The sequence below is a fragment of the Struthio camelus genome, chromosome W (assembly GCF_040807025.1).
Source record: "Struthio camelus isolate bStrCam1 chromosome W, bStrCam1.hap1, whole genome shotgun sequence".
Classification (NCBI taxonomy): Eukaryota; Metazoa; Chordata; class Aves; order Struthioniformes; family Struthionidae; genus Struthio; species Struthio camelus.
The window spans coordinates 24,515,549-24,746,516 of record NC_090981.1 but is presented as its reverse complement, the minus strand read 5'-3'; the positions used below and the strand labels follow the sequence as shown (position 1 = coordinate 24,746,516).

General features: G+C 42.0%; 3 protein-coding genes across 12 annotated transcripts; all 3 read right to left on the bottom strand.

Annotated features, from left to right (window-relative positions):
* Positions 1 to 92,851: 92,851 nt before the first annotated feature.
* LOC138064159 (E3 ubiquitin-protein ligase TRIM36-like) lies at positions 92,852 to 126,408 on the bottom strand. Of its 4 annotated transcripts, none has more exons than XM_068925555.1 (10): positions 116,855 to 116,997; positions 115,314 to 115,548; positions 106,929 to 107,254; positions 102,707 to 102,853; positions 101,686 to 101,781; positions 100,480 to 100,733; positions 99,737 to 99,861; positions 98,894 to 99,187; positions 98,294 to 98,591; positions 92,852 to 96,711 (listed from the first exon to the last, which is right to left on the bottom strand). In XM_068925555.1, the coding sequence occupies exons 1-10, from the start codon at positions 116,879 to 116,881 to the stop codon at positions 96,357 to 96,359; spliced, it is 2,157 nt and encodes a 718-aa protein (XP_068781656.1). In that variant the 5' UTR covers positions 116,882 to 116,997; the 3' UTR covers positions 92,852 to 96,356. The 4 variants fall into 4 exon arrangements, with proteins under 4 accessions (XP_068781656.1, XP_068781653.1, XP_068781654.1 ...); XM_068925552.1 differs by lacking the exon at positions 116,855 to 116,997 and adding an exon at positions 126,259 to 126,408 and having other exon boundaries at positions 92,860 to 96,711; positions 106,929 to 107,272; XM_068925553.1 differs by lacking the exon at positions 116,855 to 116,997 and adding an exon at positions 126,259 to 126,407 and having other exon boundaries at positions 92,860 to 96,711.
* Positions 126,409 to 141,154: 14,746 nt separating this feature from the next.
* On the bottom strand, positions 141,155 to 181,545 carry LOC104150986 (geranylgeranyl transferase type-1 subunit beta). The gene is given in 10 exon segments (XM_068926229.1): positions 141,155 to 141,718; positions 141,721 to 141,852; positions 146,789 to 146,897; positions 147,200 to 147,384; positions 149,716 to 149,761; positions 156,580 to 156,712; positions 159,472 to 159,623; positions 168,144 to 168,211; positions 175,546 to 175,664; positions 181,365 to 181,545. Coding segments are annotated over 10 exon segments (1,125 nt in total). The 5' UTR covers positions 181,499 to 181,545; the 3' UTR covers positions 141,155 to 141,671.
* Positions 181,546 to 181,897: 352 nt separating this feature from the next.
* Positions 181,898 to 215,642, bottom strand: LOC104150987 (coiled-coil domain-containing protein 112). Of its 7 annotated transcripts, none has more exons than XM_009685534.2 (11): positions 215,516 to 215,642; positions 198,167 to 198,242; positions 190,699 to 190,820; positions 188,804 to 188,925; positions 186,952 to 187,041; positions 185,862 to 185,937; positions 184,909 to 185,299; positions 183,642 to 184,058; positions 182,826 to 182,921; positions 182,201 to 182,319; positions 181,898 to 182,122 (listed from the first exon to the last, which is right to left on the bottom strand). In XM_009685534.2, exons 2-11 carry the CDS (start codon positions 198,236 to 198,238, stop codon positions 182,092 to 182,094), a joined length of 1,536 nt encoding a protein of 511 aa, XP_009683829.1. In that variant the 5' UTR covers positions 198,239 to 198,242; positions 215,516 to 215,642; the 3' UTR covers positions 181,898 to 182,091. The 7 variants fall into 7 exon arrangements, with proteins under 7 accessions (XP_009683829.1, XP_068782323.1, XP_068782325.1 ...); XM_068926222.1 differs by lacking the exon at positions 215,516 to 215,642 and adding an exon at positions 203,450 to 203,484; XM_068926224.1 differs by lacking the exon at positions 215,516 to 215,642 and adding an exon at positions 198,551 to 198,805.
* Between the last annotated feature and the right edge of the window lie 15,326 nt (positions 215,643 to 230,968).

The following is a 230,968-nucleotide window of genomic DNA, read 5'->3' as shown; positions in this document are numbered from 1 at the left end:
ATTAGGCAGGTATCAGCACAAGATGAGCAAAGGGGAAAAGATTAAGGGGAAATGCCTGAAAATGAGGATTCAAGAGAAGCAGAAGAATCTTTTGTACTGAGGCCGGTCACACTTCATTTCATGCACAGTCCTGTCCTTGCCATTCAACATGAAACCTCTTTCATAAGTGATTCTGTCCAAAAGCAGTTCTGTGACTCCATGCTCACTGTCTGCCAGTGACTTTGCATTGACTTTGCTCAATTAACAACAAAGAATTGATTTGTGCCTCGCCATCTGTCTCAAATTCGACCTCAGACGTAAAGGTCAGGTTGGGTTCTTTCCCTCTTACACACCAGGATGAGCTGGAAAGGGTCCAGGTTACTACCACACCTACATTTGTACAGCCCATCACCTTCAAATTATGCTCACATGTCTTTGCTCATATGCTCGTGCCTGATTTTGTAAAGGACCGGTTCCACCTGTGATTAACAAAAAGGAATCGATTCCAACTCACTCCCCTTGTGCTGGATCTCCTGGATCCAGCCGCACAGCAAAAAGCTACTGCAAATATAGTGATATGTGGCATCATATTATTTGTTAAATGTTGCTTAGCAATTATGTAGAGAACTAGCATAGCTTTTCTCTTCTCTCTGAAATGAATCTTCAAGTGCCTTGAAAAATAGCATCTTTTTGTAGCTGGTGCATGTGGTATTCTTAGCTGTCTTTTTGCTATGGTTACTGTTTTTTGGACTGTTGAACACCCTTACGACACCAGAATTCAAAAGAACAAAGTAATCTAAAGGTACTTATCTGTTATATGGAAAGAAGCATGTTCTCTGAAGAAACAGAGGGAAAATCAACCAAAATTCTTGACTCTTTCACAAATCGTCATAGAATAAGCCACATACTCTTATGGTTCCTTATCTGTAAACTGCACAAAGTCTTACGATTTTATTTTTGTGTCATAGATTTATAATTATTCATATTTGGAAAGTGCTTTGAGAGCTTCTGTGGGGAAAGTCATTTATCTGAACCCAGCTTATTGGTATTGTTTAAGAATTAATATAACTTTCATTATCTAACCTCTGAGTTTTTTAATGGAGGGAAATTTGTTGGGTTTTGTCTGTTTTTTACTTACAGGAATTCAATGGAAGTTGCTTATGCAAGCACTGATTACATATCGGATAAGGAACTCAGAATTAGCATCAGTGTTGAAATATTGTCATAAGTACAATATAAGGATAATTTTAATTTCAGATTGCAACAAATCAAAGACTGACATTGATTCTGCCTAGAAGAGCTGACAGCATTTCTTTGGCTCTGCCCAATCTGTGAAGCAGAAATGGAACTTTGGCATGTTCTTACGATATGACCCTAAGCTGGCCAGAGCTTTACGACAGACCCACCTGCACCTTTTCCTTAAAACATGCTCACCGTTAAGATCTTTGAAACTCATGTCATGTTTCATTAGAACAAGGGAATTTGGACTAGAGAGAGTTCTACATCTGCCCAGTAGGACAAATTTAAAGGGTTTCTAAACAAATCTCTTCCTTGCCCACTCTGTCCAGGAAAATCTCTTCCTTTCCGTCATTTCCGGTGCCTGCCTTCTTCTCTGCTCCCCATTCTTCTCAGGGAGTTAGGATTGGTTCTTCAGGTTGCCTCCAGACTCTGTCTCTCTCCACGTGCCTTGACCCTGTGTGCCAGAAAGCTGTTCCCAGCAGAAAATATGCAGCTGCCCAGAGAGTTGTTCCACCTGGCCCAGGGTGCAATAGCCAAGAGGGAATATGTACAGTAACTAAAGGAACAACTAAAGCAACGTGTGAGGTAACATATATATTTTGCAATATATGTCTGGCAATTCAGATTTAACATCTAAGATTTGCTGAGTACTTCAAGGTCCATCCTTAGGAGCATAATATTCCAGCACGTTCAAGACTATATCTGATCCTTTGCCGAGTGCTGGTGTGATTTGCATGTTTGTGTATTGCAAACTTTAAATGACATAAATCAAAGCTGACAACCTAAAAACACTACCACTGAAGCACTTAAAATCCATAATGCTCTCATTTCCCATGCCTCAGCACACCCCCTTTCTGGGTTTGATTGAAGGATTGTTCTATAGCTCTCTGATTCTAGTCTGAACAGCCCATGCATTATGGTAGGGCTAACAGGATATGATTAAGGTTGTTAAAAATATAATAGCATGTATTAAGACACACTCATCCAAGCCGATCAAACTATCCATTATCAAATGGGACAGGAAAAATAAATTAGAGGCTTTCAGTGTCCCATTCAGATTTTCTGATTGTTTGGTTTTGCAATGTCATTTGCTATTCCCTGTTACATTTCTTTAGAACTCATTTGGTCTCTGAAACATGAAAGGCAGTCACATCAGTCACATTGAGGAAAAACAGACAACCTAGGCAAAAAATCAGAGTTTGGAAAGAGTAAAATGCTGTCCTTCAACAAGAATGTCCTTGGTCAAAACAATCCCTACTCATTCTGCCAATGCACCAGGGAGCTGAAATGCTGTCCTCTGGAAACGCTTCTTTTTCCGTCGCGCACGTACCATTGGCAGGCCCTCCAGTTACAACTGGATAAACTGTAGTGGGCACTACTACTGTTAAAGATGCATCTTGCCTGGTCTAGGCAGTCCAACCACCCTTCTGTTGCGCACCCTGCTCCCTCGTGTCCTCCTGTGGGCAGGAGCACACAGACTTACTGCCCCTAAGGAAGTATTTGCCTTGAGGAGGGAAACAGGGCAGACTGTCAGAGGTGTTGAGAGTTAAGAAATGTGTGAATTGAACTAAACTGTAAAGGAGGAGACTAGGTCCTGGACATAAATGAAAACGACCTTGAAAAGAGGTGGTGTGCAGAACTGAGGCAGCAAGCATTAAAATAAGCTCATGGATGAGTCAGCTGTGACACTGTATGTTGGCTGAGACACAGTGGATCTCCACAGAAAGCGTGGATCACTGTGAAAAAAGAAACTGTTGGTGGCACGAATTGAAAGTGAACTGCAGCTAAAGACAGGGACATCTGACATTTTGCTAACCCTTTTTATGTTAACACCCTACGGGGTTCAGATCCCACCAAAGATCCTTAAGTGAGAGCTATTCACATCCAGAGGCGTATTCTCAATATGTAAAGCTGAGTCATTGCAGGACCATCACCCTTGAGAATAAAATATCTGAACATTAATGCTTTACTGAAATAAAGCAAACTCTGAATAACTACCATACAATTTTGTGATTTTGCTTCAGCAGTAGGACAGGTTGATCACTGATACATACTGTGCAGTGGGAGAGTCTGTAAGAACGTTTAGTTTGGGTCATGAAGATGGGACTAGAACTGAAGACTGCAGTGCTGGTTCATTATCTAGCATTAGTAGATGGCTGCAATTTGAAGATCTGCTTCTATTTCAGGCATGCTGAAACTGAAGGCACGTCTGCAATCAAAATTCCTTTGAATAGTTTCACTGCATTTCCTTTCCTTGGGTCTATTATTCAAACTAATCCATCTGATTTAGTCTGCATTTAGAGTTTCGGTGCACTTTTTACTTGAGTATGGAAATTTTGTTTTAAGTGCCTTTTATCCTTCTTCGCATGCAAAATTAATATTGCTTTTTATGTTCTTTAATTAATTAGACACTCTTTTGCTCTCTGGGCAAATTTTGTTGTGAGGTGTCTGTGTTTTAAGTAAAGTTAATGGAATCCACGCAGGAATAAATGTCTAAATGTTTCAAACTAATTCCAGACCAGAGCTCTAGCTCTGATACTCTCTAGGGACAGTTTCTGTTCTTGGTCCTGCTGATAATTTTCTAGGTGAACTCTCTGTTGTGCTACCACATCATCGTGTTTCTGCAAAGATTTAACCTACGAGCATTAAGTTTAAGTAACTTTTCTGATTATGTGGAGATAAGTGGCAATCAGATCTACGTGCTGATTTACTACACTATTCCAGTAGAGGAGTGACCTCAGAAAATTTAATGAAGTTGGAAATGTACTGCTTTGATGTACTTTTTGGTGATGGGAGTGGACACACTAACTCTCTGCGATGTTCATGCCCTTAGGAATATGGCAGTAGAGTGAAAAGATGAGTCCTGCTCCTAAGCCTCTAAACAAAGTCCTTTTAACTCTCTTTTAACAATATACCATGGCATCTGTTGGTTCCTAGTTGATACTACTTAAATCTAAAAAAAAGTTTTAAAAATCTTACAAAATATATCAGGTAAGAAAGCCATGCAACTTCAAAAGAGTACTTCCAGAGTCTACAAATATTAATTTTACTTTAACAGTAGGCATGGTTTGTTTTTAGACCAAAACAGAGCATCTGAACGCAAATGGCAACATATTTATAAAACTGCATTGAGATTGGCACTATGGCAGAGAAAGGCATATGAGAACAAATTACTTACAGGTTCATACGTAACAAAACAAACTGGAACAAGAAATTACTGAATTCCCAGTAATTCCATCAGATTCCACAAAAAAAAGAGAGTAGAAATAAAGGAATGCAGGAGTGAGAAGCCTTCGTCTTTCTTTTTTCTATGGACATAGAAGAGGAAGAATCCTTGTCCTCATGGACTGATCTCTCCCTAACTTGCAACCCCATTTCAGAGCCATTGTCGCATTGCCAATACAAGAAGAAACATAACCTCCTGCTTTTATTCACCACTACTGCAGATGATTTATTGTATGGAAAAGCTAGGCTCACAGACAGCATGGTGATGAAAAGCTACAGTTTATGGCTATGCTGTTGTCCTAGATTTCCTGAATCCATCTTTCTGCAGAGATGGATTTGCCCCAAAGAGAATAAATGAAGACAGAAAAGCAGCTTTTCCTCAAACTTTCCATACATTATCAGAAAATGTAATGTCAGTCTAATACAAAACAGTCAGGAGTATAAAAGTTTCAAACTATGTTTATATGCATGTAGAAGCTCTGTGCTGTTTGTCACATTTAGATACAACTCTCCTTTTTTCAGCTTCTCAAACCTTGCCATTAAAACACCTCATAAATTAAATCTACCAGTATTTTCAGGTGTGCAGTTGCTGGGTAGCTGCTGTTGCTCTTAGTAAAGGGATATGAATTAGAGTTGGTTAGAAGTTATGAACAACTGTTTAATCTAGAAGATAAGACTGAATACAAGCAGAGTCTTCAAATGTGGCCGGCAAGTGCCTGCTTCTGTATCAGGCAGTATACACTTTGGCAGGGAACCAGGGAGACACGTGCCACTGTGCAGATTTTGCTCTCCAACAGTATCAGAGTCAAATGTTAGTGAGTACAGCTGTGTACTTTGTTATTACCTGATGTGAACTTAGCTCTTAAAAAACTGGTAATCATTGTAAAAGCCAGAATTTGGAAAGCGTGAACATCAGAGCTCCGTAGTCAGCCTGATTTGAAAAGCTAGCAATGACTGAAGGCAGTTGCCAGCAACAGGCAAATCACTCCCATTCATTCCCCTCTCTCATGCCATTTGCACTCTGATACCATATCCTGCTTCTAGATACGCTGGTACACAGCCACATGCAGAAATATATGCAACATGCTTTACAAAAGCCATACATGTGTGTATTAAGCATACAAGCACATATGTTGTGCACAGCAAAAGGAGATATGAGAGGTAAAAAGTAAAGCAGCTGATGTTTAGAAGAGGAAACGTACCAAAAAAGGATAAACAGGGAGCTTAATGACGTCACTGCCTATTTCTTTCACCATTTGTTCTGGCTATAAAGTCAGGCAAGCTTAATTCAAAGTTCACATGATTTGCTTTGAAACAAATAAGCACTTAGAAAACACATACAAAGAACTGATTAATGAACCTTTTCTACTAGTGCATGCTGTTTCTGTAGGGAAAGTAAAAGAAAACAACCCAACGCTGTGCCACCAAACCTTATGCACACATTATTGCCTAAAAGTTTCTCTGTATTAAAAGAAAAAAGAGGAAAATTTTTCAGCTTCTCCAGAAAAAACCTGCTGTGCTAAGTGTTCTGTTTCAAACCTCCCAGAAACCTTTTGCCAGAAAGGCGGACAGTTGACTCAGGGTTTTGCTAGGCATTACGGTGAGAAACTATTTAATACCGGCTGTTTCTGAGTCGTGATTTTGTTGCTAATTTCATTGTCTTGATCAAGGAGAAGCTGACTTTTTACTTAAGATAAGGATCCTCTAAACAACTGGTAGCTCTTCCATTGGCATGGGGAGAGCAGAGCAAGGCGCTCAGAGCAAACCAGGCAAAGGCAGAACAGGACGGGACACGGTGGCACTTCCTTGTGATTTATTAGTGCAGAAAATACTTCACGGATAAAAACACTGCAAGTTCTGAGCATTGCTGACCAAGTATCAAACCATGAAGGCCAGCATGCACAGCAGCTGAGGTTATTTTTGTGTATGCTTATATAGTCTTGAAATTCAGATAATTTGGGGCTATCAAGTTGTGCATTAGTTAAGCTGTGTAACTGCATGGCTTGATTTTCACTACCAGCGCCTCTCTGCTTTTTGTTGGTCAACCTCAGACTTTCTTACTAGTTCTTCTATCATCTTCTTCAGACTACAGGCAATTTTTTTCTATGACAGAGCAAATAAAATGGTCCCCAGCACAAGAGGACCTCCATGTCCACCTGGGAACTAATGCCAGGCAAACATTAAAAAAAATTAATAACTGATGGCAGAATTTGCAGCAGATTCAATCAGGATACTAATAAAATTGGTCAGAGAGACTGAAACTGACAGACAGAACAGTGAAAAATCTTATTATTTTAATGTGCTTATATCTAATTGCATCATTAAAATTATATCCAGAAGAGCTGGGACACTGCCATATCTGACCTTGGTAATACATTTGCTACAAAGCAGCAGCTCCCCTTTCCAGTGTCAACACGAGGCAGTCTGCAGGCCTGACAGCACCTCCCTCTGCAGGGCTTGCACGCGGTGCCAGGTTTCAAAAGTGCTTCTACAGCCTGAATTCTGAAATGTATTCTTATCTATACCTTCCTCCCTACAGGTGTAACAGAAAATTACTAGATGGCATTTTGAAGTGAGGGCATCCTTTTGGCATTGATTCAAAATGCGAGGGGGAAAAGGCACAGTCGCTTAGAATATGCTATTAATACTGGTGAAACATTTTCTTTCAATCTGCTTTGGTTTTCTCAGCTTTAGTTAAAAAGCCGTGCTTTAGAATGATACGGTAGGTATGCAGAAGGGGCAAGATAAATGTGATCAACGACAGTTTACACACTCTGTGCCTACCCCAAAAAGCAGCGAAGAGATTTTTTTCGGTCCAGTCACACTTTTGCAAATCCGAAATGCCCATACAGTTCCACACCTAATCTACAAATACATTTGCCAATGCCATGTGCTCCAAACGTATAATCATATTTAGAAGTCGCCACTTGATACTGGTGTATTTCTTTACCCTAAAGATAACTGGCTGGTTAGTTATGATTCCCTCGCTGCTCAAAAAAGTCCAAATATTTATTTATAAGGAGCTTGGTAACTTCCTTCATGAGCTTGTATGACCTGGTTGCCTAAAATAGGAGGGTGAATGGACTTGGTAATGCAGGAAATCTTTCCCAGTTCTATGTCTCTAAGTGTTTAAGCTCTCCGGCCTTCGTAAAACTTTCAGAAACGCTTAAATTTATATGCCCTTTGCGGCTTTGCCGTATAAGAGCTTTAAGGGTTGCGTAATGGGTTGTTTGCCAAGTGACATCCCAGCCGTAAATATATAAATGGTGCGAAGACTACTTCAAGACTGATAAATTTATCCGAAGAACATCTTGAGACGAGTAGGAAAAATTAGCGTTATTCTCATTTTACTGATGTTTACGGGGTAGTACGGGCTGTAAGCAAAGCAGGGAGTAGGCTGCTTGGGTAAGGAGGAGGCAGAGCAGCCTGGGCTCCGCTTCTTCCTGTGGGTACACTAGAGACTGCTCCCAGCACTGCTCAGAGTGTTCACGTTGCTCCAGCAGTTCCCACTTCTTTCCTACTCTCAAAACTCATCCTGAGCAAGAAGCACTAGAAATTCAGTTTTTAGATTTGCTAGTGAAAATTAAAAGAGCAAAAGAGCACTCTGGCAAAGAGCACGTGTCACCGGCCTGCCCTGGCCTGCCTCCTTAGGCCTCGGGGGCCGCTGGCCTTGAGAAGAGGGAGCGCTTGCAGAGCCCTCCCTCCATGAAAACAGATGTATTAACCTCTTGGCTTGCAAAGTTGCAAACACAAGAAAAACACCTCGCGGCTCAGCACACCAGGGCAGCCCTGAGGCGATGTGACAGTTTTTCAGTGTAGGAAACAAGGATGTAATTAATAACAGACAACCGAATGCAGGTCATTTCTAGTAGCCCAGCTCTCTCTGCTGTGTCTCGCTAGAGGCTGGTTTCCGATGCTCTCTGTGGAGCATCACCCCAGTGCTTCAGCCCCGACTGCTTGCCCTTGCGTTTATTTAACAGGAGAGCAAGTCTGAGGAGTTCAGAGGAGTTACTGCTGATACGTGCTACCGACAAATGAGGGTGGCAGGAGGTTCTACCTATAAACGTATGTTTTTACATCCATTGGGCCTTGAGTACAATCTACATGGAAACATGAAGGGGCGCGCTTGCTCACTCTCAGAAGCGTTTGTGAAGCACACGTTGTGCAGCAGCGCTATAATGGGAAGACAAGACCCGACTCTTTCATCATGAATCATGCCCCCTCAAAAATCATACTGTATTTCTATTAATTAAATTAGTTCCCTGTGTGACAGAGATACAAGTATGTCTTGGAAAAAACTGAGGAGGAAAGAAAGAAAATTCTGAGTTCTAGTCAACGCATAAATCTTTTAAAATGCTTGCTGTGTTTTATTAATACTTAGTTGACTGTTCAGATGAAGTCCATTTGAAAAAATAATTTCATCCTTCTAATGGAAAACAATGGAAAACTCATCAATAATGTATTAAGTAATTCCAGATCTACAAAATTAATTGCATAAACATTTGTTTCTAGAAACAAATTTGGTTTATGAAGTACTGTACTTTACAGGGGATGTTCACATAATAAGAGCCTGGCAAATGACGAGAATAATAAGAAAGGAGGCGAATAAAGATAGTCGGGAGGAGATGTTGGCATGACAGAGTACTACTGGGTTGGAGAGGAATAGGTGTGATAAGGTGGAGTAACAGACAACGCTGGCGAGAACTTATTCCAATAGGAAAACGATATGGGTTATGGAGATTTAGCCTGACAGAAATGGATAGAAGCTGTGGAAATAGAAGCCAGTCAGAAAAGAGAATCAGTTATTTAGCAAAGATGGGAAGCTCAATCAGAGACAGCTTAAGTGGAAAGAGCCAAGAGCTGTTCTCACCCTCCAAAATGAGTACATTTTACAATAGACAACGTTTTTGCGATTTTTTAAATATAATTGTGTGCATAATTACATACATCTGTACTTGAAAACCAGATGTAGATGACAGAACTCTTTATGTTATACCTTTTTAACAAGCAGCCTCTTGCAAGCTTCTTAGATCACGCAGCTGCTCAAAACACCTTCTAACTGAGATTTTTTACAGCACCACTGCAGCCCCAAATATTTGCTTTCATTAAGCAAACAAACAAGCAAAAGAGAAGGAGAAAATCCGATCCTTTTCCAGGAGAACCCACAGAATTTCACTTGTGCAAAACTGAGAGTCTCATGTTCTCGATCTTTGGCTGTTATGAGGATCACTTCATTCCAGTGAGAAATCATTCAGTGATGATTTTACCGCTGTACTCTGTAGAAGGCTACCAGGCTCAGTGGTATGTACAGTTAAGTATCCATTTCAGTAGAGCAGAAGGCAGAGGAGCGACATGCATTCCCAAGTTTAAAGCCAGAACTGCCCTTTTGCACAGGATTAGGAAAAAATATACTTCTCTCATCCAAAAGTCTCAACAGCACATCAAGCTCCCAAATTTAAACATTCTCCAAAATACCATAAGCTCAAACTGGCAACTCAGAAGCCAAAAGTTCTGTTTTCCTTTCAGGCAGCTTCTTCAAAGCAATTAAAAAATTAACGGAAAGATGTGCTGCAAAACGAAAATGGAATATTTTGGAATTAGATAAATACGAATGATAATAATACCAGAGAGCTTGCCCTGAGCGTGCTGTTTATTCTCCAGATATACCTCTCTTGTTTCCTATTGTGCCAAAGAATTACCTTATCATTGCATAGGTTCAACCAGTAAACTACAAGGACTGAATACGTTGTGTTCATTTGAATGCAAAGCCTTCTCCAATATCCCTGCATCTTTCAGCAAGCTGCATGCTGCCCAGTAGGTTTCAGGTGTCCAAATGAATCTGTATAAACATCCCATCCCACATAAAGAATGGTGCGTATGTACAGGCTTTGCAGCCATTTCTAGACAGTAGGGTGGTTTCTGCAGTTGTTGTGAAAACTTCACTCTTCAGGGTCCGTTTTGGAATATTTTCCCCTTGTGATCCTTAGAGCTCATTTTGTGAGCTTACCACTTAGGCGTCTTCATAATGTGAAATTTACAGGAGACAGCAGAAATTATGAAAACTGCTCTATCCCCTTGAATCACAGCAATTTTGAATATTATCCATTTGAGATGAATACAACTCACTGGTCCATGCATATTATGTGTCTCCTGCTATAGCTGGCTCACAAAGGGTGCAAAACTGTTACTGTTGACCTCTATTTGAGCGGCTAAGATATACTTCAGTTCCCCAGGCCCCTTTGTTCAACCTCTAGTATCCAGCAAGGTGATGGTGGTCACAGCGAGCTGGGCGGATGACAGTGGATAGAACAAGCCCAGGGATACAAGCCTTGTGGGCTCAACGCAATCTACTGATCTTCACCCATTGGTAACTACTTGTTGCTGTGGATTCTGCATTCCTCTTCATTCACAGAGGTACAGTTTTGTCTGGAGCCAAAGGCTATTTAACATTAGCAACTCACACTGATAACTCTGGATGGCTTCGGTTCAATCTTGGTGCCCATCAAGATAACACAGCAGAAATACTAAAACGCTCAGTTACTCAGTGATATCAGTTCTTCATCTCTTAGCAGTTAAAAGGAGAGCCTGAAGACTTACATTTGACATGCAGAGTCAAACCAACATCTGCTTAGACGTTCAAGTAGGTACAGAATAGTAGAAGATCTCAGGCATATCATGACAGACTCCCTGTTTGAGCTCTAAATTGTTTTCTACATTAGGCAGCATGACACAGTGGGTAAGATCTCTTTACAAGAATAGTTCATAACAAGGGAATGAGGCATGGATGAAATACTGGTAGCTTCCTAAAACGGGCAGAGAGCCGTGACAGCAGGCAGGCACATATTTCTAATGCAGCATAAGAGATAAAAACTATTATAACTAGCTGTAAGTTTACTGTAGCCCCACTCCAGTGGACGTTCTTCCCCTTCCCAGTTACTCATCAACTGCCATACATGCAACACAGAGCTAAAGTAAAACCCACTCATAATCTGAGATAATACAGGCAATGAGTAGTGCTCCACTTCCTTTACACTAAGTAAAATCATTCAAATTTCTGCTATGAAAGAGAGAGGTATAGTTACTTGTTATTCAGGGGCAAGAGACTTAATTCTTCTCCCTACTTCTCCAGTTTCAGGCCAGCACAGAAACAATGAAGTCAGTGGAACTCCACTAGCTTAAAACTGGTACGAGGCAGGGGAAGGCTGAATGCAATCGACTGATCATAGCAGCTCAGCCCCATGGAAATGATAATTCCCGGTTGCTCTGGCATCACTCAGAGGAGAATGAGGCTGGATTTCTTGCATTAAAGATACCATTCCCATCTGCAACTGTCTATTCCCATTAAACATCATATAACAATATGACCACTATCTATTCATATTTAACTGAGCGCTGATGAATTCACAAGCGTCTCTACTGCAGCTACATTCAGTTTTGAGCTTGAATATTACACATGCAAAAAGCTTTGAATCTGCACCAAACATGCACTCCCTACTTCAACTTTGGATCTGGATACTCAGTTTTCAGGTCAGGTACCTAACTAGGATACGCAAAGTCTACATCTAGGTGCAAAAATTTGCACTGAAGGAGGTTAACGCCAATTTAAACTTCTAAGCAATGTGAGGAACATAAGAAGTAGGTGTTTGAGTATGTGCATCTAATATAGGAGCAGCTGATGTAAAGAATTCATATAGTGCAAGCAACAGTTACTGTATACATTGCATGAAAGCTAAGACTACACCTCTTTGTCCTCAAAAACACAGGCCTATCACACCTGGCTTAAAACTTTTTTACGTGGTCTTGGAAGGTCTTTTATATACTCCCTGGAGACAGCCACTAAAAGGCAGGGTTGCACTCGTTAAATTATCCTCTTCTATTCTATCCTGTCCTAATTCCCTGCCCTCATCACCTTTGCAACTGAAAGTCTTCCAAGAGCACCCTAAGCAATATGACTAACATCTGCCATGCATGGTTCATTATTTTACCTTCTCCCACCGCACAGAAGAGAAAATACACAGGATTATTAAAACAGAAAGAAAGCATTTCAGGGGTAATGCACATAAATGTTAGGAATCTACCTCTTGCTCCTGCAAAGGATAAAGGAAGGAAACATAATTGTTTCCCTTTGTGCTTGTCAAAGGCTAAGCACTAATGCAAGTTGAGTAGTCATACAAAGCAACAAATAATCATGTAACTGCAAAAACAATAATAATAGGATGTTATCTTTAAAATGCTTTTCACAAAGAGCCTCAGCACATTACTAATATAAAAAAAAAAAAAACCAGAAATAATGTACTCAGCAGCACCATAAGGTAAAGCAAAAACATTCATTATAAAGGACCGATTTACAAAGATGAGCTTTCAGACTCCCTCTGCATACTGACATGATTTCAGAGCGTTTCACTTGGCAGACAGGAGTTCCGTGGACAGGAGCCATAAAAGGAGAGAGCTGAACAGCTCTTCTGCCGAGGACAAACCCTTGTTCTCGGGACTCAGGGCAACTAGCTTATTGAAGAGCACAGCATGTATCTGTGGATGAGAATGGCGGGGGAGTAATCTGTAGGTATTTATTCACCAGTAATGAGATTTAAAAGAGAGATGAAAATAAACTTCTATTAGAAAGGCCAAAAAAAAAAACCCCTAATTTTAGAAAGCATTTCATCAAAAAACAAGCATTGCATTTTGTAATGATTGCAGCCATGGTCTGGTATAGAAAAGGAATGCTCTTATTGGAGAAATGCCAAATTTTAGCTCCAAAAGAAGCCTCAATCTAAATTTGAACTGAGACATGGGAAAAATACTTCTCCCATTTATTTGAAGCCAACTTTTCAAGAAGAGACTGCACATCATTCTTACAGTGCACACATTCCTACCTAACCTTAGTGCTTTTGCCTGCAATTTGCAGCAGTTCAGATAAGCAAGTGATGCCGATTCTTCCCAAACTTAGAGAAAACCATTTACAACTAAAATCAACAGTTCCCCCATTTCAAAAGGGGAGCTTTCCAGACACTTAGTGCTTTGAAAGTAGGAGACACTTCCCTTTCTTTCCCTCCCTCTCCAAATCACAGCAATAACAGACTTCCCTTAGCTTCTTTAGAGGCTTCCTCAGAGAAAACAAACTTGCCCAGCTTTGCTCTTGTCACATTGAAACATTTCTGGCTTGAAAGCAAAGAAGGTGTCACTCTGGATATCGCACAAAGAAATCAGAGCCTAACTTACCAATGCAGCTCATTTCAGAAATCATAGGTTTCTCTTAAAAAGGGAAACTATTCCCCATGCCATAGAAATTCAGAGAGGTGCCTTTTGCAGAATTTGCCAGCCAGAGAAGGATTCTGAGTAAACGGAATGATAAACTATATGACCTTATGATACTATGTATTTTTTGCTTAAGGAGACAGTAATCCTTGTTCTTACTCAGCCTCCTCCAAAGCCCGCTGAAGTTAAATAGAATATTTCTATGTACTTTTGGGTCACGTGAATAACTCCTCTGACAAATTCGTAATTGAAACTGCCACAGAAAGGATTAGTAGAAAATAAAAGATTAGCTGCTGTAAAAATCATCTTCACAAATTCTTTTCACTTCTAGGCTTCATCAATACTACTAATAAAAGTATTGTTAACATATATTAGACAACATATTAAAGTCTAAATGTAGATAACACTTCTGTAGTTTTACCACACAAATGGGAAGAGTGGAATCCTAAAAAAGTGTGGTTTATTAATAAATATGGTTTATGTAGATGTTGATGTATTTCTCTGCTCTACTTAAGAGCTTCCTAAAGATCTTTCTTTCTCTCCTAAATACGTCCATGTTTTAATAATTTAGACTCCTGGAAGCTTCAGGGGCTTTGTTTTCCCCTGCTTCTGACTCTATACGATAATAGGCGTCTCAATTGCTAAAATGAGTTCAAATTTTCTCCTCTTTGATTCTGCTGGACTTCTCAGAACTTTCCAAGAGGCATCGTCAAAGACTTGGCTTGAGAACGCGTTGCCAAAACTCTACCAAAGCCGTTTTTGCACCCAAGTGACAATGCAAGCTTTGGAATAAGCAGTTATTTACTAAAGAGAAAGCAATAAAGTTTTCAAATGTCTGATCTGAAAACAAAAACAAAAAAACAAACACTCAGTTCTGCCTTCCCCATCTTTCAGTCATTTCTTTCTTCTGATATCATTACTTCACCAGTTCTTCTGTCACCACTTAGCCTGATGTTACATAAATCATTAATGTCTGAAGGAAAGGAAAAACAATCTTTTAACAGAACACTTTCAAGCCTTCAGTTTACATTATAGGGAAGCACTAAAAGGATATGAGCCCATTTATCCCTTTTGCTGACATTTTCATAAAAGGAAAATATTATGAACTATTTACTGGCACATGAGGTAGCTGTTTGAGATAAAAATGCAGTACTCCATAATAAAACTTATTTACAAAAATACTAAGTATCTGCAAAGATTGTTTTCACATCAGGTTTTCAGCAGTCGTCTTCTACTGAGCTACAGCTAGGTTCATATTAACAATTGCTAGCCTGCCAAAATCTTTGCAAAAACCTAGCGATGTCCTGAGGTAACCAAACACTGAGTAGGCCAGGCAGATTAACTTCTTGCAAGAAATTCCATCCATCAGCCTTGACATCTAAACTAGGGCAGACAAAAAGCTTCCTATACTTGAGACATAAGAGCTAGAGAGGAAGTAAAAGTGTGAAATGCCACTGCCAAAATGGTAACAGTTAAAATTCCTCTGCTAATTGCCATCCCTCTGTATGAATAAACCCACTTACACATGATATAAACAAGTGAGAGAGTAGTGATATCAAGGAACTCGAACAAAAGACGCGTTAGCTAGGAAGGACGGCACACGTCATTCACGCAGATAAAAGTTACAAGCACAGGCAGACGAATCAAGCAAGAGTTGGTCTAATCCAGATGTATTATTTTTTACATAACTAAGTTTTAAGAAGTATGGGTATGGAAGACAACTAATAAAAAAAACTTTATATATCTGTTGCAAAGATCCATAGCAATTACAATATTTTAAGCTCTAACGGCAATTTGAATCAAAAGGTCATGTTTAGAGGATGAAAACCTAGAGATTTTGGTGATACCAGTGTCCTGCTTGCCATAGATTCTGCCATGTGAATTATATAGTGGGTATTTACTACTTCTTAGCTGCCATTTGACTAGCTGTAGCCATAGTCTTCTCTTCATTAGCCACCTAAGATATTCTGCTGGAGGAAGGCTCATATCTAGGCGTGCTCCACTCAGTGTCCTGGGGTCTGGGGAGAAAGTCTGCTCTACTTCAGAGCAGAGAATATAAAGCAAATCTGAAGTAACGGTTAGCTCCATTTTGGACACCTTCTGGCAGTGCCTTTAAGGCAGCGGCTTCCCTTTCTTGGTGTCCACTCCCTATGTTCTGCGTGGGAAGACATCTCCCCAGGCCATTGCCTAACTCAGGGACTGACACCTCTTGTTCCATTTACAGCAGTTCATGCGCTGCTTTCCTGCTTATGGCAGGATAAGATTGTTAGTAAGAAGACTGGTTCCCATTACTGGAGTAATAAGTAAGCACGAATACATGAGGATGAGTGCAAACTCCCTCCACTTCAAAGAAGGTAGAATGTGGAACATGAAAACAGATAGTTACCAGGACTGCGCGTGCGTATTGGACGGCTCTTCCTGCAAACTGAGCCACATACCCGCCTGCCTGCCTCAGTGCAGCTTACAGAACTGTTGTATAGCAGCAAACACCACTACTTCTATCAGGATTAAACCAGCTATTCATTCCTGATAACTGCATATTTAACAGCCGTGGCACAGTACTTGTATTTATTAACACTTCAGGAGCAGAGAATTCAAACCAGTTTACTTCCTTCCCTTCTGCCTGGTCTCGAGAAGTGAAGCCCTCTGTTGGGCTGCTGCCCAAGGACTCCTTAGTTAATTGAATATAATTATTCTGCATCCTACTTTCAAATGCTAATGCAGTTTCGGCTCTCCTTGTAATACAATACAGCTGAAAGCCCCAACTGTTGTCTGGTACATGTAATTCTTTCCTCTTCAGTACATTCGCTTCCATAATAATGCAGCAGTTTGCTGGTTGTTGTTGATCTTTAAGTATAATGCACAATGACGAGCTAAATTAGTAATGAAAGGTAGTTAAAGGTGTTTCCTTAAAACACGGATCACTCTCCACTGAAAGACAAATTTCACGAGCATTCAGCACTGCTCTTTCTGTCATTACTCATTAATAAATTAACAAGGCGGTCATTTAACATGTTCATCTTCACCTGAGATTGACAAGCTGTAGAAAGCAGGGAGGTAGAGGAGGATGCTTTTTCACTGAAGCAGAGACCTCAAATATCAATAAACATCTGTCAAGCCTAAGTGAACTCCTAATCAGCTTGGAACATCTAGGTAGCCAGCTAGTGTTGCACTGCCTCCCCAGGGCTCTTCTGTGTCCTTTTAAAAGGGGCAGGGTTTGAGGGTGGGGTTCGTGTCGCTTTTTTTTTTTTTTTTTAATTATTATTATTAATTTTTAGCCAGGCTGAAAGGATGTTGTTTCAAATTAAATCCAAGATAATTAGTTTATGTTTAGGGTATGTATAGCATTATCTTTCAAAGCACCATAACTAATAGGTTTGGTCAGAAAACTTCCTTTTTTTTTTTTTTTTTAATCCTGTGTAAAATTGAGCTTTCAGCAGAGAAATTACACTGAATTGGGATAACCAAAATTTCACTGTTTTTGTGAAGCAATTTTTAAACAGCACTGCTAGGTTTCTTGAAAGGCTTCACTTAAATAGCAGTCCTTTCAAAATACATTTGGAAATGGAAAAGTCATTTTTCCACACTGTTCAACTTATAGATGTTCTTCAAAATCTTTCAAACATTTCTGGTAAAATAGATATGATTTTGAAAAAAGAGTAAAATAGTATTTCAAGGCAAAAATCATTTCAATTAAAGCATTCAGTTTACTTCTGCCAATTAATCACAGATATTAGCAAGTGCTCCTCCAGATATTGCATTGTGAATTACACAGGGGAAGATTTCTATTCTAAAATGCACATGCAGGTAAACCCTGACACTTTAACGGAAACTGAACAGTTACTGACAAACCTAATTCAAGCATTTGGGGAATACCGGGGAAATACTTTTGCCAACTTAAAAATGCTACAGCACATTAGAGCCTCTGTTTTCTGTATTTCAGTAATTTCAAACATCCAAGCTCCTTGTGGGTGTTATTGTAAACATTACTAAAACATTTCGGCACTGGGTGGATAGAACTCAGATAATATGTTTAAGTATGCAAATACTTTAAGTATAAGCATGTGCCAAAGGGTTTTTCTGGATCAGGGCCTAAAAATAGCAAAGATTATATGGCCAGATTGCTCTGGCAAATCTAGTTGTGGTACTTCAGCTCTGAACTCTAGCTCACAGACCAGCATATTAGCTTAGATCAGACTCGCTTTCTGGGTAGTGAATTAAGACAGCAGAACGTAAACTCCAGGGCTGTAGCACGGCCACTTCTCCCAGTCTGCCTGCTCTCCAGCAGGGGAAATATCCTCCAGAAAAAAAGGCCGTGACCAAGAGCCAGCAAAAAGGGGAAGCCTCTTAACTTGCTGCAGCTGTTTGCTCAGTTGTCACAGGAGAATGTAGGTGGGGTAGCCACAAGAACTGACCTACACCTCTCAATGACACATAATCTAAAATTTATTTACTCAGCAGGATGGGCATAGTGGGTGGACAACAATTTCTATTCTAAGATTTCTCTCCTATGGCAAACACCCTGCACACTCACGCCAGTCAAGGCTCCTGCCCCTCCGGTCCAGTTCAGGCTGGCCAGGGATCCAGGGAGTGGGATACTCGCTGCCACTGCTCGATGCAATGGGTCCTGGCTGGCCACCTGGCCCCTACAGGCACTGTTTTCACCTCACTCAGCCTTTGGTTCAGTGTTGGATGCCCAGGGAGGTGTTTCCCACCACCAGGGTCTACTGTCCTAGCTATTCATTATTTTTTATATTAGATTTATGGCATGAGCTGCCACTAGCCTTGCCAATGACATAGCCTCAGGCCAATCTCTTTGACTTTCTCCTGTCACCAGGGTTTCTTTCACCCTCTGGTCTCCCTCCTCAATGTGCTGCAAGAAATTAGCAACAGTTACCTAACAAGGTTCATCTATTCCTTATTTTCCAGCTCATGTAAGATTATTTTAGTCAGCTAGAGCTGTACAGAAGTAAAGGTCTCACTTATGTGAGCACTGCTTTGAACCATGGCAGACGGTTCCGTGGATGTTTACCAGAAATCTGAGGTAAGGACAGATGAATGTGTTCTTATAGGATAACTGCAAAGACAATGGATTAATGAAATACCTGCAATATTGCTGGGACAATACTCAGTTCTTCCGCTTTTCACTTGCGCAAAGAGAAGTGCTGAGGCTTCATCTAGACTTCTAGGCTCATTATTGTTTTGATAGTCTCAAATTAAAAGGGTGAAAACACAGCTTTCACCACCAATTTTACCCAGTGTGCCTCTATACCTCACTTTAATAGCAAATGAAAAATATGATCCTAGCATATCCTTACATAGCTTATGTCATAAAATAGAAGCTGTGGCTTCTACATGAATGATCAACGGACACGCAGTGCAAATGGTTATAACTGTAGCGTGAGAAGAATATCTTGTAACCTTCTATCCTCATTTTATCTGAGCAGTTTTCTTTCATGAGCATCATTGCAGGTCTGGGGTCTTAACCAAACTCTTACCACTTATACTACACCACATAGGCATGTGGCCTGTCTTCTAACCTTATTTCTAGAGAGGACAGTATCAGCCAAGATCATAAGATGCCTGGGATGATTTTTGTCTCTTCCAGTCAGTACAAAGATGTCTTTTGCTACTTCACTTGATCATTACTCAAAAGCGTTAATTTCTTCCCCATAGCCTAACCGCATAGGCTGCACGGTCTCAAAGCCATACTGACTAGAGAGAACTCTAGAAGTCAGGAAACCCAAATCCCTTTGTCTTTATTCAAAAGCCAGAAGTTTCCGCCGCATCTTGCTTTGTCTTTGCAAAGTAGATACATTCAGCATCACAGAAAAGCGCAACAGCAGAAATTCTATCCACATCAAAATTAATACCATTTTACTTGATGAGCTTCTTCCTCATGAACTGGAAAAAAGAGATACAGCTGAGAACACTACTGACTTACTTAGGACTGTTCTTCTTCTTTTAGCAATTTCTTTTTCCAAATAGATAACTGTTCAAGCAGGGGTTGCTTGAGACCATTCACCAGGGATTCCTTATGCCCTGGATGAGTTTGCTAAGATTTAGTTTATAAAATCTCTTTATATATGCACTTACAGCTGCTTTCCCCACCTCCCCATCCCATTTTCTTTTGCTGTAATTGTTTTCATTTCTATCCCTTTTCCACCTTTAACAAGGTCAGTAAGTTCTCTGCAGCTGTTTTTATGTATTTTTTTTTCTCTTATTGATCCAAAATTAGGGGAAATGGAGGCAAGAAACAAAGTTGGGGTACAATAATGGTTACTATTTACTAGTAGTTAGCAGCTACCAGGAGATGCTATCAAAAAAGACTGTCATTGCCCTGCACATATGAAAGTAGAATGTCACAAGATGCTTTAAAAGACAAATATTCACTTGTTAATTAACAACAGTAATAAATAAAATTATTAATCCCCCTAATTTTGTTGGATACCAAGCATAAACATTTTGGTATTAACTTCAGTGAGTGTGTAAAAGAATTCCTCAGGATGGGTCTGTAAGTTGAAAGCACAGATAAACAGTAGCGTAATTACTGACCATTTTCCCTGTGGAAGCAGGTGATTTGCTCCTGAGAACTTGTTTTCGTTACACTGCTAACACTCTGACAAATTATCCAAGATAGGTCTCTCACACACACACACACACATATATATATCTATATATATATATAGATATATATATGCATCAGGTAGGTGACAGGACTTGAATTATAGTTTGAACAAAGGGCTTCGATAAATGAGCTGTACAATTCTTACTGCAGCGGCTGAAGGCACCTCCAAAGACATAGTCCCTACATCTCCACCAAAATTAACTTTCCTTTAAAAGAGACTGCAATAGAAATTTAATCTAAGACAGCAGGCTGAGAACTAAAGGTCCTAGACTCATGTTCCCTTCAGCCATATTAATGTAAGTCTGGTAACTATCAAGCAGAGAATTGTGCATGCAGCTCTGAAGGTAACATCTCAACCGCCACAGTATCATTTGCACTTCTCACTTGTCAAAGACCTTTGTCCAAACTATAATTCAGATTTTGTTCCTATCCAGGAGCCTTTGTGCCCATACACTTTTGCAGCTTAACTTAAATGATGCTTTAATATGGAGCTAGATGGCAGTTGGCTGAAAGCGGTTTTAAACTGAGGTGCTGCTGACACCTGAACTGGTAAACAAAGAAGGATAAAACAGCTTGAGTTACACCAGCTCTTCAGCTGCTAATGTAATCACTCTGCAAAGAAAGTCACCTTCTGCAGCTCTAGTGTTGTTCTTCAGCACGGCCACTGTTGTTATTCTTTCACTGGAAAGAGGCCAGCTTGAGGGGAATAATTCAGAGATGCAAATTTATGCTTACTTTTGCAATGAAGACAAGCCTCAATTCATATAACCACTGCAGAGTGTCTGCTGTATTTTCCATTTTTGTCAGGTGTAGGTTGAAAAGGTAAAAGCAGCACATAAGTCTTGTGCTGAAAGTTTATGATCACGTTCATGTTTATACAAATGTGGGCCTGGAAGGGACCTTCTAAATCCATCATCTGCTTCAAGACGGGAACAAACACGCCTTCGCTACTAAAGATGATGATTTCAATCACTGTTCTGGAAAAAGTTGCAATGATGGGGATCCTACAGCCTTCCTAAGTAGCATTTTCAGTGCTTCACTATGCTGTTAGCAAAAAAGATCTGATATCGAACCTCATTCTTCCTTCTTCCTATTAAGGCTGTTAGGCTGTTTTGTCTTACCCTAACGTCTTTCTTTAATCTTCTCTCTTCCAGCCTGGACAAGCTTTATTCTTTCACTTTTCTGGTTTTTGCTATTCTGCTCTAGGTGCAGACTGGTCTATCTGTTCTTGAAACGCACACTGTACTCAAGATGCAGCCTCCCCAGCAATGAGTAGAACAGCTCATACTTGCAATTGCAACATGGACTCTGCTCATCTCCCTGCTTGGAGCATGCTCAATGCAGAAGAAATCACTGCGATTTTATCAGCTAAAAAGCATCAAAATGGCCTCCTGAGCTTGCACTGATAGTAATTTTTTTCCAAAGATTTGAAATTTGACGAAACGTAGAGACAGCAAAAATACACCTCTAACACAAAGAGCAAGTCCTCGCCCAACAGAAAGCTGCAATGCCCAACATACAGGAAGATTCAACTACTGGGTCCTAAAATTTCCTCTCCCATTCCAAAAATGGAACCATCTGGATTACAGTTCTCTGAGGTCAACCTTCTCTTCAAGTAGGCAGCTTGAGTCTGAATCCTGACACAGAAGGTATCAGTCCAAACTGAAAATTTTGAAACTTTGTAGATTTGAAGGAACTTAAAACAGGCAATGGGAAAGCAATAGGCAACCTTGCTACAACCCATGCAAAGTCAGGTTTGTTTGCTTCTAAATAAACCTTTTTTAAAAAAAAAAAAAAAATCTTTTCTCCCAGCAGCTACACAGAAAAAGAAAAGAACCTGTCAAGAAAACCAACAATGAGACATAGAAAAAAATGAACATTGAATATAATTTTACTCTAATTAAAGGGTTTCCTCTGAATTTCTAAGAGGCAGCAGAAGCCTGAGCCAGCAATTGAGTCTTAGTAATTAAATCTCCCTTTCTTTCTCTCATATTTTATTATAGCAAAGAATACTTATGCCAATCTTCCTCACAAAATATAATGCACTTGGAAATAGTTGGATGAATGTCTGTCAGTAATGATAGATCTAGAATTCCAAATCACTGATCTGAACATGTACTGAAAAATAAAGAGCTTAAGCTGAAGGAAAAAAAGAGTCATCACACTGTTGGTGCCAAGAGAGCGCACAAAAGTGAACAACCAAATTGAGACACACAGTAATGCACTTAAGAAAACCGTTATATCTGATCAAAATAATTAGGGAGTAGATCATCTCAGTAGAAGGCTTTGCAAAAGACATCAAATAGGAGATATGCTGGTCTCAAGACTTCTAGGAAATGCTGTTGAGAACTCTGGAGAATGACTCATGCAGCAGGAACTGACAAAAGCATTAGTGTTTGTATTTTAAGGTTTCAATTGTAAGGCAGCTACACACATACTTTTAAAACAAAATAACATTTACATGGTAACAATAACAAAACACTGCAATCTCACCCACAGTGGTTTTTTCAATCTTTAAAAGGTAAAATATTTCAAAAAAGTATTCTGAGCTTCCTACAACTGCTAACATTCTTTTGTCTTCATAAAAATGAACTCGTCTGTTTTTTTTTTTTTTCTTTAAAGGAGCTGTATTCCAAAAGTTACCGGTGTTAAAAATCGGCTTGGAATTTCTTGAAAGACATCTGCTATTTCATCCTGGGCCTGAAGCTTCAGGAACTGAGTGAAGAACCTAACAAGGGGCTGTTCCTTTCTTAGCAAGGGCTTAACAGTCGCTGTTTATTGGGGCCTCTCGGCCCAATATGTTTAGCTGCAATTCACTAATAAGAGTAAAAAAATAAAAATAAAGGCTATGAAATCGAAGAAATGTTCTTAAACACAGATGCTAAACACATCTTGTAGCAAGACACGTCGGTGACAAATGCTCATGCCTTCATGTAACAGGGTGTAAACATCTTTTAGAGGTGAATTAAGTGGTTGATTGGTTGTGAAAACTACTATAAATGAGCACACATTGTACCATGCAGCCTGTAGAATTCGCTGATCGCTATTTGGACAAGTTAAACTTGGGAAGCTGGAACAATGACTTACAGCCTGCGTCACAGGAAATTAAATAGTGGTATATTCGCTAATTTGTTGCGAACTGAAGAGCTCAAGACATCCTAATCGAGAGAAAAACCAGTCTAGCGCTCTACGCGTTCCCCGTGGGGTGTACGGAGCCACTTTGGCAAAGCCTGCCACCCTCTCCCCTATCGCATTTTAGTTTTTGTTTTTCCAGACAATTGTATCCTGCCAATGACGTGCTTAACTTAGCAGGGAGGAGTCATTAAAGAGACCTTCCTGGAAAACTGCAAGCCAGGAAATACATATTATTTTTCTTTGGATTTCTTTTTGCAAGCAGTGCATGATGGCAAGAATTTATACGCCACAGAAAAACGTATGCACTGCAGTAGAAAAACATGAGGGTTGTAGCCCTTCAGTCTTTCCTGGTGTTTTTTTCTTTGTTTGTTTTTGGTTTGTTTGTTTTGGGGGGGTTTTTTTGGACAGTATTGGCTGGGGTTAGGGAACAGCCACTTCTCATAACAAAGCTCACAGCGGGTAAAATGAGGAGGCTCATTGCAAAGCGGCTGAAACCCCTAAAATCTGCCATATCCCATCAGACAACTTTCTTTAAGACTTGGTAAAGTAAGGAAACTGCATCTGAAAACTGTAGCTGATGGTATGGAAAAGAACTAAAAAAAAAAAACGAATTGCTGAAGGTTAATTCTTTTCCTGACAATTCAGTGATGTGAAATGCTGAAAGTTGTCTTAATAGGGATTTATTGTATCCGTGACTAATATTATCATGGAATTGTCTGGAATGATAAATTAATTTGCCAACATCAGCCAGTCTGGAGAAGAATTACATTCAGCCTTTCAGGAAGTTTGTCATGTTCTGGCCTTTCCTTTCACACATTAGCCCTTGCAATACTTCTGACAAGGCCATGGGGAGGAGGATTTGGGCTATTTTAATTCTGTAACGTGTGCTGCTCTCTTTCTGACCGGAATTTTTATTATTGTTTTGAAGTTTTCTTGAGCAGAAAGAAAAAGTATAAATCCCTACAGAACAAAGAAAACCAGGCTGTCGTGAATCTGACTTCATTCAGATCTCAGCCCATAACTCTAGACCTTTACTCTCGGCATACATTTCTCAAGGCAGCTCCTGTTCTTCATTTCCTACTTTTTAATAACATAAACATCATATAAATGCGTGAGACTAGTATTTGTGTATTTCGAGATTGTTTTTTAGTTAAAGAAAAACCTCCTTAATGTGCTAGGCAAGTAGGCTTTTTCTTATACGTTGATTGAATATTTGCTGGAAAATATTCAAGCTATTGTGTTTTGGTAAATGTTCATAACAGCAGAATAAGGCTGAACTCTAGAAAAACAATTTCTGAACTACTGAGTAGATAGCGCTTAGTTTAAATGCACTTGCACTGGAAGCCTCTGTCTCAGAAAGCTTTGAGTCCGGACGGCATAGTTATGTAAGACTTCAGTCAGGAACGTATGCATGTTAGGACTGTCCCACCTATCTGCCATATCTACACCGTAAATATTTTTTTGCCTCTTGCTCATTCACGATAGTCTCTGAATATATTCTAATGCCAAAAGGATTAATAAAAACAACAAGTGGATTCCAATGCTTTTTGCAAAAAACAGCCAACATTCTGGGGTTTTTTGAACTAGTCTTAGTAAGAAACACAAAAAAAAAAAAACAAAACATGTTCAAAAATCACCATGACTATTGCCTTGCATAAACACTTGTATAACAAGCCATTCCTGTACGGCAGCATCTCAGAATAAACATCATTTTCAGAAGCCAGCAAGCTCCTGAATGACAGTCAAATATCAGCTGTTCAACCACCCTAAGACTACAGGATTTGGTATGCACTACCCTATGGGTTAGTTAAACTCCAGAAGAATGGCGATAAGAAATGAAAACATCATCACTAGTGTCACTGGCCTGTTGATTGCGAAGTACTAGCATTCCCACACTGAGGTCCTTCAGTTTCTTCATTGCTTTCAAACAATAAAATCCCAGCTTGGAGATAATATTCTACCTATTACTTCCTGATTAATCAGTCCTGCATTTCAGACATTTGTATTTCATACCTGCCCTCTACCGTTCTAAGCGTCAAGCTGACCCCAAGCTTCCCTGTATACGAGATTTTGCATTTGAACCTTGAAGAGGGTGCCAAGAGCTCTCAGCCATGTTAGGTCCACTTTCACTGCAGAGAGGAGCACTCAAGGCAAGGAGAAGGTGCCTGATCCTGACCCCATGTGCACATTCTGGTTCTGTCACTTGAGCAGGGGCATATCCCCCGAAAGCAAAGACTAAACAGACCATTGAATAGACCAAGGACCCAATATAAGGGTCTTGCTTCACCTGTTGCACCTAAGATCATGCATACAGCTGTAATGACAAAACATGAACGCAATGAAATAAAATACTTGAACGCAAGCCCCCACTTTGCGGTGGCCTCACAGCTCAGAGGCTTGCCGGAGCCCAGGTGTTGAGCACTACATCCACAGTACGCAGAGCGAACTGCTCGTAACCATGCAGAAAAGTGTGCCCTGCTGGACTCACCGGGGTGGGGGGGGGGAATCAATCTGGGGAAAAGGAACCCCGATGGCAAGCATACCGTGAGCCAAACAGTGGAAACTAAATACTGCCACCTCGTGACAAGATGGGGGAAGCGTCAGGATGGGGGGACAAGGCAAAGTGTCTCCAAGCAAGCACGCTGCACCCCACCTCAGCGAGCTCCTTGGGAGAGCACCAGTCTCCAGCACCCAGGGCTTTCAAAACCCAAGTGCGTAACTGGCTTTTATTCTTTTCCTGGATGTTAGATTAGGCTGCGTAGGGATCCCTCCACCTCCCACCTGCTTCCCAGTATAAAGCGACAAATGCTTCACACAGCTCAGGAGGTCTAGCCCGTTGGTTTAGCAGGAGGCAGGAAGGCATTTTCTTGAAAAGCCCTGAAAAGCAGAAATTGAAAAGAGGTCTTTGCCTTCTTTACACCCTCCCCTAGAGGGGAGCAAAGTGCTGGTAAGCTTCTCTGCACTTCTGTTGTGGCAGTAGAGCTCAACCTGCGAGGCACAAGAAAGGCCAAGTCCCTACCAGTAAGTAGTGGGAAGCAGCCTGCAGGACACTGGGCAAGGCTGGCATACATGCAGGAGTGTCACCTGGGAGCGGGGTTGTGCCCTGCAAGCTTTGGGAAGAGAGACAGGAACCATGATGAACCCAAGAATCCTTCTCATCCGTAGTCCTTAATTAAACCAAGAGATTTTGCTGTCTGTCAGGTACAGGTTATATGGTAGGACAAAGGATACAATTCGTGTCTGGAAAACATATGACTGAACCAAGTTTACAATACTGCTTTTGAATACAGCCATTGTAGTGTGTGCATCCATGTGTGTGTGTGTGTGCGCACGCACGCCATTTATCTTTTTGCTTATCAGATTTGTGGTAGGAATTAGTCACTCTCCTAGGGTTATCAGTAAGAGGGGCAACAGCCTGTATTCAGCACATCACATTCTGTAAAGACTTTGGAGTTTACGTTTGTTTAGTGGCAAGAGTCACTGGTGATGTCTCCGGTCCTAATGCTGGTCCTGCAGGTTTCCTATAGGCCAAAATTATGACGGGATTGTGAACTCACCTGCACATTGCATACTCCCAAATGCTTTACATTGCTTATGGTAAAGAAAAACCAAGCAAACAGGCTCGTATGTTCCCTTCCTATAACTTTCAGGCCCTTTAAAAAAGTCATAGTCAAACTGTAAAAAAGAAAAAAAAAAATCTGAAACGATAAAAAATTCCACAGGATAGTTGAACAAACATCTTTCCCAGTTGCAGTACCATGGAGGTCAGGAAGAAGGGGCCAGATCTTTCCCTTGCTATCAGCAAACACCTATATTCAAGTTTGCAAAACCTCCCTCTCAGAAACTAAAGGCTTTATTCGTCCATATATTACATTCAGATTATTTTCATAGGCTTCAAATTGAGACATCACACATAGGAAATCTACAGAAACCCATCTCCTCTTTCTACATTTAAAGAAAAGAGTGGTGTACTGTAGCATAAGCATTATACAAAATGGACTGTTCAGCAGAAGTTGGTCTTCTGTGAAAAAATAGCATTCGAGCTTTATTCCGTAACCCATTACTTTCTCATTTCACTGCCAATCACAGCATGGCTGAGTTGGAAAGTAATCAGAGATATAAAACAACAATAATGATGAAAGTTAGTGGAAACTCTGCACCTATTATGACTCCACGTGAGGCAGAAAACCTGGAAACAAAGAGATGCCCTATCCCAAGTTACCAGCTGGTTCTCACAAAGAACATGAGCATGTGAAGATTACAACAACTGGATCACAGTAATGATACCAGAGTCAACTATTAGCCCATAAGAAGTATTCTGGATAACTCTGAGATGTTTAATGTTATAATCTGAAATTTCTTCTTGATATGACAGAGAAATATATAAACCAAAAAATTCTCCCAACTTCTTAAAAGGCACTATCTATTCTTTTAATTAATTCCCTTGATCCTTTTAAAATAATCTATGCCTTTTATTGCCCTATTTTTTGAATGCTCATTTGATTCATTTGAAAACCCTGGAGGACAGAACACTAGGCATAGCCCTCCCAAAGATAATACAAAATACTGCATAGGTCATCAAAATTGCTAGCCATCTATCTAAAACAATTCTTGAGAGAAGTGTTAATGGGTCCCAGGATGGAGGTTATCTGAGTAGATACATCTTATGCCTTTGTACATTGCTTTTATTAATTTTATAGCTCAAGCCAATATCTCTGAGAGGAAATTCCCTTTTCTCATTAAGCCTGTATTTCACACAAATTAAACAGCAGTGAAGTAATTTGAAATGGGAGTTTTTTAAAAAAAGATTTTTTTCTTTAAAAAAAAGCAGAATCTGATTCTAAGTGCTTTAAAAGAATAAGCAGCTTCTTCCAAGATCTGTTCAGTCAAGTCTACTGTACAACTAAATAGTATTTTAAATGGTGTATGCTGGCATTAGGGATTTCCAATTCCCTCTTTTCACTTCTCTCACTTCTGAAGAATATTTAATGCCCTAGGGTACCCTTTGGAACTGTTGCTTTTCCAAATCAGCACCAAGAAGTGATAAAAGCAGCAAAATATACTTGGTAAAGAAAGGTAATTCAACTTTCTCCAGGAAAAAGAGTCTTCATGGCTGATAAAGTTTCTGCTTTACGGTTTACCCCCATGTACAATCATGAATTGGCAGACCTCTTAACACTGGATGCCTTACTTATCCCTAAGTAAACTCTGAAACACACTAAATGGTGTGTGGACCAATAGAAGGAGGACAAGATTAAAAAGGACTTTGATAAAGCCTGCCTTTACATCTTTCATTCCTGGCACATGCAAACCTCTTGGTGGATTGATTATATCACCACTGAGTAGGGGAAAAACAAAAACAAAAAAAAAGGAAAAAAGCAAAAAAAGCTTGTTTCTTGATGGATTTTTAAATACTATGTTAGCTGTATAATTCTGCAGCACAAAAGACTTAACTTTAGTCTCCTCTATCTATTCAGTGAAAGACAACTTGACCATAAGAAGAAAAATATTTCGATTTCCACAGCACCAAAACACTGTTTCAGTCATTTTGGTTTGCATTTTTCACATATATCACTTCTGATCTCAGAGATAAATTTGCCTGAAGTTTTAGTTTCAAAGTGTATCTATCTTTTTGACTAAAAAGTTGGTTTAAAATTAACAGTGATCTATGAGATGGTTTTACTTCCATACTCTGGGAACAACCTCTTTCTATTTTCCCTTTCCTGCCAGTTTACAGTCACTTAAATTGGACTACTGACACACACTGACAAGTTGTGAATTGTCTGGGGGAGTCCCCATATCAGTGGCAACAAACAGATCGCACACGGCAGGGGAGCTCTTATCTAAACACCACTCTGGGAGTTTGGGACCGCGCTCCCTCACAGATCTGCCACAAACAAGGTTTTCCGAGGACGACCTTTTGTTCTGAATGTGCATTTTACATCTATATGCGCAAAGCCCATTTGCTCAGGGAAGGAATAAGCACAAGACTTTGCACTGGATCCTTAAATCTAATCCTGGCTGTGCCACCAACTCAGGGTGCAGGGTACAGTACACAAGTAATTTTTGTCACTCTCAGATACCCTACTTTCTAAGTAGGTATACCAGTACCTCGGAAGGAATGCTGTGAGATAAAGAGGCCCCACTTAGCAAGGTAATTATGGTCCATATCTGTATTTCCATAATGCTTCGATCAGGGGCCAATGCCCAATGGTACTGGGCATTACACAGAAATTTTTAATACAGGACAGCCTTTTCCCAGCATTGCCTTATAGATTATTATTGTAGATAGGTAACACAGGAGCAGAATAAAGATTTTTTTAGCTCACCTTAGTAGTACATTTCCACACTTTTCAGCATTTGTCTCATTTTAATACTGAGCCTCAAATTCAGACTTGCAGGTTTGTCAAAGGTTAGTTTCACTTTTCCTTTTTTCAAATGTTATTTTAACGCACTGTTAATTCTAGGTCTTCAACAGCTATTGCTTCATGCAGACTTCTCTCTACTACCCTTTTGACTGACAAATACATAGAACTGTCATATAGCTCTTTTTCTCTTATTCCACCAAGACCAAGAGCACTTGCTTTCCACTTGTCCCTTGATTCCCATGCATGGGCCAGACTATATACAGACTATATAGGCACACTATATACAGCCTTCTAAAACTGTGAACAGACTTTTAGAGTCTCTGGTTGGATGAGGTACTCGCTTGACCTTTTAAAGAGAGGCCTTTGACTATTTGTCTGTTATTGCATTGTGCATTGTCTTTTTTTCTGGTGTAGGCAAAAATGTGCCTACAGTGCATGGGCATCCAAATGCTAATGCTGGTGCACGCCTCCTGTGATTCTGTGTTGCTATAGTTGGTCTTTGCTTACAGCTTAATCCTTCAAGTCGGGTGATTAAACAAGAATTTCAACTTTTGCTTTTTGAACTAGATTTCTAATCCTTCTGGTTGCAGAGAACAAACTCCACCTTCTTACTCTTACAAGTTGTTAATCACAATGAAAAGAAAGAAGCTGCAGCCAGCATATAGGGGAATATATATATATTTTTTAAGTCTTGGGCTGTTCTGCAGACTAATATACACTTTTCAACAGCTGTGTTAGTAATACTGAAATCTATGGACCATTGCATGATATTTACTCTCCACAGTTAACATTCAGGAGTGCACTAGACAGAGACTAGGACAAAACATGGGAAATATTACCCTAGGAGTGTTTCTGCCATGAAAGCTCCTGCCAAGAAGGAACGCCTCATAGCTTCAGGTGGAATTTCTTATTCCTTCAGAAGAGCAGCCTTTAATTTTGTGACCAAGACATCCTATGAAACCTTCTTCAGTTAACAGCCATCCTTATTCATCTGCTTCCGAAGGACACCTTTGATGAGCAGTTTGTAAACAACATAATAGTCCTTTTATTTCACAGATACTTTCATACCCTTCTTATGCTGCTTCTTATCAGCATTTTTTTTTTTTCAAACACTGCATAAGTGAACTTGCTTGTCTCACAGCCTACTTCTCCTTTCCCCATCTTTCCTTTAGCACTTAGGCTTTGAAATCACACCTCACTTGGTAACACATACAAAGGGCAGGCTGACGTGTCTGCAGCAGCTGTACCTCCAGCCAGAAGCACCAGTTGTTCATCTAATCTTAGGCATATTGTACTAATGATTGGCTTCATTATTGTTCTGCCTGGGATGAGTGGTAGTTTCTCAATAGATCTGATTGTGAATGAATGGGGGGTTTGCGAAACAGCAGTTACTCGGTCGGAGAGCCCGGCATTCTTGCTGACAGGAAGAGCTGGGTAGCAAGGGCAGAAAAGGAGGCAGTCGTCATTCGTACATTCCTGCCACAAAGCCCACAGTTCAGCCTCTTGGTTTTATAAAAAAAAAAAAAATAAGAGTTCAATTAAGTTATTAGCTACCTCCAGCCCAGACTGGATGGAAAGAAATGGACTTGCTTTGAGAGGTGGCATGGATTGAGGGCAGCACTGTTTGCTGGTCACCCATCTCCAAGTTGCAAGATACGCATTCAAGAACAGTAGGAGGCCTTCCTCAGAGACCTCTCCTAATAACTTTTTTCCATTTATGTATTATTCCATATAGCTGTGGTAGGAGGCTCTTTGTAAGTTGATTACAACAGAGAGAAAGGCTTTTTTTTCTTTTCTTTTTTGCAATCACAAGGTTGCTTGGTTATATTCCACCTACTTGGAATAATGGCACAAAAAGAGTCAATCAGTTGTGCTGCAGCAAACTGTGAGGACTCTTCAGTAATTACATGGCATGATCTAGTAATAGCAGACCCACCGTTTGAAAAGAAAGTGGAGTCAATCAGCTTGAACTCTACTTTCATTTTCAGACCTAGGTTGTTACAGGTCAAAAACATGGAAACTATGGGCAAGTACTCCTTGTTCAGTAATGCCTTCCCTCTGAAGCTGCTCATACAACATAGATTAGGCTATCTCTACTCATAGCTGGGAAGCAGCAGAGACAAGGCACTTACATGATTTAGCAAGGACATACAGAAGACACGTCAGGCATGTACCTGCGCTCTAGAGTAACTAACTCACTGTTCTCTCAGGAAGAGCTGCAGTCCTGGTGGATATGACTTGTGGTTTGATAAATCTCCGTTTTTACAATTGCTGTTTCAAACTCTGTTGACGCAGAACAGCTAGATTTATTAGCTCACGTGTCACCCTGAGAGGAGATGTCAGGGGACTGACTCAATGGTATGAGCTAGTATGGCTGGCCCCACTGACATGTCTCGTTTCTTACTTCTGATCTTTTCTGGTACAGATAGATGGTGACTGAGCAGCAAAATAAAGACAACAGCTGCTTTTTGTTAGTGCTGAATTAAAGGCTACTTTCAAAGAAGCAGTGCTCGTAGTAACAGCTCTGAGATGAGCAGATTCAGTATAACGACCTCCCCACTATAGTCTCAGGGTCTGGATGCAGACATTTGGTATCAGTTTTCAAGCAGAATATCAAAGAAAAGGAGTCAGCGAGAACAGGCTTAGGACCACAATGGCTTACAAATGAAGGTGATGCTCAGCATTTTACTGAAGAGAGATTCAAAACTATTCACAACAGAATCAATTTTAGTTTTAGGCTGCGGGTGACAACAGAACATTTCTTTTTACCCAAAAACTGCTTCTGCTAGCCACGTTCAGCAGATTTCATTGTGAGGCCACTGAAACAATTCTGTGATGCCTAGTATAGCTTTCAATAAAATCTCCCCATTAAGGAATAAGATTTTAAAATAATCACTTATGGACATGTTGCAAGAAACTCTCTCATTTGTAAATGAATGCAAGTATAACCAATGCACAGTCAAAGTTTTGTGGTAGAACTGTTCCTGCTCCTCTCCATAACATGATCATCGTTACACATGACCAACTAAACCCATCAATTTCCGTAAGTCTATCAAAGAATAAAGGGGGTTCTCTCATTTCTCAATCTTAAATCAAACACACATTAATAAAAGCCACAGAAGTCCTAAAGCAATGATGATTCCTTCCTTAATCAGTAGGAGTGTTTATGCTCAGGTTACTTAACTGACACCTGAATTTCTGTGATTATCATGGTGAAAAATACCAAACTTCCTGCCTTCTGCATTGCAATTCTTAGTTCAGGAGTTACGGTGTGAAAAATCTCAGAAGATGAAAACGGCTTTAAAGCAGAAGGAAAATAAAATTAATGGGCATGTATTTGAAGTCTCAGTAGATGTAGGACTAAGGTCTTAGCAGATAATAAGCTAGGATACCCAAAATTAAAGGTCCTTTAAATTCTCCACAAGAGCAGTATCACAGGAGACAGCACACACAAAAGCAACTCGCCTCATCAGCATGCAAAAACAAACAAAAAAAAGCTGCTCAAGGAAATCAGAATTAGCAGTAGTCACTGACACAGCGACATTTTGGCAATCCCAGCTACTCCTCTACTAAGAAACTCTTCAGTTATCACAACTTACAATGTAAACATTGACTCATCATTGGTGACTGAAGCAAGCAAAGGTAGTTGGGTAACTATTCTTCATCCATCTGAGGAATGGAAAAAAGACCTAAAATAAACCCAGCTGGCAAGTGTCAGAACTGTTCTTCTGTAATTTCCTCAAACAGGCATGTGTTTTTTGCAAGTTAAGATTCATTTTTCTAGAATATTTTGAAGGCTGAAACTCTATTTAATGCAAGCAGCGAGTTATGCATAAGAAACTTGCATACTGTGTTATTTTGAATTCCTTGAAGCACTGCATTTCAATGTTACTTCAATGCTTTTCAGAGAAAGTCTGTGATACATACAGAAGCGATTACCCTGCATTTTTGTAACAGTAAGACTGAAATCAAGAAATGTGAATCCCAGCACTACACACAGTTTCTAGTGTGTTTTCATTCATGTGTGAACTTTGCCCTGGCATACACACCTTGCCCTTTCTTATATTGCCTCCAAGTTATTCCTCTTGATTTGGCAGTACAGAAACTTCTAATATATATCGCAACGTCAACTTCTGTGAATAACTTGTGATTCTGTGAATAACAGCAACTGAGCAGAGACTACAAATTAAAGTGAAATGCAAATCCAGTCTCTACACTGCAGTTGTTTTTCTCTTACTGCACTGCTTTCCTTGAAATGTGCATAAACATTCTTTCTTGTATGCTACTGCAGCATTAATATCTTAAGCTGCTGTATTCTGGAGGAATCAGAAGACTGATATTCTAAGTATATCACTTGAAGATTAGCCAAGTTCATCAATAACCCCTTGCTTCATTAAAACCGTTTCTCAAATGGGAGTGAGAGGGCAGACTTTCAAAGTTGTTTATGTGCAATTATAAAATTGATTATTGACCTTAATGGAGTTACTCTGGATATCTACTGCTATAAATCCAAACAGAACCTGAAGCACAATGTGAATCCACCAGGAACGCTCCTCTTTCGGCAGTGATGGCATAATTCAGAAGGGCTCCGTTGCTGCAGCAGCAGGGGAAAGAACTAAGATGTGGGGACCCCTCCTCCTACTTTGCCCCATTCCTTTGCATTGCTCAGCACTTCTCCTTGCCATAGCACCAGCGCTCAGTCTCCCACATCCCCTAGGAGCAGCCAAATGCACCCGTTCCACATCTCTTGGGCTGCAGGGGCCAGAACCTGTGGGAGAGGGGCTAGGCTGGCTGCTGCTGCCAAACTTAGTGGGTTGGCTACTGCTGGGAGGGCATCTTGCGCTTCAGAGGGCTCTTCTGACCCTGTCCCTAGAAATACATACCTTTATGTCCCTAATGACATACGTTACTAATGAAGTTCTATATAGGAACAAATTAGTTTGTTTTTTTTTTTTATAGGATTAATTGCAATATTGTTATCCTTTCATTATTTTGTCTGAGAAAGTAAGTTGCCTCTTAAGCTTCATGTGGTCTACTACACAAAGGAAAATCCTTCAACTTTTAAAATAAATACATTTTAGTTATTTTTATACATGTGTATATATACACATAAATATCAAAGAAAACTAAACCTAAATGAAAGCAGAAAGTCAGTGTGGAGGGTTCTTTCCTGAGGCTATCAAAAGGTAGCCTCAGGCATTGGACAGGATGCCAGAATAACGAGCTCTACCAGTGAAACCCACAGATACTTTTCCCTTATCTCTACTGTGGTTCTTTGACAAATATTCTGACCTTGCTCTACAACCGTTTCTCATTACTGATGCTTACAACCTGGCCAGGTTAACATGCACATTTCGGTCTTTTCTCATGACTATTTCATAAGAAAGATGTTATTCCTAACAATGGAATTTCCACAAACATTGGAGACAAAATACTCATCACCTATAGTAAAATGAAGAGAAAACTTTTAAGCCAAAAATAAACATCAGAAGCTGATAAGTCTTGTATTTAGATGAATTGCACCTTAGAGAGTCATTTATGTATGTATAAAGAGGTGGTAAATTTTGTTATCCTGAAGGATGGAATATCAAGTCCTATTTGCCCTTGTACAACAGGGCACCTGAGGAGGAAAAAAAAAAAAAGGAAGGAGAGAGAGAAAGGGGGGGGGAAAGAAAATCCATGGAGAATCACCACCTTTGTTTTTCCTCTTCATTCCTTCCCTTTCCTTGACTCTACCTTCTAAGGCTTTTCAGTCTAGGCTGTCTAGGGCTGAATCTGCAGTTAGACTTTTTTGTTATTTTAGTTGTCATCCTCCGAATGAAAATGAAGAACTTTTATTGGCCTAACATAGGCAGGTTCCAAATCAAGTATGGGCTTTGCTCATAGGCCATGTTTGTGTAAGGTATTTCATTGGCATCGAAAGAAGAAAATAAAGATGACTTGCATAGTCAGGCTGGTCAGAGTTGCAAAACTTTTCCTGCACCGTACATTGATCGTATATGAAGAAGGGAGCGCTGGGAGAGGGTTAGTGCTCAAGATGGTAGAAGAAAAGACAATAGTCCCACCAGGGCAATGGGAGGGGGAAAGAAACTTGACAGGATTAGGACACCTGTCTAGTACTTCAGATCATCACACTTCTCCTAGATATATTGACTAATTTTATTACGGATTTTGCTCCTTTCTCTTCCCCTTTGATAGCACAAAGGCAGGTGTTCATTAATTGCATAGCCTGTGTCACTGCTGTTCTGAGATCAGCCGTGTGCTCATTTTAAATGAAACAATGAGATGAAAACTTCAAGCCCTAAAATCTATTAAAAAAGACAAAGCTTGATCCCTACCAGTGCTAAGCATGGGAATGGAAAACGCTCAGTGACTCTAAGGAAGTTCTTAGGCACTCTGTAGACCAAACTGCTAGGGAACCAGTTATGGACAATTTTTACCTTTCCTATATAAAGGAAATAAGCAAGGGATAGATAATTAAATATTTGCTTTTCCAGCATTATCCAAAATTTCAATAGCTCAAGCATGCTCCTTCTTAGTTAATTGAAGTTTAAGGGCACAGTGAACTTTAACTTGCCTTCAGAGAGTTTTAGGTCAGAACAGGTAGCCACGTGGAAGTTTGACTACCAGAAGCAAAATTGACACTGAACAACTTTCTCCTTTGAGAGGTTTCTTGGAACAAGTAGTTGAGAAACACCGAACAATTCAAACGCTCCCCAAGGGTACCATGTCAAAGTCACCTGAAAAGTGCCAGGCCTCCTTCTGAACGTTTTCCTGATCTATTAATAAAATCATGTATTTAAAATAAGTGGTACTTCACTGTTTCCCAGACCAAATACCAAAGAAACATTTTAAAGGATGTTTTTTAATTCATTCATCAACAGAACACTCTCATGTAAAAAAAAGTCTTTACTAGTTTCTCACTTTCTTTCATAGAGTTTGTTTTTCAAGCCTCTTCCCTTCTCTCTGGCTATGCTTTAGATTTCTTTGGAATTTATTAGCGGGGAATAGACACTTCTCATTTACATTTTAGATGTTTTCCTCAATTTTCCAATTGTTTTTCAATACAATCTCATTGAAAACCATAATTATTAGCTACTGGATACTGAAACAAGTACTGTTGCTAACTGCAGTTAGCAAGAACTACCAGGATCATAAAGATCACTTACTGTTCCCGAATACTTTCTTGTTTATTTTCTAAATCTTGCTAGCATTTCATTTCCCACAGCAGAAGTGAACCTTAAATTTCACAACAGTCAGATTCATCTGCCATTTGCACAATACCAGTGTTGCGTTTTAAATATAATTCCAGATTACTTAATCTTTCAATGCCACACAAATACTATCAGCTGAAGAGAGTGACAGAAACATTACCATTGTAATATTGTGAATTACATGACTGAGATAGAAACTCTGCGTCCGTAGCAGCATTTGCGTCATGTTTTCTCTGCCTCTGTCATAAGCAGATTCTAAGCCTAAACCATATACCGTGGCTCTAGATGAACTTCTATTTTACATTAATGCAAAAGGGTACAAGAAAACAGATAAAAAGACGACTCCAAAACAGAGCATGTAGCACAAGCCTTCTTGAGAGTGTGTGCAATCCAAATCCAAAACGGTAAGCTCCTATAAGGAAGGGATTTCAGTGCACTGCCACAAGCTACAGCAGATAATAATAAATAAAGCTGCCTAATAGTGTCAGTTGGTCTCAGAAGGCATACCAGAACACAGACCTCTGACCAAGCAACAGAGACCAGACATATCATGAAAGTGTCATACTTAATTCCTAGCAGAGGATGCCTAGGAGGGAGACTGTTTATCCTATGATTCTCAGATGCAATGACTGTTATTTAAGGATAGCATTTGTACAGGAAAACAGAACGAGCCCATCTTGCTCGGTTCTAGCCAGGATAGCTACAGAATAGCTACAGCTAGGTCCTTCTAAACCTCTAACGCCGTAAGGAAATAACTCACGTGAAAACAGTTTGAATAAAATTAAAAATTGTATCTTCTACAACATTGCTGAGCAGATTATTAAACACAGCTAGCAAATGAGTATAGGCCATAATTCTCAGTGCTGAGTGCTTCTTAGTTTACAGTGAGTTTTCTAAATAAAAGTAGCCTTATCTCTAGGAGCACTGAATTCCTGAAGCTTAATAAGCATGTATCTGGAAAATACACATATGAATTTGTAGTAAAAATGGGAAACATGAAAACACAAATGCATTGTCTTGGTCATAGCTTATGTCCACAATTTGTTTTTTAGACTGAAAGAAATTTTGTCAGGTTTTCCCATGGATACTTCAGTGGGAACAGAATATATCTATTTAAAACTTAAATAAAAGAAAAAAATTAGTAGCTCTTTCTGAACTGATGCACTAAATTCTTAAGCAACTTTCTCTGAGGTCACAGAACAAAAGAGGTGAAGACATGAATATAACACTATTCCTCACAGTGGACTGCAAGCACTTGGGGGCTAGTAGCTTTATTCTTTGTTTTTCAGAGATAGACCTCTTATGTGAAAGTGCTACAGATGTGGTTCCATCTTCATTATAGTTCAAATGAAATTTAACCGTATGCCATTGTTCATGCATGTCTATTTATAGTCACACACATTAAAAAAAAAAATCCAAGAAAGTCAAATACTTGAAATCAATAATATATTATCAGCTATGCCCCCTTTCTTAACAATGACAGATTCTTCTGTATTGTTTTAAGCACCACCAGCCTAATGGCAACATGCTTCTGGCACCAAACTAGAGTCCTTTCTTATCTGCAGTGCGAATCTTTATTGCTTATTCTCCTGTAGTTCTGCATGCAGACGTCTTACTGAAATCAGTGAGTTCCATGGATGGAACTAGCACGAATATAAAACAGAAACCTATTGGCACAATGCAGGAAGACTATGCAGTTTAAGCGTGTTAACAGTGGTAGACTTCCAACAAGCACATCAGGAGTGCACCCGTGTAAGCAGTGCCATTCATCACATTGAAAAGCTACTACTCCTTGCTCATTCAGGGCACTTTGTATCATTTTGCCTTTTTGTTTAGGCTACGTGCTAAACGAGCCCAGAATTTTATCTTCCTCTATGCTTCATACATGGTAGATGCTGGCACTTCAGAAAAAAATATAAAAAAATTCAAATCTCACTCAGTTTGCTGTTCCTTTATGCTATTTCTAAAGCACCAGCATCTACCATGTATAAAGCACAGATGAAAACAAAATTCCTAACTCACACAGTCAAAGATTGCTTGCAGTTTGTGATAGACCGTACTAACACAAACATGGACTCTTGAACTGAACAAGAACCACTGCTATGTTACTTGATGTTACAGAAGTTATGCTCTAAAACCCTAGCCACATAAAATAGACACTCTTTTAACCCGCAATTCAAGCGATGCGCAAAAATACAGGTCTCCCTATCCAAAAGCAGCTCCTTTCTTTAAATACTGAGCGAATGTGGAGAGCTTGAGAAAGGTACCATACCGAGTCTTGAAAACCAAAGTCAGGAGAGGAGTTACAGCATGGACAACAACAGTAACAGATGCCTAACTTGCCATTCCTGTAGGCCTGCGTCAGAAGTTACACGAGGCTCAGTTTCCATAGGCACTTAATCAATCCTTGTTCTGAAAGTCGGAGAAGTTAGCAAGGGTCCCAGTGCACTAGTAGTTTTGCTTACAAGAAGGATGCTAATACTGTAGGCTGAGGAAATCTACTGGTGGTGCTATGTAGGCTTCTATAAACTGGAATGTGTGACAGGAAAACCCGCTATACATTAACAATAAATTTGTTGTCAGAGCACTGTAAGCAAAGGCAATGTTATGATTCTGTACTCTGCGTAATCCAGCTTTAAATGTCAGCAGCTTCCTCCTTTGCTACAAATTGGCAGGGCAGAAAGTTAATTCAGATGGGTTTGGCAGAGTAAGGATTCCCAAGGAAAAGCAGAAAAGGCAAGGAAAAAAAAAAACCTTTTGCACTGGTTCTGAAAGCTGAAAACACATTTGCTGTCTGTGCAAGAAAAAAAAAAATAACCCATGCTGCACCCATTTAACCTACATTTAAATCTAAATTAAAAACAATGATCTGAAACAGAGATATGCCTTAAATAGATCATCCATAATGTTCCCAAATGACCTAGTAATAAAGCCGCAGTAAAAAGAAAGTGGAGTTCAAATCCAGATCAGAACCATTTGCTCCCTATAGTGCCTTGAGGAAGGAATGAGCTGGAAACAGTTGCATGCCCAGATTCAACCAAGTGTCACCTCCTTGGGAGCTTCCAGCAGCCAGAAATCTTACTGAATAACAAATGCGGCTCTTGATCAAATGGTGCTCCCTTCCAGTGCTCAAACACAGAGGCTGAAGGGCACTCGCCACGAGAGGAGTTGAGAGAGGAAGTCCTCCGAGCTTGGAAAGAATTCTGAATGGAGACACACAACATTCAGAACTAGTTCCAGGCCTAAAAGCACACAATTTTTGAACACCAGAGTGAGATAAAAGTCTCTTTAAGACCCTTTAAAGATAGGGACTGTTTGAAAATTTTGGATCTCAAATTAAAAAGATTCTGCTGAATACCTCTGTTAGATTCTAACACGTCACTGGCTGTTCTATCTTTTGCCTGCTTTAATATCTATATTCCCGAATGTTGCTTTCGAATCTTAGTCTGCATACAAATTCTTTTTTTCCCCCCCCCCTCTAAAAGCTGCTGCAAGAAGTTAGTTCCTTTGTAAATAATTTATGCTGCCCCTAACGCTTTTTTGTCCTAGAAAAGTTTTGTGCATATTTACTATCTAGTTCCTTGTAACTATAACCTCAAAGAGTTGCAAAAGAACTACAAAAACATAGAAAGCTTCTATTTAGAAACATTTCTGCAAACAGTGTATATGTATGAGGTATTTTCCGCTCTATAGCCATGTTTTTATTACTAGAAAAGAACATCACTTTTCTGATAGCAATGTGCTACCAACCCCACGGGTGAAAATCACAATAATCCCATCTCTGATGTTGCAGTCCGTGCTCCAAACAATGATCCAGGCAATATAAAAACATACAGTATAAACAGGAGTAGACAATCCCCAAAGTCACAAATATTCCCTCCCCCCGGTCCCCATAATAGTTTTAGCCATGGGAAATCAAACAAATTTGTCCTATTGATGGTGAAAGTAAGATCTAGGAACGAATAGTCTTCTAAATCAAATATTTAGTTTTCTGGAGCTGTCAGGCCTCCAAATAAGCTAAGTAAACCTGATAAAGTATCTCTCAGTTGCTGTAAGATTAGGTAGCGAATGGCTTATAGGTAGCACACATCTGCATTTGATCTTGTTGCTTGAATTAACAGCCGTAGTCACCTCTACTTCCTTTCCGTTCCAGACATTTTAATGATTGAGCTTTACAGAGCTCTATTTCTCGTGTGGCAGCAACGACACGACAACTGTTCCTTTTGCATCCGCAGTCCCAAGGTGCTAATGCCTTTTCAGATGTGCACGTCGAAGGGTCAAGTGACATTCTTGCCACTCAGATAATAATGAAAACGACCAATTATAGGGAAATTTTAACAGCGTGGATGGGATAACTGAAATTTATAGTATGTATGAGAAATCCAGATTCAAAGTGTTGAAATTTTTAATTTTCAAAGCATTCTGCTATTAATAATTGCAAGAGGTGTGACCTGTACAGCAAATTTTGGTTTTAAACATTTTCAAGGGAAACATGCACCAGCTCCTGACAGTGGTTGGGAACATCATAAAAATTCGTGATACTCGGACTTTGGATCCAGATCTTGGGTCAGTTTTCCCATGTGCATATCCAGTTCTTCTCTGCAGCTTTGGTTTAGGGCCATTTCTAATACATCATAATTTAGTAAAGTTGAAGTTAACTTCAAGTAAACTTTGTTTAGCAACCTGCACTAGAAACCAAATGAATCACTTAAATACATTTGTAGGTATGTGATAGCACCAATAGCGATACGCACAGCTTCCCTCTTTAATTTACCAGCTTTCTTTTTTCTTGACTCTTCCCTCTTGCCCAATACTATAAAAACAGAAGCAGCAACAAAATTAAAGGTAAGACGCTTCTGTAAAGCAAGTAGGACAAATTCTACTCAAGCATTCCTATAAAATCTTGGGTTAAATGAGGCTGAATTAATTCTTCAGGATTCACATCAGAATAAATAGCGAGGCATAGAGACCAAAACGTATTAGTTAAATAAGACATTCTTAACTGACTCATTCTCAGAGCATAACATCTACAAGAGAACACTGAACTGCCAGTTAAAATTAGCTATCTATGGGCTATATGCCATCCTGATGTCAGGTATTCCTATGTAGGTATACAGTTAGTCAATAAGCTCCAGTATACCTGTATCCAGCAGAGGTGAATGTGGCCCCAAAGCCTGTTTATTTTCATATTCCACTTCTAACAGCAATCATAACTGAAGCACATGGCATATCTAGGATTAATGGATCTGCTAAGGTTAACGGTCATCAGCTGTGACTCAAGTCTCCTGCTCTACCTTGCAGGTCATTTACCTCAAGGAAATATCCCTCATTTCAATTATTACTGCTCAAACAACTGTACCACAGATATAAAATTGATCTATATTCACAGGAATGCCCTCATGAGCTTAGAGCAGTGCTGTCTATGAACAAAGGTGTTGCCACTAGTCCATCAAAAAGCAAACAAACAAAAAAATCTGAACTCTAGTTCCAAACTATTTACAGAAACTGAAGGATTTTACTCATTTTCCTCAAGGTCCTTTCAGCTGCTACCTGCACTTCTAACAGCCAGTGTTTCCTCAGCCTTGCACTTTGCCCACTCTCTGTTTGTGGAGAGTTTGTTTTCCTCTCTCTCCAGTGAGCTTTGTTATGATCCAGGGCAAGAGAAAGTATTCTTAAATGTATAAATGTCTGCCAGCATTGAAGGTTTTTTGTTTTGTTTTTTAATTTAGTTTTATTTTCCCTGCCATTTCAGGACTCAATATTACCTGCTCATTCTGTCCCTTTGACATCTCTTCTGCCCTTTTCAAAATGTTTTCCATCCCTATTCCTTAGTCATACAGTGCTAAGTGTTGAAAACTATTCTTCATTCCTACCACAAATGAGTTTTCCCTAGATACTGAGTGACTACTACTTTTTGTAGTTCTCTTTTATCCTCACCCAAGGCAGATCTAAAGCAGGGAGGAAATCAGAATAGTGATATTTTATACTAATTTTGCAAGAAAGTATAAATGGCTACCAAAGATGTATGGCAGTAAGAATTCAGATCCTAGTAGGAAATAAGCAAAAACATCAGGATTTGGTCTAAAGTATCCTTTTATGTGATGTTATTGAGGGTCACATGACAGAGTTTCGAAACTTTGCTCTTTTTTTTCTCTTTTCTTTTTTAGGGGAGTAAATAATTAGAGATAGCAGTTGAGGATACACAGTGGTTAAGTAAAATTATTTCAAAAGCCAAGTCCAGCTGGAATCAAATAGAGAATTCTCTTCATTCTTACAACTACAAAAGGGTGGGTTTTTTTGTTTTTGTTTTTTTGCAAACTATACAGAACATAAGAGAGATTGCGCTGGATCAGGTAAAAAGTCTTTTTAATTCAGTGTCTTGCCTTACAGTAGGCACTAGCATATGCTTAGGCAAAGAGTGTAAGAAACAGCTACAGAGCTATCCCAACCCTGGGATAGTCTCCTATCTTCTGGCAACCTACAACTTCCGAACTGGCTGAGCCCAAGGCTGCGTGTGGAACATTTCCCTCGTAGCCACGGGCTACCACTGCTCACAGCTGCCTCTTTTAACATATTCTGCTGCCGGTAGCCCCCGCCACAACCTGCAGGGAATGAGTACTGTAAAGAGTCATCTACACAGAGAATGAGATTTCTTTCATTCAACTTTATTTGCTAAAATTGATGCGTCTAGGCTATTTATCTAAGCACTCTCTGTGGTCACCGAGCAGAAACAGGTGCTTCCAGGTAGTAATTTATACCATCTGTTTTCACTACCATTATTTCGATGGAGGAAATAAATAAATAAATAAAGATCACACATTAGAAGTAGCTACTTCTCTCCACGGACTTTGAGGGTTTACTAGACAACAAGACTCCCAACTTTTAGACAGCTGAATAGGTGAAATGACTTCCATGTGAATGGTGTCCATGGATCACCGTATGCTGACTACTTTTCCTGGCTGCCTTCATCAGCAGAGCAGTACAAGCACTTGGAAGCGGGGAAGAATTTGGACCTGTTTGTATAGGTCATGAATACTTTTTAAGGCACATTATCTTCTGTGTTATACAATGGAACAGAAGATATTTGGAATATTGAATGGAATGGAGATGATCTACTCTTTGGATGCACCCAGAGACACTGAAAGCAGCAGAATGGCAGCCCGGTGTCATACCAAATCCAGGGCAACAACTTGAAGAGTTTAGGAATTGCTACTTTAGCCTATTAATGGGGGCCTTAAAAAAACACACATACACACACACACACAACAAAAAAAAGTTCACAAAAAGAAAAACTGAGAACAGAGAGGAAGTGGCCACAAGGCACCCTTCTGCCAGTTCCTCAACAGCAAAGGGATGATTCAGGTTAACAAGGAGTAGATGATTTATTTCTCTAAATATATTTCATGCCTTCCTTGAAATACATGTGTGCACACAAACAGAATATATTCCACAGGAAAAGCAAGACTGATTTGTGTGTTACTTTATGGCCTAATCCTAGAACAACTGCAGTCAGTTGCAAAACGAGTATTTACTCCCAGATCTGTACAGGGTCCCTCTCCCACTGAGAAACTCTCAATACCAGTGAAACAGTACACATGCAAACCTGCCAAATCTCTTCAGTGCAATGGGAATTAGGCCTCTCTAACACATCTCTTAGCAAGTACCTACGTTCAGTGTCCCCAGCATGCTAGGTGATACGCTCTCTAACTACAGGGAGCACAAACATTACTGATGCTCCCCTTCACCTAACCTTCCAGTGCAGTCCAATACTTAGCAGGCAGGAAAGTTAAGGGTTCTGTGTATGCTCCAAAAAAAATTGCAGAGACATCCAACTGCGCTGTACACTATGTGACCAAAAATACACAGGGTTGAGATTTAAGTCAGAACTTGCAGATTACTAAAAACATCCTGGTGGGCATTGGCCACTGGTCACGCTAAGTCAAGGCTATAACCTAAGATGGAAATTTTGATATGACAGTGCATCATTTGTAGATCTAGTATAAAAAGCTCCGATTCAGACAGATTTTGCAGTTTCTTACTTCTTCAAATATATGTACATTCCAAAGCCTAAACACAATTTTGTTCTAATTGCAAGTTAAGGAAGAAAAAAATACAAAGCCTTGGTTTGACATCTCTCTACCATCAGTGATTAATACAGACTAAAAAAAAACTGAACAATGAAATGTTTGCTTTTGAAAAACATACTAATATCTACAGAAGACTTTTTCAACGCAGTGCCACACAAAATAGCCCAGGAATCCCACAGCACTCAAAACTCCAAATTATATATGCCTGAAGCCTAGACAAGAATAAAGCATATTACAGTAGGCACACACACAAAGACACATGCACACACACATATGCTATCTTTGAAAGCCAAAGGCTTTACATTTTGTAGTCAGAGTGGATGAAACAGAGGTAGAGTTTGTGGTCCCTTACTGCATAGGGAAAATCCTCTACACTTCTGTAAGTCTTTGTTAAGCTTTCATGATGGTATGAAATAAATGGCTGATTACTAAGAATGCCCGAACTGTTGATTTTTCCTATAGCTAGGGCCTGTACCTCACGTCACAAAAAACACATTCAGTCTTGTAATACATATAACATGAACAACAAATACTGCAAGAATATGCTTAAAAACATGCCAGAAACAGAAGATCACCCACATATAACATTTGTGCAAACCACTAATAGCAAAAGCATTATAAAGATAAGTGTCAGACTGAAAACGTTTGGGAACGCTTAAAGGATCTATAATCACTGGAGAGAATTTGTCTGCTTACACTCGTCATCTTGTAACCTGATAAAGAAAGGACTGGTTTTATCTGGAAGCAGCAGGCAGCATGAGAACATAAAAAAGTAACCGGACAGATTTTTAGAGCAGGCACTCATCTATCTCAGGAGTGATGCACTTCATCAAAAGGCACTTTGTAAGTTCTGAGTGTATCTTCTAATAGTTGAAAACTAAACCCCTTTGCAGAGGCCAGCACAAGCAATTCTGGCTTAAGGACTCACGTGAACATGAAGTGGTATACACCTCTACAAAAGAAACGCTATTTACTTGATCCATTATTGATTATTGAGTGCCCAGAGGCTCAACCCAAGATGGAAATCCATTATGATGCCTTGGAGTCAAGTATAAACACTGTTAACCCAAAAAGCAATTCTGAGTTGCCAGTGTATTTTCTGAAGCAAAAGAAACTGAGGGATTGGGGGGGCGGGGGGGAAGAGTCTTTTGTGACAATATTCGGTAGTTCAAGGTGAAGCACTAATGAAGAAATACTGTGAGGGTTCGCACTTGATTGCGGGCAGGCTGCTCTAATCATTTCGGTATCATTATCAGTGTAGGAACATTATCTACACTAACTGCTGCCTTTGTAAGCAGTAAATAGGTTATGTGCTGCTCTTCCCTCCCCCAGCACTCACTTCAGCAGTTGTTCTGCAAATGTTCCCAGTTTGTGTTCGTAAACCTCGAAAGGGGGTTTCTGATACAAATCAGTTTTCATAGCTCCATTTTTATGAGACGCACAATTTATGGAGTAATTTGCATGCCATCTTATTCTCGACAGCCAAAAAGCTTTAAAGTGTGATTATGACGAACACCCCCACAGCATGCGAACAGACCGCAGGATAGAAACGCCTATGTGCCCAGTCCTCAACTGGCTGCTCACAGGTCTGAATTACTGTTCTTACATGGAGTCAGCATTACAATTAATGGGAGCTTATGGAGAGAGAATTGCAATGAATTTTAAAGCAAGCCTCTTCCCCTCCCCCTGCCTTTTTTAACATTTCCCTCTGTTTTGCTATGTGTGAACCTATTCTACATCTATCCACAGTCTTTTTCACGACATCTGTATAGCACCATGGAGATAAAATGTTTAGCTATTAGTCACAGCACAAGCTATATTGTCGGCATTGTAATTGCCTGCAAAAATCTCGGTTGAAAAGTTACATTATGCAAACACCACACCGTTCTTGTTTTTCTCAAATGACATCTTTCAGAAGTCCTTGTACACCACTTTTACAGTAACTTCACAGACTTTATGACTCATTTATATCAAAACCTTGCATAGCGAAAGCTCAGTTTCTACCTATAGAAGTGCTTGGTTTCATCCTCACCGCTGCTTTCTAGCGCACCTCTCAAGCCAACTGCCTGGTCCCGGCAAGTGTTTCGCGATGTAGAAAATGTCATCTACCAGAAACATGATTAGAAAGATTCTTGTGGAGTAACTTGTAACAACAAATGAAAACTCAACGTCTTGCACTCTAAAGCAAGCAGTCTGCTTATTAGATCCCTCCAGTGACACGTCCCCACATTGGTTTTCCCAGCTGTCAATGTTGCCAACAACAACAAGTAACATGATCAATGATCAGAAAGTGATGTTTGAAAAAGTCAGACTGCTCAAAACTTGAGACACAGCATTCCTTTAAACACTTACTGATTCAGGGCCTAACTTAGTGTTTTACTGGAAGCAGGTTACCTGTGGTAAAAAGGATTACCAGTTAATCTGGGAACTTCTATGCTACATTTTCCATCAGTTGGTTTTATGAGTGCTGTGGGATGCATCCTCAGGGAAGAGGTTCAAGAAATGCTCCCATAATATAATGTCAGGGAGACTTCGTTAAGCTTTACACTCAAAACTTCACAAATCACTATTTGGATACCTGGATATACTTAGCTCACATCGTGTGCTTCTGTATACAAGAATTAGCGATGTAAAATAAGTTCTCTTCTGCTTCTTGTGAGATATTCTCTACTATTGCTACACAGAGGAATGCCCATAGATAGAATAATTGCCTATTTTTCTTGGCCTTAGTGGGATTTCACAGCACATAAGATGGACAGAAGTACTAAAGAACCTGACCTCGCTAAGTGGCATTCTCCCAAGAGCTAATCTTAATTCTACCACATTGGAAAAACAAGCTGTGATATCATATGGAAAATAAACTGAAAGTCATTGCAAAGTTGCCACCAGCTAGGAGTCTCACAAATGCACGATGTTAACACAAATTACTTTTGGAAAGTAGACTCAGCAGTCTTAGTACCAACTACGGTGTTAAGAAGGTTGAAGAGTACAAAGTAGATGATAGCTTTGTGTTTACAGAACTGCTATTTCAGAGGTAACCTCATTATACCACTGGATCAGATTCAAGTAAATACATAAACATTGCATGTGGAGGCATATCAAAATGACTATAGCCCATCAGCCTTTAGGAAAAGGGGAGAGTAAATGTTGAAGTGCACGTGATCGGAACAAGAAACAAATTCTCCTGAAGGCTGCTTTAGTTTAACTTATCTGAGAGACATGATTACCATATAATTTATATTTACATACTACCCTTTATACAGCAAGTCAGGAAGAAGTGATGGACTTGAATATTTCTTTCAAATATATTCTCCTTTGCAGGCCTGCTTTTCAAACCATGAGAAATATCATACGGTGCAAATGTACCTCTAATACTGAAATTAAGAAGTGAAATAGAGGATGGCATCAGGAATCCAAATGGCTAAGTAGATACACAAATACATGCTTTCTAATCATAGCCACAAGTACCTACATTTTCAGACACTCAGCCCATTCAAATCAGTCTCCCTCTTCCTCCCCCCAAACACACCCACCCACCCACCCCAGAATTCATCTTTAAATCAGCCCCTGGCTTTGCTGTAATCCATACACACACTGGAACGCTCTGTAAATTTTACTTTCACACTTCCATCTTCAGGCTATAGCTGCATTCCTATTGGCATGCCTTTCACACCTTATACCACAGATAAAATAGGAAGAGAATTCTGTGCCTGAGTAGACTATATTTACTAACAGAAAGCAACACATACAGTCTCTCTACGTGCATGCTGGTAGCATTCCCATCGTTTCAGAAGCATTGAAAAAACTACCCAAGAGCTCATAGCTATATTTAAAGAAATAATGCCATGTATTTATGACTTTCAGTAAGCTAAGCTACTCTTCCACACCAGGAAGGGCAATAACACTCTATTTCTTTTACTGGATTTCTCTCCACTTCCAAATCCAATTCAAAATTGTGCTTGTGGTTGTCAAGACATTATGACCTTAAAAACAGATGCTACTGTTTCTTGACGCAGCTCCTCCAATCTCCTCTTTCTCATTTTCTCTGTCCTGTCAAGCCCTTTGCTCTTTACCTTTTTCTTCCTATTGATCTCTTGCACTTGGGAACCAGATAGCCAAACAGAGAAAAATGTCTTTCCACTTGTAAACTGAGTGCAACTGACATGAGAATAACTAGAAGGCAATAAAACACAGGATCTCACAATAACAGTTTTTACAGCACTATTCTCCCCAAGATAAGTGTTCTTGACAATGCAATTTGATAACACCAGTTAGGGCTAGGAGTTCCCACCTGAATTTGATCCACTGGATGGAGCACAGAATAAATACACTAAGGACAGAACAGAGCCACTGACTTCATAATTAACAAACCATTATTAATAAGGACAAGTATTTGTTAGGATGAACAACAGAGATCCAAGTTACCTTAAAAATGACCCAAGAGAGTAAATCTTGCTGTTGTTGAAGCTGGAGGCAAACCAAGCCAGGAGGCGAGCCAGGCAGAGGCTGCAGCTGAAACAATTGACTCTGCTGAAGAAAAAAGTTGAGGCAGCATGTGAGGGAGAGCCAAAATGCTTTTTCAAAAGACCATAAATATTATACTCAGTACTGGCTTTCACATTTTTAAGGGAAGGCACACATAACATTAGCCATTACTATCATATCCCACAATACTTATGACTTCTAACATCTGCAACTATTCATCATTAGAAACATCTGCTAGGTATTTCAACTAAGAAGGTTTCTATTGATCTTGTTTCTAATTATGGCTTCCTCACAGGCCAGCTGACTTAGATGAGTGCATCAATAACTTGACCTCTAGAGGAAGTAATTTGGAAATTGCTTATGAGTTGTTCCATGAATAATATTCAAAAATGCTTTCAATTAGCCATTTGAAGTCCCTGGAGCTATTGACTGCTATGTAACGTTGCTTAAAATTATACATGGATGTTTTCTAGCTGAAGAACACCCCATGCAGAAGCTCCATGGAAGATAATTTGAAATCCCCAGTATATGTATCTGGTGAAATTAATCAGGAAGTACGGTCATGTAATTTCATATATTTTTGATGGTGCCTATCTTTTAAGGGTAGTATGAAGGCCAGATAAGATTTAGGAGACACCTGATATTTGCAATGTATCAGACAAACTTATTAAGTACCCAAAATTGTTATTAATTTGAACTGGGAGTTCCAGATAAGTAGTAGAATTCAGGACTTGTCCATTGGTTTCAGCTGAATAGCATTCATTTTTTGTGGGTCTTGCAAGGGCTATCATTTGCCAAAGTAAAAATCAATAATTGTGAGGAAAAGGACTGAAATGATATAACTGAGATAGATGGACCTTCTCAATTGCCATTAATAAGCTCCTGTAAAAAAAAAAAAAACTGACTGTAGAACATCTGGGTATTTAATACTCGATCTGAAACTAGGAACAATCAAATAACTATGGACAAAGATTTCAGATCTGGTAGGATATGTGATTTCCAGTAAAAACTATAAAGACTTTTGACTAATGTACAAGAACATTCAGACTTCAAGCCATTTAAGCATAAAAGGACTACACTGCACTTACTAAAGATACATTTAACAGACTCAAGAGAAACTAGGTTCTGCTAATGAGAACTACATGCTTATATCACTTTTTGCCTGGTGTTTTCTTTTAACTTGCCACCTGATCGTTGAATCTCTTCAAGAGGGGGAAAGAACTGGTGTTCATAATTGTGTACAAACAGGAGAGGAGAAGAATGACTAATATATTAGATGCATTGCCCAGGTAACTTTTAAAGACTGCCTTCTTTATCAAGTTTGTACTTAAAACTTCTGAAAAATTTTAAGTCTTACCTTAAGTAATTATATTGTGAGAAGGATGGTAGTCAGATCCAGGCCTAAATATTTTGAAAAGCCAGGCCTTACTGTTAACTTTATTTGGCCATCTACAAACACAGCAGCACAAAAATACAATATGCTTTTGAAACTTTTGGCCAAGTCTTCAGGCAGCATGTATAATCAGGTGAGCTTCTTTGTGTCTGGACACCAAATGTCTATCAGCATGTAGATGCCTACATCCTTCCTGAATACAAATGCAAACAACCCGTAAAGATAATTTTAGTGTATAAATTATTAGTGTCTAAGTTGTTTCCAATTGTGATTCATAATTAGTTTCTAATTAAAATCAAAATGCATAGCATATCTGTACCAATTAGGTATCCATACGTTTATCTACTTCAGAGATAATATGCATATTGCCTAATGCTGCAGACTTGCAATATGCTTCAAAACGGTTTTTTATTAAAACACATAGCAATGAATACAGTGGAATAATGTAAACAATACCACTATTTTGAACATTCGTGACAATCTTCTTCCTTCACTGTAAATGCAGCTCAAATTGAAATACTATATAAAAAGCATATATTGCACTTCAATAGACCAAATGTCCTGACGGTGACCACTAAAGGTTAGGGGAAAAAAACAGGCACAGTCAATCACTCAGTGAGACTTCTCCCAGCGCACTCGCACAGTTTCTCCCAGTCTTTACCTTTGGGACTTGGCCAAATCTCTCATTTCTTGAACCTATCTAGGACATTCGCACCTACACTGTCCTTCAACACTAAATTCCATAGCTGAAGCGCTCTTTTTACAAAAGGTACTTCTTCAGTTTGCTTAAACCAAATACCTCATAACTTCATCTGATGACTCACAGTTCTTGTACTAGGAGAAAAAACCAGTAATTGTTCCCTTTTGAGATCTCCCACCCCTTTCGTGATCTACCAACCTCTATCGTAGTTCCCTCACAACAACCTTTTCTAGGTTAGGTACTTAGTGCAGACAATCTGTCTTGCTGCAGAAGCCTGTACATCCTTCTCTATTGCTCTTTTTGTATCTTTTTTTTAATCCTAATATATCCTTTTGGAGATCTAGAGAGGAGGCAGTGGAATAGGGCAGATCTGCATATAGTATCCAAAATATAACATGCACCAGGTACTTGCACAGTAGCATAGTTTTATGGTTTGTTCTCTATTTCCTATCTAATAATGTTTACCATTAAATTTGTTCATTGATGGCTACTCAGCTGGCTTTTGCACAGAGCTTCCTGTGGTAACTTTTTTCTGAATGATAAAATCTTTCCAAGTCAGTATTAACTTGTTTAGCCATGTCTTTCACAAAATTTCATGCAGGATAATATCAATGATCTTCCACAAATGGTAAAACTTAGTTGAAAAGGTTCTACAAAAATCTTAGCATAAGCACTAGCAGATTTTACCTTGCATCCATTCCACTTTTGAAGTGTACAATGTACCAATGGCTTGCTGTGATTACAAGGCGGTCTGCACGCTCACTGCAAATTGCAGGGCTGGAGTTTTAGACAACAGATCAAAGGCAAAGGCTCCAGTTCTTTTAACATAGGCAAATTCAAAGAAATAGCATTTGCTATTTAAATATTCATCTTAATCCTTCTCCCCTACACACATACATGCTTATAAATTAAGTAACATATGGCTGGAAGAACAAAGATACCTATGTTTGGTCAGAATTTAAAACATTTATTAATCATTTATAAAGACTCTAACACTCTAAATGCTCTGTCATGTCATGATCCTGGTAGTGGCATTACATGTCCCTGTAGTCCATCAGCAAGTAGTTCCATATGCTTTGAAAAGAATGAATTTTAATCTCCTGTGATGTATGGCTCATAGAGGATTTGTTTGGGTGTTTAAAGGACAGGCCTCAGCCGAAACTCTTCCTATTATCGGGAAAATTCTTGCTGAAACTTCTCCCCACCTATATTTCTTTGGATGTACTCAGATGCAGGCTCCAAAATACCCTTTTCTTTCTGCTAAGGTAGCTGTGTGGTCTTTTCCTCTACCCAGTCTTCATGAAATATTTTTGAGATTTGTATTCCCTTGATGAATGTGGTTGAAATTCATCAAGAGATTATAAAATAATTAAAACACTTGGACACCATGTCCCAAACAAGTTGACTTTCATGAAATGTTTTCTCTGGCAGCAATGGCGGTTTCCTTCTCAGCTAGCTGGCTTACAGTTGTTTTTATCTCTTTCTGTATACTGTGGTATTTGAACTGGGACACAATAAGATTTTTATGAGCAGTACGTTGCTAACTGACTCTTTACAAGAGCTGCAATAGAAATGATTTTCCCAGCCCAGCAGAAATACCAAACTTTTTAACATATAACCTAAGGGGGCAATCCTCATCCCAGTAAACTGTATCATCTGCCTCCATGTACTGGGTAGGGCTCTACTGTGGGATCATGCACACTAAGACTGAATGCTCCAGCTAGCTGAATACCACTCAGATGAAGATACTTGAACATTATTCCACAGTTGAAGGTTGAGGTGCAGAACAGCTGTTGCGAGAAAGAAACCTTGGACCAGTCCAGGCACTGAGCTGTTCACCATTGTGCTCTGTCAGAGAATTGAGGAGAACGGGCAGTTGTCGCAATACAGCCCTCAAGGACCTGGAGCCTCCCTAGAAGTACCAAAAAGTGTCCCCCGGGCAAAGAAAGACAGTGACAGAGGCGGGTTTGTAAGCAACGCCTCCCACGGCTGACCCAGCGCGTTTCCCTAGGAGGGCAACGGAGGCAGCCGGGAGGGTGCCTGTGGCCTCGCTCCTCTTACAGCAGCCACCCAGCAGCCAAAATACACCGCGCAGCAGAACACCTGCTGCAGATGCAGCCACCTGCAGGCCTACCTTCCAGTAACACAGGCAAAACAAAACCATACAGCTGTATGTCTCAAGAGCTATTATAGCATTGTAACACTTGGAGGGGGGATTGTTTGGGCATTTGTTCTTTGTATGCTCTCCTTTCTCACCAAATATTTCCTAAATTGTGATTAGGGTTTCACGTCCTCCTCTGTTACAAGAACAGTGACAATTTTGAGTCAGAACAATTTTCTGCTGAGAAATGTGTGTACAAGACAACTGAAACAAATTGTTTTCAAACTGTTCAAACAAATATATCCTAAAATCAAAACATCTTATGTTTTAAAGCAACGGTTCATTTTGAATTTTTAATTCAGAAGAGAAATATCCAGAAGTACTACAGTGGAATGAAACAAAGAACAGAATACAACTATTTTTTTAATCTTTTTCTGGTGGCTAAACAAAATGTGTCATGTGAGTCAACTCAACTTTAATTGACTTTTTCTGCTCCTTCTGGATGAAAAGAGGGAGGTAGGAATAAATATTACTTTGGCCATTCTTATAATTTCCTTTTTCTCATTTATTAAATATGAATACCACAATCTCTTGCCCTCTGTGATCTGCATCTACCCGTTTGTTTCCAAATGCAGCATCACGGTAACATATCAACTTACTTCATGCAGCATAAGGCTGCGTCTAAGCCATTTTGGTACAGACAAACCAAGGACGGTCTTGAACTTGCAAGTCTAAGTGTTGCCAGTGATCCTGAACTTGGTATGGGCTACCTGCCCACTATCTGCCTGAGAAACCAGGTAAGGCTTTTGGTCTGTTTCAAGCTCCATGATCTCATATACCGCTGAGAGTAACCAAGCTATCTGAAAATGGGCTGACCCCTGTGGCCATCAACCTAGATGTTTTGTTACTGATAGCAAGTTCTGAAGATGCTTTTTTTTTTTTTTTGCTAAGTCTGATAGCAGTTCTTAGCTGCAGGCATTTGAAAGAGAACTTTGTTAAGTGGTTTTTTAAAAATCGCCTTCAGTCTACAAAAATGCAACTTTCTCTGTACCTTAAAAGTCACTATCCTCTTTCCAGTTTGTCATCTTTCTAGCTTTAAAAGCCTTATTTTCCTGTTGATTTTAATGAGGCCTTCTTTCTTCCTTTTAAAACAATGGTTGCACCACTAGAACTCTAATCAGCCTGTGGAGCACCTGTGTTATATCTTGCAACAGACAGACACGAGAAAGACACTCCAGCCCATCAGGAACATTATAGTTATTTTTCTACATTGCAAGAAACCCAGGTTGTTTCAGGTATTTCAGCTTTTGCTTGTGTCTAGCGTATCAACTGCTTGTCCCAGTTAAGTATTATCAACATCATCTCTGTTGGCTTTAGGAGCGATGCTGTTTTACTTTGCACTGAGTACTGGCCTTGGGCTTTGCAAATTGTTTATGGTATTTTACCTAATATTTGTGAAATATGAACAAAATTTCAACCTCAGGGTCACTGATTGCTTCCTGATATTATACATTTCTCCCATTCAACCTATTCTGCTTGCAAGCTTTTGCTAAAACTACTTCTTTTTCAAAACCTATTGCACATACTGCTTTTGAAAAAAAAAATGCCAGTACATTTTCCCCTGTTTTTTTATGTCCTTTATGGCTGGTAAACAGTCCTTGTGTCTGCTGCACACATACTCTACTTTTGCAGCTTTTCATTAGTTCTGCATGTGTCTTACTGTTTTTGCTAAAGTTCAGGTAGGCTTGGATATTCACCTTTAATCTCCGTTTGTAACCTGCCACAAGATTTAGATTTCTTTTTGTAAAGTGTATTAGCCTGCCATTTACAACACACTCACGTATCATTAAGGACCTCAAGAAATATGGTGTGTTTAACAGAAGATTATTTTTGCATAAGCTAGTTTGTGCTCACTGAACTGGAAGAAAAATGCTAGGATTTAATGGCATCTCCAAGTCAGCTGCTACATATACAGATTTTAGCAACATTTACCCCTGGCTTATCTTATTTTTCCATTTTCATCCAGACTTGCTACAATTTTGGAGTTTTCCTATCTTCCTGTTGTGATGTGAAAACAACCCAGTTGCTAACATCCCCCCCTTTATGTCCATTAGCTTGAGCAGAGAGCTGGGGTGATGCTACAGCTAATGCTTTGCTCCCTGCTCTTTGTTTCGTAATATGTTTAGTTTCCAGTTTTACATACCTCAGGAGGCAACTCACTTCTGACGCCAAATTCTGCGTCTGTGCCTAAGGAGATAGAGCCAAGACAGTGTAATATTCAGACCTACTCTTCTACACATACTGTTCTGTGTCATCAAACACTTCTTGTACGCAGCATTCTCCAAGTCCCTATGCATAATCATGAAGTAGTGTCCTGTTGTGAAACCGCTTATCGTAACAGCAGCAGGCACAGCACTAACTGAACTGCATGTGATGGGCAACCTCATTGCGGGCTACAGATGATTAAAAAAAATAAGAATGCAGACACTGTACTGGGCATGGTCACAAGTTTGTCTGCACAAGGGTTTGAATACCCGTGTCTGACATCATTAACTATACAACTAAGTAATAATCAAAGTGTGAAAACGTGACTTCATGGAAGAAAAAAAAAAATAGTGAGGCTGAAGCAAATCTTTCTCTTTGGTTCCATACCTCATCGTTTAATCATAAGCTCATTTGACTAATGCTTACAACAGGATGGGGAGACACAGGAGGAAAAGAGATGAGAAATCTTATTGTCAGTGTTGTAATAGTTGACATTAAACTCCTGAAGGAGCAGGAAACTTAATCTAATTAAAATGCAGTGGGTAATACGCAATAATGTGTCACCTTTCATGCAGCTCTTCTCTTTCATCCAGTACGATGATATGCATTTGAATAGTACCAAAAGAATTTTTTTTTAATATGTATAATTTTTTTTTGCTTTGATAGTAATATTTTCTACTTTTTGCTGATACCGTCAGTAAAAGCAGTTTTTGCTAGGTACAGGTAATTCCTTTTCACAACATTGATTCCTCCCCATCGCCAATATAATTAAGATGCTTCATTCTATTCTCACCAATATAAAAAGGCAGTTTCCGAGCACATGTCTATTGATAAGGCATTTTCATCTGTTAATACTACAGTCAAAACATACCCTTTTAAAACGTAATATCTAGGCAGACTGCTGCTTTCCCTGCGTACTTTTTTTCCTCCTCTTTCTGATGAATAACCTGGACTGCACCTTCTGCTCAGCCCTTCATAGGCTCAGCCAGTTGGAATCCTTATCACTTCTCCAAATTCTGGTCACAAAGGTTACAGCTCAAAGAGCAAGGAGAAGAGATTGGGCTTAGCAACAATGAACTCAGTCTTCTAAATGTAATCCGCAGGAAAGAGGGGGAGGCAAAATAAAGAGAATAAATGCAATGACTGTTCCGTGTCCCACCCAAACCATCCATTGCCTAAAGATTTCCACAGCTCCTAAAGGACAAGAGAAAAGGACAAAAGCAATCACGAAACGTGCTTAAAAATAAAAACGGAGGATGTGAGACACCATCAGGGGATCGGTGTACACCCGCTTAGGCACATGCATGTGACAGGGATATATGTATTTATCAGGAGTGCCCAGAGATTCCAAGGGGCTCGTGGTTAGCGCTTGCTTAGCGGCAGAGCTGGACAAACTGCAAAGAAAAAATCACACCATTCCTAAGCAAGCGTATCTACAAATAGACTGGGCATAAAAGGCTGACTAGAAGAGCCTGCTCCTGCTGAGCTAACAACCCAATGACAAGATGAGACAAAAAGACAGCAGTTATTAGGAAATCGTAAATTACTTTGCTATTTCAACTGCTATTTAAAACAACAGTAACATTGTCATTTTAGACCTCAATGTAAACTTCAGCAGTTCTAGCATGTTACAGTAGCAGATACTAGATCTGAGACAAATTCTCTACCCTTTCCCCAGTGAGGAGTAAACCTCTGGGTAGTGCTTAGTGTCCTTCACTTAACTGAAGTCAAGTCAAATTGAGGATGTTCTGCACCTTGCCAGGATCCAGTGATTTCTCATATTCATAATCCCAAACTTTTTCCATTATCTCAATGACTAGGTGATATTCTTGGTTAGATTAATCATTCTCTTCCCACTCCCCAACCATTGCAAATGTGATTTCTCTTTAGTTGCATTTTAAATTAGAAAACCTAAATGGCTTCCAGCTATGGCTGAATACAAAGTTAAATAGATGGGTCGTGCTCTATTTCCTCTGGATGAGTCACCTAAATTGTTAAAACAGCAGAGTTACATACACAAGTAAGAATAATAATGTCCTTGTTGGTGATAATTCAATGAAACAAGCCGATTAGTCACTAGGGAATGACTGGAGTGTTGTATATTTCATTCTTTCTTAGTCAAATTTATTTTTATTTGATGGGTGTCTCCCCCTTCATTTCATCAACCTGGTCATAACAGAAATCAAAACTAGAGGATATTTTAGATTACAGAGTAGATTTTGAAGAATCCAAAATCGTAGGTACCAGGTGGGTATCTGCATATATTATAGGCCCAGAGAAGTTTGTAGTTTAGCTTTATAAAGCACCCAGTCAATCCCTTTGAGCATTTGTACGGGACTATCTAGCAGGATAGATCTAGAAAGTCTAAATGCCTAAGAAATCACCAACTCAGGTTGTAGAAAGACATAGACTCGATGCAGACTACTAATCTCAGCCTGCCACTGGTGACTTGGCTAGATGCCTTTTGCCTCTAATACCTACTCAGGTGACAACGTTATCCTGGCTTTGCTCTTTGGGGTTCTTCCTTCTAACTTGTCTCCTCTGTGCATGTGGGTGGGTGGGTGCACATGCGTGTGTCTCTGCTAACTTCTTAACTGAGCGGCTGATTTCAATCCAGTCTGTCCAAACAGGTCTGACAAACGTTTCTTTTGGTGGCAACATCAGGCTACACAACTTCCGCCACCTCGTTCTCCTGTACTGCCCCTAATTGTACCAATGCAATTGTCTGCACGGCTGTGCAGTGAAACAGACTTTCTTACTGGGCTATCTGGAATATGTACTGGTTCTCTGAGCTGGTTTGCTGTCTCATGCTAACCTTGCTAACAGATGAACCAGCACAACTAGGTAGGAATGAGAAATGAGGAACTGCAGAAAAGAATAAAATCTGTATTTGCAGGATTCTCCCATCTGATTTTTTTTTTTTGAAGCTGAAGAAAGCTTACCAGTACATGCAATGTACTAAATGAACCCTCAAACTGCAATATATAATTCACTCCAAACCAGTAAGGGCTTGGCACAATACAGGAGCTGCAGCTTCAGTGAACGGTAGGTGATATACAACCACCACTGCTGCTGAATGTGGTACCTAAGGGGAAAAAAAAAGGGAATTCCTGCTTTTCAGTGTACTAGTGCTCAAACTATCAGATTACTGCCCGATAGACGCTTTCATTTCCCTTTCCAAAAAGGATAAGAAATACAGTGTGCAGACACTGAACAAATTGCTGCATAGCAGCTGTTCCACGTAGCTGTGTGCATACTTCTGTACTGTGGTAGGCACTAGGTAATTTCAGAAAGGTTACCCCACAGTGATAAAGGGAAAGAACTGCCTTGTTTTTATCATAAAGTAAGAGCGAATCTGTATCTGTTTGACATGCTGTAAGTTCACACCCTATTTTTCCCACCATAATTTGTAAAGCTCTCTGTAAGTTCGGGCACGGGAACATGAATTAAGGTTTTATTTTTCCCTTCTTAATATGAGGCAGAAATATTTCCAGAGTCAAGAGAGATCTTGATTTCTGGTAAACTCTTCAGCATGACTCTAATTACATTCAGCTTTAGTATTAGCTCACAAAGGAACACTGCACTTTGATTTAGCAAAAATGAATGCTGGTGGATGGCCAGAATTTGAATTTTGTAAAATATCATTAGTTATCCTCAGAAGTGCTGTCTCTGTGCTATTCTGAGGTCTGAATATTCAGATCAATTAGGAGATCTCAATTTGCTAAAAGACCATGCAGCTGGAGAGTGAGACTTCCTCGTCATTGCCAAAAGATAGAGTAGAGCATGGCCCATTACATAATAACACGAGATTTTAATGGGATCCAGAGTTCAGTGATAAAATTTTCTAAAATGAATGCTATCAGCTCAGCTAGTGAGGAACAGAGCAACTGATGGCAACTTTCAGATACTATCTAGGCTGTCTTTAGTTTGTTGGCATTAGACTTATCGATTCTAGGCATTTTGATTGGAAGCAGTGATGTGCGCACAACTGACAACAGCTTGTGTACGTTAAGTTTGCATTATGGTTTCTGTCTATAGCATCCAGTTCAGCTTTGACCTTGCTCAGGAGAAGGACAGCTGGAATTTTCCAGTAGTTTCTGCGCACAAGCCCAAGTTCACTGTGTAAATGGAAAATTACAATCATAGCAGGGGAGATGAGTCAGCCATTCCTCATGACTCCCAAGTATTCCTCAGAGAGCAGACCCCAAAGTGGTTTGTAATAGGAGATACAGATCATCAGGTTTTCCCAGAACTCTATGCATTTGAATCAATCATACTATGGGATAGGATTGCCAGTGTCTATAGGGTCAGGAAACAGACGGTCACTGTACAATACCCAGTTCTTGCTATAGTTACTCACAGAGTACCCAGCAAGAATAGTCACTAGAGTGGATAGCTGAAGAGTTAGGGGCAGAGGCATCATGGTCTGTTTGTGTATTTTTTTCTCTCAGGGAAATAGCAAGCATACATGTGTGCCTAGCATGGTACTAACATGGAGATCATCTCAGAGCAAGGAGATCACCCAAGGCAATTTCTGATCTACAGTCACCAGTCTCTCAGAGATAATAAGCAAACTTGCCAAGCCTGCAATCACGTAGATGTTCAGCCAATTTATGAGAGAGGTGAAGGTCTTAAAGGCCTGAAATCACAGGTCTGGGGTTCTCCGGAGCCTGCCAAAAGCACATTTCCCCACCACTCAGCACTTGCGGGAGCAACACAAGTGTCACTTACAGGTGCTAGGGTAACCAGGCCGCAATTTCACTCTCAAAAGGGAAATTGTAACGAAGAAAACTTGTTTCAGCACAAAGCTGTAGTGGCAGAATGTTACTTCATATCTGACACTGATTACTAGTTATTATTCATGTTTTAAAATCTCTGTGCCCTTACCTGCAATGAGATGAGAAGTGTCTTCAGGTATCACCTCTATTCCTGTCATCAAAACCATACTACAGAGATACTACAGAGCTTTGGCAAGGGCGAAGCAGACTCTGTAAAGGCCGGCTGGCAGATCCAGTAGGGTCATGCCTTTATGTTGTTCTTTCTTGGTTTACAGAAAATTCTCCAAAATCATCCCTTGGCAGTTGCAAAATGTGATTATGTTGTAAATACTCCTGTTAAGAACATAAAATAATCAGTCTTCTGCATGAATCCTAATCACATTGGGTTCTTAATAAAGCAGGGTATTCAGCACAATATATAGCTATGCACAATGTTTCCTATACATTGTTATGACAAGATAGGCTTGTCACTGTTGTTAGGCTTTCAAATTATGTTCTAAAAATAGCCACAAAGTTGTCAGATATCAGTTTCTATTTAACAACAATGCAGTTTTATACTCTTCAGTACTTTTAAGACTCACTGGTTTTTATCATTTTAGATTTTATTTACTAGCACATAGTTGGATTAAATTATAGCATGGTTCATTAAAATAAATGGTATTTGCATCTGCACTTATTCTACAGTTTTCTCTTTCAAGTTGCCAGAACTGTGCCCAGACATTTCACTGATAACACTTCGAAGATACATTTTAAAAATAATTTGATTCATCCTTTTTGAATTTAAAACAAAACAGAAACACACCTAAACCAACCAACCATCGTCCTTAAGTAACTGCTTGACCTTCAAAGTCACCTTTTCAACTTCTCAAAGTTTGTCTTTCCTCTCCTCTCCCCAAACACGCATCACCTCTCTTCCTTTTTCCTTCTCCTCCAATAAATAATTCAGGGAATATCAGTATACACACATCTAATCATATTTCCGTCTAACAGATATTAAGCTTTTACCACACAGCAGGTGAGTTCTCAAAACACAGAAACGCAAATAAAGTAGGTGTGATTGCAATACCAACCATTAACAAATACCACAACACCTTCCAGAATATTTTAAAACACTGCTAACAAGTAAGTGACATGCAGGCTGTAACGATATAAGCTCCCCATTTTTCTCCAAATGTACCGGGTCAGAATTGTGGGTTGATTGTAGTGGGTCAGAATTACCCCTCCCAGGTTGAATTTCTTTAGAAAAAGCGACAAAATGAAACAAGGCAAAACCCAGCCCAAGTACCATCCTAGGCCTGCCTGCTCAGAAGTCAAAGCTGCTCCCACATCCTTTTCCTCTGGACAGTGTAATGAGTTACCTGGAACAATAACCGAAAATACTGTTCACGGTTTCTTTCCAAGTAGAGTTTTCAGTCAAATTCTGCCAGTACATTTACCTTTCAATCAAAAATCTCTTCTCTCTCCTACATGCAGGCAAAGACAGCCAGGAATCCTAAGAAGTGTTGTTGGTATCAGACCAGGACAACTCAGCAGTTAAGATTTAATCGGACCAGAAATCAGGACGTTTAACAGATGAGATACACTTTCTGAAGTGCACAGATCAGTAGCTAAGCAATAATTTCTGAATAAGTCCAGACTACGGAGGTGTGACACACATGAAAAAAAACAGTTCCATAATCTAAGGTATTATTTGTAGTGCTATCTCTTTTTTTCTTCTACAATAAGCATCTTGCTTCGATACTTACAAGAAAGGAATTTGAGATCAGAATTCCTGGCATCTAGAAGTCTCAATGCGGTTTATAAACATCAGGCTAGATTGATCCCTCTTCTCTCTACTGTGCATAGAGAGAGAATGATGAAAAAAATTAATATTTTGCAGAATACTTTTGTCTTCGGGAATTTTGAGTTACATTTCTAACTTTAAAAATATGCATTGAGTCAGTTTCCTGCAATGCAAGTCTGACCGTTCAAATTGGTTCTCCTGTCTTGCTTTTATTATCTTGCACTTGTTGCCTAGTAAAGCCACCTAGACAATAATCTAATAACACTAGCCCCGATTTCACAAGTTCCGCAATAAGCAATTTGCTTAAGTTAATGTATGGACATCTGGTCAAAGGAATGCTGTGTATTTTTTTCATGTAGCTTCTTTTAAGTATGTTGACTACCCAGTTCTTTCTCCATTTTACCAAATTATAAAAATGCAAATAAAACAAAACAGGAAAGACTGGCTTTCTCAGACCTCCAAGAAAGACCAAAATGTGTCAGAAATGGTATTCAGTGAGATGGTACGTCACACCGAATACTTTTGAATGCATGCATGAATCTGAAGTAAAATTTATTTTTTTGTTTTGACTCTTTGTTTTGTTTTGCAGTCTTTTATTGCTGCATCATCTTGTATCACCTGCAGTGGATACTCCTGCTTATTATTCTCCATAGCAAGAGCAATAACTACAGTGCATAAGCAAAAATGCACTTTTGCATTAAAAGTAAGTTCCTTGTATTTAAGTCCCTTGAACTAGAAGAAAAACAAATGCAGATATCCAGCTATCATTGTTAACAAGGTATTTCTAGTATTCTACTCTGTGCATAGCAAAGTCTCCACACCGTAGCCTGTCCTGAAATATTACTGGTATAATTCCTTTAATTAGGTCCTTTTTATTTGTTGAACTACTGTGTACATAACCATGCTCCCAGAATGGACTCTTTTTAAAGAAATTGTTTCTCTGAAAATGATTTCTCTAATTTTTTTTTTTTTTTAATGCTACCAAAGATTCGGGACAAATAAGATAGCCCTTTGGCTTAGAGCTAAATCAAGGATGAAACTGCCTCAGAATATACATCACTGCTGAATGGAAGATTAAGTAATTAATTGTTATTTACAGTTTGTCTTCCTGCCTTAGCCAGCAAGCAGTGCTTGAAAATGAGCAAGGAGTTGCTCGTGAAGTGTTGTTCACCTGGCTGCTTATTATTGTCCCTGTCTCGTTACAGGGTGAGCCATTGAAATGCCTGTCGCCGATGGCGCTGAACAGCTCCTAATAAGCCCGAAGAAAAAGACCCAGAACCACAGTTGCAGGAATGGTGGTGACATATAGGAATCACAGAAAGTAACGGAGAGCCTCAATTAATCAAGGTTCAAGAAGAGCGAGAGACCACCAGGACCAGGAACCCCATAGTCCCTTACAATCAAAAGACCTGGAGTATTTACCTAGCTTACACATAAAGGACATTTACCGTAACAATTGTTGCCACCTGCCCCACACCATCTGGTTTCCTCTGGGGACTACATTCAAGTCATCTATGCGGAGCTGAGCGATGCAGCAGGGCTTCTGCATGAAAGAGATGCTTGCGCATCTCCTCAGTTCCTACTTCAGCCGTTGGCCGCTTCATGTTTTGCAGGCTGGGTTACATTAGCACAGCTACATCTTCACTGTCCCTGCTGTCCAAGCTGAACAAGGTACTGATTCTTCAAATAAGACTTTTTTATTTTAATGCCAGAGTACTGCTGTCTACACTGCTTAATGGTGTGTTTGTGCAAAACACCTCTTTGGAGCAAGATATCACACCAGAAGGCAGAGAACCTCAGCCTTATTCACAGCTGCCCAGCTATTACCCTGTCAAAAACCTGTGCATCTCTAGCCCTGTCGATCAGCAGGTAAATTGCAATAAGCTTCTGATTCAGAATCTGTTAATACTTGACTAATGCGGAGGGTAATAGCTGTCCTGACAAAATTCCACATCCATTTAAGAATTTTAATTTCCAAACACTGTTCTCTTAAAAAAGTAACCATTAGAGCAGCAACAAAATACAGCGGCTCCCCACCAGCTATTCTATTCAGCTCTAACAAAGCTCAATCAAAGCTCTCCAGGCTCTTAGTTGACCGAGTAAGGCAGTATTCTCCGCGTAACTGCTGCAGAAGCCTGCTGATAACAACACAGAGCACATGTAGAGCTAATAACCAGCGAAGGTCTCCAGCCATTTCAGGAGAAACTATTGTGCCTGCTTTGTATTACATTCCTTCTCAGTAGTGCTTTGAAGAAATGATTACTTAAGCATTATAAAATGCTGTTCTATATGCAACGTACCTACCACCAGGGATACAAAAAAAGAACAAGAGAAAAGAGAACGATCAGGGAGATTATGTGGGAGAAACTGCAACCAAAGAAGGAAAATATATTACTCTGAACTTCTGAGCACCAGTGTAAAGAGTTAGACGCTAACTTCTCTTACATGGCTAGGAACTGGAGGTCATCCCCACACACAGGCCTCTAGAAAATTAATTCCCTCTGGAATCATGATAAAATGTCATGTTTGACTCTTGATTTTGATGCCTTGATCATTTGATCATCTGGTGTTTGCAGCTTTAATAGTACTTCGTCATGTGCTTCAACGACTGTATGGCGTGCTTCCTTCTCACTGCACGGTTTCCCTCAAGGCTTTTTGACTTCCTGGAGGAGACAGATGTTTGCTCACTGAAGGATTACACTTTTTTTTCTTTTTTCTTTTTTGCAAGGGGTCCACATTTGAAACACTTCATTAACAATTTGATAACTAGCAAAATGGCTTTAGTTCTTTCGAAGGCACACTGAGGGATCCTGGCTGGCCCCACAAACAGGAGGATGGAGCTTTGTGTTGCCGTGAAAAGCACTATACTCGCCCCATGCGGGAACATGTCACGCCATGGCCAGGTGAGGGCAAACGGCGGTCTGCGCCTGAGGGGAGCTGCGGGGCACGCTGCCGGGGAGGGGCACGGGCCGCTGTGGTGCCTGGGGCACACAAGGGTCTCCCTCCACCAGCCTTTCACGGACTCGGGCTTTCCCCAGCCACCCCGCTCCAGGCCCCACAAAACACCACACACAGGCCAAGACCTGAAGCGACTAAAGCCTTAAAAACTCACATTCATCTTCCCCCGTAGCCCTGACGGCTCCCCTCAGGCGGGGGGAAGCACCCTGAGGGGCCCCCTCCCGCGCAGCCCAGGGGCCGGACACTCGAGAGGTTTCTGAGGAGTACAGAAAACAACCTTTACCTGTTTTCAAGTCCTCCTCGGGCTCTGAAAGAAAGTATAGCTCAAACATACTGACAAATGAATTCATTCATAAAGCCTCGCTATAGAAAAGGTAATTTATGAGTACTTTGATTTCGTTAGCAGAAAGCTAATAGTAGTGTCAGCTTATCTTTCAAACCGAATTCAATCTTCTAGGGAATCCTAAATGAATGTGCGCAATTGCCAAGCGTTATCACTTTCCACTGGGGAAAGCACAACCCTCCTCCTAGCCGCTTCGACACCGAAGAGCAAACAGCGTGCGGGGCAGCGTGGTCTCGGCCCAGCCCCAAAGAGCCCCAGTCGGGCCTTCTCCATGGGTGCTCCAGGGCCCAGGGGGGTAATGAGCTCGGGGCCTCCCAGCGCTGCCAAACACAAATAAGGAGGTAAGGTGCCCTCTCCCCTGCACTTGCAGGAAAACAGCCCGGGAAGAGCGACTGTGCCCTTCTAGGGGACAGGGACATGCCTGATTTGTTATGTTAAACAAGTGACATAACTCTGTGTACCTCCCTCAGAGGAAGTAAAGGAGAAAATGTTCATCAGCATTCAAGGACTTCAGGGTGAAGGTGCTACATAGCAGCAAAACAGTGCACTACTGCAGCTTTGTAAGGCCCATATGTTAGTAAGGCACAGGAAGAAAATGTCTACAAAAAAACCTCAGCTGTTACCTTTGACACTTCTGTCAAGTAAGGGTTACTCTCAGATCTTGTGTAACGTAGCTGTTTGAATATCAACGCACATCTGCTTTTTAATCCTTGTACTTTTTAGCAATCACCCGCCACATAATTGAGTACAGCATCTCTTACCCCAGCGAGCCCGCTGCTCCCTTTCATCTGCCAGGGAGGGAAGGCGCCCGCTGGCACCAGGGGAAAGCGGTGACAGGTCACCGAGCCGCGGTGCTCACTGTCACAGCGTGCTGCATTGCTGCAAACTGTTAATAACCTAAATGCGCCGTGCTCTCCACCCCTCAGACCCCCCTGATTCCAGCAGTCAACAGGGGGATCTGCGCTGCCCAGCGAATTCACTTATCGCAAGTACATTACCCCCGTGAAAGGGCTCCCGCTATCTCAGCTCCTCAGTCAGTGACTCCCGCAGTCCTCTTTGCTTTTTTCTGAAACGCTAGGTGATAAAAAACAACCTGCTCAAGGTTACACAGCAAGGCGGTGACAGAGTCAGGGAAATAAATCACGTTTTCTCAGTTGTCAGCCCTGCTTCCTCCTGCCCTTCTTGGTATTCTCCAGCTTTCTCTCAGATTTCAGTAAGTCTCCTCATGATGGACCTGTAGGTTCACGATTACTGGAAAGGGCAGAGAAGAGCAAGCGGGAGGTAAATGCAATGCAAAAGAGAGGGGTATCTGCAGCACACGCCCACCAAAACTGTGCAACTGCAGCAATGCAAATGACATTATGGACTTGTATTCTTGACCTATGCACTTTCACAGCTGCTCCGCAGAAACCCAGCCTGGGGATAGAAAGGGGAAAGGCGAGACTGAGTTGACATGAGAGTCCAGCAGAGGCACAGCAAAGCAGAAGTCACTGTGCATGGACCAGAAACACAGGCATCAGCACACGTTGCCCTGATCTCTTGCAAATCCCTCAGGGTCCAGCTAGATCCCAAAGCACTAATGGGCTGAAAGGATGAGAGGCCCATCTGCTTGTACAGGGTGGATAAAAAACAATCCCACACACTTCTGAAAGGAATACAGAGAACAGGCTTCACCTAAATTCCAAAGTTTTACCAGTGACATAGGTCAGAGTTCTAGCCATAAATTTCTCATATATGCGCTTTTATAGTGAACTAAGACTAGATTTTTTATATTTTTACTGATATTTTATACCTTATTTTGCAACATAAATTAACCCAGTTTTAAGAGGTAATAAATACCATGCCTTCTTATACCTGCCTGAGACTGAATACATTCAGGCATACATGCATTGTTAATACAATACCTGCATACACCCTGCTATGACAGTAGCTTCCTAGATTCACATCATCTTTTATTCACCTATAGTGGTGCAGAGAAGACTGAAGTGATCTGTAAACCCAAAAATGTGCTCTATTACAAAGATCATTAACAGCCAGAGGATCTCTCCGAAAAATGTTTTCCACCTGACTCCAAAATAGCCCAATGACACTTTAGCAATAACATTATGTTATAGATAGCATATATACACATAAGAATACTTTTTCTTACTTTCTCTATATAAATAATATACATACAGTGTATATTACTGTATTACATATAAAATAGCTCAACAGTATTTTCACTATGCTCGCTCATTTCTATCCTAACTGAACACTAAAAAATACATCTTAGCAACATACCTCACCCTGCCTGTAATTTCAAAGCTAAGGGTCATGTCCCCATTTCAGCAGCCTGGCCTTTGGCAACTCAGCTCCAATTAACTTACTAGCACTAATAGCAGATTGGCAGTCAAGCGCGGCACACTTCAAAAAAAACACCCTACGTACCATGGCCGCTCTCCAGGTTAGCGACAAAAATGGTTTAATCAGTTTCAGCAATATAGGTTTAAAAGTTATTCCCTTCCAGGTGAGAATTTATCATCTTAGCAGTGGTCTATTACAAACTTCTTGGCCACTTTGTAAACAATATAAATAAAACTAGACTAAATTTGACAAGATAAAAGGAACTTCTCAGGTCAATATTGTGTCTAAGATATTTAGCCCTCTGTCATATAGCATCTCTTCTACAGATGGTTATAAATATGTATGCATAGATGGATCATTACATACAAGAGTCTAACATTCCAAACAATTAATAATAGTTCAGCTCTGAATTTTTCATTTGTAAGAAATATATTTCTTGGCTTCCTCATAGCATATATGGCTATATTTAGATTTGCTGTGGAGTGAGGTCTTTAAATTAGGTGTTTTTACCTTGGTCGACAGTTCCCTTTGACTTAGCGGTACACTGTTTAATATTCAAGGGATTCTTCAATTGTATACAATACATGTCATATTGCTACTGTGACATACGATGAATTTTAAACCTAGCTGACTCAAGGAACTGAAGTGGCAACCTTCATCATTCAAACAGTCTCTGCATATGTCTCTACAGCTTGAACTAAAGAAATAACTCTGTCAATGGACAGAGTCATATTCAAGACACATCACACACTCTGTCCAATAAATTAGATAAGTGGGTTTATAGGGAATCTAAACTAGTGAGTAAGAGCTTATGCTATATTACTTTCAAATTTGTTCACTTTTTACGGTGAGTATTGCCATGCAATTACAAATACTAATGAGAAGTGATCAGAGACAATCCACTCTGCATCCTACCTAGTTTAGCCTCCAGTTCCTTTGACCTTCTGTCAAATCATCTTCCTTTCTGGTTCTCAAAAGAATCCTTTGGCAACATAGTAGGTCTAAAGGAGCAGCCAGAAAATGGTGACATTCTTCTATAAAAACTCTACAATAGATGTAAACAAATTCAGAAACAGATATATGGCTACAAAGAATGAGTGCTATTATGCAAACAGAAGCACACTCAAACCATGGAAGGTTGGAGCACAAAGGTAAGGGAGATGGAAGACGTAACTCCTCATTAGCCCTGCTTAGTAAGGCATGCAACACACTCTGCCAAGTAGCTACACAACTAGATACATACGACAAGTGCGCTTAGCCACTAACTTGAAGTGCATGTTTTTATTTTATAGCGAGATATGGAAAGAACGGGGCCTTGAGAATCCCTTTCTCAGCAACACACTCGTAGTGCTATAGAAATAAGATGAAAAACAAGCGAATATAAAAGGGCCTCCCTTTGTTGCAAAACAATAAAGGGAGAAAGTAGGGATGAGAAAAAAAAAAAAAGAAGAGGAGAAATGTGAAATCCATGGCATTGGAGAACAACAGATATCATAAAGCTTGCTCGGGGTTTAAAGGAATTTCCTGGTTGCACAGTGCTGCTGACAGTATCGGATTACAGGCAGTAAAAGGAAAGTCTTGGAGCCTGAGGCAATAGTTTATTGCCATTAGCCTTGCACTCTCTCCCAGTATTTTTTAATCTTTACACATCAGCTAAAAATATAGCAGCTGTTCTGCAGCTGAATATAGCCACACTCACCAGCACTAGCTGAATAACCTAGTTTTCATAATCCTTGTCCAACTCAAAAGGTAAGGAGAACTTGCACTGCGGAATCACCGCTACTGGACTTCCAGCTTCGACTCTATGCCTAAGTAATGGTTCAAAAACAGCTTTAAAAAAAAAAAAAAGGCCTTGATTTTAACTGTCATTTATGCTCTTTCATTTCCAGAAGTTTACTACTCCCAACTTGATTTTGACCTAAGTGAAGCAAGACATCTAATCATCATTTTCTAAACCATTTTCTAAAATATTTTCTAGATGTTACCTACACCCAACCTTGCATAATGACAGTATTTCAGACCACAGCTCAAAGAGGTGTGACCACCAAACAGCTGTCTAACAAGAGGCAACTTCCACCACCGAGACACAACATGCATTTTCTTCTTAGATCTCTCTCCTGTCATTCCCTTGCCTAGCTCACCACCTCTGGTGGTTTTCAAAACACTCTGTGGTTTGATCCTATTAAGTGAGAAAAAAAAAAACCTAAAAAAGCAGTTTCATTTGCTTAACTCTTTAAGGGATCGGCGTAATGGAAAGGATTATCCTATGCATCAGCTTGAATAAATAAATGGACTAAAGTGCCCTCTTGTGTTTATCTAAATCTAAAGGAGGCTTAAGAAAATACTCTGTATATCAGCTATCAAAATACGAAAGAGCACAGAGACAGCCGGAAAATATTTTCAGGACCCTGGCTTCTGTGCTACTATTGTATTTCACAGTGCTAAAAAATATGCTAAAATAGCTCTAGGCTTTGTTAACCACTTGTCCTGTATTATATTGCCTCAGCATGGCTACATTTATGTCCCAGTTGCAGTACAAGTCAAGAACACATTAGGAGAACAGAATTATAAGACTAAACATGCATTAAAACAGACCAGAAATCAAAAGCTTTGCTTTGGTCCATTTTCTGAAGTAGCGACTTTGAAAATAGCGATAAAACAAGACTGTATGTCAAAAAAAACCTTTAAGGGGTAGAAAATATTTACTCTTGAGCCAGAAGCCTTGCCAATTGAATAGGATTACTCATGAGAGTAAGGATTGCTCTTGCAAACTTAGACTGACAGGTCAGGTCCTGAAATGTTTCTGTGGTTGGCTGTGTTTTCTCAGGATGATATTGCAGCAAGTTATATGTTAATGTCGATTTTTAGTTCCTGCTCTGGCTGTTCATTTTAAGGGGCAAATAACATGAATGATAACAATAGGTTTATTTATGAGAGAAGAAAATACTCAAACATCAAATTTAGTTTGGAAAAATGAGTTACAGCTTGCATAAAGTAAACATTCCAACCTTTATGTATCTTTCACTGGGGATACGCCTGACATGGCCAGCTTGACGAGAGGAGAAAAATCAAGCCTGCAAAGCCTCCGCAGTAAATTCAGAGCACCGTAACAGGAATGGGCCCTCACGCAGCACCCACCAACCGCCCTTGGCTGGCAGGGATGTCAGACTGTGCTTTTGCCAGGCTGTTCTTGCTTGCAGCACAGCCTCCCTGCTCAACTAGTCCTGTGTTGCTCTGTCCCCACGTTTTGGCTAGACAGCTCCCTGAGGATATCTGCTCTGACAGCTCACAGCTGAACCGGAGCAGTTGTTTGGGGAAGAAATGGAGGGTTTAGTATTTGAGCAATTTTTGCCTTGAAGACAAATGGGACTTTCCCAGCAAAGTGGTTGACATAGAAATAGGGAGATTTAAATGTTCATTTTGAGGTTGTGTTCTGAGCTACTGAGATGAATACAGCACTTCACACCTCTCACTGCAATTGTCCCAGTTCTCTGGAAGGGCAGAAAGTTTACTTCCAGTTCATGGCTTCTCTCCAGATTTTTATTTTCTTTATAGTAAAAAAGGCTCTTTTATTGAAACAAAAGGTAGAGTTCTGCCCCAAGGGACCTATTCGATGCCCATCAAATTATAAATTAGATGGCACTCTGGTACAAACACAAATCTTGTCTGCCTGTAGCAGGCATGGGGGTGGGTTGGTTTAGTTTTTCGTATGTTAGTTTTTTGGCATCCACTAACATTCAGAGCCTGCTATGTGTGCAGAATTGGGCTGTTTGTGAAGCCTTGCTGTTTTCTTTCCCTGGGTTCTGGTATCATTTATTATTAGTATGTTTTAGACACAGTCTAAGAAAGACTCTTGCTTACCCGAGCCCGCTCTCCAGAGACACTGAGCCATCACAGACATACACTGACTCAAGAACTATTTGGCCTTTTCCAAAGTTTGGCAATTTGTTAGGCCGTTGCATCTGCAGGAGGACTCTGGTCTCTGCAGCAACCTACAAGGGCGGTTCTCAAAAATCCCTATTCCCCACCTCTCACGTTGCCATGACAGGAGGTTTTCCGAAAACTCAGATTTTCACAGCCACTCTCTGCCTGCTCCCTTTCTCTTTCCTCCTCTAACTTACAAGCCAAGTTCTGGCAAGCTGATGCATGTTTCGCAACCACCAGGTAGAAACTCAGGAACCCCAGAGTGGGTTTCACTGATCATCTGCCCAATTCCACCCTACGGTCTCAGACAGGAGCCATGAGTAATAGCTGACCAAACTAACAAAACTGGGGGAAGACTTAAACCCAGACCTAGAGGGCCCCCCAGACCAAGCAAGGAGTTACAGGTGAAAACTGTTTACTGTCTTTGATGACAGAAATCCCCTTCTATAAAATGGAGTCTGAATTAACAGATGCAGCTATCCGTTTATTATTATTTAAAACTACAGTCATGATTAATAGCAGGAAATGGCTGCCTCTGCTATTACATAGTTATTTTTCATTAACGAGCTTGTTATAGCCTCTTATATTTTGGCATCTTTTCCATTCTGTTTCTTAAATTTTGTTGCCATTTCTTTCAGCTGCTCATAAGTTGTGTTTGTCCCATAGATGTAAAGCTGTATGGTTATCAGGATGGAACTTCAGAAAGCATGAAAGAGCAATACCCACCAGGTAGTCGACTGGCACCACCTTTTTTCTTCACCTGGAGTTAGGATTAAAATATAATTTCTTTTTACTTGCTTTCCCCTCACTAAAGACTTGATCCAAAGCTGCCTAAGTTCAGCAGAGCTCTTCCCAGCAGCTTGCTTTCTCTAGGCTGTCAGTCAGGAATCTGTTTGAGATACAGATGTAGATCAGTGCCTACTGCAGGATCTTCTAACATCTTTGGAGAAAGGAAGTATGCCTCTGAACTAAGAGCTGAACTGAACTGTCCAGGACAGCAGAACAGCCAGCCTTGACAAATGGGCAAGAGCACACCCAAAGCAAGAGAACAGAGGAGAAGCCATTCACTGCCACTCTTCAAGGTGGAGAATGATCCGTCTTTGATATCTCGGGTGGCCTCTTCTCTCTGCTAACAACCGCTGGAAGTGAATCAATAGACAATATTACAACAACAATAGACAACTCACACGTGACGCTCAGATACTAAATACGGTTTGAGTTATAAAATTATCACCATGAAAGTGGGCACTATCCTGAACACAGTGAATGCAGACACATCTTGCAGCATTAAGTAGTAAAAATAACACGATGGTCTTAAAAGTACATCATTTCATCTTCTTTACGGTAAACTGCCAGTAAAGTTTATGATGGTATGATCAGGCAGAATTTTCTAAATCTAAGTTTCTTTGTATTTAAAGACATTACTAGACAGCTTGCACACCTATTCAATACAGATAAGAAAGCCAGACTACAATTTATTAAACACTTGGCTATCTATTGCTTTCTTGCTACAATATCAGATTATAGGAGGCAAAAAGAAGGAAAGATTTAGAGACGCCCAACAGATCAGAGATCCTGGGCAGGGTGTGTGGGAGGGGGATTCATAGAAACTAATTTTGCTGTGGAGGCAATACTAGTGAAATTCTCATAGGCCCCGAGCCCATTGTCTAGTTCTATTCACACAAGTTTTCAAGCACATTTGCAATCAGTAAAACTTTGTGCTTAAATCTCACCGCCTTCGAAACCCTAGTGAAGCCTTATTTCAACTCAGTATCTCTGCAGGAACCTCGCTGGAATACAGCGCTTTTCATACCCTAAACAAATGTTGCGAGTTGCACTTCCAAAGGGATTATCCTTTCATCTGGGCCAATTTTGTGTATGTTTGTACTCCTCTGTCTGTGTTGAACACTGGCCTTGCATAGCTGACAGAATAGCTGACTGGGTTCACGTATCTTTGTTTTTATTCTATACTAAAGCAGTAGGTATAGTCAAACTAGTGATTAAAAAAAGGCCTTGAGGTTTAGGGCATGAGAAAAGTTACATTATTTATTTCCCTTTTGTCATGTCTGGCTTTGAACAGTGTATTACAGGGACACTGAGACAAATGAATCTAGTCAGCCATGTTATGAAACAGTAAGTGCAAAGTTTACTGAAGTCAGAGGCAAGTCAAGAATTCTGTTTGGTCCCAGGAGATGACGCGTCTGCTTTGATAACAGTTTTCCATTCAATGCCCAACACAGATACCACAGATAGGCAAACCCTTGAAATTCGCTTTTCTTTGTTTGGCATTCTCGTAACCAAAATCAAATTGGTGTTAATGAGCGCAGCCCCAGATAAGTCAACAGAGCTAAATAAATCAGTAAAAGCCAGGAATCTAGCATAGCATATATTTTAATATGAGCCTAGATATTTGGGTTGAGAATCAGAGAATACAAGTACTTCTGCAATTGGTGGTAGGTGCTTCCTGCCAGAGGTGTTATTGGTCCATAAGTACAGTGAAGCCAAAGTAGAACTATAAAATGACATTTAGTATGTCCTGCCAGACGCCCAAGAATTAGGGCCAATCTATATATATATGTCTTTGCGAAAGACATGAGCCATAACTGAAAGCCTCCCAAATGACAGACCATTTATCTTAGCCCTTGATAAGGGCATAGTTTTCCTCGTTTTGATTTTTCAGCTTTCGCATTATGATTTTGTTTAATATGACTATGGAGTACCAGGTACATTACTCCAGAAGAGTACTTTTACATCATGAACACAAACCAGAGACTAAGCTCCTAAATGTCCCTTTGCAGGGCCATTGGTCAAACCTCCAAATGTTCTTGTAATGCTTTTCTAACCCCACACGTTTTCACCGTCCATTTCAATGCATATACATGTACATTTGGTTTACCCTAAGCTACCAGAACAACTTATATAAGTAACTGTAGCCACACGAGGTGGCAGAAGAACGCGGCAGTTCCACAAAATTAATGGCTTCTAAGCAAAAGAGTATGTCTGTGCTGCAGACAGAGCGGTGATTGCTGTACTCCAAAAGCATGCCTGGCTAGCTGGGGTCCTGGGAGGACGTATCAGCAACTTAAAAGGCAAGGCTGCCCCATCAGCTGCAAGCCTGAGAGATGGGCAGCCACAAGTAAAAGCCACCAAACCAGACACAGCACCTCAAATCTCCTCAAAAGCCTAACGCAGAGGATGGCTACGGCTCTTGGACGAATACTGTGGACTGGCACCTATCCAAAAAAGGGAGCCCAAGAAAACCACAATACTTTTATCAGCCGAACCTGTGATCTCAGGCAATTAAATTAAGTACATTTGACAAGACCTATTTTCCTTAAGCCATATTGACTGACATTAATTACATTTCCATCGTTTAATCGTGCTATCTTTTGGGCACAAATCAATGAAAGATTGACCTAAAATCATTTCACTTCCCTTTTTAAAAATACTGGCATGACTTTCACCCCGTCCTAGTCTCCTGGAATGTACCCAGCTGTAAATTTACAAGAAATTGTAGACATGGCCTGGAGATACCTACTTCAAACATGAGCATTTTTCAGCCATCTTGGTACCCTTGTTGGAATGAACAGCATGGAAGAGCATTTCCTTACCTTAATGCATTGGGATGTCTCTTAACTATGAATGTAAACACATTTCCTGTATGATATCCTGTGTAAAATGAAGTCTTTGTCTGTGTGCTAAGGACAAAGAGGTGCATCAAAGAGCCGAGGAGGCCCTTGGGAGCAGCTGGGATACCAGAGTGCGGACGTAACTTCATAAGCACAGTGCATTCCCATGGTGGCCGCCACCCTCATCCCTCCCACACACGGGGGCATTGGGCTGCTCTAGCTGCACCACTGGAGATGATCTCTCCCTAATCCCCCCCATCCTGCTCACATACCCCCTCCTTTTGGCAACGGAGTCCTCAAAATCTCGGCGCATATTTGGGTGCGGTAGGCCCTATCCTGAAAAGTTTGCAAGAGGTACTTCTGCAAGATTCCTCAATCTTGTCACTTGTCCCTGCAAAGAAGGCCCTGGACGTTGGAAAAACAGCACTGATCTACAGAGGAGGAAGAGGATTTGCCCCTTGAGATGTACTGCAGATAAGGGGGAATGCAAGACCCTTAAGTAAAATAAGCAAGCTCCCCTCCGATATAATTTGTCCCAACTCTTGGTTATACATTGCTTACGTTATACTTCTCTCCCGAATCAATACCTGACTCTTAGCATTCTGTAACTTCACCAGGCCAGTCTTTCTTGGATTTACCCCTCTCCATACATCTTCCTTCTGACTGAAGTGGTCCTAAGTGAATTTCTGATTTCTTATTACTTAATTTTCCTTTCAGGCTGCTGGGTTTTGACTCCTCTTTATTCAGGACAGCATCTCATTGCTTTCAAAACAGCCCTCTTCATTATGAATATTACAGTGATCAGGTCCCTCAAAACCCTCCTTTCTCCAGGGGTAATAATAATAATATAACTTTCCTAATTTATTATAAAAGAGCATGGGGAGGGGGAAATAGAATGGAATAGTAATCAGTCTCCATAAAATAAATTAGTCCTTATAAAAATAATGCATGACCAACTGGTACAAGATTTGAAAATCCTAGTCATTACATGACAATGACCAAAAGTAACTGGCATAAATACCCTCAGGTAGAGCATAGCCAGTGTGGTTCCTTATGCAATGATTCCTCGTGTGACAGCCTTACTTTTAACTCCCAGGGTAATCCAGCAAACAGGGTGTGTTAGTGACATCTACAGAGGGAGTGCTCACAAGTCAGCCTTGCTTACTGAACACGAAAGTGAGAATGCACAAAGTCATGTAGCATTTCTATGAAGACGTGCCAAGGAATAAATGAATCCAGGCACGGAGACTGCAAAACCCTCATGTGATATGGCCTACCGCACCCTGCAAGACTGAAGGGAGAACAGTGAGGTGCATCTTGGTCCCGTTAAAGTCAGAGGTGAAGTTCTCTGTGAGGCCTGTAAGGCCCAGACTTTATGTTCGTCTTGCCAGTAGCTATATGATAACAGCAAATAAAACATGCTTTTCACGGTAAAGTCACGGACCACTCGACAGGGCTTGCCTGCTCAGCACCTTCTCCTCCACGCACCAGTGTCATAGCCAATGGCAGCCATTGCAAGAGACGGCTAGTATAAGAGGTTTCTTACTTTTTTGTTCTCAATCTTTATTTAAAGGCATGAACACTATTAACAATTTCTTCTGCACTAAACATCTACTTAAAGATCATGACACAGGCAGCCTTTCATATTGGGAAGGTTCTTGTTTAAGACGACCTGCAATGTGCTTTTACCTTTTTCTTTTTAGTTTACCTACTCAGAAGCTATCACCTCTGTCCAGGCTGGAGAGTCAAAAGCAAACGCAGTGAAAGAGTGGCCAAGTATGCAGCACAGCAGGGCTGGGCATTGGAAGTGCACAAACACTCTTCTGACTTGAAAAAGATTATTTTCACCTTCCATCCAGCTAAAAGGGTCTTCCTAACAACACAGGGAGGGCTGAAAGGTAAGACAGTAGTGATTGGTTCTGTCTACTTGTTCGATTGCTGCGACCCTCCTGTGGGAGGTCTTCTCTTTGCTTTCTTAATATGCATTCCTATGTTTTTAATCAGCTAGAGAATAAATATTTTATTCTGTTATTGTGAGGACTACCAGGAGAATGAATTTCACACATCCAAGCTGTGCCAGGAAGCAAACTAGGGAGCAAAACTACTGAATTTGATCAGGTTAAGTATTCAGACACATACCCTTATTGTAAGCTCTCCTGGTCAGTTGTACTGTGCCCAGATTATTTGAGGGAAATGACGTTTGCTGAGAATGAATTGAGATAAAGCCTGAATTAGGAAATAGGAAACACGAGCACAGAATTTTGCTTTCAATAGACCTAGGAGTAAGAATAGGATCTCATTTATTTCTGAACTTAAAAAGGAGACTCAGAGTACTGCCAAATTTAGAAAGAATATCAACATCCGAACTGTAGATCTGTCACGCAGAGGTACCCTCATTAGCAAAACAGGGCTACGTTCACTATTGATGTAAGGGGACGCAGCTCTTCAGATCTCAGGGTAGTAATTCGCATTTAATCAGCAAAGTAAAATGGTATTCTCAGCTTCACAGGGAAATAGTCAGCTCACAAAATCCCCGTTCCTGCCAGTACCTTTTCTGCGTGTGTTAATTTTCTGAGAGAAATGAAGGTTAAGAAAACTCTCCCCCTGAGCTCTTTTCCTGGCATCTTTCCTTAAACAAGCAAGGAATCACAGCTCAGTGCACTGAGGGCTCTGGCTTCCTCTAACTGGAGAGCTGACCTGCATGCCTTGGCATCACCCCCTTGGCTACTCTCTAGGTGGGTGGGCTAGCACTGGAGCGGGTAAGCCCCGAGTTCGCTGGGATTTGTTGACTCTCTCGACAGCAACTGAGTGCGCTTCCCACTCTCACTACAGCACTCTCCCCTTCTATATGAGGATTTCTCTCACACTTGCAAAAAAAAAAAAGGCAGAAAAAAAAAACAACACACACCACACCCCCCCCACACAGGTAAATTGGCCACTCCATCACCAGTTGGATTTACATTGGCCATTACGTCTGCAGGTATCAAATCTTAGGCTCAACAAGCATATTCTGAAACGTGTAGAAAGCCAGATCAGCCTTAAGGCTGAGGGACCGTAGCTTTGCCGTGCACGAGACCCAAGTATGCGGAGCACTACAGCATAAGGATAGATACTAGCAACAAGGAAGGGAGAGTTTGTCACCTTCACTGCCACAGGATCCTATCATGGAAAGATACCACGGGACCCTCTGTGGTGGGGGAAACAGAGGCACAAGTGTGAACTTGAAAGTACAATGTGTTCCCTCATCCATTACACACAAGGCATTAGTTACGGTCAGGGTGGCTAACAGAGTTTACAACACGCTCATTATCCAAGCTTAATCTACAGCACAATGAGGAAAGCATTCTAGCCTCCAGAGTAGTCCTTTAACGACCATGACAAATTATCAGAGCTCGTTAAATCCTTAAAAGGCATCTCAGCAAAGCAAATACCACCATCCCATGCATCTTTCTCTATCCAAAAAAATATTCACGTCGCTAAAAAGGTCCCAGCACAAAGCTTGTCGAGTTCTTCAGCAAAGCATAATTGGCTGAGAAGCAGTGACTGAGCAGCACTGCAGCAACCCATTTCTGCGCAGAAGCTAACAGGTGCTTGGTATGCATAGGCATTGGATCATGGGACCACAGTTAAGTACTTGGGTAGTCTGAAATCCAGATTTTTGGAGCTGTGAATATACTCATTAAGAGACTGACCGATATCAACTTGTAGTGTATTTGCCCTTCAGGAAAAAGAACTTCTTCATAAAATCTTCCTCCATGAAAGCAGTACAACAGTGGCAGAGAAACTGAGTTTAGGACACTTCATTGCAATTCAAAACAGAGAACATGTCAAAACACAAAAATTAAAAAAACAAACCCACATACACTTTTTTTTCTTTTTACCAGCTACCTCCAAAAAAGAAGTGGCTACGATAACATCCTGAAGCAGAGAAAAAAACGTAATGTTTATAAAGGCTCCTTTGCCCATCTGTCTGGAGTTAGAGAGGATTTTCCAGCATTTACCTGACTGATAGCAAATAACCCTAATTGTTAGAAGAAGCAATTTGTAAACTAAGCACCATTGCAAGGGTATCTTTATAAACAGGAAGAAATAGATCTCCCAGAACACTATTTAAGCGATACCCACTACTCTCACACAAAAGCATATACCCAGTGAAACACCTGCAGCTATGTATAAGCTCTGCAACTGTGTAGACAAAGTTGGGATGTGGCAAATATTTGGTGTTTCCTGCTGTAATTTGGCTCTAAGGTCCTACTTATGATTCACGCACATGAGAGTTTGGCTCTCAGCGCTGTCCAGACAAATAAATCCCACATTTCTATGCAAAGCCCTGAACTGAGATGCCACAGGTCAAGCTTATTAAGACAATATAAAGCATTTAGCGATTTTTGTTGCTTATCCCACACACATGTACCATAGATGAACCTAACCTTCCCCTCTTACAAAGGGTAAAAAATCTCCACCGTGAGTAGGACTTTGTAGTACAGTGTTTACAAGGACCCCCCCCGGGGCTCTTTTCCACAGCTCTCGCTCCTGTGTGCTCTGGAGGTCCCACCAGCCACAGTCACCCTCCTGCAGCCGGCCAGCAACCATGCAGCCACCTGCAACCGCAGCACGAGATCGCTGCTCCCTTGAGCCAGCTGCCTCTGGCTCACCCTGACGTACATGGCCAGGCAGGACTGCTTGGGACTGAGCCTGCAGCAGTTCAATTACATTCTCACCACCTCAGTCAGAACTGTTCGTGCCATACGTTTGGACATCCAATAAGTATTCAGCCATCTGTGGAAGAAATCATCTGCTGCACCCTCAATGAGAAGCAGCCACAGACTGTAACAAAACTCTCCACTATTTGACGAGTTAGCATCAGCAGTTCAAAAGAGTAAGCAACACAGTGCTAAAAAGAGACTTTTAAAACACACCTACAGAAACAACTTGGGGAGGAAAATCAATTCCCATTCTCTTATGGGACATATAAATACGTATTTTTAATAAGATGCTGGGCATCCAGCCTGCTACAGGAGACTGATCTGGAGGTCACTAGCGCTCAGGTTCCCAAAGGCTATTTAGCATGGCTATCTGAAAATTGCTTATCTCATTAAATAACAGCATAATAATAGGATCCCACAAACTTGGCAACATTGCCTTTGGTCAAGGCCAACCAGCAGGCATTGGGGTTGAAATAAATCACGTAAGAAAAAAAAGAAAGGGAAAGCAGAGGTCACTGCGGTATTTGGATGGATACGGCGTATCTAGCACATAATTGCACATTACATTTTCTTAATGTGGCTTCATTGCCAAAGCTCTCCCTTTCCTATCCCCCATTGCTCATTCTCACCCCTGCCCTATCAGTCACCATCCCTTCAAAAAATAGGCTGGAGGTGGGAGGAACGGGCAGCTGGCGACAGCCTGTTGAGAAACTTCTTAAACCAGCTCTGCTGCTGAGAAAACGTAGTATGCAATCACATCGTTATTTTTTACGGCAAACGTGACTTAGCAGCCTTGACCCAAAACAGATCCCTTCTTCACTTAATCAAGTCACAGTACTGACGGCATGGTCCTTAAATAAAACACAGATGCGCTAGAGAAATGAGCAGGCATGTGTCAGACAGGAAGAGACGGCTGCAATGATTACTGTACTAACTATAGGGTAGACTTGTGATGCTCCTAAGTGGCGCTGAGGAAGCAATCCACAGAAAAAGCGCCAAGACAAGAAAAGCAGGTAAAGCACATGGGGAAACACAGAGTCAGCGAGCTGGATCACACAGAAGTGTGAGCCATGCAGGACCCAGTGACATTGCAATAGGTGAACCTGTCAAGTCCCTGCTTCTCCTGCAGCTCTCTTCAAGCGAGTGGTTTATAAGGCCAGGGATATAAAGTCTTAAAGGCTGAGAAGCTGGCCGGTTAATCTCAGGGGAAGTAACAGTCATCTGGTCAGCTTTTTGAAGAATGTTAGTTTAATAACTTTCATGTGTCTGACTAGAAGGCCTCTGGTGTGTTCTCAGAGATACAGTTTCCCTCTTAAATACTGCATGTTCTTTACTGCTTAAGAAAAAAGTATCTTCTGAAATTCAGAGACAGGAGCTCATCAAGAGTGTGGGCACAGAAACATCAACATCCAGGCCAATTATTCTGATACTTGACCCTTTATTCTGAAGCAATTATTTAGTGAGCTGATCATGGAACATTTTTCATCTCCTATGTGTTACTAAAAAGAAAGTAGAAAATTCATAGATATTCTTGCTGGTATACCTCCCTGCTGGCAGCACCCTGAGCTTTCCAAAAACAAACAGCCGTATTACTTAGTGGGAGATTCACATTGCCAAGAAATTGCTTCAGATAGCTACCAACCCACCTAGGCAACAAATTTAGAAGCTGTCCTCCTCTCAGTTGAAGAGCGTGCATTGTAAATGGGTGTTGTGCCCTCTTTCCACCTTTCTTTCCATTAGCAGGCCTAAAAAATTGTAGCGTGACGTTCTCCAAGTTCTTCAGCTTTACAATTACTTATTATCTCAGTCACACAGCGAATACAAATTGGAAGCACTCGGCACCAGAACGAGCTGCATGTTCTCCTAGAAACACAATGAGTGTATGCCAAGAGCAGCCTCCAGCTGAGACAACCGGCGCACGCTCCCGGCATGCTCAGCCAGAGAAAGGCTCTGCTTGGACTCACCTGGTGCAGCGGCTGCCCGTGGACCACACTGTTCCCGCCGCGCGAGGCAAGCGCAGCAGGGAAGCAGGGCTGCACGCGAGCGCTGCTGGAGCAGCCGGTGCGGCGAACAGGATGCTGCGTCCCTGCTGCAGACGTGGGAGGGAGGCAGAAGGGAAGGAAGTTGCTCCCAGTTCAACTTGCTGTACTTTTAAGTGAAAAACCCCAGGATTTCAGGAGCCCTGCTGAGAACCGGGTGGGCTGACGGCCTGGCACCAGCCCCCACAGCCCCAGCTGGGGAGGAGGCAGTCCCATTGCGCAGTGCAGTGCCCTGTTTAGGTGGCCCCCTGCTTCTGGTGGCAGAAATGCTTTGGGCGCTTCTAAACAGAGTGGGACTGTAGGTGGCCAGCATGCTTGGTAGACGCGTTAACCAAATTCAGGCAAAAACCAGCTTCGCTGTCAGCAGGCCTGCTCTCAGCGCTGCCGAGGGAACACACACGGTCTCCCTCCGTTACACCTGCCCGCGCTACCCAGGTGCTATGTGCCTGCCTGCTGGGTAGCCTTAAAAAATCTCTCTTACTTTACAGGAGCTAGAGCCGAGGAGCATTTTCACCACAGCAGCACCTCCATCCTGCAGCCTGTTCGCCCGCTTTGAACCGAAGGACGGTCTGAGCGCCCCAGCGCGGCCGGGCCCTGCCCAGCGCGGAGCCGCCGCTGCCCTGGGCCGGCGGCCACGGGCTCCCGCAGAGCGGCTGCTCGCCCGCCGCCGCCACGTCTGAGCGCCCCCCGCTGCCCCCGGGATCCCCTCCGGGGCTCCCGTCCCGGCTCTCCCCCGCCGCGGGCGGGCAGGCAGGGCCAAGCGGGCCGAGGCGCGGCGCGGCGCTGCCATCTCCTGGCGGCGCCCGGGCAGAGCCGCGCGGGGCCAACAACGGCCGCGCCGCGGGAGGCCAACGGCCGCGCGCCGAGGAGCCAACGGCCGCGCGCCGAGGAGCCAACGGCCGCGCCGCGGGAGGCCAACGGCCGCGCGCCGAGGAGCCAACGGCCGCGCGCCGAGGAGCCAACGGCCGCGCCGCGGGAGGCCAACGGCCGCGCGGGCGGGCGGAGGGGGCCTCGGAGGGCTTTATCTATCTAACCGCCTGGCTGAACAACAAGGAGTCGAAGCTCTTCACGACGGGAACGGAAAACACGTGCTCACGAGAGCGCGGTCCTGCGCCCCAAGGCTCGAGGGGCGGCCAGGCGAGGCGCCGGCGGGGCCCTTCGGCCGCGACCCTCGCACCAGTGCTTTGAAGCGCGGGCACTGGGCACGGCAGGGCCCCGGTTCTGGCCTCCCCCAGCTCAAGGCGTCTCGGGCCCCGTTCATACCGGCTGGGTGCAGGCGCCGCCTCTCAAAGCCGAGGGGGAGCTTCGCCTTCCTAAAGGCCCCGCTCAGCCCGAGTGAAGCACCAGGCGCGCCGAGGTTGCAAAATACTTCGTGCTTCAAGGAAAAAGGGGTTTTAATGATTCGCACTTCAGGCGTTTTGAGACCCAACACCCTTCAGAACTAACTCTTCACGTATTTGTAGCCGTCAGGCTGCTAAGAAGGGTAGTTACTCTTCTGTCACTGACATCTAGAAGTGCCCTGCCTTTACAGTAGCTAATTTATATTTGCTTGCATCGAAACACGCTATTACAGAGCACTGCTTCTAGCCATGCACCACAGATTAATACACCTCTGCCACCTGCAAAGTCACTTCCTGCAACTCAGGAAGTGACTTTGAACAGCACAGCACCTTGATTACGGCTGCATGCTTTAAATTTAAGCAGGCATCCCGCTTTCAGCCTTTTCTGATCCCAGCCCCATGCCGATCGCGGCACCCCAAGGAAGAACGCACGTTCCTTATCCTTTTACATGATCTAGCCAACTTTTTCTTTATGGCGTTACCGTCTATAACGACATATAACAGAAAGGAGACAAATCTAAACTTAGGTTGTTTGTTGGTATAGACAGCCTTTCCCTGTTTTTTCCACAGGAGATTTTCAAGACGGTAGAGTGGGAGCAGACCCCAGGGACGCCACGCTGGGCTGGACACGCTGGGCAGCAGAGCAGCCCCAGCCCGGCGGGGGCTCCCCGAGGTGACACTGGCCCTGCGGGTGCCGCTGCCTCTCCCTGCCTTTCACACCAGGGATCGCCGCCTGGCCCAACTAAACCTTCCCCTAATAATTCGCCTCAGGCCCCCACCGTAGACACACGGGAAGGGTACCAGGTCCAGCCCCATCCACCACACGCAGCGGGCGTCTGTCACCAGTACCCCCACTCACCACCTCTGCCAGCCTTCAGACTGGCTGCAAAACCCAGCCCCAGCAAAGGGCTGCAACATCTGTGTTGTGTGTGTGACGCGCCGGAACATCACCAACCACCCAGAAACCGGCTCTGGGGCTTTAGTTTTAGGTGGTTCATGCTTCCAGCAGGTCTCCTGTAGCAGACTTTGTTGCTTACTTCTGTTAAAAATAAATGAACGCAAAGACAGTAACCTACGGCTTCTGAAGCTTACAGCTTTCCAGTATTCAGTGAGTGATTAAATTATGCCCTTTGAAAATGTAATGGCTTTGAGGAATAAGGGAATGAATATCTTCCTTCGCTAGAAATTCTGTTTCAGAAGGGTTTTCTGATTCTAATCTCTCCATCTCCATTTTGAGGATCTAACTGCTCTGTACCCACAGCAGTTCACTGGAGGTGTTGTGATTGCCAGATGCATGGTTTAATGACAGCAACTCAGTGGAACTAAGCTCATGACTTAATTATATTAATTTTCAGACCTGAAAAAAAACGTAGCTGCTTCTTCCAGCTATCCCAGCTGTGTGAACCAGTGCCTGCCAATTTTCAAATTAGGGCCTCTAACTGGAGGTCTGCAGGCAGCACAATGCTACAGAAACCTTGCTTTTCAGCTAAGGAAATACTTATTTCAAACTGAATCTGAATGCACAGGTAAAACCAGGATATTATGCTAATTGCCCAGAGCAATGATCTCAGAGGATAACAATCTAGCCATAAGCTTGAAACCCACCTGAACTCACTGTGTGTCAAAGGGTTATGTGATGAGAAGTAAAAGATACAGGTGTGAGAGGAGGGAGACATCAGACATTTTTGGAACATGAAGGCAAGCATTTCTTTGCAAGAATCTTGCTAGTTTTCATTTTAATATGCTAGGGATGGTGGCTGTTGTTAAGCTGAGATCTTTACCGTTCCACAACATCCATATGAGCAGAAACCTGAGTGCATCCAGTGGGAAGTTCACGTGGAATTGAAGGGAATATATTGTTCTTGGCTTCTTTCAGGGGTCTGTTCCTGAATTTATGAAGTTACTGAAACTCCATGATGAGGACTTGATGCTAATGCAAACAGTGTGAGTTTAAATTACTCTCTCAGACTTGGCTTGGTTCCATTTGCTTGGCTCTGTCTTTGAAGACCTTATTGTGTGGAAGATGTTTTGCAAGAGCAAGTAATCAGTGGATGTTTTGTCAGTAGAGTACACTTTCTTAAATATAGGAAAACTGAGCTTTTCTGGAAGGGATTAGCTATGGTTCGAAATGAGAAAGATTATCTGAAATTTTCTAATTCAGGCTCAAGATGTTCTATTTCTCTTCTTTTGGTTCCAGCAGTGGGGTTTAATAATTAAGTGCCCAAACCTAGGCTGCTTTGAGGACAATGATGTGATTTGGCAACCTGATGGTGTTAATGCACCCCATCCTAGAAAAGGAAGATTGGACCGATGAGTTTGCTCTGGCGACTGGTGGGCAGGTGAGGTTGTTATAGATTACCACATTTGGAGCCTGCATGGGTTTGCTTCTACGGGGAGGCTTTATATCTGGGGCTAGTTCACTACTACTTTCTGCATCACATCATGGGTTGGTACAGAAACACACCGACTACAAAATGTGTATTAGAGAAAGTGCAGTTTGTTAATGATAATTTTGCCAGATGGTAACTATACAAGAATCAGATGAGAGCTTGTTAATGAAGATGTAGAGAAGGACTTTCTTTCCTCTTCTGCAGATAGTTTACTATCCTGCAATATTGTTGCTTTATCACTTTGACAAGGAGAAAGCCCAGATATTAAATAAAACAACCTAACATTAATTGTCTGTAAATACTTCTGCCAATATTTGTGACAATATATTCTGCAATATTATATAGGCATTGAGACCAAACCTTCTATAGGAGTGGGAAGAGCAGAGGGGTACAAATGTTCTGGCCAGTAACTCAAATGTGGAAGAGGGAAATGAAAAATGGCAGGCTCCGGTATGACGTCGTAACGCTCACTAATTTTTCTGGAAAACTTCTGCCTTTTTTCTTTTCCAATTTGTTGACTTAGAGCTGTTCTCATCTGACTTTCTATTTGCTTCAGCTAGCCTTGGAACAAAGCCCACCTTGTAACTTCAACCAATCTGGGATGGACATGATTTGGCTTATTCACTCATGATATAAACATGTGTGAATGAAACCTAAGCCTGCTTTGCAAACTGGATAAATCCAGACCATGACAACCTCAATTTCTCGATTCATTTAGAAGTTCTTAATAGCTACAGGAAAGATCTTCATGCCAAAGCATATGTAATCCTTTCTGCAGCAGTCTTTCACAATAGAGATGCATTGGTTTTATTTTTAAATAGCGAGAACTTTATTACTACTTATGTCTTTTTATCATCCTCACTGTCCCTAGTGTCACGACAGCAACAAATCAAACAGCAGTGAAGAACATTCTTACTAAATCGGAGTTTGTCTTGTGAAAACTGAAAGAACTTCCAGCAGATTTCTCAACAATCTGGATAGAGGTTGGCCTTGCCAACCCAAATTTTCCATTGCAGACATGTTGTAAATGTGAGCAGTGCTGACCTCAACACTGAAACGCAGGATACTCATCCACTCTGAGCCTCACTGGAGTGCAAGCTTTCGACTTAATTTCCAACAAGTAGGTCTCTGCAGACTTACTTGTTGAACTCTATTTCAACAGGCTAAGTATTGCTTTGAGTAAAACAAGCTGACAAGAAGAATGTGTTTTTTTTCCTGGCCCTTTGCTTCTCAAAGCCTGTGACTGTCACTCTCTAGCTTTCATTTGCATTTTACATGCCATATGAAAGGGAGCGGCAGCCACAGGAGCAGTGGCTGTGCCATCATGTTTGCATTTCAAAGGAGAGGAATCATTTCCCAGATTTACTTCAAAGCAGTCGGCCCATGTGCCTTTGCATTCATGTGTGTTCTGTGGAGGACTGCAATGCTACCGGCAGTGTCTGAAAATACATTAAAGCCTGGGTTGGTCCTGTGTCAAAGAGCACCTCACACACTCTTAAATCTTGTGCCTCTCCCTTGAGAAGTAAACGGGCATTTGCGAAACTGCGGAGCCTATAAAGCGAAGCACGCACTGACTATACATGAGCTACCCAAAGCAGGCTCAGCTTGTCTCTCAGGAAGAGCTGCTAACGACTGCTCTGAAACCCCATTGCCCATCTTTCCAAACTATTTCAGTGTCTGCTTCTCAGCCGATACACTTTGATCACGCATTCTTAAAAACATTTCACCGTTTCCTCCTCGCTGCCTTGCTCTGTGAGCCAATCCCGCAAACACGTGCAACTCGCCCCATCGGTGGGCATATGGGGCGAGCGCCGGAAGGGACAGGTCCCTGCAGGGGAACCCGTGGGGCTGGTTGAGAGGGGACATGTGGCTGCAGCAGGGCTGCCCAAGCCAGACTGGGCTCAAACTAAGTTCAAGTATTCTCTGTAGCTATAAATAATGACAGGCAAGATGTCAACATTGTAAACAAGTAACTATTTAGTATTTTTTCCTTACTATACGTAATCCTTTTAGGAATGATCTGCAAGGGCATGTTCTGTGTACTGCTTCTCTAAAAAAAACTCTTTCTCTTTGCATTAACGTTAGAAATCTAGGTACTGGCTAGGTAGGAAAACTTGAAGAGAAGGAAAAAAAATAAAGGCGGAGACACTGGAAAGTCAATACAAATTAACCTTTCAACCCTGACTGCTCACCGCTCTGAACGAAGCCTAATTGCACGGAGGTGACGTGAAAGCAGCTGCCCCCTCCTCGTCCTCTCTCCCCGTGGGCCCAGCAGCATGGGCACGTCATCGGATCTGACCACCAAGCTCCAAACCCACCACCTGGGACCAGGCAGAAACGCTCCCATGGCCCTGAGGAGACCCTCCTCGAGGCCAGGTGTCCTGTCGTACTGGCTGCTCCCATGGCACGTACAGACAAAACCGTAAAAAAAAAAAACCTACTGGAAGATAAATTCATGTTTAAAGACTCTTGGAAATGTTTACACTGCAAATCCACATGATTTATGTTATTGCCCTTTGATTACAGTATTAATTAACCAAGCTAAGCGCTGTGACTGCCAGGCGCTAGCTGGCGCACAGGGAATTGGACGGGGCTGTGGGTGATGGCAACCATGCAGCGAGGAGCCTGGGAAAAGGCAGCAGCAGCCAGGGAGCGTTCCTGGCCTGCAGCGCTGAGCTCTCACGCTCACTGGTGACACCGGCAACATCTCGCTGGCTTTAATGGCATTGGGCGGTGAAACTGGATTAACTTCATTCATGTAATGCACTGCAGTGCACTTCCTCCCATGAAGTCCCTATCCCTTTGACTTGCTGCCCTTCGGGCACGGAGACACCTGCCTTTGCGCCTGCACACGAACAAACGGGAGGAGCAGAAGCCAAAGCGGGCTCGCTTTTCCATCCACAGGAGGACGGGCTTTGAAAACAGAAGCCGCCTTTTTCCTAACAACAACAACAACAACCACAAAATATAAACCATACAAAATTTAAAATCTGTGAACTAGCAAGTGAGTCATTCAGTGAGTATTCAGAAGAGAACTAGAGTTTGTGGAGAGAGATGCTTACTGGTACATGCCTTACTCAGTAGTGCCTTGAAAATGCCATTCTAGAAATCTTACATGTTGGGAGGAAACAAAGTATGCAGAAATGAAACTAAAATAGTAGCAACATGGTACTATAAATATTTTTTGCCATAACAAGGCCTAGTCTTATCTTTCCTCAACCTTATTTTTCTGTCTTAATAGTTTTCTGAAATGGACTCTTCTCTTTTCGCCTGCATGGCAGGAAGTCTGTGCAAGGAAAAAGATTTAATAAAGCCTGGAGCAAGAATGAATTCACACGTGCATGAATGCTCTGAAATATCAGAGGGTGCCTGATGCATACAATCTTTCTACAGAGGAAGATTCCTTTCTACAGATTCCTTCTACAGAAGGAAAGAAGAGACAAACCCAGCTAAAGTCCAGACAGGCTGCACAAAACAGGCTGCTTTTTCTAGTTGGATCCCTGTCCGTAAACAGGAGCATCTGTCTGTTAGGAAGGAGAGAAGCTTTCCTCCGTGCAGGGAGCTGCTGCCAGACACCAGGCTCCACCCAGAGGTGTCCTGCCTGTGACCACTGAACATCTCCACTACGAAAAGAGCAGCAAGAAGTACTAGGCCACTTTTCAGAAGAGCAAAACAAGCTGCGAGTGCCACGCTGACTCAGGGGAGCTAAAAGGTTTAAAGCTGCTGACAGGGGGGAAGCATAACGTCAGCGTTTTCAGGAAGGAGTCAAGAGCGTCTGCCTGCATCGGGGGTCCTACAGGACAAGTTGCAGCAGTCAGCATTCCTGGCTCTACCATCTTCTTTTAAGTCCAGAGAAACAACAAAATCATCCTGCCAAGGTGCCCGGTCACATCTCAGCTCCAGGTCCTTGTGCATCTTCTGCAAATAGCCCCTTCACGGAACGCATGCCCAGGTGCATATGAAAAGGCCTCTCTTCTATCATTTTTTATATTCTAAACAACTAGATGCAGTGAATACACTTGGTCCAGCAATATGCAAAACCATGAATAAGAAGGCCCTAAGAACAACTACTGCTATTAATTGAATGACTCATAGTTTTCTGATCTTCCTAATGATTTCTTTATAAGAAGCCAAATAACTTTGCAGCAAAAAGAGGCATATGCACATACACCCACATATACATGTATACATCTGTATATAGATAGGTTCAGTGATGAATGAAGTGCTGTTGGTTTTCCAGAGTCAAGTGGCTAGTTCCAACCCTTTGCAGTTTTCTTATGAAACAACTTCTTAAATGAATTCCTAATTTTGAATCTGCGTTTATTGCTTAACTTGGTTTTGAAGAAGTATTTAGGAGACAACTTCTTGAAGGAACTGTTTTCATTCCACTAGCTCAGGTATAGAACTAGTTCTATACTAGGAACAAGTACGACAACCCATTCAAATTGCATTAATTTGAACTCTACTCTTAAAGTTATACTGTAGGTCTTTAAAAAAGGTGTGTGTGTGGGGGGGGGAGATAGATAATAGATACCTGTATAACAATTCAGACAACAGTTTTTCCTAGGAGATGGCCATCAAAACAAAGGCATCTGCATGTTCCTTCATCTGCATGTTCCTTTTCCGGGAGGACTGCACTGAACCCCCTGCTTTAGCCTGCCACGTCACAGTGGCTTACCAACTCCAGAAACAGCTATTTCTGGACAACGCGTCAAGTTGCGCTGCGGTTATGTGTTTTTAGCAGCATCGGTGGGAACCTCCTCTGAATGCCCCCACCCAGCTTGACCACCTCATGCAAGAACAATCAGGCAAGGTCTCTGGAGAAAATAACCTTTTTGTCTCTTCTCAGAAACTTACTGTTACAGGATGAAAGGTTTCTATCTACTCAGGGCAGTTTCTCTCTGTCCCCTTGCTTAAGGGTTAAGGATAGCTTCTCCCCCTGCTCCCTTATCAGTTATGTTGTATGGAGGAGCAGAGGATACTGCTGCTGTAGTTGTTTCCAGGTCTGAGAGAAAAGAGCAGAAAATTCAATAGCTACAGCAAAGCAGAGCTGATGTGGGTGTTATAGAGTAGGAGAATGAGGGAGGCAGAATTAAATCAACTGGTAGGAAAAAGATTTGGGAGAAAAAAAATATTAAAAAAAAAACAAAAAAACCCAAATTATTTGAGCCCTCTACTCCTCCCTTATAAATGTCTTATGGGAAGAGGCAAGAGAAATAAAAGGGTTAAGAACAAGGACTAAGCCTGTCAAGCCAGGCAGGATAGCTAAAACAAATGGATCCTTTCATGCTAAGTTGGATTTGCCCAGTGCAATGTTTATAGTTGGGCAATAAATACACAAAAAGCCTTATTATTTTGCCAAGGAGCTAGAAATACCCTGCCAGCCAAGTCAAAGCCACTTCTTTCTAATTTGAGACTCCAGTGCAAACTGAAGTTCTCTCATACAGATGTACAGTTATATGGAGTGATGGGGTTTTTCTGAACCTTAAAATAAGCTTTCAGCAAATTGTTACTGAGCAGGAGGTAAGCCAAAGCCCATGCACCATCTGAATCCAGCCCTCATGGTAAACGTTTCAGGAAGTGCCAGAAAACTGCATTCATCTGCTGATGTGGCTCAAAGAATATTCTTTACCCTGAGTTTTTTTCCCCCCCAACTGCTTCCTCAGACACTCTTCTGTCGTGTCTTCACAGAGCTGGTTTTACTCAAGTTAAGCAATAAACAAACCTGTCATTTATAGCGTTGAAAAACATGCTTGAGGCTTGAGCTTAAATCGGAAAGTTGAGAAAATTCAGCAAACACCGTACTTAGTTTTGATACTCCTACCTGCAAGAGATGTCAGCCATTCTCTCATAAGAATGAAAGAAGTTACGTCTATATATATTATTTTTTTGACTAAGGTACAGCTTTGAGGCTCTTAAATCGCATTAGCACTGTTCACAGGACACTTCTGAATACAGTCTCCAGCACTCCCAGGTACCCACGCAGCATGTCTGAAAGGAGGAACCCACCAGAGGCTGGAACTTGCAAAGCAGTTAACTGCCCAAAACATCAACCCTGAAGTCTCAGAGACGCAGATATAAGCCCTGGTACCAGCTTTCACAGTTACAGTTCAAGTCAGACAAGGGCTTGGGTCCATCTGACCTAAGTCAGGGCACTTGGCTGAGCCAAGCACTACCAGTTTCCTTCATAAGGAAGGGGAAGGCTCCTCTGAAAATGCCCAAGAGCCCACCTCCTTCCAGATACACATTTCCCTCTGCAGACAGGGGCAGGAGCCTTGGGCAGCCAAGTTCCTAACAGTGGCATCTTTAAGTAAGTGCCTGCTGTGGCAACCAGCCCAAACTACACTCCTTGTTCAGTGGAAAACTAGAGGTACTTACCTAGAGCACCCCTCAGTGGGTACATGGGCAGACTTGAGAGCCAAAGCCTTTTGCACGGAAGAACAGTGCTTTCTCCTCCCAATTCACCTGTTGTCATCTACTCTTAAGAAATATCATTTCAACAGGGGTGCTTTAGAGCTGGGATGTAATAACATGAAAAACCAAACTACTGGATTTTCAGCTTTTATTTAAAAAAAAAAAGTGACATCACATTTACATTTCAGAATATTTTTAAACAAGGCCTTCTTGTTAAAGCTTTAGATATTTAAGAAAAAGGGTCTACATGATTCACACCTGCATGGAGCTTTGCAGATCACACAGTAATCACCAAACAGCTATATTGCACAAGGATCCACACAATACCACACCATTCTTAGCTTAGTCTACATTGTAAAGTGCTGTTTTGTAGGAAGAAACTTGGTTTGGAAAAAAAAAAATATCTGGATAGGCAAGTACCGTTGAACTGCATTTTGAAGAGATGACACTTTTCCATTGTAGTGAAAAAAAAGCCTTTGCTTCTGACAATACGTTTTGTATTTAATAAATTGGAGTAAGCACCATATAGTACTGTAATGAATGTGTCCAAAGTATTCAAGTAACACCAAATGCCAAATCAATTTTTAAACTCAGAGTGAGATAAATACAGACATATCAAAACCTAGATTAATGTTCTCGTCAAAGGATGAGCTTTTACAGTAGCATCAGTCTCTGTCCAGTAGAGTAAGTAATTGCATAGCTAAGCACATCTTAAATGAATGTGAGGTAAGGCGAGAGTAGAAAAAAAATAAAGAATTCTTCATCCCTCACCTCTGTTCTCAAACCAGATTTAAAAAAAAAAAAAAAAAAAAAAAAAGAGTGAGTCTGAGGGACTCTTAGTATTTAAGACAAAGTGTTTACTTTACAAAGATTTCATTAAACAAACAGTAATCAACTGCTACATCCTAGGGATACCAATTCAGATGTTTCCAAAGAATCTCAGTGCAGAATTGTGGAATGCTAACCGTGACATAAAATGTGCCATTTAGACCAGTTTCTGAAACAGAAGAGTCAGAAGTGACATGTATGATACTCATCCGTAGAAAAAGATTTGTCTGGTCTGTTGTTCCCAGATAAGTCCAACCCTCTAAAATCGATAGGTTTAAGCTTATACTAGATTTGGTAGATATATGGACAAACGGTGATGAGAGAAGACACAGCTACTGAAGAGAGAATCCTGCCTCCTGGGTCTATTTGACTTTACTGAGCTCACACACAAAAGGATGAGTGATCTAGTCAATATAGTGGACTAGAATTTGAAAGTTTTCTGTGGTGGATTGAACTATTCATGGGTTAATAAACAACAAAGAAACAAAAATGGAAGAAACAGTAACTTTTAAAAATGGAAGGAGATTTGCTGGGTCTCACTACAATTTAAGTTATTCGAGATATTCCTCAGTGATCTAGGAAAGGAAGCAAACCAAAAAGGATATTTGTGCTACCTACAAAATTACTCAGCAGCAATCAAGTTTAGAAATGACTGTGAAGAGCTGCAGAAGGCCCTCAGGACTTAAGTCCCTAGAAAAACTGGCAGTTGAAAGTCAACATTAATAAATACAAGATAACGGAGTGGGGAAACCCTACATGTGCATAGCTTGTGTAGAACTCATCATTAGGATCATGCAGAAGAACCTCTGAAAACACTAGCTTGATATTCACTATCAAAAAAGACAATCACAGTTTTAGGACCGTGGTAAAAAACAAAACCCAGCACCTTGTCAGCCTTCACAGTAGCAGAGTGTGTCCGTACGGAGCGCTGCTCTACTTGGTCTTGAAAAGTGAGAGAAGACAACAAGAGGGGCAATAGGATGCTCATGAGCACAGAACAGTTTCCGCGCCATGAGTGACTAGGTAGGCAGGAAATGTGGATATAAAAAAAGGAAAAATGAGGAGGGTGTAATGGGAAGGAAAGACTATGATAAAGATCTATTATACAAAGAAATAACGTAAAGGACGACTAGTGACAGACGATTTGCCATTTCTCCTGCAGGAGAAGTCCCAGGAAATACCCACTGTTTAAAAACTGCTGCCTAAGTCTATCAAAGTATTTCTTAGACAAGCACACAATTAAGCTGTGGAACTTACTGCCCCACAGTATTAGTAAGGCAAGAGCATTAGTGGCAAGACAAACACGAGAGGTTGCCTTTGCTGAGCCTATCTAGCCCCAAGAGGGCTATCACACTCCCCTTGGGGCAAGTGACTCTTCTGCCGATTACCAGAGGCTGGGAGTGCGCGGCAGGAGAACAACCCCTCCACATTGCCCTGTTCTTATCTTCCAACAGTGGCCGCTGGATGGAGGCTTAGGAGAGAGGACCCTGGGAGAGGCAGACTCTAATCTGATCAGCATGACAGTTCATACAGCAAAGCATAGCTAAGGTTTTGCATTATGACCTACATTCATTTAAGTGTATTGTGATTTTCAGGTCCCATTTCTACAACTGTATACATGCACTTAGTAAGCATACTTCATACACATTCATCAAGATGGGCCACTATACCCCAAAATCAGAAAGCACCAAGTATGTATTAGAAACGTCCTTCACTTTAGATCCGTATTTTTCACAATGCAAGCTAACAGTGCAAGTACTCAAATGGATTTTTAGACAGATTCCTTCCAGACAGATGCAAACACTACTACCCGATACAGTTTTGAACATGAGAGGAACAGAAATTTGAACAGAGACACCCTTTAAGGCAAAACGTGGGTCTCAAAACTTAATCAGTGCATTTTTAACATTCTTACTAAAAACGAGCCTTTATTAGATACAAAGTTAACTTATAAAACATGTATTAACAGAAATACCTGAATTTAAAAGTTCGCATTTCATTACTTACGTTAATAACTCATTTGCTTTTGCCCACATACCAGGTACTATTACTCATACATGCAAGAAATTCAGACTTCACACTCAGAAGTCTGATGTTTAAGGTCAAATTGCACTTTATTTACTTTACGTAGCCTACACTAAAAACCTGGAAGAGCAAAGAAACTTACCATTATGCCACCAACTATACACCAGGTGTCAGAATTAGAGTTTTAGCTTACAGTCACACTAAAGGTACATGAAATACGATCAGTTTTTAGTTTAACCCTCTCCTTCCAAATACAACCTAAACATTCAGCTGCAGTTTTGCTTTCTCACTGCTTTGTACTTGTGCAAGCGTTACTTAGCACTGCAAGGCCCACCCTAGTGGTGCTCAGGGGTTAGTCAGAAAGCATTTGACCGCTCAAATGCATTCAGGCAGATTTCTTAAAGGAGAATGGCAATCACACACTGTCGCTTCGACTCCAATAATGCAAAACCAACTATGTAAGGATTTAAATTACTTAAAAGGCAGATTTCCACCCCGAGGAGTAGTTTTGGTTGCTAGTCAAACTTCTTCCCAACTGCCTCCCCCTAGGAAGGAAGTCTGCGGAGAACAGCATCGCACAGATCACAAGAAAGGCAGGAGAGTTGCTGGAAGAACGTTTCCCGCTTGTAGAAGCAACTGGGCCGTTTGTTTAAAAAAACATGACCCAAAGGCTTGTGTGCAGCACTTAAATATGATGTAATTAATTAGGACTGAACGCTAAGGCAGAACACCTCTGCTCTCATTTTCCATCTCAAAACAGCAATGGGAAAAGATCACTAGTATTATATGTCATCTTGGTACTCCAAGTAGTTTGCTGCGATGGCTTCCTCAAGATGAATTCCTGAGCCACCCATTAAAGCAAATGCCGGATACATTATTCCAGAGCAGTCCACCTGGCGCTCATAAAGGCATTTCATATGATCTGCATCGTAGAATCCAACCTTGCCTTTGTCATAGTCAAGGCAGACCCCTATACACGATGGCATGGGAAGGATTCTGCTCGCTGAATCTTTGGGGGCGGCAGGTGCCTTGGGGATAAAGAAACTTTTCATGCCTAAAGTGACCAGTGTAAAAGGCTGGGATGATTCAAAGCAGGTATCTTCACTCCCACTGTCATGACCACTGTCTTGTTCGTATCTAGAATAGAAAAACAACCATTTGCTTTTATCAAATCTAAAGCATTACCAGCAATTTAAACAAGAGAAAATATTTTTGTAAGAAAGACAGGTAATACCCCACAAGCACTCAGAAAACCTCGTGCAGAAAGAATATACCTAAGCCAGACAGAAAGATGCATTTAGTAGTTGGGGAATGCTCACTTGGAACACTTCAAACAGAGTTCATGCAGGTGAACGCTAATGAGGATGCAACCAGAGACAGTTTTACAAAGGAGCTCAAACTGCAGATTTATCTAAAAACATACTTGTGAAAGGTAATCTGTAAGGAACATTATAGGAAATAAGTTAACATGCATAGTAGTTTAGCAAATATGACTAGTCACTACAGGCAGGATATGTTTTACTTGAACATATTTACATAATATGAAACAAGTAAATATGTTTAACGTTCTTGTTGTACTATGAGTTTTCCGTATCACTGCTGTGTTGTGTTGTCTTTTAAATTCACAACACAGCATATTACGTTCCAAGTTTAAAAAATAATTTGGACTCTTTGGGGAGGTTTCCCTGAACTCCTGTTCCTAGTTGGTGACTGGGGGAAGTCCGTAGCCAGATCTGTTCTGTCTGCAATGTTTTCCCTACTTTTTTACCAAACGAAGGCAGATCAAAGAAGCATACAAAGCCATCATTCTTCTATGCATACAATTCCTAGGTGGGGTTTGGGTTTTTTTTTTTTTTTTTTTAAAAAAGATGTGTGTCAGTTAAGGGTTTCTAGATATTTGCGTGAATAAGAAAACAAGGATAAGGAAGTCAGGATTTAATTTCTCGCCTTACGAAAAGGCTCTGTCTGACCTTAAGCAACTCAAAACATTGGCATTTTTACAGTTTTAGTACGTCTTATAGGAGGAAGCCAATGCATCTGTTAGATTCCTGAAAAAGCTGCAAATCCCCAGGGTATACTTCCTCAGCCTGCAGTTCCTAGACACATCCAAGTTTACTAGAACTGTAATTGAGAGCTGGAAATCTTTTTGCTGCATTGTCCATTGTACTTTGGTTTGTGCCTAGTATCACCCCAGTACAGTCCACAAGAGTATAGCCTCAGATAAGCCAGTGACTTGGAGTCTACTGTGAAGAAAGCTACCACGAAGATAATAGAGTGAAAACACTGAACCTCAGAAGGGCAGGCAAACCTAGCACACTCAGGGAATTAAGGCAGGGTCTACCTACTGATGATTAAACAGTGCCTCAGTCTTGCAGCTATGGATTTTTTTTTTCCTTCTTGCTTTAATTTAATTTAATATCTTGACAAATATAGGAACATGATTTCTTTCTCCAGAAAAAAGATAAGACTCCAAGTAACTAAAGAGCAGCTGTCTACTAATGTTTGGGAAAACAAACCAACAAACCCAGCCACCCCCAAAACCAAACTCCCTCCCTCCCCAAAACAAAAACAACCCTGCATGCACCAGACCCTTCCATCTACTTTCCACTGATTAGGGTGCATATTGTTTACTGATTTAGACCAGACTTCCTCTTAATTTATTTTTTAAAAAGCCATCTGCTTATGTAGAACATGTATTACGCAAGAATCCATAATTTACCTTGGGCTGGTCACATCACGGGGATTATGGAGCCATTCCTGTATCTTGGCGCTAGACGCAACTCCCACTTTCACCAGGTACGAATGGGCTTCCACATGAAAAGCCCAGAAATGCTTCCCTTTGGCAATCCCAGTGTCGCCAATGATATAATCCAGGGTTGTATAACAGCCAACCTGTATGCGTTCAGCTCCTAGCAGCAGAGGAAATCCAGCCCTGCTTTCCACGGAGTTTCTTCTTGGGTTCAGCAGGAGATGTTCACTGTTGTACCCACATTTATCATCAAAAAGAAAACTAAAAACTGAAAAATAGTATCCCAAAAATTTACCATTAGTTAACAATTTGGCCTTCTGTGCTTATAAACTACATTTTAAACACACACTGGCATTTGAAATTCTCACTTTTGAAAGCTGCCAGGAATGTCACACAAGCTAACATAGTCTCAGTATACTAAGGAACCTGCTTGTTAACAATACTTGTATACATTTATGCAAATGGATACCAGGAAAAAAGAAGTCTGAGAGCTTCTAGAAATCGCCTACAATTTCTCATAACATCTATAGATACAAATTCAGCACTTTCTGGACATAAATGAAACGGTACCTGGAGCTGGAGGTGTATGCAAGATAACTTCTCTGCTCCAAGGGCTACAGATGGACCCTTTGTATCCTCGGACTCTGAAGGCATAGCTGCTGTTGTTATCAAGATCTGATATTATTTTGCTCTTGCTGCAAACTTCGATCTCCTGCCACGTTGCACTCTCCTCATCTTTATTAAGCTTACGATACTCAAGGACATATATATCAGCTGAGTCTGCTTTCCCAGGATATTCCCAACTGATCACAGCTTTGTTGTACATTTTACTCTGCTCTTCATTGATTTCTGGTACCTCTAGACCTGGAATGCCAGAAATTAAGGAGAAAGAAAAAAAACCCTAAGTTTAGATATATGTTGTTTTAGAATTAACCATATAAGCCATTTGTACAATGGATACTGCGATGAATTTAAAAAAAAAAGTCTGCCTCATGCAGTGAGGATGGTTCTGTTCACGTGCCAAAATAAATCCTTTATTTTCTGCGTTTACTTTGAAAGTTGTCAGTATTACTTATTTTTGCTGGCAAGCCACAAACCATACAAAACCCAGTCCTTTTCAGTCACGGAAAGACAAGCTTCTAGCAATACCAGGCAGGTATTACTCAACTGCAATATTTTGGAAGGCAACATAAACTGGCACTGAAGATGATGGCATCTTAGCTTATTTATCAAAGCTGAAGCTAGCGTTGCTGATAGGTAACGCCTTGTGTATCACTGAGAAAGAGGAAACAACGCGAGTCAAAAGGCGCATGACAGAGTTATCTAACTGCAGCCCTGCATGATTCTTGCCTCTTTTTAGAGAGAGCCTTACAGGCCCCGAATCAAGAAAGACCTGCTGCTCTCGCACCTTACCATTGGAATAGAAGGACAAGTCACCAAGAACCTCTTCTTGCTTGGCTACATCCACCACAAAGTCTTGAAAAGAAGTTTCCGCTGCTGGCCTGAAGCTCTTCAAGGACTCAGTAGCTTTTTGGATTCTGAAAGCACAAGGATGAGGGAAGAGAGAAGAGGTAATTCATATGTACGCATTTCTTAAAATAAAAATGTTAGGTTTTACTTTAAAAGAAAAGTCTTATTTTCAGGTAGTTACTGAAATTTCCCAGGAATTTCTGTCTCACCAGACAGAGCTTAACCACAGAATTTAAATGCCTTTTGTACATCAATGTAAAGATAACGAACAGATAACAGTTCAGATGGCAGCATCTGAACTATTTGGGGCATTACGTTCAAAGAACAAAACAGACGTGAAGTGCTAATGGAGAACAACTATTAAGATCAAAGAGTTTAAAGCCAGAACAGAACTACAGATTAACTTGCAAATTCCTGATGCAATCTCTGAGCAAAGAAATGCATCAGTGAGCTGAATGGACTGCCCTTATACTGCAGTTCTGCTAAGCAAGGCTAGATGTTGTAGGAGAGAATCCCTTCTGTGTGCCATTTCTTAGCATGCACTGGAACATAGTAATTTCTACAAAACCCCACCTGGACCACCTATGAACCTCTGCAAATACAAGGTACTGCATGGAGAACTTTGCTATCAGAAGAGTACGCTTGAACAGGCATCCCGCACCTAAAATGGAACAGACTTAAAATACCTGACATGAAGTTGTTTTGCTGTTTGAACAAAACAAGACTGATCAGTTTCTTTGAGCACTTCTTGAGCATAACCCACAAGGCCATTATTTTCCAGAAGACCTTGATATTCCTCTATTTGGGTTTGTAGTTTTTCCAGCCTTAAGTTCTTAGATGCTTCAATTGCCCTGAGAGCTACTGATCTCTTCTCTTGCAGAACATCGAATAGTTTGTCAAAATTCTGAGATGCTTCTTCTTTAGCTCTCTCACCATTGCACTAGGAGGGAAGAAAATACATTTGAGAGAGATTCCACGGCCCTGGGGCATGAGTACAGAAGCATATTTAAGGTTTTTCAAAACATCATAGCGCTCTAGTCATCTGTTTGGCAGACAAGACTAATATTTTCAGTTTTTAACACCACAGTAAAGCTCATATGAGCAACACTGCACCCCAGCTAGTAAGCACTTACTACTTGAACAAATGAAGATTAAGAAAATATTCCTCTGATTACTTCTTGAATTATGCAGGACATTCCTCTGTCTAAACAGCTCATGTAGAATCACTTATAAAAGCAAGTCAACCTCTGAAGTCTTCATGTCTCCAAGAGCCGGGCGCTCTTCTAGCTTCCCTAATTATCCTGAATCAGGAGTCAAATCCATTTTCCCACATATGCCCTCAGAACAGCAGGCCCATCTCTGACTATGCCCTGCATCAGGAACCACAAAGCATAGGTATGGTCTGTATCAAGATATGGACAGGGCTAAGAGCTCCCACCATTTCTGTGCACAGAGTTTTTCAGCTTGGTGTGAATATGCTCCCCTGCTCTGGGCGTTCTACAGGGAGTTTTTGTGCTCGATTCTGATTTTATTGCAACAGCATCTCCAATTAAACAGAGGGTATAAATTGTGCAGTGCCATTAACACCCAGAGCTTTAACTCTAATCCGCTTCTCTTTGGTTAAGATATCACATAAGCCTTATTTCAATTACATTTACAGTAGCACCCAAAACTTCCCTTTCTGGACAGACTGCTTATGTTGCCCAAGTTTCCCTCACCATCAGGATTACGCCGTACAGGAGACAAGTGCGATTCAATACTAACACAAGCTACAGAAATTATTTTATTGACTAACTGACAAAAAGGATTTGAAACGCTTTACTGAGAACAGTGCAAGTCCCTGTTGCATGCCTTCAAGGACCATCCCCAAGCAATAAGCAAGTCATGCTTACCTCTGTTTCCTTCATCAGGAGACCCAGCTGAGAGATTTGACCTTTTACCTGGCTCTCCTTACTGATGAGGTATTCTATATCTTTTGAAAGCTTCTCCTGTTAAAATACAATAGCAAGCTGGCAGAACACCGATATCCCACTCAAACCAGTGCAGGTAAGTTGTCCGGCTAGGGCTCGGTTTGTCTAGTTATAAGACTGAAAAGCAGCTACTGGTTATGAAAGCCAACGCTGCAGAGACCTGTTGTTCAGTGATGGACGATGACTGTGCCAAGCAATCAGGCCCCTGTTTTGAGCAGGGCTAGGAGCAGAGGCTTCTAACGCCAACACGGAACAGCCTAAGTTGGCCCTCTCTTCCCCAGCCACAGGAACCATCCTCTCTTAGACTGAGCAACACGAGGCTTACGGCCATTACCGAAACTTCGGAAAACGCTTCCTCAGTTATTATTGACTCCTTCGCAATAAGACTTAGTAGCAAAATAAGTGGTTTGGAGCACTAATATTCTGAGTGCCTCTGCACTTCCCTACCTGCAAAAGGGTCAGCAGCAGTACAGGAATAGCCTGGTAAACAACAGGTGAGGAGGCCAAGGAGCACAAGGGAAGCAGGGTTGGGTTTTTTTGGTGGGGAAGAGAAGAGCGAGAAAAGGAAGAAGAGGAAGTAGCAGCAATCATTCTCTAATAAACAAAGCAATGCTTGCAAGTCTTCCCTATTCTACTATGCTTAGGGAATTAACAGACACAGGACTTCAGAAACATATAAAGTCCCAAAAGTTATTTCAGATTCAATTTTATCTGGAGTGGTTTTAAGGTGGTTCAAATGTCATGGAATATACAGTTGCTCAGACATATGCCAAATCACACTAATACACACATTACCAGATGTTGCACAAGAGCACACCTCATGACTAGTTCAGTGTCCTCTAAATACACATTCTGGCTTTCTGCCAGAGAGAGTTTGCCCTTACACCAGAAGCTCAGTACTCTTCCCCTTCTTAAGGCCAGATCAAACAATATTTACTTTTACCTTAAGGGTTTTGTAGGCCGTGCTCATGGTTGTTACTCTATGGTTTGCATGAGATCCACCCAGTTTACAAAGATGACAAACAGGCCTTCTGCAAATTTCACAGTACATGTTTACCCTCTCCATTTCATGTTCTGGGCACATCAAAATCTGAAAAGACAGCAGAGAGAATGCAGGTGTATTTCCAAAAACTGAGGTGCTCAACAAACCATTAAAACAAACAAACAAACAATCCCACAGCAGTATCCAGGTCCCTCACTGGATTTTTATATTCCGTTTATCCGCCATCATTATATATTTCTGTGCAAGCAATATTCAAGGGATGAACATACACGGTTTCAGCGAGGTTTACATTGAGTAAAACTGTAGCAACGTCCACGTACACACCGCATGGCGCGCACGCTGCTACTGACCTTGCTGATCCCCGAGTTTGTTTGCATACCCCACGCTATCACAGTTAACTAGCTCCCTGGCACTGCTGCTCAGAGTTGTAAATGCAATACAGCAACACACCCCACCCTGTTAAACCAGCTGAAAGGGCTATGAACTACTTCCGAAAGCCAGGGTTGGCTTAATCCAGTAACGATCTAAACCTAAACTAGACTCAAATCAGCCACTTAGCCCATTGCTCTTGGAGCAGCAAATAAAACACAGCCTCCAACATCAGTCACAGTCAAATTAAAGAGAAGGAGCCTAATTCTTTTTTTTTTTTTGTCTGACTCCAATTACAAGTTGTTCATATCGAGTGCTATTTTCAATATCAGATTAAATGGGTTTTTTGGAAAAATCTGCTGTTCACTAAAAAAAAAAAAAAATCACCTTTCAGAATTGAACAAGAGGGAATAATTGCTCAAAGAGAAAAATGCAGTTCAGCTCCAAGCTCAGATAACAGATAAACGCATCTCAAAAGAAAAAAAAAAAAAAAATCCATTGCCCCCATTCCGCCTCATTCCACCCCATTCCAGAATACTGAAAGGCAGTGTTTGGGACCATCTACTCTACGCTATCACAGAAGAGCTCTTGAAAAAGGTTTTCAGCTGCAAGCCAAGGAGAAGAACGAGCAGCAGTACCATACAGGTCAAAACAGTCAAGCCGTTTTACCAAAAAAAAAAAAAGACAGGAAAGAACAGAAAACCAGAAATTTGCTAGTAGCATAAACATGGACACACCAAGCTAAAAACGCAGGCCTTCCCTAAAACCAGCTCTCAGCCCCTAAGTGTTCCCTTAGGCTTCAATGAACAGGGTAAACAGATGAGTCTCACAAGCACCTTGGTACAGCTGGCTATCATTAGGCAGAACACAATAAACTATTCTGCTGCCATTGCCTACTGGATTATGGAAAGGAAGCTTTCCTGAAAGTCAGCCGTGCAAGTAGACACCTCCAAAAAACTGCAGTCGCTGTTAGTCCAGGGAAGTCATAATTCCACAGCACTGTCTAGCCACCTCAGTAGAAGCCATACATTTTTATTCACCTCCTCATGTGAACACGAATGACAAACTGCAGGCTAGAGACAGAAGAGGTCAGCAGATTATCTTGTCCAGTCCTCTCATATTCAGGAACAATCGGTCCAGTATGCGCCTCTCCCATCCCCAGCACACATGCCACAAAGTGCTCTCCAGTCTGGTTTTCAATTAATCAAAGTGGTGACTGGGAACATTGTGTAGGAGACTAACAAATACTCCAAGCATTCAATTCAGGTCTTAACAGAGCAGTGTAATGAAATATGCACTTTTTTCCTCATGTTAAGCTGAAACACTCCTCAAAAAGATCTCTATAAGACCACAGTAAAGCTCAGTTTGCTGTAGTTGGGAAGCTTTTATAAAAAGCAGTATCTGTAGCTGATGTATCTCTACTATGACTTTGCTGTTGTTGAAACAATACCTCTGTCTTCACATATAACTTTAAAAAGCCAGAGGTCCCATTAGCACTTGGTATAGCAAGGTTAGGATGATCAAAACTACTTTTCCCTATTTCACTCTGCTTCAACAGAATTTAACTACTGACTTTTGTATGTACCACATGTTGGTAAACTACAGGAAGATTAAGTTTAGATTTAAGAGCACACAAAGATTTGGTATTTTGAAATAGGCACTATAGAAAAGTTTGTAGGGAGCTGTAGAGCATTTCAGATCAACAGCCGTGGGTAGAAGAGAGCATACACACTTTTAACACATTTTTATCCAATAAAGTGGCATTTTACACAGACAGATAGCTGTGTGCTAGCACATTTTAAAGTACTTCAAGCACGTGCTTGTTATTAACTGCAATGAACACGACAGACCCAGAAAGAACTCCACTAAGTGGATTACTGGATGCTTATTATATACTGGCTTACTAACTCTCGAGTCTCAAGTTTTTCCAGCCTCACCTACAAGAGAACATCAGTCAAGCGCTTCTCGCACATAGCATAACTTTAATTTAATTTTAGTTATCTTAGCTTGAACACTTTATTAGAGGATACAAACATGAACCTAATTTTTCAAGCCTGAATTAGCAGTTGTGCCAGAGTTGAGCCTGCTTACTTGAGGGGAGAGAGTCTAGGATTAAAACCAAGAGGAGGCCCAAGTGGGAGCCTTCTCCAGAACTGAGCTCATTTCAAGTCAGCTCTGCAGAAATTTTAGCATTGATTGAAGACTTCAGTAGTCCTTACTTTTGAGAGATGTGATTTTTTTATTCATGAACAACACGAGCAGATTTTAACTCCAGAGCCCAGGTAAATCTTTACATCTATGTTCTAGTCTTCTGGGGGAGAAGGATCCATACAAAGTTTCCTGTAAAGTCAAGCCCACACCTATAAAATGCCTGAATTATTTCTAGTTCTAGAAGAGCTGAGGTCTAGTCAGCTGCACAAGAGGGTCCACTTTTGTATCAGCTTAAACGTCTGTTTTGGCTTACAACAAAGTTGGTTCATAGAGAAGCTGAAGAAGAGCGTAGTATTGTAAAACACTCACCATAAGAGGAGGCAACATGGAGCAAGAAGTTTCATAAACCCAAATCAAAACTCCCTGAACACCAGTACTTTGGGTATTTGTAGGACCTTCAATGGCACGGAGGTTGTTGGGCCAGTGCGTGCTCGGCTCTCCCCAATCCAGCGCTTATCTGCTGTGGGGCCAGACAAGAGCTCTCCTTGGGAGGAAGCCTGCGTACAGCTGACATACTTGCTTGCAGCAAACAGACTCTGGCTTCATGCTTAAAACCTTTGCTCATGCCTCACACTATATCCCCTCTAATAACAGACCTAAGCAGTGTGCTAGAAAAAGCTTCAGAGGACTGCTTCGTTACTGGGAGTACTTTGAATTGAGCTTGCTGCGTCCCCCTGCACCGGAACCACTCCCTGCACGGGACCAAGAGCTAGTATTACAGTAAGTAAGGCCAGTCCCCTCCAGAGAGCTCTAGCCCCAAGCCTTGCTGTCACAAACAAGTCCATGAAAATCAGCCCAAGGCTCTCTCCTCCTCACAGGCCACAGGGCATGCAGCAAACGCAGGGACATTAAGGCCTGCTGTGGTCTTTTGTTAGAGATGGCAGCTGTGACAATTGCCCCTCTCCCGTAACTTCAACTCAATAGAGCACAACCATGTTCTGCATCAGCTTAGCAGGAGAAACAAAGTTAACTAGTTTGCAGTCATTCTGTTTTCCCTGAATGCAGAAGCAGCATGAAAAGTAGGAAACTAGCCATTATGTTTTCTTCTTCTGCTACAGCTAAAAAAAATAAAATAAAATAATGGGGTGTAGCAACAGTGGAGCCTTGAACTCCACCTCCTGCTACTGGCAGATGCACAGAAGGAGAAAAGAAAAACGATGTTCGGCTCTCCATCAAGCTCAGGCAAAAAACATCTGAACCTGCATAAAGCTGGGGAGAGGAAGGTGTTTTCTCCGTTTACCACACACACATAGGTCCTGCTTTATCTGAGCTCTAGCGAAAAGCACTACAATTCTGGTTGTTCAAGATCGTTAAATCTTACAAAAGGACAACAAGCCACAAATAACACAATCCATCCCTCAAAGTAAAAAAATCCCTTTTTCTAGCGTCTCCTTCAGATACGTTTTCTCTGGACTTTTCAGCTCCAACTAACCTCAGCATCAACAAGAACAAAAGCTGTTCGCTCAATAAATAATAGCACAAGTCAGAAAAGCAACAACGACCCTAAAAAGCAACTACCACTGCACAGATGTGTCTGCAAGCTATATCCAAATGCTGCACTATTATTAAGATATACACTTACCTTGGGTCTGAAGTTGGTGGTTGGTCCTACGTACTCATGCTGAGCTTTTACAGTTCCCCAAGGATGGTATACTTTGAAACATTCATTGCAATAGCTGGCACTGCAGTCCATGCAGCTCTTTGTGGATTCTTGAGCTGGAGGTTTGCAGAAATCGCACATAATAGCTGTGGCTGCCCTGGCTGCCTGCCTATATCTTTCCACAATGGTTTCCAAAGTAAGGTTTCGAAATAAGCCGCTGATGCCACGTTCTCCAAGATCAATATCATGCCGACAGCCAGGACAAGGAAACATAGTCGTTCTAGGAGTCAGTGAATTGCGTTTTCTGCCTGTATAGACAGCAAATCCTGGTTTAGTAGGAGCATAAACAGAAGAGTTTTAGACGCTTTAGGGACACAGGAATTTATGAACCAATCCCGAACTATTTTAGCACATCATCCAAACCAATACAATACTAACTCATATGCATTCTGCCAAGCCAAAGAGAACAGATTTGCTGTTACAAGGCACTGTAACGTTTGAGTACAGAGACATTACAAACTACTCTAAGACTTAATTCCACGTTAAGATGAATTTAACTGTTCCAATTCTATCATCTGCTTCCTTCCTGCAGTTTTGTTTCTTGCAACAACGCTGTGCCAACAACGCTACTCTTCTTCTTCCAAGCAGGCCCTGCATTACCAGGCATTGGTAAAAAAAAAAAAAAAAAAAAAAAAATTGCTCTTCTGTTCTGAAGATCTCACCATCTCTGCGCAAGGTGTGGAAGAGCATGGCCTAAACTTATGGCGAGTCACTTGGGACCAGTTACTTTAACTAGTCTGAGGGTTTACACAGGAACAAACTGTTTTCTTTCAGAAGCCTAAAACACTCCTATGACAATTACATAGCACGTACAGCTTCAAAAAGCACTCCCTTAAGAGAACATTCTGGAGATCCTGGCCTAGTTTTGGATGCATTCAAGTTGCAGCCATTTTTAAACACTAAACATGTACTTTCCAGAAATCGTTTAGTATTAGGCTGCCTGGCTGCCCAGATACACAGTCATGGCTTGGTACCATGTTCAAGCGAAGGAGGCTTATTCTCAGAGTGAGAATAAATAGTTATTCCCCGATGAATATAGCCAATTTTGAGGTCCTAGAAGTTTGCTTTGGCTGACACAAACTTATCTTGCTTTTCCCAAGAGGAGTCATAAAAACAGCCAGCATGAGAACTAGGTATTACCGCTATGAAATGCCAACCAAATCAGTTAGTCAAAACATGCTGCAGCTGACTTGGCCTTGATAAAGAACTGCTAACTAAACCTGTACACAAATCAAAGGGAACCTCAACACTGAGATGAGTGAATTTGAGAGATTCCCTTACCCTGAGGCAGGGAACAAGGGATCTGCCTGATTAAACAGAGCAGGCCTATCGCTTTTTGTTTTACAAGGGCATTGCAGAGAGGTTACGTTCCCACCAAACAGCTACATGAAACTTTCTCCTCCTCTCCAAAATAAGCCTCTCCAAGGCTCAAGTAAAGCTGCAAGCTTCAAAAGCCCTTGGGACTTGTTCTGAAATGGCTGCTGTAGACCCAAAAGCTCTTTGCTGCTCAACGTCCTCAAAGCTACGGAAGAGGGAGTGCATCCCCCATCTCATTCATGAACTCAAGGGGAACAACAAAGAGGGGTCATTCCGGTAATTCTGAAGCAGTCTAAGCCAGCATTTATGCCTAATATGTATCCTCTCAGTTCCCCACGCAAAGAAACAAAAAAGCATCCTCCAACCGGAGCACAGTTTCAAAATCCCTTTGAGATGAGTGCATGCCACTACAACTAATGAATCTGTAAACGGAGGTGTGACTTAAGAGTGCATACAACCAAATTCTTACCGTGCTGAAATGGGTTCTTAATTTTAACAACAGGAAATTGGTTCTTATCTGTATTTAGTGAGCTCCTCTCCAAAAAAAAAAAAAAAAATGAAGCATCAACATTTCTGAAGCGTCCTTGGACATTAGCCAGAAAGACACTTGCCTCATGCTTTTCTTCTATGGTTGCTACAACCAACCCTTTAAAGCCTCCCTTCCTATCATGCACTTCTCAGCCTCTTTAAAAACACTCCCATAAGGAACTCATTCCTTTACAAATCTTTGAAACGTGCCCCATGATAGTTATGCATGATTGTCAGAAAAAAAAGCCTGGCTAAAAAAGCCAGAACCAGAGCAGGAATAAGTATGTACAAGCTGATAGTCTGAAATTCAGCTGGTCTTTCACCTTTCTGCAGGTCCTGAGCAGAACAATTAGATCATATTTACAGAATGCAGTAGTAGTAGCCCAAGTCAAAAGTATATAACTCTCTGGCTAAGGGAAGCAGAGATTTTTTTATTTTTTGGGTACTTACTTGAAGTCAATTAATAACCCAAACTGCACATCCTGTAATACCTGTAACTTGGCATATACAGCAACACACACATGCAATGCACAGGAACAGCAGTGAAACACAAACCTTATTTAAAATGTATGCTCCAAGCTAGCACTCTGCACAGAATGGAGAGACCTTCTGCACAGGCTTCTACAATGGCCTGAGCGGAAGGATGATTTTGCATGCAGTATCATGCAGTCAGTAGCTATAAGAAGGGGATGGGGAATACTTACATCTCCTATAACTAGGAAAATAATGATACAGTGTTGTATGTACGAAACTGCCTACAAGCAGTTCACTATAGCAGAAAGCAAGCAGTGACAAAGCAAGATAACGAGGAAAAATATGGTGCAGTGGTCAAGTTTAAAAATACAGTCTGAAATTCTTATCCAGTAGCATGCTTTTGAAGTCTGGCCCAAGAGGCTCAAATGTGGAATTGGTGTTTGTTTAACTCAAAGATGAGTTTAGCTGCAATCGAATTGAGGCCTTTCATTCTGCCAGTCATGGAATAAAACAAGACTGTAGTGATGAGCCATGCTCTACATATACTGGTGACACTTTGCTTACAGAACTCAATCCAACACCCAGAAGTCCTGCATGTCTTAAGATGTCTCATCCCTTTTCACCAAATAGTACTCTAAGAGCTTAGTTTTTTCTGTTTCAAAACCCGGAAGCGTACTTCCTAAGCGTCTCAGCATCCTCTGCCAATTTAAGACTTAAAGCATGGAAACATTCTCTTTTTGCCTAGTGAGAATGTTAAAATACTAATATGCAGTAAGAATTAAGTCTGCTTATTGTTTATCGGATTTATAAGCTCATATTTTGAAAAGCAAACACTGCGTTGAAATGAGAGATGACTTTTGAGCACTGTCTTTTCTATTCTTGTCTGGCTTTCAATTTGCTGAAATTGAATTTTGCACATACGCAAAAGACAAAAAAGCATTTCAAGTAGCAAAAAATTTGGATTCTGCAAGACATATTAAATGTTCAGAGAAACTCAGATCCTCCCCAGATTCTGTTTTATACCTTGCCAATCCAGTTTCCAACAAACAAGTATATATTTAGTGAAACACTAGGAATTATCACAAAAATTTTTCCATTGTGGGTCGTAAACAGAACACTCCCCTTTCAGTGAAAACCCAGATCGGTAACTGGAGAACATACTACTGATTATCATTGACTCAGTAAAAATAGATATCTAAGTTTGTCTACGAAATTAAAAAAAAAAAAAAAACCACACAATATTATTGTTTTCTCACTGCGACTCCAAATCCACAAATATTAGGATACATACAGGTTCTAAAGACTGTAGCCAAAGAGCACTCCTAAGTCGTACGCATCTTATAAATACCCTATTTAAACACCCTTTTCCCACAGGGAGATACTAACACTTAAAATGTGGAAAAGTCACCCAACCTACAGCTGTGGGTTTGCAAAGGGATAAGACATCTTAAAGATAAAATTGTGTTTTCCATGTAAACAGTATCACCAGCATTCCGTGATTATGGAAGACATGAATGCTAATTTTGTGAAAGTTTAAAAAAAACCCAAAAGTTTTTAAAAGTCAACTGGATTCTGATGCATTAAAAAAAAAAAAAAAGAAAGAAAAAGAAAAGTAAGTGTATACTGCCACTCCCAAACTCATTTAATGCCTGTGAACAGATCTTTAGGAAGAAAGAAAAAAAAAAAAAAAAAGGGGAGACAAATTTATAGTTAAAAAATAATTTTCAGCTACTTCAAAAATCTACCCCAAGTCATGGGTGTTTTCTGTGACCAGAGCAGATAAAAACAGCTTTAAGTGTCCAATACTTTGTTTGTTTATGATACTTCTGTTCTCCAACTGAGGCAATTTGACTTCCACTTCCTATTAGTTGCTTTGTTCTTCATGGGGAGTGTGAAATTCAGATTTGTGGTGAGTTCAGCTCATTCCTTTCTTGAAGGATACAGTGATTTTATGGACTGCTCATGTGCCTGCCAATATTATGCCAACAGGAAGGTTTGGTTTTCCCATTTTTGACAGAGCATCACACCTACAAAGAAACATTTCTGGTAACATCTGAGCACCAGCCCAAAACAGTGGCAGAGATGCTCATGCTAGCATCTCTGCCAGTGTTTCCGGAATTAAATCTATTTAAAACAAAGACACATTGGTTATCCTTCAACTTGACAGTGTCACTCAGCATGCTAACCATGAGAAAAAAGTGTCACTTTTAAGTATTTAGTTTTCCCTCCCACATGCATGTGCCATACTAAATTGCCAGATCCAGACCTACCCGGTCAGATCGGCAAGGTGTGAATTTCAGTCCTTCTCTTTTTACTCAGATATAATTAAGGGGGCGCAGATCCAATGAAGAACTGGTATGACCTTCCACTTAAAAGTGATATTGCTGACTATGACCTCTAAGTGTTACGAAGATCAATATAACAACTACATTTCACTAGTAGTAAGACAGCAGTTTTACTGAAACTTGATTATGTAACTCTTGAAAATTAAAAAGCGAGAGGGTTGGGTTTTTTTGTTTTAAAGGGAAGAGATAGCTGGTCTATTTGCACCTTTTAAAGTATGTTTAGTCATGCACACACACATTTAAAAAAAAAAAACCCTTTACTTAATTCTAGTCCAGTTGACCTTTAAGTCAATCGTAGAACAGAATGAAAAGCTTTCCTAATAGAAGTCTTCTGCACCTTTGCTCACTGCAAAAGCCGTTTTGTGGACTTGACCACTGACAAAAAAAACTATATGCTAACCAACGATATTTAACTCGAGATCTAAACACTATACTATCTAGAGCCATATAAGAAGTGAAGCATTTCTACCTCTCCACCCAAAAGACCTCCTCTGCGAGGCTGCGAACAATGAACAGAAAGCTGTTTTTAGAGATTGAAAAATGAGATATACCATTGGTTTACAATGGCTCAGATGAAGAGCGTCAATTGTTTTCTTTCCTGTGGCTGTTAAACTATTTTAAGGCTGAAAGGAAAGGTTGTTTAATTTCCTAACACATGACAATTGCAATATTAAAGTAGAGTGAAGAAGGGAGAAAGAACAGATGGAAGAAAAAAAATATTTATATATACATATACATCTTTAAATTTACTCCATTTCTGCGACATCCATCAACGCTGCACAAGTCAACATAACCACAACACATGCTTTTTTCTAATTACACTAACATTACAGAAGATCAATTAGCAATAAGAAATGCCCTTTATTTTTATTTTATATACAACAGTTTAATTTTTTTAACCAAAAAGTAATTTAGTTTTGCATACAAAACTGGATTTTTCTTAAACCAACACCTTAGATTTAACAAGAGCATGCACTCCATTTTAACTGCAAAATAAAAGTGTTCTACCAGTTCCAGCCTTTCCACATTAAGATAAACTCTATTTGAAAATGCAAGTTGTGTGTGCACAATAATCACAAAATGTAGACCAGTTCTTTCTGGCTTCTCAAGAATTTAAAGGCCAAAATCATGTAAAATAGCTGGTATCTTCAATAGACAGTGAGGATTCCTTAAGAAAGAAAAAAAATTAAAAAAAAATGAAGACGGTGTTATATGTATTTTCAAATATGAAAATAATGCCCCACAGCAACATGCCCTATACAAACCTGCCAGAAATTCTACTGTTTCACGTGCAACCCAACCTCAGATGTTTTTCTTTAATATTTTATTACAAATCCCACTCAGGATATATAATAAATTTATATACATTGTGTAAAGTCTATTCACAAAAGGAATTAGCAAGAGGATGCACAGTACAGTTACTTGGGATGCCAGACAAGAATTGTACAAATGTCAGTTGCAATTCAGTTGAATATTGATGGTACCAAATTTTTGAGAGCAAATCTACCTCACATAGCAATAGAGCTACAATGCCTTTAACACTGTAAGCAAAGGCAGCACAAGCTGTATGTCTAACTCTGTTCTTTAAAGCTCCCATTTCCATATGCTTTTCATTTGGCAAACCTGAACCGTTTGAGACGATCATTTTTCCTACAAAGTGCATCTGCCCGATGCTCTTTAGGGGGATGGGAGGGGAAAGCCCAATATTTCCACATCTCTACATTCCGTTGCTACCCATCAAACAGGTCTAACAAAGCCTTCGTCTCCCTCTACTAATAGGTCAGATGAGGAGATAGCACACATCACTTCCTATCAGTTTGCTGGGACGGTGGAGGACTACTATAGATTTAAAAACTACAACCCGTGCAGTAAACTGAGTGCATAAATCACGAGGGGGAGGAGTCCCCAGAATGAATCTTTGTTGTCTTGTCCTTACTGACATAACAAAGCAGTAACACTAAATCTTGTGAAAAGGGCATCCAACAAGTCTGGTAGAGCTGCAAGCTAAGCTCTTCAAATCCTAATTCTCAAGTCTCCGAAACTACCTGCTCCTCCGCCATGCGCTGGCGCAGGAGACATTATAGCGTTTGCTTTCTCCTAGTAATTAAAAGTCAGTCTCTCAACAGAGCCTCTGCCTCATTCAGCACACGTGGCACTATGGCAGCAAGCAGAGACTGTGCAGTGTTAGATCTTTATTTGTAGTGGCTGATGGAAAGCAAGCAGGAAGACAGGTTTTGGCAGGAGAGAAAGGATTATCTCCTTGCTTAAGCTGCTGAGCGCAGCATGGGGAGGTCGTTCCCCATGCACAGCCTGTCTGATACACCCACATTTCATAAGCCACAGCTTCACAGGGAGGTCACCCATGGTGTATTCATCACTTCCCAGGTGCTGGGGGTTTGATGCTCACTTTGCAAAAATATAAAGTGGACAGTTGCAACTGAAATCAGTGAGAGCTTTAGTCAATACACATGAAGGCATATCAGCACGTTATGCTTACTGGGTATAACAGGTAAACAGTCTTCTATTTGGGGGAATTCAGTTACCATGGGGCGCTCTCTTCATTCTAAGCTTGTGCAAAACTGGAGTTAGCAAAGGGCTTAGACAAAAAGTGAACTGTAGGTAGAGCTAAATAGCGACCGCGGGGCTGTCCATCCCCTACCCGAATAGGGCTGTAATGAAAATAACCGGCCACTCAGCTGAGGATTCCCTCACACCATGTAACCATCAATCAGCTAAACTAAGGCAAAGATAACATTTACTTATTTGCAAAAATATCAGTACTAAAGCTAAGAGACGTTTAAGAGAAGATGGTGAAATAAAACATTTGAATTTCGAAAAACGGGGAGGATGAGCATTAGGAACACGTGAAATGTAAGATTTAGGGTTTGTCTTGCACATGAACACGCTTCCAGAAAATTCTGAAAGCCAAGATGTGAGGTTTCTTTTAAGTATAGCATGCGTGAAATACTTTCCATATATCTGCATAAAAGTTGATCAACTTATCTGTGGATTAGACAGATAACTGAGCAGAATCAAACTAAGAATCTTTACAGCGTGATATCACAAAGAGCATTAAGAGCCATAAAGCTAAGTACTCTTTAAAGCTTTAAGCAGACCATGCTGAAAGAGACTGTTTGCTACAGTCATCCATCACAGTTCTTCAACCATGCAGTGATCATCCTCTATGGAAAGAATTTAATGTAAAGAAACGGACAGGCCAACACTATTATTTGGAAAGTTTGCAAAGACTCGGGAGTCAAAACTATAGAATTTAGGCTGGCAAAAATCTGAGAGAACGACTTAACAGTATTATGACAGACAATAAAATTGTCAATTTTGACATCTTGATGCTCAGCAGTCATTGAAATACAGAAATAAATAAAAACAAGGGCTAGGAACATTTACATGATGCCACAAAGACTAACTTTACTCTACACGAAATGGAGTGCATTGTCCTTACAATAAAAATATTCTCATTGTTCTTAGCACAGAATGAACAAGACTCGCACTATTCCCAAAGTTATCCATTTAACTACTGATGTCAGGAGTACCAAGAAGACACTCTACCAACACAGATACCCTTCAGTTCAAGTCAGCCTAACGTATATGAAATCAGGAAAACATGCAAAGCTCTGATACGTACCTGATCTACTAATCCTGTCAATTCTATCCATGCTAGGAGAATGGATTCGAATTCGAGGGCTACTCTGATTAGAGGATTCAGAGCCTCCATCGGTGAAAGAGTCTTCGAGCGTGAAGAGAATCTCTTTTACACATTTGTGACAAATACTGTGCTGACAAGGAAGGATCAGTGGATGGGTAAATAATTCCTTGCATGCTGGGCAGATGAGCTCTCTTTCGATATTCTTTATGGTAACCTTCACAACAGAAAGCGGGGGGGAAAGCAAGTGTAAGTGCAGAAAATACAAGCCAGTAGGACATACTGCATTACTGTACGTACATATGTCACTGAACCCCAGCTCTGTAGAACAACTGCTCTACACAGTTTTAGCTGTTTTGGGGCGCAGCTCTGATAAACACCGCACACCAACCCAAATCACCGTTTAGGAAAGCACTGGCAACGGTCATTTCAACTGAAACTATGCAAACCCAGTTCATCTTCAGGTCATGCCTGCATTGCAGGGGAAGAAAAAAGAGGAGGGGTGCAGTCTTAACTCAGGGTAAAAATCCTAGTGAAGCGAGAGCAGCCATAGTTGCTGAGGAGAAGACTCTATAGGTTTAACTCAGTTTGCTTGCTTGCTTTTAAAATAAGCAAGCAAACAAACCAAAAAACCCCCCAAGAGTCAGACTGGTAAGACATCAGGCTTTCCCGCAGCCAGCGTAAATCACATGTAAGCACACGGAAACTGCCTTGACTTCATTAGGTTAACAGTTCCAATCAAGAATGCCTTTTTTTTTTTTTGTTGCACACAAAGAGCAGCCCTTGGATCCACACGCAGCACTCCGACAATTTAACGTGCCTGGGGCCATCTGGCACCGGGCTCAGATGCTACAAAACCCGCCGAGAAAGCCAACGGCAAGTTTAAAAAACAAAAAAAAAAAACCTCCGCGAGGGCCAAGCTGCAGGCGCGCACGCACGAGTCTCTCCGTGACCGCCCCCCCCCGTCCCGTCCGGACCGGGCCGCTCCGTGCGCCACGAAACCAGACAGGCCGCCCCCCCCCCCCCACCCCAGCCGCAGCGGACGCGGCGCTCCCAGTGCCGGCGAAGCCCCTTTTTGAGACGCGCGGGCTGACGGCCCCACAACCCCCCGAAGGAAACGGGGGGGGGGAGAGGATCCCCTCAAAACGTCAAGCAGAATAAACCCAACCCCGCCGGCCCGCTCCGCCGCCCCCCCCCCCGGGGGCTGCAGCGAGCGCACCCGGGCCGCACACAAAGGCGCAGCGCCGCGCACCGCCCGGCCGGGCCGCCGCCTGAGCCCCTCGCACCACACGCGGATTTGGGCAGCCCGGCCGCGCCCCCCCCCCACCCCCGCGGCGTGACTGACGGCGCGGACCGGCCACGGTGGCCCCCAGCCGCCGCCACGGGGCTCTGCCCCTCCGCGGAGCCGAGGCGCCCGCCCGCCCGCCCGCTCACGCACGCAGCGGGCAGGGGCCGCCGCCGCCCCCAGCACCGGGGGACGGTTCCCCCAGGCGCCCCCGGCCCCGCCGCCCCCCGGCACTCACAGAAGGCTCCAGCCGGTCGCCCTCCATCCTGGCGCCGCCTGCGCCCGCGGGCTCCGCTGCAGCGGCCGGGGCGGAGCGCAGAGGAGAGCGACCAGCTGCCGGCGCTGCCCCGCGGCGGCTGCTCGCCTAGTGCCGCCCGCGCCGGGCGGGGCCGCCCAGCGCACAATGGCGGGCGGGCGCCGCGCACCTAGCGGCCTCGGCGAGCCGCGGGGGGCGGCCACACCCACCGCCCGCGCCCGCGCCGCCAGGGGGCAGCGCCGCGCCGCCCGCCCGCCGAGCTGCGCCGCTCGGAGCTGTCCAGCGGCGCCGCCGCCGCCGCCGCTCCCCGGCCGGGCTGCGGCGCCCCGCCCCGCCCCGCCCCGCCCCGCGCGGACCCGCCCCCAACCGTCTGCTAACCGCCGGCGCGGCCCTGCCGCCCGCGGGGGGGCCGGCCGGGTGCTGCGGCGTGTACAGTGTGTTCGCCAGTGAGGGGGCTGCGGGACTCACGGAAAGCAGGAAGGAGCGACGGCTGCCGGCTAGCAGTTCTCAGGAGTTGTATGTTTGAAGGGAGAAATACGGGTTTTTTGTTTTTTGTTTTTTTTTCCTCTGCCCCCCCAAGTGACGCGACACACAGCAGAAACGTCGCTCATCCAAGCCGAGGGACCTCGGCATGGCGTGCTTAGTACGAAACAGGCCGCGCGCAGGAGAGGGAAGCGCAGCACGCGAAGCTGTCCTTTCCTCCCAGTGCGAGGAAATGAAATACCGAGAGGTTTTATTGCCAGTTCACCCGGGTACAGGCATTCATTGGCATCTAGGGCAGCTGGGGCAACACACTGCCGCTCTCCTCTTCAACGCGAAACGCCCTATTTCTCCCCACCGCCACCTGCTGCCCCCCGCGGCAGCGCCGGCTGGTCCTCCAGGCCCACCGGCCCCAGAAACCCGCGGCCTTGCCCCTTCGCTGCCCGCTGCGCCTGCCCTGCCAGGGCTTCTTCGCCGGACTGCCTCCGCGCGGCCCTGAGCATTACCCAAGGCCCTCCCAACGCCGGAGGAGTAACCCAAAACGCTCCCTTTCCTAGCACTTCGGCTCAAGTTCCTGTTCCTTACTCTTCTCTGCGGAAGTAGTTTCTGCTGTCCCATTCAACATCCTTTCATTAGCGCCTCTAATAACAACAATGTCACGCAGACGTATGCCTGTCCCTAAAGAGAACAGCACCATGATATCCAGGACATGGGAAAGCAAGCTGGACAGTGGCTATTTTAAGGACATAGCAGAAATGCACCAGGCGAGCCCTGCTGGCTTTCGTGGCAGCTAGACGGGCAGAAAACCAACGATTATTATCAGTGTTTGTGTTTGCTTTTGAAAAGGTGAGGCAACTATCCTTTTCACCAACAGCCAGAGCAAACAGAAAATACATTAAATCTCTCACTTCTTCAGATGTTGGGGCAGCTGCAGAAACAATGCTGTCTGAAGTTATGTAGTATTAGCCTAAGAGAGAAAAATCACTTTTAAGTTAGGGAATTCAAGGTTAAGACATACAGTGTCCTTATATTACACAATGGAAGGAGGTTTAGTTAATTAAAACAGATGGAGTAGGGACTATGTGAATGTTGGAAGTGCTTGCTGTCAGTTTGTCAAACCCTGAATTTGACCTATTTTGGCATAGTCTATTTAAAAGAATGACAGTGGGATAATAAATTCCTTTCCCTCCTCAAAATTACATTTCATGTGAGTCAATAAAATAAACATATATGAAAAGTCTAATTTGGTTTTTAGTCATTATTTAAATTTGAGCTTCAGTGGCCTGGCTGTGAAATTTGAATGGAAAATTACACTTGGAAGTTATGAAGACAGAGGTGATGGTTTTGCATGTCTAGCACTGCAAAGAGAAATATATATTAGAAGAGCTTTTAAGAGTACATGTAAAGTTTTTATTTCATATTTACTTTAGAAACCACCCTCTTAAAGAGTAGTAGGCTTGAAATTATTCTGATAATGACACTAATGCAGAGTATGTATATTCAAACTGAATCATGTCACTTGACCAGGCTCACACACTGCCCTGCAGCAATAAAAGCACACAAGGGAGGAAGAACAGGTTGATAAGGACATGTTTAGTTGTCAGCCTTCCAGCTACACATTGAGTAATGCTTTGGATGCTTCTGAATAACTACATTATCCATTAACCTCCTTTATTACCCCCAAGTTTCCTGCTTTTTAGGGCTCATTTTAAAGGGCGTACTTCTTAGTAAGCGTGATCCAGCCTTCGCTACATTAGCACACTACCCCTCGCTGATCCTGGATGTGATTGATTTGGGGCCCCATGAACTATCTGCTGCAGGCAAGCACAAAGCCTGTTTGTCTCTGCTACTGTCTTTGAAACAATATGAAGAGCTTTGTCTTAGGCAGCACAGCTAGGAAAACGATGCCTTGCTTCACGCCAGAGGTGTAGTTGCCAGCAAAGGCCAATGTAGTCAGCGTGGCCAAACCTGGAGCACACGCGTCCTTCCCATCCTCCCGCAGCCTGCCGTTGCATCATAGTGCCAGCCACTGTCATTGTCAGGGCTTGCGAGCGACTGCTTGCTCAATCCCCTGATAGATCATTAAGGTATTAACTTGTTTGCATGTCTGTTTGCCCTGGCTTCAGGTACTTTGGAGTAGGATTTTAATTACCATCTCTTCCACCACGTTAAGATGTGACATGGATGAAAAGGTCTTTGAAGGCCTCTAAAGGGAAAAACTCCCCCTTTTGTGCTCACACCTTTTTACGAGCCTTTTGATCCTGCCCCAGCCCAGGCCTACGGCATTCGCAGTGCCAAGCTCTGCGTTAGCTTTAAACTGCTGAGAGGAAGAAAAGAACAGTTAGGAATCGCTGATACATTAAATGACTAAGAGCGCAACGCACTATCAGTAGACACTCCTGTTGGTAGCCTCTGCAGAAAGGGTTAGTAAGCACAGCGTGGCCACCGAGGTCAGACCTACCCATCTGCTTTGTTCTCAGCTACATACGTGCATCAGTTGGAAACCTGTTCTGTGGAGAATAACTAGGGATTCCTTCTACATCAGGAATTACCTGGAAAGCGTCAAGAGAGTTCAACTCATCCTGCATAATTTGCTTGGGTCCCCTCAGCAGGTGAGGTGGCCTGAGGGAGCTGGAGGAGTGCCTTGCATTCCTAAGATTAGCAGCACAGGAGAGAAACTGAAGGACAATTTTGTTATCCTTATTTTCCCTCCTACCTGGGCTTAAATGTGCTTGTTAATTTAATCGGTAGTACACAGCAGTCAGCCAAGCACTGATTTGCATTAACTATCAGTACGATTTGAAGAACGAGGAGGCGCTGGTTTTCAGTAGGCGACAGAAAGCCTACACTGTTCTGTGCTATTTGTACTGTCATTGGGATCCTAAGCAACACAAGCCTGTCGCTGCCCCGAAGAGGCAACACCTCTCCTGCCTCCAGGAGCTGCGCTCGAGGCCACATTCAAATCCAGAACCAAGTCATTGAAGAGAGTTTTATTTCTACTGCTTTTCTAGCCAAGGCGCAAGTGTGCACCAGTCCCCTGCTGGGTCTGCATTTCTCTGATTGAAGCGCACGCTGCGTTAGACTGGACTTGCATCAGAGCAGAGCCAATGGGTACGTGGCATAAATACACGTGACGTTCAGGTTGAAGTGTGAGATTTGTCCTCAGCTAACGTGGCAGTACAGGCAGAGTCTTGGGGGCCAAGCTACCCGACAGACACTTTTTTCCCCTGGGCAATAAGAAGTATTTTCAGCCAGAATGCATGCAGTGGGGTTGCAGCCTACCTCCAGCTCTCTGTAAATTGTCAGTGGTGCGATTTGCTTCTCTGCTTAGAGTTTAAAAGTTGAACCTTTAGGGTCATTATTTTTCCCAGGCTTTTCTCTGTCACACAGATTGAGATACATGTTTCGCTCAGCAATCAGGCTGGAACTTATGGCGCCTGAGAGAAATGAGCTTCTTTTGGCTTAGGAGTACAGGCTCATCTTTGTCTTCTCGATAGTTACCCTTCAGCTGTGTCACTCTGAAGAGCGAGCAAGGGCCTATAGCCCTTTGGTGTTTCAAAATACAGAGAAAATGATGCTGACTTGAGTTTTTTTGGTCATAAAATAAAAAATAATCAAACCCTAATCTGAGGACTTTATCTGCATTCAAACTTCTGTTAAGGTTGAAGTGTGGAAGGGAATCATCATTTTAAAGAGTGCTTGCTTTATCTTTCATGTACAGCCACTGTTGCAGCTTTTCTCCATCCCGCTGGTGCCACATTTTATCTGCTGAGGACTCTCAGTAACTGTGTGAGACTGTAATGCTTAATTATTTTGCATATTTTCCAAGACAAGAACTACAGTTCTTGCGAGTTACACTGAACACTTATGAATATTCAGTTTATTTGATGACAGCAAACTATAGAGCACTGATACATACCGCTAGTCCAATCACCTGAAATGACAGCTTTAACATGCCTTCTTCCCAAATGCCAAAGAAATAACATCTCTCTTCTAACTTGTAGGACCTGCAAGTCCTTTACTCTGTGTTTTCTCTGGTAGCAAGACATTTGCTGAATCCAAATCACTCTTTGATTCTGGTTGTTTATCTACTTTGCGGGAGCAGAGATGCGCTACAGGACCATAACCTTTGCTGGTCCGACGGGCTTCCTAACAAAGCTCATAGCCTTAGACTGAACAAATTAGGGAGGTCACATTATTCACTGCTAGACAGAGAGTGCTGAACCAATAAGGACTATGCTCACCAAACTGCCAGAATATTAGGATTGTGTTCAGTTTCGGGAAGGATTTGTAGCTAGCACACCTCAAAGCAGAAGTCAGTTCCGTGTATCTTTACTTTTTCACTTACTGCCATGTCTACAGTATTCTACTTCACATCAGTGACAAGCTGGAGAGCAGCAGTCTCAGGAGATCCAAAGAGCAGCTACAGACAACAGCCCAGACAGAAGACATTGCTGTTTCCTTCCATCCTTTATATTCACGTGCCAAGCAAATGGAAGAATTATCATGGAAAAGCTTCCCCAAAATATATGAAATTCAGACCAAAATACTCTCCAGCTCTGAACTGAGAGAATCCTAACTGTAAACAAATATTACCGTTTTAAAGAAACAAAACATAATAGTTGTTTTTCAAAAGCATTTGAAACGTGAGAGGTTTACGTTAAAGAAAAAGCAAATTTAAAGGAAGCTCACCCACAGACTCAATTTCTGACACCACGTAAGATACGGCACGAAACATCTCAACAATACACACGTACCACCCAGCGTATTGCTCTTCTGTTCCCATTGCCTTCTCTCCTTTACTTCTGATTGTAGCTATCCCTGTCCCTAAGAGCAAAGCTGGTAGCTCTCCCTTGCCATATCACATCGCTTGCTGTTGTAGGCTCTTCAGAAAATCCATCACTGAAATGATGAGGGCATGTCTACGCTGTAGAAACACACTTTGTCACACAGGCTGACTAACCCAGCTAAGTAACTCAGATTAAAAGCAGCGAAGACAGGCAAGTTGGATTTTAATTCTTAGCTGCGAGATTTCAAATTCAGACTTCTCTGCAATGTCTACCTTAAGCTGTTAACCCAAATCAAACACCAAGTTACCTTCATGTGCTCTTTTAACCCAAGTCTTTTAACCCAAGTCACCTTTTTGCACAAACACCCCTCACAATACTGACATAATCTAACACACTTCTGGACACTCTATAAACAGTAGTAGACTGCTGTTAAAAGAAAGGACTAGTCTCCTCAAAGGGACTAAATACCCAAACAAGCTTTTTCCCCACACATAGGCAAGAAATATCTAAAGCTTTATCTTCTGGAAGTCAAGGAGCGGAACTTCAATTCCAGTGAGTCAGGCAGCTCAGAACAACCCACTGACCTCCGCAGCCCCTCGTAAACCTGATTGTATTTCCTCTTTTCAGTTCCTCCTGTGACTTTGTTTTTACATCACTATGTAGACTCAACCCTCATCTTCCCCCAAAGAAATAAAAAAATGCCATTATAAGATAATTGTACATCGGTCACTGTATAAAAACAGACAGAAGACAGGGACAGAAAATTGGTGTTTAGTTATCTGCACAGTCTGGATGGAGAGCTTAACAGAATTTCATATGCTTTTAACAATTATTTTGAAAAGTTGGCATGTTCTCCTATGAGGTTTGGGGCTTGTTTTTAAAAAGTATCCATTTCTCAAAATGCTCTTCCTGGAGCACTGTTTTCAAAGCTGTTCTTTATGAATCACAAGCTCTCAGCTTCTGCAAACCATGCTGAGCAGGAATAGATGATAAAATAAATGAGTGAGGAAATAACGGAACAGACTAGAGATTTTATCAAAAAATGGAGTATGCTAAGACCCTCGTTTCAACTAAACCAAGGGCTAGTGCACACAGCATCAGTGATGCTAGCCTGTCTCTGAAATTCATATTGTTTCATATTGGTTTATTGATTTTAATCCTTCTACAGAAAAATGCCCCAAAACGTTTCTACTACATGGAGAAATGTCTATTACACCCTCAAACACAAATATTTACTTATAGCATATAAAATTCATTAAAGTTGTTATTATAATGGAAGTAGATGCATTTCGATGAGGAAAACACAAGTCTATAAAAACAGAACCTAATTTTGAATGGAGTGAGGCACAACAATTGTGGGGGCGTTTGTGCGTTCGACTGTTGCAAAAGGAAATTCATGGACAGTGAAGAGGAGGCAGGGAAAAAAAGCCCCAAGCCATTTCTGGAACGTAATGTGATTTTGAGGCAGTTGAATGTCCTTCCTTGCTAAGATTTGAATTGAGACTTGAGAGTCCTGAAAGAAGGTCATACAATCTCTTTATGCCTCAGCGCCTCCACTAGAAAATGCAGTTAACAGTTAATCTATCTCACAAGGATATTTTGAAGCGCTCAGATGCTACTGTGATGATTGTGACAGGTGCCTTGGAAGCCTAGAATATCTCAAAGACTATTGTATTGAGCCATAACAGATGTTGCGGACATATGGATTACACAAGGACTATCGTATTGGGGCTATAAGTGTTACATGCATCTTTGTGTTCCAGGTACAATGTGTAAGTTGCGAGTGTGAAACAGAATCACAGGGGAATAATATCACACAGAAATATTAATGAAAGCACTAATAAAGATAACAAGTCTGTGGAGCCACATGCCCCGGGGGAAAGCGATACATAAAGATTTGCCCTGGTTTGAGAGGCTGGACACAGAGGGGAAGCTATGTGGGGAAAACAGCATGACCCCTTTCTTATAAAAGGCTGCTCGGAGTCTAAAAGCTGATAAATCAGCTATATCATACCTGTTCGGATCCTGTATAGCAGATAGGTGAGTATGTGAGCATAAGGTATTGTTACTGCATTCTGTTTCTCTAGTAAGAGTTCACTGTAGCGAGATGTTTTCCAGTTAATTCAGAGTATGTTAATGCTCTCAGGCTTTGTTGAAACAGCTTTATCGATTTAAGAGCACGGGAAAGGGAAAATGAGGTTAATGAGACCTCTAAGCAGTAATACCCTGCCCCTAAGCAAATACAGTTTACCAAGCAGGATAGTCCTTTTGCTGGCGTGGTTTATGCCACTTGAGAAAGAAGCTTAATTATCCCATCAGAATTAGTCGTCTGCTAGTCCAAGCTGCTCCTCCTGTAGTGGGCATTGCCAGTACGAGTGGATAGTCTTGGCTGAGTAGACTAGGTCCCTCCTACTGTCTCTGAGAAAGCAGAACCTCAGGTGGTGAATTAAACTCAAAGCTCCTGGGTAACATCAATTAATTACAAAGGGGCTGCAACCTAAAACCCTACTCTGAAGGGAAAGAAATGCAAAAGGAAAAGTAGAGAGTGAGAGGTCTCAAGAGCTGGCCCTTGAAGAGTCTCAAATAGAGGGACAACCTCTGCAAAACAGTCTGCTAAGCGCGCAGCACAGCTACTGCTCCTATTTTCTTCAGGTTCACCAAGTGTCTCTTGAGATGGGACTTGGCAACTGTGATGCTCTGTGTATAAAGAACAGCACTGTTTGCAATACATATGCATATTTCACTCAAAAGTGCTAACTCAGTTGTCTACTGAAGCATATGCTCTTGCGGGGGGGAAGTCTAATTCAAGTTACCAGCACAGACTGTTTGACTGTGAGAGACAGCACAGAAGTATCATCATCCTCCTCCAAGGGGAAATCACAGGCAGAAGGGGATCCTTGCCTGAAAGCCTTTATGACTATGTGTACTGCGTAAAGCGGCTGTGACCGAAACAAGACTTGGCCATCCGAATTGTCCTTTGGAGACGCAGGCGCGACTCCTCCCCAGCAAGGAGAGGCAGAAAATCACCCAGGAAAGACATCTCTCACCCTGCTCCACATGTTCATTCAGGCCACTTAGGAGAGGGAATGGGAAGCAACGGTGGGTGAACTGGAACTGCAATTTGAAGGCAGCCTCTGGAAATGACTCTGCCTTCAGAGCAGGAACAGCGTCTTCCAAATAAGCCCTTTATTTACTGCCCTTATTTTTAAATAAAAAAAGGCCATGCAGTTCAGCTTTTTAAAAATCCATCACAGTAAAGTCTTTGGTGCGGGGAGAAAAACTCCACGTTTCTGACACATATCAGCAGCTCACAATATACGAGAAGTTGGGTTTTTCCCCCCGTTTTAAGAAACGCACACACTAGTGTTTCCCACCGAATATTTGCAAACTCTGAGTCATTTCCTGCGGGTGACACTTTTCACTGCAGCGCTGCCCACAGCCACACCAACTACGGATAACAGAAAAAGCACCGAGCAACGCGTTGGCATGGATACTGCCTACATGAGCGCACCATATCCACCAAGCGTCGTTTACAGGACAGAAAGCTGCCAAAATGCCACGCGTCTAACTGCTTCAGTCCGGGTAACGCTCCACGCTCGTTGTTTCACTTTGCCACCTGACGGCCTCGCGAGCGTGCCGCAAACCTTACGCCAGCCTCCAAGAGGAGGCATCAGTCCTAGGGATGAGTTAAGTTGGCCATAAAAATAATAATAAGACAGAGGGAAGGCCGAAGAGCGCAAAACAGAGGGCGGGAGGCGCCGTGCCCCGCTGCAGGGACCGACCCTCTCTCCTCCAGACGCGTCTGGCACAGCCCCGCACCCCTGACAAGCCGCGGGCTCCCAGCTCGCTCGGGGGCCCCTCCCCGGGCTCCCAGCGCCGCTTTTCGGCTCTCTCCGCCAGCCACAACCCAGGGCCCCGGCGCCCGCGGCCGGCCTAACGGCCGTCAACGGCCGCCCGGCGCGCGCCCCTCCCGTCAACGGCCGCACCGCGCGCCGCCCGCAGCCGTTTGCCCGCGCCGGGGGGGGAGAGGAGGGGGCACCCAGCCCCCCCCGCCCCGCGCCCGGCCCGGCCCGACCCCGGCCGCCAGGGGGCGGCGCGGCGAGGGACGGCGCCCACCTTGCCTCGCTCCAGCAGGTCCGTGATGTAGGCGAAGCGGCTGCCGTCGGCTGCCGCCGCCGCCGCCATGGCGGGCAGGGCGGGAGCAGCGGTGGCGCCGGCCGTGTGGCGGCGGGCAGGGCGGGCGGCGAAGGCGGCCGCGCCGTGAAAATTTCATGAGGGGCGGCGGGCTCGGGAGGCGCGGCCCCGCCGTGCGCGGCCCCCTCCGCCCGCCCTGCCGCCCTCCCCCCCCCCCCCCCCCGCGGGCGCGGAGCGGGTAACGGGTCCGTCGGACGCGGGTCACGGCGGGGGGTGGTTCTTGCCTTTGCCCGGCTGGCGGAGGCCGGCAGCCCGCGGGCCGGAGAGGCTCGGCCTCAGCGCGGGGCGGCCATCGGAGCGCGCCTGCAGAGAGCCGGCGATACCGTGCTGCCTCCTTGGGTGCTGCTGGTGCTGGGTGAAAGCTAGCAGGCTGCCCGTGCTCACGCTCGGGTCAATTCTTAAGTATCACTGTATCGGTGTACCCCCAATCTTCATTGGACCCTGTGGCATGGCCACGAGTTGCATTTAAGTGAACGTTGTGCATCTAACACAAGAAGTGCTTTTGAAAACCCTTTGGGGCTGACCCTGCAGCGGGAGCTGCCGAAGTAGGCTGTACCCAGGGTAGACGTGCCTCTTTTCAAAAAGAGGGACTTGAAAGCACAGTTCAAAACGGGACGTATGCAGAGGTACAGTATAATGCATTTGTCCAAAGGCACCATGTTCTTCCTAAATGCCAAGCTTTTGTTTAGATGAAAGAGTGCGTAGGCACATCTATAAAGAATAGGCGCATCTACTGATGCAACGTACCTCATTGGGAGGATGAGCTGTGTGGTTGCGTTTGCAGCTGGCTAACAGCATATTTGTAGGGTAACTCAAACAGGAAGAAAACTTCTGTCATCTGTTTTGCTGCATCCCAGAACTTGATACTGCCACTCAAGTTGAGATGGAGGCAATGTGCCTGCACATAGCTGAGGCAGGAAAACGTATCCTGGCAATTTAAGTACTCCAGGCCGGGCGAGAAGCTGCTCGAGGCGGGCAAGCTGCAGGGCCTGCCGCAGGGCTCACAGCTGGTACGACAGCCAGCTGCAGGCAGAAACACTGCAAAACCACCCAAGGGCTGTGGGCTGGCGCCCACAGGACAGCTGGGGAACGATGCCTCCAACCCCGCAGGCAGCACGCTCCTGCTCCACGCCGCCTGGCTCACTCCAAGCAGCTGCAGTAGCCTGCTTCTGGCAGAGGCACAAAAGATCACTTCAGCCAGCGTTTGGCTCATTTCTTCCTCCTGTGGTCCTAGAATCCTAGAACCACCCCCAAACCCTTAGCATCCCGCTGTCCCAAGATTCAGAGAGAAGGGCTAATAAGTAGCTAGTCCCCTAGTCTCATCTCCTCTCCCCCTTTGCTCATGCCAGAACTAAAATGTGGAAAGGGGCAAGGCACTCTTACACTTCAGATACCAGGTAGCCCCATGCCGCACCTCACTCTGTGTGTTACAAAACACCCTTTGGTGTGTTTTTACCAGTATAATGTATCTCTTCAGAGGCTGTATTTCCTAAGCTTACTGATACTGTAGTAATGTTATCCCAGATTCTTTCTACAGGTTACTCACTGAAACAATATACCTTTTCTTTCTCAGGAAATGAGACACAGGAATAGCTACCAGGCTTTTCTGTTACTAGATACCATAGAATTTTTTATATATATATATATATCTCAGGTGACTCATTAACCCAATAGCTTGTTATTGGGCTATAGACACACTTTCAGCATGTGTCAGTGTTCCACGTATTGCTTTTGTGCAAGTAGCTTAGGTATAAACAATGGGGAGAGGGGCACAGGGGACAATCAACTGTCATCACCCACACAGTTAAGACGTCCTTGATACATAATTTAACATGATGTGAGATATTTTGCCTCTCTGATCTAATTCCAGCTCAGTAAACGGCACTCACGTGGGAAATTTTCACTGTTGTAATTTCTCTGCTAAATATTGACTGCAGGCAGAAAGCAGAGCTCGCTCAGCTTGGGACAGCAGACTGTCTAAAATAAAGTGTCCCACATCTCCCAAGCTGGTCATGTAATCCTTTTTGAGGACTCCACATTAGTCCTGAGCTAAGCAACTGAGGCACTCCTATATCAAGGAAGATTATACCACAATATCAGTGTGAATCTCCACTGCCAGAGCCAAGCAGCAAACGTACCTTTGACCTTAACGTTCAATAATGACAGGCCATTTGAAAAGCTAAGGAATTTACAGCCCTTTCTGGTCCCTGAAAGAGAAGACAACAGCTCCGCATGCAGCAGTTTACACACTAAAAACCTTTCAGCTTGAGGTATGTCTGCACCTGAATCTCACTGCAGGTTTGTTATGTTCATGTTAAAAGGCCCACACCAACAATCTTCCAAACCATAGGCGACAAGAGTCTGCCACGGTACACGCACTATAGGACTATTCTGAAGTGGTTGCCCTTTTGCCTTGTGCTCTTTGGCCATGAATCACATTGTTATTTTGAATTAAGTGCTCTGAACTTCCGGCTGCTGTCTCATGAGTTTTTGCTCCTCTGGTGTGTTTTGTTTTGCTTCTTTCTGCTATACAGGGGGCTTCTGACCAGCCTGGGGTGAAATTCTGGGGCTTGGGATTGAAAGGGAAGGTTTCTCCTTCCTTGTTATCTCATTTTTGTCACATCCATCAACGCCACAATCAACAGCTCACAAGAAAGTGCTTGTGGTTCTCATTACAACATGCCATATATGTAAAGAGATGTATATTCAGCTCATATGATGAAGTCAGCCAGGGCAAGATGGATACTGGAGGAGATAGGAGAAAGATGGTTCTCTTGTGCTCTTTTCTTGGAGCAGTTTTATTTCAGAGTTAGCTTTACTACCACTGATATTCCTCCAGGTGTGGGTGGCTGTCAGAGACGGGTAAAAAGGAGGATGTCACAGCCCACTTTGGCACTGGTTTTACAGCTTCAGCAATGGCATACCTGTATGACAGCTCTGTTTGGGATGACCACGAGCCCTGCATGACAGCCCACTCCACCATCAGCCCTGCAGAAAAGAGTATTTCTGCAGAGTACTGCAAGACTTGACAGAGCCTCGTGGCTGCTTCAGTAACATTAACACGGGCTGTCTACAGATCCAGAATAGTTAGGACTATTCAGGACTACTCTCTGCAAGAGATATCTATTCCTTTAGCCGTTCTGGGGGATCCAGTTTACCTTCCCTTGGATGGCAGAAAGTTTGTGCCAGGCGTTATCTCGAGTAGCAGCAGAATGACAGTGGAATGTGCCTTTGGAAGGCTGCAGACAGATGGAAACACTTTACGTTGCAGCTGGTGGCCGAGGAACTTTCACCCCTCTTAGTAACTGTCCGCTGTGTTTTACAAAACCTTTGCAAGGTAGGCTGTATGTCAGAAATAGCTGACAACTCCTCACCTGTTCCACATAAATAGCCAATATGTATTTGCTTTTCATGATTTTTCTGCCTTTGTTTCATCTCTGAGGTTGGTTCTCTGCTATGGAACCTGCCTGAAACGGCATTCAAAATTTTGGTTGGCATCAAATTACCAACCTCAAAACACATCATTTAATATTGAAATTAAATAGTAGAACGACTCAATTTGCTTTCTATCACTTCGTCTTGAAGCAGGTCTCCAAACAAGCAAGTATCCCAGGCCAGATTATCAGATGATCTAAACTGGTATGTGGAAGGGTACAGCAGTGGAAAATCTGGCCCTGTATTGAAATCCTGAAGTGTTGTAGGACACAGTGCTCTGTCTTGGCACATTGACATGGAAATTCAACTGTAAAGAAAATTTGTATTTCCTGACCTGTGAAATATGTTGATTCTTCAAGGACAGTAGTCACAGCTCTAGATTTGCTGCTTGATTTCCTTCTCTAACTCAGTTTTTGCTTCTGAAATAAAGCTGAGTAGTGAAGCCTGATGCTATTTTCTTTCTACTCTCCTAGGAGCCTAAGATATTTTCTTGTTTTCATTATGGAGTGAACTCACTCAAGCACACACCCTTTATCCCAGTCTAGTATCTTGCCCAGGGGTCTTCCCCCACCATACACGTGTACACCATGCTTAAAATTGTTGGCCATCATTGCATGAGGAAGTCTACTTGAAGATGTTTGAAAACAGTTACAAGTGGCAATATAGAAAGGGCTAATAAAATTAATTCAGTACTGAGGAGAGGGGGAGGGCTTCCATTTCACAGTATTCAGAGGGAAATGGATCTGTATAGACGTACTTCCATCTCACAGGACTCAAATGTTATTGACAATTTCAATGCCAGAGCAACAGAAATGGCAAGAAATACCTATGTTATAGGTGGCAGAAAACTATGCCAATATTCAGTGTGACCTACCTCAGTGTTAAATTGTACATTTGAACAAACCGTGGGAAATCGTGGGGAAAAAAAAATCCTTATGCATATCCAAGCACGCATACCTCTGATAAGAACTGTGACCTGCATTTATTCTCATAGCAGCATTCAAAAGTCTACATCCCAACTCAAGCAATATTAAAGAGAGTTGGTGTAAATAGTTCATGAATTTTACCTAAACAGCTTCCTTCCATAGGGAAGGATGTTGATGGGAACTATCACCAGCTGAAAAAATTGCCATGAAACAGGTGTGCCCTTCTGACGGCTGGAAAGCCTTTACAAGCAGAATAAACGTGACATGTCCAAACTGTATTTCAAAGCTCACAGTAGCTGCATGCAGACCTAAACCTCTCCCTGCAACAAAACCGATCCCCAGTTGTTCTTTTAGGCATGACAGTGGGATGTTACGTTTTTCCATCCCCATCCGTGGCGCTCTGGGGAGGAAGAAGGAAGACAACGAGCTGGCATCTCTTAGTGAGCAATCAGCGCACAGACAGGGAGCTGCCTACTTTCACATCTCTTCCAACTGCAGCTGAGGTTCCACCACAGATCCTTAGGGCAGACCACCCATCTTCTGTCCCTTCTCTCTGACACTCCTGGTAATAAATCCTACCCTGGGTTCAGACTTAGTTTGTGATTCCCTGGAATCCCCGGATCTGCCTCTGTGATGCAGCTGCCTGTTCACACCCTCACTTTGTGTCGGCGAATTTGATTTTACATCCTCGGTGTCTCTAGCCTTCCTGAGTAATCCAGGGATCCTCAGCACACTGAGGATGTGCTCTGGCAAAGACAAATGTAGTAAAATAAAAAGGTGAATTTCAAATCCACTGTCATTTTGTTCAATTTCGTTCACAAAGGGCAGCTGTGACTCGAGTTCGGACCTCTTTGACGCCAGAGGTATCTACCTCTAGGCTTTTTGCCTTTCTCCACTTAAACCTCTCCATCCAAGAACAGTAAACATCCCCATGCGTGATCTGTAAGGCACCAACACACTAAAGAAAGTACAGAGTGAAGGCTCTGACTGTGCCATATAGAAACATATCTTTCTGTATGATTTCCTCTTAGACTGTCCCATATGACACTGGTAAAGTATCACATGCCCCGGGGAACAAGTTCATTTAAGAAATATGGGTCAATTATGTAGACTACTATTAATATTTAATATATTGAGTATGTTATGATATATTTATAAGGACTCAGTCAAAGTCTGTAATGATGCATACCATGAATACGTAATGTAGTGGCCATTTTATGCTACAAATACAGTTAATCCAATTTGACAATATAAAGAGAGTTTCAGGAATCTGGAGTTTAAAAAATATTAATTGAGTAAAACATGGCAGACTGATTCGATTAATTTACTGATTCTATTAATTTACTTGAAAGAATTTGTGTAACAAAGAAATAGGAGACGTGGAAATTAGGGAAGATGAATGCTACTGAGATCTGCATGCAACTGCAGTGATATATATTTTAGTGATTTATGTGTTCAAGTTACAGAAGAGGCAGGTCTGTAACAGCGAAGGCTCTGAAGAAGAATGGATAGGCCTGAAAGCTTTTCAGACTCAGCTGGCCTTTAAAGAGTATTACATCTTTCTACAAAGTTTGTTTAATTTAGGTGTTCAAGGTTTAAGTGCAGCAGCTGGGCTCCTACACTTGTCTTTAAGCTTAACTACACCAGGATTAGGTTTGAGTTAACTTTCGTTTTTCAAAATGGTATGCGCTGTATTTATTCAACTACATTCTTGGTATGTATTTACCAGGCAGTTAATAGAGTCTTTAATCCCCATTGAAAGTGGATTAAGTTCACTGTGGATTGAATTTGCATGGCACAATGTCTGTGTAGACCCCATTGTACTTGCCATTGTACATTGTCAGACAACTACCATCCTTCCCTCCTGTGCACCACACCAAAATTAGCATTTCTGTTTACCTGTGGTCTTCCACCAGTCTGCAGCTCCCCAGACCAGATCCTACAACCCAACTTTAACACCATCATCCAGCTGGGATCAGTACTTACACAAATGTCATCCTGCTGGAGAAGCATCCCATAGCAGCGTACCACAGTCAACAGAGCAGCAGTACAGCATGTCTGGGCAGGCAACCCGAGGGGACTCTTGCATCTCTTTTCCCCCCTCTGAGGACTGACAAAGGTGCTGGTGACCCCCGCAGAGATCCACTGGGATAAACAAAAGTTGGCAACAGGTATATAAAGGGATGTGTAGGACTGAACAAAAGGCAAAAAACATCACTCATGGAAAGTTATCTAAAGTCACAACAAAGCACATTGCTCCTAGTAGGATTAACAAAAAGCCAAGGGCAAAATACAGCCTACTAGCTGTTTGCACTGTGAGGAGCCCAGGGGGACAATTCCCCAGTTCCAGGTGTGGGATGGATGCTGAGGCTGGCCAGGGGTCAGAGGAGGGAGAGAGATCTGTTTGGGGCCAAGCCACCCAAAGGGGTGGTTCCACCTGGTTCCCCCATGTGTGTCGCAACGCAGTGCAAGTGGAGTGCCACAACGCGCACAGCCAGCCATCGGCCGTACTGCAAGAGAGCAGTCCCACGAATGCTTGGCAACTGTTGGGGACGTCGTCCCTGCCCTGCATGCACCACAGCACAGAGCGAGGTTGGACACACCGTGCCGCAGGGACCTGGTCGCTGTAGAAGGGTAGTTATCGAACGAGTGAAAGGCAGAAGCACAGCCCCTGATGATACGACTCTTGGCCCTAACACTGGCAGACAAGCACTTAAACACCATTCCCTAGTTTCCAGGCTTCGCTAATCAGAAATCTGCCTGGTTTTCAGTGTAACTTTCTTTTTATTCCTTTGACTTCTACATGTCTCTTGACAGCTTCAGCAGTTCTCCCTGGCGTGCTTTCAAGGGCCTCCTTGACGCACCAGCCTAACTGAGTGGAACATATTTCTCTCCAATACAGCTATAACTCACGAACTTCACGGAGTCACGCTTGCTTTGCCCGGCTGTGAAGGAGAGTAAAGTCAAATGCATGTTGCTCTGCCAAGGTTGGCTCCTTCCAGAGTCCTCCCAAAACTACCTGCCAACCAAGGATTTCCAACTGGTTAAAGTCAAGACAAACCCTTCTTTCACTAGCTAGAAATATGGCATTATTTATTACCTTTTTTCTTTTTTCTCTGCCATCCTACCTTTTACCTACTCTTTTCAGGTAGAGCTGGGGTGAGTGAAATAAATTATGTTTGCAAAAAGGACATTTTGGTCTGGTTTGCTTTTATTTATGTTTTACATGATTAAACTGTCATCAAGAATAATCAGCTCCTGAGTGACATCAGTAAATTGGCAAAAACGTCTAGCCTAGAGCTGTTTCAGCCTCTTAGTGGGCTCTTTGCACCCCTGAAGTGTCTGAATCTTCCTTCCCCAGTGCTTGTAGCGTAAGACCTTTACCAGTGACTGACGTCAGAACATTTATTTTTGAAAGGAACTAAAATCACCCTTCCTTTACCTTCCTGTTTGCTCCAAATCTGGCTGGCCTCGAAAAGCAGCACAAAGCTCAGCTTGTTCTGACGGCAAAGCTAGCCCATGGGTAGCTGGAGGAGGCTGGCTAAACGGAAGACGACGAGAGGGACACCCAGTCCAGACTGGCTATCAGATCAACAGCTGCTGCAGAATTTAGTTTCCTTTTTTAGAAGGGAGATCATGGGAACTGTTGCTCTTCATAGCTTGCAGAGTCTTCAGCTCAAAAAACAGCCCTCCCTGGAGACCATACACTACATGCATCTCAAATGTCAGTCTGTGTACTTGTTTGGGTTTCTGCCACAGTCAAAAGCAGACTGCTTCCCTTTGCCTTGTGTAGGAAACCCTGAAACCTCCCTGCGCTGGGGTTTCTTGACTATGACTCGAAGTCATGGGAGGTAAGAAAGCCTGCAATAGTCCAGAAGGCTTACAGCTAGGTTATTAGAGGTACAGAACTAGGGTCACCCAGGAACAGGAGGAGAAATGACTAAGAGCCCAGCTCCCAAGATGCGCAGGCCCCTGCAAGGCACGCAGCAGGTCTGATGCCTGTGTGGATGCCGGGCTCCTGGGCCACCGAGCACCAGAGCGTAATCGGCAGAGGCTACTGCGATGGGTGGAGGCAGCTTTCCCACTGCTAGCTGCTGTTCCCCTTCATCCCAGAAGCCTGAATACCCCCTCACTGGGGAAGGGTGTCCATCTTGGGCAAACAGGATGCAACACGCGCCACTGCGGTTCCTTCCGAATTAGGGTTAATAATATCTATGAGACGCCTGGGGCAGCAGAGGGGAGGGGGACACCACGCGGCCTATGGCTAGAGAAGCTCACCTGATTAGTAAGGTGTCCACCTTTTCTTCAGATATCTACCATCACAGTATTCGCTCTTAACCAGTAACTCCTGTTTCTGCAGAAGGAAGGTGTTTGAGGCTGGAATTTATTTGCACTGAAAGCAAATGTTAAGGCACAGAGCCATCAGGAAACTTTGGTAACTGTAGCAGTTTCATGGGCTGCTGAGGAACTTATCTATAGCAACTGGGAAGCAACAGAGGGCACACATTCTTTCTGGCCATATACAGAGAGTTATATATAGTGTTATATACATATATATATATAGAAAAGCCCTGTGGCTGCATCGGAAAGCCTCATCCAGACACAGCCCCAGCAGAATCCTGTCCTTGGCCTCACCAGAGCGCTGCATATTTGAGAGGCTATTTCAGAAGGATGCTGGGCAGCCCGCACAGCCTGGGGACAGCTGATCTGTACAATATGAACATACAGACCGGAGTGCAAATACGCCCCATCCTTCTAAGACTTCTGACTTGTTCTCAAGTGTCTTTGTACTATTTATAGACGCAACACCCAGTTCTCATCTATGTACCTTGCAGTTCAGGATGATGTTAAATAGTCTAACCAGTTAAAAACAGTCCTCAGTGGAAAGAATTTACAGGCCGAGGCAAACAAAAACTGATGTTGAGGTAGGATAAAAGAACTGTAGAAAACAGGCCAGCAGGGTCCTTAAGAGATCAGTGAGCCCCCACCCCGAGGCAGGAAAAGCTGTCCCTACGTCATTCCCGACTGGTTAGTCTAACCTGATCTGAAAGAACGCCACCGCTGAAAGCTCCACAGCCTCCTCGGGCAGCAGGTTTATATAGATGCCTTTCAGTGCAATGCTTCTCCACAATGAGTCTGAAATTCAAGGGGATTTTAATGGTATTATAAGCAATACAAAGGCTAGGTCCAAGCTTAAAATGTAATTTCAGCAAATGGGCCTATTTTTGTAAGACATGGTTATAATTTAAAGAAAGTTGCTAAATGAAGGCTCCTTAGACAGTATAACATCAAATAAATATAGCACTGTGCTTAGAAAAACCTTTAAATTATCTAAAAGTAGCATGCAATTTCCATAGGATTCCAGCATATTTAGCTTTCTAGACAGTATAAGTACCACTCTTTTAGGACTGGTGAAGAAAAACAAAAAGCTGTGCATTGGCTTCTCTTCTGTAATTTTCATGTCAAATTGTCTTTTAGCGGATTCTCCATAAAATGACAAGGTGGAATCCTTTCTCCCCTAGGGTGAGGCAGAGCCTCTGTAGCACACGTGCTGTAGCAAACGGGACATGGGGAGGGAGATCTGGATGAAAGCTGTGATGGCTCTTGCAAAAACGGCTTCCTTAACGCCTCCTGGCTATCTCACAGGAGTGCTTCAGCTCAGGACTGCTAGAACGCAATGTGTTTTTAACCAGTGTACAGGGAAGCCTCAGGTCCTTGTGCAAGAGCCTGCTTATCATCACTTTCACAGGTTACTGTGGAGGCCATCTTCACCCACATACACAACTAAAACTGTCACAACACAGGCTTCCATATGCACATTTTCCTCCTTTTACTTGTAAATTTAACATAAACAACCCTATCTGGCAAGTTGAAAGCTCTCCTCTCACCACAGACGTTTTCCCTCCCCGGGCACATTTTGCAATTCTCAGAAAGAGAAGTTGCAAATTGTTGTCTCCACACAGATTTTCTTTTCCTTGATGAGCTTCCCCTTTTCATTCGAGACAGAACTTGTTCATTCCTCAAGATCCTGTTCAATCTCCAGTGGTAATGACCACTCACTTTTGATCAGCCTTGCCTGCAGGTAGAGAGTCTGTACTTACAGATGTATATTTTAAAGGATGCTCTTGCACTGTGGTGATCAAACAAGGCATTTCACCAGCGTCTCAAAAGCAAAGCAGTAGTATGAGATTTTGCGACCTTTGGTGGGTACAGCTTGGAGGTTTTCAGGTTCTGTGCCCTGAGAATATGCTCTGTGGGTAGCTCTTCACCCAGAACATGAGATTGGCTTGCAAAAGCACAAGAGTGTTGCCTGCTTCCCAAAGCAACAGTTCCTTGAATTTTATTAAATTGGGAAGTTAATCAAGCAAATAAAGACCAGGCAGATCACAGCTTTAAAATGGTGGGCTGAAAGTATAATTCTAGGATATAGTGTAACCACTCGATCAAGTGATTTAATAATTATGTAGTACAGAGAGAATTACACCCTCCTCTCAGTCATCCAATGCTTGTCTAAAGTCAGGAGAACTGATTAGGTGGCACCTACTTGCAAAAGCAAAGCAAGAAATTTTCAGAACCACCACAGTAGGTTACCTAGCAGCAACCTAAATAGACCAAGATTCTCATTCAAGTGATGAATTTCAGAGTTACTTCATATTTTAATTGCAGCAATAAGATCTGCTTACCTGGGGGTCTCCCCTCTTTCTCTTGTCCCAACAGCACGTCTTCTGCCTCAGGAAGGGCACCAACAGCAGTTCCTCCAAAATGTGAGAAGATGAGCTCTCCGCAAAAGCACTTGACTTTGGAAATCCTTGCTTCTTCCCCTCCACACAAGGTAATCCCAAGAAGAACGGCTAAGGACTCGCTGCAAAGACAAAATGTATTTTTCCGGGAACACTATTGTTTCTAAAGGATGTTTCATTTTTGATACTAGCTGGCATTAAGAACAACTTATTTGACAAAGCTGCTTCTGCTCCTCTTAGGTTGTCTTTTAATTTGTTACAGGGAATTAGCACTTGGAGCAAGACGGACCTTTATTATGTGTTTCAATATACATAATATTTAGATGTTTCTCCAACATCAAATTTACTTGTTAGTCTGGTCTATTACAGCTGATGATTGTCCCATTTAGAACAAAATTTCGCAAGATGAAGAGTCCATATACAAATACGAACATATTTAGCAACAGCCTTCCAAAATGGTGTTATCACATCTGGCAGTAGCTATGAACAAATCCAGAGAGTAAAGCTGCTGTGAAAGCCTTAATGATGATATTTGAAACCTCAATCCTCACATCCTATTGAAAGGATGCATTTAACTTCCTTAGTCTAAAGAGGCTGGTTCAAAGCTGCTTTTCTGGAATAGGAAGCAGAATGAGAGCCATGGTTTGTGAGCCTTTCACATAAGATGAGGGCACCCAGCTGGCATACGTTTGTCAGCCAAAGCCAACATCAGCAAGGTTGAAGTGCTGCTGGGGATTAAATAAGGTGTTAATTTTATAAATGCAATCGTAACAAGCAGGAAGAATTAGAGAGCAGGGCTGTTGTCTGGCACTGCTGCTGAAATATCAAAAGGCTGTGGTCGTGGCTGTTCTGCATGCTGCAAGCCCTCATTGCCAAGACATTTTACGTCCTCAAGCACACGGTAAAGCTATTTCGTTTGTTAATTCCTTATTGAGGGCTCAACCTCTATCAAAAGCTCTGGTTAACACAAAATTATTACAGGTGGACAGTAATCTCATGGTTTGCTTTTCGTAGCTATGTTTAAACTTTATAGATTTTAGCTGGATTTGAACATCCTAGTTTTTAAAAGTATTTTAGCTTCGGGACTCCATTTCTCTTTCTATCTGTGAAATTTTTATCTATCAATTTATGATTTATCATTTTTCTAGTCAGAAGACATGACGACCACAAAAATAGGAGGGGCAATGCAGTCCAGCGTTAACCACACAGTAAGTCAGAATCTAAACGGCTGCTGCACAGGAACAGTCAATGGTAATATTTGTTAGCTCATGCGTGCAGAGTTGGTTATTAGCACAAAGACGGATACCGGTCAACTTAAAAAAGATTAAAGATTTCAGATCAATCAAATCAATTAGATTCGCAATGAGGGGTGAAGGCATAAGCATTTTGCTAACTTCAGAAAAAGCTTTAGGAGTTAATGGGAAACAAATATGCCTCCTACAACCTTTAGAAAAGGGTAAGTGCGCTATCAACATTCAGTCCCCAGAAGATGCTGTCAAGTTATTAGCTGAAAAGAAAAAGTTGGAGAACAAATACGGGGTCAAGGGATCTGAAACAGAAGATCTGTCTTAACAAGCCAAGGTAGTTTATAGAAAACAAAGCAAAAATATTAGCTGCTTTTCTAAGCAAAACACTGTTTCATTACTTGCCGCAAGAAATGAACTGATTTTTTGCAGAATGTGATTTTTTACTATTGCCCTATTGCTTCTGCTCCTTTATCCTGGTATCACTTACAGATGAGATCCTGCTCACAGATGGGGAAACACAGGAGCTATAGTTTTGGATTATGCAACTAACTAGGCATTTTTCTCAAGATAATCAAATACATCATTCCTCAGGAAGGCAGGTAAGAAAGTACCTGTTATTTTGGCTATTTCCCAGCAGAGACTTTGAACAGCTTGCTTTGAGCAGAATGTAGCTCTTCTGAAATGCATGGCTACTACATGCTAAAAGCCTAGTAAGGCAGTTCTCCAGCAAGGTAGAGAGGCCTTGGGTAGGGAAAGATAGCTCCCACTTGCATCTCATCTTCACTGTAACTCCACCATGTTCCAAAACTATATCCGCTCTACCATGGGTCAACTTGTGCCCACCATCCTATGTCAAGGACAACCATACACTGTGCTATTTTGTGCCACTTCTACCCTAAGCTGTTTTTTTGATCGATTCTCAACTAGGTAGACCTTGTTTCCATTGCCTGCGAGTCTCATATTCAAGGAAACTACCTCTGCTGTTGCTGACAGATGTTCTGTTGAGCCTCTCCAGGTGTGGACCCCCAAAAGAACTGCTGCACTGCATAGATGTTCAGGGTACAACCCCCAGCCTGACAGGCTCTCTCTTTCAGGGAATTCTACCACCCCTTTTTATTTGCAGCTGAATTTCAGGTCATTTCCTCAGGATGGCGGGAAGAAAAACAATTCCAAAACTTGATCTTTTTCACTTCATTTTCTCATGCTTCTTGAGCCAGGAACTCCCCCTTTGCTCTTGTCACCTCAGCTATACACATGCTCTAGAAAACTCAAATCCTTTCCCGTACTTTTCCTGAACTTCCCGGTACTGGGGGAACTCTTCCTCCATATTCCCTTCCCTATTTTTCTCATCTTCACCTTTCATAACTCCCAGTCCTAATATTATTTTCTTACTCTGCACCAGTCCTACCTCAAAAGCATCTCACTTCCTCTCCCCAATACTAGCCTTAAAGACCTCTTGCTTCCACCACTTCAGACTTCCTACTCTTACAGTACTTTCAGCTGCATAGCCTCTCTTCCTGCAAGGAAAGAGTCTGGGATTTGGGACATCTCTAGCTTAGAGCAAGCGTCTTTCTTCCAAGTGCTGCTCCGTGTTCCTTCCCTGCTCTTCTGAGCAGCGCACTTGGTGATGTTTCAATGCTATGGAAATTCTTCTGCTTTTAGGAAAAAAACACTTTCTGGGATTGTTCTGGTAGCCTGAAGCTGCACGTTGAATCTCTCTAACATTATGTGGTAGGGGGATGACAACTTCACCCTTTTTACTTCCACTGTATTGCAAGATCAGAACCACAGTCATTCCTTCAGCTCTTCTTGCTGAGTGAAAGTGTCTGTCTGTAGCGTCTCCTGCGGGCTCTGCCGAGGCAAGTGGTACGCGTGATCTGGCTTGAGAGAACATTGGTGATTGCTATTCCGAAGTCCATTAGAAAAAAGAACGTACCTTAATGAAGTGCAGGTAGAAAGATATCCTGCTACCTACTCTATGCCTTAGATGGACAAACTAATCTGCCACAAAAACAACAGCTGCAAAATTAATTGTTTTGATTCCGAGCAGCATTTCGGGCATCCAGAGTAGGACCCGACTAAATAAGCCGAGAACGTTCACTGTATCTCTCTGACAGGAAACCACTGCCACTTATTTTAAAGGCCCAATGTTCTGTTCGTTATACAGAATGATTAAGAAACTTAAAATTATTTCATACTAAAAGGGAAAAATATCAAAAAAAATCGAAGCGCAGTGGCACATTGTTAATGTACTGCAAAGGCTTGACTTCAGAAACAGGTTCTAATGCTACTCTTTCACAGGACTGTGCTGAATATCTCAACATCAATAGCCTGCACTCTCATTAATAAACCATGAAAAGAATATTTCTGATCAAAACACTGGCTAATGATCCACTGCACTGGTATAGAGGCTAATAAGCAGAATTAGGAAATCCATTTAGTAAGGCCACACAACTTTAACAGTACAGTATATTGAATAAAATAATTTTATTTTTTCTTAAACAAAGTTTGTGGAATCTGGAAGTAGACAACAAAAGGTAATTTTTAACTGAGACTTAATATGGGAGATTCTCTACCCAAAAATGTGTCAAACATCAAGGTCATAAAGAACTCCAAGGTCCTGTGCTATACTGCATGTTACGTAAACAGTTTTTGAAAATACTTTCCCATTATATATTTTGACACTGTATGCAGAAATTTAAAAAAATAAAATAAAAATGATGTTTAATTGCCTCAAGGGATTTCTCAGAAGTAAAGCCATTTGAAGAGCCATTTACAGTCTGTGGTGACAAACTTCTGCACAACCCAAATATTTCCTTTTTCCCCAAGGCAAAATACCTGGCTGAAGGCAATTGCCTATCAAAGTGATGCCAGCAACACAGATCTGATTGTATGACTCCAGCACTTAAAAGAGCACATTGGTTATACATGGCTTTTAACCTTGGGCTACAATTATGCTACCAGAACTAAATTCAAGTCTAAATCAGTCATGTAGAGATGTGTGTGTCATCTGGACACTGTTTAGAGTCCTTGTTTTCCAGATCTGATGAAGGTGGTGAAGGCGCTCAGAGGTTCTTGTGCTTACATTCAGGGCAGGATGAACTTTGCAAATACCAGTTTCTCCCATTAACGACAAGCCACAGATCCCAAAGTAGGCGTGTAAAGCGTCTGAAAGCAAGAGAGAAAAGGAAAAATAAAAATTATGTTTCTGTCAGGCTGTAACAGCCAACTGCTCCTGGATTCCAAGACCCCTAAACAATTACAGTCAAGGAAAACAAAAAGGTGCTATGTTTTAAACATAGGATTTGAAGCAAGAAAATAACTTCTGCCCAAACCTTCCAGCATGAAACGATAGTCTGCAATCTGTAAGACAGAGCTTGTTTTATTTTATAAAAATTCTTGCCTACTACATAACTTCATCTGAGCGCTCAGGCCACATAGCAAAAGACTTTGAGGAGCTGGAAATATACTTCCTTCAACAGAAGTAACTTGTTTTTTCAAATATGAAGGAATTTTTTTTGCAGATGAAAGGTCAGGTGGATAGCTGACTATTGGAACACCAACCTTAGCACTGGTAGCTGCCAAACGGGAAAGGTTAGAAGTATGAAAGAAATCATTACGTTCCCTAACCTCCCTTTTTCCAGAGAGAAAAACCCTAGGGATACGAGTTCGTGAGGTGACTCGATCAGCTGTAACAGACCACTGCCACCAAAAAGAGATGCTCTTCTTCCCCCATCCCACACTGCTCCTGCTGCCGACCTTATACCAGCACTAGAGCTCGCTGAACACACTCCGTAACCTAAAGCAGTTCAAAAAACATGGAAGAAAACTAACCCAAGCAGGAAAAGTTTGACAGTTTTCCAACTTTTTAGTGAATTAAATTGGTTTGCAGATGGGTTCTAAATATCCTAAAGCAGGTGCAAAAAAGGGGAAGGACCACGCAGCTGCACTAAAGGAAGCTGGGAGGAAGAGGAATGAGCCTGGCCCCTCTGCACAACTGCAAGCCACTAGATTGGGTTATCCGCCCATGAAATCAGTGTCTAAAGATGGAAAGAGGATGTGACCTTATTGCGTCCCTTACAAATTCTGAACGCTTGATAACCTTTGGATGGTATCACTAATTTTGCATCTGACTAAAATGGTATTACAAGAAGGTATCTGGCTAGAGTCTCTAGCCAAATATCCTCCCTGAAAGAAGGCTTTTGCTTATCAGCATTAACTAGCAGATAAAAGGACGCTCACGAGTACAGGTAGGAACTGCATCTAATCAGGGAAGGAGAGCTCAACTTCAGAAAATACAGTGTATTAACCCCTATGGAAAGCTGCACTGATATTCACAAAAATCCACATAGAAACCTAATTGCCATGAAGTTCTACAGCTGTGTAAATCCACACCAACTTAATACGCAGCCGAGTTCTAGCCAAACACACCAATGCAGCCTGTGTACTCTGCTATTTCAAGATATAAAAGACACAAGGCTTTTCAGGGCTGAAAAACACACTTTCCAATGTTTTGTTTCATGAGCAACACATAAATATAGAAGACAGTATGAACCTTGCAACTACTCAGCAGCTGTCTTAAAAGCATGCACAAAAATGCGAGGTGCATACATCTGCTAGAGCACATCTCCATTTAGAGTGTTTTAGTAACTGCACACACTCATTTTCATCCTCTCACTCTCTTGTTTTATCAGGTTAAATCTTTTAATCTTTCTTTTGCATCATTTTCAATTTACACACACTCCCAGTTCTCTTATACTGCATATTATTTTAAAGGTATCAAGTGAAATACATCAGAGTCGTAGCATGATCTGCTGAGCACACAGCAGTACATTTAGTAGTTTAAAACAAGTTTATCTAAATCTTACTGTGATTTATGTTCAGGTTTAGGGAAAAAAATGAATGACTTCGGTATATGTTCTAACAAAAAAATCCCAGATCTGCAGCATACTTGGGGTTTTAATATTTGTAATAAGTAGCTTCAACATACGATGGCAGATCTAACAGCTTAACACGACAGGTCTGGAAATTACAAATGTTGCTTTTTATCTGCCTCATACTGATATTGTTAAATGCGTGCATCAGTCACTCGTAAGTGAAGAATAAAACAAAAAGTAGGTTTTTTGCTCTGCTTTGGAATAGGAATTTCCCTAATGAGTCTGTGTCCATGCCCCCTTTATAAAACAGCAGTAAGACTACTGCCATAATATTGAGAAGATTTGTCAGATTTAAAGAATGCGTGATATAAAAAGCCCAAAAGATGATGCAAGAAAACACTACTGTGAGGGTGCCTGAACATTGGCACAGGCTGCCCAGAGAGGCTGCGGAGTTTCCATCCTCGGAGGTACTCAAAACCCGACTGGACGTGGTTCTGGGTAACCTGCTCCAGCTGAGCCTGCTTGAGCAGGAGGTTTCACCAGGCGACCTCCTGAGGTCCCTGCCAACCCCAACTATTCTGTGATTCTGTGAAAAGGTAACAGAAGTGTGACTGGATTTTCCTTAGGAAACTTCTGACAGCCTTTCCCACACTTGACAACCCTATGTGGATGGTAGAGACTATTAGAAACAAAACAATAATCTCCCGATTCACTTTGTTATGCTTATGATTTCAGAGAATTAGTAGCATTTAAAAGACTCCTGACTTTTCAGATTGATTTTCAAAGGCAAGAAACAATTTGCTAAGCTCCCTGCTCAACAAGCACCTTAGTCCAAACGCTGACTATTTTAAACCATGAAAAGGTTTTAAATAATGCTATTGGCCTCCAGAACCAACAGTGTACTAACGTCTGTTAGCATGGGAACGTCAGGACTACAAAATAGCATCTCCTTGAATCATCAGTTGCGAAAGTTACCTGCAACTTTGGCAGGCTATGTACTATTTAGATTACCACAAGTAGCTTTTTGGTTTCTGCAATTTCTCCTACTTTTCTTCCTAAAAACAGTGTTTCACAGCAAAGACAGGTTGGGCTTCCACATTTAAACAGAGGTGGGTTTTTTTGCATAAAGTAGGAGCTACAGAAGCTCAAGTTCTGAATCTATTCTAGAAAGTAGCTATGAAAAATAGCATATTCTTACTTTGTAAACTTTCCCTGGCATATTCTGTCACATCCGAGTTTTGCAACAAACCCAGAAACCACTGTCCTCAGCTTTACAAGAGCTAAGCACTTCAAGGAGAATGAATCATTTCTGTCATTATTCAGCCTCAACAGAACTACTAACTCATCTGCAAGATGACCCATACCAGTCTCGTTACCTTCATATTTTTGCATATACACTGAAGTTGAGAGTACTACGTACATTTTACCACCAGCAGGCTTTTGAAAACAGTGGAGCTCCACAGACACTTCATGTTAGTAAAGCGCTATTATTGTGGGAGAGACATAACGTTCAGGAAGACAGCTTGGCTTTCACATACTAGACTAATCTTGTAGGCAGCTCAGCTGTGCATACGACATTGAAATAACAGATCCATAAAAACAATGTTTATGATGCTACATTTACAGTCTTCAGATTAGAATCGCATTCACTTTTTTACTGTTTTTCTTAAAAACGTGAACACAGACTGCTGTTACCATCTGCCTGAGGAAAGAATGCTGCAAAAAACATCACCTATCACAAAAGTACAAACTGATTTTTTTTCGTAAAAAACCTATGACACAAAGTCAACAGCACCAAAAGAAACACCAAATTAAGTTTTTCCCAGCAGATAAGCAATCTGTGAAGACACGTATTCTATGAACTGCCAGAGCTAGGAAGAATTTGGCATACCTGCAAAACTTCTGTACATTCACAGAACGACAATCTAGTAAGGCCTTAGCGCTCTAGTTCAATCTTCCTGTTCCATTTCTGTGGCCAGACAGGTTCAAAAGTATAAGCTATTTTAAGCTACTCTCAGAAGAAAGCTTAAGAGACAGTAAAAGCTTGCTTTGTAGGAAATAGCTGTGTTTAGGCAGGAACGCTCTACAAATCAAAGCAGAGTTTTGTAGCAAAGCAAATAGTCCTGCCTTGCTCAAATCTTATCCCAAACAATCACAGCTATGTTAAAGGACAGGCCAAGGAACTTTTCACCTGACTAGGGTTTTAAACACACTGCTTTCCTTCCTAACCTAAGTAAATATTTCATCAAGATAAACATAAATATTTCTTCTCAGGGATACATAGATGGGTCTACATAACGTAGAGCAAATATAGCTAGTCTTCAGAAATCCTAAGCTGATTTTCAAGTATCAGTTTTCAAGAGGGGCGGGGGTAGGGAGAAAAGCATATCACAAGCACCATATCATCAGTGTGGGTCCACTTTGATAAATGCTTTATTTTTTTCCAGAGGGAAATTCTAAGCTCAGCTTTCTTCCCAACGAAATGATGCCAGGCTGAAACATCTCTGTGCAGAATCTGAACAGTCTCCTCCTTTATTATGACTACATTTTTATCTTGTTTGGGGAGTTTACAGACTGTTTATCTTCTCTGTACAAAATGCTACTGAGCAATACTATTGGCATGAGGTTTGTTTTCACATTTTTACAACATCTCCTTTGAACTCTAGCATCTTTGCAAATTAACAGTATCCACTTCCAAAATACAACCAATAATTAATACAACTTTCAGACATAATCTGTATAATTTCTATGTGTAACTACAATCTGTAAAACATAATATGTAGCTATCTATATTTTGAGTTGGCTATTTTTAACTACATCAGTGACTTCTGAATATGCTCAAAGGATTCTTTTCTTAAGGAAATAAATGTTCTGAAATATTTGTCTCAGACCCTTTCCAAAAATACCCACTGCACAGCATGCTCTTTAACGAAAACAGCTAAACACGTACGGAAAAGCTTGTCCAGCTCCAAGCACACAGTGATACTCTTACACAGCGATACATCAGAGCAGCGGCACACTTGCTCTGATGCTGAACAAGGAAAAGCTATACCTGCTTCTTTCCCTCTAGATCATGAAAACGTCAGTCAAAATATATTTTAAGGATTTTTTTTTTTTCCATTACTTGAAGGTGACTAGGGAAAAAACCTCTTACATCTCTCAGAAGTTTGGCTGCTGGAATACATTTCTAGCTTAGAACACACCCATAATTTGAGAAGGAGATTTACCTGGATGGCTATCTGGCCATTTGGCGAATCCACCAACAAGGCGATCTTGAGTTGACAAGATGTAATTTCGGTTTTTCTCAAAATTTGTATATTGGAATATGTTCAAGAGCTAAAAAGAAAGTAAAGTGTTACAGTAATATACTAAACTTTAGTATACTTATTTTATACAAAAATATAGTGCATATTTATGTATATAAATGGTGCACTGGTAAACTTCCAGTAATCTGGTAAACTTCCCTATCCTGCATTTTTGCAAGATGAGAGACATTCATAGTGGCCTGTGCATATTCAGGTATTTGCACTAAATATGTAACTGTGCCAAGCAAAGAACAAACAAGATGGTTATCCTGCCTCGATGGCTAAGAAACCAAAACAAGTCAGTAACTATCCTATGGCTTTTCCATACGTTACCTTCAAAGTTGCTCCCACCCAGAAGGAATAGCAGGTGTCTACAGGTTTGTTGGGTCGCCCATGGTAGCCATTCTGTTGTCTCATTATACACCACCTTCTTATTCTGTTCAGTTCTTTTTCTGAAAAAACTTCTTCCAATTTACCCATCAAACACAGTGATGCAATACCACAAAACGTAGAGCCACCTATGAGGAAAGAGTTATTTAAGACAGCCAGATTTTCACTGCAGCCTGCATGATCCCAAACAGAGTTTTAACTAGGGTAATAACGATTAAAATCAATAGATTTCTAAAGGAACACAAAAATGTTCATTTCAAGTCTAAAATCCAAACAAATAAAATGCTTTTCAGCTCAGCACATATATCAAAGGAAAAAAAAAAAACCCAAAGAACCCCCTTTTTGCACAAAGAAGCCTGAATTCACTTCCGTAAAGCTGGAGGGCACCTCAGTGCTGCCTCGTTTACATTACACAGCAGTTCAGGAAAGAGTAAATGGTAATGCAACAGAAGACATTTCTTCATATGTAACTCACACAAGAGAACTAATGGGAAGCCAGCGCTCAGACTGAAGCAGAGATGCCAAAGGCGGTCTCAGACACAACCCCCAGAGAAGAAAAATATACAGAAGAGCTTTTAGTTAAAATATGATATATCTTTCCCCATAAATCACTGGAGGTCATAAAGTTAAAGGAAGGAAATTCACAAGGAAAATTCTGCCTACCCCGGCTTGGTTTTAGAGACTGTTTATTACACTAATCTGCATAGCTTTTAGTTTTCTTCCTATTACTAACTGTGCCCTGAAAATCCCTCTGGTTTCAGTTGATGGGACGCTCTCATTCCAACCAATTTTTTTCCTCCCGTATCATGAGCCAATACTTCTTTTAGGACAATTAGTACTGCTATGTAACTGGACAGATCAATTGCTGCAGCTAAACTGTTTTTATCTTAACAAGCAAATTTTGTCTTCCAGTTGGTTTAGTGACTCCTACAATGCACTAAAGCCACTGCAGAAACAAAGGCTGGGAACAGCTTACAGGAAATAGATATCAATAATTCCCTTTGACAGAAACTCAGAGCTGAAGACATTGGATCTGGACAACAGATTCCTAAAGTAAAGGTGTAACTAAGACACCTAAAGATTTGTTCCAATAACTACTTGTTGGCAGCTGCCAACACCTTCTTTAACACCCACGATAACATGTGCCTTAACAGGTTCTTAACTTGAAGCCTGACACCAAAAAATTGGTGTTCAACTCTCCCTCCTCCTTATTTGCAGCATTACAACGAACACAACCATTAATCATCTTCCTGAAATGACTCTACCGTAAAGACAACTGCTATTTGATGCTTTAGTAGGTGTCTGATGAACAGAAACCAAGTCAGAACAAAATTAAGACACGGTCAATTCTATGAAAACAAATGTGGGATTCCCACAGTTGTAACAAACACACAAATTACACTTTCTAAGGATTTTTTGTTGTTGTTGTCAAGGAAACCACAAGGTGAATTTTGGAATTGGAGGAGAAACTCATGTAGTCTGTGTATCATGGCCATCACTTTTTAAAACTCAAAGCTCATTCTATTACCTATAACTGCAAAATTACAGTCCAGGAAAGAACAAGGTGTTGATTCAAGACCTGGGGCCCAAGATCCACTGTTAGTCTAATCCGGCATTAGAAGACCCCGTGAACTCTAACGTTACTTTTCATTCTGATGAAGAAAGGCAGGAAGAATTCTGAAGCAGTGACATTTGTTATCTCTAGCATTCTAGAGTACTTAGTTAACTACATTTTTAAATATGTAAGAGAATAATTTAAGTTTTTCAACTTTGCCCATCCTGCAGGAAAAACATATATGGAATAATATAAAAGTTCAGTATTAACAATAAAGCTAGCAGACATTTGATAGATTTAGTATCGATCATACAGATGTTAATAGTCATTTCTCAGTAAGGAAAAGTCCAACTACTTCATTGCAGAGAAAAATACTTTGCTGGAAAATCAGTCTCTTGGGAATTCCCACCTTCAGGGTTTACCTCTGTTTGCAAAAATTAACTGCAGCTTCAAGATTTGAGCCCCAAATGAATGCTGTAACCTAACAGAGGAAATGTTTCTCGGTTTTACTGGTAGCTGCTGAAACTGGAAATTATCAAGTGCATTGCACAAGATCTCTTGCAGATAAATCCACAGAGCTGCAATGGTACGTGCACAGAAAGGTTGCTCTGTTAGCAAGAGACGAGGTCTACAGCCAACAGCTTTCAGAAAAACATTTATGAGGTAAGAATAATGGAGTTGATGTATTCTTAAGAGCCTATCTGGTCTGATACTAAACTTGAACTAAGGCAAGAAGATGGATCACGTTCTGAGGCATGTTTTGCATTTGCTCCTCTTCATCCTACTTCCATAAAACCAGAACAGAAGGGAAAACGTGACATACCCTGCATTTCTTACAGCAGTTCTCACTTAATTCCAGTCTTAAAATGTTCTACACCCATTTATTTTTTTTAAACGCTCTTACCATGAGATTCCAGTCCAGCTCCTTGTGCCAGGCCATTATCGTAAGACTGAAGAAAAAAACCACAAACCAGTTACTTTAGAGCTAAATCACTTCTGTAGACATTACAATTTCTCAGTTAACTAGCAAAATTGTCATCAGACGATACCACCACTTCAATCTGGTTCAATTGTGAACCTATGCCTCAAAAAGCTCTTGGCACAAAATGACCGGTGAGCGAATCAGCATTATTTCAATATAGGCAGTTTTTATGACTTTTTCTTTAACTAAATAGCACGGAGTTCATTTTATCTGTGATGTATGTTAAAAGTCTGAAATTAGGTAAACATTTCTTTGCCAAAGGGAAAGCATGCAATGCAGGTAACCATTAAAACAAAAATGGAAATGTTGGGCCTTTCTGAAAAGGGAAAATGGATATATATTTCCAAACAAAACTGCAAAATCTGTCTCTAATCCAAAAGCTGGGTAATGTACGAGACAGCAAAATGTAAGGTACTACTGTCTGCACAATGCTGAAGCACAAGAAATGCTTTAGCGTGGAGAAAGAACATTAGGCTTTTAAAAACTGAAGACCGGTAGGAGGGGAAAAAATTGCTTTGTGAAGTGAAAGAAAAAGGAGCAGCTTCACTCTCACAAAGAAAGCATCCAAAATATTTCAGTACAGGTCTGCTGTAAGCAATCTAAGAGTAGGTGATATTGTAAACGTAGGAATAACAATCTCTTCTCTACAAATTCATTAAATCATTTTGCATGATAAGAAACAAGAGAACAGAGTAAATTATTCATAAAATGGAAACTGTTTAATTCAGAAGTGTTCACAGAATGCATAATAATCAATAGAATTCATTATTACTGGACAAATACCAAACCATTTAGTAGGAACAAACATAAAACACTGAATTATTTTTAACTTCCAAAGTTAAATTACACAGATCACCTTCACCTTCTATATTCTAGTTCAATTACTGACTAGTGAATGTTCTGATTAAACAGTCCGAAAGCAATTTTCATTTTTCACCAACTATTGACTATGAATTTCTCATGTTTTTTTCAAAGAATTTAATAGTGGCTAACAGATACAGGATACCTTGACAGAGCACTGATCACTCCCATACTCCTAACTACAGCATGGCTGCCGGAGCTAGCATGCCTTTAGCAATGACATGAGGAGGATTTTGCAGATTTTTACAAAAGACGGATGTTGGGGAAAAAGAGGGAAGAGAAGCAGACAGTGGTTAAGCACATGAAAACCGTATCCCTCAGTTCTCGAGTTGTTGCTACAAGATGAAGTATCTAAAAAGACTGAATGTCTGATATACAAACTTCAAGCAGCAGCTTGATCTTTAAAAGTCTGAAAACGGTCAATTTTAAATAATCACTATGGACATCTGAATGTTCAAACGCAGAGTGCAAAGCTCCTTTAAACTCCTGGCAGTGCATTTGGAGAACACAATGCAAATGTGCTGCCACACTCCTCAGGCTCATTAATTGCTAAGCAAGGGCAAGCTGATTAGCAAAGCTATGCTAGCAAAGCTAATTAACTCTACAAACAGTAATTGTAAGAGGAAGTGGTTTGCTTTACATATAGCAAAGTAATTAGTTATGGAGAAAGGCTGTTTAAGTGTGCACCCCAGACAGTTTACTACATTAGGATTTACAATTAGCTTGAAATTTTAATAGACAATCGTTGACCTTTGGCTGACTGGTGCCTATTTATTCACAGGCAGCAGCTGCTCTTTGGGGACATGTGTGCATTAAAGAACTAGGGATATAGTTTTGGTTCTTTGTCCTTTTGAAAAGGCCCAGGAAACTCTATGCAAAAGAAGCTCTAGGTTATTGCAGCACGAAAGCTGCGTAATTAAATGCTGTCCTCAGGAAACGGGTAAAACCAGTTGGACACAATCTTCCCTTCACACTCCAAACCCTCACTCGGGAAGTTTCACAACCACCTTCATCATCCCCAGACTCACATACCTATATATGCAGAAGACATGGTACTATACTAAAAGAATCAGATGTCTTAAAAATTATTGCAATCTCTACCTAAAAACAAATCTGAGGTAAACCAAGAAACGCTGGCCAAAAAAAGGACTGGGAGTCTCTGTTTGCTGAGGTCGTTCTAAATTTCAGCATTTTAGTGTCTGTTATTTTTTAATTAGTAACATATCTGAGTTCTGAATATGCAAAACCAAATTAGACCAAGGTTTATGCCGATAAAAATTGTGTGATTGGGACCTGACAATTCTACTGACCAAAAAAAACTAACCCAAAATTATTTTGCCACCAGTATTGTTAAATTATTTGTTACTTTTTGGTCACTGGATAAGAGAAAGCCATTCATTTTGTTCTGCATGAAGATGCAATTCTTTTTAATACAGTTAATTCCATGCAACTATTTCATGTTCCAACCTTCCACTGTTCTTTATGTGCCGAACTACACCAGAATCTTCACTACTTCAGTTTCAGCAAAATTAAACCTGTCAGAATTCTGATCCAGCAGCACTAAAGAGAATAAGTAACAAAGAATAAGCTAAAAATCCAGAAGCCTATTACAGAGATCACTGTGACTAACCAGTCCTGTTACTCTCCATTCAAATTATCTGCACTTCACATGCACATTGGTTTGCATAGCTGAGAAAAGTTTGTGAACTGTGGCTTGTACGGAGTGAGTGAGAGTGAGTTTCATCTATCCGCAAATGATGACATAAGACAGTAAAACAAAACCACACCTTTATGTGACAGTAGCTTACGACTGAGCAATCTGTTTCGTTTACAATTAATGGATGCATCAAAACAAAAACATTGCAGCAAAATAGGAATAAGCATTTGCAAGGAAATCTGTAACAATATTCACTGTGTAATTACACAAGCAAAAACAAATGAAATAAGATTTTTGTAGAGTGCCAAAAGCAAGCTAAAATACACACCTTTTATATTTCAAAATAAATTTTAGTTGAGCTTAATACAAGCACTCAGGCTAACATTTGTGGATCCTCCGCTTCATTAAACAGAGCCAACACGTGCATTACATTTGTTCGGGACACACATTGCAGTACTTGGTTCATACGACAGACAACTGAATTGGAACGCAATTTGAAGGCAGTCGTAGTGGGGGAAAGAGACAAATGAGAGGAAGGAAGCACAGCCACAGTGAAACAATTTTCACATAGGGCTACCGTACACCTGAGATTTCCTTGTACACACCTTCGACTCAGTGATTTTGCCCAGGCGGTATTCAAAGATCGCCATGTGTTCGCCCAAAAGTGCCAGATGCCTTGCAACACAGGTAGCACACGGAAGCACTGCTCTTGCCAAGCAGCTGCACATCCAGAAAACCCAGAGAAAACCACTGCACATGGGCAAACCAGCTCTGCAGCGCATGCATGGTAAGCCAACACTTTCAAAAAGCATGAGCCCTACTGAGCAGCGTATAGTTGATCTACCCCCTAATTTACAGTAAACCTGGACAGAAATATAGTAACTCTTGTTACACATTAGCTCATCCTAAGGAGCCTGCTGCCTGCAGCACGTTGCCTAACAAAATTCTTTGGGCTGCCCTCTCAGCTGGGCGGAAGCAGACCTAGCCTTAATGATAAGCTAGTGCTTTCCAGACTTAAGACCACGCCTAGACCACAATTTGACTTCATTAGTTAACTAAAGCATTAATCTGGGCCTTTCCATGAGGTCTCTTCTGTTCAGGCTTCAATTGGTTCTTGTTATTATTATTTTTGATAGAGTAAAAATAATAATTTATAAACAATAATATTATTTTTGTAAATGGGGTCAGCTTTCCCAGTAGGAACACAGCCATTGGAAATTGCAGGTACTAAGGCTCCGCAAGCAGACTATAAATTCAGTTCAGGTTTGCAGTAGACAGTAGATCTCCAGTGCAATTTCAAAGCTCCAAACTTCCAAAAAATCTCTACTTGCCTGCTCTGTAAGTGTCCTCAATATGATATTTTCTAGTTTTTGTCTTAGAAAGAAACACTCGTTCCCTGCTCACTTAATCTTTTCGGCGCCACTTGCTACTTTCGAGAACTCTCATTTCCACTTCCAGAATGAAGAGTTCTGTTATATTAAACGCTCCTTTTACACAAACCCTTTCGTACGTCTGACCACCCAACTCAACTTTCTTTGCACACGTCCTGGTTTTATTGTATCCTTTGGGACCTGAACTGCACTAGGGTGTACAAAAGGCAAATTCACCATTGATGCGATGTACAGAATACCACAGCGAGGGTTTTACTCTTTGGTTTTGCTCTCTGTTCTTCTTCTTTAATAGTGTGTCTCTGTTAAGCTAGCTGATTAAGGGCTAATCTTGGTAAACAAAGGCCCAGCGAGGATCAGAGGAGCAACGCCAGAGGAAGAACCCTCCTGACCTAATCAGTGAAAAAGGAGCGCCCTGACGCGGCTGCTCCTTCAGACCATCGAAGGAGATGGGCTAAAGCATCATCCCTGGCAGGAAACCCACCAGGAGGAGTCAGCCGGAAACTCCCTCCCTGGAAACCCACGCTAGCTCACGGCGGTTATTGCCTACCGGGGTACAGGACTGCTTAGGGGATGCAGGGGAAGAGAATTTCTGGATGGTATAAAACTTCTTACGGGATGTTTTAAGCAGAATGTGAGCATGTGCAAAACTTACTATGAGATGGATAAGGAAAAGACCAAAGGCAGGAAAGGGAGGATTCAAAGCGGATTGGGGAAGAACAAGCATGGGAAAATTGAAGGAAAAGGGGTTAAAGGAGCTGGTTGAGTGTGAACAGACTCCCGGTCAATATGTTTGTCTAACAACTGACTATACTGTCATAAATAACTCAAAATTACTAGCAAACTACACTAGCTGCCCTCTCCAGTAAACTGGATAGCTGTGTCCATAAAAGGACAATCCTTCTTACCTTCCAGTAGTTCAGGTTTGGTTTTGTTTTCAAAGCTTTTGATGAGGTATCCTGTCAAACTGCTCTTAAAATCCAAGCATTTATCTGTTTTTCACTTGGGTGCACACATCTTTTTACGTCTATAGTGTAAATGCCATATATTAAGGGAAATTATATGAACTTGTTCAGTTACCACATATCATCTTCTCAACTGTGTTGTGTCTTGCAAGACAGGAGAAAGACGGAGCCACGTTTTAACTTAGTTCACCGATGTTAGCTATATTCCTAGACTACGCAAATACTGTTTAGCTAACTCTGCGTGGGTAGGGCATTCTACTGAATATAGTTTAGAACTACACAACATATAAACAGACCACATCCTACAGAAGCTTAAGACTGAGAGCGCTCGTACCAAAGGGCAGAGTAGAAACACTTGAACTAACGTTAAACAAGATAGCTCAGGCATTAAAAGCAAGCTGTGACAGTGTGCATACAATTTTGTTCATACTCTTGACTCCAATACACAGGCTAATGTCATCAATGGACAGCGTATGAATCAGAGTGACTGTAAACCTTATGAAAAAGGATATTTGAAGAAAAATATATCCCTAACAAGTCTTTCGGTGGTCTACCAGAAAGATCCTTGCCATATACATTAACAAATGCTTAAAGATCTAACTCTACCCCCCTAAAAAATAAAGAAAGAATAAAAACCAATTCAGACAAGGCCTGATTAACTTAAATCATTTTTTTACTTGCTGATCTAAATCATAACTGAAGCACGAGATTAACTCTTTTTTTTTTTTTTTTTTTTTTTTTAAGATTTGTTTCTCACTTAAAATTTACCATTCTACTATTGGTAATAACTATAACAACTTACAGACTTACAAAAGAAGTGGTGTGTCTCAAACTTGGCTTTTTTTTTTTTTATTTTGTGGACCAGAAGAGTTAACTATGTACATCTACTCACACTGTGGAATTCTAGTTTCCAAATGATTAGTAAATCATTTGTACTAATCTTTGAAAATAAAATTCATTTAATTAACAAAAGTAGCATTTTAAAAGTACATTTATTTATTAACTAAAATACCAAAAGTGTGCTGGATGTACAGATCAAGAAGTACTGCATCATTTTCATATTTAAACCAACTCACAAAGTAACTTGGATGAACTCACTGTACACACCGTATTAATGAATTTCAGCACTTGCATATTTTTTTCATTGCCAAATATCTTTAAGTTTCACCTTGTGTCCTTTAAGTTTTATAAATCACATCTGATATTATTTGCAGTCTAACACCAGTTCTTCATCTTCTCTGAATCTGCAACCTCTCATCCTAAGAATAAACTGGTTCAGGTTAAGGTGTGTGCTCTCTTTATGCCTACTACCCAAATTGAAACGGAAAAATAACCGAAAATCCTTTTGCTCCATCAAAAAATGAAGACAGCATGCACATAAAAAAAAGTTGCATATACTAACATTTTGCTTTATTGGAAATATCTAATAAATGATTAATGATGTGCATGACTGGAACACTTATTAAGCTTGAACTGATCTCAGTAATTAATTTTTCCTTTGATTCTGTATATCATTTAAAAAGCAGCACTGCAGCTAATTGAAGTTTGAGGATTTGTTAATGCAATGTTTTATCTATGCATTTTTTAATTTATAAGAACTTCAGGCCTCTGTTTATAATATTGCTTTCAATTTTAAATTGAGTTTTAAAGAAAAAAGATCAGATTTAATTTAAGTTTCAGTGAAGATACACACAACAAATGCTACAATTACATTGCTAGTACACACACTGCAGTGTGAAAATATAAATGGAAAAAGGAACATACCTTTTCATATTCAACCCACTAAAACAGGAATAGGAAACAAACAAAATACTACAACTAAAATTTCACTTTGGATGGATTTATAGTCATAGTGAGGAAAAAGAACAATTACCTTTCCAATGTGTTAAGAAATAACTCTCTGAGAATAACTCACCATACTTCTTCTAATGTAGTCTATTGCTTTTTTCATATCCATGCCTGACCAGTTATCGAGCATGTAGCAGATGCAGGAAGCACAGTACACGAATCTCATATCATTCTCACTTCCTTCCAGCACAGCACAGAAACTGAAAGACAAGTATTCCTCATTATACATCGTATGGCCTCTTACATTAGAAAATACGAGAAACATTTTAGGAATTGCGTTATTTTTCTTTTCAAAATTATTCTAGTTACAGTATTCAGAGAAACGACACTACAAATGTAACCCAAACCTGAAAAAAATTTTGCTTGGCTTGGTTAGAATCATATGTTCTGAAAAGAAAATCAACAGAACTATTAACACCTAGTGGTTTGGGTAATCTTATTTCTGGCAATGTCACGACCCTGGACTTTTATTTTTCCAAAGATACTGATGCATATGTTCTTTCACTTATCTTACACGTTGATGTATGAATTACCATATCCATCTATTACTCTTGGCAGAATTCTTTGCTGCTCTAGAAATCTTCGTAACTCACACTGCTCTTCTGACTAACTTCAGGATCAGATGCCCATATATGTATCAAGGTAACTGTTATTATTACTATTTCTAATTTAAAAAGGGAAAATTACTTGCAATCCAGTTTTTGGTTTCTAAGAGTTAAATTCCTTCCAAACTCTGAGGACATTTTAAAACTGTTATATAGAGGTTGGATACAATCCCATCTTCTTTAAGAGACCTTAGAAAGAAGAGTGATACTTTGATTTGCTTCCTGGCAAGCCTCCATTTGGTTCAAACAGCTAGTCAGAATATTTTTTAAAAATCAAGTATTGGCAAGAAGCTAGCACAACAGAATATTTTGAGGAGGCCTCCTGTCAGATCCCTACTCCAAAAAAAAAAATATACATATACACATAAACTCAAAGGACTTCTGACTTGAAAGGCCATCTTTCAAGAGCCACTGTGACATTCCCCCTTTGACTGTGGCATCCAAGTACACACTCCACATCTTCTTGCCTACAAAGAGCCTCCGATATTTACTGGGAGATCATTTCATCTCTGCTAACCCCCTACGGCTGCCAGGTCCAGCTCTGGTCCAGCTCAAGTGGAAACCCACTCCATTATTCTTTGGATATGGCAAAGGACGTTCAGGAGAACCAGGACAGTTCTCAAGATGTGCCAGTGGTGTGGTTTACAACTGTACTCCGTCCTTAGGTGACAATTGCCGTGTATGGTATTCAGACACTTCAGACCACAGTAAGCCAAGGTAAAGCAAGAATGCACACATACACATTCATTCATAACTTTTAAAGAGACAATATAATTACATTTTTTTTAGTTAATAGAAGACATAGGTGAAGGAATAAAAACTAAGCATAGTATACTTCTACTGCGGTTACGCGAGGAAAGTTTCTCTTTCCCTTATTCAGCTCACTGGCTATTCCCATCCAGACAAGATGTTAGGTCAGGTTCTGGCCTCTTGCATTCTTCCCCTTGGATGCAGTAAAAGCTCTGTCCATAGGTATGAAAATGTCTGTAATACTAGGAGTTGACTCCCACTCAAGTAACAGTTCTACCTCAGAGAGGTGCAAAGCATCTTCCTTTCCCTCTGGCAGCTAGCTGGCACTCTTCAGCATCTTACACTTAACCCTGTACTTTAATCAGTCTGTACATTAAAACCATATACGATACAAACATGCAGAACAGGTTAACTGCATGTAGTTTATCATTGCAAACAGGCATCATGGCAAGCAATCACTTCAAGACGCTAGTGGGTTTGGCACAACTCATCCCCACTCCTTCCTCTTGGATATACTGTGACAATAAAAACGGCTCAGCACGCAACAGCAATGCATCTAGCAGCAGTACAGACACCCCTGTATCTTTGAAGACGCTTGTGAACTAAGGCAAATCAACAAATATTCATATGTATATTTGTATACGTACGTTAGAACTTGGCCCGTTAAGGTCATTCTGAAGCTATATCTAAGCAGAAACTGTACAACGTTCTAGTCACAATTTCCATTTAGAACACACTAGATTTTTTTTTAATGTAACATTGCATTTTGAAAGGTATATTGCACAAAAAAGGTTTTCATTGGAAGACTTCTAGGTGATAAAAAGCCTTTTGATTAGAAAAAACAAAAAAAAGCTTTCACAGCTAGTAAACGGAGACAGAAATTTCACTATGAAGTGAAATAGAATTCCCTCAGAAATAAGGTTTATGTAATTACGCATTTCTTAAAGTACTCTTTCAAAAATGATATTTAGTAAAATCTCACTACACAGGCAGATCACGTGACCCATCAGAAGTGACATTAACTACCAGCTCCAGCCTACAAAAAAACCCAACAGAAGCAGATGAAGAGGGAAATGAGGTATTTTTTTAAAAAACGCATGCAAAAAGGATGAATCACACAATGAAGTTTAATATTATTGCCCTTCTACTATAAGTAGCATATAGGCTAATTCATCCTGCTATATTTATGTTCTGAGTGTCTCCAAACTAAATAAAGCTCACCCTCCCACAAAGCAGAGCAAACGTCATCTTAATAGCGCTCCAGGGCCTTGCAAGACCAGAGAACATGAACAGAGAAAGTCTCACTTATTTGAAAGACACAATCCAAAAAAAAACCTATCCCCAAGACATAAGCCAAACTATTAACTTTCTATTAGTATGTATCTACAGCTGTGAGCAAACAATCATTGCCCAATATGGAAACGAATCTGGACACTGTTTGGTACCTGTGAAGTGGCACATGTTCTATCACTGATCTCCACAACATTTTCCACTAGAAAGTATTACACCACTACTTTCACAAAAACATGTGCGCTATGTTTCATTCCATGCTTTGGTTTTCCATTAACCTTCCGCAGGGTTGGAAAATATAAAATATAATTTACCTTCCATCCTCCAGCTGGAGAGCTCTCAGTCCTTCCAATAAGGCATCTTTATTTACTCGACTTAAATCATCTCCAAGAATAACCAGACATGACAGACCTGTGTAAGTCATTGCTATATGGCCACTATCATAGGGATGAGATATACCAGGACCCTAAAAAAAAAAAAAAGGAAGAAATAAATTTTTGGAACATCATACAACCTTATATCACAGTCAGATATTCTTTTTTTTTTTTTTTGGTTAAGTTTTAAGAGTTAAGCAAAGTTCCTTTCCCTTCAGGAATTCGGTTAAACTGAAGGCACCTCACTAAACCTCTCAATGAAACTCAGTTACTGCACACCTCTGGCCCCCTTGCGATCAGCCAGCCGGTCAGTAGGAAGCTTTGGAACAAGACTGTGCCAACACTGATGCTTATGCAAGAGTTAACCCAAAAAAACCCAACAAAATAAAAATCAGACGTGCTCAACTGTATCTAAGTTTATCCTGACACACTACTGGGCTTTAGTTTCCTGGCAGCGGGCGAGCTTTCCGTTAAATAGCCAAACCTCTAGAGGTTGCTTCTGCAAAGATTTGAGAACCTAATTACTAATAATCTCTCTCATGCTTTTTCTACTTGTAGGTAATCTCTCAGTCAGTTGAAGGGAAAGCAAATTAACCCCTCATCCGCTTTCATCTCTATTATAAAAGAATAATCAGGGTTTTATTTACGTAAAAAACAAAGTCAACTGGGAAGCTAAAATGAGAGTTAAATGCTGACTAGTTGCATGATACAAATCATGACATGGGGAAGTGACTGATGTGAGCCGAATGCTTTTTTTTCTTGTGGTATAAATACATCCTGGACATTACCACTGTACGACAACACAAACCACACGTAACACGATAAATTTGGATGCTTCGCATGCATCAGTTTGGAACAACTGAAAGGTTGTTGTTGGGTGTTTTTTTTTTTTTTTTTTTGGATAGAAGAGCTACTTCTGTGCTGAGCAGCAGAGACAAATGAGTTTCTAAAACACATTTTACTAAGATTATGTCAACTGCCATTTTTACTTTGCAATTTATTAAAAAAAAAAAGACCACATGCAATAAACAGTATAAAAACAAGTTAAATGAGATTATGTTATGCGTCCATGGTATTTTTCAGGCCAAATCATGCTCGTTTCCCACGCCAGAGCGCTTTATTTCAAATAAGCGGCTAGGAGAGAAGTACCTATCACCCACTAAGCAGCAAGAAATTGTTCCCCCACTAAGGAATCAAACACAGATGGGGAAAGGGGGCAACAGCAAGGTGAAAGCAGCTGCGATGGTACTGGAAAAGCTCCAGCTACGCAACAGAAGGGGAGCAGGGGAGTGCTGAGCGCTGCACCCACCCCGCTCCCTCAGTTCCCACCATGGCCCTGCCCTGTCCCGGGGTCTCTGCTGAGAAGTGGGGTGCAGATCTCAAGGGGCTGCGGTCTGCTCCCGCGCCGGCCCGGGAGCTGTCGGCGCTGCCGTGAGCTGTGTCTCCCTGCTCCGCGGGCCCCAGCCCCGCTGCCCCCGGGGCAGCCGGGGATGGGGGGCTGCTGGGCGCACGGCTGCCGCCGTTGGGAAACACGTTTCTCTGACTTGGCTGGATGGCAGGCTCTGATCCCAGAAGGAATGACTTGGCCTGTCATACCGCTTTCGGCATTTTAATCTATGAGAACCAAACATCTTCTGTTCGGAATACCTTCCCCTTAATAAAGTTTATTATAAGCAGCTTAACCCTCGTGATGCATCAAACATATTTGAAACATACAATTCAGCTCCCAAAATCCATACGTGTCGGGTGATACAAACTTGCTCTGTCACAGAAAAATATTCAGTTTATTGATCTACTTTTAAACCAAACAAGTCTCTCTTCTGAAAACCCACATTTGAGCAAATTCTGGCCCTAGAAGGATTCTCAATATCCCAGCTCAGCAGCTAAAACTTCTTGCATATTTGGTCAAATGAAATACAAGATACACACTAGCAGATGAAAAACATCTGCAAAGGTTCTTTGATACTTAGTACCCGCTGCCTACCAAACGCCCCAGCAGGTCAGTCAGCAGCTCGGGAGGAAACTTAAGTTTCCCAACATCTGTACGATCCAGGTTAAACTGCACCGAGAGGACCGCCTGCGTTCACAGCCTACTTCAAAGCTCCTGCATCAGGGGAGCAGGGAAAGCGCAGGAGATGCTGCCACTCCTTTCACACAGACGCATGGAAAACGCCGGAGCCTGCAAATCAATGTTAATTGCGTAGCACCGCTCTGTTTACACGCTCACACAGCTATTTTTAAGTCCCTCTCCAAATAAATATTAACACCAGGAATAATGGAACAGTAACAGCTAGAGTGAAACAGTTCAACTTTAATTTTGAAAATATTACTTCCCGAGGAAGATTATCTTTACTAAGCAAATCAGATTCACTCTAAGGATATGCAGACTTGACTTTTTAAGACCGTTCGCTATAGAAATTTTATGCAAATGTTCATAACTATTTCAAACATGCTTGGATATTCAGGAAATTTTCTAAAGCATCTGTAATTCTCAAAGAAGGCCCCTTTAAGTGGCAATTTTCCCCGCAGTTTCAACACAAGTAGCTCAGAATTTCTGCTCCGTGCGATTTTCTTAAATTGTGCTTTCTATATACACACACTAATTCATACTGCCTGTTAAGTTTTGGAAGCCTACAAATACATTCAAATAACTGGATCTTTATTTTTAGTGAACACAGGTATTTCTATTACACTCTCACTTGCTGCAATAAATACAGTTTGCATAGAAATGCATTATAAGCACGTATACTGCATGCTCATAATACAAAACAATCCCCTCTCCCCTGAAAAAAACCCCAACAGTATCAATCACTACAATGTCTAGACAATGTACACATCTCATCTTTTCCATGCAAATATTTCAACGTGTAGAGGTAACATAATGCTCTTCCAAACACAGGGTTTCAGCAACCCCAGGGGTGTATAACACTCTGCGAGGAGGGTGGTTTCAGCCAAGAGCACAAACTACACCTTTACGGTGCATATAATACAAACGGAAGTGCGCGTTGGCTGTACATACTATCACGAAGCTCACAGCTAAATGCGTTCTGCAATCTTCTGCCTCCATCTTTGAATACCACACAAATACTTTGGTACAAGTAACGCAGAAAGGACGACGAGGATGCATACTTAAACAGTAATTCTCAAACAGGTCATTACATAGCTGAGAATAGCTGCTAGTAAGCTCACACAACTATCTCTACCACTAACAGCTTTCCTTTATCCAGGTATTATCATGTAACAAGCAATTCAATTCTTTATATGGAAAATGGGTATACTGGTAGATATTTTGATATGTAATTACTAAAAAAGCCTGTGGAAGTGACAGAGGGTCAATACGATGGTATGCATCTGAAGTCTTGAGAGCATTCATTTTAGAGCCCCAAACCCCGGCGTATATGGCCAGCATTTAAACAACAATTAAACTAAACACAGAGGATTCAGAATCAAGATCACATAAACAGAAACGATTGCGTGATGTACTCGCAAAGGCCAAGATGAAGTTTTGGGGAGCTGAGGGCCTCACAGATCTTGTGCACCATACATGCATGTTTTTTATATAAAACAAATATAGTTAATATATTTATTCCAGAAGAATAATACATTCTGTCCCTTAACCATAACTGTTAAATTTTAAGGATGCTAGGACGCACTTATCTCTTAGTCTTCTCTAGGCTCCAAGGAACTATTTCAAGGTTGTCACGATACTCCTCATCACACTTTTTGTATGTACCTACACACACCAATATACATTTCACACACTTATTCAACAAAAACATCTGAGCCTGAATAATAGGGTTTCTTTGGGGGGACATCAATCAGAAGAACGGGACATTCGAGATGAAACAAAATTTACATTTCTTGCATATAAAGAGGTAAAAATTAAACAAGAACTCAAGAATTGCAGAAACTGGCCTTGTGACAATTTGATGCCAAAAAGTAAGACTCAAAATGGCTTTTTCAATAGGAAAACATAACAAGTTTCAAAGCTTTTGTAAGATAACTGCTAATACTTCTAAAATTTGTGTGGATGGGAGGAAGCCTCTTGTGATAAAGTAACCCTAACCAACGGCTCCACTGCATATATGTGCACTCTGGTATTGCGCTAGATAATGCTTTTTAATATTTAAAATGCTTTTCAAAATTAGCTAGCAACACTCTGCTCATTTTATCAAAATACAGAAAAAATGCTTATGTACATTTGAAGGACTACTTTTTGCCTTTTTTTTTTTTTTTTAAAAACGAACCATTAAATTTCAAACCTATATAGACAAAGATGAACCGTCCTCAGACGCTCCAACTGCGCTCTCTGGCACAGGCCTTGGAGTTCTTGCAAAAAAACAACCAACCAAAGAAAAAAACTAACAAAAAAGCAAACAGAAACAAAACCCAACCAAACAAAAAGCCTCCTTCAAGAATGTCTAGAAACGTGTGATATTCAAACTGCCAAACTCTACTTTTGTACCTTTGATACTACAGAGGCCAGTGTTTAAGGTAAAAATAATCTTAGGTACTGAAATGCAATCTTTTTCTCCCCAGAAAATGATGCTTTCTAGTACATGGGCACTTTTTTTCCCCCCTGAATGGAGATCAAATGAAAGACAAACACTTGAGCTGCAAGACTCTTTGTCTTTTAAGTTGCTTGACTTATGCTGAATATCAAGGGTGTTTAAACATTACCTCTGCTTATTAGAAACAACTGCTGCTAAATTGCCTCTGCTATATAGGACAAAGCCATCCAGACACTGTGCAAAAGCCTGCTCAGAATTTATCAAAGACAGACACCATGTCAAGGCAACTGATTTTTAATGGGCACCTTCAGGACTGGTCCAAAAAAAGTTTCTTCTCAAGTTCTGTACTACGAATAAAGCCTACTTTTAGTTAAATTGCACTATTTCTGCTTCACAGACACTGCAGACCAAAGGCACAGCAGCACCAACTAACCAAACTATCAGGCCAGGCATAAAAAAAGCCATTGCTACTGTCCTCTCCGGGCGCTTCATGGGCCAAGGGCACAAAATGAAGTTATTTTAAGGACAGCAGCAGTTACTTCTCAAAAACTGGCAGCGAGAAGGGCGCTAAACTACAGACGGATGGTTAAACGCTTAGATTACCCATTCACAAGAAGTGAACGTAACCCGCGAGGGTTACGGCTACGTTAACGAGCGACGCAGCGCAACGGGCAGGGGCTCAGGAGCGGAGCAGGAGGTGCTGCGGCATCAGGCCCCGCTCTGCGCGCGCACCAGCACGGCTGCAGGCTGCTGCCCGGCCTGACGGCCCGGTACCGGGTGGGTGAGTGGGTGCGTGCAGGGTGCACCCGCTGCTTTAGCTCCCTCCAAAGGGACCCAGTTTGCATGGTGCACTCTGCGGGTCAGGCACGTTAAGGAGATGCACGTAAGAAGTGCTCTCCTGATCTGAACTAAAACACTGATGCCTGCACAGCCTGAGAAACCCAGCTACGGGGATACGGCCAGGTCCGGTTCATCTCTTGAGATAATTACTGTTTTTAGGAACGAGATTAACTTGGCTCTCAGCAGTGGTGTAAACCAGTCCTGTTTCATGAGAGATAGCATGATGGTCTCTATGATCTGAGCCTTCTTTGAAAGAATTAACTCTAAGCAGCCAAGATCTTTCAAAACGCTAAAAGTGCTACTAAACACACCGCTACACGGAGTCAGACTTTCAAAAATTTGTTTTCTCAGCTGGCATCAGTGTTACAAGCATGAGTTATTTCAGCCTTGAGAGAATATAAGGTTGTACTGGGAACACAAAACAGATTTTTTATTTTTTTATCCAAGTCAAAACATATGTTACTTTCCGAAAAAGTGCTAGGTGCTGGCTTTCAGTCTAGCCCCTAAAACTGATTTGTAACAGTTTAAATAGATAAAAAAAGAGCTAGGCCTGTCTGGAACTGTAAGGAGACTGTCAACCCCTAATTTCAAAAGACCGTTTAAGCTCCGGTAACACTAAACCTGAGAGACCACAGAATCTACAGTCATTTCAGGAAATAATACTTCTCTAATTTGAAACGAATCATGTTTAAATGCACTGATAAAAATGGCATTCTTAGCTGTCGTTTACAATTAAGACTGTTAAGACTGCGGGGTGAGCGGTCAAGGTGATATGTCTTTGCTACGTTTTTGCTACCACCCCAAAGAGCTGCATAGACACTATCATCAAACATTAAAAGGTAACAGTTATAAAAACAAGAGAACAAATGAGATATCCTGGTCACATTTAAGAGAGTCGGGAGGGTCTAACATATCCTTTGCCTTTTTTCTATTATTTTCAAATATCCCTAGTGACAGAAGAGATTTGGCTAGCTCCAATATGGCACTTTCTCACGGTCCAAAAATGAAAAGACTGTAGTGGCATGGAATAAGTAACTGCCAACACAAATCCAAAAAGCTTACAGGCATTTTTTTTATTATTTTTAAAGACACACATTTAACTGACTACTTTTAAATGATGAATAAAGAAAAACAACAAGGCCTTAAACATAACCCAAAGTCGTCACAGCAAATTGGCAAGTTCTTCTTTCTTTGAGTCATTTCAGAACATTTTAAGGACATAACTCCGGAAATATTTAAACCTTTGTGTATCAATAATTCCAAGTAGATCCGATTTCTTTAACGTATACCTCATAAAAAGTATTCTGATGCTTGTATAAAAAGCATATCAATCTGCAAATAGTTTTGTAGATATAACAACCTTGCAATTAATTTCCATAGATGATATGAGTCTACCCCGTTATTGCTTCTACAGATTGGCTAACAGGTTATGAGACACTGATGGGTTGCAATACATTTCGTGTACTACTGAAACTTGAACATTAAAACACCGGGAAGTGCTGTCAAGCTACAATGACACTCTGCAATTCTTCTGGACCTTTCATCATCAAAGGCTTCTACAAGATCTCAAAACTATATGCAAAACTCGTTTTTCAAGCTTTATGCACTGGGGAGGACTTGGTCAAGTTTCCAAAAAGCGTATACTGATTTAACGTACTACATTGCAAAGTACTGACCCAGACCTTTGAGGAAACATGGCTGACATTTTTATTGCCTTGCTTTGGTAAGATTGCGTGTTTATTTATCTTATAATGCAGTTATATCACAGTAATAGCACTAAACCCTCAACTTCTTTAGGTGATTGTTATCAAAAGGAAGCTTTCTTCCAAGTAAAATCAGTGTTTAAGTTTTTTTTTTTTTTTTTTACAACTATACTGAAATCATAGTTTGCTAGTTGGCATTTAAGCTTTATTTTTAATAAAGTATCCCAATAAGCCACCCGTAGCGAACCCAAATTGTTTCAGGTTCTGTTTTTAGCAGACATTTTCCTTCTTTCCTTCAAGCTCAGTGGGTGGTAGGATTGCCACTGAGGTTAATTCCAATTAAAAGAGATGATGAATTCATCTTACTGCTACAACTGGAGCTCACTGTAGACACCATCTGTAACGTAAAACGGGATAAATACCAAAGCAAACCAAGAGGCAGATTACCTTGCCTGTCACATGTTGCTGTAGCACCTGCTATAGAGACGAACAAAATCCTCTTCAAAATTATTTTCCCCCTGCTATAAAGCATAACCTGTGAACATTACTGCTACGAATACTTGGTTGACTTGCTATGCCAAAAGGGCCATCAAGTGGTTATTACTCTAGTGCAGATTAACATTCCCACAAGATACTCAAAAACCTAAGGCTAAGTAAATAAAAATGAGGTCAAAACAGGCTGCTGTACTCTCCTCATACACAAGCTAGTTCAAGGCTTTTTGCACTCAACTACAGTCATAGCCATATCAGATGTCCATCCTCGCTTCCAGTTTCCTCTCCCAATATTAATAAATTAATATCTAAAATCCTCTTGCTATCTCTCCTCTAGAAGTCACATACTTGGGGAGAGATGTTTCATCCACTCTTTAGTAGCGGGACAATCAGCACTTTCACTCTCAAACACAGCACAGAATTTCTGTATCTTTTTCACAATCCTGCATGCACACTGGCCCCTATTTCTATCTTCCAACCATATCAGACCTGCTGTATTTCTAGTAGCCTTTGCTCACCTCATTTCTCCCCAGTATTAAGGGCATCCTCTTTTCCTATACAGATTTAATTCTCCTGAACCTCAGCTCCATGACTGAAAAGCATCCTCTCAATGCTTTACACCACAAAGTGGGATAAGCAGAGCCCTGCCTATGTGTCAGCGGATCCCAGACAAAAATCAAACATCCCACGTTTCATAACATGAAGAAGAATACTGAAGAACAGCATGCCCTCCACCATCTGATGCAGAGCAATTACGCCCTTCTCTTCCAGGTCCACAGGCAATTCTTGAGCTAGAGAAGTTTCCCTCCCCAGTTACAGATCAGAGCAGGGGAGGGTGCACTGAGACAAGCCACAATTTGTATGTCGTTCTCTTCACTGCCCTCTGTAAACACAAGCAGCACCATTTTAAGAGCATCACCCATATTACGAAAGCTCTTCAAATGTTTCAGTATATCAACAGAAAAAAACCCCTACCTCCCACATTTTCCTCAGTTCTGCAGTTAATATTATACAAAAGACAGAAATTACTGCCTAACTGAAATTTTTTTCACCACACTTAACTAACCTTGGATGGGTTGAACGGCATCCCTAAATACGAAGAGCCTCTGAATCCACAGCGATTCAAGTTTGATCCTGGAGAAGGAAGAAAAATAAAAAGTTAGCTAATTGGCTTTGCCAAAACATTCATTATAAACTGCAATTCCCTAGCCAAGATCAAGGCCTGTTAGTTGAACACCACTCACAGTACAGCCAGAGTTTGCACATACGTTGTTTCAGTATGCTCCCTAACCCAGATTGTCATTATTCTGAAGAGGAAAAAACAAGCAAACTGGAGCCTGGTGTAATGACAAAGCAACAGATTATTTTACTTGATGGAAATATGTTGTTCATACCAGCATAGAACTTTCTTCTCTGCTCTAAAGAAAGAAAGAAAGAAAGAAAAAAAGAAAGAAAGATTGATTGACTATTCCCCTGGAAATGTGCCCAGAGTTAACAGATTTACTCCCTCTCTAGATTTCTGCCTAGTAATACCATCTGTTCCTAGGCAGAATTGTTTTAAGATACTTTGCAACATGTACAAGGACAAACAAACTATCCGCAGTTTTAAGTCAGTACTGATTTAATGTGATACTATCAGAACTAAATAGTTAAAATAACATGACAATTTTAAGGGAGCCATTCCCCTCTCTCACTTAACACACAGGCACAAGAACATGTTATCAATCAGACATTTCTTCCAGTGATTCAGATGTGATTTTTGCAATGTGTCACAGTATCTGAGCATGTATTAGAGAAACGTGTACCACGTTCAGTCTGTCAGTATAAGTTTCCAGGGATCTGCACCGCACTGCACAGGCTCAACTGCTCCCCAGGCTCCCAAGGTAAAAGGGCTCTAAGTCACTCATTCTCCTCCTCCTCCACTCCCTCCCTTGCTTTTTTTTTTTTTTTTTTTTTTTTGGGGGGGGGGGGGGGGGGTCATCTTCAGCCTTGAATCTAAAAAGCCTCACGGAGATTAGGAAAACCTGCACCAGGTTAACTGAACAACAACAGTTATAATACTGACAGCCCTAAAAAATATCACTATACAATGTGGTACATCAGTCCTGGTGTAATTAACCAACACAGTAACTTCTAGTTTAACATACATTCTGCATATATGCAACATCTAATTTAGATCCTTGCATCAGTCTAAATACTTCAATGCTGGTAAAGTGTTCCAGTTTTTCTAACAGACAAGTCTTTGGATCTAATCTCCATGGAGCGAACTATCATTTAACATTATAAAATAAAAATAAAAACAAAAAACACACACACCTGCAATCCCCACTTCTCCACCTTTTATCCTAAAAAATTTTTTAAGGAACCGACAGGTGTAATGCAGGTCAGTTCAGCATATACTGGTATAGAAGTTGGTATCCTCTAGCAACAAAGAGGAAATAGAAAGAGTATCTGGATTTATAGATTGAAAAAATATATATAACTGTTATATTTGGTTGTAACCTACATCATCTCAGCAAAGAAAGCTTGCCTGCTCGTTCCTGGAATCAAAGATCCTACTTTTCGTGTCGCTACAGATTCTGGAAAGCACAATAAAGATTAGGCTTAAGTGGATCCTGAAGGACCCTGCGAAAAAAAGCTTCATAAATCGAAATACGGTATAACATTAATGAACCAGTGAAGAAAAAGGAGAATTAGAATTCCTGTTTCTTAAATACCAATTTTCCTAACTGGCATTGTAAAGAAAGCACCGTTTTCAGAAAAAATTAATCAGTGCCAGACATGCTTACGTAAGCCACAAGATACACTTCAAAAGGGCACAAACGTGGACATCCTTCACCCAGAAAACAGACATAAGTCTACCAGTACATAGCTACCAGTGTATAATCTCCAAAGAGAAGCAAAATTTCTTGTCCTCCACATAAAAGAACGTTGTTGTTAATGCTTGGGCATTAAGAGATGTTAAGAGATGTAAGAGATGTTTCCTAGAGTTTCAGGATTACAAGTGAATCGCTAACTTGATAGTTGCGATTCTTGACTTTAAAAACAGAATGTGGAACTGATAAAGGAAGCGCTAAGCGGGAAGTGAAAACAGCTCTTTTCTAGCCATATGACACTGGCACACTGACGCCATGTCTCCTTTCTTTTCTCTTTTTTTTTTCTCTTTTTTTTTTTTTTTTTTTTTTAAAGTTTCCTGTAAGTGCAAGTCCAACTCTAAAGGGGCAATACTTATTTAATCAAAAAGTCCTGTCTTTCAGTTTATGCATATCATCTCACTTGCTCTGAAGTTAGTTTTACTATTTTATTGCAGGCTCCTTGGGCTTCTTATCTCTTGTAATAGCTTAGCAATGCTAATCAAACTCTTGCCTACTTTGCTGAGTTGCAAACAGCCAGTAAGGATCTGATATATCATTAAAAGTTAAGCAAATTTATCCCAGAAACATACCCTAATTAAAAGTATATTAATCAGAATTAATGTCCCGTGTAAAAAATTGCTGAAGTGACGACTTCAGCACCTGCATAGTCAGTTGACGCATCGAGTATAAATGCAGTTATGAAATGGTACCACCTAGTGTTCACTCTCAGTTAAGTACGCTTAACACCGCTTTCTGAACGAGCTTAAAAAATTGCAGTAAGAAATAAGAGTTTTATCAATCACTGTGAGACTGTTAAAAGCAGAACAAAGAACATGTGGAAAAACCTGTCATATCTGACAACGGAACTAAATAAATTCGACCTGCTTCCCAACGCAAGAGACTCCACATTTACACCAAAAGCTGAGACTTTACCTTGAAGAAAGCCGTACTACGTATGTGTAGGCCAGACAGTCCTTAGGCTTTATAACAGAGCTCTAACTGAGGACCACAGGAGGTTTATCTGAGGATCGTTTTGTTACAGAAAGGATATTTTTGTTATGTGACTTTTATGATTAGCCTTTGACGGGAAGAGCGGTAACTTTTAACCTCTGCTTCCTCCCCTTCAGGGTACCTATGCATTCCTCTGGCTTCTAGGCTTTTCTTATTTTGCTAAGCGCAGGAGCAATTTTATATACCCCATTAAAAGGTAAAGCTATGACTTTTTCATGTATTTTAACCATAGGCTGGCATAGGTAGCATGCACAGATAAACATGAGCAATTCTTGCTGAAATAAGGCTAAAAAATAATTATTCTTATAAACCAAAGCACAAAGAACGCGCACTAAAGCACCATTACCAACCTAAATTCAAACTCTGACAGAACAAAGTTGTAGGTCCCTGGTGCAGAACAGTGGTTTTCAGGCGGCTATGCACAGACCCTGGGGGTTCAGATCAGAAAACGAAAGATGTCTCTGCTTTACTTGGGGTACAGTTTCTCAGTACAGCAGAGCCAGTGAAACATCCAGCTGTTTAAAGTATGGGATCCGGCTCCCTCTCCCTCACTGGGCTCTGGCACTTGTACTCCTAGCCAAGTCAGCTCACCAAGGCAACAGAAAGCTAACCTTTCTGATAGATAAATAAATACATGCTTTTCTGCCAGTTAAACAAGCTAAACCAGCTCACAGCAGGGTCACAAAAGTGGCAGTGCTGCTGCAGGGGAGGACAGCAGATGAATATGACCAAAGAACCAGCCTCCTCTCTCTGTCTATAACTAGATTATGAATTCAGATCTCTGGACTGAAGTAATCTTTCAAAAGTGCTGAACTGGTTTTAAATGTGACTTGCAAGGAACAACTGGGATACATCTCTCTCGCATTGCTAAGAGCTGCACTTTAAGATAGTTAAAGTAAATTTGAAATTCTGTCTAGGAGCTGCTTTACGACAGGGCAAACAGTACAGTAATGACATGATAAGAACGAGAAGAACAAACAGTGAGTTGAGACAGGACCTTTCATCAGTTCTTTTCTAATTTCATATTTGAAAAAAAAATGTATCCTTAGTTCAAAGCTGTCTTTTCTGATAAGACTTGTAAAAGAGCACAGCCGCTTCCCACCCCAATGAAAGAAAAAAGAGCCCTTTTCAAGATTTCAATGTCCTTCTAAAAGGAAACACAGTGAGGTCTTACTACAAGGAACACACAAACAAAATAATCAAATTGCATGCTATTAGCCATGCAACTAAGCAGAGCATTTACCGAACAGAAAGGAAAAGCAGCAGTGGTCAAAAGCTACGGAAGCTAACTGTTCTGTAAGAGTCATAGAAGAGAGTCCTTTCAAATAAGCAGAAGACACCAACGAGACCAAGCATCCAGTGAAGACTTAGGTTTGATGGTGAGCATCAGCTGACATGTGTGACAGGGCTATTTTCTCCCTCTAAATACAACCAGTATCGAGTCAGGCTCTAAAACACTTGAGCTGACATCACTTATAGGATAATTCTAAAGGATATTACTTCTTTTGAATCTCATGTTTCGTGGTTAAAATAAAAACCACAGAAGAATTCAGTCTATCCTGATGGACCTCAATTTTTAGCTTCCTTTCGTGTGTTTCATTTAGGATCACAAACTATATTTTTGCTTTCTTACTCAGCTAGATCATGATCTCACCATTTTGCTTTCATGAACTTTAGTTTCACATAAAAATGTCAAAGGCTACAAACCTTTCAATTGCAGGCTACCTTAGCACATCCCATACTGGTACATATAAACTTACTACTTGCTACTACCACAGTATATTTTGAGAGTGTAACTAACAAGTTATTCTAAACATCAAATTCTGAATTTTCTTCCATGTTCTACAATACCCTGCTATAATAGTTATTGGCAAAAGTAAACAGAAATTAAGTTTGTAGAGTATCCATTGTTCTCTCTCCTATCCATCGAAAGCCCACTATAAGGTAGCAGTAGTTCTCCAAATAATTTGGACTTGTCACCTGAAAAAAGTGCCCTTAGTAAAATCAAATGAAGTACTACTGATAGAGAAGCTTTGGAGAGAGAAACATGAACAACAGAGGAATTTTTCCTCTGCTACTCCCCCCATTAGAATTCCAGGAATTCTTTTTTCTCTCCTTTTAGGAATTCAGCCAGTGACTCAAAAAAAAAAAACACCCCCAAACAATCCAAGATGCTCTAAAAATATACTCCAATCTAAAATGTAAGTCCATTGGTTTTTAACACTAGAGCCAAAAGCGATGAAGATTTGTATTAAGTGCAATGTTGTTACTTAAAGCAAGATTATTGGACCAGCAATCCAGAAACTACACCACAGTGTCATAATTTAAATACTTAAAGATCAATTTTCCCCAGAAAGAGAAAGATATCAGCATGCATGTCAAAGAAACTGCAACAGATTATTACTTTAAAGCGAAGTAAAATCAGGTTTTTTTCCCTAAGAAAGATTCTGATGCATCAAGCTACCAAATATTCCCTTTAACTAGGAATGTACAATCATCTTGAAACCAAAAGCCTCAGCGCTGCTGTCTACCACAGTTTAGCTACTTCTTCGGACATGCCAAAAGATAGAGTCAGAGCTCTACTGGTGGCAGGCTGTCAACAAACATCACACATACTAAGATTACAAAACAGTCAGGACATTTTATTGAAACCAGACATTACAAAAGGTTGTGCACTCCCTTCTGAATATTTAGTCATCCAGCATCCAATTTGTTGCTGTTAGTATCATTTACATTTTAATCATCTATTGTCCACCAGATGAAGTAAAAATGGAAAAAAAATCCTAAAATTTTAGAGGTCAAGGGTCAAGCTGAAGAGTGGCGTTATTACCAAAAGGAATAGAGCTTAACAAAAAAAAAAAAAAAAGAGGAGTTCTTATGAGATGATATCAAAATACAGGACTGGAAGGATGGTTGGTCTGCTGGTGAAAAGAGAGATCTATTATTTATAAGCACAGAACGCACTGCCACAGTGAGGCACCCCCCACCCCAGACTATTCTCCTGGAACTGTACGATGGGATGAGATCGGGGCGGGGGGGAGGAAGAGCTCGTCCTCGCTGCGCCCCAGATCTTTAGCCTCCACATCTGCAAGCTGAGACTGATGTTGTCCTCCCTAGAAGGGCCTTAACAATGAGACTATCCCATATGTTGGCTGGGGGGGGGGGGGGGGGAACGGGACAACAAAAATCTTACAGCGTTTTATCAAAAGACAAACAAAGAAAAATGCCTGTTCTAATCCCTCTTCTCATGAAGTTGACTGTTCTATCAGAATACACTCCTGAACACAGGGACAGAGATCAAAAAGCACGCAACTCCTAAAAACAAAGAATGTGTACATAGAAAGTTTTCTTAATGTTAAGGGAGAGGAACTTCTCATAAGTAAAAGAGCTGCAGGAGCAACTATATGATCTAAACCCATTAATTTTCTGCAATCAGTCCTGAAATACAGCACAAGCAAAACAAGATCTATTAGAGCTAATGCCTTGTGTAGATCTGACAGTCTGTAAGTTGCCAGAGTAAGAAATGGGTTCTTTTTATTACTATAAAAATCAAGCATCAGCAATCTTGACTTCTACACATTCACTTCATAAAAATGCTTTTATTTCCTAATAAGGGAAGAGACCTAATTTGTGGTATATGATTAGACGTTATAAGGCAATACATGATTTTATTTCTACAACCATCCAACATTAAAAGCACTTCACACTTTCCTGATTTTATAGACAGGCACCTACAATTACCTCTTCTCTAAAGACCAGCCTGCAGCTATCCCACACCAGCACTTAACGTGCCAGTACCTCATGTCATAGAGCTGCCTTACCGGCGTCCCCCTCCCTTCCACTCCTGCTGCTGCTGCTATTAGCTGCTCACCTGAGCCGCCACAGAAAAATGTCAGTACCAACTAGCCCACAGAAATGGCGCTTCTCTTGGCTTCTGTTAAGCAGCCTGGAGAGGGCCACTTCTTTTGAGCTCCCTCCCTAATCTGGATCTATAATACACATCCCAATCCCAAGACAGCTGGGACAGAGCAACAGTATTACTCCCTTCTAAGAACATTAGGCAAATTTAACCAACACAGATCCAAAGAATACATTTTTCATTATTAAGTGGGAACTGTGCTTATCCCTTTTGCTTCTTCATCTTATCCCTCCTTTTCTCAAAAGCTGTTCCATATAGCCACACCTGTGCTCACAGCTCCTGGCATGGCTGTAACTGGTAGTAGTCAATATAATCATTAATAGACTCATAATGCCTATGTGGCATATGCATTTCTTTTTAGAAACAGGCAAAAAATTTCTCTGAGAAAGTTTTCGAAGGTGGAACTTCAGCAGTATGTTGTATTGTCTTATCCTCAAAGTCATTTCACAGCTTCAACTTGAATACATAAAAAAGCAAAACTAATTGCTATTTCTTTAGAGTGCTCTATTTCTAGGAATTACTAGACATTGCTATCTGAAATTACCACCACAGCATCTCAGGATGGTCAAATTTTTATTTTGCAAAAATCAAACAAACAAAACCAAGAGCCATACACTATTCCCCAGGTGAAAAGCAGAAGTAAAGATGTTAATATCAATAAAAAAAACTAAAAACTCACTCACTGTCTTCTGTGGGAAGGACCTGCAGGGAATAAATCCATTCTATTATATCATCTTTGTTCACCACATCTAAGGAATCCAACATATCCAGACCAGAGAGCGCGAAAAATGCAATTGTCAACCTAAAAGAAAAAGATAAGACTTACACTTCCCACCATAAATATCATGGGGAGATTAACAAATGGTTGCAGAAACATAAATTTCTATGAATTCTCAGCCTGTAGAATGGAGCAACACATCGAGTCTAACTCAGAAAACATTACATTTATCTACTGGACAAAATTACGTTCTTTATATTTTAAACATTTCTCTGCCTCAACAAGACTCTTCATATAAGCCATGTCTTCTTTCATATGGTAATGAGGTGCCAATTCAGACATTAATCTAAGGGTCTGCTTATCTGAAAAAGATGCTACAAGGTAAACCGCGTTATTAACTTACTAACTTATAAATTAGCTCTCTGTAATGAATTCTTACATGAAGAACCTTATAACTATGCAGTAAGTGCAAAGTAACCCTGGCCTTAAGTAAACTGCCTCTCGTTGTGTCCCAACACAATTTCAGATGCTTAAAAGTTAGGTGCCAAATAGCAAGGCTTCCTTTGTAACCAATGAATGCAGAAATAAATGCACAGGATGAATTACCACACAGAGGTACTTATTTCTTGTCCTTGAATACAAAGGAGCCTAGATGACTACCTTAATTAAACATCTAAAATTAAGCAAGTCAAACCCAAGTATCCAGCACAGGAAGTGAAGTCAGGAGTAGCTAGCATGCTGCAGTTCTTTCCTGCCCAAAGCTCCTCTCCTTCCCTAAACTTGTGTTACTGTAACTATTTATAAGGCTCCACTGCAAACCAGCCCTCTTAGCTGGGCAGTTTTGTTTTTAACTCAAATCATTGCAATGATTTGGTTTATAGTACAGCCCCTCAAATAGTTGCAACAGTTGCACTGAGAAAGCACCAACACAACAAGCACCGAGATAGGAACTGGAGATAGCTTGCTATCAGAGAAAACGTTCATGCAGTGATATGTTGGAAGTTCGGCAAATTAAAATTAGCTGGGTGTACATTTCGGCACCCACAGTTGTATCTGCCTACCCTCCTGAAAATTCTTGCTCTTGTTTCACCAACTGATAAGCTGATTGTGAAACAGCTGCTGAATAGACAGAAACTACAGCTTAGTATGCTGAGGAAACCTAAAAGTCAATGCCAGCTTTCCTTATGAGATTAAGTTATAGTTTACAGTTACCTCACAGGCTGCTGAGCTGCCCTAAGCATCGGGAGTAGGGACCTCTGAAGACGACCAAGACAGAAACCTCTGTGACCATCTAATTTCTGCCCGTGGTTCTGTGCCAGAGCGGTAAACACCAGGGCCACAGAAAACGGTGATGCAAGTCAGCCCAAAATACGGCTTAAAAGTATGCTGCGGCAAACGATGGTACAGCAGCCAAATGATGGTGCAGCAAACACTCACCACAAATACAATGTCACACCCCACAATGCATGGCATTCCTATGAGCATGTTGACCTGTTGTTACAGTAATCACGTGGCCTGACATTCACAAGCCATAAGACGACAACTTCTGCTTCACAACTGATATCACCTAGGATTACATACCACAAGCAATGACCACAATTCATCTGAAGAACGATAACTTATTAAGCTGAGTTATTTGATTTTATGCTATCTTTTACCTAGATCCTGGGTTTTTGCATTTTTCTTTTGGACAGTTCTCGCAAACAAAAGATTTTAGCTTATAATCTTCTTGGATGTTGAACACTATCAATCCCTCTTCAAAAAAAAAAACACTGTATGCAACTATAAGGTCCTTGCCAAAAACATCAAACACAGAATAGCATGCATCTCCGTTAGTGCAAGTACTCCTGGCCAAAAAAGGGTAAACTTATTTCGTAATCATTGAATGCTAAGATGTATTTCTTTATTATTATTAAAAGTTTTTTGCTACAGAGAGTCAAAAAACGTACACTGCACACAAAAGTTATTTCTACATGGAACAAAAATATCATTTAGGTCAACCACCTGCTGCAAAATCATCTTTAAACGAAAGCTTAGCACTTCAAGGCTTGTGCCAGCTTTCGCCACTGATCAGATCCGTGTAACCCAAAATCAGATTCTGGACAATAACTCATTACTTTTTTAAGATTTCATGAGGAACAAAGGTTAAAAAATAGTTCAATCACAGGGTTTTTTTTAACCCTGCATATATTTCCAATTTTCACAAACACAAAGTTTGACAAACTTTGACTACTAATATTTGAAGACATTTTCACACTATGTTACCCAGCCAAGCGACTGCCAAAGAGGCACAAACACAATGCCAACTTCAGCACTAGGAACTGCTGCACACCGAGCCCCAAAATATTAGACTGCATATATAAAAGACAAAACAACATGCCTGACCTACACTCAAAAATACTCACATACATCAGATAAATGAATGCAGAAAGCGGCTTTATGCATAGCTGGGCTTCAGTTTACCTAATCAGAATTGATTCTTTGTGTTAATAGGAGCATTTGGGAACTGACCGAACTGCCAGAATTCACATGTGATGGGCAAGAATAGCCTGCATCCCTGAACACAGTACCTTCCTGATACAGCACCTAGATACTGCATTTTACTTCTTAAGCTATCCTGCCTCAATGAGCATTAACGGAATAAAAGACAACCGTTACCAGTACCTTACCTGACACATTGCATGAAATTAAAAAGCTCTATATAGTACAATTCACCTATAGAGTACCCCTTTTTGACACAGTCCCCAAGTCTGGCATCGCTGTCTCTGCACCTTTTCTTCATGCCTTTTACCACTTCAGTTAATTTAGAAAGTCACTCATCAAAGTCTGAAGATGAAGTTTGTTTTGTTACTTAACCTACGGACAACTTAGTAACAGATAATCTGCATTTTCAGTTCCCCACAAAGACAAGCAAATAAAAACATTTCTGGTGACCGATTCCAAGGCCTTGGTCTTCAGGCAAGGGCACAGACTACACTTTCTCAGAAGAATTCCAAAACCTTTTAAGTGACTGATTTGAGAATCTGGATAAGCATGATACAAAGAGCATTATGAAATTCCACAACTTCGCATTCTCCCACCAAACCTCACGGTACTGACTGTGTACAAGACTTTATTGACCACATCACTGAAAAACTACTGTCACTGATGTTGCATGCAGTAGCCAAAGATTAAATTAATTACAAGGTCCTTGGACCAGTAATTTCAGTAAAGAACATGCAATCAAATTTCTTCAGGTTTGTACCAACTCCCTTAGTGCTTGATAAATCACAGCCTAAGTTAGAGCAGACCAACACTGTACCAAAAGAAAATCTCATCCTCTACCACCTTGTGACAACAAATGCAGTTGTTCCCACTGCAGTGTGGTGAATCAAAGCTAACCTCGCTGACTTCCTTTTTTTTTTTTTTTTTCTTAAAAAAAGAAAAAGCTTCTCTATTTAATTTAGTTGAGTTCCCTAATCTGGTTCACCATGCAACCACACAAATGCAGGAACAAGGGAGGTAAGAACAAAAGGATGACAGCACTTCATTGTGCAGCAATTCAACTCAGGAGGTTCACTAAACTTGGTGACCTTGAACTTGTCAAAAAGGCTGCTTAGTACTCTCAAGGTCAAACACTTTTGTGGTGTAATCACCTCCTAAGAATTTATTAACAGAGCAGTATATACACCCACAGAACACTGATCTAAAAATCAGTATATTAAAACTGAAGAGTATCTGCATGAGCAAAAATTTCACAACTTAAATAAAAATTGTGGTCATCTAAATTCAGCATGTATTTTTTGTGAGCTGAAGGTTTAAACTTCGAGCTGAAGTTTAAACTGCTTGATGAGCCAGAAATTGGAGAATCCTGAAATAGTTTCAGACAGTTCCAATTTTCAGAAAATTTAAGATTTTTTCAGGGTTGCACAAGCATTATACAAAATGTACTGGGCACTGGCTATTTAGTGTAGCGGCTATTACGACCACATGCGAAACTTAAACTCAGCCAGGCCATTAGTTGCCTAAAAGAGATCCAAAAACAATTAGCATTACACTATTAAGCATACCGCTAATAAGACTGGGGACAATGCCACGCAAACTACAGCCTCTATTTTAGCTCAGCAGCAAACTGGGACAGCTTGGCACTGTAAATCACAGAATAGAAACATCTAAGCTGGCAGAGGCCTTTGGAGATCACCTGGTCTCCCCTTTTGTTGAAAGCAGGGCCATAGATATGATTAGCCAGGGCCCTGTTGAACCGAGTCTTTAATTTTTTCAGAGAAGGACGCTCCACCACTTCTCTGGGTAACTTATTCCAGCGTTTTAACTGCTCTTACAGTGAAGAACGCTCTTCTTATACATAGACTGAATCTCCCCTGAAGCAACTTGTGCCTGTTGCCTCTTACACCATCTCCTTTGTGAAGAGAGCACCTCCACCTTTTCTGGTAACCCGTTTTTAGGTAATGGAAGACTGTGATTAGATCCTCCCTGAGTCTTCTGTTCCCTTTAGCTTTTCTTCAGACATCAGTTTTTCCAAACCTTTTTATCATCTTAGTGGCTCTTCTCTGCCAGACCCTCCAATTTTTCAGTGTCTCTGTTGAACAGGGGGACGAAAACTCAACCCAGTATTCCAAGTATGCCAAAACAAACGCTTAAATGGAGTGGGATAATCCCATCCCTTGATCTGCTGTCTATACTTTTACTGATGCAGCCCAGGACGTGCTTTGCCTTCATTGCTGTAAGTCCTGTCAATGTTAAGCTTGGATAATCAAATTAATTTTTACTTATAATCAGGCCTGGTGTGTTGGTCTGGAGATCAGAGAGGATCTGTGTTACTCACCACCTAAACAAATATAAATGCAGTGAAAAAACAGGATTGGAAAAGCTCTCCTGAAAAGAGTTTCAGCCGCGTATTGAAAAATAATGAAAGCACACTTAAAAAAAAAAAAAAAAGATGATTAAAGTCTTTGTGCTTTTTCCACAGTATGACTGACTTCCAAGGGATTACAAAAAGTTTTTTAAATTTTGATGATTTTATTACTTGAATAACATACTGAATCCTTCACACGTCTGCAAGTTTTTCCTCAAACGCAACTTTACAAACAATCAAAACATTGACCATCTTGTGCATCAGAACTAACTTATTACCTTACGGGAAGACATCAAGAATCTAAAATAAATATATCCTGGGGCCATTACATGGCCGATGCGCCCACCCACCCCCAACTTTAAAGTAAGGAACATATTTCACTATACCAATTAATACACTTTAATACTTGTACTAGCTAATGAAGATTTAAATGATTTCGGTTACACAACCAAGTCCTCTGTGTGCTGACTTTGAGCTACAGAACATTTAAGCCACTTAGTTTACAATCGGCTTTCCAGGTGGATTAAAAGGGTGAAGCACGAGGCTGAAAATAGATTAGAAGGATCAACAAGTGTTCTCTCCCGGATAGCGGGGAGTTTTACTGAGCACAGCCTACACCTCTCCGTTAGCTTGCATTTGCTGAGAACGACCCGCTGGCAGAAACGCTTCTCCAGCCACAGCGTCCACTGCCGCCGCCGCAGCGCCCGCCTGTCGGGGCGGCCTCACCAGTGCCGCCCCTGGGGGAAGCTGGCCTGGGGGGGGGGGGAATCCCCACGGGGGGACCCCGCGGCAGGGGAGACCCCGCAGGCTCTCCGGGGGTGGCGCGGGCGACAGCAGGCGAGGGCCTGCGCCCCCGCCCCGCCCGCCGGGCGGCCCGCCCAGCAGCCCCCTCCTCCCGCCGGGGGGGGGTCCGCGGGAGCCCGGCCCGCTACCTGCTGGTCTCCAGGGACGAGTAGCGCTCGGGCAGGACCTGGAGGCAGCGCTGGAAGAAGCGCACATGCCGCTCCCGCAGGAAGTCCAGCCGCTCCGCCTCCCCCGAGCCCAGCGCCGACGGCTCCGCCGCCATCTTGCCGCCGCCCGCGCCCGGCGCGCACGGTGCGCGTCACTGGCGGGCAGCCCCGCGGCGCGCTGACGTGTGCGCGGCGGGGGCGGGGCGCGGGGCGCCCCCCGCTCCGCCCAGCCGAGCGAGCCGGCGAGGTACGGCGGCCGCCTGCGGCCCCACTGCGGCGGCGCAGCAAAGGCGGCCACGCCGCTCCCCCCCACCCCCAAAGTACATTTCGGGGGGGGGGGGGGGGGTCGGGGGCAAGTTACGTGCAGGACTCCGGGCACGTTTGTACTCGAGAGGAACGGCGAGCCAGGAAAATCAGGGTGCTGTTCACTGCTTTGCGTGCGCTCCTACACCGCTCCGAAATTTGAGAAGGATTATTAAAAAAAAAATTAAAAAAAGAGCTGATCATAATGAAGAGCTTTTAATGCAAAGTGAATACATGCCATGATGAAAACGCTAGGGACTGAAAACAGCTCAAGTTCAACACTCACAAAATACAAACGTAGCATTCCACTGCATCGAGCAGTTTTTGTGGAAAAATCCTGAAGACCTTTGGCCGCTTCGCATACAAGGAAACCATCATCCTGTAAAAACGATACGCAGATGCTCATCTATAACCCTTGTCTCCAGGCTGGGATAGCTCTGAAATAAACAAACAAATAGCTCATAAGTTTATTTTTGTTTCTTACAGTGATACACATTCAGCGTTCTTCTCCTTACCTATGAGGAATATGCAAAAGTGGTTGTGAACCCGTTGGTCCGATCTCTTTTGTGTGTTCCTCCCAGCCTTTGGTAGGCCTGTACAACCTGGATGGGTCTCTGGCTGCATGAATTTCAACCTTGCAGTGAAAGAAAGAAAAAAAAAAAAAAATCTGGTGTTTTTCATCAGTCACAGAATGACCTATGTGTACTCATATCTTTATCATGTAGCTAGACGCAAAGAAAACATAAGACAAACCCATCTAGCGAGAAGGAGACTTTCACCCACACTGCCACAGGAAACATATGAGAAGCTTTTACTTCATGGAATATTAAGGTATTTTAGTAAATTAAAAGGTTAGACTCCACAAACCCAGACAATGTCCCTAAAACATTTCTGGAAGCTAACCTATTTAGTCCACTAATGTTAGCAAGCCATTTTTAAAAAACAACTTGCAGCTTCTTTGCATGGCTGAAGGCTTTACCCGTAATAAGCACTGCTCAGAGATAAGGAAATTGTGAGTCTGAGGCGTATGCAATAGTTGTAAGCAATTTTTTTTCTTGCTTTGCTCTAACTAATTATTTTTACTCATCTAAATATTCAATAACCGAAAAAAGTTATAAAATAATGTTATTAGAACGCTACCTTCTCTCTTAACTTTGCCAGTCTCTTTTCTTTTTCTCGTTTTTCCTCTTCTTTAGCTTGCTTTTCAAGAATTTTTAGTTCAAGTTTACGTAGATCCTGAAAAATATATTAAGATGAAAAGCAAACTTATTTTGGAAAATAAAACAAATTATATCAAAATACGTACACAGCCTTTTCACAGAATTAGAATTTACCCTTTGTTTTGTAAATCTTTTTTGATAGTGCAGAACTAAGTTACACTAGATGGCCACTTGCTACATTTTGTTCTCCGCAGTTACATAGCAATGAAAAAAATGCATGTCAGTAGTTTAACCACTGTTCATAGAACTGAAAGTTAACAGGAATGCTGACAATAATATTGATTCTCCAGTAATGAAATTTACAGTGAGCTGGGATCCAACTTGGACTTACAACTACAAGAACCTGCAATACTTTCACTCTATTCCTTTTATTACTTACATATCCGCATACAACAATCAGGTCTCTTAATGTCTTCTTTAGCATGGAGAACAATTTGTACTCTTTGAATGCCATGTCCTAAGGTGTTTTTCCCAAACTGTGGTCACACTCAAGCAGGCAAAAACATCTCTACATTTAGAGAACTTAGACCTCATGGGAAAGTAAGATTTGTATCTAGAATAAAGTTTCAAACTGTTTCCTGGACATAAACAAACATTATTATTCATGGTGAGTCTAAAACGGATTTAAACGAATAAAACTAGGGTATTAAGCATTTAAAACTGTTATCAGATTATATTATAGGAGGAAGTCGGCAAATTTAAACACAAATACATAAACGGAAAGGCTATTACTCACCCGCTCTTGAAACCTAGTAATTTCTTCTGCAGCAATTTTCTTCCTCTCCTCCCTTTCAGCTTCCTCCCTTTTCTCCTTCTCAAGCTTTTCAAATTCCTCCTTTTCTTTCTTTAACAAGGTATACCGTTCCAACAGCAACTTCACATGGCGTTGGCGCTGGCGTTCCTTCTGTTGCTTTTTCTCCTTCTCTTCTTCTAGTTTTAGTTGTGATGCTTGTTCCATTGCAAAAGCTAGTGCTTTCTGTTTTTTCCATGCTTCAATTGCTGCTTGTTGTCTTTTCCTTTCTTGTTCTGCTTTTTGCCTCTGAGCTTCTTCACGCTGATAACACTCCTTCCTAAGTATTTTTTCTGATTTCTCTTTTTCCTTCAGGATTCCTTCTTTTTCTTGATGCTGCTTTTTTTTCCACTTTTCAATTGACTGCATGAAAATACCAGGAAAAAAAAAGGTCTCCTTAAAAATCTTACACGTTCATGTTGATTCAGTCTGTCACAAGTAACAGATAGTAAATGAAAACGTACGCTCCAAGAATACGAGCTGAAGACAGGAATTCAAGGTCTACTTAGGCAACTTTCTAAGGCAAAATAGCACCTATGTCTGCTTTCTTGCAGGCAGGTTTAAGGCTCACTATCTAAAACCATTTAAGTTATAGCATTCATGTTACTTTAGAATAATTGTGAATGTTGGCGTGAAATGCTTTTCTCAGTGCAAACATATTTCAGGTCATTTTTTCCCTTCAAATTAACAACTTCATATACTATTTTCTTAACAATTCACTGTTTATGTCAGCGTATCTTTTATTATGCAGGAGGTCCAGGGCTCAAAGCTCTCTGAAAAGTTCATAGTTCTTCAAGGAATCAGTTCTCTAAGCCAGTATTGGATAGGTATATTGCTTACAGAGTATAGCTTGACACCCACGGTTGGGAAAAAGGGACGTAACAAGAACTGTAACTTGAGGTGGGACTGCTCGCTGCTTTAAGGTTGGCACCTAACTTGTCGGACAACTGCTATCAAAAACATTTATAATACACTCCAGCAATACACAGGCCACTTCAGCATGTTGTTAGCTCCACATTTATTGATCACTCTTTAAAGACAAACATTTACTGGCGAGGTAAGGATGCTAAAGACTTCAGTGGTATCATCAACAGTTAAGAGAAATTTACCTAGCGCTACCACCCGAGAGACAAACTCAAAAATAAGCAGCCCATGCATTTTTAAAATAACTACTTTTTCTTAAAGTTACAAAAGCCCTAAGAGGTCATCTTACCTCTTTTTTTCTTTCTTGTAAAACTAGAAATTCTCGATACCATTTATCATGCTGTTCAACATCTTCCTTTGTTCTTCCAGAGAGATACTCAAGGGCTTCATCCATGTAAGGTGCCCTTCCTTTGTGCTTTGTCCATGCTTTCAGAAAATGTTGATGATCATAATCATCCCAGCCTCCTTGCCGCCCTCCTGTTCGCTGAAGAAACCTTTCAAACTCTACTACTTCTTCAGGCAGATGATTTTGCAGTGTTTTATCAACTGAGACCTTACCGGATGGCAATCTCAAAACCTTTTCTGTTGCTGAGTTACCTAATGCCCACAGTTCCACCTTCTTCTCAAAGATACTGAGTTCATTAGTGGCAGTTTTTTCCTCCTTCAAAAGTTGTTCATACCTAAAAAGAGAACAAACACTGGAATGTAACAAAAGAAATCCACTATTCATTGTTCGCTGAAAATATATTTTGCACTTGTTCAATTCCACACAAAAGCTATTCTTAAAAGATTATGAACTGAAATGGTGTAACAGATGACAGCCTAGTTGTAATGATCCCATAGTAAAGCACTACACAATCAGGATTAAGTTACTCTTTTAATGGAAACACACATTTACAGCACACAAACAACTAATTCAATCCCCTCCTGACATCAGTAGGGGGAAAGGGAAATAACCGACCCCTTACAAAAAGGACCATTCTCTAAAAAGCCTTTTCACAGGCAAATGATTGTTAGATTGGATCAGTGTAGCAACTATGTAAACAACCTCTCACAAAGGCTGTTTATCAAGATTCTAATCCTGATAGCTTGAGTTTTCATTTACGAACTGCAGGAACTACTAGCAAAAGAGAAAAACAAGAGAAGAGTTTACATGTTATAACATGAATGCAAAGTTTTCACTGTGTAACTACTTCAAGTCACGTTAAAGCACTTTTTCAGCCAAAGCAGGTGTAAACATACATTTGTCTCTGTTCCTCTTTAAAAGCATTGATTGCATTTTCAACTTCTTCCATCATTTCCCTGAGCTTGTCAACAACTGAAAAAGAAGAAAAAAGAGCATAATACACTAAGAAGTTTAAAGTCTTTACCAGTAATTCAGCACTATCCAGAAATAGACACTTAAAGAGAATTCTAGGAAGTGTGTACAAAGTCTGCATTAGCATCTCAAACAAATTCTTAAAAGGAAGACTCCCCTCTATGCAGAAGGTGCAATTTCACAGTGATTTAGCTAATGGGATGCCCCCCACCATAAATGTTTATTTCAATTAAACAAGTGACTCATTCTGGGCAAGCTTCAACTGATTCACCAAATAAACAAGCCTCATCCTAAAGTAAAGGGTTTCCGCCTTTGTTTTTTGCAACAATGCAATTACAGCGACTTAAGAAGCCCGCTCAAATCTTTGGTTTACACCAGGTATAAGACAATGTGTTATTTACAATATAAGCACTGAATAAATGAAATTAGATGTGTTGCATGTAACATTGTAAAGCCCTCAGCTAGTAGAACTGCAGTGTGAGCTCCACACAGACCAGCGGGGCGCTGCAAGAGAATGATTCTTTCAGCGCTCGTTTCCCAAGACGTTAGATGTTTGAAGACATCTAACTGAACAAGCTGTTTAAGCATTTTCCACAGAATACTTCAACTTGCACTTCAAGCCATCTAGACGGCTAGAAATAAATCCCCCGTAGACCCTGCTCTGTCACCTCTTATCAGATGACAAGGGAGTTACTCGACACTGCATTGAAATACTGATTTTATTTTACACAGGAGAAAGACTGGCATTTAGAAAATACTCCACTCTCAACAGCCTGAAGAAACAAATCCACACCAGCTCCAAGACAGAATAAGCTGCTCTCCTACCACAGAGAAGTGCAAGAGCCTTCATCCTTTCTTACACTCCTCCCTTCTTACATCTCCCTTCCCAGATTCCTGGAAAAGCAGGTAGATTGGAGAAGCAGAATTCTGGGTGTGCAGAAGACGCACAGGCACAGTTACCCAAGAAAACTGTCTGTAAAGGAAAACGTTCTTAAATCTGCCAACAAGACTTACACTCTGGTGTAGGCTTCACGTCTTTTAATTGTCGCTGAAGTCTCTTCACATTATTATGTATTTTTGATAGCTTCTGTAGGATTTTAGTTTCTGTTAAAGAAAATAACAGGCTAACTGATAATTCTAAACATCTCTTTGTGCATTAAATTCAACACAGGAACAAGAACAATCAAGTGTCTAAATTAAATTGGGGATTTCACCTAAGCAGGATTACAAATTCTGTTTGATCTTATGAAACTGCTGCAATATGAAGTATTTTAATGTGACTTGTATCTCCCAGCACAGGGTCAACAGAGATTTAAACTGCAGTAGCTCGTACCTCTAAGGAGGTCAACAGGAGAGTCATATCCAGGTTAAATCAGTTTTCTAAAACCAGGTAACTGGAGTTTTGAGAACAGTACTGACTATGCAGAAGACAGCTCCTCCAGAATTTTGAGGGGACTCTGACTCTCCCTCAAAACACTCAACAGTGGAGAGAAAAAACTTGGGTGAGAGCACGTGAATTTACTATTTCAGCTACATTTGCGTATTTGCTGTGTTCATTAAAGCAGAATCCACGTCTTCTGGAGCTCCAAGGAACTGCATGCACTTGTTTGCTTTGTCGCTACTTGTCTCCTCAAGAGCCCATAAATACAAAAGTGATGAGGATGAAGTCCTGGATAAAGCTAAGCTATTGAGGAGTCTGGGGTCTGCATCTCCTTTCCTAAAAGGGTTGGTTTCGAGGAATGGATAATAGAGAGCCTAGAGCTAAACGTAACAGAACGCAGCTAAGACCTGACCCCACTAGCTCCTGCTGAGACCACAGAAACACTAAGAGCACATAAATCACGCTCAGAGACCTGAACATAGCAGCATAGTAAATAATAAGCTTGAAGGTTCTAGCACACACCCTCAAAGATCCTGCTCTAACACACTTTCACATCTTACATCCAGTGACTTATACCTCTCATCTTTGTCCTCTCTATCATTTCGTAACAGTGTCTCCATCCCTACTTCCATACTCCCTCTTTATGCCTGGAAAGTTTTCTGAACTTCTTAGCTTATTCATCCCTCAGAAATATTTACACGTCATAAGGCTTGCAAGATGTAGAGGATATGACAGGTATCGTCAATTAAAACAAACAAATAAAAACACATTAAAACACATACACATTTATAAGGTCATTATTTTTAGTTGTTTCTCCAGCTCTTTCCCATTCTTCAACTTGTTTTATTTTCTGTATCAGAAGGCACAGCACGATTTATATGAACGCTCTTGAAAGAATTAAGGGACTGTGACTAGGGGGTCACTTTTTTACCTTAAGGATTTAATTAGTCCTGCAGTGGAACAGATACGGTAGGAGACCACGCATACTAGCTCAAAGTACTGTTTAGACTATGAATGTCCATTTTCCAAGAAGCTGAGAAAACGTGACCACAACACTTCAGTGTTTAAAAGCCTATCTATAGTCAGTAATCAGTGTAGGAAAAAAATTATTTTGTGAGAAGGATATATTTATTGTACCTTAGCTAGACTACATTAGATTTTACTATTCACATATGAAATTGCTTCTAAGTTTCCAAAATAATAACTTTCCACTAAAGTTTTTATAAAGGTGCTATCTGCTATATTCAAGACTAAAAGAAAATAGTTAATAACACAGAAGGCCCAAGATACTTACATGTCTTAATTTTGCAAGTGAATTGTGGAATTCTTCTTTACAAGCAGCACCTATACTGAAATTCCGTACTTGTATCAGAATTTACCTCCCAGCTGTATTAACCCCTCTCTCTACTATCCATTAATAAACCAGTTAAGCAAACAACCGTAACGGGGAAAAAAAAACCCACAAAGTGAATAAAAAACACTTACTTTCAGTTTTCCTGTTGACAGTCATTTTATGTTCCAGTTCTTCCAGTACGCTGTATTCTACCCGGAAATCACTCTTCCTGTTGTAAAGATGCCCATTTTTGTCTTTTTCTATAGTTGCAAGCCTGGAAAAAAAAGTTGCAACGTTGAGTGAGATGCAAATACTTAGCAAAGCCCCCACATCTCTCCAGGTTAGCATGCAGTTGATGCTGTGTCAGCAGGACCCTCTTAGATGCTATATAAGTCATTGGTTTGTTCCTATAGTTGTTTCCAATGAAAATCTGCCTGCAGTTGGAAGACTAAACACCATAGTAACCCAAGCACCTTCAACAAGGGAAAGGAACTAACAAGTAAATTATCTCCCTGACCGGCAGTGGTTCACACACTGAAACAGCCCGAAATCTGATCTGTACGCTTACTTTCAGGGAACCTTACAACAATTTTCACTGGAAAGCACAGCAAAAGAGACAGGCTGTATTAATGCAGTTGCATATATAGATGGAGCTCCAGCACAGACAAACAAGTAATATGGCCAGCGTTACGTTCCCAGTTCTACTTCAACAGAGGAGTCAAATGCAAGTTTGTCAGTATTAATTTAAGATACTGCAATTGCTACCTTTGCTACTGGCAATCCTTTATTTATAATACAGAGATCTATAGATGACTTTTGCTTCTTTACTAAGGTCAGAAGCTTTAAAATTTGACTCAGAGTAAAGATTTGCTTTGCCTCACACAAGACAGTCTAATAGGGTTTGACCTACAGAAGAGCAGGGGGAAAAGGGCTGTAGATGCTGCACTTTCGAGCATATCTGTGTAATCCAGTGCCACCCTGTTAGAGATTATGGCAGTAGGATACTGGTACAGAGAGATCAGGTGGGATTTCCAGCGTTAAACAGCATCACTGACAACCTAAGAAACCCTTCACAGCAACAGCATGGGTTCTGTAGTAGGACTATAGCTAGTTTAATGTTCAGACAACTACATGATGCAGGGATGCCTTCATACCCCAACTTTAAATATTTTGCTGTCCTATGGAATTCCTTGCCCAGAACTGAATACCAAATCTTTTCCCTCAGTACCCTAGAAGCCTCAAGAACACAACAATTGTCGTGGTTAAACTTTTACCTGTATCCAGACTGCCTAGTTTAAAGCTATTTAGGATTCTCTACATGACCCAGCAGTCGCATTTGAGCCATAACCCAGGCTCCACAATAACCAAGTAGGAGCTGACTGAGTCAGTGTAAAACGCTGCTGTGAGAGTTAAGTGTCCCAGTTCATTCAGGATTCATAGCTACAAACCTTCTCTTGAGCCTAGTGGCTAAGTCTACTCTTTCTCACCTCTGCAAGAAGAAGCTCCTCTGTCCTTTGAATCAATAGCTTAGTTATGACAGCACTTGTTCAAGATGCGGGGGAACACATTCAAATCATTTCTGTGCCTGAGCTGACTTGAACCTAAACTGCCCAAGGCAATGGCCTAGATATTCTAGGTGAAATGCTCTCAGTCTTCTCCGTGAAAGTTGTTGTAATACTACTGCAGTTTCTCTTCTGTTGGTCTAAATCTTAAGGGCTTAAGGTCCTTAGAAGGGTAAGCACAGCTGAGCAGGAAAACTGAAAACTCAGTTACACCACAAGCACCTTCACTTTTGTGCATCTACTTGAGCAACAGCATAGTAAAGAACAAGACCGACCAACTCTAGATGCTGGTAGTTCGAACAACAGGCCATTTTAGAATTCATAAGCCTATTCTGAACTAGTATCATGGCCCCAGTAATCCATCTGAACTCCAGAAAATCTTAACATAGTCTAAAAGTTTCATTACAGTGCATTCTTACCTTGAACCTTGAGTTATCTTTAGAACAGCACGAAAAATATACGTATAAGGAAGTGTTCCAACTTACTGGGTTTTTAGTTTTTCTGCTGTTCTTGTAAATTCAACCTTCTTAGCTTGTTCAGCTTTCACCTTCCAATTCTGAAACTGAAATTGTCGACCAGCACCCACAGTACTGCAACAGCTCTCAGTCTGCACATAACAAAGTAAAATATTATAAAAAAATAAATAAATCTTGTGTTTGTAAATACTCATTGGTTATTTTTAAGCAGTCAACAACACAGCGCAGAGATAACTAGCAACAGTGTCACTTCAGTGCATAGTGGCAGAATTCAAATATCTTTAAGTATAAAGGTAGAAAACGTGTATAAAAACAGGTACAAAACTTGACTGATGAGACGGTGACCTGATAACTGTGTATACAACACGTTCTTCAACAAAGAACTGGAAAAACGCAGCATCAAGTTGCTTTAACGGAGATTGCTCATCACAGTATAACACTGCATCAGGCCCAAGTGCCTTGCCTCTGACAGCAACTAGTATCTAAAGATTATGCGGAAACTAAGTTCCTCACTGTAGGCACGTAATCTACATGAGGCAATTACCCCCTATTTCACCTTGTCCAAGGAAGGGCCCAGCTTAACTCCTGAAATCCGAAGCTTAAAATCCCTTCCATGTTGTTTGCTACGGTTATCCACAGCAACTGGCTCCTAACGCAACCAACCAGTCCTGGGATTACGATCGAGTAAGAACTGCAGAGCTGCGCAGTCCGATTTACGAAGCCAGTACTTCGAGATCCAACGTGGCAAACCGGTACCGCTTCACTTTTCCCCGCAGGCTCCTTTTGCCCGTTGATCCCTTTATCTTGTACGAGACAAACTCTGCCGTGAAGCGCCGCTTTATTAGCTTGCGTTTGCCCAGCGCCTACCGGACTGGGCTGACTTGGCGCTCCGTCACCCCTCCAGCGCAAACATCATCACAGCCAGATAACGCCGAGGGACGAAGAGATGGAAAAGGGCGCAACCCCAGCAAGGGAAGAGGATAAGGGACACCGGCTTAGGAGACTTGAGCGCGCACGCGGGAGGGGAGGACTCACTCACGACCCAGCACCAGCTCTTCCTCTACAAGCACCCAACTCCCTCCACCGCCATGTGCTTTACCCGGGCTGAGAGCTCTTCCAGGAGGATCCTCTCCCCCCGCTAGCCTGCTCGGAGCTCTCTGCCCCGCTCTGGGCGGCAACGGCAGGCTGCAGCTACAACGAACCCCCTGAACGCCGGGCGGATGCCCCAAAGCGGGGCGACCGAGCAGCCCGCACCGCCGCCCCCTCACCCCGCCCGCCTGCCGCGGGCCGGCTCCCCCGCCTCGCCTCGCCTCACCCCGCCGGGCCCACAGAGAGGGGCTGCTGCTGCCGCCGCGGCGCCACCCCCCGCAGACACCCCGCTCCCCCTGCCCGCCGCACCGCGCCGGGCCTTTACCTGTTGCTGCCCGGCGGCCGCCGCCGCGGCAACGGCCGTTGCCAGGGCAGCCATGTTGGCCGCCGCCGCCAACGGCCGCCGCCCCGCCCCGCCCCGCCCGCCGCGTTCAGCCCTGCCGGGTGGTGCTTCTTTTTGGGGGGGGGGGAGTGTCGGGGGGTGATATTGGGTTTTTCTAGCTCAGTCCTGTGGCCCTGAGGGTGCCCCACAGTATTATTTACAGCAGACCTGCCGTTCCTATCCAGGAACGTTCCCCCTGAGGAGCGCAAGGGATCGGTCCTCAGGCGAACGCAGCCCATGCCGCTCTTCCGCGGCGTAGCTGCCCTGCGAAATCCCGGTGGGCTGTAAACCGGCTCCTGCAAAACGAGATTTGTTCTTGCAGACGTGGTGGGGGGGGGGGTCCCACCTGCGGGCCGCGGGCCGTCGGTAGCGTTTTCCCTGGCTCTTGCTCACGCCAGGGCGGCGGGGGCGTTCAGCCTCTCGAGGCCTCCACCTGCTCCGCTGTCACCAGTCGTCCCCCGGGGACGCGTGAGAAAGAGGCGTTTTGTGCTCGCTTACGCGTGCGAGGGCACCAAGAGGTGCTCTAGGCCGTCCCCCTGGGGTGCCTCGGTCCCTGTGGCCGGGTGAAACGGGTATCTTAAGCTTCCTCTTGGAGGTCTCATTTACCGTCAGAAACATCGAACCATTACATCCCTGTCTCCTGCTCCACGAGAGTCATTAGTTTACAAGCTGGATCCAACGCCCAATGGGATCGATGAAAAGACCCCAATTATCTCAAACAGAATTTGGTTCAGAAGCCATCTGTTCTGTACGGCTCCAGAACGGGTCGTCTCCTCGGTGCGAGTTTGGCCAATGTTTCCAGCGCTTTGTGGAAAGCAACATAACACTATGGAGGATTAACTGGTTCAGCAACCATCCTGCTAGCTCGTTAGGGAGTAGCACTCCACTGAAACATTTCAAGAGATCTCGAGTGGCAGGATATCTTCTTAGCTCAAAGCCTTTCATGATTTGAAGGGGAATCTAAGCTGGGAAAAGTGTCCTGGAACAGGGTCCTGAAATCCTGGAATTTCAAAAGAAACAAAGTGGGGTCTGTCTGCACAGGATCCTGTGTTGTCTAAAGCAAATGGTGGCTATGTATGTTAGACATTTAACCACCCTGCGTTCCTGGACGTGAAAGGTGCATTTCAGGGTGCCCATAATGTTGAAAATCTCGTAGACGTTTACTCAAGGTGATGAACTTTGGAAGAGGATAGCAGCCTAGACAGGCCCTACACTCTTCTCTGAAATAGATGCTATTTAATTCTCCCTGAGTTTGCGTGAAGACCCAAAGCCACAGACAGAGTGTCAAAAGCCACATGCTGGTGTCCCATCAGAGCAACTTGCTGATCATCCAGCGGACAGAGCTGGCTTGAGCTATAGGTTATTTAGAAATCTTGTATATGCTGAACCATAAAATGTAAGTAACAGCAAGTGATGCTTGTTGTAGGGTGCCACTATATCCTACTTTTCCATCAGTGGCTGGTTTTAACTGCGGGGAAACAGTTGTAATTTGACTGTAACTGATTGGCCATCTTGGGTATATGACTAAACTGTTTTTTTCCCTCTGTCTCTCTCAACTCATGGGGCATGTTTGCTCTTGGCTAAGGTCCTGTTTATGTCTGGATTTGAGGTTTTGTATTGATTACTTCCTTCAGGAAGACCAGAGCGTGTCCTTATTATTTTGACAGAAGAAGAAAGAATTTCTCATTTTTCGGTACATTTTTGGAACTCTCAAGATCTTGTTTTTCACTCACATATACCAATCAAACTTTTAATGAGTTGCCAATTAACATTTCTGCAGAATAGAAATAATCTATTCATGTAGTGGCTTTGCTAGCTAAAGAGATTTCATGAACTGGTGTTTTCCCAGCTGCAAAACACAAAAACATTCACAGATGCTAACCAAATGGCCTATGCTGAAGACATTTTATTGCCTAATTGATGTTTTTAAGAGCACTTTCCTGCTATATTTTTCCTTTTTATTTTTTGTGACTGCGCTTACATTTGATTTCTTTGTATCTGCTGAATAGAAATTAACAAGTATAGGGGAACATTTCAAAACCTGAAAATAGTCATCAGCATAAATTAAGGAGAATTGTTCTCACAGATTGCTACCTGCAATGGCTTGAAAAAGTATTCTTTCCACACCAGCGTTTCCTAATCTTCTTTATCTTTGTCCTGCAATACTCTGATGTAAGAGAAAAAGTGTATCCTCTAGAACTTTTTTGTATTTGCTTTTCTTTGCGACTACCAACCCTTTCAAGGTTTCTGTTTCTACAATAAGCAAACTCATAATTGCTCAGGGACCGTGCTACATTAAGCGTTTGTTTTCAGCAAGCGGTTTTGTCAAGATGGCTCCACTCGTAATAACGTAATTCAGATACTGTTTGCTCAGTAGTTCACCAATTTCTGGGTGCTGAATTCTTACATTATTGTTTGCTGCGCATATTACCCACGAGTTCCTCAGAATCCTGAAGACTTTGTAGGAGATGTACTAGAAATCATGTTCAGAGCGATTTCAGGTGTCTGAGCTTGGCTAGCTCTGGCTCTAAGCACTGGAGGGGGCCAGTCATCAAGCTGTGAAGCTGGCATGAAGGTGAACCCTGGCTTTTGACCGAGCTGGGACCTTACTTCCTTCCTCTAATGCATCAGGACTCGTCTAAGCCAGAATATGTCACAACGCTTGGTGGCCTCTGTGTACCGTTTGTAAACTGGTAATCTAGATCAGAGGAAACCAGCTAGCTAATTGCATGGGGCTAAATCCTGCCCTCTTCCTCATTCCTTATTTCTCAGCTCAGTTTGGGGATGGAGGTGCTCTAGCAAGTCCCTGAGTTCTGTGATAGTTTTGCCTGAGCAAACATGTCAAGATTTTGCCTTCAGTGGCATAAATATAAAGCTATGTTTTCTGAGAAGGTGAAAACTAGTTTCATTTGTTGCCCTTCATTTCACTTAGCAGGAATAATACACGAAAGGTACGGTACAATTTCACAGTCTTTCTTAACTCTGAGTGGATTGCAGGACCTGAGATGGAGAAGAGGATTTGCCTGGTGGAAGATATTTAGGCCAAAACGTTCAGATGCGGAGCGCTTCTGTTTTGTGGCTCCTAGCATGACATGCCTTGCCTGCAATTTCTCGAGTGGTTAACTACTTGTTTCTCTTGCTTCCATCTGGAAAAGCTGAATGTGCTCAGCACTTAGGAAGAACTCTCAGTTGGCCTTACACATGCCAGAGGGATCAGCTCTGGGCACGGCAACTGCAGGTTTCAATGAATCGAAAACAAGCTGTGCACTGTCTCTTGCCTCCTGCAAATCTTACCTATGCACAGTTCAACTGGATAGCAAGAGCTGGTTAAGAGGTGTTTAGAACAATCAGGAACTGGTCAGGTGGGACACGTAAAATGGGGTAAAAATCTAGTAAACAAAGAATAGAATATAAAATGGCTTTAAAGCTGGACAATCTTTCTAGTAAGCATACAACAGTTAAACAGTACTGAAAACCATAGCTTCCTATCAGCAGGTAATGCCTTATGTTCAGCCTAGAACAAGACTCATGACATTATGAGCCTGTTTGGTTAGTCTGTCCAGTCTAGAGTTTCTGTCACAGATGCAACTGCAGAGGAGATTGAAGCACAAGTGGAAACAGGGCTTCCGTAGCTGCCAGTGTTTTAAGGCAGTTATTTGGATCTTCTGTATAGACAGGAATGGAAAAACAGCTCCCTTCCCTTAGTATACACAGTCTTATAATACTTCCCATCTCAGCAGAAAAGACCACATCCTGAGATATTTTACACAGTCCTTCTTGGAGCAAAATCCTATTGAAACATGGGTAAGTAGTTCAGAATCTGGCCATACAGCATCCTGTTTACACTAAGTGTTTACATTGCTCTGACTGCTGTGGATGGCAATGGCACATCTACTCCTGCATGCAAAAACGTCTGCAATAAGAATGAGCACACTGAATTGTAAGGGGAAGGCATTTGGCATTAACTTAGGATTTCAGGGAACTGGGCTCAGTTCCTTTCTTTGCCACACTTTTCCCGTGTGAACTTGAGCAGACGCTGTAGTTCTGAGTAAAAAAGCCATCATAGCCCTGGCTAGCTTACCAGGAGGGGGTTCAAAGAATAACCACTTTAAAAGGCAGAGATATCTTGGTCTGGATTTGATCTGAGAAAGGCTGGAATCAATTCTATCATACACAGCCACCATTTCACCTTCAGTTATCTCTTCTCTTGGTGACAGCTTTGGTATCACTAATTCTGTCAGGCTGTTCAGCTAACGGTGTCCTTAGGCCTGAGAGTATATGAGATGACTTTTAGCTTTGCTTGTTGCAGCACAAGAATGGCTGCTTGAACACCACGGTGGTGAGGAACGGCACAGAAGTACACCGAGAGAAAAAAAAACTAATGCTGTTAAAATGAAAGAAATTGGGGATACATACAACAAAAAATCTCAAGCGACCAAACAAAAATTGTTAACCTGGAAGATGCAATGTTAGCAATCAAAGCATTGATCACGGCCACCTTTCTTTATGGAAGAGGCCTCATCCGTCACAGTACTTGTTCAGCAATACCACCCGTTTTCCTGAAAAAATCATAATAAAGAAAAAGGATTGCACAGTAACATTATATTCCTATCCATGACAGCCCTAAGGAAACCGCCTATTTTACCAGACGGGATCAGCATCCTCTCACTGGATGTGGATCCTTTGAAAAGGGACTTCCCTGAGCAGATGTTTCTCTCCAGGTGAACTCAGAGCACGTTTTTTTGTTGGTGCATCATCTCTGGGTCCTAGACAAGAATGTTTTAGGGTAGTTGTAAAGCAGTAAGCCGAAAATAGAGTCCGTATTAGAGAAGCAAACTGGAAGTAATTTAACAGAGAAAGAGAACATTACACACCAGGAAGAATCAAAGTCTTTAGCTCTATGGGAACAACTATCCACAGGTGAAAGCATTCATAAAATTGTCTCGGTATCCTGGACTATAAAAGCACCTGGTTGCTGCTAACATGAGCTTCTGTCATATTTTTCTTTCTAAAACCAGGGTCTCCATTGCAGCACAGTGCAGTAGCATAGCCTCTGACCCACAGGTCAGAATAAATCCACTCAAGGTATCAGCCAGACTATGAAAAAAACGTAAACAGGTGCAAAAAAAGCTATTACACGGATGAAATGTGCTTACTTGGAGGTGCTCTGATAATGCACTCCAGGAGAGGATAAGCAGAGTAGTGCGGTAATGCACCTGATGAGTACAACAGCAGTAAGTGCGGTAATGCAGCTGTGGCCGAGGCTGGCTCGGTTCTGCATTGTAAGAGCAAGCTGCTATCAGGTAGAGTGAGCGGTAGAGTGCAGGGAAGGAGTCTTGCATTTCATCTCTTTAGCTTTTGTCCACCAGATGTCATCTGAGAAGCACCTGATAGCTACTAACAGCATGGCCTTTCCTTATATTTTCTTTTTTCCAGAAAACAGCGACCAGCTTTTACTGTGTACGTGTCACATAATTAAAGATTTTGATTAATGAGACTGAAAAATTCTGACTGGTAAGGAAGTTTGGCAGGAGGCAGTGTGAAGACTTCCTGGTATAAAATCCACATAGCTTCTACGCCCTGCCTGTAGCTCCCTTCCCCTTACCACCACTATCAAAACATGCACGCTCACATTCAGACATTTGTTAGTCAGTTGGATGTATTTACAAAGCAACTGCTGCCTTGGTATGCAGTACCGGTCTGAACCACTGCGTGACAGCCCCAAAGCTTTTAAACTGTTCTGGAGGCTCCTTGTTGCATTGCTAGGGCGGCGTACGCACTTGTAGCAGTAACTGCAGTGTACTTTTGGCAGAAGAACCAGTTGCACGCTGCTTTTTGTATAGAAAACTGCAGGCTTTCCCACCGTATGATACTAGGAAAAAACACCCAAAGTGCTTCTAGAATAATGATGTAATATGTCTAGCAGGCATTTTCATGTCCTCATGAAAATGAGGAAGGACTGCGGTCAGCAGCTGAAAGAAAAAAGCGAAGCGGATTTTGTCTTACTCTTTCGGTTTGCTTGTCATGCTGATCCTGGTGGCCCCTGAGTACTCGGCAGGAGACTTTAACCAGGCCCATGAGTCTGAGAACAAAAAGAAGTACTTGTTACCTAGGATTTCTGAAGCTCAGCGAGCACGTTTCTTTCACAGAATTTAAATGTACCAGTTCCACGTGATGGATCCTAGTCCAAAAGACATTTTGCACAGATTAAGACTGTTAGTCCCTCCCTCAAAGAGCTGAATCAGGACACTGTCTTACTCCAATACCCACCGCAGACCAGCCTGTACCGAGCCCTTCAGCCTTCTGTATCCCTCTTCACGGGACCATCTGATCTGGCCCCATCCCAGCACCGTCAGCTCCTCTTCATCCCGTGGGGGCAGAAGCACTCACCACTTTTCCCTGCCAGACCTGTCCCAGAGTGCCGGCAGCCTGGTGGCCAAAACACACAAAAGTATGTTGCTCTGTAGCTTCAGCTTAATTTTACTGTCCCTCAGTATCTTGTCCAGTGCCTAACTCGTCCCAGAAGCCAAAGAGGTCTAGACTGTCACTAGCTACACTTTAGGTAGAAGGGACTTTGCTCGGGGATTTGTGCGATGGCAAGCAACAGTAGCTTGGCTTTTCATGTTTCGTTTGGTGTAGAAGGCCTCTTCAAAGAAATTTAAACCACAAGATATACAAAGAGGGCTGGAGATAGCACATTAGTTTTAGTGAGTGTTTCTAGGAAAACGTAGATGGTACTGGAAATAAATCTGTCTTCGTGTTGTCCTCAGAAATATCTGCTCATCTAAACTGCCCTTTCTTTTCCTTTCTGTGAAGAACAAACTATATCTTTCAAGAAAATAAACCTTTATGTGGACTCAGTCTGTAATCTAGATTTCACACTACAAGTGAAGAGGAAGGTCAAAAGGGAAATGAAAAACTGAACAAATACGCTTGACAAATCCAAGGGTCCCAAATGAGCGAGAGCTCTTCATTTTAGTGTCCTTGACTCTCTCCTGATTTATAACCATGTAAATGACAACAGAGTCTCACCCCTTAATCTTTCATCCTATTCCCTCCTTTTTCCCTCTAATTCTTTCCTTCCTTTTCCCATTCTCTAGAATTTCCTTGTGTATTTTCACATCATCTCCCAATTCCTGGCTCTTCTGTAATTCTCTCCTCATTCCTCTCCCTCTCCTGTTATAAAAGGAAGAAGAAAACGTGTGCTAGCAACTGCACTTGAAACAAACAGAAAGGGATAGCAGGCATGCCAATAAAACACAGACGTTTTCTAATGTGTTACTTAAGCCTGAAAGGTTTTCTAAAAATCCTTCTGAGTGTGATGAAGGCGATAGTTCCAAATCCTGTGCACGAAAATGTTACATTATAGAAATATCTTCCGTCTTAGATCTGGCAAGCAGAGGACAGAAATATGCTTAGGCAGAATTACAGACAGTTTTAAGCTTGGCCAAACCTCAACACAGCAATAAATTGGATGCTCTCCCTGGTACACATTTGTATATTCAATCAACAACCTTAGCAGCTGCTTGTATTTGAAACTGGCACACTGCATAGGTCACACTACTGACAGCATCAGTCATGCTGGGCCTTCAGGACCTCACTCAGCAGCTGTCTCTGCCACTTCATGTCTATCGTGACTTCTTAGTTTATCAGCTCCTGTGCTACTCATCTGTAACTAGCTATTAATGCAGTCAAATGCGATGCATTTTCTTATGCATCGCTTCCCATCTGATGGTCTTTTCTGTAGCTTTGGTGAAAAGGTGAGCTGCTTGGGTTCTTCCTCCTTCCGCCACATAAAGGCCAAGAGACTACCAGCTCAAGCCATTGTCAGCAGCACTCCAAAAAAGCCCAGATAAGTCAGAGGCGGATAAATGAGAATGCATTAGAAACATAATGAAGGTCTTTCTAGTCCTGCAGAGAGAGCCTCCGAAGGTCAGGATGAAAATGTCTGGCTGGCAAAAGCTGACCTATGCCAGGAGAGAGTGCAAGGATATTTGTGCAGAAAAGCAAAATCACCCTCTGCAAATAAAGAGATTCACTTGTTCTGTCAGAAACATATGGCCTGACATTGCCACAATTGAAAGCGTTCAAGATTCAATCTGAACTGATTTCATAACGGGCAGAATTTTTATAATGTCTTTTATTTGTGTTCCCTACAGCTTGCTATGGTGACTGTAACAATTAAGTGATTACATTAGTGGAGACTAGAATTAAAAAGTTGCATTTTCAAATGTTCTACTTCCACAATTTTTATTGGCAGTTAAAGTTAATCCTCATGCTTTTAGGCAGCTAACCGAGCATGTTTGTGACCCGGGACAGTAACTGCACAAACCAGTACAGCAACACACATATGCCAATCACAGTCACAATTTTTGCCTTGATAGTTCTGGGTATGTGGCTGAAAGATGGAAGAAACTCACTGCCAGTCTTTGCAAGTGCAAACCAGAAAACTGCAAGAGAAACCAGTCTTTGCAACTGAAAAAGACAAAGTATAAACAAAAACTCCATTTACAGCAAAAAAATAAAGAAGGAGCCACATTGTCCACATTTAAATTTAAAAATAAACTGGAAATGCAATTACTTGAACAGCAATTACTATCTTCAGGGCCAGTATAAAACTACTCCAGTTTCACAGATTATTCCAGATTTCAGTAACACCAGGTTAAACGTTGGAGCTTTCATGGCTACCATCCCAATGACAGCAAGCAGTTGGCTAGCAGATTTTATTCACATTCAGTGAGTATTCTTTGATCAGCACTCGTTTATCAAAGAGAAACACTTTCCAGGGCATATTAAACATTACCTCTAATTTTAGACCTGGCCTCAGAAATAGTTTACCGTAAAGCATAACACTACCTATGCAAGAACATACCTGTCCGTACCAATATTAGGTTAAATAAGTGCTTGGCCAAAAGATGCGGTAGATTTTTGTGGGTGCAAGATAGGATCTTGATGCCGTTTTAGAGGAGAGGATATTGTTGAGACCCTCAACACATAATCGTGTTTCCCCTGATCACAAGGTTAGATGATGCTGGGATAAGCTCTCCTGGTTTCTGTACTGGCTGAACACTTACCCTAGTAAGTCAGTAGAAATGTTACTATGTGAACAAGTTGACACACACATCATTTCTGTCTAACTTAATGCCTTTTGCTTAGGTTTTGGACAGGTTTTTCAAGCTTGTAACACTGCCTCCAGACTTTAGGACTTTTTGTGGTCAGGCCTCAACTGCAAGTACTACCGAAGCCGCCTTCACAAGCAGTAAGAGAGGAAACAGAGCTCAGGAGGCTGTAAAGCTCTTCATTTACAGTCCTGTCTTGATTTTTCATTTGCCTGGATTTTAAAACAATACTTAGAGCCAGAAGTGCCCCAGTGAGAAAACTATGCAAGCAGAAACAGATGAGAGAGCAAGACCAGGTCAGACTTCCCAGTTACATAGGCAGGGACTCATTTGGTAGCCTGCATAGCATTCCTACAAAACCATGCCTGTAGCAATACATTTTGGCCCTCCAAGACACCGGTCTTTTTTGACACCAGTCTTTTTGGTTCCCAGTACAGCTCTATGAAACAGAGGCTGAGAAATTTTGTGTATACATGATTTGCAGATCTGTTTGAAGGCAATAATTACTTGTATACATGCCAAAAAAGGAGCATAAAGTGATGGGGGTTTTTTTGGATTGCTATTTCTGAATAACTACCTACCTTAGGAGGACCAGCACGGTCAGAATTGATTGCAGTAAATAGAAAATAGAAAAGCTTTGGAGGGAGAAGTGAAAGTGAATCCAAAAAACATTAGTAGTACTCTTGTATTGGAAAACTTCAACGGCAGGCAAGAGTTGTGCTGACGGGTTGAAAAGGCCGTAGTCAGTAAGTAGTCTGGGTTCAAATTGAGATCGGTAATTAGATTATGTTCTTCATACTTTTTTGTTATTTTCTGTTTGTGTTTTCATTTTTCTTGGGATATCAGAAATATGTCCCTTTCAGAGTAGAAAATGAATGCAGGCCAACAGAGCACTTCTGATTAGTCCCTGCGTGTTGGCAGAACAGCAAAATATCAAGCTGTTATTTTCAGTGGAAATGAATGGCGTATCAAGATGTATGAAACAGTCACTTACATATAAGTGCATATTTTTTGACATGCATAATGGGATCTCAGATACGCGAGGCACTGGAGGCAGCTGGAGCAGAACAGCTCGCTGTGGAGGCAGGCCGACGCAGCGGACTCGGCACGGCGACGGGGGTTTGGGGCACGTCGCTCCTGCCTCCAGCACAGCCGCTGGTTTGCTGGGGGGCCTGAGGCAAGTCACAAACACGCTGCCCTTCCCTACAGAGGGAACATGCCCTTCTCCGTGCAGCACTCGGAGGGTCCGGGCGGACAGCGCTGCGTCATCGCTAAGCGCTGTAGGAATGACAGTGTTGATGATTTCATATCAACATTCGGTTAACCATTCACTTTGCAACACGAAAGATCAAATAAATATGGTCACATCTGTATTTCTACTACTGTTAACCAAACCTGTAAAATGCGTGATTTAGAAAAGACCATAGTGCAACCATATGTGCATTCTGTGTATAGTATCCCGTCCTTGGCAGCTAACACGGACCGCAAGCCTGTAGACCGCAGCAGCCACTAGTTAGATAACCTGCAGAAACAAGTTCGGCTGAAAACAACATTGTGGGGCACAACAGAGAAAGTGAGGTATTCTGACTGTCCCCCCACAAATAAGCTCTTGCCCCAGGGTGAGCTGTACTTTCTGCCAACTGATAAGGAAACGCAGGAAGCCGTAACGTGAGTTTTTCCCTTGTGAAGCGAGTAAGTCAGGGTAACGCTGCTGATTACACCTGTGAGAGGAAGCAGTCTGCCATACATGCTTACGGAAAATCAGAGAGGTGAGAAAGATGGGAGGCTTGGCCATATGTTACAGAGCTCTCTGGCAGGTGGGAGAAAAATATGTAGAGCAATATACTATCTAGTTTCAGAATAATGCAAGCAGGTGGAACCGGTAGTAGCTGAACTGCAAGATAATGCATCAGCAGACAGCACAGGATAATTAGATGTTTTTAGCTGTGTACAAGTATTGAACAAAAGCTAAAGGTCAGGACCAGATTACAAATGGTTTAAATGCTCGTGAGAGCAGTACGCTCGCAAAGGCAGCTGCCAAACCGAAGGGTGACACTGCAGGCTGTTCTGTAGCACTGCCGCTAATAACACCCACAGGTTTCCGCTCTCTTTGTGTATTTCCCATGGGTTGTAATCACAGGCAGCCTCCGCTTTGCACCTACATACTTACAGGACACTTCCAAACTCCATCAAAATTGGTAATCCCCAGAGAGGAGGGAGCAAAAAAGATTGCTTAAAGCCACCTTTGCCCCTGCTCCTCTCCGACGGCGTGGTCACTTCAGTGCCCATAGCAGAAGGCATCCATAGCGGGCTGGGGACGCCAAGGCTTTTCGCCTGTCAAAAGGCATGGGTCTGTAAAGCACTGAACACACACTGCCAGTGCCCTGTAAATAAACAAATGACGATTATTACTCAAACAAAACAGAATACAGATTGGCACCCTTTGCAGGTATGTAGCTGAGTCTCTGCTGAGAGTGGTATGAAAGCAGTGAGTGAGTACACAATAGTCCATTCGGTAACGTGTTCTACACTGGCGCATGATAAAGCTGGAAAACATCCCTCCAGCTCAACACGCTCCTTGGAAACTGTTGTGCTGTGCAACCGCACCATTAAACAAGCTGTTATACGCTCTGACAGAGCTTCCCAGGCAATTTCCGCATATCGAAGCTAAGTTCATCTTTTTTTCAGTGTTATTTTTTCTGTTTTATTGGAGCACCCTGGTAGGACAGATATGTTCCCTCTTCTCCTTCGTTTCCTTCCTGGTATTTGTTAAGAACTATTCCCATTAATTGTGGTTTTCCTAGGAAGAGCATGCCTGGGTCCTGGCCATTTCTGCAAGCCAGAATCACAGGACCATTTACTAGGGAATGCCACCCTGCTCAGAACCTGCTGTATCCTGCGGTGCTGAGGATAATTAATATTTATGACGGATTCTAGGAGCTGTCCGATCACTGCTGTGCATAAAAGGAATTGTCCTCTTGAATTGTCCTCTTTTTCTGCCACAGTTTCTCTATTAATTCTTTTTCTGTTTGGTTGTTTGCTGTTGTTTTTCTGTGACAGAGATACGTCGAGCACGCGAGCGTATCGTTTCCTAGGACCCAAGGATTACTCAAGTGGCAAATGAGCATGTGATTAGGCATGATTAGGCACACTGACTCTCTTGACAACGCTGGTGTAAGATGATCTGAAAAGTTCGCCCACTTGGAGAACTCTTTACTGCAGAGAGATGCATGTTTTTTTCCATGATCTTTGCATGGCTCAAGTGGTTCAAAAGGCACAGAGCAGGGCAGAAAGTCCCATTATTTTATCTTTATGGCAGATTTTGTGCTGGAAGCACACATCTATTTAAGCATCTGCACATGAACACTAGCATTTCAGTACCTCCTCCAATACCAAAATAGGTCTTCTAACGCTTTGCATTTGTGCCCGTGGCATTAGATCTTGCTATGCATTAAGGTCACTTGGTGACTTCTCCCAAAGCCAGCTAAAAGGGCAAGGAAGGATATTCCCTATGCACAGATGCCTCAGGGGGGCAGAGAGCTGACGTCGGGTCCACATTCCCCGGCTGCCGACTCAGGGCACAAGGCTGTGGGAGAAGCTTGTCTGAAAGTCTAAGAGACCCACAACCCCCAAAATGGCTGAGTTTCTTGGGGATCTGGCTTGATGAGCAGCTTTCATGGGGAGCATGGTTTACCTGCAGCATCGCATCTGGGGTTCTCCTTTCCATCCTGGCCTCAGTCTCTGTTGGTGGTCAACAAATATGATGTGAGTGTCTAACTGCCCGGTTATTCCTCACATCCTATCACGTTTGCACTAACACATATTCCTGGAAGAGTAATGGGGCAGACACAGTGCTGTGTCCACAGCTGTGATGCTACAACAGAAGGCTGAGCCTTTCAAATCTGGCTCTAAGTCTCCTCTCACAAATGAGTCTCAGGAACAGGCAAGTGAGGGGTAACCAGCAAAATGTATTTTAACCTTTTCATTTCATACAGCTTTCACACAGCTTTGCTTTTATCAAATTAGAATTTACTTGAGTGAATGAGCAGCGGATGCTGCCAGTGCCCTACTGCTACTGCTGGGCCACCTGTGTGAAACAGGAGCTGCTTGATGGCTGTAGAGACCTCTGTTCAGACTGAGGCTGCCCTGCCTGCCATATCGTGTCACAGGCAGGCTCTCAGAACTAAATTCGAGTCCGAGAGCCAAGTCCTATAGCCGTGAACATGCAGAGACAACCTGACATGGTTGAGTAGTTCCCCCATGCAGTAAATATTTGCTGGCTCAGATTCCAAGGGGTTGAGGAATACGTTACACAATCTCTGTCCCAGGACTGATTTCTAGCCTCACGACATATTCTGCTGGGAACCTACTAGATACATCTGTATGTTCTGGTTTTTGACAGTCTTGAAAATAAGCTTAGCTATCATTCTTTATCTATCAGCTCTGTCTTATCTCACTTCATTGTCATATCCATATCCAGATGCTTTCCTTATATTGCTGTCTCTAATATTCTGGAGTAATGCAAGTAAGCCATGGTCTGCCCTTCCTTCCTTCTTATGCATCTAGTCTGCTACTGAACTTTGCAAGCCCTCTTGGAAAAACACAGTTTTACTTGTAAGTCTTTTTTTGTAGATCAGGAATATGAATTAGAAGTTCAAACACAGAGTTTGTCTTCTTTCAGATTAAGTTTTACTTTCCCCAGGAAGGAAAGATTGAAATCCTCTCTACAGAGATCCCATAGGAGCAATGGGAGAAAACAAAGCCATCTGCTTGGGTCATGATCAGCAATTAGAGGAAAGAACAGCAGTACAGAGGCTTGCAGATCTCCTCAGTGCAACTCCCGCGACTTACTACACAGGAATTATTATTAACCTGAAACACAAACGTCAAGCTCTTCCAAATGCTTTTCATTCATATCACAAACGTTATGAAAGTTTCAGTCATAGTGCGTTTGTTATCTGATACAGATCACAATCAGATCGTATTTCTCAATAAACATTTCTTCTAAGTTAGCCTTCAACTGACCAGAAACAGGTTGCATAAAAGATGGTGTCTCCAAATAAACGTGTTATACAATTGTACCGAGTGGCCCGATCCTAGACCTATGTTGTAGCTGCTTTACATGACACTCACAGCCTGGAGTGGTCTAAGCCTTCATCCTTGTGCAGGGAAAGCTTTCTGCAAGAAGCGCCTGAGATACCAGCTTCTATCAGAGCTCATGAAAACACATCAAACCTACCTGTTTTCTCTCATCAAATGCTGTTTTCACTCACAGTCCAGTACTGAGGGCACTTTCGTTCTGACCATCCGCACACGTGTCCCCCTGCCACCGCGTCTTCCCTGGGGAGTCACAGCACGGGGCGTTCCTGGGCGGGTGAGACCCAGGCCCACCCTCATGCCCTGAGCTCGCCACACTCACGGTGAACCCCAGAGCGCCGACACACTGGTAAACTGCCCTTTTTTGGATAGCATTTGCACCAAACCCTCAGGATTTTTCCAGAGTTTTCGAGTGTGCCGCTTCCCACAGTATCTATGCATGCACCTCTGCAGTGGAAGCAACATCTTTCTTCACAAATCTGTGTGCTTTATACCCAGTGCATTTCCACGGGTTACAGGAGCACAAAGGAGAACACAAGAAAAGGGAACGGCGCTGAAAAGATAAAGACAGATTATTTTAAAGAACTGGCCTGGTACTGAAAGTAAGACAAATAATTAAATTCAGATACCTTTTATTACTGTGATTTAAGAGCTATGGGGAAATAAAATTTTGGACTTTCCTTTGAAGAGAAGCATTCACTGTTTACTTGCAAATTAGAGGCATCACCCACTGAGTCTCAGGTATGCCATGCTCAGAGTGTGTGAGGATACTGGTAGAAGCAACTTATTTTTCTTAAAATAATAATTTAGATCCTTATCAGGCTCAGAAATATAGGTTTATTGTAATGGGTTTTGGGATATTATCATACCCAAAGCTCCTGAGAGGCTATGTTAATCTGGGGCTGAATCATATCTGTCATTACTGCCCAACCCGGCACCATGGAGGGTACAACCAACTTAGACTTTTCTGTTCCGAAACCAAATGTTCCCCATTTGTACTAAAATAGATTTTCTCTTGATTATCAGGATTAGTAATAGCAATACTGTTGTATTTCCCTGCATTTACACCCACACTAGCAGTGGATGTCGTTGAAAAGTTGGTCTAAAGCAGCTGGTCTAAACAATTTTCATTTGAAATGTCTGAGCAGAAGCTAGCTGTCTAAAAGCCAGGGATGGATCATTTACAGTATTGCAGATTTTATGCATTGCTTGCAGAACTGCTTGAGAACACTGTGCACTCTCAAAATATTAATGACATAGCCATATCCCAGCTACTCTAAATAAACCAGACAGTGAACACGTTTGGTGCATGTGGAATTAGGGGGCTTAACTGCTGTTGCCTTCATCATTGCCTAGATTTTTAACAGACTGCAGCGTAGCAGTATTCATGTTTCGAATAAGATACAAGCCAACATAAAGATCAATATAAAAAAATGAAGCTGCAAAAAAAATCTTAGCTCTCTTCTGGAAAACAGAAGCAAGGAATTATCTCGTATTGATACATAAGTTAATCAAATGATCTAACTTTGATGGGACACCTGGCTTGCATTCTCACCTTAGGAAAATATTATACACGCTGCAGAAATGAACAGGCCCCTAAATCTCTCTGAAATCAGCAAGAGTTTGGCTCCTGAATACTTTTTAAAATCTGACTGTCCACAGGTAAGTATATAACGCTTAGATTAGTATTGATGTGGATCAGGAGGAAGAAAATTAAATTCTGCTGTCCAAGGCGGCTTCTTCATTAGTCTTCAAAGCACTATCATTTTCTTAACTTAAGTCAATATATTAAATGTCTTCCAGAAACTTTCAGTGAAGAAAAATGTTAGCGCACTTAATTGCTCTTCCAGGATATCTAAACAAAATTGATATGATGCTGTATTATCTGCTCTAAAATACATCAAACATTGCAATGTTTGAACAGCATCTCAAATTATCTAAATAAACGCACTTGACCTCTGTCTACTGTGTTGGTTTTTGTTTGTTTTTACTGCTGCAGTTTAAAAATACACTAAAATAAATCTAAATATGCATTAAAACATTAAATACATTAAACTAGTCAATGACAGAAGTTATCAAGCCAGCAGGACAGTAATATTAGACTCACGTGAGGTATGGAGATACATACTCACACCCTGACCTCCAATTGGGCAAACCCTTCAGAGGGCACAAATGAGCTTCCGAGAGGGAAAATAAAAAAGCGAAATGCTATCGATAAAACACTCTCAAAGCTCGCAGGGAAACGACCACCACGCACAGGAGCGTCTGCTGTCGCCCGGCAGCTCACACAGGGACAAAATCAGAAATTCTCCCTGGCAGCTGCTCAGGGGCTAAGGCATCAGGCCTGGGGCAGTGACGGCCCAGAGACACTCACCTCCCACCCACGCCGGGACCAAAATCATTGTCAAAACTGACGGATGCACTGCAAATATGCTAAGCACACAAGCTTGAGAGATATCTCCTTACAGGCCTATATATCTAACATGTTCATAGAAAAGGACCCTGTTGTTGTCCTCTATGTTGTGTAAGTTGTGCTGTGAACGACATCTATTAGTTTAGCTCATTGATCTCTTGAATAGGAAAAGATTTAGCTTTTATTTTACCATCTGGAGCCCTGTAAGTTCTGTTCTAGAAAGTATTTTTCTCCATATGCTTAAACTTGTCATTGGCCTCAGCATACTTCCAATACTTCACTTTGTGAGTACAAAATAATAAAAATAGTCAAATGTGTAGTTATAATAGGAATTCTTTAAACTGGACCTCATTCAAATCATCCTTAATTGTTCAGAGACTTTTGCTTCTTAGGTGTCCTCAGATTTCTTGGACTGGACAAGTCAGGAGTTTCAGCAACATGTTTTTCCTCTTGCTTCATCTTTAGATAAAGAATGCAAGTCCTTTACCAAAGGGTCAATTAATCTGCAAAAATGACAGTTTTCCCAAGGGAAACTGGAGCTCTGAAAGTTTAAAGAGAGCAAATCTTCCTAGAATAAACCCATTGCACTTTGAAGAATGTTTCTTTCACCAGTGCTTCTGTGGGAAAAGACTGTGGAAAAAAAATATTTCTCTCTGTGACTGCATTCCAAATGGCACCGAATTTTTCACTCTTGCTTTCTTCGAGGACTTAACTAACTTGCCAACAAATGACTTGCTGCACTGCCACGGGAACAAAAGACCTGCTGCATTTCAAACAACTGCAATGGAAGCAAGGAGAAGTCTTGTTTCTCTTGTTCCTACATAACTTTCAGCATTTCCAAAGGAACTATGAAAGCCCGAAGCTGCAACAACTTCTACATTTTTTCAAAGAGCTGGAAGAAAAGGAAAAGAACAAGAACAATTGCATTTCTGAAAAGAAACAGCAGGGCAATGTGGATTTCTGTATCCAGGGGAACTTCTGGCACAGAGGCTGCCCACTGATACAGGGAACAGCCCGAGCTGTCTCTCCAAGCTTAGAGCTTGGACAGCAGAGCAAGATAGTTTAAGGTAAAACCTAACTTTCTTAAGTAAAATAAAAATTATTTAGGGCAAATAGAAGAGGGCACTTGTTTAATATGGATTATTTTCATGTATTCAGAATTCATTATAGTTTGTGGCAGGTGTTTTGTGATTTACTTCAGCTCAATTTCGCAGCTGACCTAGGAGACTGTAAATGTGTCGAGCGTCTTCCTCTAGGCTGACCAAAGAGCCGATATCTCACTTTTAACTTTTGGGTACCCGTTCCATTGCTAGTCGCCCAGCGTGCGCACAGTGGGCTAATTCTGAGTTAATCAACACCTTTCTTCGGCTGGTGCGCTCCTGGTGACTTGCACACAGTTGGTCCGGATATCCGCAGCTAGCAACCACACAGTTAAAAACGGCGAGGAAGGACTGTGCACCCCTGCGCGCGCTAGCACCCAGCCCGGGGGTACCCTCCGCGGTGCAGCTGCAGCGGGATGGCGCTCAGTCAAGCACGAGTCTGCCAGAAATCCCGCATAAGGTCTGCGCTGCTGCGGCCTGAGGTGTTACACTGCTGGTTTCCCTCCAGTTAGTTTAGAGCTAGTTTAACGTTAGCTGAGGAATGGAGAGGCAGCAGCCACAAAGCAGGCTGAAGTTTGTATAGACAGACACTGTATCATTGAGACCAAAAAAAAGGCAAGGGCTATTCATTTGCTGCCTCAAATGTCGTGGCGCATGAGAACATTTCAGGAGGGCCCAATCCAACACCCTCTGGACTCAGTGATGGTCATTTCATGGCTTCACTGCAAGCAGAATGGGTCCTTAAACACAAGCAGTAGCAGGAAAGTGTTTGAGAAACTTCATTTTGACAATTAATAACAATCCCTTCCTTTTCACAGCAAGCTTCCCTTTATGCTGTTGTGATTTCAGCGGCGAGTGAAGATACCTGTGATTTTGCATCTCCTATGTGGGCTGTGTAGATAAATTCACGCGACTGTTCCCTTGTCCGCATTGGAATTATGTGCATGAGCTTTAGGTATGCTTATGCAAAGATTAAGCCTGAGCAAAGCTAGCATTTGTAAAGCCATTTAGAAATGAAAGATATTTGCAAATGCAAGTGCATATTGTTATGGTAATTTCTTTCCTGATTTTGCATTTTACTGTTCACACGAGAGGATTTCATTTTCTTCTTCACAAAAAAAGCGTGCAGATATCCCATTTCTTAGGCTAAGAGAAGACAACATAGAAATAAATAAGTTTTCCTTCAGATACCTGAACCTAAATGCAAAACAACATACGGTTCTGTCCGTCTGTTCCTAAAGGGAATACATTTTATAATGAATCTGAAAATACCTGCCAAGTAATTTGCAATTGCTAAGAGAATAACTGTGTCGGGACTTTAGCCTGGCGACATTTCTAAGGGTTTAATGCTGAGATCCTTTTAGAAAGACCTTTGCATGGTGTACTTTTCAAGTCACATAGAGCCAAGCCTAGTGTGCTACAGACACTATCCCTCACCGGTCAGGGCTGCCTGCGCAGCTCCCGACTGCGGGGACGCGGCTCGTGGATAACCAAGAGCCATCAACTCATGACTTGAAAAAGATGCACCAGTTGTGTTTCCCCACACCTTTAATAATCTTTCCGGTGTTAAATACTGGAATTGTATGCCGGGGAAAAAAGTCACAGAGGAAGAAAGCAGTCATCAGTTCGGGAACTTCACGGCAGTAAAGCCATAAATCCTGGCTGCCTGTACACGCTGCCCCAGGGGTTTCGCTGCGTGGCCAGCAGAGCTCTGGCAGCGCACGGCCTGCTTCTGGGCGCCCCATGGACAGTCCCCGCAAGAACAAGGTGTAGGTACTGCACTGCGGTCTGATGCATGCACTTTCTGAAGAGGCTCCCAGCTCCATAAAGAAAATTTTAGGGGTCTACTCATCATGGCTTTTATCCATCACGAGATGAAGTTAGCTGGTATAGCAAAAAGAGGGAACGAAAAACTGAATTTCCAGTGAAAGAAACATTCTCAGTGAATAGGGAAGCCACGAAGACTGTGCACAAAGAAAATGCCACAGGAAAAAAAATCTGAAGTATGTATTTAGCTGTAGATATATGTTTTCCTGAATTTCCATCCAGAAGAGGACTTCTAAAACCGAGCAGAAATTGTTAAATATGGCTTGGGCCACATCGGAAGGTTGAAGGTCTTGTCTAGCCAAAAAAAAAAAACAAACCCCTTTAGGAGACTCACAGGAAGAGTTTGCAGTAACTCCTGTACCAGCAAACTATTGGCTTTCACCGTAAAAGAAGTATGTGTGGATGTGCTAAAACAGGCTGATTACCTCCTATTTTATTTAATCAGACCAGCCAGGCAAAACCAGCACGGGGTGAATGTGTGTATGCATATTTGCATTATACATTATATCAATGTCAGTTCCTTTTTCCTAGGGAGCCAGATTCATATCGATCTTTTCCAACATCTGGTATTTATATGGCATTACTATTATTGTGTGGTATTACTATTATTATTATTGTGGTATTACAATTATCAATGTGGTATTATTGCTATTAATGTGGTTTTATTATTATGTGTGGTTATTATTACTATTATTATTATTATTATTATGTGGTATTATTCCAACAGCTGGTATTTAGTAAACCGTAGAAGCATTTATGGTTTAATATTGGCACACATACGGCTAATCCTTCCCAGAAATCGGCTCCAGAATAAGCTGCCTGCAGACCTGCTTCTCCTAAGTTTCCTCCTCAGAAGCCAAAAGGAGGCCACCATTTGGTCTGGATGAAGGTGATTCTGACCTGCTTCCAGTTTCATTTCTATCACGTATGCATTCCTGATTTACACCTATGTAAGGCAGGAGAGAATCAAGTCCTGGGCCTGCAAGGTGGAAAAACCAAGTACCATTAGCTTGGAAAACTCAGCTTTGCTGCAAGCGAGCTTCACACACGTTATAAACACGTATTTATCAGGAGGAACGTGCATCGACAAGCACCATTGCCCAACGCACCTTGCTTTGATCGTATCACATCGTTTGCGAAGCTTATCTGGTGAATGAAGCAAGCCGTTGACATAAGCGTTGCCCGAGCAGAAAATGAACTTTGATCAAATATCAGGGAACACGAGCAGGTTGCTGGGCTAGCTCACATCAGCTCTAAGTAAAAGAAATGATTGAGCTTTTATTTTTTGGGGGGAGCCTGGCACAGCTCATGTCAAACTGAAACTCAGAGGAGAGACGATATTTGCTTTTTTTTTTTTTTAACTGCAAAGCATTATCAACATATACAAAACATCAAGAAGAAACTAGAGACCCCAGAAATGCAAACTACAGCAACTGAGCAATCTAGGTTATGCTTCTGCTGTATCTGCAGCTTCAGCAGACATGATTGTGGGAAACAAAGCAGCCGTGTGAGTGAAACAGGCTGTATGGGCTTTTTTCTTTTAAGCGGTCAAATGTTACTGTTCAGTATGAATTTGAATCAACAATGGCGCTATCTTACTGCATTAGCTTCCATTTGGCTTAGCTTGCTGACTGACTCTTCAGCTATTCTCCCTTGAAAATGGAAAATGAATGCATTCCTGGAAGTCAATACATGACTGGGCAACCCATTACAACAAGTTATTTTTTAGTTTAGCTTGAACGTGAGCGTTTGCTTGCTTTATTCTATCTCAAGAGATTTAAAAATCACCGGAAGAGAGGCTGAGACCCATCCAAGACAGCTCCAGGGTCAGGGCAATGGCCAGCCGGTCCCCTGAGAGGTTAGAGAGGAACGCCAGCTCCTTGCGCACCAAGGCACTCAGGAGTTGGGCTGCTGGTGAGCTGGGTCGCACACCAGAGCCGGGATGGAGAGCCGGCTTACAGAGAGACCAGCGCTCTACAAAGCTTTACATTTTTCATGCCAGGTTTCTTATAGCGCATGAGTCTTTTTTTCAGAGATTTTACCATGCAGTGATGAAAAAACTGAGGTCTTCATTTTCCCCCGTCAACACCTTTGTCAGGTGATGTGTCTATTAACCTTGGTACTCCATTATAGACTCCGACTTGCTTTATATGACAGGCTGTTCACAAAATGGAGACGTGTCTTAAACGTTCAAAGTGGAAAGTTTAAGGGAAAATATAAAAGATACATAAGAAACCTTCCTTGTTCCTCAGGGGACACCCAGGAAATAAACAGGACACTGAGCTGGTAAGAGACCTCACATTACCACCATGTGAGTTATCTGGCAAGTCCTCCACCTTCGACAATCCAGATTATTGCGTTTCGCCTCTCTGTAGAGCCCCCTCTAAGCTGACAGAAAGACTGTTTGTTACTGCCTTTGACTGTAGCATCAGTCCTCATAAACAGAGTATCTATATATTTCTTTCATTTAATTTAACCTCAGCTTTGTGCAAATGGTCACCGCGATGACTCGTAAGGTTTGTTCTGAGACTGGCTCATTAGACTCTGGAGAAAATATCACAACAGCTTTTCCAGGGAGTGCAAAATGAGGTTCCCCCAATACTGTACTAATGGACCTAACCCGCAGGCATGGCTAGGCTTTATGCTTCTCTGTGTGTATATATCTGCCTGCCTCTGAACCAAGCTTATTTATGTAAAGACTGCAAGTGCAAATGAAAATGCCATCGTTCTACATGACCCATGCCAAGCAGTCAAGAAATGTATTGAGTTTCTGGCTGGCATAAAACCAAGGCCTCAGTGCTTTGCACAAAGAGTCCCCAGCTCAAGAGCAGCACACACAGTATGACAGAAAGTCACGGCAGAATCTGGCATCAACAAGCTCTTGCATGGTTTGGAGTATTAATTATAAGAAGCCCGTAAAATACTGCAGACACGGATGCGTCTACCGTTGTATTACCAATTAGTAGTGTCAGCAGTATAAATAATTAACGTTTAAAGACAAAGGTAAAAATGACTAGTGTAGCAACGATAAACAGAGCAAAGAGGTGCCCCAAAGTGTCAGAAGGTAACAGAGTGGGAAACATACGCTATGAAACATCTACAATGCTTGAAAACACCATATGTTGCTTTGCCAAGAACGCTAGCTGTGCCACTTAACTGTGCTGAGCGCTAGTCATGAAGCAAGCCACTCTCCTGGGAGAGAGCTGGCATTAATGATCCTCCCTTCAGACAGGCTTGCCAATGCAGGAGCCCTCTCTACCTGCAAGCCTGCACCTCGTGTAATGCAGCAGGGACCCTCACCCTTGTAAGGGCTTTTGCTGTGATATAAATGACAAAAATAAGGTTTGCAAGCCCAGCTATGAAAATGAGAATTTCATAGGATATTACAACCCTACGAGCCGTTCCAAGGCGTGATACCTTTCAATAAAAACAGTCGTCATCTAGTGCTGGTGGCAGTCCTGCTCGGAGTGGGAGGCTGGCCCCAGAGGTCCTTCCGCCCCTCTTTCTACTCCACAAACCAGAGCGCTTGTGGGAACCTGGCTAGGAAGTTTTGCAAGGGCCTTTCGCTCCCATGGTTTGATTCATGCTGGTCTCTGCCCCCTTTAGGCAAGTATTACCATTGTAAAGGGACTGACAGGTTGCACCCTCAGGATTATTCCCTGGTGTTACTGAAACCCTCATGTAGCTTAAGGGACTTGTAGGTACCACCAATAAAAAAAGAGGCCCTAGTAGAATCTCAGTGAAAACATTAACAGCAAGCACCAGCCATCGCTGGTGTAGAAAAGGAGATAGCGTATACCTCAGCACTTCAGTGAAATCCTGCGTCACTGGTAGCCCATGCTCAGGAATGCCATTTCGCCTCCAGCGTTCGGGCCGTGGCCGTGGCGTTCCTCAACACGCGCGCGTTCCCCTCTCGCCAAAGGGAGCTGGAAATGCAAAGAGACGGAGAGAAAACGTTATGATGCTGAACAGGCAACTGGAAGAGAAAATAAAAGCACCGAGAACAGCGCAAAAATGTACTGCCTTGCGTGGGTCTGAAAGTAAATAATGACTTTCTGCTATATCCTGCCTACAATTCTCTTTGCATCTTCTGTCAGACAAGGTTTAAATTCCTAATCCATCCCATCTAATTTAGAGACTGAAGTGAGGTGGTTCGATTAGGAGTCATGCCTCTCCCTTTTGGCAAAGGGAAAAGGAGAGGGCTCACTGGAGGCGAGGTGCATCTTGTGAACCCATCAACGCAGTGCTCAGCAAGGGTCAGAAAAGCAGAGAAAGATCCGAGCTGTTTGGAAAAGGGTCAGCGACAAAACAGGGACCACCATTTTGCCACCGTATATGTATCTAGGATGTAGCCACATCTTGAACACGGTGGGCATTTGGGCTGGAACAGCTCAGAAAAGAAGTATGAAAAGTGGGAAGTTATAGGGAAGAATGATAAGATTTTTAAAGCTAGAGAACGGCTTCCCTATGATAAAGATTAACATAATTTAGGACACTTCAGTCCGGAAAGGTGCGGACCCAGGGTCTGCAAAATCTTGAATGGCCCAAGAGAGGTGAATACGGCCCAATTATTCACAGTCACTTCTGTTAGAAAAACTCAGGCAGGTTGACTGAAATGACCCTAGGCAGCTTCCTAAGAAGCAGAGGGAGGTGGCTTTTCACAAAATGCACAATGAACCTGTAGCACTCCTCACCCCAAGACATTATGAATGATAAAAGATCTTTGGGTTCAAAAAATAACTCAACAATTTCACAGGAAAAAATCCATCTATGTTTATTAAACGCAAAACACCACGCAAAGACGGAAGAATCTGCTGAATTTTTTAAAAGTTCTGTTCAAACCAGCTTTCTTGCTATCATTGTCAAAGAACTTGTAATTAGTCAGTACTCTGTCCACACTGGGAAAATATTCCGGACCATTAATGACAATATTCATGGCAAAAGACTTAGAAAATACAGGACAAATATTCAGCAACTCCATAATTGCATGTGTGAATGGAAAGAGCGGATTTATTTGTGAAGCAGTTAACGAGCCAGCAAAATTAGTAAGTCAATCTGCACACCCAACTGCAGCTTTTAGGACAGAGCTCCTGGTTTTTATCACGCAATTATGATTGTGCAAGGGCTTTAGAAAACTGGTTAGTGAATGTACTGGACTGGTCTCTAGTCCAAACCACGCGCATGATCTAATTCATTACATTTGGAGCTGTCAGTCAGGTGGATGCCAAAAGCAAAGATACCTGCAGTTACAGAACCGGGAAGGAAAGGGAATCTGCCCACGCAAGACTTTACTGCTTAGAAAAGTAGGAGAGAGCACAACTAAGAGACCTAGGTAGATCATGAACTATCTGCTCTACCTGTCCACTCTGATCTGATCCTGTCTAGCACGTTTCTGCTTGAGGGTACACCTGGAGTCTTGCTCATCTCTTACCAATTTCTGAGGATTTTTCATTTATATTCCAGGATCTATAATGGAATAGAAAACGTGTGCGCAGCTGAATCAGGATATAAAATCTCCAGTATCCAAGGAAACAGAGAACATGGACAATTCCTCTTGTAAAACGCAAAGCCAAATTATCCGTATCCTTTTACTTGTCCGAGGGACTTGCTTCCTCACTCAAAGAAGCCAGTCTAAGGATACAAAAAAAGGCATCAATAGCCAAAATGGAATCCACGCTGCAAGATTTAGATCCTGATTTCTAGCACCCTAGCTCTTAACAGGGTTTTCACCTGCAGGTGTAATTTTGGCCTATTAAAATCACAAAGATGAATCACAGAGCAATAGTTTGTCCCCAAATGCCTGGATCATCTCTCAGAAAGAGATATTGATTGCAAACAGCTTGAGACTGGACATATTTTAGTGCTGGTTGTTAGTTCAAGCCTGCCAGTAATAAAAAAGGAAATTGTAATTAGGTGGTTAGGCAAAAAATGAGAAGTACTGGAGTGAAAATACTAAAATAGCTTCCAGTAATCTCAAAAGGACCACAAAAGGACAAAGTCCCCTTATGTTTTCACCACAGAAACAAACGTACACCATTTACCTGCTGCCACCCAAAAATGAGAACTGTCAAAATGCTGAAAAAAGTGTTTTTATCTGGAACTTTCCATACCAGCAGAGCACTCGTGTTATGCATAAAAATAGGAAGAAACTTTCAGGCAAACAGTACGGATAGCTGGCTCTCTTGATCTGTTTTGTGCAGTGAAGCAAAGCCTGTGTTATGCGTTTTGTTCTGTTGCTTGTTCCTTATGTATAAAGCCAGCATCATTATCCAGAGTTGCTATTTCAATAAATATCCAAGCATAGACAAACCCTTAGGCATAATGGAAAAGGGCCAAAATGGGGCCCAGAATCTGCCCGATTGTCTCTAGAGCTTATTTTTAGAATAAGGAAAATAAGAAAACAAGAACAAATGTAAAATCTGTATGATAATCAGTGCATGAGAGAGAAGTATTTCTTGTTTTAAAGCGCTGTGCTTTGACGTTAGCCCGCAGCACACGCTCGCACACGAGCTCTGCTGCGTGCCTGGGACTGACCAGACACTTCAGATTTGCCCTAGATAGTTTGATTTTCAGGTCCAGGGGGCAGAATATAGTCTACTAAGAGTCCAGGTTGCCCAAGTAGAGTACGGCGTTTTGCAGCGTTACCCGTCGGGCTGGAAGTGGACAGGGCTGGGTCTGCCCAGCCTTGGGTCTACACAGTGCTGGCAAGTTGAAATAGACACCCATGCATATGCACGTACACGCAAACAGTCCTCTTAGGTAGACAGCAAAGACAAGTCCAAAAACATCTAAATAGAAATGCAGTATCTCTATAGACATAAAAATTGCATCGACTTCAGTGGGAGGAGGCTTGGGACCATTTAATGCCGGTGTGGGGCAGCGCACCTCTGGGTGGCCTCTGTGCGGGCTCTGAGAAGTCTCGCAGACCCCTAGGAGATCTGCAGCCCCAAAGACAAACTGTAAGGGGTGATGGGGTGACGGTCGCAAAGGGTGACAGGGGACAGTCTGATCATTCGCTTGCAAAATAAGGCGGTGGGGTAGACCTCGCCTTGAGGAAAATCTGAGCCTGTGTTTGCTACTGAGGCTTGAGAATTAGAAAGGAAATACAAGAAACCTTTGTAATTCTAGTGACTTAAAGTGAATCCCATCACTCTTGGGAGGAGGAGATGTCTATCTGATGATTTCTGATGATTTGGGGTAGGTCCTGTTTTATTTGGAAAAGACCAAAAGAGAGCTCCACACTGCACAGCTATGACCCCCTTGGTCAGCACTGAGTCCAAGGACCGGCTCCAGTAGCTGCTGTGCTCACAGACCCCTACCCTAAGACCTGCACTGAAATCTCAAGTTACACCAGAACAGTTACTGGTCCTTGTTGTAGCCCAGCCACTGCATGGCTTGTGGTCCCAAAACAGCCATCATTCCTGGCTGTGATGGTCCCTTCGCCAGTCTGGGCTGGGACCCGTCTGCTCCCGCATGCAGAGCCCTCACTGACAGAAAGCTGGCAAAGCCCTGTTTTTAAAAGAAAAAACGAATAAGGAAGGATGTGCTGAGAAAATCCAGTTAACGTTGTCTGTATTCCAGAGACCACAACGTTCAATGCTGAGTATGCCGGCAGCAGAGCTGCGGCGGGGGGGGGCAGACACCCCTCTGCCCCGTCCCTTTTGCCACGTCTCTCCTCACCGGGAGCCCCAGGAGGTGCCAGCAGAGCCAGAGGCCGCGCACGAGCCAAGCACCGTCCTCTCTGACGAGCGCCGTCCTCTCTGACGTGAGCCTCTTCGCAGGAGCTGGCCCCTGCGCAAAACTCAAAGGAGGGGGACGAGCCTTCGCACAGCCTTGAGGCTCGTGCAAATGAGCACTGCTCATCCCAGATGGTTAAAAATTGCAGGACCCAGCAGAATAATGTAATTAGCTAGGAAAAAAGTCAGGAGATTAAAACGAAGTTTGGGCTCGTTTTAGTTGCTGTCTCATTTTTTGACCTTTAGAGCAACATTCAAGTTTTCTCCACGCTTGTGACAGCTAGAAATACACTTTTTTCTTTCCTTGTCTTTTTTCTTTTAAGAAAACTACAACTCTTTCGTTCAGTCCCCTGCCTTGCCCTCTCAGGTGTCATGCCTGAAGGCCACCCTCGCAGCAGACCGCTGTCACCCTCCGCTTCCACCCTCTTCCCGTGGTTCCTCACCTTCCCAAGCAAAACGGTAAGCACGCACGCTGTGGCCTCGCGAGCGGAGATGATGGGCAATCCACGTAATGGAAAAGAATCAATTCCCATCTCACGTTTAATGCAGTGGAGGGTTATTCTTTCCTCGCTCCCACCTCCCTGACTGCTCTTTGGAGGCTCTGCAGCCCCCAGGCGGGCTGCCATAGCTGGAAAGATCACACAGAGTCACAGAACGTTTGAGTTGAGGTTGGAAGGGACCTCTGGAGATCATCTAGTCCAACCCCCCTGCTCAAGCAGGGTCACCTAGAGCACGTTGCCCAGGACCGCGTCCAGGTGGGTTTTGAATATCTCCAGCAAAGGAGACTCCACCACCTCTCTGGACAACCTGTAAGATGCGCTGGCCGCAGGCAAAACCACCGCGTTACCTGAGCCAGCTTTTCTGCTCCTTGCACAGGCAACGGCGCTGAGTTGGTTTCAAAGGATTTTAATGAAATGGACGTTAATAACTATAAACTGTCCAACGAAAAGCGAGGTACGTGGCGTCATAGGAGCCAAGCTCAACTAATGAACAAGGAGGCCGTTTAGCTCTTATTTGGGGAAGGGAGGAAGAGAACAGGCAGCGTACAGCTGAAAGGTGCTCTTGCCTGAAGATGAACAGTGCATGGCCCAGGGGGAAGAGGGAGGCTGAAGGAGTGGGATTATCACGGGTGAATTTTCTGAGCTGCGCAGTTATTTGCTGACCTTTTCCACCGAAGCTCCACTGTTAGCAGAGGACACCCAATTAGGATGTGTAGGGAGGCAAATGTATTCGCAGCCTGTACTGGCTTATGAGCAGAATCCTTATATGTTGCTCAATGTATTTAAAGCAGTGGTGAGTGAAGCCACCAAAAATAAAGCTGCCAGGCGTTTCACTCTATGCTGCTATCTATCATCAAGTTTGGGGGCCAAACTGAGGCATTTCAAGCACGCCAGAAATTACACGTATAGGGAAGTCCTGTAGGATTTCACCGATATCCATGTTTTTATAGGCTTTTGAGCCACGCTCCAGAATCTGGTAGGGACCCTGCTCTGCAGAAGGAGGCACCGGAAGTGGCACGGACTTACTGCAGAGACGTCCCCGGCAGAGAAATGCTGGCTTTGCTGGCGTTACTGGATCTGCTAGAGATGTTCCTAGACCCAGGAAATCCTCTACTGAAATCTTCAGCCTGCTCAGGCACGCTTGGTGGTGGTGCTTCCCCCTTCCCGCTTGCCAGCACCCTGTGCCGAAAGCCACAGCGACGGGCGCGACCCAGAGCGTCACGAAGCGCAGTGCACCAAAGGCGCAGCCCTTCCTGAGTGCAGGAGGGCATTAAGACCAGCACGACAGAAACAAAAAGGCACAGACCATTGCTGAAACCTGTCTGTTTCTTGCCGGTGGACGAGCCAGCAGAGCCGAGCTGGACACTGGCCAGCTGGGTGCCCGCTCAGCCAGGTCCAGGTTAGTCCACGCGAGCTCAGAAAGCAGTGTAACCCTGCCTAGGCATCACGAATAAGGCATAGCAGAATTTTTGGCAAAAACCAGAAAAAGCTTCATTCTTTCTTTGGCTCTGGAAAACTGGCTGCTGGTGGGAAAGGACAGGGAGGTCTGGGGCCAGGCTTAGCCTCTCTCCTGCTGGCGTACAGAGCTGCTGGGGTGCAGGTAGCTCCAAGTCTTTAAGCTCAGCGGCACTAGGGAAAGAAGCCCACAGCGGGAAGCAACAAAGGTCACCCTGAAGATCACTAATTCTTGATTTTGTTACAAGAGCATGCTGCTTTCCAGCCAACTTTCTCCCATTCAGTGAAACAGCCTGCATTGCCCTACTCAGCATAAACAACATCAAATACACGGTGGCTGCCTGCTTTTCGCCGTTAGAGCCATTGCACTCAACTTAATCATCATCATTTTGTAAAGCGCCTTAGAACGCCAAAGAAAAGTGCCGCATAAAGCTGAAGTCCATTCATCTCGGTGCAGCAGATGTGCAAAGGTCTGTGCTGGCGAGCCACGGGCGGTCCTTCACTTTTTTCCCATGCGCCAAGTGAAAATAAGGCCTTTTACCCTGCACAGGACCGTGGGAACATTAGGAAAGGGGAACAATTAGTCGGGCTAGCCCCCGACTCCGCAACGTCTCCTTCAAACACCCAGGAGCTTCTCGCTCCTTGGAAAACCAGTGAGTAGTTAGAGGGGCAGCAACCTGGGGACTCAGTCCCGGTGCCCCTTACTCACCTGGGTGCTTTTTGCTCAGGCAAGTAAATATTACTGGAGTCAGCGTGACTCCAGAGTATATATTTTTTATACTAGACTGCAATAATTGATTTCACTAAACATCTCTGACATATCTTTAAAGAAATAAAAGCGAGGCAAACCTTCTGACAGCTACTGACCCCAGCAGCGGGCGAGCCAGCCAGCAGCAGAGTTTGGTGCTTTCGGGGAGAGGCAACTTCAACCCGCAGTTAAAAACAAATCTCTGAGAGAGAGGGGAAAAAAAAAAAAAAAAGACGAGAAAAAGCCTGCATTGATTTTTCAGTCTGCCACAGCCTGTGAATAAAACGAGTAGACTCAGCGGGAAAGGGTTTCATACCTGCGGCAGAAAGGGAAAGAAACTGCTACCCAGCCGCTCGGCTTGTCTAATGTGCCAAGTGGGTTTCAGTCATTAACAATTACCGTTAAGCACCACGGAAATAATTGCCCTCGTCTCTCAGCACGCGTTTGCGGAGGCTTCTCTTTTTTGTGCTGCGATGGGGCATGATATAAAAGTTGCTTTTCAGGCACGGCCGTGGCGAGGGGTTGGCAGTGCCCTGCGGAAGCGCCCCCGAAAGAGCGGGAGGAGCCCGGGAAGATGAGGGAAGGGCGAAGGAGCAGCAGGTTGGCAGACCGGCTGCAGCTCGCCGGCAACGCGCTCTGCTCCCGCCCGCAATTATGCGCCAGCAGCGTAGTTTTGTCACCCACCGCTTTGCCATTCCCCCGGCGCCTACCGCATACCAATTACCTGTTGCGGTGACAGCCACAATAAATTTACCGTCACTTAAAAGAAAAAATAAAAATAAAAAAGGCATCAGAAAAAGACTGTCAGTAAAAGCCAGGGGAAAAGGCAAGGGAATTGGAAGCACGGGAGTTTTTGTTCGGTTTCTTGTTTCTGCCATCACTTTCTAGACACTGAAATACAGCCATATTTTCAAATCCGCACGCTTTTTTTCAGCCTGCTATCAGACGCTTCAACGGCGCTTGTCAACGCCGGCAGCCACGCGAGGCGGACCGGGACGAGAGAGGACCCGCTGCCGCCAAGTGCCGCGGCGCTGCCGAAGCCCTCTGCCAGCGCCCCTCTTGCAACGGGGGCCCCAGCGGCCAACCGCCTTCCCTCTGGTCCCCGCAGCTCGGCAAAGCTTAGCCAGCCTGTACCGGCAGGCTGAGCCTCTCGGCTGTCATACTCCGCCTTAGGGGCTCAGCGCTCAGAATTAAACGTCTGAAATAAAGGCGGTATTTTAGGAATCTAAAAGCGCTCTAGAGAAGAGAAAAGCTATTTTTACGTCTCTAATTAGTCACACTTGATAGTAATAATAGCATTACTTGCATTATGCTATGTTATTAATATTATGCAAAATACTAGATATCGCTTGTGACATTATCTTTGCCTTTTTATTGCTAGACCAGAATGTCACCAAACAATAATTTATCGGGTAAACTCCTTTTTTCATATGTTAATTTTACCGCTATTATGTAAAGACAGGAGTGTACTCATGTTAGAGGAGCAGGAAGGAAAAGAAACCCTGGCAAGAATCGAGGAGCAACAATAGGACCCTTCACTGGCATTGCTGGGGCTTTTTAAACCTCGGAGGCGTTATTTTCTATAGCACACTGTTATTGTCTGGCGCCCTTAGCCAAAAGGCCACGCTGCTGTTTGGAGCCTTTGCACGAGAAAAGATTTTATTCTTTTTCTGGCGAGAGGCCTTAAAGTAACGGGCCGGGCTGTCAGACACAGGTGCCACCCGGTATATGCACCCTACGGGGGTGAATCACTCCATCGACCTGCTCCCCGCTTGGGCATCCTTCACCAAAGGGTCAGGCTGGAGAATGTGCAAGAAAAGGCTTTGGATCCACAAGATTTGGGGCCTGACTGGCAGATGGTTACATGTGCCAACCGCCCCTCTGAGAAAGCGAGGTTCAAAGCCCTCAAGGCAGGACCCGCAGGCTGGAGGAGGAAGAAAGAGAGGAAGTTCATTGCTTTAGGTGTCACGGCACTTAGCTTAACACGTGGCCCTCCGCTCTGTGAAAAAACCTCTCTCGCCTTTCTCGGAAATAATTGTTGTTAATTTAGATAGCTATTTATGTCTTTGGCCAAAGGTTTGGTATGGATTTCTTTCTTCTTTTCGCTGTATCTGCTATCTTGTTTTTATTTCAAGTGGACGTTTTACACTTTGGCTGCCCCAAAATAACTAAGGAATGCATTTAGGCTTTTTAATTTTTTCAAGCATTCCAGTTACAGCTTTCATAAAAAGTTGCTTTAACACATCTCCAACACTGTTAAGAATTAATCTAAAATCATTACCTTATGCCGCTATTAGATGATGGTGATAGCCTGGTAAATATATTTTCATACCAAAACTCATTTCAAGTATTTGAGTCAAACTATAGAATTTTTCAGACGTTCTCAAGGTTTTGAGAAAATTCAAAACCTTCCCTAATGAATTATTGGGCGCATGCAGGTCCGAGCAGGTTAAACAGGAGGACTATTATGTCCTGCGCAACGGTGTCAGTGAATCATATTGCACTACTGGGTTTCATGGATCGGTCCTGCAAAACAGGAATTCCATTTTAATGGCGAGTTTGGATGAAAAACTTCCGTGATACAATGTGGCCCTGGGTCTCGATCTTTTTTTTTGTTTGTCTGTTTTAGATGTTTTCATTTCAATCTGAGTAATGCCCTAGACAGCAAACCGTACAGCAGATATGTTGCTGAATTTTACAAGAGATTTGAGAATACGCTTGAAGGTTTGGGGTGTCTAAAGCGTGGAGAAAGTCACAGGGGAAATAGCAAATTCAGCAGAAATACCAAGGGGTTAGAGGCAAACTTAAAAGGATGGTTGCAGAGAAATTGCATAGTATTTACAAAAGAGATATCAGGCAAGTAAAACTGTCCTTCCAAATAGACGCATTTTATCACTCCAAGTGCGCGTTATCTAGCGTTACATTCACTGTACACTTCTTACCCCACGCCAGCTCCTTGCTCTTTCGTCTTGTTTTTGACTGTCTGGAAACTTTCACAAGGTTTCCTTCCGGGTGAGGACGGAAGGAACTTACACTTGCTAGCGATACGGAAGAAGCATAACATATCAGCCTGTTTACCTCGACGTTATTGTATCGCATATTCTTTTCAAGTTTTTTGTTATGCGGGAGATGTTCTTGTCTTCTGCTGCGATCTCTTTATTACCACGAGGGTGAAAAGGCAATGTCCTTGGGTGCCTTCATTGTATGATTGCCTGCATAAACAGGAGGCCCTTGTTCAGCATAATCTGCTGTCAACCTGAGCAAAATGCTCTGGAGGTATGTTGGGATAAAGAAGTCTTTGTCCAGCTAGCATTTGCTTTAAGGGGAACGTTTATTTGTGTACAGGGAAAACAAAAGGTCCACATACTATTTAAAGCTGGCTGGAACCGTATTTAAGCTCGAGATCGGGTTTTACATTGTAGGGCTGATGATAGTTTCAATGGAAAAAAGTGTGTCCGAAGAAAGCTTGTTCTTCACATAAACTGAATGCCCTCATTTTGGCCGGAGTCTCCCTTCAGAGGGAAGTGGAGGAAAAGGTGGTACATCACAGGAGATATAACTCAACCAGGAGTTTGTAAACTGAGGCAGAATGGAAGGATGGAGCAGGCAAAGCACGTTTTCTGTGAGGTATTTGGCGGTATTCCTAATGTGAAATATTCCACTTTCTGCCAAAAAAAAAAGTTATTTACATGATTGCTGAAAAGAAGCCAAATATTTTCTGACCAGCACTAATGCTCTGACCCCATGCTAACTGTCTGCAGAAAGCGTACCCCAGATACCCATAGGAAACTCCCCCTGGTGCCCTCGCCATGGGCGAATGATGGCTCTTTGTAATCCCTGCCTCGCCATGGCTCACAGAGAGCAGACAAGCACAACGCGGTTGTATTTATTTACCTACTGGCATGAGGACCCCAATAGATTTTTGGCTGTTGGAGCAAAGTGTCTAAGTCCAATCTGTGGATTGATTAAAATTACAGGAGAAATGAAAGAGAAGCAAGGACACTAGGCAGGAGCTGAGTTGTCAAGTCCAGTAACAGTGTTGTTCCAAGTGGATGAAATATGTCGGGTATGCTTATTACTCGCATGAAAAGGTCATAGCTTTGCTCCTTTTTAAAAGGCACAGGGTGATTTCAAGCGCTGACGTACTTAACTCAGTGAGACTGATCCTGTTGTCTGAAAGAGCTTGCCCAGCTGTCCCCGAGAATTAATTGAACAGAACCAAACTGAAATGCATGCGAGCACTTCTGCAACACGGACAGAGAAGTGGACTCACTTGGTTATGCTCTCAGTCACCGCCTGTTCAGAAACACATTGCTAGCTGCATGCCTACCAACCAATATAACCGGGCAGCCTCGGATAACCCCACCGCCTGTGCCAGCCGTGGCTGCAGAAGAGCTCAGTTTGGCTCAAAGCGTTGTAAGGTTCTTGTTCTTACAGCTTTTGCCTGGGGCGGTTAATGAAGTCCTATATGTCACGTGGCTGCAAATTGTCACGGTTTTGGAATGGCCTCGCCTCCTATATGTTGTAACCCAGGGACAATGTGCCCGTGCACGCGCTGCCTCTTTGGCAGAATGACTCCAGCCTTATTCAGATGGTACGCGCCGTCTGACTTTTGTATGACCTGCCCTATTTTATGCATTATTATTGGCCTGTGAAGGGTTGGGCTGAAAGTTCTGCACGCTTCTGATCTGCCAGGAGACAAAAGAGACCGCGTGGTACTCCTGCAATACATGCAGTTTCTCTGATTTTTTGCTGGATGCGAAATGCTTTCAAATCTAAAATACATCCTTTTATCATCTCCACACTTAATCTGCCGTGTCTCGATCCCAGCCAGTAGCAGGCACATCCTTTTTAGGCTTGTACAGCCACTGTCCAGAGTCTTCTCCAGAGCCTTCTCCAGAGCAGAGGGCTAGTTTGGAGCAACAAGGGATGAAATCACAGCTATGCTTGAGCTTACGATTTTCCCCACAGCAACACTGGAGTCTTGCTACAGACTCCACACCTCTGCCTTAGGATACTTTGCTTGCACAAGGCAGGGTTTGGGCAATGGTTTGTGTTGGAGCTCCCTTGTTTACAGGCCAGAACTAGACAACTGTGTGGTTAAAGAAGGAATGTTTGTTAAGAAATTGTTCACCCAAAGTAATCGCAAAGGACTGTCAACAGAAACATATCCTCTGTGTCCACAACTGACTAATCCCAAGACTTCACTGCAGACTGCAGAAGCCCTTTCATTTTCCTGCCAGTTCTAGATACAAAGCACACAGGTAGATAAAGCGCCTTACAGTCGGGGTCCTCCAGTGACCACTTTACCTGGAGTTCAAACAAGGACGGACTATTAAAGCACTTCAAAGACTTTACCCATATAAAGCACCAAGGGAGCTTGACAGGAGCAGTGAGGCCAACACAACTTCTCCCTTTACCTTGGGAAGGATCCTAGACGACCTGCAGCATCAGTTGTGTCCACCTGAAGCTGGAATACCACCCAAAAATCTTTCACGTTTCCAGCACAAATAGTTGGGGAGACACAATGCTTTTCATAAGAGACGGTCTGTTAAAGGGAAAAAGCTTCTTGGAGCTCTTTGGTCTAGAGTGTCCAAGGGCTCATTCACAACACAATGGGCAGGTTAGCTTTTAATGAAGGATGAGAAGCGCCAGGCCCATAAAACGACATCAATCTGTTCCTTTCTTGCTTATGACAGGTTGTAAGTTTATAAAAGTAACGTCAATCATTTCTTGAGAGTAAAAAAACAATCAATTACAAAAAGTGAGCTGGTAATCCTCGCACCCTCAGAACTGCTCTTACATTACACTTCCTCACTTTGATCTTCCACTGCCAACTTTCAAACACACTTATCACCTTGTTACTGCATCAGCATAGGCAGCATCTATTTGGTAAAACAGGCCCAAAGGGTTCGAAACTGCTACCCAGGCTGTAATTTGGGAGAGGGAGGGGTAGGCTGGCGAAAGTACCCAAGCAGATGCATAGCACGTTTTTTCCAAGAAAGTGACAGGCGTGCATCCCCTTGCCCTCAGAAAGGGAAAATAAGCTTACTCTTGTTCTTTGGATGCCCCTTACCAAAGCATTCCTCCTGCAGCCACCCTGAAAACTAGGTTTGCCAGGCTGAGAGAGTAAACACCTGCTGCTCTGCCCACCACCACAAATTGGGCCGCACACGAGGGGGCAGGAAGGTGCCAGGCGAGCGCGAGCCCACGCCTGCCCGGGTGTCAGTGCCTGCTCCCCTTCATCGATTCGGCCATGGTGCTTCTGGCTTGCTAGAGCTGGAAATGTGAGCTGGTGTTATTTTTAATACAAGTTCTGCTGCTGTTTTACCAGAGGATAAGAGAGAGGACGTCTTGGATAAAGGACACGGAGTCAGCCTGGGTCCTAATAAACAGGTGCAAGCACAGGGTAACAACTTGGAAATGAAATATTTCCTTTCAGCTACAATAATGTGTACGACTATCTTTTTTTTCCTTCCTCCTCCCGAACCATTACTTTACAGAAGAAAACATGTGAAGCATAATTCATAGTTTGAGTAAATTTTATGTTACTTGACAGTGTCTCCCTCCTTTTATTAAAAGCACAGGATACATCCTCTGCTCCTTCGTGCAGAACACCCTGATGTACAATTTTCTGGTATTTTCTTAATGACCAAAATACTTGGCAATCCCAAGTCACTACTCCATTGAGAGTATAGCTGGTGTAGAGGAAAAGGGTAAGCGTCATTAGCCAGTGCTTTCATAAAACGTGCTTTCATCTTCAGAGCAGAGGAACATACTGATATCAGGTACCAATAAGCTACTAACATTAACGTTTTGCTGCCTGACTGCTGAAGGTTTTGGGACCTTGCGCTTGCAACGAGTTCAGCAGGATATGGAGGTTCTTTGAAACCTGTGCACAGATCAGTTTATGCTGTTAAATACAGAAAGCAGCACTCCACTAATCAGGGCTGGCGTTGCTGTGGTAATTCTATCTTTCTATAGGCAAATAGACTAGCCTTCCAAATTTGTTAAACGAGTCTTTGAATAGATTTGTGGACAACTCTAAGAGAGACCTTTCTTGAGACTGCCTTCACGTAATCCCATTTGGCACGTGATACCCAAAGCCAAGAAAATTTAGGGGTTTTTAAGAATCCATGTCTTACAAATAGTTCTAGAGATGTGACAAACTACATCTTCCCTTCCCATCCTGACTCTATGCCTGCTACACACCACTGAAGCATAACCTTCACCTGAGATAGCATGGGCGATGCTGGCCGTGTCATTCTCCCTTGGACCTTTCCATTAAGATAGAGAACTAACCATCGCTTTTTGTCTGCAATCCCAGATTGAGGGATTACACTCCGCCTGCCCAAATCCCCTCCTCCATCGTTTTAAGTACATACGATATTCTTCCTGTCCAAATAATTATGCTGGGCTTACTGTCCAAGGTGAAGTAGCTGCAGCATTTCACACCAGACCACTGAGGCATCCTGGTACATTCGTGTGCTTATACAGCCGGACCTTCCCCTCCGTTCTGTTGGTGAGCTTCTGGTGGCGGTGAGTAATACGTATGAGTAGCTGAATTCTGGAGGCTGCCTTTTATCCTAGTCAGATCTCATAAATCCGCCATAATTTCACCTCTGACGTCACACGGGCGTCTGTTCTCCTGGGCCTTTCATACAATGGCCTTTGTGTTCGCATTCCCGATATTATAATTAACACCTACAGCCACCCACCATCTGCACTTGGCACCTGCACCTCACAGCTGCTAAGGGCTATTTCCTTTATGGTATCTTGGCTTTTTATGAGGTTACAGTGGTTCCTAGCTAGGGAATTAAACCTGGGGCTGTATAAAACTGTAGCGATGCTGAGCCACCCTGTTCTTGCCTTTGAACATCTTCAGACACACTGTTCATTTTAACTTAATCGCAAGCACAGCGGTTGCTTCCCCAGTTTTGCAATACGGTACGTGTTTATTGGGAGCTGGAGAAAAGCAAAGGCTGCTAAAAGGGAGCATTTACACTTAAATGCAGCTCGCTATTGGGAAGCAATCGATAGTTTTCCCTTTCAGTGTTTCACTTACCGCCAGAAGAGCAATGATTTCATGCAACTTTTTACTACAGTAGAGAACCAAGTCAATTAAACCAACACATGACATCAGTAGAGGACTAGCTTTCCTTATACTGAAGGATTTTATTCTCATGCGTTTTCTTTTTGGAATTGATCAGTAGAAGCTCACAGAAGCTCTTTTGTGCCAAAAGAGGGAGGATGGATCTCTTTTATGAAGAGGCTCTAGGTTATTATTTCTTTAAGGGTACAGAGCTCCTTGTTACTCAAAGGAAAAGTGCTCATCAATAATCACAGTCTATTTTTTGTATAAAGATACTCACTGGTGCTGGCAGAAAGCCAGTCTCCTCCAAGACAACTTGAAGTTAGCTCCTTCACGTGGAGAAGTGACACTTCACCGTGTGACTAATTAATTTCCTAATTAGCAGCTGCCAAGCTATTATTATTTTTAATTAACTGATCAACACAGACCCATCCTAAAATAAGCAACTGTTTATCACTAGGAGAAAGGTTGGATTTTGATGTTTATAGGTTAAGCCCAGCGTAAAAGGGAGGCCCTACAAGAGCCGCGCAAAGGCTGAACAAGACTGACCACCTACACTTGCACGCAGGCGTTTGTGCAAGTCAGGTATTTCCACGTGCAAACGCCTTCCTGCTGATAAAACCCCAGCTTGCACACACGCTCGATTCCTGTGTGTGTTTCTGAGTACAGCACTCAGCTGCTGTTTTTTCTGAGTGCTTCACGCAGGCTGTTCAGTATCTAT

What these genes read in the sequence shown, in the direction of transcription:
- LOC138064159 (XM_068925552.1), bottom strand. Translation starts at nt 126,327, where the DNA reads ATGGCGGCGGCGGCGGCAGCCGACGGCAGCCGCTTCGCCTACATCACG. An exon ending in ACCTGCTGGAGCGAGGCAAG is followed by an intron (nt 115,549 to 126,258) that starts GTGGGCGCCGTC and finishes TCTGTTGTGAAG; the next exon opens with GTTACCATAAAGAATATCGA. An exon ending in TGACAGGATTAGTAGATCAG is followed by an intron (nt 107,273 to 115,313) that starts GTACGTATCAGA and finishes CTACTAAACCAG; the next exon opens with GATTTGCTGTCTATACAGGC.
- LOC104150987 (XM_068926222.1), bottom strand. Translation starts at nt 203,469, where the DNA reads ATGGAGTTTGGAAGTGTCCT. An exon ending in ATGACAAGCAAACCGAAAGA is followed by an intron (nt 190,821 to 198,166) that starts GTAAGACAAAAT and finishes TGTTATGTGCAG; the next exon opens with ACTGAGAGCTGTTGCAGTAC. An exon ending in TGTCAACAGGAAAACTGAAA is followed by an intron (nt 187,042 to 188,803) that starts GTAAGTGTTTTT and finishes TTTCTTTAACAG; the next exon opens with AAACTAAAATCCTACAGAAG.